Genomic DNA, 258778 nt, shown 5'->3' on the forward strand with positions numbered 1-258778 from the left:
CATTGGAGAGAGTGCAGAAAAGTTTCACGAGAATGGTTCCAGGGATGAGGAACTTCATTTACAAAGGTAGATTGGAGAAGTTGGGACTGTTTTCCTTGGAGAAGAGAAGGCTGAGAGGAGATTTGATAGAGGTATTCAAAATCATGAGAAGTCTGGAGAGACTAGATAGAGAGAAACTATTTCCACTTGTGAAAGGATCGAGAACAAGAGAGCACAGATTTAAGGTAACTGGCAAAAAAAGCAATGGTGACATGTAGGAAAACTTTTTCACACAGCGAGTGGTTAGGATCTGGAATGCACTGCCTGAGTGTGTGGTGGAGGCAGGTTCAATCGAGGCATTCAAGATAGTTACCTGAAAAGGAAGAATGTGCAGGATTAAGGGGAGAAGGCGGGGGAATGGCAAATAAGTGAATTGCTCACTCGGAGAGCTGGTGCAGACACGATGGGCTAAATGGTCTCCTTCTGTGCTGTAACAATTCTGTGATAGTAACTGGCACTGCAGGTACTCAATAATATATAAAAAAATGCAAATCCAAGGCACCAAATTTAATATTCAATGGATGTGGATGTATAGATTTATGATTCTGGGAACATGCTTTTGGAGGGATGATTTAAGGGATTATGTTAAAATTGCACCAGGAAAACATTAGTTTCTAAACAATCTGAAGATATATGTTTATTTTCAAAGATTGTGTGCTAAACCTATCAGATTTTGCTTCGGTTTGGGAATGCAGTTATTTGACATTTGTCCTCTTTGCAGTCAGTACCACCTGAATGAAAGTGTTTTCTGGAATATCTCGCCTCCAGTGCAGAACTGATCAATTGGAGTCCTGAGGCCAGAAGGAGTTGATGTGACGCAGGCGCTGACGGAACAGCCACATCTTGAGGGGCTGCTGAAAGCAACACATCGGAACAGGAGCAGACAGACAAGAGGAGCTGTAGCACTCTGGTAGGCTTGCAATTTCATATGAAATTCGTTTGTGTTTCTAATTGTAGCAACCTGTCCGCAGTGCAACATTGATGAAATTGCAACAAATAACAAGAATGTTACACCCGCTGCTGGTGCCTTCCTCGGGATTCTAAAGGGCGCTGGTTCCAGTGAAATCGACAGTAATTTGATAAGTAACGCAGTCGCTCCCTTGAATTGTGACTTTTCCTTCCAGCTTGGCGAAAAGACGGAATCTAAACGAGCAGCATTTCATGCTCCATGCCCAGGGATGTGGGCTGTCATGTTTTTCCGCGGTGTCTTGTACTATTTCAGTGACGCAGATTGCAATCAATGCAAGGCTGCTGCTGTTTCTCATTCTCCATTGTTTAGCCTCCTCGGCTGAATCAGAGGCAGATGAAAACAACAAAAAAAAACATGGCAAAACAAAGCGCAAAACTGATCAATAATGCATGTTGGATTATACTGACATCGTACGTTTTTCCTAAGGGTGTTTCTATTCATTGACGCTCATCTAAGATGGACTTTTAATCTATAATATTTTTATATTGTGAGGACATTTAGTCTTCCAAAACCTATTACTGATAAATTAGAATGATCTTTTTAAAACGAGGCATTTCATATATTTGTGTATCTAGGTAGGTGTTTTCTAGACTCAAGACTCTGGACTGAAATTGATTCTGTGTTGTGTAGATGGGCTGATTATGCAGATTGATTGTACAACATTTACAGAAAGATTTCCCCCCCCCCCCCCCCCCCCAACCACAAGTTAAATACATGCTGAAAAATTTAGTATTCCCCAGAAAATTACACTCACTATTCAACTAATCAGGGTTACGTTTCAATTTTTTTAATATATAGTTTGTAAATATTTGGAAGATGAAGTCTCTAATCAAATGTATTGTACAGTCAGTGTATGGTAGACTGTAATATCTTAGAATATAATAAATAGTTTTAAATGTAGGTGAATTGAGCTGAACGTTTTGTGTTGTCAATATAATATGCAACAGATAGAAACATTTAAAGGACCCCACCCCCACTGCACCGCAGTAAAACCAAATGGGTTCTAATGCTTTTCTTTTCAATTGAATTCTTTTGAAATGTTCATGCATTTGTGTAGCATCGCTGTGTGTTACTGTCCATTGGGGTAGTCTATTTTGAGCAAGTCATCAAAAGGCCCTAGAATTGAAAGGGTTAAATCTATTCTCCTTGAAATTGGTCGAGCTTTACCATACTGTGCTCCCAGTAAAGGTTAAACGTGAATGCTCTTTCTCAAGCTTCCAAAATGATTGCAGCACACACGCTGCATATATTTAAAATAATAGTGAAGCTTTTTAATCTTTGTGGGGGGAGATTACTCCCCTTCTTACTCCTCTCCCTTCTCCTCCATCCCCCTTCTACCCTTCCCCCCACTTCTCCCTCCCTGCTTTTCCTCCTCCTACACCTACAAAATTGAAGCCCTGGCATTACCCTCAGCTCCGATTGGCCAACTCAGCACCGAGTGTCAATGCACTTGTCAATTACTTCCACCTCCCATCCCAATTTTCAATGTAAATTTCACCCCTCCAGTGCCACACTGCATTCCCAGGCTCAGAGAACCTGGATGATGATTTCTGAATGTCATTGGCAGCTAGCAGGGTCATTGAATTTCTAGTTTTCTCTCCCTGACTGCCCCAACCCTTTTGGGGAAATGCATCAATCTGCACTTGGCACTCTTATCAGGGTACTTGCTGCGATCAGGAACATGCCATATGGAGAATAACAGGTGTCAACCCACCTTCCTCCTGTGAATCCTTGGCACAGAACCAGCTCAGAAACTATTAATATTACCAGGCCTCCCATGGCAACTGACACTAAGTCACTTGATGTCCTGATCTGTAATGACAGGAGTATTATATCCTGTAATGATGCTAAGGTAGAATGTATCATTCTGTCACTAAGGTGGAAGGTATTATTCTGCTGCTACTATGGAGCAGTGTCGAAGGTGGCCAGTTCCTTTTAAGGCCTTAAAGTTTTGATTGGAAGTAAACACAGCCTGAGGTCCATCACAGTTCAATTACCCCTTTGGTGTTGAGGTGGTGGGGTGGGGGGGGGGGGTTTGCAGATAATGTTGTTCTTGTAAACCTCTGATTCTAGGTCAGGAGAAACACAGCATAAAGTGACTGGCTTTTTAAAAGCATGTTTTAATGGTTAGTTTGAAAGTCTGATGTGCCCTTTTTATAGCTGATTATTGACAGTGAAGAATGTACATTAAATACTGTGAAATTGCTGTTGATTGAAGAGTTGGAAAGTAAATTCTGTACAATTTTCAAATCGCATTATCTATAGTGGTTAAGAATATTCTTGCAGCATTTGCATTAAGAAAGGGATTCAGTTTCATTTATACAGCCTTTTATACAAACATACGAATTAGCAGGAGGAGGCCATTCGGCCCCTCGAACCTGCTCCATCATTTGATAAGATCATGGCTGATCTGACTATGGCCTCAACTGTACTTTCCTGTCTACCTGCTATATCCTTTGACTCCCTCGTCAATCAAGAATCTATTTAACTCAGCCTGAAAAATATTCAATGACCCTGTCTCCACCGCTCTCTGGGAAAGAGAATTCCACAGTCTAACAATCCTCTGAGAAAAATTTCTCCTCATCTCCATCTTTAATGGGAGACTCCTTATTTTTAAACTGTGTTCCCTAGTTCTAGTCTCTCCCATTAGGGGAAACATCCCATACAGAGTAGGAAGATCTCAGGTTCAATCTGTGCTCCATTCCATGTTAGTTGCCACACAAGATCCGCAGGTGGTCTCCAGGGGTGTGGGGAGGGGATGGGCTGTGATCTAGAGAGAGGAATATTGATAGGAATTCTTGTTCCTGATCACTATCCGGTGCACTGTCATGTAAAGATTGTGTGTGGAGAGATTAATTAATAACAGTTGTTGATGCCCCCCTGAATTTGAATAGACACAAAATTCACTGTTCAAGCCTTCGTGGTTCAGCCTGTAACTGTATCTCAGCATGAATGGATGCCTTCAGGAGAGGATATGAGAAACAGGAAGATGGGATGTCAAAATTGTAAACTCATTTCGAGAGTAACTTTAATAAAATGGAGAGTTTTTAAAAAAACAATTGGATATATTTTCTGTTGACAAATGTCATTGAGTTGGTGAAACGTTTTTATTCCCAGTCTGTAAACCAAGGAATTCCAGACCAGGTACGATAAGAGTTTGCAGTATTCAGTAAAGCTCCCTCTAATTTAACCAACTTTAGCCCCCACCTCAGTGGACTGCTTCTTAACTGTACCCATCCTCCTTACAGCCTCTCTGAGTGACATTCCCAACTTAAGGCTGGTTTCGGGACTGATCATGCTTCTGGCAACAAGACAGTGCTGTGTTACAACCAAGACATCTACCAGAAGCATGGTCAGAATATGTGCCAGTCAGAGCAAGGGGTAGACGAGCCCTGCTTAGAGATGGGAAAAGCACCAGGAGATATGGGGTCACTTCATGTATACTGACCGCTGGGAGACTTGCCCTAGCACCACACACAACCCTACAGGGACCTGTACCCTTAGCTTTCACCCTTACTAATGCCCTCTACATCACGACCAAATTGGACTTCTCCAACCCATCACCAAGCACCCCTCGCCCTAATATATAATAGAACAATGCAACTATATATTGCTCGTGTCTCTCCGCATGTGAGAGAAAATAGTCTAAATCAAGCCATAGTCATGAGATAGCACGTAACCTTAAATACAATGAAATAAAGGGTAGTTTTGCATCACGTATTTGAGTCCATGGTTACTGAAGCTGCCGGAGATTTCACTCAGAACTCCGCACTTGGCAGAGAGAGGGGCAGAAACACACGCACAAAGACACTCTCTGGTCGGGCTGGCCTCAGTCCCAGATCGAAGAAGATAAAGGATGACATTCTAACGGTCTGTGTCACTCAGTCCTTTGGCAGTGTGTGTTCTAATTGCCCTTGTGATGATGTTGAGAATTGGAAATGAAATGTAGATGAGATGATCTTTGAGTCCTGGACTTTGGCTTTCAGTAGAAATCGGGTCATTTCGCATGAATGGTAGATAAGCTGGTCAAGAAGGCATTCAAGATACTTTCCTTTATTGGCTGACACAGAGTAAAAGAGCAGGGTGGTTAGGCTCGAACTGTACAAAACAGAGCCCAGAGCTAGAGTACTGCATGCAATACGGGAAGGATGTGATTGCACTAGAGAGGATACAGAGGAGATTTACAAGGAAGTTGCCAGGAATGGGGAATTTTAGCTATGAAGAAAAAATGAATGGGTTGGGGTTGTTTGGAACAGATGAGGCTGAGGGGAAATTTAATTGAGGTGTATAAAATTATGAGAGGCCTGGATAGAGTGGATAGGAAGAACCTATTTCCCTTAGCAGAGAGATCAATAACCAGAGGGCACAGATTTAAAGTAATTGGTGGAAGGATTAGAGGAAATTTGAGGAGAAAGTTTTTCACCCAGAGGGTGGTGGGGATCTGGAATTCACTACCTGAAAGGGTGGTAGAGGCAGAAACCCTCACCACGTTTAAAAATTATTTGGCTACGGACCAAGAGCTGGAAAGTGGGATTAGGCGGAATAGCTCTTTGTTGGCCAACACAGACATGATGGGCCAAATGGTCACCTTCTGTGTCGTACGTTTTCTATGGTTCTGTGTTGAGAGGATTGAATGGGATGTGATCCTCTTTCGCCACACATATCGGGCTGGATTTTAAGAGCCCACCAATATCGGCTCATTTAAATAGCCGGGGTGTCCCACACCTCAATCTCATGGAGGGGGAGGGGCTGTCCGTCGCCAGCAATGGCGTCAGCTGCCTGTGCGCAGGTGCTGGCACCATTTTTAAAGGGCAGCCATCCCTGCTGGCATATTTAAATTTGTAAAGATAGACCCCCCAAAATTTATCAGATAAATTTATAACGTCCCTCTCCCAACCCTCCAATAACAAATACATTAAATATTTGCCCTTCCACCCCCAAAACTTACCTTTTAAATTTGACCTCCCGACTGCCCCCAGACTGCACAAAGTTTAAAGTTTACCCCTTTCCCACCACCCCCTACACCATTACATTTATTTGACCTCGTTCCGCACCAGCCCCCCACACCCCGGCACTGTAAATCTTAACTCCTCTCTCCCCCACCGCACCCCCCCCCCCCCCACCCCGCCATAGCGCCCGACGTTGTGGGCTTGGTAAAATCCAGCCCATCTTTTTTTTGGTGTGTGTGTGTTACTGCCCCTGACCATCTGAATCTTAGAAATGACTCACATTCCCAGCTCCTCGCCCTCCCAAACTCTTCACCCAGATGTTACCGGTATTCAATATTGCTTTCCATTCAGCGCTAAAAATAATCCACCAGTCCATCCAATTTAATTGGCAGGTTCCTAGCTCAAATACAGACCAGGTGACCAACTCTCTCTGACCTCTAACCTCCAACTTGTCTTTCTGTCATATTTCCCAGATTTCTGTTATTTTGCTGAAGCTTTCCTCCTTTCTCACTCTCTCGCTCTTCCTCAATTGTAAATATACCTTTAGTTTTCCTGTGATGCTTAAATGAAGAGTTATTACACCTTCGCCTACTCTAATTAATTCTTTGTTGAGCTGTCAGAGCTACAGAATCTTTATCTCCCTCAGTCCCACCGAACTGAAGTGTTTAAACCCACGCACACATTCCCTAATCACCACTTCCTGATTTACCCCCTCCCTTTTAATTCAGGCGCTCAGTGTCAAACAGTTGGATTTCACCCGTCTCCTAGGTTTCCCAATTTAAGGAACAAACAAAATCTAAATCCTGGGAGGAGTCGGAGTTTTTTTGACCTCTGACCTTAATTTCTAATAGCTGTGGCAGAGGCAGTAATGATGAATTACAGGATGGAACCCAGTTCTCGGTAATTGACTGGTTCCTAATGTTATCCAGCGGCAGAATGTTCTTTATACATTTGGCTAATAACCTGTCAAAATGGCCTTGTGTCAGAAATCACTCCCATTAATTGGCTGGCTGATTAACATTTTAATTGATTTCTTTTATACAATTAGTAATGGTGGGGGGGAAACTAGAAAGATGTTTCCCCAGAAACAGATTGGAAGATTTGTCTTCATTGAGTCTCAGAAGCAATGAACCATTTTGAAGTGTTGTGTTAGCAAATGCAGCTGCCATTTTTGCACAGTCAGATCCCACAAAAAAACAGTGATGAGGTGAATGCCAGGTTAATCTGTTTCAGGTGGGGCTGTTTGAGGGAGGAATATTGCCCAGGACATCGTGGAGAACTCCCCGTTCTCCTTCGAAGAACACTTTGGAGCCCTGTCCACGAGCAGGTTAACATCTCCTAATGAGAGAATGCACTGATGAAGCAATAACACTCGTATGTTTTTCAACTCCGAAGGAAGAATGCTACCAACTATCTGCCAGCAAGGAGATATTTTAAAAGGGTTAATGATTGCGATAAAATTTGTAAAGACAGAAATTTGAAGCTGCTTTTATATTGATTTATGACCATTGGTTTGCTGCATTTAGAGAGCAGGTGACGTTAAAAGGGCTCAAACACATTTGTCCTTCTGTAGGTTTTGACACCTGCCACTGGTCTAACTGTGATCTAGGGCTCTTGGTGGTGCAAACATGGGAGGGATGACTGACAGGAAAGGACCCAGTGAGCCCCTCTGACCTGTTCCGTGTACAGTTGAGTTTCTCATGCATCACAATATATAAACCCCACTTCCCGACCTCAACACAGAAGTTATGTGATCTCCCAGGCAAACCAAAAAACCATTAAAAAACCCAGGCCAATTATAGGGTGAAAAACCCAGCAAATTTAGGTGGTCTTAGAAGGACAGGTTAGACTTGGCTGTGATGCCTCCCATGGTTGACTGTCCAGATCACGCATGAGTAATGGTCACTTGGCTGAAGTACAAGAGAATGAGTGGGACCGTACCCCACCAAGGGGAGCAGGAAGGGATGGCAAAACAAAATTATTGTGAAGCACATGAGATGTGGGGAGGCAAAATAATAGTCTTATCACTTTTTCATCCCATATGCTCACTGTTTTTCTGGATTGGGCCAGTCCAAAATCTAAATGGTGCTCATGAGACCCAAAGTTTAATCCTAGTTTTAATTATTGTCCCAGTCAGGGTCATCAAAATGACGAATATTCAGTACTCAGGAGTTCAGATACCTCCAAACTGACAGCTATGTCATGGGCCAGTTCGATACTTTGCTGTAGTGAGTATTTTGGAATCTGTTGCAGTTCCTCTTTGGGACAGACAGTAGAAGCGATTGTGGAGGTTTATGCTCTTGAGTTTAATGGCAAGTGGTTCTGGATATCTTAGGTTGTTGAGATGTGATTTGTTGACTAATTGGATAGCTCTTTCAAAGAGCTGGCATAGTAACGATGGGCCAAATGGCCACCTTCTGTACTGTATAGTTCTATAAGTGCAGTTTACTGATGTGTCCTCCACGAGGTGCTTGTACTGACTCATGTCACAATTTTTCCCTTCCACAAGTTTTCTGACTCCAGCCCCTCAGCACTGGGCTTTTCAGCACAGTTTGAAGGCTGCATTTGTCTGTAGTTGGGACTGTTGTCACACCTTAGTTGTCTGACATATTTCGTGCTATTCCCCAGGGGCCGACCCTGACTATTTTCCTCTTTTAATTCCTCCCTCGCCCCTAACACACAATTGACCACTGCCACACAGTGGCTTCAACTCCATAGTCTGAAAATTCAGCAGTGTTCAAACAAGTGACTTATGGGCTGAGTTTGACCCCACTCACGATTGTGACAGAAAGCTACTGGTCGGAAATCCACAGGTACTAGAACGTAGACAGCCCCAAGATTTGTTTGAGGGTCAATGCAGAGTTAAAAGTAATTTTTCTCTTTCAGATGAGACAGTGAACTGAGGCCTGCCTGTTCTGTCAAATGGATTGAAAAGATCCCATGGCCTTATTTTGAAGAACAGCAGGGAGTTATCTCCAGTGTCCTGGGCCAATAGTAATCCCTCGATTAAAATCACAAAAGCAGATTATCTGTTCATCACATTGCTGTTTATGGGATCTTGCTGTGTCCAAATTGGCTACCGCGTTTACTACATTGCAACAGTGACTATAATTCAAAAATAGTTGATTGGCTGTGGAACGCTTTGGGACATCCCAAACACGACAGAAATCCTTCAGCTCCAACAATATGGATTTAACTCCACTACGGTTTGGAATGTTCTCTGTATACTAAAGGCATGATAAGAAATACAACTTGTTAACCCACCCTCAATGGATGATCCTTTAACTGTATCAGTCATCATAGCTTCCTCCCTGTGTGAGATTCCCCATGTCGTGCCAGTTAGTAGCTTGGACAGGTCACCAGGAACTAGACTAAAATGCTAGGGATCTTTAAGCCTCGATTTTCTGCCAGCACTATTTTAATGCTGCTAGTGACCTAGGTTACACCAGCCGCGAGAGGAGACTTTCAGTCCATCAGTGTACAGTCCATCAGTGTACAGTATTAGTCTCCTTATTTAAAGAAGGATGTAAATGTGTTGGAAACCGTTCACAGAAGGTTTACTAAACTAATACCTGGAATCTGATGAGGAAAGATTGGACAGGCTAGGCTTGTATCTGCTGGAGTTTAGAAGAGTAAGAGGCGACTTGATTGAAACATATAAGATCCTGAGGGGTCTTGACAGGGTGGATGTGGAAAGGATGTTTCCCCTTGTGGGAGAATCTAGAACTAGGGGTCACTGTTTAAAAATAAGGGGTTGGTCATTTAAGACCGAGATGAGGAGAAATTTCTTCTCTCAGAGGGTCATGAGTCTTTGGAATTCTCTTCCTCAAAAGGTTGTGGAAGCAGAGTCTTTGAATATTTCTAAGGCAGAGGTAGATAAATTCTTGATAAGCAAGGGGGTGGAAGGTTATTGGGAGTAGACGGAAATGTGGAGTTAGGTTACAATCAGATCAGCCATGATCTTGTTGAATGATAGAGCAAGTTTCAGGGGCCGAGTGGCCTACTCCTGCTCCTAATTTGTATGTTCGTATGTCGGTTTGTGTTGGAATCAAACCCAGGACCCTAACGTTTCCTGCATTACAATAGTGACTGCACTTCACAAAGTACTTAATTGGCTGTAAACGTACCTTTATATAGCGCCTTTAATGTAGTAAAATCTCCCAAGGTGCTTCACAGGAGCGATTTTATCAGACAAAATTTGACACTGAAACACGTAAGGAGATATTAGGGCAGGTGACCAAAAGCTTGGACAAAGGAGTAGGTTTTCAGGTGCTCCTCAAAGGAGGAAGGAGAAGTAGAGGGAGGGACAGGTTTAGGGAGGGAATTCCAGAGCTTGGGGCCCAGGCCGCTGAAGGCACGGCCACCAATTAAAATTGGGGATGTACACAAGGCCAGAATTTGAGGAGCTTTGGAACATCCTGAGGTCGTGAAAGATACTGTATTAATACAGTAAAGGACCATCAGTGTACAGTCGGCTGCTCCACCTTCCTCTCCCAGCTGATTGTTTAATTCTAAAACCCTATTTACAAAGCAAACAATGTTCAGATTGGTGAGAAATGTGCTGGGTTTCTGGTTTTTTAATGATCTTTATAGTTTACTCTTTAATCTGGCTGGTCTCCCACATTCAACCCTCTGTAAACTTGAGAACATCCTAAACTCTGCTGCCCATGTCTTAACTTGCACCAAGTCCCGTTCACCGAGGAACATAGAACTTAGGAGCAGGAGTAGGCCATTCGGCCCCTCGAGCCTGCTCTGCCATTTGATAAGATCAAAGCTGATCTGGTTGTGGTCTCAACTGCACTTTCCTATGTGTCCCTCATAACCCTTGACTCTCTTGTCTATCAAAACATATCTAGCTCAGCCTTGAATAAATTCAATGACCCAGCCTCCATTGTTCTCCGAGGAAGAGAATTCCACAGACTAATGACCCCCGAGAGAAAAAAATTTCTCTTCATCTCCACCTTAAAGGAGAGACCTCTTATTCTTAAACTGTCCTAGTCTCCCTGCAAAGCGGAACCATCCTCACGATCACCTATAACCCCTGTGTTCGCTGATCTGCATTGGATCCCAGTCAAGCAGTGTCTTGATTTCAAAATTTTCATCCTTGTTTTCAAATCCCTCATAGCCTCCGCCGTCCCTATCTCTATAATCTCTTCCAGCCCCACAATCCTCCAAGATATCTACGTTCCTCTAATTCTGGCATCTTGTGCAGCTCTGAATTTAATCACTGTGCCATTGGTGGCTGCACCTTCAGTTCCGAGTTCTGAAATTCTCTCCCTAAACCTCTCCGCCTTGCTTTCCTCCTTTAAGACACTCCTTATACTTGCCTCTTTGACCAATCTATTGGTCATCTGACCTAATATCTCCTTATGTGGCTCGGTGTCATATTTTGTTTTATAATGCTCCTGTGAAGCACCTTGGGATGTTTTATTATGTTAAAGGCGCTATATAAATATGTTTTATTAAAAAAAAATGTCTGGCCTGCACTAAACCGGAAACACAGTCGTTCGTTTGGCTGGGAAAGCCCCAGATTGGATAGGGGCCTGTATCCTGGCAGAGTGCTGGAATATATTAGGACAGGGGTCTGCAAACTGCGGCTCTCTGAGGACTAACGAGCGCCTCCTTACCTTGATCGATCGAACCCATTTTGATGATTAAACGGCTTGTTTTGTTCTTTTAAACTTTTATTGACATGGTGTTTGTGAGAAAGTATCACTCAATGAACAACATTTTTGTAAAACGCTTTAAAATGTTGTTGAAATGTGTCTCCATCTTTTTTTATTATTATTGGCATTTGAGTAACAGCATTGTGACTCTTAAGATCTTGTATTTTTTATTCGCTTGGGGGATGTAGATGTTGCTGTTTATTGTCTATCCCTGATTGCTCTTGACAAGGTTGCTGTGTCAAAGCCCAGTCTATTACAGTGAATCCCACTGAAAGTCAATGAATTAACCCCTTCCCTGACAAACCTGATCATCTAAAAGCCCTCTGACCTGGTAATGACTTGACATTCTGTTTGTGTCTATGTGTTTCCATCAGTCTTGGGCAAGGTCACATTTAGTCACCCCGAATTGTGCAGATTGTCCAGCCACTTCACAGGACTTTGAGTCATCGAAGGAGTGTGGGACTGGAGTCATATGTGAGCCAGACTGGGTAAGGATGGCAGGTTCCCTTCACGGAAGAACATTAATGCATCAGTTGGGTATTTACAAAAACTTGCGTGACATTTTTTTTCTAGTGCCTACCCACAGCCTACTAGATTTATTGAATATAATTCCGCAGTCTGGAGAACTCTGGATGTCTGGGTTGTTAATGTGGGTTGCTAACCCTCCAGGATTGTCTTGAAGTCTCCAGAAACGGTAGATTGATCTCCAATGCACTGCTCCAAGCAACACCCGAGGGGGTAAAATCATTCGGATATTAAAATAAAAAGTGTCCTTTTTAAACTTTCTGTAAACTCTTTTGCTTATGAGCAATGAAAAAAATATTAGCAATGGGGCTGGGGGAGAAAGGACTGTTTGAGAAATTATCCAATCGGTTAGAAATGTGTCTGCTCACTTCTCAATTGGCTGAGAGAAGGCGGAGCACTGTGAGGATGGGCCTGTCGGGTGACCAATGGCGGGGGGGTAGGTGGCAGTTGGCAATGGGAAGTCATGTGATGAAACCTCCAGGAATACATCCAACCAGAGTTGGCAACCCTAGCAGTGATTCCATTACCATAATGAATGGTCCTTCATGTCTTCAGCACAATCCCCATCCGACAGACTACACTGGATTTCCACACAGGCCGAGGAATCAAAACTTGGATTTTTTCTCACACTAGACAACGCGTTTCATTTCAAAACAAAAAAAGGCAGTTATGTATACACTGATGTGACTTATTGGCCAGTTTTTATGATATTTTAAAGGGTTGGTGTGCTCCTATTTATGAAACCTAAGAACCATGTCATTTTCCTCATTGCGACACTTGTTATAAGGGACATTATGCCTCATCGCATCTTGTGTTTGCAACTAAACCCCAAAAAAAGTTGCCAGACTGCAAAGGTAGTGCCCATTTAATGAATTCTCCTTGGATTATTGGCAATAAATTTTACGCTTGCATCATCTGAATGTTTTTCAGAAACAACTGAAAATGACAAAAGAAAATGTGACGGATGTTGCTTCGGAGGAGGAGCACCAAGACTCCCTGGATCACCAGCTGGCAGAATTCCAGAGCCCAGTGCTGGAGAGACGCAAGAAGCCTATCGTTCATCCCTCTGCTCCAGCACCGCTTCCCAAGGATTATGGTAATTGTTTTGAACTGTAATTGGTGTTCTCGATCTTGAGCTTTCAGTCCGACATCCGTCCCCATCACCCAGGTCACTGATCTCCATCTCAGCAACATTGCCTACCCCCATCTCTAACGTGCCCAATCTGTCGCTGCTAACACTCATATAAATACCCCACTCACTTCTCTTGGTGGCCTCTCATTGTCCCAGTCAACACAGGAAATTTACAAAATATTCACAGCACAGAAACGGGCCGTTCAGCCCGACAGGTCCTTGCCACTGTTTATGCTCCGCACGATCCTGCTCCCACCCTACTTCAGCTAATCTCTTCAGCATATCCTTTCACTTAAGAGATAGGCCCAAGGCCTGTGGCAGTGGCAGGATGGAACTGCCAACTGGGAAATATGAGGATGATGTTAGGTGGTTTTCCCGCCGCACTTTGCAGAACTATCTACTCTCCATTCTAAAAATCTTTGGTCTGCCACAAACCCGTGACCATCAAGTTTAGGGTGAGCCACAACTTCCTCCAGTTGAACCCTGGAAGGGCCTTCAACTCTGGCCAGTTTACTCCAGAAACCATTTCCCGGCCTGTTCATTTAGGCTGTAAAGGCTGTTGCCCAGCCCCTGATCCTGAACTAAATTCCAAATGTGCTCTCCTATCCTTTCCTATTCCTGCTCACTCACATCTCCACAACCCACAATAGTGATATTCATATCCATGTTTTTGTCACTCCCAGACTATGGGGAGAACTTTTGTCCCCACTTGGGAGTGAGAATGGAGGTGGATGGGCACATAGGCTTGCACCACCAGCTGGTGCAGTGGTTTGCTGGCACCATCCCGCCCCTGAGCCATTTTCCCAGATGCAGGATCAGGGATCAGAGTGTCCTGCCTGTAAGTGGCAGGTTATCAATTAAGGTAAATTAGTGACCAATTAAGGTCAATTATTAGAGGCCAACTGGAATTTTCCCCAAGGCCCTGGTGGCATCGGGAGTAGGCCAACTGCCTGGAGGCAGCCTCTCAGTGGCAGACGAGGGTGGAGGAGCCAGCACCCCAGGTAGGTTTTGAGACTGTCTCCCACCTGTCTGACCACAGGCTGCCCTGTGGAGAGGTTTCCCCTTCCACAACAATGGCCCAGCCGCTGTGGCTGTTTTTCTCCCTTACCTGCAATAGCCTCCAATGTCCCTCCAGCTTTGCGAGCCCGCCCAAAGTCCTTAATTGGACGGCGAGCACAACATCTGGCCACTAATTGGCCAACTCAAGGAATATCACTGCCGGGTGACTGTTCCCCACACAGTGCGGGGTTGGGAACCCCATTTGACCCATCACCATGGGCCTCAGCTGACGTTATAACTGGGATCTAGGTCCCAAAGGTGGCCCTGGATCTCTGGGTGCTAGACTGTGTGAGACGACAGGTTAGCAGAATGCAGTAATTGAGTGAAATAATCTTCTCTGCTGTTCTCTGCAGCCTTCACGTTCTTTGACCCGAATGACCCAGCTTGCCAGGAAATCCTGTTTGACCCCCAGACGACAATCCCAGAACTCTTTGCCATCATAAGGCAGTGGGTACCCCAGGTGCAGCACAAGATCGACACCATTGGAAGTGAGGTGAGTCAATGTGAATGGTATTCTGGGAGCTTCCTTTATTTGAATCACACACAAAATTGGAAACAAAGGAAAGTTTATTTTACTTTGGAAGTTTTAAAAACAAAAGACTTTAAACTTGGTGACAATAATGACGGAAATACCTTGACTTTAAAAGCCAAGATTGCTGTACGATTTCACGTGATGCGGTGATCAAAATTCTAGAATTGTTTAATTTTGATTAAACAGATTTAAAATTGATAATTTCTCAAGTAACTCACATAATTTGCTCCAGGCAGCACAATTAATTCAATTTAATTTGGGGTCAACAGTGTCATGAGTCAAATACCTCAAGCCCAGTTCTTCTGTTAAAATTAGGGAAGACAGGTATTTTAACAATTAACACTTTCTTAATGCCTCAATATCTGGAAAAGAATAATTAAACTGCGTGATGAAGCCAGGAGCCTCCCAGTAATCAACCTGCTCTTCACAGTGTAGGTCAAGCAGCTCCTGTTTGACCTGATGAGCACTAGGCCTTGCCTTTTTGGTGGACTGTTTCTCACACATAAATGTGCGTTGAAATGCCAACTGCTGCGTTGGTGTGAGGACGGCTGTTTCATACTGATGCTGCAGTTATCATATAAATGGACCTGCGGCCAATGATGTCCTGAAGTGAAGTGAGACTCCCCACAGGAGGTTACCTCTCCAATTTGCTTCCAATCCAACTTGAGCCTTTGCCCCTATTTACAAGTTTAGCGTTGATGAAAATGTTTAGCATTGGTGTTGACTTTGCACCAATAGTGAACTTGCTGAGGGTGGATACATTGGCCTATTTCTGTGCTGTGAATCCATTCAACCCAACTGGCCTGCATTGGTATTAATGCTTCAGATGAACCTCCACCCATGCTACTTCATCTAAACCTACAAGTAATTCGGGACATCCTGAAGCCATGCACCCCAATTTGGTTGCCTATTAAGCCTATCATCCTGGATACAGCCCCATCTGTGGAAGCTTTGTCTTGTGAGATACAATTATTTTTCATGGTGATAATCCAGTGCTCAGCAGGGCCAAGAGGCTGATCCCCGGGGATGAGAGAACTGAGTAATTACAGGAGAAACAGCCCAGGGAAATCTATAAAATCGTATATGATCTAGAAAATTTATATGGCACAGGCACGATGGGCTGAATGGCCTCCTTTTGTGCTGTACTACCGAATGATTCTGTGTCAGGAAGTTATCTTTTGCACAGTAATTAGCTCATGAAACGGACTTCAGGGAGCAGAGAGTTACTGAAATGATTTTGGAAATCTCTGAATACTGTGTTGTGTGACAGGGAGTAGGGTTTGTATTAGCTGGATGAGCTGAAGTGGGGGGAATGGCTTTCCTCAACTGTACCTGTCTAGTGATGGTATTGGATGTGACGAAGCAATGCTAGATTGGTGTTTCAGTGACCTGGTGATGTGAGATTCTGATCTCTTGTAGTACAGACCACTGATCTGAAACCAGCACACTGTCTAGATTTATGAGACACTGCTGTCTCCGATGATGCATTACCACTTGGTTAGAGTGCTGCTACCTGCTGCAACACGAAGACTTCAACCAGCGGGACAGATCTGAAGCAGTAATTCAAGGGCATTGAGAGAGCCACACCCCAGGTTCAGCTTTCTGTCTGATACTGGATAACCTATAGGTTGGATCATATTATGCAGACTGGCGTGTATTCCACGCAGGATAACATGGAGAGTGTTACTGAGCTATCCCAAGATTCATCCGCCTCTATTGACAGAAGCCTTTTTCAAAGCCTATCTTTATTACTAAGCTTTCAGTCACGACTTCTAACCCTCCCACTGTGGCCTGACATCTATTCCTATATCTACCTTATTATTTTCTCCCTGTCCAGGAAGTGCCTTGGGATGCTTTTTCCTATGTTAAAGGGGCTATATAAATGAAACTATTGTTGTTCAATGGTATGTTTGATGCTTGTACATTCCCTGATCCAACCACATTGCTGCAGTGGTACAATCTGTGGGTGCCAGAATCTGGTGATGGAGTCAGTCGTCCTCTTTGGAGACTCGCCATATGTAATGAGCAAGCCTACAGATGCTAATCTATCGCTCGATCACCCAAATGTACTGAAACATTCATCTGTAGCCCTGCAAGAGTCAGTAACTCACCAGGCCCATGAGTGTTAGATGCAGATGCATTGAGTGAGCTTTGGATCTTAGGGAGGATAAATTAGCCTGGGAGGGAGGGCAGTACGGATTTACCAGAATGATACATGGACCCCAAATGATAAATTACAAGGAGAGATGACACAAACTAGGGTTGTATTCCCTGGAACTTAGACGGTTAAGGGTTGATTTGCTGGAAGTTTTCAAGATATTAAGGAGAACAGATAGGGTAGATCGAGAAGAACTATTTCTGCGGTGGGGAAGTCTAGGACTAGGGAACAGTTTAAAAATTAGAGCCAGACCTATCATGAGTGAAATTAGGAACCACTTCTACACACAAAGTGTGGTAGAAGTTTGCAACTTTCTTCCACAAAGGGAATTGATGCTAGATCAATTGTTTAAAATTGAGACTGATAGATATTTTTTAACCAAAGATATAAAGGGATATCGGGCAAAGATACATATATAGAGTTAGGTCGCAGATAACCATGTTCTTATTGAATGACGGAACAGACTTGAGGGGCTGAAAGGCCTCCTCCTGTTCCGATGCATCTGACCTGGGATTGGGAAGTGGAGAGGGGGCTTTACTCTGTCTAATTTAGATCAGATCTAGAACTGTTTGGTCCTGAAGTGCATTCTCAGAGTTAGTAGGCAACGCAGAGATAATACCAACATTTATAGCTAAGTGGTTGATGGGAAAAGTGATTATGGGAACAGGAACAAGCACTTGGGATTACGATACTGTTCGTGTGGAGGATAATCACTGGTATGAACTGGTTTGGCTGAGTGGCCTGTTTCTGTGCTGTAATTAATTACTATGTAAAATGGGAGAGAGAGGACAAACAGAGTTCACTGCCAATTTGCACTAAATTTATAATTTGCTTCAGTGAGGTTGCATGGATAGCTGAAATGGGAAGTCAGAATTGGAGCGTTGTCTTCTGAGGTCAGGAGTTAGGACAAGTTGGGGGAAGATTTCTTCTGTTATTGGTGGAAGCAGATACGATAGCGACGTTTAAGAGACATCTTGACAAATATATGAATAGGAAGGGAATAGAGGGATATGGGCCCCGGAAGTGCAGAAGGTGTTAGTTTAGGCAGGCATCAAGATTGGCGCAGGCTTGGAGGGCCGAATGGCCTGTTCCTGTGCTGTACTGTTCTTTGTTCTTTATTTGGAGCAGAATCTCAAATGAGTTCTCTATCTTTGTGCCTCCAGTCTCATTACAAATAGCAAGCAGGGAATCTTCCCATTCGGGAGACTGTAGTTTCACATTGACCCCACAACGTATTGCTGGCACAGACACGATGGGCCGAGTGGCCTCCTTCTGTGCGGTAAATTTTCCAGTTTCCGATGTAGTGCAAGTGCTTGATGCCGGTGCTGGGTAGTGCTGTCGTTCTGGTACAGGACAAGGTGAGTTCAAATCCCACGAGGGCAAGTCCTGAAATTGAATTCGGTAAAATCTGATGAGGTGTGGGCTGACGTCAGAATAGATAAACCAGGAAAGTTGTTGGATTGTTGTTTTAACAAAAAGCCGACTGGTTCAATAATGTCCTTCAGGGAAGGGTACCTGTCGAGCCTACATGGCCTGGCCTGTATGTGACTTCAGTTGGACACCGCTGGCTGTTTCCTAATGCCATTCATTTATTAATACCTGCAGTGAAAGTGGCCAATCGCAATTTTTCGTGGCAACAAGGAAATAGGAAATAAATTTAACTTTGCCATTGTACCTACATCCTGGGAGTAAATAATTCTCCCCCTCCCTGCCCCCTCACATTGAAAGCACAAAAAATTGATTTTGAAGCACGGTAAATAAATAAATTGAAGGGATTGCTCTTCATGTGGGCTAGAAAGCAGAATATTTTTGATTTGATTTAAAGATTTCGATCAACACTCTCGCTGTCTCTGCTGAATTGCCTGGCTGGAGATGACTGAGAATCCTATATTCCTGTGACCGATTTATTACAGACCCAGTTGCACTCTCGATGTTTCATGACCCAGACATAAATCCCACAATTTCCTCATAATTTAATTGTCAGATTGGTATTTACTGTCTGAACTGATTCCCATACAGTTCAGTCAGCATTTCGAATTAGCATATTGCAGCAGTAAAACTCTAAGGTATTAGTTTGAAAAATATATCAGAACAGAAAATGCAATTACTTTTGGGAGAACTGGGCTGCCGACCAGGATTGTCCTGGTTCCTCTGAACTTTCCCCTCTCGTTCCTCCTTGGAACCATATGGTTCTACAGCAAATAAGAATGCTGTTCAGCCCGTCAACCCTGTGCTAGCTCTCTGCGTAAGCAATTCAAAACTGTTCCTGTGCTGTCCCTGGAGCACGATTTCTTTCTCTTCTTCGGATGTTAAGGCTTGGAGATCATAAGATCTCAGCACAGAGGAGGCCATTCGGCCCATCATGACTGTGCCGGCTGTTTGAATGAGCTATTCAGTTAGTCCCACTCCCCCACTGCTCTTTCCCCATAGCCCTGCAAATTTTTTCTTTTCAAGTATTTACCCTTTTGAAAGTTACTGTTGAATTTGCTTCCATCGCTCTTTCAGGCAGTGCATTCCAGACCACAACTCGCAGCATTAAAACAAATTCTCCTCATCTCACTCGTGGTTCTTTTGCCATTTGTCATAAACCCGTGTCCTTTGGTTAGTGACCCTCCTGCCACTGTATTTTCCATCAAAGCCCTTCCTCATTTTGGACACCTCTATTAAATCTCCATTTAACCTACTGTATTTTAAGGAGAATAATCCCAGCTTCTCCAGTCTTTCCACATAACTGAAATCTCTCATTCCTGCTACCATTCCAGTAAATCTCCTCCACATCATCCCCAAGGCCTTGACATCCTTCCTAAAGTGTGGGGTCCAGAATTGGACACAATCCTCCAGCTGGGGCCAAACCAGTGTTTCTATAAAAACTAAATAATAAATAAGCAGGAAGTTGGCACATTTAGATTTGTGTTTCTGATCTGTCCCATTAGGCAGTTGAAGCTTAATTCTCCCATTGGAAGGCACCATGCGACTGAGCCACACGAGCTGGTAAGATCCCAGAGGTAGTCACCAGTCAGCCACTTCTGATCATTATTCAGCCAATCCTGCTGCAGGGAACACTAATGTTGAACTCGCTGCCAGGCCTCCCCTTACATGGTCCAAAACCCTGCCCCCACGTCAGGGGTGGCCACCTGGGGGTGAGGTAGTGGGAGGCAGCCCCTGTCGGTGGAACTGCAACCAAGCACGAGCTGGCATCTTCAGGAAGAGGGGGGAGAAATGGGAAGGATGTGAACAGATTAGAAGAACAATTCACATCAGCTGGTTAAATTCAATGATATGCTGCATCAGCTTGGTTCTGTTGGGAGGCCACTCACCTCTGACTGTGTAAGGTTGTGGGCAGGAAGCTCCAGTCCAGTGGTTCAACGTGTAGCTTTAGGCCAGACTGGGGAAGGATTCCTTCTTCGGAGATGCAAACATTTGAACGCTTAATACAGAATTATGTAGAATATACAGCACAGAAACAGGCCATTCGGCCCACTCAGTCTGTGCTGGTGTTAATGCTCCACACGAGTCTCCTCCCATTCCATCTGCCTCACCTCAGCCTTTCAGCATATCTTTCTATTCCCTTTTCTCTCTTGTACTCATCCAAGTTACCTTTCGAAATCATCTCAGCTATTTGCCTCAACCACTTCCTGTGGTAATGAGTTTCACATTCTAACCCCTCTGTGAGTAAAGACATTTCTCCTGAATTCCCTATTGGATTTATTAGCAACTGCCTCACGTTTAAGAACCCCTAATTTTGGATTCTCCTACAAGTGGAAACATTCTCTCCGTGTCTACAGTGTCCAACCCATAATTGTAAAGATCTCTATTATGTCTCCTCTTAAGTTTTTTCTTCCCTGAAGAAGAAAGCCCAGACCTGTTCAGTCTTTCCATTAGATGTCATCCCTCAGTTCTGGTATTATCCATGTACTTTCTCCAGTGCTTCTATTTCCTTTTCATAATATGGAGACCAGAACTGTGCACGGTGCTCAAAGTGCATCCTGAGATTGTATCTACTTCTTTTAGCAGTTCAGCGAGATATTAACAATCCCATTGCAATTGCTTGAAGAGGAATAGGGAGTTTTTACCAATACCCTGTCCAACATTCTTCCCCCCAACCAAAACTGCCTAAAAAAAAAAAAGTTGAACAGTCCATTCATAACAATGCCGTTTGTGGGATCTTGCTGTGTGTAAAATGGCTGCCCTTTTTGAAGAACAATCATTGTAACTTGAAAGCAAATGGATTGTGTGCGAAATGCTTTGAATCGTTTTGAAAGACGTGATGAGATGTGATATAAATGTACCATTTTACCCTCACCAGTTTCAGCAAAAATGTTTTCCTGAAGGTAAATCACTGGCCTGTCCATTACTGTCTTTTTTTTGTATCTAATATAAAGGAGCACATAAATAAAACAGCCCTGATATAAGAAGGGAAAAATAAGAGCCTCTTTATGAAGCATTACTGGGGTCAAGGGATGCTTTGAAACGATGAACATTTCTGGATGAAAGCCCAGGGGAACATTGATTTTTTTTTTTATTCAGAGCAATATATTTTCTTGATGTACAGTCAGTATTACCCAGTTAAACCCCACTGTAGCAGTGTGTTGCTGATTGATTTTACACCAAATGCACGGATTCCATTAGATATAAACTGAGACCATTACTGTTCCTATTCAAATATGAAAGTCTGGCCTTCAAAGCTGGGCAGACTGGAGGCAGCAGTAGAGAAGAATAATTTAGCAATCTGTATTTTCGAAGGAATGTTCCTCAAGGATTTTTTTTTCCAACCGGACTAATTTCACCGAGCAGTCGAGGAACAGGAGGAGGCCATTCAGCCCCTCGAGCCTGTTCTGCCATTCAGTGAGATCATGGCTCATCTCAATCTTAACTCCATCCACCCAGCTTGGTTCTGTAAACCTTTGCACCCTTACCTAATATAAACTCATTCAGCATCCAGACGTGTGCATCTTTCAGCAGGGGCTGTGGTATAGTGATCAGGAATTGAAATGCTTGCTCATTTTCCCCAAGCTCAGGCCAGTGAATAGCCCTGTCTATTCCTGCTCCAGCTCAGATCTGGGAACCCGACACAGAATGATGACCGGGTTGGAGATTGGCACCGTCAGTTCGTCGCACACTGAGCAATATTATCAGGAGAGAGAAAGAAAGACTTGCATTTATATAGCACCTTTCATGACCTCAGGCCATCCCAAAGTGCTTTACAGCCAGTGAAGTGTAGTCACTGTTGTAATGTCGGAACGTAGCAGCCAATTTGTGCACAGCAAGCTCCCACAAACAGCAGTGTGATAATGATGGGATAATCCGTTTTATCTGGAGTTGATGCCAAAGTTGAGCTATAATTTTACTGAATGGGAGAGCAGGCTGAAGGGGCCACATGGCTTAATTCTGCTCCCATGTCTAGTGTTTAGTAATGTTGATCGAGGGATAAAGATTGGCCCAAAACACTGGGGAGAACTCCCCCCCCCACCCTTCTTCAGAGTAGTCCCATTCAGTTGTTTACATCCACCTGAGAGGACAGATGGGGCCTCGGTTTGACATCCCATCAGAAAGACGGCACCTCTGACACTGCAGCGCTCCTTCAGTACTGCGCTGGGAATGCCAGCCTGGATTTTGATAATAATGAAATACATTTAACCCACACTAACGTGCTGTTCTTCTTCCACCAATCTGCACCAGGCAGATTGATGTACTGTGTAGGGTGATTAATAGGACTCTCATTTGTATTGCAATACTGAGATCTTCTCTTGCTGTTTCTGTTGATTCAGATTCTGAAGCGAGGTTGCCACGTGAATGACCGGGATGGGCTGACGGATATGACTTTGTTGCATTACGCATGCAAAGCAGGAGCACACGGGGTCGGTAGGTGGTGAAAGTGTTCAGCCTACGGAGAGAGGCAGAGCGAGTTAGTTTCAGAGATCCGAGAACAGAAACAGGAGGAAATGGGAGAATGTTCCAGTTCCCAACTCTGACATCTGCTGCCTGGATGAGAACGGGAACTCGCTCACCCCCTGCAAAAACAGCGAGGGTGAACGGGGTGTACACCGAGGGGCTAATTCTGTAAAATCCTGTTCCAAACATGGACGCTCCTTGACTGCGCTTGGAAAAAAAATTTTTCTGGAAAGTTCCAGCTCAAGTGATTGAACGTATTCGTAGCAGGCTGGGCTTTTCGCTGTGATCAATTACCCCTTACCTGAATGCTAAGGAAAGAGAGCTCAGTTCAGCTACAACACAACTTAACATGAAAGTTTGTTGCTGCACTGGGGGAGTTTCCAATGAAACTGAAAGTGGCTCTACTTTTTTTGAGGGCTGTCATTTCAATTGATTGATGCGTTGGGAAAGAAATCAGCCAAGTGATACAATGGCTGCAGTTTTTATCCCTCTGTAAGTGTGAGCTCATCCAGAACTCTGCTGCCAGTATCCTAACTTGCACCAAATCCCCTTCACTTAAACCCTGCCTGTGGTTGCAGACCTACATTGGCCCCTGGTTAACCAACACCTTGATTCTCATCCTCCTGTTCAAGATCCTCACAGATCTCTGCACGCCCCCAATCCTGGTCTCACGAGCAGCCTTGATTTTAATCATTCCACCATTGGCGGCCGTGCCTTTTACCTGCCTGGGTCCTAAGCTCTGAAATACCACCCCCCCCCAACCTCTCCGCCTCTCTCTCCTCCTTTAAGATTCTCCTTAAAACCCACCTCTTTGACCAAGCTTTTGGTCACCTGCCCTAATATCTCCTTATGTAGTTTGGTGTCATATTTTGTTTGATGACTCTTGTAAGGCGTCTTGAGATGTTTTACTACATTAAAGGCGCTATATAAATGCAAGTTGTTGGTGTTAAGACATGTCTTTGGGCCTGGTTTAGGGGATCCCGTGGCTGCTGTGCGCCTGTGCAACCAACTGATTTCGCTCGGGGCCGATGTCGGACTTCGCAGCCGCTGGACCAACATGAACGCACTTCACTACGCCGCGTACTTCGATGTACCGGAAATAACTCGGATCCTCCTGAAGGCTCACAAACCGAAAGGTAGGCCGTGCCTGGGCAGGCTGTCAACATTCTGGTCACCTCAGGCAACTGGAGACTGTGGGCCTGAGATTCTCCACCCCACCCCCAATAGTCTCATCACCCTGGCAAACCCTGCTTCCACAGCCTGTGATTGTTCCACTGCTACTGGTGGGAATCCAGGCTGGAAAGCTCATCTCTTCTTCAGTCTGATGCAAGGGTCATTTTCATAAAATAATAGAAACTTAAAGTGCCGAAGAAGGCCATTTGGCCCATTGAGCCTGTGCTGGTTCTTTGAAAGTGCACCCAGCCATATACACACCCTCTCTTTCTATCCTGGTTTCTGATGCACTTGTCTGTGAGTTTTCACATGGGTTAGAATCTTGCCCTGATGTTTCCTTCCCTCCTGTTTGGTGGTTTACGATGTAAATGGATCCCTGAAAGCAGAGGCTTCCAATCGCCGAGACGTTTGTGATCGTGAAAGGTCTGTTTTCTTGACTTGGGGCTATTTTCTGAAGTGTTTGTTCTGCTGTGTGTTTGCAGTGCTGAACTCCACCTGCAGTGACTTCAACCATGGGACGGCCCTGCACATTGCAGCTTCTAACCTGTGCCTGGGAGCTGTCAAGTGTCTCCTTGAGCATGGAGCAAACCCAGCAGTCAGGGTAAGTAGGGAGCAGGCTAGTTCTGCTTCCTTCGCCTCCGACATTCTCTCCTTTTCTCCCCTCCTGAAGGCACTGACTCACCCTGACTACACAGCCGCAGGTGGCTGCCATCTTGCACCTCACCAGTTGACCGTTCTTCGAGTTTGTGTGTTGGCAGGCTGCCTGAATATGGGAGTCAGATCCTACCATCCGGCAACCTTCCACTTTTCCGGCACAGGGTTTCTGGATTGTGACAAGGAGTGGGAATCCCGGATGTTTTTTCCCCCACTTCCCTACCCGGGGAATCCCGAATCCAGTTGCAACAGCCCCACCATTTGCCTTGACTGAAAGTAATATTGGATTTGTTGGGATTATGTCACCGGCTCCCTACATCCAGGAGCGAATTTTCCAGATTTCCTGAGGTTGGTAAGAGTGAAGATCCCATAAGCCTGTAGCATATCCAGAAAGTTAACTCTACAACTGCTCCCACTCCACAAGGCCTATTGGAAGCCTGAGCAAACCCAACATAAAGGCAGCTTGAAATCAGCCAGGGACCTGAGACCTGTTGGGCCTTTTATGGCTCCCTGTTTATCACAGTGGTATTAACTAGACACGTGTCTTTTTTTTAAAGTTTTGATTCCCCAGTCTTTTCCCACCCAACAGAACCGGAAAGGGCAGGTTCCTGCAGATGTTGTCCCAGACCCAATGGACATGACCCTGGACAAGGCTGAGGCTGCCATGGTTGCCAAGGAATTGAAGCAGCTGCTGCTGGATGCAGTACCTCTGAGTTGTAACCTTCCCAAGGTCACCTTGCCAAACTATGACAACATCCCAGGCAACCTGATGCTAACATCACTGGGCCTCAAACTTGGGGACCGAGTCCTTGTGGATGCAGAGAAGGTAAGAATTGCAGAGGGCAAATGCTCATTGTAACACTAACTGTACGGCATCTGCCTTCCATACTGAGGACCAGTTCTAGATATCGCCAACATTTACCATGAGAAATCTAGGTAAACAGTTAAGGCTCATAGTCCGAGTGTAGGGAGGATATATGTTGACATTTAACAATGTGTAAAATGAATGAGCTGGGGAAGACTGTGAGAAGTGAGGTGTTCTACAGTTTTGAGATGCCAAAAAAGAATGAGCTGGGGTTATAGGGTGGGAGGTTTCAAGGAAAGAGAGCAGAACAACTCGGATTTGGAGAGAGTGGGAAGAGGGAACAAAATTTTACACAATTTAATGGGAGCAGACTTGCACCACACAAGGCACGAAGCTTTTATTTTACATCCAAATCAAGGCTAGCCCCTAAAAGGAAATGGAAGCACTGATCCATCTCTCTAAAGCAACTCCAAAGTATCCCGCACTCACTTTTGTAGTTCATTTTTGTGGGCTTAATAAATACAACTGCCATTTGGAGCACAGCAAGATCCCACAAGATTAATGGTTGGCTAATCTGGGCTTTTGGTCAAGAGAGCAATGTTGGCCTTACATCCACATTTAAAGTCACATCCTAAGGACTTTCATTTCCTAAGGACAGTACCTCCAAACATTGCAGCTTGGATTATGTACTCAAGCCCTGAAGTGGGGTTTGAACCCAGAATTTTCTTGCTCAAAGGGGAAGAGTGCTACTGATTGAGCCAAGGTGGCTCCCTTATGTACACTTTCTGGCACTTATTCGCCATGCTCTGTGTGTAAACATTTCATACTTCTATGTTATCCTACGGATTGAAACCTTTGATTTGTTTTTCCACTTGGAATAGGTTGGAACACTTCGATTCTGTGGCACCACCGAGTTTGCCAGTGGGCAGTGGGTTGGTGTCGAGCTGGATGAGCCCGAAGGGAAGAATGATGGAAGTGTTGGAGGGATAAGCTATTTTATTTGCCCTCCGAAACATGGTAAGGGGACCTCGCCGGTGAGGTCATCCGCCTACATCTGCTGCCCTGGTCCAAATCTCATAGGAACATAGGAAGAGGAATAGGTCATTCAGCCCCTTGAACCCGGTTCACCAGACAATTAGATCACGGCTGATTTGTTCCCCCACCAGAGGAAATATCTGCCCTATTGAACCCTTTTATTACTTCAAAGATTTGATTAAATCACCCCTATGCTCGCTGACCTACCATTGGCTCCCAGTCTGTTTTCAAATCCCTCCATTGCCTCATTCCTCCGTATCTCTGTAACCTCCTCCAGTCCTACAACCCCCCCCCGCTCCCCCCCTGAGATCTCTGTGCTCCTCCAATTCCGGCATCTTGCGCATCCCTGATTTCCATTACTCCACCATTAGTGGCCGTGCCTTCAGCTGCCTAGGCCAGGAACTCTGAAATCCACCCCCAACCCTCTCCATCTCTCTCTCTCCTTTAAGATACTCCTCATAACCTGTCTGCTTGACCACGATTTTGGTTGTCTGACCTAATATCTCTTAATGTGTCAAATTTTGTTGGGTAATACTTCCAAGTGCCTTGGAACATTTTATGACTTTAATGGTGCTATATGTATGCAAGTTGTTGTAAACTTAAGAGAATTTAAACCAAGCCCTCATAAGTTATCCCTTTAAGCCTTTTTGTAGCTAACCTCAAGGATCGTACATAAAATGCTCCTGAGATTGTCTCAAGTTCTCCCAGATCTACATAGAAAATGGTTCTTAATTTAACACAAATTGACTCTGGTGCCACTGCAATGGCTGGTTTTGGGCAGTGAGAAGGGGTGACTTCTGAAGGTAATTGTCAAGGCACATTCTTGAGGCAGATTAAAGGAACTTTACCCCTGCATCTAACCATTGCTGTACCGAACCTGGGCATGTTTAACCATGAAGAACATTTACTGAATGAGTACAAAGAACAAATTGTCCAAAAATACATATTTTTAAACTGGTTTAGAAGAAATGAGGTATAAATCATATAGTACCAATGGGGGTATTTTGATTGAGCTATAGTCCCTCTCCCCACCACCAGTGAAATACTTTTCAGTATCTCATCCAGGTTTTAAGCCATTCTTACAGTGTGCTATTCGACTGTGGCAGGAAGAGAGAGGAATAAAAACCGCGTTATCACCTGTTGTTTACAAACAGGAGATAATGGATAGCAACCGGGAGAGGGAAGCTACAGGATAGAGAAGGTTGGCAGAATTCTTTACCCCATTGCCCAGGCCCACACCTCCTCTCTCACTCAGGGCACTGAGTCTAATTGTACTGCCCTACTTGAAAGCAGCTAATGCTACAGATCAATGATTGATTGGGACAGCTTCTCCAGTCTCTGTGATCCCTGACCACTCTAAGTGGTTCATTTAGCCCTGAAGATAGGGCTGGAAGCTGTTTGTACGTCTCTAGTAAGCTACGCTAAAATAGTCACCGGATTAAGCAATTCCAGCTTTCTTGTGATAGTTGTGTTGTGCGTGTATTTTCCCTAATGATTGTGTACATTTTTTTTGGCAGGTTATTTTTCTCCAGTGTCTAAAATCAGTAAAGTTCTTGATCAAACCACTTCTGTAACATCAACACCCAAAACTCCCAGAATGGACTTCTCACGAATGACTGGGAAGGTGAAGAAAGATAAAAAAGGTGTGTTTGTCTTCATCTGAATTTCCCATTTTTGATGACTATGTATTTTCCACCCTTGCTTCATATCTGCCAGAAACAGCTCAACACACTTCACATGTGCAGTGGCTGCTGTTATGTCAGCAAACACGCCAGCTAATTTGTGCTTAGGACAATCCCACAAACAGCAGTGAGATGAATGACCAGCAAATTTGTTTTGTGCTGTTGGTTGAGGGTTGACCCTGTGAGAACTCTGTTCTTTCAATGGTGCCATGTTCCCTGTCGGGAGCCTTGCTCAAAGCGAGTGTCGGCTGGAGAATCAACTGTACAGTGTTTAAACACGGCTCCTTGCTGGGAGAGTAATGTTCACCTGGACCAAAGAAACATCTCATCTGAGGGATAGCACCTCCAACAGTGCAGCACTCCCTTAACACCGTGCTAGCAGTGTCAGTTTAGATTTTGTGCTTGAGTCTCTGAAATGAAGCTTGAACCCTCAACCTTCTGACTCGGAGGGGAGAGAAAGAGATTCCCACTGAACCATGACTGAGTTTCGTGGATAAAAATTAGAGAAGGATGAAGTGACCCTGATCTTGGCCAGAATTTAGACGGTGCAAAATTCCAATAGCATCGTGCATATCTTTGTCTTGGGGAGTTACAGGGAGTTGTAGATCACCTTGGGTTTAAACATTTTCTGATCTTTGCTCATGAAAGGCATTGAGATTCTGTTGCAGGAAACAAATATACAGGTCAGAAGCTGAGTATTCTGCGGTGAGTAACTCGCCTCCTGACTCCCCAAAGCCTGTCCACCATCTACAAGGCACAAGTCAGGAGTGTGATGGAATACTCTCCACTTGCCTGGAAGGGTGCAGCTCCAACAACACTCAAGAAGCTCGACACCATCCAGGACAAAGCCCGCTTGATTGGCACCCCATCTACAAACATTCACTCCCTCCACCACCGACACACAGTGGCAGCAGTGTGTACCATCTACAAGATGCACTGCAGCAACTTCCAAGCCCGCGACCTCTACCACCTAGAAGGACAAAGGCAGCAGGCGCATGGGAACATCACCACCTGCAAGTTCCCCTCCAAGCCACACACCATAGTGACTTGGAACTATATCACCGTTCCTTCACTGTCACTTGGTCAACAACCTGGAACTACCTTCCTAACAACACTGTGGGTGTACCTGCACCACATGGACTGCAGCGGTTCAAGAAGGCAACTCACCACCACCTTGAACACTACCACTTGCTCAAAGGCAATTAGTGGTGGGCAATAAATGGTGGCCTAGCCAACGACACCCACATCTCGTGAAAGAATTAAAAAAAAAAGTTACCTGAATTGAGATCATTTAAAATTTTCAGTTAACTGCTCATGAAAGTATATTGAAAAATGCCAGTCGTTAGACAAAGAGTGATAGTCAGCCGGAGACAGTTACAGGTGTTCAGATGCTCCATTTAGATATATTTTAATATTTGTGAAAAGATCAACGGAAGAATAAAACCAGGAAAAACTACACCCTGTACAGAATGGAACTGTGTGAGTGATTTATAATGCAGTGATTTTTATCAAGTGTTCAATAGTATCGTATGAAGTTCAGTCACTTTACAGATGCAATATGACAACATTTCTTTATTGTACAGCTAAGTTTAATTTCATCTGAATGCAGATCAAAATGTTCGAGTGAATATCCTTTGTGTGTAGTTTTTACAGCTGTCGTGAACTTGTTAAGGGAATTTAAACCTCATTGTTAATTAAATTGTTCTATCTTAATTAAGATAGTGAGTGCAGTAAAAGTCTTCACCGTCTTACTCAGTAATTATTTTAAGCCTCTCTATCAATTGTCAGTTATTCCAGCTCCATGATACTAACTAGTTGCAAAGGCTGCCTGTGTAAGTGACTCCTTAAGGGCTAAGCACTCACCAGTACCCATTCGATGGTACATTTTCTTGGTGCTGGGATTCACTGATTGATCCAGAAGTTTGGCTGCCATTGCAGTGAAAGAGCCAGTCTGCCAGGTAACTGACCTCATGTAGCCTAGTGCCTATCGCTCCATTGGCATTGCCTCCAGTTTATACCTGCTTCTCTCCTCAGCCTTGAGAAGGAAGTCTCTATCCATGGGAAGCCTTGACCGAGAGGGTGTGAAGATTGAGATTGGAGACCAAGTGTTGGTGGCAGGACAGAAACCAGGAATAATTCGATATTATGGTAAAACAGATTTTGCTCCAGGTGAGTGAAGTCATTCAGAGTTGTGCAGAGTGGAGCTGTGGGCAGTCATTCTGATCTTACACTCTGGCATCATGATCTCGACAGCAGCTACTAGTCGTAACCCTTGCTCCTTGCCCTGGAATGTTGTTGTACCTCAAGGAAAGGGAAGCCTCCTGACTGTCCCATTCCCAGTGGAAGCTGAATGGCCTGTTTCTGTGCTATAAATACTATTCAAGACTGTATATGTAAGATTGATGCCACAGTTAAACCTTTTGGACTTACAATTCTCTAGTCCTTCATCCAAGTAATTGATGTCATGCTGAGAAGTTGAGGCTCCAGTCACACATCACTAAGCAAGAGGGCTGTTTGGATGTTTTGCTGCTGTTGCCAGTCCCCATTCTGACCAAGTCTCTGGGGAGGTGTACAGGGACACTCTGCTGACTCCAGTTTAGCCTCTTGTTGCCCATGCAGAGACACGAGGCTCAGGTTAGGGAATTGGGTGCGTGGGGGCACAGCCTGTGGATCAGCTACATTCAGGTCTGCCTCAAATTTCTACGTTAATAGAAATGACACATTGAATGTTAACCCAGGCTCCTGTAGCACACTGGAGCTCTGCATTATTAGGCATTGAAAGGAGGTGACTCGTAGGGAAGCTCATGCAGATGTTTGCAATAATAAACAGTATAATGGTATGTTAGCCTTTATCACTAGAGGATTTAGTGAAGTCTTGCTTCAATTGTACAGAACCTTGGTTAGACTGCACCGTGTACTGTGTGCAGTTTTGGTCCCCTTACCTTAGGAAGGATATTATTGCCATAGAGGGAGTGCAACGAGGATTCACCAGACTTGTTCCCGGGATGGCGGGACTGTCCTATGAAGAGAGATTGGGGAAACTGGGCCTATATTCTCTAGAGTTTCGAAGAATGAGAGGTGATCTCATTGAAACCTACAAAATATTTAAAAGGATAGACAGGGTAGATGCAGGTGAGGTGCTTCCTCTGGTTGGAGAGTCTAGAGCCAGGGGACGCAATTTCAAAATAAGGAGGAAGCCACTTAGGACAGAGATGAGGAGAAATTTCTTTACTCAGAGGGTTGTGAATCTTTGGAATTCTCTTCCCCAGAGGGCTGTGGAAGCTCAGTGATGGAGTATGTTTAAAGCAGAGATTGACAGATTTCTAAATACCAATGACATAAAGGGATATGGGGATAGTATGGGGAAAAGGCATTGAAGTGGATGATGAACCATGATTGTATTGAATGGTGGAGTAGGCTCGATGGGCTGATTGGCCTACTCCTGCTCCTATGTTCCAATGTATAAAAAATGTAAGTTAAGCCTTTAAAATGATGAAGGGGTTTGATAGGGTAGACGTAAAGATGATGTTTCCACTTGGGAAGGAGTGTAAAATTAGAGGTAATAAACTTTAAGCTAGTCACTAAGAAATCCAATAGGGAATTTAGAGGAAAATTCTTTATCCAGAGAGTGGTGAGAATATGGAAACCACTATCACAGAAAGTGTTTGAGGCAAATAGCACAAATATATTTAAGGGGAAGTTTGATAAACACCTGAGGGGAGAAAGGAGTAGAAGCTTATGCTGATAAGATTAGATGAATAGGGGTGGGAGGATGTTCATGTGGAGCATAAAAACCGTCATGGACCCATTAGGCTGAATAGCCTGTTTCTGTGCTGTAAATACGATAGGAGTATGGAACATAATTTCAGGTAAACAGCCCCATTTAGGCCCAGACCAGGTAAGGATTACAGGTTTCTTTTCCCATAGATCTGTTGGCATTTTACAAAACGGTTCACATTCACCAGAACTAATACCTGCTTTTTATTTCAGTTTTGATTGCTTAATTGAATTCAAATTCACAAACTGCTGTGGTGGGATTTGAACTCACAACTCCAGATTATTAATCTAGGCCTTTTGGAGTACTAGTCCCGTAACATAACCACGAGGCTACCAAACCCAAAGGAACCAGGATGTTGGCCTCTTAGCCCATGGAACAATTATAACACTAGCTTTTACTGCACCGCTTAGAAAGGTTGTTGGAGGCAGATTCAAAAGGCAATTGGATAATTCTCTAAAGAGAAAACACTTGCAGGGCTACGGGGAAAAGGTGGGGGAGTGGGACTAGCAGAGTAGCTCTTGTGGGGAGCCAGCACGAACACGATGGGTTCAATGATCTCCTTCTATGCTGAATCATAGAATGGTTACAGCACAGGAGGAGGCCATTTGGCCCATCGTGTCTGTGCTGGCTCTCTGAAGGAGCAATTCATTTAGTGTCACACCTCCGCCTTCTCCCCTTAGCCCTGCACATTCTTCCTTTTCAGATAAAAATACAATTCCCTCTTGAAAGCCTTGATTGAATCTGCCTCCACCACACTCTCAGGTAGTGCATTCCAGATCCTCACCACTCACTGCGTGAAAAGGTTTTTCCTCATGTCACCATTGCTTCTTTTGCCAATTACCTGAAATTTGTGCCCTCGTGTTCTCAGCCTTTCCACCAATGGGAACAATTCCTCTCTATCTACTCTGTCCAGGTCCCTCATGATTTTGAACACCTCTATCAAATCTCCTCTCAACCTTCTCCTCCAAGGAAAACAGTCCCAACTTCTCCAATCTGTCCACATAACCAAAGTTCCTCATCCCTGGAACCATTCTCGTGAATCTATTCTGCGCTCTCTCTAACGTCTTCACATCTTTCCTAAAGTGCAGTGCCCAGAACTGGACAAAATATGTCAGTTGAGGCCGAGCCAGTGTTTTATACGGGTTTAACATGACTTCTTCGCTGTTGCGATCTATGTCACTGTTGATAAAGCCTAGGATGCTGTAACCGTTCTATGATTCTATGCACACCGGCAAAGAGTGTTTCCTGAATTAACCCATGTGATGAATTGCCCCTCTATGAGTAATAGGTAATAATTGCTTCTCGTCTGGTAATGTACAATGTATTGATTGTCCACTCCTGTTGAAAAGTCCTTAAGCATCGAGAATAAAGGAGCCAGGATTGTGAGAATAGAGCACAGAAAATTCTGTTCATTCTGGCAACTTCTTAATTTGTAACATCTCACGAGTGGTCATGAGACTTGAACTGCTAACCCTGTGTCCCTCTTTCACAGGCGCTTCCTGACCTGCTGAGTCTTTCCAGCATTTTCTGGTTTTTATTTGTTGCTTCTGGTGCTTTGATGTACAGCGGTCATTTGACGTGTGTCGGCTGCTGTATGTTTCTCAATTGGCTGTTCATAATTAATTTATCTGTGGGAAGTCAAAGCTGTTTGTGTTTTCCTCTTAGGGTACTGGTATGGAATAGAGCTGGACAAGGCAACTGGGAAGCATGATGGCTCAGTGTTTGGTGTCCGATATTACACCTGCTCTCCAAAGTACGGGGTGTTTGCCCCTCCCTCCAGAGTACAGAGGTAACATTCAGTAGCCAATCAGCTGTTGTGTTCATGTGTCCAGAGATTTAAAGGGCCCACATAACACGGTCTAATTTAAAATGCCCCCAAATTGCACATATGATTTGACTTTTTTTCTCTCTCCACCTGAGGAACTGCCATTCATCGACTTTGCTCATTTCTTGTACATTGGTTGAGCATAAAGGTCTTCCTAATACGTCAGTGATCAAAGGCAGTTCTGGCTCCTGTGGCTATTCTACCTTGAAGGTGTCAGCTGTGGCTCAGTGGGCAGCTTAATGCCTCTGAGTCAGAAGGTTGTGGGTTCAAGTCCCACCCTGGGGGCCTGTTAGTATCCAGTTACAGAGTAGTGTTGACATGCCTGGGACCTTTTATTGTTTCACTGTGGAACAGTATCTGTTGTGGAAAGAGCTAAACAAAATAAAAAACAATTTACAATGTTCTTCCAACAGAAACACACTTAGTGACTTTTACTGAGAAACTGCATTGCCATGTAGAAGATGAGAAGGTTTTGCACCAACAGGCCCTTATTGGGAGAGATTTCAAATTAACAATTTTTTTCTCTTTTCTTTCTACTCCAGGATTGCTGGTCCTAAAAGTCCTCCAAGTGATGGGAACATTGGCAAAAAAATTCACCAAGTGACAAGTAAGTTTACATGACTTTAGTCACACGAGAAAGCTCATTGATCAGAATTCTAGAATCGTACAGCACAGAAGGAGGCCATTTGTCCCATCATACATGTGTTGGGTTGCTGAAGGAGTAATCCAGTTAGTTCCACTCCATTACTCTTTCACTATATCCTTTTAAATGTTAAACTGGTGAATAAAAACCTGTAGATTGTCAGAGGAGAGGAGTTCCATAGTTCCAGGATCCTGTGGAAAGGGTAGGAGATGACATGGAGAATTGTAATTTCAGTGCAATGAGGAGCTTCAGACTGTGCATTTATTTGAGTCTTGATCTTCATAGTTTTCTGTCCTGGAGTCATGTCATTGAGAGCTGTATTGACCAGACCTGAACATTATAGAAGATTCTTTATCGTCATCAGCCAGGGGATTCGCTATGTCCCGGGGATGGAACAAATTGAACTTATGTCCCAGGAGTAACCAAGGAATGTGCTGACCCATTGCACCAGTCAGTCCTAAATCTGGGCGAAATTTGAACTGGTTAACGCGGGCAAAGGGTATTTGGAGTACGATTTGGATATGTGCTTATGTGCATGTGTAGTTCCTGCTTGACCTCCACCTTCACCTTTTGTTTCCAAAGTGACTCAACCCAAGAGGAACTTATCAGCTGTGAGGACTCCCAAAGACATTGCATCAGAGAGCTCCATATCCAGGTAAAGCATTGTCCTGCATCGGATGAGTATCCTGTGTGCATTTTATAAATATGAAGTGATAAAATAGTGAAAGTTCCCTCCTCTCCTCTACCTCTGGATGATCTGCTCCCTACCTTCTCTGCTGCTTCTGATTTTGCAGCCCAAAATTTCAACATTAGACAAGAACATAGACCCAAAGGACAACAGAAAAATTTGCAGACAAACACATCTCTAAGCAATAATACTCTCTCCAAGTCTCATTCCCTTTCCCCTGTCTCAGCCTCCTTTGGACAGCTCTCATCTCTTGTCTCTTCCCATCTCGCCCTCTCCTTGCCACCTCCATCATGTCTGATCTTTGGATATTTTGAATGATCATGTTAATGAGCTAACACTTTGCTTATCAGACATGCAGACCTGCACTTTCCATTTGGGGTGACTGGGTGCAAATTGCAGGATGTGCTGCTCTTGGCTAGCCCAGGGATGGGGTTGCTGGGGAGGATGCAGAGTTGTCGGGAGTAAGGCTAATGGCAGTCCCCCAATGGCTGAGGCTAGCACAGAGGCACAGTCTTGTCCTTAACCAATATCCACACATGCTCACTTCCACATCAGGATTCACTTGTAACAATTAACAGTGGGAACCTGGGACTCCTTTTATTTTCAACCTCACTAGTCCAAGAGGCTAAGGGCAACTGGGCAACCAACTGCAGTCTCACCAGATAGGTTAACTCAGAAGGCTGAGAATTTAACGTGGGGACCTTCTGCTTGCTTAGATTGTCAAAAATTTTACCCACTTGGGCTCTGAGGGTTTAAAAAAAAAAAATTTTCCTGAACAAAAGTTGTTTTGGTGAATCCACAGATAATAAAAATTGCTTTAATCTTTAACACCATTGGTCAGCTAAGTACTCACCGCACGATCGCTGGCATTTTCTCTGCAATGCGCGTAACTTGGAGGATGCATTGGAGAACGTTTCATTCACCTCTGTGATATGGCAAGGGGATGTGCAAATATATTGTGCAATGAAATATTTAGTAGTTCAACAGTGTAACGGTTCCTTGTGCAATAAGTTCCTGGCACCCTCGGCTAATGGAAAGTTACTGAGTTGAGTAACATTTAGACTGCCTTTGCAGACTCCTCAGAGAGGCTGGAGGACGTGGTACAAGGCCTGTACAAGAAGTGGAGAAAGTAAATTGCCAAATAAGGAGAGAAACGTCAGCTTTTTATATAAATGCAACTCACTTTGAAAGGTGATTTGATCAAGAGCAAAGATGCCAATTAATTTGAACTGAGTTTAAATTTGATTTCAAACACTTTGATTCTGAACAATCTCTTGTTACTCCAAGATTTGACCTCTCACAGTGACCCATGCAGCCGATAAGTCTTCTGTTTTTTAAAATTCATTCATGGGATGTGGGCGTCGCTGGCCAGGCCAGCATTTATTGCCCATCCCTAATTGCCCTAACTGAGTGGCTTGCTAGGCCATTTCAGAGGGCATGTAAGAGTCAACCACATTGCTGTGGGTCTGGAGTCACATGTAGGCCAAACCGGGGGTCTGGAGTCACATGTAGGCCAGACCAGGTAAGGACAGCAGATTTCCTTCCCGAAAGGACATTAGTGAACCAGATGGGTTTTTACAACAATCGACAATGGTTTCATGGACAATGGTTTCATGGCCATCATTAGACATTAGATTTTAATTCCAGATTTATTAATTAAATTCAAATTCCACCTTCTGCTGTGGTGGGATTCGAACCCATGTCCCCAGAGCAATACCCTGGGTCTCTGAGTTACTAGTCGAGCGACAATACCACTATGCCACCACCTCCCCTGACAGTAAATGGCTGGCAGTAAATGTTTCCTTGCATTCGAGCTGGTTTGGAACACGAATAGATTTTGAAGGGGCATGGCCAATGAAGTTGTTTGTTTTGAATTCAGCAATTTCTGGTGAATCTGAATAAACTGTGCTCCCCGCCTCTATCTCACACGGTGGCCGAACTTTGAGTAGATGATTCAGCAATGCAGGCATGGAGAGGAATGCAACAGGGGTGATAACTGCCACCATGGATAGGCCATTGCTGTTTGCAACAGGCTTGGGCTGTTTATAAAGTTGCTGCAACTGTTCGTCTCTCCTTCCCTTCTCATCCCAGCGTGTTAACCCAGAGAGGAGCTGCCTCAACCTCCTGCTGCATTCACCCTTTTAAAGATTAATGGCGTGATTTACAGTGCTCCCTCACTCAGGCACTGTTTAGCATGTCGTATGTACATGGAAATCATTATGGAGAGGGCTCCGGTTCTGATTTTTTTTTGGTTTAAGCAATCGCCAATATTCTGGTTTAAGATGGCAACGGTTTTTTACTCCAGTTTTCAACACTATTTCTTGAAGGTGGTGATTTCAGTCCTGCAGTTGGGATGTTACAATCGGGCTCAAAATCCCTGGCCTGGGGCTGGGAGGAGGAAATCACCCAGAGTTCTTGCTTCTGACCGTCATCCAATGATTAATGTGCACATGCGAAGGTCCAATGAGGACAGGATCGGTTGATAGTGTGATGCCCCACATAGTTCACTAGCCTGCCAACTCTTGCTATCTAGCCTCGTAGGTGGACAGTTTGGGTGAGGTAAATGGTAGTAGGTAGTTGAGTACCTCTTCCTCTGGGACCGTCTGCTCCACTGCTGGTCAGGCGAAAGTTTTAAACTCGGGGTCCTGTGAGATAAAAACAGGTTCTACAAACAATGCAGGGTGGTTGACTTAGGCCAGTGCATTTCCTGCTATTCTGCTATGTCCAGTTCTTGATGCAACCCTCTGTCTCTCTTTGCCCCCAGAATTTTGTGAGGGAACACTGTGTTACATTGTTTATAAGAGATTGGTCATATAAGTTAACCCTTTGAAGGCCCTGGGGGTTCACAATACAGTCTTGTGATGTCCATCGTTCTCTCGCTATTTCACATACGTCTTGAGCACTGTATCCTGCTATGTTGCTCTGCACTTGTAAAATCACTTTCTTCCTTAAAGATAATGATAAAAGGCCATAAGTGTACATTTTGTTAAGAACATGTGGAATTCAAAGGGTTAATTGAAAGGGAGCATCTCGCCATCAGCATATCTTCTGAATATCAAACTTTGAGCACAAACTTTGACAGACCGTATTTTTTTTTCTGTCATTATTCGCTGTTTTGAACATTATTTGCGTAAACACTGAAACTGATCATTTGAGGGTTTTGGAAGGGGTTACTGAGTTTTAACAAGGGAGTTGGATTAACACCACACAGCTAAATCTGCAAAAAACTCTTTATTACATTAAAATTTTTAATCTCTTCATGCACTTGATGTTTACAACATTAAATCTTGTCAATTTCTTGCCGCATTTTTGTGTCAATTTTTCTCATTACAATGGGAACTCCGTGTGAACATTCTTTTCTGCTTTGGCCTCCTTGTCTCGAGAGACAATGGGTAAGCGCCTAGAGGTGGTCAGTGGTTTGTGAAGCAGCGCCTGGAGTGGAAATAAAGGCCAATTCTAGAGTGACAGACTCTTCCACAGGCGCTGCAGATAAAATTGGTTGTCGGGGCTGTTACACGGTTGGCTCTCTCCTTGCACTTCTGTCTTTTTTCCTGCCAACTGCTAAGTCTCTTTGACTCGCCACTCTTTAGCCCCGCCTTTATGGCTGTCCACCAACTCTGGCGATCACTGGCAACTGACTCCCACAACTTGTGGTCAATGTCACAGGACTTCATGTTGCGTTTGCAGACGTCTTTAAAGCGGAGACATGGACGGCCGGTGGGTCTGATACCAGTGATGAGCTCGCTGTGCAATGTGTCTTTGGGGATCCTGCCATCTTCCATGCGGCTCACATGGCCAAGCCATCTCAAGTGCCGCTGGCTCAGTAGGGTGTATATGCTGGGGATGTTGGCCGCTTCGAGGACTTCTGTGTTGGAGATACGGTCCTGCCACCTGATGCCAAGGATCCTCCGGAGGCAGCGAAGATGGAATGAGTTGAGACATCGCTCTTGGCTGATATACGTTGTCCAGGCCTTGCTGTCGTAGAGCAAGGTACTGAGGACACAGGCTTGAAACACTTGGACTTTCTGTTTCGTGTCAGTGCACCATTTTCCCACACTCTCTTGGCCAGTCTGGACATAGCAGTGGAAGCCTTTCCCATGCGCCTGTTGATTTCTGCATCGAGAGACAAGTTACTGGTCATAGTTGAGCCTAGGTAGGTGAACTCTTGAACCACGTGGTCGCCGATATTGATGGATGGAGCATTTCTGACGTCCTGTCCCAAGATGTTCGTTTTCTTGAGGCTGATGGTTAGGCCAAATTCGTTGCAGGCAGCCGCAAACCTGTCGATGAGTCTCTGCAGACACTCTTCAGTGTGAGATGTTAATGCAGCATCGTCAGCAAAGAGGAGCTCCCTGATTAGGACCTCCCGTACTTTGGTCTTCGCTCTAAGACGGGCAAGGTTGAACAACCTGCCCCCTGATCTTGTGTGGAGGAAAATTCCTTTTTCTGAAGACTTAAAATCATATGAGAGCAGCAGTGAGAAGAAAATCCCGAACAGTGTAGGTGCGAGAACACAGCCCTGTTTCAGGGCACTCAGGATAGGAAAGGGGTCTGATGAGGCGCCGCTATGCTGAATTGTGCCTTTCATATTGTCCTGGAACTAGCACTGTAATTATGCCCTCCTGGCAGCAATGCTGCTGGAATGCTACAATTTTAGCTCAGTCTCTGCTCTGTCCAACTCGAGACTTTCTCAAATTCCCAATTTTGCTTCGCAACTATAAATAATATTAAAATCAAAATATTATATAAAAATAAAGACTTAATGTATGAATTTAAAATGTGGTCTGGTCCAATGATTAACTTTGCTTAATCTGAAGACTAAAGTTAGTTCTGATCAGTGTTTCAGGAAATTGACTAGTTTTTAAATTAATAAATGAATTATCGAATCATTAATGATTATAGTTATGCTCTGTGATTTTAATAACAAGTGGGTTAAATGAAATGCCTTTATTATTTTCATTCACTGAATTTTGTTAAATAATAGAGAGGAATTTCATACAAGGCATTCTGGGTGTCTTTGACCTAATTGCACAGCATGAGTTCAGGCCGGGTGTGTCTGGTAGTGTTGATTCAACTCTCTCGCATGTGTTCAAGCTCATTATCCAACTATCTCCGTGATGTCATCAGCACTCAACAGCTCAATGCATTCTTGCCAAGGTAATTTATCTTGAGGCACAGCTTTTTCACTATGTTTGAGCACGGGAGTTAATGTCCCTACACTACAACCCTTATCAATCCAGGTCAAAGCTCCTTCAGAAATCTGCCCTAATGAATGTGGTTTGACTTGTAGAAGAAAGAATGAACAGCGAGGGGTCTCTTTCCTTGACAGGATGATCCTTACTATTGTAGTGCTGTCTGAGTCACTGCTATTTTACAGGCTTATTAAAATACTTCACAATAGCACTTTTGGAGTTTCTGAAGAAACCCACATCTAGTAATGTGTAACCACTGGTATGTTGATGGGAAGATTCTATTTTATATATATTGACACCATTTGGAGCTGTATTAATGTGAAGGAGTTGATTCTGAACAATGCAGTGATGGCCAGGAAGCTGAGTGCTACTCTTGGGTGCTGTATCTTAAAGGGAGTTTGCAAAGGAGGGCAAAGACATGGATTTTTGTTTTGGCCATGACATAAAGATGTTGTTCCCATCCCTCCTCCCCTGTTATGTTGTGTGTTGTCTTTGGCGCACAAAACAAGCTTGGTTGGTAAATCTGCTGCCGGTGATGGAACTGAGCCACACTGACCAGGAAGATTGGCCGATTCAACGCTATGTTCTGCAGTCTTGGCCAGAGCAGCTGCCACAGTTGGTGAATTAACCTCTGGGCCAGGGAAGGGTTGAGAGTTTTGAACCAGTGTCCCTTGCTGGAAAACGTGCATGTTTGGATGTCCCATGAGGACTGGAACAGGCACAGCTGTGAAACTCCTCACCCCGTCCCCGATCAATAGCCGGTTGACGGTCACTGTTGTCTTCATGAAGAATAGTTCGATGGGTGAGGGCAACTGTTGAACTGTGCCTGAGTTGGGGTGGGCACCTTCCTGGCAGCATACAAGGAAAAGGACCTGCCAAGCACCTTTCCATGTTGGCATGGCAAGTTTTGTTTAAGTTGATTTCACTCTAGAGGAGCCACAAGTTTCTGAGTCCATTACTGGTCTTTGTTGGCCTTTTATTTGTTCTTTGCAGATTTGTGTGTTTGTGCTCTCCAATTCTCAAATTTGTACTTCAACACGTTGAGGACTTCCTTCAGGATCTCCAAGCAACGTGGGATAATCCAGAAAGAAATTCCATGTTCGACAAGTTTTATTTTTGGTTTTGAAACATTCAGGACATGTTATAGGATGTGTAGTAAGAACAACAGGTCAACATAGAAGATTTGCTTGTTTTTGACTGAACAACACCCAGATCACTGGGGTTTTGTGCAATTCCTGACCCGTTGACTGTTGGCTTAGCCCAAATAGAATACCTGGGTATTGTGCCATCCCATTTCCTTGGCCAAATGTGCAATAGGCGAACTTGACATTCACTAATCATTAACTTAGTGCTGTTAGGATGGGCACTGTGAGGTCTGGGTATTGGCATCACACTAACATGAATATTGGAGATCCTGTATTAGAACCCTGAGGTAGTCCAAATAGCCGTTTGCCCTGGCACCATCTGTAGATCTTCGCATGTCAACTTCCCCTGACGTACACTGAGTGCATGGGATGGTGGGGTGCGAGGAGGTGGGAGTCTGTATGTACATCTTGGAGATTTTCATCACATGACCCTCCCAACCACCCACCTGATCAATCAGCCTTTGTTCCCCTATCTCCAATTTTTTTTATAGTCAGCAAATAAAAAAAAAAAGTTTTTTTTTAACATCCCTCTGATTTTTTTTTTAACTGAATTGCTTGCAGTTGTGTCCAGGAGATTAATTATAAATGCTGGAGGGTTGAGTGGAGGAGGTAGAATTCAATGATACAGCCTCAAGTCCTCGACCCTGATTTTATTTTCCATGTGACCCTGTTGATGGTGAGATGACTGTCCTGCCTATACAATGGACCTGATTCTGCCTGTAGATATTTGAGTCTGTGTAGTGATGGTCATTACTTTGCACTGTTCTTTTCCTTAGTTTCCTGTTTTTGTGCTCTGATTCCGTCAGGACAGAGTTTCACTTCAAATGAGTAGTCAGAGCTGAAGCTGAAAGCTTTGAGCTCAGGGATCCTGTCAGTTCCGAAGAAGGGTCACTGACCCGAAACGTTAACTCTGCTTCTCTTTCCACAGATGCTGCCAGACCTGCTGAGTGAATCCAGCATTTCTTGTTTTTGATCCAGTTGTTCATTGCCTGTTTTACACTGTGCTTTCTCACTCACACAACATCAACCATGACCGGGAGAATCTGCCCAATTGTAAACAGCCTGCAGACACACCCTGTCTGTGTTTGTTCTGCAGTGAAACTCCAAATGCTCCAAATCCATTTGCTTTCCTCTCACTCACTCCTTGTTATTCCCTAGCAATTGCAACATGAACACAGACTGCTCAGTCCATCCAATCCATGTTGTATTTCTCCTCTATCAGTCCTAATCCCATTGCCTGCTCAGTTCTAAAATCCCTTTATCCCTCCTTCCTTCCCCCACCTATTTACCCTAAATGTTGATCTGGTCTCTGCTTCATTCATTCATTCCGGATGATTCGACAGCCTCACAACCCTCAGTGTACAAATCCTTCTCCTGCTCTCTGCTCTAAATCTTTTAGACCCCTTGTTCTGGACCCCTCCAAGTCACTGATCTTTTTCTGTCTACTCTGTCCCATTCTCTGTGTTTTATCAAATTCAAACTCTCAACATCCTTCCATACCATGGAGCCGAAAACTTCACACAGTCCTCTAACGGTGAACTTACTATTTCATCTTGACTGTTATTTTCTGTCACCCATCCGGACCCCCATCTATTGGCTCAGATACAAGGAAGCTAATGCTGCTACATTTAAAAAAAAAAATCCATTCTTGGAATGGCGGCCCTTCCTCTTCTTCATGAAGACACAGTCCATATCATGAGGGGCATCTCCAACAGAGCATCCCATGCTCTCTTTCAGCCCTATTGGGGCAAAAGTCACCATAATAAAACCATTGAGAGTTTACAGGACAGAACAAGACCACTTGGACCATCATGTCAGTGCCAGCTCTTTGTTTGAGAAATCCAGAACCAATCCCTCCGTCTTGTTCTTCTTACTGCTTGAAATAACCAACATCGGAGCCAGAAAAACCCACTTATAGCTGTATCATCAAAGGATTTGCTGACTTTAACCAAAAGTGAAGATTTTACAAAATGAATTGAGGCTGTGTATAATGTTATTCTGTGTATAATGTTATTCTGTGAATGTGTAGCTTGTTCATGTGAAACTCTACTGTCATTGTTAATGAGAGTTTTAGACACATAGAGATATTGGAGACAGGAATCTTGTATGCTAACTTTTACATAATTGCAAAACCTGAATCTTAGAATTATTGAATTTAAGGGGTTGAATGGAACAACACATTTGCAGTTGAAAACATAAAAAAAACCCAGCAATTTATTATTTAGTGTCAGACAATTAGCGAACAGCTGGGATAAAGGTGAATGGATGATTGGGATTTACTCAGGCTTATCCTATGTTGTGTGTCTGAATGACCCTGTCTGACCCCTTGCTCCGCTTTGTATTCTGGAACGTGCCTGTCTCAATTCCTCCTCCTCTCTTGTCTTTCTCGTTCCAGATTACTCTTCTGCTGTTGGTTCCCCTGGATGCTGAGAGCAGAAATGCAGTCGTAAAAAAAAAAAAAACCTCCTCACCTCCCTCCTCGAACTCTACTGTTCCTCCTCAACTCCGTTCTTTATTTGTGCTTTGGAGAAAGACTGCCGATCACAATCCTAGATGCTAGTTCAGCCAGATGCAGTCATAGTTGATTCTAGTGCCTTGTACCTTGACTAAATATCCCTGCATTCCACAGTAGTTTAAATAGATGAAATGACCTTTCCTTTGATACTGACTGAAAGATTATATATATATATAAATGAATGTGAAGCTGGTTTGTGATTCCTCTTTATTGTTTAACTCTGATAAAAGCCAAGGGTGCGTTCACTGTCAAAATTATGGCCTGTGCTATTAAATCTAGAATATGGGTACTATCCTTATTTTGCAGTGAAGTTTATGTTCTATTGGTCTATAAACTGCCTTGCTGCATATTAGTGCGTTAAGGGATGACAATGTGAATTGTATTTGGAATTTAATAGGACTAGTAAGACTCAGTAAGGGTGGAAGAATTATTGAGTGATTCAGTTTATGCCAGATGGGAATAAATAGATAAAATACTGTTTATTAGTTGAAGTAAAAACCAAAAATAAAGTTCAGGAAAGGTTTACGTATGCACTGCTGCTTAGAAGGTTGTGATGAGATGTAATGAATTATTGTTACAACTTGTTAATAACTTTATTCTTTCATCTCACATCTCCCTTGAAGGCATTGTAACTCCTTGCTGGTTTGACAGGTGAACCTTGACATTGAGTGGCGACAGGCTTTTTGGCTACTGGAGGCATCACAGCTAAGCATGTCCTCACTCAACATCTCCACGTGTCCTTTCAAACAAGAGTTGCGTAATATTGATCAGTGGCCAGAATAGTTTCACCTCCCCCCTACCCTCCCACATCCTGCGGGAATGGGAGCTGGGATGGTTTAGTCCCCTAACCTCAGTCATGACTGAGGGTTGCCAACTCGGCAAGACCCGGGGTGGTGGTGGGGTGGTGGTGGGGATGGAATCTGAGATCTTCTTGGGCTGCACGGGGAGAATTTCACTTCTTTTACCCTGATCAGTTGAAATTTAGATTGAAATTAATTGGTGGTTTCGCCTGACTTTACCCAGCTTTTGATTGGGTGAGAGTGTTGTGGTGTCATTATTAGTTTGAGTGCCATGACTAACAGGAACCTTATTTCAGTTAATTTGCAATAAACTTTTCAATCCCTAATTACCATTTGTATTTTTCAACCATTTCCAAACAGGATCTGATTTACAGGATGATTATTTTTTGGGTGTCATTTTTCAATGTGAAATCAATTCCTCTAGTTCCAAAATGCTGACTTGCCCAGTCCGTGCAGTCTGCTTCCAACTGATTGGAAGTGAGTGCTGTTTGTGAAATGGATTTGTCAGTCTCGGTCCAGTTTTTACGATTAATTGCCTACAGCAAGAGCTGCTCTTAACTTGGTACTAAACTGTTACAGGACAAGCCAGAGGGTAGCTGATGGAAACCCCAATAAGAGTGTTCTTCTGACGTTGGAATGAGGTCCCTTGTTGGGGTGGAGTAGAGGGAGCTGTATACTGCACCTAGCCGTACCATACCGGACCTGTGTGTACTTGATGGTGATATAGAGTGCCCAAAGTAGAAATTATTCAATTCCCAGCACTAATATTCCTCTCCTTGATCAGAACGACAAATAAATGGCAAAAGAAAGGGTTGAAGGTATTTGAAAAAGGGCAAGCATCACTCCTTGATCAGACAGGAGGTCTTCATACTCCTTTCTGTATAACCCAGCAGCATCCTGCTCCGATTTTGGATTGCTGTATGTCGGAAAGTATTCATTGGAAAGCAGAATATTCCACATTGGATAATCAGGTTCCAGATTACGAGCAAAAGTAGGATCCTGATGTCCAGTTAACCAAATTTACCTAAATGCCAAAGTCTCCCAGTGCAGCTTAAGAAAACATCTGGTGTGTTGTCTTCCACAAGTCCAACAATAGACAATTAACATAACTGTGTCAGGGAGTAAATAAATATCCTGAGAGAGACAGGCAACTACTGACTGTTGTCTCATTACCAACCAGGTTTGATCCAAACTTTTAAATCAGATAGCCAAAAATTTCAGAAATTTGAAACCAGCCACCAAAAATCTTGAAGTGCTGACTTTTTTTAAAAAAAGTCCATTTAATACCATTTCTGAGCCTTGTCATGTGGAGACGTTTGTTATCAGGCTTTTCATTGAATTTTCATCTGTAGCAAGATGGTTTTGGTTTCTGGTTTGCACAGAAAAATGGGTGCCAGTGACTGAGTACAAGCTTCAAAAAAAAAAATCAATAAAATCCTGGAATCCTACATAATAAAACCAGAAATCGACTTATTCAGTTGCAGTAAAGCATTGGGTCTAATATAAAGTTTAATTTTTTTTTTCACTGAATCACAAAAAGCGATCACCAATAAAAATTCCTCAAATGCTTCTGATAAAACCGGAGCTCAATCATACAGTCACCATCAATCATCACTGATCAGCACAGTGAAGGTCGGGGCCCCAAGTCTTTGTCTCCCCGAACCAGCCACTCCTCCCTTCTCCATTCTGCCCCATGCCTAGTTTTAGACTTGCCAAAAGGCAGTGATCCTATAGTTATGGAGCAGAGCTGCTGTGAATGTGAAACGGAATCTGGAAACACAAGCCACCTTTTCCCAGGACTTGCTACTTTAACGTACTAATCACTGTAAAAAAAAAGTCTTGTATTTAACTTGTGTGTGTGTGTGCGTGTGCGTGTGTGTGTGTGTATGTGTGTGCGTGCGTGTGCGTGAGTCGTGTAAATTTGGCAGCTAAAGGACTGGAATTGTTTTTAAAGGAAAGAGAGATGCAGATAGACGGATGGAGAGACAAACAAATCAAACTCGCAAACAGAAGTGTAGTGAGAAGCATTGGAAACTCCTGATGTTTGGTTAAATGTGATCTTGGTGCTGAAAAGTCTTTTGTAATTTGATTGCTGGAGTTATTTCATTAACGTTAACTAAAAATTGTGGGGGGGTTTTTAGGAAAATACCCTTGCTTTTGTTGCCACTTAATATAAAGCTTGAGGAATTCCTCTTTCCCCTGAGAATATTGATATAGGAAACTTGTTCATGTTTACAGTGAAGTTACAGAGACCAGCTCTCCCTCCTCTCACTGCCCCCTCCCCACTTCCCCCTCTCCCCTCTCCTCACTGCATCGGCTCCCTTCCCCAAACCTCTTTCCATCCTCTCTGCCTGTCCCCTCACTGTCCCCCTCCCCTCTCTATCCCCTCCCCTCACTGCCTCTCTCCTCCACTGTCACAATGGTCACAAATTAAATAACTTCAGGTTTGCGGGAAAAAAATAGAATCTAATCACTGGAAGTTCCTTTCAGAGAAGCTAAAACATATTAAAGAGATTGCTTTATGTATGGCTATCCTGTTAAAGTTCCATCTGGTAAATTAGTCCAGCTGAGTCTTTTCACAGATAGCATTGCTCCTTTAACACAATAGTGCATCAAGTATAATTATGTCCTGCCCAATGCTGAAACCGCAACTAATATCACTAAAACAGATTATATGATCGTTTATCCTATTGCTGTTTGTGGGAGCTTGCTGTGTGCTAATTGGCTGCCATGTTTCCCCACATTACAACAGACTTTACTTTAAATTACTTCAGTGGCTATAAAGTGCTTTGTGACGTCCTGACATTGTGAAAGGTGCTATAGAAATGCAAGTCTTTCTTTCCACGTTACAAAACGTCTGGCCCTCTACTCCCCTCCCTCTACTCTCGAAAATGTTGACTCCTAGTTCCAGGTACAACTCCCTGGCCACTTTTAATGTGAAAGTTGAAGGCTATTTGCCCAAGGAAGGCACTGCTGCTAAGCCAGATTCTGTCCCAACAGCCACACATTGCACCTTTCAGCAGAGGTTACTGTTTAGCAGTTGGAAGTAGAAACCCAGGCTAATAATTAGCCCTGTTGCACTGGGGCTGAGTGCAAGCTTCCAACTTTTGCCCAGCCTCAGATCACCTACCATTTCAACACACCATTAACATATTGCTTGCCTTTGCTCCATGACCTCTTGGTCAGCTATGTGGCCTTGTCCAGTCTACACCTTCTCCTTTGTTATCTCTTGCCCCACCCCCGGCTCACTTGCTTATAACCTTTGACATTTCTAATATTTGTCAGTTCCGAAGAAGGGTCACTGACCCGAACCGTTAACTCTGCTTCTCTTTCCACAGATGCTGCCAGACCTGCTGAGTGGTTCCAGCATTTCTTGTTTTTATCTCCGATCACCTAGCTCAGCACACCTTCAACTTCCTGCTGTTTGCCTCAGTGCTGCACTTGCTGCCTATATCCACCAGGGGGAGTTAATTTTAGAATTTCTGACCAATCTATGTTGAAATACCGGCTGACAATGAATTAATGATTAACTATTTTTCACTCAGTGTTATAAGTTGCATAAAGAGTAATTCAGCTTGGGGAAATCTTCTACAAACCCATGCAATCATATTAATGCAAAGTATAGTGCTGTAAAATGCAATCAGAAAGGATGATTTAATTTGCTGGTCCTGCATGGTTAACTGTGCCGATGTATTGCAACATGAAACAACAACACCTTGTATTTATGTAGTACCTTTGATGAAGTAAAATGTCTCCCAAGGCACTTCGCAGGAGTGTTAGTAAATAAAATTTGATACTGCGTCATATAAAGAGGTATTCTGCCATACTTGGTCAAAGAGGTAGGTTTTAAGGAGATTTTTAAAGGCGGAAAGAGAGAGGTGGAAAGTTTTAGGAAGGGAATTCCAGAACTTGGGGCCTAGATGACTAAAGGCATAGTCACCAATGGTGGGACGATGGAAATGAATGCATAATCTTGTTGCTACAACACATGAAACACTTGAAAGCACTGCTTTATTTCCTTGTGATAAATTGACCAGGTGCTCAGGACTGATGGGACCTAACCCAGTAGATGATTGGAGCGTATCTCATACCCTGGGTCCAAACTGTTTGAACAATCTGGATTTTGAAGATTGCAAAATACTGCAGATGCTGGAAACCTGAAATAAAAACAGGAAGTGCTGGAAATACTCAGCAGGACTGGCAGCGTCTGTGGAGAGAGAAGCAGAGTTAATGTTTCAGCTCAGTGACCCTTCATCAGAAACTTTCATCAGAATCAGGGTTCTGATGAAAGGTCACTGACCTGAAACGTTAACTCTGGATTTTGAATGGGTTGTTTGGAATTTCGCTATCAAACTCATAACTTTTATTTAAAAAGAAAATAAATTAATTTTGTCCTCTTTGCTCTGTTGCATAATTTGTCAAAGGCATTTATGTAAATCCAAGTTGCTGTTTTGTATCGCAACTTTGTCCCCAGTCTTGCAATCACCCCACCACTAGGTTCAACCTGCCCCTATTACCCCACCCTTGTGCATAGGTGAGCCCCTATCCTGCCATTATAAATCCCACCCCATCTTGCCCCTATTACACTCTGTCCCTCTTCTGCTCCCCTCACATCCTGTCTGGTTTTCAGAAAACTGTCCCCATTTCGAATAATTTTTTTCCCCATATATGTGACAATTGGTCAGGTTATCCCGCGAGCCTCACATTCCACCATCTTGAATTCCCCACTGGAAATCCCTGGTTGCCCAACTTTTGGATTAGTTCATTAAGCGCTAGCAGTAGTGTTGTTCTCCGAGAGCTGGTTCCTGATGTGATGGTTCTCCAGACAAAAATGTGAATCTTTGCAAGGTTGGGTTAGAAATGGCTATGAACCCTCAGCATGTCTATCAGACAATCCGGCGTCTGCTATTTCACTGGAGACAGCAGTGTCATCGAGTGCATTTAATATTTGCCCACTAGGGTTGGCGGCAGTCACTGAGGTATACTTGAAAAGGAAAGTTTGTAGGGCTATGGGGAAGAAACAGGGGGACTGGAACTAATTGAATAAGTCTTTCAAAGATCTGGCACAGCCACAATAGACTCCTCTGTGCATTAAAATTCTGTGATTCTGAGACCGGCCCTCCTGTATTTTCCCCAAAAGAGCATTCTTTATATGGGAGCTAGACAATGTGACTGGAGTCTATTCGGCCTGAGGGACAGGGAGCAGATCCCAGCAGATCTCCATCAGACCCTCAACCTAATGCTCACACAAGTGCACCTTCCAGCAGGAGTCACTGGCTGGTGATCATGACTGTTTTATCCTCTCTCTGTCTCTCGCTCCAAGGGAACGTTAAGTCCAGTTGTAGCAGTCTAACCATTGTCCTGGCAGAAAACAACTTAATTGACACAAGGCTGGGAGTCAAAGCTAGGAGCTTGCCTGACTTGTGTAGCTTAGTGAATCGCTGAGTGGAGCAGATACTCACTGCCTCACCATCTGCAACATCAGCTTTACAATTAGCTCTTTGAATGGTGTTCTTGCAGTTTCTGTATGTAAAGAGTTAAGAGCAAACCAGACGGGCATTTGAAGGTAAGTAAGGATGACTGTTCTTGCGGACTGAAGGAACAGAGTTTTCTCTGGTTTTCTATTGTTGCTCGTTTTTTATTTTCTGAAGTTTTTCTGCTTCTATTGTATTAACTTCAAGTCCTACAGCCCTGTGAGTTACTGCATGCTCCTTCCTAATTGATGCATATTCTCTTTCTGTGGAGACCATGTATTTCTGAATGATCTGTTGCTACAGGCATGTATTTCTGATGTTGCTTAAATAAACATATTTCTATGTGCATTTTACCACTTGTGGCTGTGGAGTCTTTTTGTAATTAAAGGTGCCAGCTCCTCCTCATCTTCAGAGAGAGTCTGTTCTTTAGATTTCTTGATTCCTTTCCAATACCTCGATGGAGCATCTTTACATGGGCTGATGGCTAATTTCACTGTAACTACCAATAATAGTAATTCCACTATTTCAATCTGTTTGAACCTCCCCCCACCTCTTTCATCCTCCACCTTTCTCTGCTGTCCTGAAGCCTCTTGTCTCGGATTCTGTGAGTGGAGCTAATCCTCTGGTTTACATTGTAATCTCACTGCTTTGTTCTCGCATTTTGTGGGCCTGGAACTTCTGGAAACTTTTGTTGCAATTGATTAGCAAACTCGCAGAGCGGTGGAAGTCTTATGTATCACAGTCTGATGCATTTAGGTCCCAGTAATTCCAGATATTTATACACTGTGCAGATTTCACCTCCAAAGGCTGCGGAGAGAGACTCAGTGGCAGAGTGGGGTAGTGAAGAAACACCAAAGGTTTAAGATTGATACTATGGAGACAGAGGAGAAATCGGATGAGGAGTTGGGATGTATGCCTAACCAGTTAAATAGAAAGCTAAGGGCACAATACTTAACCTGTGATAACAACAACTTGCATTTATATAGCACCTTTAATGCAGTAAAACGTCCCAAGCTGCTTTGCGGGAGCATTAACAAACAAAATCTGATACTGAGCCATATAATGACATATTTAGGTCAGGTGACCAAAGCTTGGTCAAAGAGCTGGGTTTTGAGGAGCGTCTTAAAAGAGGAAAGAGTTAGCAAGTTCAAGAATTTTGGGGAGGGAATTTAAGGGCTCATTTGGAAAACTGTGCCTATATATGGTCCTGTCACATGATGAGATCCCATGGAGGGTGCAGAGTGGGGCAGGGGGGTATTGATGCCACTAGAATTATACCAAGTCTCTGGGCTCTTGGTTAGCGGACCTGGAGTTATTTTCCATAGAGAAAGGTAGGGGGTGAATTTTTTTTTTTGGGTGGCAGCGCAGAACAGGCAATAGTGAAAAGGCCTCCCTTTTTGCACTCTGCCCAACATTCTTTGCCTTTGAAGTCAATGGAAAACAATGGGGACAGAGTGTAAGTGGGGGAAGAGTGTAAATGGGACGGAGTGTGAATGGGGCGACTGACTTGATGAATTTCACTCCCATTAATTTTGAGAGAATAGAGTTGAGGTGATGAAGGAACATAAGACGTTTTGTTGAAGTGAATAGGTTATTTGAGCTGGATCGGGAGGGAACGTCTACAGTCTAATCAGTACAAAAGAAAAAGGAAGTTGGATTTAGACACTAGGAGATATTTTGTCCCTCAGAGAGAGTCATCAACCTCTGAACTAGATTTGCTTTAAGAGCTGCGAGTGGAAGGACTTCTAAGATCATAAGAAATAGGAGCAGGACTAGGCCATTCGGTCCCTCAAGCCTGGTCCACCATTCAATAAGACCATGGCTGACATGATTGTGGCCTTAACTCCACTTCCCTGCCTGTCTCCCCAGAACCCTCGACTCCCTTGTAGATTAAAAATCTGTCTAACGCAGCCTTGAATATATTCAATGACCCAGCCTCCACTGCTCTCTGGGGCAGAGAATTCTAAAGAGTAACGACCCTCAAGAGAAGAAATTCATCCTCATCTCCATCTTAAAGGGCGATCCCTTATCCTGAAGCTATGCTCTCTAGTTCTAGATTCCCCCACGAGGGGAAACATCCTCTCAGCATCTACCCTGTCAAGCTCCCTCAGAATAAGATCACTTCTCATTCTTCTAAACTCCAATGTGTATGGGCCCAACCTGCTCAACCTTTCCTCAAGACAACCCCTTCATCTGGGAATCACCCGAGTAAACTTTCTCTGACCTGCTTCCAAAGCAAGAATATCCCTCCTTAAATAAGGAGAACAAAAGTTATCGAAGGTAGATGTGGCCTGCAGTGATGCATGTTGTCAGATACTGCTGTCTCCTGGAGCTCTGTGTTCTCAGGAGAGAAATTCCCCAGAATTTGTTTTTCCCCCAAATTGACCAATGATTTTCTTTCTGTTCTGCCTCTCTCACGAGACTGTGCATCAGAAAGGGTGGTTGAATAGGTTTCACCAGGACTGGATGGACCAGTTGGGTCTTTCCCTGATATTTTGTATCCTCCTTGATGGCCATATATACCAAGAAGGTTTGAGACCTGGTATATATATCAAGTTAGCTTTAGGGCCCCTACAATTACCTTAAGTGGTCCTTAGGGGAAAATCCGTGGTTTTTGTCGAGGTTCAGCCCGAGCAGCTCCATAAAGCAAGATTCTGTGCTCTATGGGCTGTTCCAGGGATGCACATTGAGATAAACATCAACTGCAGACTGGAACATTCCAAGGTCCAGGACTATGTGCTGAGGGGCGCACTAAAGCTTGGGGCAGCTGCTGCAAAGGCTCAATGAGGAAAGGCCACTGGGTAAGGTCCTCCCACCACAGTATACGGAGAGTCTGGAACCTGTGTAAAACCCCTCGGGCTGTATGGACTGGGAAATGTTTTTGCTACGTAATGCAAATGTACATTGTATATAAAATGGAGTGGCAAGATTTGTAAGGCAACACGTTCGATATCAAAAGAAACTGATCTTTTTGGTACTTTCTGAAATGTCCACTATGAATTGTTTTATAATGCACTTTTTTTCTACAAATTTTAAGAATAAAGTATATTTTTGGGAAAAAACTATCAGTCTGGATTCCTACTTGTGATTGTTACCCTTTGGGTGAGGACATTAAATGGCAGGATTGGGCTGATAGATGATGCCTCCTGCAGTCAGATAGCTGCCAAAACTCATTATCTAGACTCACACTGGAATAGTGGCCACCTCGGTGAGGTACCAGAAGGAGGAGCAGTAAACTTGGAGCAGTGCGTCATGAAGTAGACAACAGAGCAGAGGAGGATGGAAATAATTCGTGGAATAAGGAGGAAAAGTGCTCACGGATTATTCAAGACAAAACTCGCTGAAATTTCTGGAAGTGGAAAGAAGGAATGAATGTAAGATTTTACAGCCTCTCTGCACCTTCACTCGTTATGTGACCAGTTGCAGAAATTTCCTATAGAAATACAATAAAAACTATATTTCCCCACATTTCTTGTAAACCCCCCCCCCCCCCCCCCTAAAACCATGAAAACAACTCGAGTACCATTTTTAAACTGATGTGACTGCTAGACCGTCACATGGCTCTGTGGGTAAGAAACTTCTTTAACTGTGGACAGTGTTGGATTTCTCTGCTTAGGGCAAAGTTTAATGATTGTAATGACCGACAGATTGGTAATATTGCTTTTGTGTTCTGGAACTGTAATATAACATCTATCTGTCTACAGGCAGTACTTGAGAATACAAATAGCTGTAAAGTGAAGCAGAAAATTTAACAAACTAGATGCCTCACAACTTATTAGCTCCAAGTCATTTATTAAAATGCATAAATGGCAAACTGATTCAGCTCCTATGGTGCGCTAGAGAAAGGTTTGTGGCAAAGACTTTCCATAATCTCACTGAAACATGCAAAATACTTAAAGTGATAGACAGGGTAGATGCAGCTAAGATGTTTCTCCTGGTTGGGGAGTCTAGAACCGGGGGACACAATTTCAAAATAAGGGGGAAGCCACTTAGGACCGAGATGAGGAGAAATTTCTTTACTCAGAGTGTTGTGAATCTTTGGGAATTCTCTACCCCGAAGGGCTGTGGAAGCTCAGTCATTGAGTATGTTTAAAGCAGAGATTGACAGATTTCTAAATACAAATGACATAAAGGGATTTTTATTTTATTTAGAGATACAGCACTGAAACAGGCCCTTCGGCCCACTGAGTCTTTGCCGACCAACAACCACCCATTTATACTAACCCTACAGTAATCCCATATTCCCTACCACCTACCTACACTAGGGGCAATTTACAACAGCCAATTTACCTATCATCTGCAAGTCTTTGGCTGTGGGAGGAAAGCAGAGCACCCGGCGAAAACCCCCACAGTCACGGGGAGAACTTGCAAACTCTGCACAGGCAGTACCCAGAATCAAACCCAGGTCCCTGGAGCTGTGAAGCTGCGGTGCTAACCACTGTGCCGCCCAATATGATATTAGGATAGTGTGGGGAAAAAGGCATTGAAGTGAATGATCAGCCATGATCATATTGAATAGCGGGGCAGGCTCAATGGGCTGAATGGCCTAATCCTGTTCCTATGGGCCATGATGGATTATGGGATGGTATTGGCAGTCATCTGTTTATTTCTGGTCTCTGCAGCAGCTAATCTCCACACGATCAAACCGCTCAAACTATCCCCATCAAAGAGGTGGACAAACGAACTCTGACATTACAACAATATTTCACTGAAAGGATCATGAGCAGAAAATGTTTGGGCTGCTAACAGCTGATAACTCATAATAGCACAGTGACCAGGAAAGCTTCGTGTATTGGACACTGGCCGAACAAAGACAATAAAATGAAATATATACATATAAATATATAGTAATGGGTACCAAGGCCTGAATTCAAGATACTGATCTATGTTGAGGTGGTTGTGATGATGATTAGAAAGATTGTGGGCTTTACTGCTATGGTTTATAGCCTTTCTTACACTCTAGATGAGTAATCTGTTATTCATTATTCCCAAAAGTAATCAATATTAAACTTTTATTTTTGAAATAGAATAATATTTACGACACAGTTCAACAGGATTCAGAATCTGGCCTCCAAGGAAAATTTCAAAGAACTTGAATATTGAATGTGATTAAGATGGGGTCTCCTTAGAGGTAACAAAACAGGTAAGACCACTTCAAGTTAAACCATGAACAAGGGGGCACAGGTTCAAACTGGTACAAGGCAACTTTAGGACAGAGTTGGACGTTCTTTGAAGTGTCATTGACGTGAAACAGACTTCTGGGTGGTGTAGTAGAGCGAAAAACTGTGGAATCACCATTAAGAAAGCAGTAGATGCTTTAAAGGGGAGGCCTGCAGGATATCTCTCCTGAATGGAGGAGATAAGTTGGGCTGAATGATCTCCCTCATCTATAGCTATCTTGTGAATGTCCTTTAACATTTTACTTCTCTAATGTTTAAAGGAATCTGCATCAGGTTGGGAACTAAGTGCCCCTTTGCCTGGTATCTCTGCGGATGTACATCAGCAGCCCCTCAGTGCTCAACTGTCATGAATTGATATCACCGTGCACTAACTGTTAGGGGCATTTGTCCACTGCTTCTGTGGTGTCGCACCCACTCAAAGTGTCCAAGTGTCCCAGGGGAGAAGTCTTTTGTTTCCTCGTCTTTGCCCGTCGGTTTTTGAACCAGACCTGCGTGAATATGATGCACGTTACAAATAAGAACACAGGAACAACAACAACTTGTATTTATATAGTGCCTTTAACATAATAAAACATCCCAAGGTGCTCCACAGGCATGTTATGAAGTAAAATTTGAGCTTGAGCCACATAAGGCAATATTAGAGCAGATGGCCAAAAGCTTAGTCAAAGAGGTAGTTTTTTAAGTGTCTTAAAGAAGGAAGGTGAGGTGGAGAGGTTTAGGAAGACAATTCCAGAGCTTAGGGCTCAGGCTGATGAAGGCACGGCCACCAATGGTGGAGCGATTAAAATCAGTGTTATTCAGGAGGCCAGAATTAGAGGAACACAGAGATCTCAGAGGGTTGTAGGGCTGGAGGAGGTTACAGAGACACGGAGGGGCGAGGCCATGGAGGGATTTGAAAACAAGTGTGTGAATTTTGAAATCAAGGCGTTGCTTGAATGGGAGCCAGTGTAGGTCAGTGAGCACAGGGGTGAGGGGTGAATGGGACTTGGGTGCGAGTAAGGATACAGGCAGCAGAGTTTTGACTGGCCTCAAGATTACAGAGAGTAGAATGTAGGAGGCTGAGCACGAGTGCATTGGAATAGTCTAGTGGTAACAAAGGCATGGATGAAAGTTTCAGCAGCAGATGAGCTGAGGCAGGGGCAGAATCAGGCAGTGATATGGAGGTGGAAATAGGCAGTCTTAGTGATGGTGCAGATATGTGATCGGTAGCTTATCTCTGGGTCAAGTATGACACTAAGTTTGAGAACAGTTTGGTTCAACCTGAGACAGTTGCCAGTGAGAGTGATAGAGTTGGTAGCAAGGGAACAGAGTTTGTAGCAAAGACTGAAGGCAATGGCTTTGGACTCCACAATATTTAATCAGAGTAAATTTCTGCTCATCCAGTATTGAATGTCGCACAAGCAGTCTGACCCTTTGAGACAGTGGGAGAAGTCAAGAGAGGTGATCAGGTAGAGGTGGGTGTCGTCAGCATATATGTGCAAACTGACACTGTGTTTTCAGATGATGTCGTCAAGGGGCAACATGTAGATGAGAAATAGGAAGGGGCCAAGGATGACTCTTGGAGACACCAGAGGTAATGCTGCAGGATTGGGAAGAAAAACCATTGCAGATGATACTACGGCTATGATGAGATAAATAAGAACCAGGTGAGTGTGGTCCCTAGCAGCTGGACATTGGTGGCAAGGAGTTGGATGGGGATGGTGTGGTCAACTGCATCAAAGGCTGCAGACAGGTCTAGAAGGAAAAGGAGGGATAGTTTACCTTTGTCACAATCACGTAGGATATCATTTGTGACTTTGATAAGAGTCATAAGGAACATTAAATGGAGAGTAAAGCCCACGCAGCCCATTGAAGCTGGTCTCTGTTTCATTTTTCAGCCACTATCCATTTAAGGCTCATTGTTCCTGGTGTATCTCAGCCTCAGAACCAAATGCGTTTTGAAAGCCTTAGGTTGCAGTTACACTACAGCTTGACCTGAGAGAACAATTTACCTTATGCACTCTCCTGCATTTACCAATGGGTGATGCCGCTGGTCTTCCTGTAAATCAGCAGCACTGTGGAGCTCAATATTGCACACACGGTCAGATTGCCTATGACAGTTTAGCCAATGTGTACATGTGAACGACTGACATTAAGACTGTGCAGCAGAATATCACTTGTGTACATCATTACATTACCTCATTGGATGTCACCACTGACAAATGTGTTGCTGTCAAACTCTATGATTTATGGACCAAGGAAGTAAGCAGTTGGGAAGATGGATGTAAAAATACTTTCCATCAGAGCCAGTACAGAAAATCCAGTTATCTTTATTCTTATGTTGTCTCTCGCACCACAAAGCCTGTAGTGCTGTCTGGGAACCCCAGTTTAGCATTATGTGCACTGGGACATTAGTTGTGGACGGGTCTGGGATCAGACTGAATGCTGCTGACTGCAGCTGTCTTGAGTTCATATACAGAGAAATGGCAGAGTGGGTGAGGTAATGAGGGCTGAAAATGCCTCTGACCAGTGTCCCAACACCAGTGACTGGCTACAGGAGTGAGGGGGAGAGGTGGGAATCAATTTTTACTGAGCTACCAGTTAATTCCCTCGACACAGTGGCGCAGTGGTTAGCACTGCAGCCTCACAGCTCCAGCGACCCGGGTTCAATTCTGGGTACTGCCTGTGTGGAGTTTGCAAGTTCTCCCTGTGTCTGTGTGGGTTTCCTCCGGGTGCTCCGGTTTCCTCCCGCAGCCAAAGACTTGCAGGTTGATAGATAAATTGGCCATTATAAATTGCCCCTAGTATAGATAGGTGGTAGGGGAATTGAGGGAAGGTAGGAATATGGGATTAATGTAGGATTAGTATAAATGGGTGGTTGATGGTCAGCACAGACTCGGTGGGCCGAAGGGCCTGTTTCAGTGCTGTACCTCTAAATAAAAATAAATAAAATAAAAATCTGCTGGAAAACTGATGGTTTACAGGAACAGTGGGGTGGAGAGGGGAAGGGGATGTCGTTAAACTGCTGAATAAACTTGGGCCTTAGGCAATGCTGAAACCTTCATTATTGGATTAGCAGCTATAGTTGGTTGAGTGGATATCACCTGTGATTTTAATACAACAGATCTAGCATAGCAGGCTATTTAGCACCTTCCTACAGTTAACTGCAAACCTGTGCTCACATCCCAATTAGAGTGGGAGCAGGAAATTGGATTAATCTCTAAATCCAACCACTTTTTAGGCAATTTTACGTTAATGCTTGTTTTGTTCGGACTGCAGGACCGGAGTGTCCATGGGCTGGTTCCCCCCATGCACACAAGATGGTTATGAATATTGGAGGTAATTTAATCTGTCTAAATCCATCCAGAAAGCATCCACAGATCACTCCCATTGCTGCACCCAATTGTTCCTTAAACAATTCTAGCATTTCCTCCTCTGTTACTCTATCACCAGAGTCCATTCTATGTTTTGATCACACTTTGTGTGAAAATTTTTTCCTGATACCGGTCCTAAATTTGCCTTCCTCTAGTTTGAACCTTTGACCCCTTGTCCTACTCTTACAATTTAATTTAAAGTAATATCCTGGATGCACCTTTTTCATTCCCTAACTATTTCATACACCCCTGGAAGTTCACCTCACCTCAGAAGCTCCGTTGCATTATGACTGTCCTCTGGTGTCTCACCAAAATGACTATTTTTCATGTATTTGAGTGTCACCAGGCCATTTGACCATGGATGGCATCACAACTGATCCCAACCTTGTCCTCCCCCAGTGTCTACAAATGTACACATTCAGCACAAGTCACTGAATACCAGGCTGATTCAGCTGATTCATTTTTCCCTCTCTAATTAATGTGCCAGATCATAATATATCAAAATGTGGACTTCTATTTAAAAACTCTGGCCCCAATTTATCTCTTCAATAGTAAAGTTAACATTCTTGGATACTAAAATTCTAATTTCACACAACAAGCACTGCTTTAAGAGAATCCCGGGCTGAGTTGAAATTGGTCATTGAAGTCAAAAACAGACGGCTGATTGGCCTGTTTTGCGCTACTGCTAAAGACCGATTTCACCACTCCACCTGTTTAAACACTGAGCACCAATGCTGCACCCTGATAGGTTGGTCATCCTTTACCTTGATTGTCTCCTCGGAGAGGTGGGTCGTCTCGGCCAGTTTCTCCCTGGTGCCACTGTCTGGGTACCTCGTCTTGTTGAAGAGGTTTTCCAGGTCCTCAAGCTGTTGTTCTGTGAAGACTGTCCTGTGTCTCCGTCTCCTCTTCTGAGCCTCAGTCAGGAAGTCGAGTCCCAGCTGAGGCATGACAGTAGCTCTTGGGACACCTGAGGCAGGGACAGTAGGCAATTTAAGGCAACAACAACTTGCATTTATCAAACGCCTTTAATCTGGTAAAATGTAAAAAGTGTTATCAATCAAAATTTGACACTGAGCCACATTAGGAGATATTAGGACAGGTCAAAAGCTTGGTTAAAGAGGTCGGTTTTAAGGAGCGTCTTAAAGGAGGAGAGAGAGGTGGAGACGTTTAGGGAGGTTATTTCAGAGCTTAGGGCCCCAGGCAGCTGAAGGCACAGCTGCCAAGTTAGGGTGATATAATCTGGGGTTGCACATGAGGCCAGAATTGGAGGAACACAGAGCTCTCAGAGGGTTGTAGGGCTGGAGGAGATAGGGAGGGGTGAAACCATGGAGGAAATTTGAACGCAAGGATGAGAATTTTAAAATTGAGGCATTGTCGGAGCAGAAGCCGATGCAGGTCAGCAAGCACAGGGGTGATGGGTAAATGCGAGTCAGGATGCGGGTGACAGAGTTTTGGATAAATTCATGGAGGGTGAAAGGTGATAGGCTGGCCAGGACAACATTGGAATAGTCAAATTGGGAAGGTAGCAGAAAGATTTCAGCAGCACATGAGCTGAGGCACGAGAGGAGATGGCAATGTCATAAGGTAGAAGTAAGAGGTCATGGCGATGGAAAGGGTTCTGAGGTCAGAAGCTCAATTCAGGGTCAAGTAGGATGCCATGATTGTGAGTGGTCAGTGAGAGGGGTGGAATCGGTGGCTAGGGAATGGAGTTTGTCTGCTGGGTGTAAAAGGTCCTGTGGCACTATTCAAAGAGCAGGAGGGAGATTTCCCTGTCTGCCGGCCAATGTTCAGCCCTCAACCAACAGCATCAAAAAAACACAAAGAATCTGGACATTCTTTCATTTGGTGTTTGTGGGATCTTCCTGTGTATTCTCTGGCTGCCACGTTTGTCTACAAAACAACACTGACCGGATTTCACAAGTAATTCATTGCCTGTGAAGCACTATTTTGGACATCCTATGATTATGAAAGGGGCTATATAAATACAAATTATTCTTTTATGAATGTGGAGTGTCGACAAGCAAACCATGATTTTGTGTGATGCAAACTATTAAAGCATTGTAAAGTGCCTTCACGTGGGACCAGGACCTTTGCTGCAGTTTGAGCCTGGACAAAGGTTTCTGATATCTGTACAGGATCAGAAAGTGAAGGTGGGAACTGTGACAGCCTGAGTATTACTTGCAGACTTGCCCTTTAACTCAGCCTGATTAGATACCCCAAATTCCCACACACGGAACAGACCAGGAAAGTCCCAGGTTCGATCTCCAACCCAACCTCCATTAGTATGTCTTGGCCACTACAATTTCCCTCAGAAACCCTGAGAAACCCTCTATCTTATTGACAGCCCCAGCATGTTTCAGCACCGCTGTGATGCCCCCCACGGTTGCAAAGCATGCTGACACCCACTGTGTCGTTTCGCAATGACGAATGGCTACTTTGGTGAGGCCAGCGGTGGGTCTGTGTAATCTCGGCAAGAGTTAACAGCTTCAGGGCAAAATAGGAACCAAAGATTTAAGCTGACAACACACAGTTGGAAGAACAAAATGGATGTGCAACCATTATACGATCTTTTAAGGGAAATCTGAATTGGAAAAACACCCAAATCCTTATAAACCATGGTTTGGGTTGGGGTAATTTTAAACTAACCCACCCAATGGGAAACTGATAATCTGCCGCCTGTCCCATCTGATTTTGTTGAACCCTGTCAGTTCCCCACCAGGCACTTCAAGTTAAAATGACCCTGATTGACTCTACTCTCCAATCACAATATAGGTTACCACACACCCAAAATCTAAGTTAACGCTTTAAAAGTAGTTTGAAGTCGCTGTGGTAAACAGTAAAAGCTCCCATCGTGTTACCTGTGTGTCCCAGACAGTAATGTGGAGGAGGCTGGTGGACCCAACTGGAACAGGACGATCGCCTCTCCGTGTGTCCATAGTAAAAATCCTCATATCCCAAGGCTCCACCAATTGGCGCTGATCCTGGAGCTGAGCATAGTCCAAAATAACCAAAGGTGTGCTGGCTGGGCAGACAACGATCAGCAGAATGGAGCAGGAGTGGGTGGTATGGCCGGCACATCCGATCGGAAGGACATTTTGTGTCCTTGTTGGACAGAATGCTGTCTATACTGAAATCACTGGAAAACATTGGAATCTGGTGTGCAGTGTCCCGCCAAATCTCCAGCTTCCAATGATAGAGGAGGATAATTTAAAGTAACTGTTCCCCTGAGATTCTAGATTGTGAAATGCTCTCTCTGGGTTTATATTCCCTTTAGCTGGAGGTTAGTTTTGTGTATGACCAGTTTTTTCCAGACTGTGTCCCACAGCACTTATCTGAGGGATCTCCTGTGTATTCATATTTATCAGTCAGATCAGACATTTCAAACTGTGATGGGCTATTGTTTTTACAATATATGTGTATTTAGGGAGAAGACACCTCATTTAGAAGCAATTAGGGGCATCCAATAACTCTCATCATTTCTGCACAACAAGGAAGAGATTCCAAACCACAAGACTTTGATTTATCTTGAAGTTAGCAAATAATCTATTATTCAGAGCATGTATATTCTCTCACCGGTTAGACGGGATACCGAATAAGCTTTTGACCTTTGATTGGATACCCTTCTCTCTCAGTTTTAACCTTCAAACTCAGTATATTAAACTCACTTGCCATTATTTTATGCACAGGGCACGTGATTTGTTGCAGTGACATCCTGCCACAAACACAATGGGCCAAATGGCCTCCTTCTGTGCTGTATTATGATTCTGTTAGAAACCCACTGACTGATCCCGCACCCCCCACCCACACCGACTCCTGCTGACTGGGGGCCCACAAAAATAATTCAGCGCTTACTTTTGGTGGGCCTCTTCTATTCCATCGCCCATGGAATTGGTCAGAGAGCGAGCAGTTTCAGTCTAAAATGGCAATTGCCTGCAGTATTTTCTACATTACTACAGCGACTACACTTCAAAGTTACTTAGTTGACTGTAAAGCACTTTGGGACATCCTGAGATTGTGAAAGCCATTAGAGAAAATGCAAGTCTTTCTCTCCAATGTCAGGAACAGAGAAAAACTTCCCAAGATGTAATCAGGCAAAATTTGACACTGAGCCAAAGGAAGTATTAGGACAGCTGACTAAAACCTTGTTCAAAGAGTTGAGTGTTTAGGAGCATCTTAAAGGAGGTGAGAGGCAGCAAGGTTTCGGGAAGGAATGCCAGAGTGTCGGGCCTAGATGGCTGAAGACACGACCACCAACCGAGGGGCGAAGGTATTGACTGATCATATTATGGGATATTGTGATTAAAGTATTAGGAGATCGTATAGTCCAATAGGCACACGAACAAGATTTATTTGGGGTTTACGAGAAATTTGGAGAAGTAATGTGCATCCTGGTACTGGACCCACAAATGGGGCAGGTGGATTTAATATGTCCATATGGTGGACAACTACCAGACATTTTTATAAACATTTAGAACTGATAGATGAGGGTAGTGCAGATGATATGGTCTACATGGATTTTAGCAAGGCTTTTGACAAGGTCCCACCTGGCAGACTGGTTAAAAAAATAAAATCCCATGAGATCCAGGAAAATGCAGCAAGATGGATACAAAATGGGCTCAGTGGCAGGAGACAAAGGGTAATTGTTGGCGGCTGTTTTAGCGACTGGAGGGCTGTTTCCAGTGGTGTTCCGCAGGGCTCAGTACTGGGTCCCCTGCTTTCTGTGGTGTATAACACCAATTTGGACGTAAATGTAGGGGGCATGATCAAGAAGTTTGCGGACGACACAAAGATTGGCCGTGTGATAGATGGTAAGGAAGATAGCTGTAGGCTACAGGAAGATATTGATGGTCTGGTCAGATGGGCAGAAAAGTGGCAAATGGAATTCAACTTGGAGAAATGTGAGGTGATGCATTTGGGGAGGTCAAACAAGGCAAAGGAATACACGATTAATGGGAAAATACTGAGAAGTGTAGAGGAAGTGAGGGACCTTGGCGGCACAGTGGTTAGCACCGCAGCCTCACAGCTCCAGCGACCCGGGTTTGGTTCTGGGTACTGCCTGTGCGGAGTTTGCAAGTCCTCCCTGTGACCACGTGGGTTTCCGCCGGGTGCTCCGGTTTCCTCCCAATGTCAAAGACTTGCAGGTTGGTAGGTAAATTGCCCCTTGTAAATTGCCCCTAGTCTAGGTAGGAGAATGGTGGGGATGTGATAGGGAATATGGGATTAAAGTAGGGTTAGTATAAATGGGTGGTTGTTGGTCGGCACTGACTCGGTGGGCCAAAAGGCCTGTTTCAGTGCTGTATATCTCTATGACTCTATGAATGTCCACAGATCCCTGAAGGTAGCAGGACAGGTCGATAAGATGGTTAAGAAGGCACTTGGAATCTTTTCCTTTATTAGACGAGGTATAGAATATAAGAGCAGGGAGGTTATGCTGGAACTGTATAACTTATTGGTTAGGCCACAACCTGAGTACTGTGTGCAGTTCTAGTCACCTCATTACAGGGAGGATGTAATTGCACTAGAGAGGGTACAGAGGAGATTTATGAGGATGTTGCCAGGACTGGAAAAATGCAGCTATGAGGAAAGATTGGATCGGCTGGGGTTGTTCTCCTTGGAACAGAGAAGGTTGAGGGGCGATCTGATTGAAATGTACAAAATGTTGAGGGGCCTAGATAGAGTGGAGGTGAAGGGTCTATTCACCTTAGCAGAGAAGTTGGTGAAGAGGGGGCATAGATTTAAAGTGATTGGTAGAAAAATTAGAGGGGAGATGAGGAAAAACTTTTTCACTGAGGGTGGTGATGGTCTGGGACTCACTGCCTGAAAGGGTAGTTGAGGCAGAGACCCTCAACTCATTTAAAAGGAGTCTGGATATGCTGTAATCTGCAGGACTACGGACCAAATGGTGAAAGGTGGGATTAGAATAGGTGGATTGTTTTTTGGCTGGCACAGACACGATGGGCCAAGTGGCCTCTTTCTGTGCCTTAAACTTTCTATGATTCTACTTACCAGGCATTTGTTATTAATTAGCAGTTGAATAAACTTGCAGTGATTCCTCTCCCACTGACTCGGTGGGTACAGACACTGCCCAGTGCTGCACTGAGCAATAGAGACCCAAAAGGTCCCAGGTTGGACCGTTAGTCCATAGTCTGTTTTTCATCTTAGTGGCTCCTAGGTATTTATGATAATGCATCTGGATCCTGTAGATCCCTTGGGCGGCACAGTGGCGCAGTGGTTAGCACCACAGCCTCACAGCTCCAGCGACCCGGGTTCAATTCTGGGTACTGCCTGTGTGGAGTTTGCAAGTTCTTCCTGTATCTGTGTGGGTTTCCTCCGGGTGCTCCGGTTTCCTCCCACAAGCCAAAAGACTTGCAGGTTGATAGGTAAATTGGCCATTATAAATTGCCCCTAGTATAGGTAGGTGGTAGGGAAATATAGGCACAGGTGTGGATGTGGTAGGAATATGGGATTAGTGTAAGATTAGTATTAATAGGTGGTTGATGGTCGGCACAGACTCGTTGGGCCGAAGGGCCTGTTTCAGTGCTGTATCTCTAAACTAAACTAAACTGCTTTTAAGTGGGGTCTACTGGTCTGACGCCAGTCTATGGAAATAGGATTTAACAGAAATGCGAGAAGCTAGTTCATGGACACGGGAGACCCTCGCGATCTGGCTTAAAAAGAGGACTTGAGCTGAGTTGGTTGATTTCAGCTTGTGGGAGGTGGGGGTTGGGGGGGAATGGAGGTTCTTTGACTGGGACCCAGTGCTGCCCTTGGGTTAGAACAGCCAACTCACCCACAGGTTGTTAATTTTAACCCAAGGCTTCTGGTCCCTTTACTACCTCAAGAAATGACTTTACACATTTTAGGACTTAGGAGGCTGATTTGGGCAATGCTGAGTTTAGAGTTTAAAACCTTGTGTATTGATGAAGGAAGGGAAAACTGAGGGAAGTAAGGAATACCATGATGGCCTGAGAAAGAATGACTTTGAGTGAAGACAGAGTGATGGGCTGTGATTTTAACTTGCAGGGAAGGGGAGACAGTGTATTTGCAGGTTGGGAGAAAGGAAAGTTGAGAGGTGTATTGGCCATCCAGTAGTGAACAGATAGTTGTAAAGTTGTGGCATTTGGGTTACACACAAGTGAGTGGGTGTCTTATTATGGGATGTGCCACCGCACCAATCACTTGCCCTATCTGTAAAATAATGGCTTCTAACGAGCGTTAAAATCAGTCTGGCACAAGATGCCAACAGGATGGGAAAGTTTACAAAAGGGATTCACTCGGGAGTCTGTGGAAGTGAGAAGAGGAAAAGTAAATAAAAGGTGTCAGATTGAGTCATTAGCACTGGGATGGTTGCCATGTGTGTTTACACCTGCGAGATGCTCCTAGTTTGCAGGGTGTGAGATGCCCTCAGCTCAGGCCTGGCAGCTGAAACACGGCACTTCATTGTATGCAACAGAAACTTTAGTTTTTACACTTTAACATTAGCGTTAGTTTATTTAGTTTAGTGCATCGGCTCATTGTGTTTACAACTGAGGTTGTACTTAGACACTTGCACGGATTGCCAGTGGAAACTAACTGGTGTTTTGTAAATCTTTAACAATGAATAAGGACTAGTTTCTAGCATGGCCCAAAGCGCTTTACAGCCAATTAAGTACTTTCGAAGGGTAGACAATTTGCGCACAGCAAGATCCCACAAACAGCAAGGTAACAACCACCAGTTCATCTGTTTTAGTGATGTTGGTTGAGGGATAAAGCTTGGGCAGAAAATGGGGAGAACTCCCCTTTTCTTCAAAAGGGTGGCCGTGGGATCTTTTACATCCACCTGAGAGGGCAGATGGGGCTTCAGTTTAACAACTCAATCTGAGGAGCAGCACCTCAAACAAGTACAGCACTCCCTCAGTACTGCAGTGAAGTGTCAACCTGGATTACGTGCTTAAGTCTCCGGTGTGGGACTTGAACCATGATCATCTGCTCTGAGAGGCAAGGGAGCTACCACTGAGCCAGGCTGATGGCTTTTAAAAAAAAAGTGTTGTAAGTCTTTATGTTTTTTATATCCATTCTCACAATGTCAGTATCACTGACAAGGCAGTTATTGCCCATTCCCTAGATGCCCTGTGAAGGCAGTGGTGAGCCTTCTAGGAATACTGACACAACTGAATGGCTTGCTATGTCACTTGAGGGCAGTTAACAGTCATTAAAGTTGGTGTGGGACTGGAGTCACATATAGGCCCAGACTGAGTAAGGACTGCAGGTTTCCTTCCCTAAAGAACACTAGTGAAGCAGCTGGTGTTTTACAATAATCTGACAGGTCACCGACTGATATCAGATTTTTATTTCCAGATATTTTTCAAGTGAATTCAAATTCTCAAATTGCCGTGGTGGGATTTGAATGATCACTGGATTACTGGTCCAGCAACTTGACCATTATATTATCATACCTATTTTGGATAAAGTTTATGGTTAATCTTTAAGAATAAAGAGGAAGAGAGAACTAGAGTGAACTTGGTTTTAATGTACTGAGTTTTGAAATGTCAGAGTGACAAAAATATGATCCTGGAAGAAGTCTGCAGAGTAATGAAATTTCTGCGGAAGACCCTTCTCTTTGACCATTCTTCAGGATTTCCTGACCCCCAACATTTCTCTCCCACATGCTCACTAGAGAGATTTAAGGAGTAAAGGGTCTAGTCTGCTGAAGGCTCTAACATCAATGGTAGGGCAAAGGGAGGGTGTTGCACAGTTAGCTAGTCTCAGCCAGAGCAAGGGTAGGGGCACTACAACTGACCACTGTGCCCTGGGGTTAACAAGGAAAATTGGCCACAGACTCCACTCCAACTGCTATTTCATGACCTCTGCTGGCCGTGTGTGCATGTGTGCCTCAGATTGTAATGCAATGTTCTGCACAGATAGCCTTAATGACACTGTCAAGGCGGATGCAGGAATATTGGCCACTAAGACGGTGCAGTGGAAGGCAAACATTGCTGATGGGACTGGTTACCCAGGGAGAAAATGCCTACCGGGGGTTGGTGGGGGGGGGGTGGTGGTAGGGTGGTGGTGGGTGCAGAGGGAAGGACTATGTAAATAAATGAAGAACTTAATGAAAATGAGAAAGAAGCAGATGCAATGTCTCAATAGGTAGACACATGGCCCAGTGTGTTACTGAGCCACAAAAAGAAGGAAGATCCCAGGTTTGAAAGATAAAACCGTGTGTAGAGATCGGGGGAGGGCATTGTCAGGCAGAGACTGTGAAGCACACCACGGTGGAATAATTCATGGAAACTCACTCACACATGAAGAATAGCCATTCAGCCACCTTCATTTAAGCCAGGTAAAAGGTCTTGGTGAAACTGTATCCCAGCAAGAGTTATCACCATCAGGGGAAGAGGGAGGGAGAATGTTGGCAAACAGAATGAGCTGATGGAAGAGGGGAAATGGATGTTGAAGGTTGTGAGTCCTGTGAGGGTAAAGCTCCTCGTCTATAGTTGGGTGAAATATAAGTTCATACAATTTGATAACCATGGGGTAAGTTATTCACTGTGCTCGTGGAACACGTTTGGGAAACTGCACCTATGCAGCCCATGCCTTTCCTTCTATTAAAATGAATAAATGGAAATCTCTGTTAGATGCTGGGTGATTCTCACTATGCACTTTCAGTGCATACTGGAAGTCTTCTTCTTTGGCCTCCTTGTCTGAAGAGACAATGGATACGCGCCTGGAGGTGGTCAGTGGTTTGTGAAGCAGCGCCTGGAGTGGCTATAAAGGCCAATTCTAGAGTGACAGGCTCTTCCACAGGTGCTGCAGAGAAATTTGTTTGTCGGGGCTGTTACACAGTTGGCTCTCGCCTTGCGTCTCTGTCTTTTTTCCTGCCAACTACTAAATCTCTTCGACTCGCCACACTTTAACCCCGTCTTTATGGCTGCCCGCCAGCTCTGGCGAACGCTGGCAACTGACTCCCACGTCTTGTGATGGAAGTACAGAAGTGAATAAGTCATTCCTGGATTAGATATTTAATGATAGAAAGGTAATCCATTTCTGCAAGAACAATTTGATATTCAGCTACGTGTGGCTGCATATTTACATCTAAAGGTTCTTTTTGAGGCAACCAGTCTGCTCCTGATAATTTGAAATTATTTTGTACTAATCCAATAATTTGAATTAAGCAAAATAAACAGCCAAGTTGGAATGCAGTCTTAAAAATGAATTATTAGACAATATGAATTAAGTGACTTTGAACGAATAGTAGAACATACAAGGTGAAAATGTGTATTTCAGTGTCTGACAGCAGAGCGATAATGAGTTTAAAACCGCATCTAGTGAAATGACTGAAGTTGTCCTAAGTGAGTTTAATGTCTCATTTAAAACCACTAACCCAAGGAACTAGTAGTTCAACAATACGGACAATGAGATGTGATGTTAATGGTATGAATAAGAACAGATCAGCAGGGAACAAGTGTCTGAATCACTGTTAATTATGTGAAACATTGAGGGTTAACTTTATTAAAAGGATTTGGCTCTGTGTCTTAAGCAGTTCATGAGCCTTTGCATGACAAAGTCCAAGTATTTACTCACATAATCTGTCGTTTAGAATACGCATAAGAGGATAACGCTGCTTCTAAACTAATTATCCAATCAAGTAATCCTGTCAGGGTGTTTCTGGCGTTTTGAGGTACTTTATTTTGCTGGGAATCAAAATCTGATGGCAACTGTCTGAAGCCAAACCAAAATGTTAGCAAATTTGGTGCTGTATTTGACCCGGAGATGAACTTCCGGCCACATATCTGCACCATCACCAAGACTGCCTACTTCCTTCTCTATAACATCGCCCGACTCTGCCTTTGTCTCGGCTCACTTGCTGTTGAAACTCTCATCCACGCCCTTGTTACTTCTAGACTTGACTATCCCAACAATCTCCCGGCCTCCCATCTTCTCCCCTCCATAAACTTGAGCTCATCCAAAACTCTGCTGCCTGTGGCCTAACTCGCAGCAGGTCCTATTTCCCCATCCGATGAAGGGTCACTGACCCGAAACGTTAACTCTGCTTCTCTTTCCACAGATGCTGCCAGACCTGCTGAGTGGTTCCAGCATTTCTTGTTTTTATTTCAGATTTCCAGCATCCCCGCAGTATTTTGCTTTTATCCTATTTCCCCATCACCCCTGTACTCGCTGACCTACATTGGCTCCCAGTCTGGCAACACCTGAATTTTAAAATTCTTATCCTTGTTTTCAATTCCCTCATGCCCTCACCCCTGCCAACCTTTGTAACCTCCTTTCGCCCTACAAACCCCCAAGGTGCTGCATTCCTCAAATTCTGCCTTCTGGCCCATTTCTATTTTAATCGCTCCACTATCAGTGGCCGTGCCTTCAGCTGCCTGGCTCTAAGCTCTGGAATTCCCTCCCTACCTCTCCGTTTCTTTCTTGTCCTTTAAGACTCTCCTTAAAATGTACTTATTTGACTAAGTTTTTGGTCATCTGTTCTGATATCTCTTTCTATGACTCGCTGTCAAATTTTGTTTGATAACGCTGCTGTGAAACACCTTGGGACATTTTACTACATTAAAAGTGTTATATAAATGGAAGTTGCTGTTGTTACCTGTGGTTTTGCTATGCTGTGTGCCTTGGTCCCACATTTATTTCATTTTACTTGGTATTGCTCTCAGGAGGCCCGTAGAGCAATGATGGGAATGCGGGAACCCTATCTTTCTGTGCATGTCTGCAATATGTTCCAACTTGCACTTGCATTTCACAGAATCACAGAATTGTTACAGCAGAGAAGGAGGCCATTCAGCCCATTGTGTCTGTGCTGGCTTTCTGAAGGAGCAATTTACTTACTCCCCTGCCTGCTCCCTGTAGCCCTGCACATTCTTCCTTTTCAGATTTGTGTAGCTCCTTTCATGTAGCAAATGTCCTGAAGCATTTCACGGAGGTGAAGCAGCAGGAATAGAAGAGCCAGGGGAGAGAACTGAAACTAGGGTCAAAGGCATGGGTATTGAGTTAGCTTTAAAGGAGAGGAGGGGGTGTAGCAGGACAGACAGATTAAGGAAGGAGTTCTGAGAGTTGGGCTGAGATGGCTGAAGGCTCTCTACCCCTCTTCTGTCTCTCTGACACCCAGCCATTTCCTCTGGTTAAACATTGGAAAGACCTGACTATTTTAGTGCCTACTGATCCAGCCTATCATCCTCCATAAAGTTCAGCCCATTTTAGGCCATGAGGAACATTGGCTGTTGCCTGTTTATATTGGAAAATATTATTCCAGCTCAGGGATAATGGGTCAAATGACCTCCTACTGTGCTGAAAGATTCTATGAAAACCACTGGGGCACCTTCGATCTCTTGATTATGATGAACTATGATTGTGCTCAGTGCCTCCATAGTAAGGAGAAAAAAAAATTATCTGTTCCAATTTACTATCCAGTGACACACCCCACCCCCAAATTGAAAGTGAACCTGTGTGGACATTGGCTGAGGGGATATTGGCTGTTATTCACCCCTACGCCAACACTCACTGATCAGGCTCAATCGTCAAGAATGGCCACTTGGATGAGATACCAGAAACCAACAGCACCACCCTGTGGAGCTGTATCCCAACCATCAGAAAAGGAGAAAATGGAAGGTGGGAAAGATTGTAACCAATTTATCGGTAGTTCAGTGGGTTAGTGCTCAACTCGCAACTCCTCAGATACTGAAACAGTCCATGCCCACATGCAACATGACCTGGACAACATGCAGGCTTGAGCTGATAAGTGGCAAGTAACATTCACGCCAGACAAGTACCGGGCAATGACCATCTCCAACATGAGAATCTAACCAGCTCCTCTTGCTATTCAACAGCATCACCATCACTGAATTCCCGACTATCAACATCTTTGGGGTTACCATTGATCAGAAACTTAACTGGGCCAGCCATATAAATACCATTGCTGGGAAGTAACTCATCTCCTGACTCCCCAAAGTCTACAAGGCACAAGCCAGAAGTCTGATGGAATATTCTCCACTTTCCCGGATGAGTGCGGCTTCAACAGCACTCAAGAAGCCCAACACCATTCAAGACAAAGCAGCCTGCATGATCGACACGCCATCCACCACCTTCAACATTCACTCCCTCCACCACTGGCACACAATGACAGCAGTGTACACCATCTACAAGATGCACTGCAGCAACTCACCAAGCCTCCTTTGACAGCACCTTCCAAAACTCATGACCTCTACCACCTAGAAGGAAAAGGGCAGATGTCACATGGGGACACCACCACCTGCAAGGTCCCTTCTACGTCACACATCATCCTGACTTGGAACTATATTGCCGTTCCTTCAAAATCCTGGAACTCCCTCCCTAACAGCACTGTGGGTGTACCTACACCACATGGACTGCAGTGGTTCAAGAAGATGGCTCACCACCACCTTCTCAAGGGCAATTAGGAATGGGCAACAAATTCTGGTCTTGCCAGCAATGCTCATATCCCAAGAACAAACTAAAAAAACTCCACTGTGCTAAACAATGGTTGGATGCCTTCCTTGATTGTCCATAAAGCAAATTCACAATCTCGGCTGTGTCAGAACAAACTGCCTAGCAGCTAGGAGCACTCCTTTCCTAACCTTCTGTACGAGAAATATCTCTGACTGTGCAACACTCTCTCAGCACTGCACTGGAGTGTTAGCTCGGATTACATGTATGTCACTGGAGTGGAGCTCGAACCCATGACCTCCTGACTCAGCAGTAAGAGTACACAAAGGTGCAAAGAGCTGGCACTTTCAAAACATTGTGTAAAAACCTTATTTGCTGATTTGTTGAGAACATTCAGCTTTGCTTTCTGACTTGGAATATCAGGTTTGTACGTGGATCCAAACAGATCTAAACACACATCCCCAGCAAGGCAGCAATTCAGCGAAAGTGGTGTTTTAACTAATTGTCAGATTTTGCCCATGACCCATGTGAGTCAGCAGACCTCTGGATTTGTGACTGCACCAGATGGTGAGAAATTCAAGAAGGTAATTTCTAAATTTTGACACAAAATACTTACTAAACCAATCTTAACACAGAACTGGTCAATGGAAACTTGGTCTGCATGCAAACAGCCTGAGATAAAAATAACTCATTGTCTGTATGTAGATTTAAATGATTCAGCAGGGAAACTTTAACCGTATAAGACAAGTACATTTTTGTGCAGATGTATCAGCAGAGTATAGGAAAGAACAGAGAGTGAATTTGTATTTTGTTGACCTATTTTCCCTCTTTAAGGTAAACCTTTCCAAAGAATTCTCCCAAGTTTTCCCTTTTCCTTTTCTACAAGTGCTGCTTCATTGTTTCAGTGTGATTGCACAAGAGTTGGAAGCCATTTGAACACAGTGAATGTGGCCAGGATACTTCAGTATTCATGGCATTACAGTCAAGAACTGATGTTACAAAGGGGTAACAGAACACTCAGGAACCCTTTCCCAATCCCTGAGATACTGAAGCTCAAATAACTCAGAGCTTAAAATTCAAAGCTGATTATCTCTTTTAAGATTTACAGAAAAATCTTTGTCCTTCTGTTTTTTCCCCCACTGTGTGCTGTCCTCTGATGCTGGTCAGGAACCTCGGCAACACCACTGATCAGCCAGCTGCTAGGACGTGCAAAAAAGTAGCTGAATGATAACTGTAGAATCATACAGAATAGGAAGAAACTATTTGGCCAATTCTTTGAAAGGTCTATCTCCAATTAAGAACATAAGAAGCAGGAGTAGACCATATGGCCCTTGAGCCTGTGCCACCAATAAGATCATGGCTGATCTGATTGTAACCTTAACTCCACTTCCTGCCTGCCCCTCATATAGGTCTCACTCCACTGCTCATTCCCCAAAGCCCTGCAAATTTTTCCCTTTCAAATATTTATCCAATTCCCTTTTGAATGATACCATTGAATCTGCTTCCACTACCCTTTAGTTTAGAGATACAGCACTGAAACAGGCCCTTCGGCCCACCGAGTCTGTGCCGACCGTCAACCACCCATTTATACTAATGCTACACTAATCCCATATTCCTACCACATCCCCACCTGTCCCTATATTTCCCTTCCACCTACCTATACTAGGGGCAATTTGTAATGGCCAATTTACCTACCAACCTGCAAGTCTTTGGCATGTGGGAGGAAACCGGAGCACCCGGAGGAAACCCACGCAGTCACAGGGAGAACTTGCAAACTCCACACAGGCAGTACCCAGAATTGAACCTGGGTCGCTGGAGTTGTGAGGCTGCGGTGCTAACCACTGCGCCACTGTGCCGCCCTCTGTTAGGCAATGCATTCCAATTCACAACTCACTGCATAAAACTTTTGTTCCTCATCTCTCCTCTGGATCTTTTGCCAAATAGATTAAAATCTATGTCCTCGTGTTAGCAATCCTTCTGCTAGGACAAACAATTTCTCCCTATGTATTCGATCAAAACCCTTCATAATTTTGGACCCCTCTATTAAATCTCCCTTTAACCTTTTCTGTCTCTGTGGAGCAGCATCTGGCCTTTGCTCAGTATCTCTCCATAAAGGCGTAATTATAACATAGGAACAGGAATAGGCCAATCAATCCTTTGAGTCTGTTCTGCCATTCTCAATTAGATCATGGCTGATCTGTATGTTAACTCCATATTCCTTAATACTTTTGTCCAACAAAAACCTACTGATCTCAATTTTGAAATTTTCAATTGACGCCCAGCTTGTGGGGAAGGGGGGGGAGGGGGGGGTGGGTGGGGAGGGGGGAGAGAATTCCAGATTTCCAATACCCTTCTGTGAAGATTTTTTCTGACATCATTGTCCTCGCTCTAATTTTAAGGTTATGTCCTTTGTTCTGGACTCACCGAGAGGAAGTCGTTTTTCTCTACCCTATCAAATCCTTTTTAATTTGATCCCAATTACATTTTTCATTTAAATCCCAATTATCAAAGGTTGAGCAAAGGACATCTGCAGACAGAGTTGTGACCATGAACCCACTGTTACAGTTCAGGATTTTCCCCAACATCTTTTTCCTTTGTTCACAGAGGAAGAACATGAACCCTGCGCCTTTAAACATGCACTGAGAAGCATAGTGTGCTTTGTGACAAGTAATTACCCATTCATTACGCTATAATGCACCGGAGATTACTTGGTATGTTCGTGTTTCCTGCCTTCTCTCTAAATACTCAGTATTATTATTCATCAGTTTGCAATATTTTTCTGGTGAAGTAGTTTTCTGTCGATTCCCTGATTTCTTTCATGGACGATGTAACCCATGTGCCATTCTCTCGCTCTTAGCCCAGCCCAAGGGCCCCTGCAAACTGAGCTTCCGATCAACCAAGATCAAGGATACTTGCATCATTCTGTACATAGACTGCCTTGATGAGCAGATTTTCCCGCTTCATCCAACTCTCAACTGACAGACTCCAACATCGGAAATTAAAATCGTGGGGTGTATAATAGGCTGTTGATTCACATTCAAATATTTTACAAAGTTGCACAAAGTCAATGTGACCCCCTCCCCCCCCCCCCCCCCGTACCTTAACCAATTTACTGATAGGCAGAAAAAAAAACAGATTATCTGCTCATTATCTCATTGCTTTTTGGCTGCAGATCAGGAAAGCCTTAGGTTCAGTTCCTGCTCTGTGTTGGTTTAGCTGCTTTCAGCTTGGGCAGGAGTTGGGATGCTACAGTTGGTCGTAGCATCTGTAGAATAGGGAGGGAATGAATGAGCTAGGGCTCCAGCTCCTGATCACCATGTAGCAATTCCTGATGGGAAATGCAGATATGTGAATGTGAGGCGGGGACAGGGTCAGGCTTGACTGTGATGCCACCTAAGGTTGAATAGCCGGCCAATACTCACTGTTCTCACAATTGAAAAAAAGCCCTATTTGGATGAGGTAGCAGAGGGCTGCTGGTGCCTGTAAAATTGTTTTCCACTGCATATAGGAAAGGAGAGAAGACAACTTGCGGAAAAAAGTAGCAGATTCAGAGCCTAGTTGGTAAAAGACACCTACAAGTAATCAGAAGATGCTGTTGTATACATATTATGGAATCTAACGGGAAAACTGTCTCCCTATTACACGGGTAATTTTGATTCGGTGGTAACTCTGTTATCTTTGAGTCAGAAGGTCATGGGTTAAGAATGTAAGAACAGGTGAAATGGAGCAAGAGTAGGCCATTCAGCCCTTCAAGCCTGTTCCACCATTCAATGAGATCATGGCTGATCTACTTCAACACCATTTTCCTGCACTATCCCTGTATCCCTTGATGTTTTTAATATGCAGAAATCTATCGATCGCTATCTTGAACAGACGAGTTTCCACAGCCCTCTGGGGCAGAGAATTCCAGAGATTTACCACTCTCCAAGTGAAGAAAATCCTCCTCATCTCAGTCCTAAATGGCCTGCCCCTTATTCTGAGACTGTGTCCCCTGGTTCTGGACTCTCCATCCTTCCTGCATCCACCCTGTCGAGCCTGTAAGAATTTTGTATGTTTGAATGAGATCACCTCTCATTATTCTAAACTCCAGAAAATAAATGCCCAGTCTATTTAATATAAAATAAAAGCAAAAAGTGCTGGAAATACTCAGCAGGTCTGGCAGCATCTGTGGCGAGAGAAACAGAGTTAATGTTTCACTGACTTGAAACGTTAACTGCTTCTCTCTCCACAGATGTTGCCAGACCTGCTGAGTATTTCCAGCATTTTTTGCTTTTATTTCAGATTTCCAGCAATGGCAGTATTTTGTTTTTATTACCCAGTCTATTTAATCTTTTCTCATAGGACAATCCTTCCATCCCAGGAGTTAGTTTGGTGAACCTTCATTGCACTCCCTCTATGGCAAGTATATCTTTCCTTAGGTAAGGAGACCAAAATTGCACACAATACTCCAGGTGCAGTCTCACCAAGGCGCTATATAATTGCAGTATGACATCTTTACCCCTATACTCAAATCCCCTAGTAATAAAGGCCAACATACCATTTGCCTTCTTAATTGCTTGCTGTACCTGCATGTTCACTTTCAGTGACTCATTAACAGGATACCCAAGTCCCTTTGAAGTTCAACACTTTCCAGCCTCATTTAAGAAATACTCTGTGTTTTTGTTTTTCCTACCAAAGTGAATAACCTCACATTTCTCCACATTGTATTCCATCTGCCAAATTTTTACCCACTTTGCTTAGCCTCTCCAAATCCCCTTGAAGTGTTTTTGCATCCTCCTCACAACTCACACTTCCACCTAGTTTTGTGCCATCTGCAAACTTGGAAATATTACATTTAATCCCCGCATCCAAATCATTGATATAGATTGTGAATATCTGGGGCCCAAGCACTGATCCTTGCGGTACCCCACAAATCACAGTCTGCCAATCTGAAAATGACCCATTTATTCCTACTGTCTGTTTTCTGTCAGTTCTCAATCTATGCCAGTATATTCCCTCCAATCACATATGTTCTAATTTTGTTTACTGAGCTCTTGTGTGGGACTTTATCAAAAGCTTTCTGAAAATCTAAATATGCCACATCCACCGGTTCCCTCTTATCTATTCTGCTAGTTACATCCTCAAAAAACTCCAACATGTTTGTTAAACATGATTTCCCTTTTATAAATCCATGTTGACTCTTCGCAATCCTACCATTATTTTCTAAGTGTCCTGTTATCACATTGTTTATTATAGATTCTGACCAATCTGAATATTTTCAGCAGAGGTCACTGGTTTTGTTCCTCCCTTATCAATTCTCCCAAATTGTAATTTGGCAAAAGTTGGACTTTTTTTCCAGGCCCTCAAAATCCACTGACCACCCATAATACTTACAACAGGATTCTTCTTCTTCTTCTTCTTTGACCTCCTTGTCTCGAGAGACAATGGGTAAGCACCTGGAGGTGGTCAGTGGTTTGTGGAGCAGCGCCTGGAGTGGCTATAAAGGCCAATTCTAGAGTGACAGACTCTTCCACAGGTGCTGCAGAAAAATTTGTTTGTCGGGGCTGTTACACAGTTGGCTCTCCGCTTGCGCTTCTGTCTTTTTTCCTGCTAACTGCTAAGTCTCTTCGACTTGCCACACTTTAGCCCCGCCTTTATGGCTGCCCGCCAGCTCTGGCGATCGCTGGCAACTGACTTCCACGACTTGTGATCAATGTCACAGGACTTCATGTCGCGTTTGCAGACGTCTTTAAAGCGGCGACATGGACGGCCGGTGGGTCTGATACCAGTGGCGAGCTCGCTGTACTCGCTGTGTCTTTGGGGATCCTGCCATCTTCCATGCGGTTCACATGGCCAAGCCATCTCAAGCGCCGCTGACTCAGTAGTGTGTATAAGCTGGGGATGTTGGCTGCCTCGAGGGCTTCTGTGTTGGAGATACGGTCCTGCCACCTGTTGCCAAGTATTCTCCGGAGGCAGCGAAGATGGAATGAATTGAGACGTCGCTCTTGGCTGACATACGTTGTCCAGGCCTCGCTGCCATAGAGCAAGGTACTGAGGACACAGGCTTGAAACACTCGGACTTTTGTGTTCCATGTCAGTGTGCCATTTTCCCACACTTTCTTGGCCAGTCTGCTCATAGCAGTGGAAGCCTTTGCCATGCACTTGTTGATTTCTGCATCTAGAGACAGGTTATTGGTGATAGTTGAACCTTGGTAGGTGAACTCTTGAACCACTTCCAGAGCGTGGTCGCCGATATTGATGGATGGAGCATTTCTGACATCCTGTCCCATGATGTTCGTTTTCTTGAGGCTGATGGTTAGGCCAAATTCATTGCAGGCAGCCGCAAACCTGTCGATGAGACTCTGCAGACACTCTTCAGTGTGAGATGTTAAAGCAACATCGTCAGCAAAGAGGAGTTCCCTGATGAGGACTTTCCGTACTTTGGTCTTCGCTCTTAGACGGGCAAGGTTGAACAACCTGCCATCTGATCTTGTGTGGAGGAAAATTCCTTCTTCTGAAGACTTGAACACATGTGAGAGCAGCAGGGAGAAGATCCCAAACAGTGTAGGTGTGAGAACACAGCCCTGTTTCACGCCACTCAGGATAGGAAAGGGCTCTGATACCAGTGGTGAGCTACAGTATAAGGTACAGTGTAAATATTTATGGAAATCTCAGTATGTAATTTATTATAATCAGAGTTAATTGTTGGAGCAGGGGTATGTCATTTCAGGAAACAAAAGATGGTGATTGCAATTCGAAAGGGGTCTGGCCACCTTACAGAAACTGTAGTCAGGCAGTTAGAAGAAGAAAAGAGCATTTTCAAAGCCTGAGCTGTAATAGTAGGTGAAATCTGAAACATCACAATTAGAGGAACAGTGAAGAGCTTCAGCCAAGTCTTTAGACGGAAGGTAAAGGACTTCAGATAGATCTTCACAATTTGAGGACGGGGAAGAGTCTTCAGTCATTCACATTTTATTTGCTTTACTTAGTTTTTTTCCCTCAATTCTCCTGAAATTGTTATCTCAAGATCACCAGGTAATTATAAACGAGGAAAGTAATTTCACCAATCTCAGTATTTCCACCCAGAAGAATCACAGTCCTCCAGACCTGTTGCTAATTGTTTTAAAAATAATTTCAGGATTTTTGCCTCTCCTACTCTATCCAGGAACCTGTTCTATATTTTGAAAATTCATTTATTAGTTTGAACCTGTGTTCCTTTGTCCTACTTTCACATTTTCATTTCAAGTGATATTCTGAATTTAGCTTTTCCATTTGCCTACATATTTTGTGTATGTTCAGCTGTTGGAAGCTCTTTACTGGCTTTTTTCATGTAAGGGATTGGACAGTGAGTGCCAAAAGGTTACTTGACCATGTATGCCATCATAGCTAAACCCAAACCTGACCAACCTGAATATTTTCAGCAGAGGTCACTGTATAGGTAGCCCGGTTTTATTCCTCCCTTACTAATGCTCCCAAATTGTAATTTGGCAAAAGGTGGACTTTTGACCAGGCCCTCAATATCCATTGACCGCCCACAGTAGTTACAGCAGGATTACAACAAAGAAAGAACAACCACTAGAAACCCACACTGTGACACCACTGGATGTAACTTACAGCAGTGTGGCACTGCAGTGAAGATAATCGGTGCCAGGAATACATGTTAAAAATTCCCAACTTATTCAACAACTGAACTCTGGCTGAACTTGGTAATGCTATTGGCCAAACTTCCTTCATCAAATAGGCAGAAAGTTTAACCGAAAGTTTGTAATAGCATTTCAGTTTTCAAGGTAACTGTCAGAAATGTCATGAATATTAGCATTGACTAGTTTAATGTTTGAAGTTAACTGTAGGATTTATGGATTGCAACTTGAGTTTGGTTCTAGGGTTTTAAATGATGATGGATTTGCTTTCTCTTTTTGAATGAAATTGGAGCAGATTTTTCCAAGCTATTTGATCACCTGGCTGCGAGGAATACAGGAAAATCGACTGGGAGGGGCACGTGCCTGAGTGCAGCCCGCCTGATTTTCCAACCATTTTGTGCTGTCACCACATGATTTCCTTCATTTACTATACCCAGGTGACTCAGTAGCTCCAGGCACAAGGGCAACATAATCCAACAACTTGCATTTATATAGCGCCTTTAACATAATAAAACATCCCAAGGTATTTTACAGGACTGTTAAGGAACAAACTTTGACACTGAATTACATAATGAGTTATTAGGACAGAAAACCAAACGTTTGATCAAAGAAATAGGTTTTAAGAAGCGTGTTGAAGGAGGAAAGAGCAGAAGAGAGGCAAAGGTACAGAGGGAGGGAGTTCCAGAGCTTAGGGCTTTGGCAGCTCAAGGCCAATTGTAGAGTGATTAAAATTGGGAATGCTTCAGAGGCCAGAGTTGGTGGAGTGCAGAGATCTGGGGGGAGGCTGTAGGGCTGAAGGAGATTACAAAGAAGAGCAGGGAGGGTGGTGGTGGTGGTGGGGGGCGGGGGTGCGTGGAGGCGTGAGGCCAGCTTGGATGAGAATTTTAAAATCGGGAAGTTGCCTTGACCAGGAGCCATTGGAAAACAGAAAGCACAGGGGAGCTGGGTCAGCAAGATATGGTACAAGTTAGGGCATGGGCAGCAGAATAAACTCAAGTTTACAGAGGGTAGAATGTGGGAGACCAGCCAGGGGTGTGCTAAAAGAAAGACTTACATTTATATAGCGCCTTTACTAACCATAGAACATCCCAACGCGCTTTACAGCTAATGAAGTACTTTTGAAGTGCAGTCACTGTTGTAAGGTAGGGAGCGTGGCAACCAGTTTGTGCACAGAAAGCTCCCAAAAACAGCAATGTGATAATGACCTGACAATCTGTTCTAACGATGTTGGTTGAGGGATAAATATTGGCCAAGACACTGGGGAGAACATGCCTGCTTTTCAAATAGTGCCAAGGATCTTTTACATCCACCTGAGAAGTCAGATGAGGTCTCAGTCTAACATCGCATCTGAAAGACAGCACCTGATAGTCTATAATATATGCTAGTTCTCAACCAGCACAGTAGTAGAGATGGTCCAATTGGACACTGTGTCCCAGTGTTAGGGAAAGGAATGGCAGCCAGAGTTCCCAGTCTTGGCTCCTGCTGATAGTTTATGTGTGGAGACCTGAAATGAAGATGTGTTTGGGGTTGGCAGTGATATCTACCATAGTTAGCCAATCTCCTTGTGCTTACTGTTGAAGGTCAAACTATGATAATCATCATTCGTTTCTTATGTTTTTGCCTTTTTTTTTATTCGGTCATGGGATTTGGGCATCACTGGCTAGGACAGCATTTATTGCCCATCCGTAATTGCCCTTGAGAAGGTGGTGGTGAGCTGACTTCTTGAACCGCTGCAGTCCTTGGTGTGTGGGTATACTGTCAGTGCTGTTAGGAACGGAGTATTCCCATGCATCAGCTGCCCTCGTCCTTCTACATGGTAGAGAGCGTGGGTTTTAAAGGCGCTGTCTAAGGAGTCTTGGTGAGTTGCTGCAGTGCATCTTGAATATGGTACACACTGCTGCCACTGTGCATCAGTGGTGAAGGAAGTGGATGTTGAAAGTGGTGGATGGGGTGATGATCAAGCGGGCTGCTTTGTCCTGGATGGTGTTGAGCTTCTTGAGTGTTGGAGCTACAACTATCCAGGGAAGTGGAGAATATTCCAACACACTCCTGACTTGTGCTTTGTAGATGGTGGACAGGCATTTGGGTGTCAGGAGGTGAGTTACTCACCACAGAATTCCTAATCTCTGACCTGCACTTGTAGCCACTGTATGTACGTGGCTGGTCCAGTTCAGTTTCTGGTCAATGGTAACCCCCAGGATGTTGATAGTGGGATTCAGTGATGGTAATGCCATTGAACATCAAGGGGAGATGGTTAGATTCTCTCTTGTTTGAACATAGGAACATAATAGGAACAGGAGTAGGCCATTCAGCCCATCGAGCCTGCTCCGCCATTCAATACGATCATGGCTGATCATCTACTTCAATGCCTTTTTCCCACACTATCCCCATATCCTTTTATGTAATTGGTATTTAGAAATATGTTAATCCCTACTTTAAAGATATTCAATGATTGAGCTTCCACAGCCCTCTGGGGTTAGAGAATTCCAAAGATTCACAACCGTCTGAGTAAAGAAATTTCTCCTCATCTGTGTCCTAAGTGGCTTCCCCCTTATTTTTAAATTGTGTCCCCTGGTTCTCGACTCCCCAACCAGAGGAAACATCTTAGCTGCATCTACCCTGTCTATCCCCTTAAAGTATTTTGTAGGTTTCAATGAGATCACCTCTCATTCTTCGAAACGCTAGAGAATACAGGCAGTTTCCCCAATCTCTCTTCATCGGACAGTCCCGCCATCCCGGGAACAAGTCTGGTCAACCTTCATTGCACTCCCTCTATGGAAATAATATCCTTCTTAAGGTAAGGGGACCAAAACTGCACACAGTACTCCAGGTGCAGTCTAACCAAGGTTCTGTACAACTGAAGCAAGACTTCACTACTCCTGTACTCAAATCTTCTTGCAATAAAGGCTAACATACCATTAGCCTTCCTGATTACTTACTGCATCTGCATGTTAGCTTTCAGTGACTTATTGACGAGGACACCCAGGTCCCTTTGTACATCTACACTTTCTAATCTCTTACCATTTAAGACATACTCTGCACGTCTGTTCCACCCACCAAAATGGATAACCTCACATTTTTCCATATTACATTCCATCTGCCATGTTCTTGCCCACTCACTAAGTCTGTCCAAATCCCCTTAAAGCCACTTTGCATCTTCCTCACAATACACATTCCCACCTAGTGTTGTGTCATCTGCAAACTTGGAAATATTACATTTGGTCCCCATATCCAAATCATAGATATATATTGTGAACAGCTGGGGCCCAAGTACTGATCTTTGCGGTACCTCACTAGTCACAGCCTGCCAACGCGAGAATGACCCGTTTATCCCTACTCTCTGTTTTCTGCCTTTTAACCAATCCTTAATCCATGCCAGTATATTACCTCCTGTCCCATGTGCTTTAATTTTGGTAACCAACCTCCTGTGGGGGACTTTATCAAAAGCCTTCTGAAAATCCAAGTATACCATGTCCACCGACTCCCCTTTATCAATTCTGTTAGTAACATCCACAAAAAACTCCAATAGGTTAGTCAAACATAATTTCCCATTCATAAATCCATGTTGACCAATCAGCTCATTATTATCCAAGTGTCCATTTATCACATCCTTTAGAATAGATTCTAACAGGATCTGTAGTTCCCTGTTTTCTCTCTCTCTCCCTCCCTTCTTAAATAGTGGGGTGACATTTGCTACCTTCCAATCTGCAGGAACTGTTCCAGAATCTACAGAATTTTGGAAGATGATCACCAATGCATCCACTAGCTCCATAGCTACCTCTTTCAACACTCTGGGATGTAGAGTATCAGGTCCTGGGGACTTATCAATCTTCAGCCCCATTAATTTCTCCAATACAGTCTTCTTACTAATACTAATTTCCTTCAATTTCTCATTCTCTCTAGTCCCTTGAATTTCTAATTCTGGGAGATTTCTTGTATCTTCCTCAGTGAAGACAGACACAAAAGTAATCATTTAGCTTCTCTGCCATTTCTCTATTCCCCATTATAAATTCTCCTGGCTCTGCCTGTAATGGACCCACATTTGTCTTAGCCAAACGTTTCCTTTTTACGTACCTATAGAAGCTTTTACAGTCCATTTATATGTTTTTTGCTGGTTTACATTCATATTCAATTCTCCCTTTCTTTATCAGTTTGTTGGTCCTCCTTTGCTGTATTCTAAGATCCTCCCAATCGTTAGGTTTACTACTATTTCTGACAACGTTATAGGCCTTTTAATCTTATACAATCCTTAACTTCCTTAGTTAGTCACGGTTGACTGCCTTTACTTTTGGGGTTTTTGGGCCTTGAAGGAATGGATAGTTGCTGTAAACTATGTAATAATTCTTTAAAGTCTATCCATTGTCTATGTACTGTCATACCTTTTAATGTATTTTCCCAGTCCACCTCAGCCAATTTGCCCCTCATACCTTCAAAATTTTCTTTGTTCAAATTTAACACCCTGGCTTCAGATTGAATTACCTCCCTTTCAAACATAATGCAAAATTCTATCATATTATAGTCAATCATCCCAAAAGGTTCTTTTACAACAAGATTATTATTTAGCCCTTTCTCATTCCATAATACAAGATCTAAAATAGACTGTTCTGTAGTTGGTTCTTCAACATACTGCTCTAGCAAGCCATACCCAACACACTCCAGAAACTCGTCCTCCACAGCATTCGTGCTCACTATGCTTACCCAGTCTATGTGCAGATTGAAGTCACCCATAATTACTGTATTACCCTTGCTACAGGCTTCTCTAATTTCCTGATTAATACCATGCTCCACATTACCATTACTGATTGGTGGCCTATAAACAACTCCTACCAATGTTTGCTGCCCCTTGCTGTTTCTTAGCTCTACCCAAACAGATTTCACATTTAGTTTTTCCGATCTGAGATCCTCCCTTACTAATGTACTGATCCCATTCCTTATTATCAGCACAACGCCACCTCCTTTTTTTCTGTCCTTTTTTTCTGTCCTTCCTAAATGTCAAATATCCTTGAATATTCAGTTCCCAGTCTTGGTCACCCTGCAGCCACGTTTCCGTAATGGCAATTAGATCATACCCATTTACCTCTATTTGGGCCTTTAAAACATCTACCTTGTTGCGAATGCTGCGTGCATTCAGGTGGAGTGCCCAAAAACCTTGTCTTCTTGACATTATTCTGCATTCTAAGTCTAGTTGATGCTCGCCTTTGTTTCACCTGCCTTCTAACGTCGCTCGCTACTTTTCCAGCTCCTGTTACCAGCTTTACTTCCTTCCAATTTGAGCTACGCCTCAGGTTCCCATCCCCCTGACAAGCTAGTTTAAACCCTCTCCAACAGCACCAGCAAATCTCCCTGTGAGGATATTAGTCCTGGTCCTGTTAAAGTGTATCCCGTCCATCTTGTACAGGTCCCACCTGCCCCAGAACTGGTCCCAATGCCACAGCAATCTGCTGCCCTCCCTCCTACACCAGTTCTCCAGCCATGTGTTCAATTGATCAATCCTCCTATTCCGATGCTCATTAGCACGTGGCACTGGGGGTAATCCTGAGATTACTGCTCTTGAGGTCCTGCTTTTTAATTTCCTTCCTAACTCCCTAAAATCTGCTTTCAGGATCTCATTCCTCTTCCAACCCATGCCATGATACCAATGTGGACCATGACCTCCGGCTATTCACCCTCCCCCAGAAGGATGTCCTGCAGCTGCTCCGTGACATCCTTGACCCTGGTACCAGGGAGGCAACACACCATCCTGGAGTCACGTTTACTGCTGCAGAAATGCCTGTCTTGATCACCTGACTATCAAATCCCCTATGACGTATTGCTGTTCCACTCTTCTTCCTTCCCTCCTGTGCAGCTGAGCCACCAGTGGTGCCAAGGACTTTGTTCTGGCTGTACTTTCCTGAGGAACCATCACCCTCACCAGAATATAAAATGGAAACCAATTAGCAAGCAAGATAGACTCAGGGGACTCCTGCACTGCCTGCCTGGTTCTCCTAGACTGCCTGGCGGTCACCCATTCCCTCTCTGCCGGCATGCTCCTAACCTGCGGTGTGACCACCTCCCTAAACATGCTATCCACATAGTCTTCTGCCTCAGAGATGCACAACAGTGACTCCAGCCGCTGCTCAAGTTCCGAAACCCGGAGCTCAAGCTTCTGCAGCCAGTGACACTTCCTGCAGATGTGTTCGTCCAGGACACGTGGTGCAGCCATAACTTCCCACATACCACAGGATGTACATTCAACTTGGCAAAGCTTCCCTGCCATTCTGTAACTTTAAAAACTATTTATTACAATGAGAAGTAAAATAACTTATCAGTTACTCACCAATCAGCTTCTTCCCCTGTACTGAAGAGAGCTGCAACTACTGGAGGCTGAAAAAAGGTAGAAAAAGAAAGGAGCCCCTCCCTCACTGAACTCCCTCACACACCAACTCCCACTTTACATGCTGTGCACTCAAAGTAGCTCTCAGTGCAGACAAATTTATTTTTTAAATCATAGTCCCCCTCCTCACCAAACTCCCTCACTTACTAAACTCCCTTCTTTACACTCTGTGCCCTCCAGCAGCACTCAGTTCGAGATGGTCATTGCCTGGCACTTGTTTGGCGCGAATGTTCCTTTTTTCCAGAGGAGGAATGTTGGGTTTACCCACAGTTGACATACAAAGCCACGGCTTATAATCAGGGTCCTTCTTGGGTTGTCAGATTTTTGGGGCCTGTGTCAACCTTTGCTATTCTCTATGTAGGCAGGCACCCACTTTCTATGAAACCAAACAGGTGAACAAGTCCCACAGGATGACTCAGCTACTGGCTTTGAGCTTTCCTGACATATTCCTGATTATCAGTAGGCTAAAAAGCAATGACCTCTGGCAATCAGTATCTCAAAACACTGATAAGAGACACTGAACCAATTGCTCTATTACTTAATCATGGCCATGCACCATGACCTACATTACAACTTCAAAAGACAACACTTCATTGGCTATAAAGCAATTTGGGACATCCTGAGGTTGTGAAAGAAACTATATAAATGCAAGCATTTCTCAAATCTTTAATTCCCCTCAATTAAGCGGAATCAAGGAAGATTTGCTGTTCTGGTGGGTCTTTGTTCTTGTAGTTCCTGGCTTTGCTGTTTGTGAAGTTCATAGAACTCTGCTTTAAATCAGATAAAATTTATTTTCTTTATTCCTCCCTCGCAGATAGTGCTCTGAGTATCGGGATCAGCTCACAGCCTTTTGCTCCTGTTGGAGTCTCTCTGCATTCCTTGTGCTGTCACCATGGATTTAAATGACCCAGGAACAACTTTCCTTTTTGTTTCGCTCAGTATTCTGTTCCTTGTGTGGTTCCTTAAAAACAAACAGCCGCAGAGAGGCAGGCTTCCCCCCGGTCCTCTTGCCCTCCCAATTCTTGGCAACTTGTTCCAAGTGAATATAAAAGCACCTCACAAATCTCTTATCAAGGTAAGAACTTCTGTTTCCTAAAATAACTAAATAATGCAAAATGTCTGTTTGTTTCTTCCCAACGTTTTCCCATCCTTCCTCTTGGACTCATCCTGGGGTACAAATGTAGAGACGCCAGCCACCCCTGGACACCAATATGCTATTCTAAAACTGTTAGGTTGGATTAGTGAGTGTTGGTGACTTTTTAAGTGGGAGACATAGTCAAACCCAATATTGTCCTTAACAATGTCAAAACATACATTTTCTTTTTAGCTGAAGTTACTGAATAGTGCTCAGAATGGTTGGCTTATGTGATTTCCTATAGTATTGGAGAGATTGAGGGTAATGCCCAATCGCTATCCTAACTAAAATCAGCTGATCTACACAATCCGAGGATCAAAGCTTGGATCTTTCTGGATCTATGTGGCTCAGTATCAGACGATGGTTTAACACTCAAATATTTGATTTTTTTTTTTCTAAGAGTCATGAGTGTCAGATCAGAAAGATGAAGTGATAAAATATATCAACAACATTTCTTCAGGTGAAATAAAATCTAAGCAAGATTTTTGTAAAATGATCTTTCAACCTGAGTTCAAATCCAACGTGGACTGATGGGATGAAATTCTCTGTCTGCTGGCTGTGTCCTACGTGAAATGAGTTTGGGCAGTCTCAACCTACTTCCTAGTGGGCACAGGATGACAACAACAACTTGCCTTTAATGTAACAAAACTTCTCAAGGCACTTGACAGGGGCATTATAAAACAAAATTTGACACCGAGACACATAGAAAGATATGAGGGCAGTATGACCAAAATCTTGGTCAAAGGTGTCAGCTTTAAGGAGTGTCTTAAAGAAAGAAAAAGAGTTCGAGAGGCTGAGAGATTTAGCAAGGGAATTCCGGAGCTTGGGGCCTTGGCGGTTGAAGCCATGGCCGCTAATGATGGAGTGATTAAAATTGGGGAACCTCGAGTTCAGAATTAGAGGAGCACAGATATCTTAGAGGATTGTGGGGCTGGAGGAGATTACAGAGATAGGGAGAGATGAGGCCATGGAGGGATTTGAAAACAAGGACAGGGAATTTAAAATTGAGATGTTGCTTCACCGGGTGCCGATGTAGGTCAATGAGCAAAGAAATGTGACTTGGTGCAAGTTAGGACATTGGCAACAGAGATTTGGATGACTTCAAATCTATGGTGGGTAGAACGTGGGAGGCTAGCCAGGAGTGCATCGAAATGGTCAAGTCAAAAGGTAACAAAGCCATGGATAACGGTTTCAGTAACAGATGAGCTGAGGCGGGGAATCGGGTGATATTCCAGAGGTGGAAATAAGTGGTCTTAGGGAATGCCAGGATATATGGTCGGTAGCTCATCTTGGGGTCAAATATGACACCAAGGTTGCTAACAATCTGGTTCAGCCTCAGACAGTTGTCAGGGACAGACAAGAACAATAAGTTGTATTTATATAGAACCTCTAATTTAGCATAAAGCATCAAGTATCTTAAGTCCTTGTAAGGGGCTTTCCCAGCTGCTGGCCTTAGCAAGTGAAGGCAGATTTTCTCAGTAAACTGCTCAGAGCAAAGCTGAGCTGCGTGTATCAGGGAGGTCTCAGATGTGATGCCTGGTCTGAGTGAGCTGATCTCAGTGAAGCTCTACAACTGGCCTCTGTGCCACAGGTTAGGAAGAATAGAATGGCTCAAGGTTCTCGCTGTGGATTGTTACTCAACAGGCTCTGGCTGGAAAAAGCAACTGTTTGGATATTGGATGATAATAGGACTAGATTTAACTGTGAGGCTCCCAATGATTAAAAAGCTACCGGCTACTCATTGTTTAGGTTCATACATGATGAGTGAGGTCTTGAATGAGATACCATTGGGACTTCACCCCACCAGGATTCATCACTTTCAGGAAAGGAAACTGGAAAATAATCTCAGGGTGAAATATATTCCATGCACCCAGGATGAGCATATGGACTTTGCATTTGAGCCATGCTTATTGCTAGAAACACAATAGAAACAGGTTTTATCCTAGAGGTCAATGAAATATAGTGACACCATTATTCCCAGCCAAACTGGAGATAGGGAAATTAATTACCCTGTCGATTACACCTGGAGACTGCACTGCTGTAAGTGACTGGGATTGATTTTACGCTCATAACTTGAATATTACTCTCCTCCACTAACTGTATTTTGCTGGAGAAAGCTTTTATTGGTAGAAGTTTGCTGTAATATCCATCATGAGTTCTGTTTATCTAGTTTGTAGAGACTTTTTAAATAAACACTGCAGACTGTTTGCTGTAGTATGCTGTTTAAATAGAATCTATTTGCTGAGTAAAAACACTTTGCTGTAAGCCCTGCCCCATCTGCCACCAATTCCTAGGCTGATACAGTGGTGTCAATAAATACTTTGATATTATCCAGGGTGCCGCACCTTTTTTAACAGTTGTTCCTTATCTTTCATGTCTCCACAGCTAAGCAAGCAGTATGGCCCTGTATTCACCATCTGGTTTGGTGGCTTCCCTGCAGTGGTGTTATGTGGCTTAGAGACTGTGAAGGAAGCTTTGATTGAGCGAGGGCATGACTTTGGCAGCAGGTATCTCTTACCGGTCCTCAAAAAAATGACAGAAGACTATGGTGAGAACCCTTTATTCTCAGTTCAAATTACTATCACTGATTTTTTCCCTCATGAGATTTGAGCCTTTAGAATCATAGAATGTACAGCACAGGAGGAGACCATTTGGCGCATTGAGCTTTTGCCAGTGTTAGATCATCAACCGGAGTTGCCTACTCCTATTCCACTTCCCTGACCTTTTCCCTATATTCTTGTATCCTTGCTTTTAACCCTAACTTCTCCCTTATTCATCTAGTGATAATGCTAATTCTATGCTTCTTTGTCAAAATTTAAAAAAGTGAGGATCAAAATGAGGTCATTCAACCCTCCATCATAGAAATATAGCACTTTTTTTACAAAGCACCTTTTCCATTCTCATAACATCCCAAAGCTCTTCAGAACCAATAAGTACTTTGGAACTATATTCACTGCTATTATGCAGGCAAATATTGGCAGTTAATGAGCAATGATATAAATGATGAATCTGTTTTTTTTGTGGTAGTTAATTGGTCAATGTTGGCCAGGACACCAGGAGAACCCCTGCTCTTCTTCAAACAATTCAATATGTTCTTTTACAATCTGCACTGAAGTATCAGTGTGGGCTACGTGCTGAAATTCTGCCGTGGGAATTGAAACCACAGTCTTCTGACTCAGACAAGTATTTTACCAACTGAACCAAGTTGGCTTGTCCAACTTTTAGTGCCATTGCCTCACAATGCTGCCAATTTTGTACTTTGCCATCAAAATTTCTGGTGATGTTGGTTGAGGAATAAATGTTGTCCAGGACACATGGAGAACTCCCTGCTCTTCTTGAAAAGAGTATCTACCTGAATTGGGAGATGGTTTAACATCTCATCAGCAAGACAAAGCTCTGACAATGCACAATTCCCTCAGTACTGGACTAACCTGTCAAACTAGGTTAATTCCTAAAGTCTTGAACGGGCCTTCAACCCACAACTTGCGCATGCTCGAAGAACTGCACCTCATCTTTTGACTGGGCACTTTACAGCCTTCTGGACTCAACACTGAGTTCAACAATTTTAGATCATAACCTCTGCACCCATTTTGTTTTGCTGTTTTTTTTTGTCCTCTTGTTTTTCTTATTTCCTTTACTTTGCATGCGGACGGCAGCTATTCAGGATCCTGCCATTCACACCTCCTTTAGACACAGCTTTTGTTTTTTTTACTCGTCCCATTACTGCTCCCTTTGGCCTTGCACCATGAAACATTTTGTCATTTTAATCTCTCCTGCCCTTCATCCTATTCCAACCCTTCCCTTTTGCTATTCTTCCCACCTTCCCTCCCTTTCACTTACTCAAAACATTTCTAACTTTTCCCAGTTCTGATGAAAGGTCACAGATCTGAAACATTTCTCGCTCCACAGATGTTGCCACACCTGCTGAGTACTTCCAGCACGTTCTGTTTTTATTTCAGATTTCCAGCATCCGCAGTATTTTGCTTTTGTGTAGTCCCACCAGGAGGATGACCATATGGATGAGGTATTCTTGGCAGCTGTAGAAAAGGGAAAAAGGAAATCGAAAATATTCAGTATATTTTTTTGTCAACAGCCAATTGAAAATTCAATCACTAATTTCTTCTCTAATGTTAATGTCTCTCTTGCAGGAATTATCTCCAGTAGTGGCGAGAGATGGAAACAGCTTCGGAGATTTTCTCTCAGCACCTTGAGGAATTTTGGGATGGGGAAAAAAGGCATTGAAGAGCGGATCCAGGAAGAAGCACAGTTCCTGGTTACAGCTATCAGGAATAAAAAAGGTTTCTGACTGAAGTATTAGAGGATTATTTTCAATGATCAAAAGTAGACTTGTTCTCCTTTATCCAAGTTCCAAACTGGGGATAGGCAAGGATCACTGCCAGGGATGAGTGGGAAAGCCTATTATGTCCAATTAAAGGGCCTATTTCAGGTCTCCAAATGTTGACTTGAACTTTCCAAAACACGGCAAAGAGATGGAGGCGGCCTCCTGGCTAGCAGCAAACCCAAGGACGGGGTGGGGGGTTTGACAGCGCTCCATCCTGCTAGGAAACCCACCCCCCACAGCCAAAGGGTCAAAGCTGCAGCCATTGGCTGTCCAGTGGAGGGGTAGCCCCTCCATGATGACGGCCTGGCAGCTGTGGCCTTTTTGATTACTAACATTTGTGAAAGCTCTTCGGAAAGCGCCTACATCTTGAGGCTCTCTCTCTCTCCTACCTACATCGGCAACTCCCACCTCTGAAGGTGAGGCTGCCGACCTGTCAGTGCTGGAGGGCATCCTACTGACCCTCCAGCTTTGGAAGACTGCCCACTGTCCTTAATTGGATGGGATTCTGGATGTGGCCCTTAATTAGCTGCCTCATTGAAAATTGCTATCTGGGTCCTGACATTAAATTTGATGAATTGACCATTTAAGATGATATAGTGGAGCGAATTTTACAGACCCACCCCCCGATTTCAGGGGCCTTGATGCCGGGAAGGCCCAGCCCGATATTGCTGATGACAGTGAGGCCTCGTGGTCACTTGGCAACAGGAGACAAATTTGAATATGCGAAATAATTTAAATAAAGGAATAGATTACCTTCCCACTCCTGCTGTCTGTCCCGGTGCAACATTGGTCGGGGGATCCAAGGCGGAACACTGATGGGGAGGGGGGAGAAGGTAAGTTTTTCAGTGCGGGGTGAGGAGGAGCGGTGTCAGAGTCATTTTATTGGTGTAGGGATGGTGGGAAGGGGTAAAGTTTAAAGTTTATGAACTTTGAGGGGGAAGGTCAGGGTAAGTGTTTTAGGAGGGGAGAGGGCAGGTACTTAATTCAGTGGTTATTGGGGGGTGTGAGTGAGGGTCAGGATCAACTTATTTAATTTTAAAAAATCAATTCTCCTTTAAATGGTTAAATGTAATGATAAGGTTCGAAGCTCTTTAAAAATAGTGTCAGCGCCTGTGCAAAGGCAGCTGACGCCATTTCCAGGGACGGGCCACCCACCCTCTCACGTCATTGGCCGGTGGGGGCAGGGGTGCGGTTTGCCCTGGCTATTTTAAAGAACCGCTGCGCTTAATATCGCGGCAGCTCGGTGACGTGTGGCCTGTGCGGGCAGAGCACCATTGTTTCCGTCCGCCGCTAATCCAGGGAGCTCATGATGGGCATTGTCATTGGACAGCAAGTGGAAGACAGCCATTTCAGGTAGTGCTTCGTCATGAGTTTCGTATCATTTGTGAATATGATCACTAGGTTGTGTTGCAAAGGCGCTGACATCAGCATGGATGAATTACTGCAATCTGGTCACAGGTGGTTTGTTTATGTACAGATTTAAAATAGTGGTGCTAGTAGATCAGAGAAAATTGATTCTTTCAAAACTGGTATTTGTTGTCAATTTATAATTCATTTATATCATGCCTATAACAACCTCAGAATGTTCCAAAGCACCTTACAACTAATGAAGTATTTTTTGAATTGTAGTCACTGTTGTATGTAGGACAAGTGTCTGAACAGCCCTGTTTAAAAGTAAACCAAATGGGTGAGCCCTGCATTGGAAGCCCAATATGTGGTAAAGAAAGACACACTTATTTCGTATCTTATTACATGTCCCAAGGTACATCATACAAATTGTAGTCAGTGTGGTTACGTTGGCAAACACAGCGGTGTTTCTGCAAACAGCAAGGTCTCACAAACAAGCGTGAGATGAATGGGCAGTTCGGGGAGTGATAATGGCCAAAGCACCACAGCTATCTGTTTAGACACGCAATGGCTTGTGAAATTAGAGTTCTGTGCAGGTGTGAGTATTTATTTTGCTATTAGCAAAGAGATGGCAGAGAGTTGGATCTCATCCAACATTCTAAAAGGTTCCCACCCTTTTGCAGTTATTTACCATTTGCTGTATACTGAATGACAACTTGCATTAATTTAGCACTCCTCATGTAAAGATCTCAGCACTTCACAAACAAGATGGTAGGAGCCTAGGAAGTACAGAGGGTCAGAGGGGCCTTGGTAAATTTGTTCATAGATCACTGAAGGCAGCAGCACAGGTAGATAAGGTGGTTAGGAAGGCATATGGGATACTTGCCTTTTTTAGCCGAGGCATAGAATATAAGAGCAGGGAGGTTATGATGGAGCTGTATAAAACGCTCGTAGTTAGGCCACAGCTGGAGTACTGTGTACAGTTCTGGTCACCACTGTAGGAAGGATGTAATTGCACTGGAGAGGGTGCAGAGGAGATTCACCAGGATGTTGCCTGGGCTGGAGCATTTCAGCTATGAAGAGACACTGGATAGGCTAGGGCTGTTTTCCTTAGAGCAGAGAAGGCTGAGGGGGGACCTGATTGAGGTGTACAAAATTATGAGGGGCATAGATAGGGTAGATAGGGAGAATTTTTTTCCCTAGTGGAGGTGTCAATAATCAGGGGGCATAGATTTAAGATGAGGGGCAGGAGGTTTAGAGGGGATTTGAGGAAAAGATTTTTCACCCAGAGGGTGGTTGGAATCTGGAACACACTGCCTGAGGGGGGTGGTAGAGGCAGGAACCATCACAACATTTAAGAAGTATCTAGATGAGCACTTGAAATGCCATAGCATACAAGGCTACGGGCCAAGTGCTGAAAAATGGGATTAGAATAGATAGGTGCTTGATGGCCAGCACGGACACGATGGGCTGAAGGGCCTGTTTCTGTGCTGTACAACTCTGACTCTAAGACAGAAAGGGAAGAAGGATGTTTGCGAAAAGGAAAATACTGCAGTTGCTGGAAATCTGAAACAGAAAATGCTGGAAATGCTCTAGAGGTTAGGTAGCATCTATGGAGAGATAAAACATAAATAATGTTTCAGGACTGTGTAACCTTTCATCAGAACTGCAAAAGTTAGAAATGTAACAGGTTTTGAGGAAGTGAAAGGGAGGAGAGGAGCAGTAGAACTCAACAAAAAAAAACTGAAAAAAATGGAGGCAGAGATTATGATTTAAAATGATTGAACTCAAATGTTGAGCCAATTTTCTACCTTGCTCCCACTCTGAACTTTCTGCCCTTGGCCTGCTACAGTGTTCCAGTGAAGCTCAACACATGCCTGAGGAACAGCACCTCATCTTTCGACTGGGCACTTTACAGCCTTCCAGACTCAACACTGAGTTTTTTTTTGCTGGTTCGATTTTTTTTTTCTCTCTTTTCTTCCACCAACCCCCCGTGTCCCCCAAACACACATCCTTTGTTTCTTTCTTAATTCCATGACTTTGTGTTCAGATGGCTGCTATTCTGTCATTTACACTTTGTCCAGACACATCTTTTGTTTCTTCACTTGCCTTATTACTACCCGCTTTGGCTTTCAACAATGAAACCATTCGTCATTTAATCTCTCCTGTCCCCCCACCCTATCACAGACCTTCCCTTTTGTTCTTCTTCACCACCCCCCCGCCCCCCAATTTCACTTCCTCAAAACCTATTACATTTCTAACTTTTGCCAGTTCTGATGAAAGGTCAAACAGACCTGAAATGTTAACGCTGTTTATCTCTCCACAGATGCTGCCGGACCTGAGTATTTCCAGCATTTTCTGATTTTGTTTATGAAAAGGGTTTGAATGAGGATGTTAAAAGTAAATCAAAGGGATTCTCAAGTCATGTGAGTGCACACCCAAGCTATGTCATGCCAGTTGTTTCAATACGAGGTGGAGGTCATTTCTGATCAACACAAGATGTGTAGCATCAGAAGTTCCTGATGGCTCAGCTAGTTAATAGTAGCGAGTAGCTGAGCCAAAAAGATTGGGAATGCCCCTGTATTGGCTGATTCCAGCTGGTGTGGTGGTGGGCTCACTGCGGTAGGCTTCAGGCTTTAGATTGATGATGGAAAAATCAGTTCTTTATTCCCAACCTCTACCCAGTGGCCCCTCCCCGCTCTTCCACCAGGAGTGCAGTATACAGACACCAGATGAGGACAGAATCAGAACCGAGATGTGAAGCTCCTACAATCAAATAGCTAACTGACTGCTTTTTAACAGAAATTTCAGATTTTTAATATCTATCGTTGTTTGTGTAACACTGTACCTTTCTAACTGGCCTTTCTCAATGGTATCAGAGAACCCATTTAGCCCAGATTTTCTGCTGAGATGTGCGACATCAAATATCATCTGTTCCATTGTCTTTGGAGATCGGTTTGAATATGGAGATAAGAAGTTTCTTTCATTGATGGAGTTGGTTGCAGAAAATGGCCAACTTTTTAGTGGCCCCTGGGTGCAGGTAATTCTTTTTCATTTATATCATCGTGTTACTGAAACTGTGTACATCGATCATTAAAATGGGCGGGTACAAAAAAAATCAAAAAGGCTAATGGATTGCTGACCTTTATGTCTAGAGAACTGGAATACAAGGGGTCAAAGTCATGCAATAGTTATACAAAACCCTGGTTAGAGACCACACCACTAGGAGTAGTTCTGGCCTTGGATGTAGTGTAGTCTAGATTTACTAGATTGATAACTGGACTCCAAAGGTTAAGTTCTGAGGAGAAATTGCACAAACTAGGGTTGTGTTCACTGGAAATTAGAAGGATAATTGAAGTTTACAAGTTATTAAAGGGCTGACACTAGATCAAGAGAAACTATTTCCGTTGATTGGGGAATCTAGGATTACGAGACATAGCCTAAAAATCACAGCCAAACGTTTGAGGAGTGAAGATGGGAAACACTTCTACAGGTGTGGCAGAAATCTGCAAACCGAAGTTGATGCTGGTCAGTTGTTAATTTTAAATCTGAGATTGATCATTTCTGTTAACGCTATTAAGGGGCAAAGGCAAGTTTTATGGAGTTAGGTCACAGGTCAGCCATGATCTGACTGAATGGCGGAATAGGCTCCAGGGGGCTAGATGGCCTGCTCCTGTTATCATGTTCCGAACTCTAAACTGGTCAGAAATCTAGATGATGCTCAAATAGTGAAACAGTACAGAGGGAAGATGCAGCTCAAGATTTGAAAAAGAATTTAGATCAATTGCTTATCTGGGAGACAAATGGTGGTCATCACATTACAAAAACAGGTACAAACACAGCAGAACTTGAGGAGAGGAGCAAAGGGACTGATCCCAAGATTGATGGGGTAGTGCCATAAGGTAAGATTAGAGAACCTGAAGCTCTACAATCTAGACAGAAGTTGGTTATGGTTGGTTATCGAGATCTACAAACAATTAGATAGGTACAGGCACAAGAAACCCAGAATATTACTTCAACTTAAGCAGACAAGGAGTAGCAGAGGGCAATTAGTTAAAAGTAAATTTAAAGTGGGTCATCAAGAACTCTTCACTGAGTGAGAACTATTTGGGATGGTCTAACCAGTGGGGTATTGGAAGCAAAAACATTGAGGTTAAAGTAGAGCAGAATGCTGTGATGGGAGATATGAGTTTTGTGCTAAGATCACAGTGCAAAGCATTGATTGGCAATGAATACTTTGCTCTGTTTCCTACTCAGAATGGATCATGGGCATCAACCCATCAAACCCACTCAATGTCAAGTCGAAGCAGGATATTCTCAGTCCATATAGGATATTCTATCAGGAAATTCCTTACCAAATCACTTGTTGATTGCCTATCCTGATCTCCCTGAAAATATAATTAAGCAGTGCTTAAAGCAGTCCTAATAACCTCCAATTCAGCTTCTCAACAGGGGTTGATCCAGCTCCTTTTTGAAGGTGACCCTGAATCAACTACCTTCATTGAGAGCCTGTCCTACATGTCCACCATCCTGTGTGGGTTGGAACAGAGGGTGGAGGTGGAAAGGGCAGATTTCTATAATGTCTAACCTTGCTCGAGGCATGTGCATTTTGTTCTCTATTCCAATCCTTATTGTCCAAGTTAAATAGGACGTTTACTCCCACCCTAACTATTCTCATTATTGTAAAGTCCTATATCACACCTTCTTTTCTCAAGTGGAAAGCTTAGTCACCTTAGCCTTTCTTCCTAACTTTTCTGAGCTGAGATCAGCTGACAGTCTAGCTCTCTGTTGGTCTCTGGCTCAGCACCAGACGAGGAGATGAAACTGTTTTTGATGCAGTGTCCCATTTAGGATATCTGATCTACACCAATCTACTGACACCAGCTGGCCAGAAGCACCACTTTGTTAATGAAAATATTATTTGCTTTGCAGATGTACAATAACTTCCCGAAGATCATGGAGTTTCTGCCTGGGCCTCACAAGCGGATCTTACAAAATGTAGCAGATTTGAGTAATTTTCTGAATGAAATGATTCAAAATCACAAAAAAACTTTCCATAAAGACTTCTCCAGGGATTATATCGACAGTTTCCTCATCAAGATGGATGAGGTACTGGAAGTAGTTTTCTTTTTATATTCATATGTTCAAATTTTTGTTCCTCCTCCCTGAAAATAAATGATTTTCATGGACACTGATCAGGTGAATGAAACACTGAGGTTATTTCTGACTGAACAAAACACTTGCTTTGGTAATTGGGTGTTGTAAACATCCCAGTGACATTAATATGTAAACAATCAAAAAATGTGATGAACAGAATGGTTAACAGCACAACTTGAGTTTGAAAACAAACACCATAAATGACTACATACAATTTAAGAGCTTTAATGTTTTATAAGTAGATTTCATTCATTTTGTTTTAGGAGAAACACAAGCCTGACTCAGAATTCATTGACAAGAACTTGTTGATGTCGGTAATGAATTTAATTCTAGCTGGAACTGAAACAACCAGTACAACATTGCGATGGGCTATTCAGATCCTGGTGAAGTATCCGCAGATTCAGGGTAAGCATCATCACTTGAAATAAATGGAGGATGTATTTCAACAGTGCAATACAAATGTTAGTGTTGGAGAATGGAATATGTTCCCATTTCAGCCACCCTAGTGTTAGCATTGAGTAGATTGTAGACAGTTGCTGACTGAAGCTCCACGTGCTCTGCTCCTACAATGGTGTCAGCCACAACCTCCGAAGAAAGTCCCCTGCAGAACCATTTCTCACCCCACCCCACTCTCTCTAAATGACATTGCCCGAACAGGTGCTGTGTGGTATCCTTGGCCACTTTATCTCCTCTGATCTCAGATGGTAGTATAAGGATGTTAATACTGAAGACAGTGAGAGAGACCCCTTCCACAGTACGAGCGATGATCTAACAGTCACATAAGATAGGCTTGAGAAGAAGAAGGTATATCAGCACAAAGGATGCTAACTTAGGTGGCTTGCTGTGAGCGTATATAGTAAATGTAAATGATAAAGAGTTGTTAGTTTAACCATTACCGGAGTCTAAGACTTTCTCTAGAACTCCCTGCAATGCTACTAATACAAACCCAACAATGCAACAGAAACCTCTCCGTTGCTGAAGCTGCCTCCGAGACACTCAGTTTTACTTTTACTGCCAAACACTACATCTCCTTCCAACAGCTCGTAACTTTTAAAAAGTTCAAGTCCAAACAGAATCCTGCTCTTAAATCTACGGATATTCTTCTGGCTGCTCTCTGGACAGTATCCAGTTAGTATAACCTCGGTGCTGGGAAACCTTTAGAAACAATAATTCGGGACAAAATTAACAGTCACTTGGACAAAAATGGATTAATTCAGGAAAGCCAGCATGGATTTGTTAAGAACAAATCATGTTTAACTAACTTGCTTGAGTTTTTTGCTGCGGTAATGAAGGGTTGATGAGGGTAATGTGGTTGATGTGGTGAACATGGAGTTTCAAAAGACCTTTGATAAAGTGTTACATAATACTTTTTTCAGTAAAGTTAAAGCCCATGGAATAAAAGGGACAGTGACAGCATGGACACTAACTTGGCTGAGTGACTTGAGATGGAGAGTAGTGGTGAACAGTTGTTTTTTGGAGAGGGGGACGACATATAGATGGATTCCCCAAGGGTCCACATTAGGACCACTGCTTTTCTTGATCGATATTAATGACCTAGACTTGGGTATAGAGGGCACAATTACAAACTTTGCGGATGACACAAAACTTGGAAATATTGTAAACTGTGAGGAGGATAGTGATAAACTTCAAAAGGACATAGGCTGATGGAATGGGCAGACACAAGCAGATGAAATTTAATGCAGAGAAGTGTGAAGTGATTCATTTTGGTAGGAAGAACAAGGAGAGGTAATATAAAATAAAGGATACAATTCTAAAAGGGCTGCAGGAGCAGAGGGACCAAGAGGTATATGTACCAGGGCAGGTTGAGAAAGCGATTAATAAAGCATATGGAACCCATGGCTTTATAAATAGGGGCATAGAGTACAAAAACAAGGAAGTTATAATGTACCTTTATAAAACACTAGTTCAGCCTCAACAGGAGTATTGTGTCCAATTCTGAGCACCACATTTTAGGAAGGATGTGAAGGAATTAGAGAGGGTGTCGACAATATTTACAAGAATGGTTCCAGGGATAAGGGACCTCAGTTGTGAAGATAGATGGAGAAGCTGGGACTGATCTCCTTGCAGAAGATTAAGAGGAAATTTGATAGAGGTGTTCAAAAGTATGAGGGGTCTGGACAGAGTAGATAGGGAGAAACCGTTCCCATTGGCGAAAGGGCCGAGAACCAGAGGACACCAAATTAAGGTGAATGGGGAAAAACAAACAATGGTTACACAAGGAAAATCTTTTTTGGTCAATAGTGAGGATCTGGAATGCACTGCCTGAGTTTGGTGGATGTAGATTCAATCGAGGCTTTCAAAAGAGAATTGGATAATTATCTGAAGATAAACAATTTGCAGGGCTATGGGGAAAAGGCGGTGGAGTGGAACTAGTTGAGTTGTTGTTGCAGAGAGCTAGCATGGGCACAATGGGTCGAATGGCCTCCTTATGTGCTGTAATCATTCTAATGATTCTTAAAGTGGCTGTGTCTCTCTCAATTCTGGCTTTCAACCTACCTCACTCATCACAACCTGTTGTGCCCTCTCTATTTTATCAATACTATTATGACCACTGGCGCTCTGAACTTTCCTTTCTCATTCCCTCTAACTTGCATCTACAAGTTGCATTTCAGCAGCTTGCTCAAGCTTCATTGACAGCATCTCCCAAACCCACAATCTCTATTACTTTGAAGGAGAAGGGCAGCAGGTGCATGGGAATACCACCAGCTCTAAGGTCCCCTCCAAAATCCTGAAACTCCCTAGACTGTGGGAGTACCTTCACCACAGGGATTGCAGTGGTTCAAGAAGGCAGCTCACCTGCACCTTCGCAAGGGTAATTAGGGATGGGCAATAAATGCTGGCCTGGCCAATGAACCCCACATGAATGAATGGAAAAAAATCCATTCTACACACCTTGTTCTTCCCTGTATTAAAGACTCATCTCAGTATTTTCCACTTTCATTGTTTGCCAGCACTTCAAATCAGTACAATTACTTACTTCGCCCCCCCAAACTTCCCTTCCTCCTATGGACTTTACCCAAGCTTGGTGTACCGAGCCTTGGACTAAGGGCAGTGGTCCTTCTCAGGGTTTCTACATAAAAAGAAAAACCATCACTTCAAAATCATCTCACTCCCCACTGGTCTTGTGATTGGATTAAGGCAGTTGTATGAACTGGCAGTCAAATGATATAGTATTGCTAAGTGAATCAATTCATCAATAAGTGAATTGGGATAGAAGACAAGAGTCAGCTGGTGCTTGTAAACTAAATACATTAAAAAAAAAATTGTTAATAGTCGTTTGGTAGTACAGAACTTGAGTATTGCTGAAAACAGAGACATTTTGTCAATGCTTTTTGTGTTGCACTCATCAGGACAATTCACAAGAATGCCAATGTAAGGGAAAGCAACAAATTTATACTGTATGAGAAGAGAGTACTTGTTGGTTGGCAAGTGGACTCAGATTGACTCTGATTTGAGCAACAGGTGAAGCTAGCTGTTTCATGCTGCTACTATGCAGTAGCAAGACGTGTCATGTTCGCCACTAATAGAATGCTGCCATCAAGCTAAAAAGACCATTTCAACACTCCCCCCTGCTCTCATGCTCACATCTCTGTCCTGGGATTGCTGCAGTGTTCCAGTGAACATCAACGCAAGCTCGAGGAACAGCATCTCATCTACCGATTAGGCACACTACAGCCTGCCGGACTGAACATTGAGTTCAATAATTTCAGAGCATGACAGCCCCCCACTTTACTTTCATTTTTAGTCATTTTTAGTTATTTTTTCTTCCTTTTTTTTGCATTCCTTTTTACATTTTTTACAATCTTTTTTTGCATTTATTTCATTTCATCTTAGTTTGTTCAGTTTGCTTACCCACTGTTTTTTTCAGGTTGTTCTTCTTCAGGTTTGCACTTGCTGATGTTCAATATTCAGTATATTCACACCTAATCTGTACTAATGCTTTGTCTTTCAACACACCATTAACATATTGTTTGCCTTTGCTCCGTGACCTTTTGGTCAGCTATGTGGCCTGGTCCAATCTGCACCTTCTCCTTTGTTATCTCTTGCCCAACCCCCACCTCACTTGTTTATAATCTGTGACTTTTCTAATATTTGTCAGTTCCGAAGAAGGGTCACTGACCCGAAACGTTAACTCTGCTTCTCTTTCCACAGATGCTGCCAGACCTGCTGAGTGAATCCGGCATTTCTTGTTTTTGTTTCAGATTTCCAGCATCCGCAGTATTTTGCTTTTAAGCTAAAAAGACACTCTGCCTATCACACAAATGAGTAATTTGGTATATGAATTTCAATACCAATAGGATGCTAAGTATGTAGGCCGTACGTCCCAAAGACTGGCAGATTGTATCAAACAGCATGTCCCTTTTACTGTTTGCAATGGGCAAGGTACAGACCGTACCCAACCATCCCATGCTTGCAAAACTCAAAGCACAGTGTCCAACATTAGATCTGATTCCACAATTGAACAACATTTGCTAAATAATCTTTAGTGTGCTAAGAATTACACTGACAACCAATTTAAGATTGTCAGTCAGGCTCGTAGTTTGGCGCATTTGCACATACTGGAAGCTACATATATTAATACACAGGGCCCTGTTCTTTGCAGATGGAAAGAACATGTACACACATTGCGCCTGTTTCAGCTAAACAAAATAAGTGACAGCCATTCGCTGGTTCATTCCTCAGGGCAATGTCTTGACCAATCAGAGTCAAGCGATCAATCAAAGCTTGATAGTTAACTGTCAGTCTGGTGCATTCTCCATGGCAACGCCTCTACCAATCAAAGTCCACTTGCCAACCGATCAGCACTCTCTTCTCATACAGTGTAAACTTGTTACTTTCCCTTACATTGGTATTCTTGCGGATTGCCCTGATAAGGACAAGATGAAAAGCTTTGACAAAATGGACTGGATTTTATAGGGGCCTCGATGTCTGGATCCATGGGGCGGAGGTGGGGGGTGGGTCATGGAAGATTGCCCTGGATGAGGCCCAGCACAGACCTCAACAATGGCAGGGCCTGTCCTGATCTTGCTGGCAGCAGCGAGGTCTCATGGCGGTCCTCCTGCCGCTTGGCGACCAGACCATAATTTAAATATTCAAATAAATTAACTCATCTGCATTAATCAAGTTCCCATCACCTCCTGACGTGCCGCCACGATCTTCATCCCGGCAGCCGACACTGCTGTGCCTTCAAATCCCCATAAGAACATAAGAACTAGGAGCAGGAGTAGGCAATTTAGCCCTTCGTGTCTGCTCCGCCATTCAATACAATCATGGCTGATCTCATCTTGGCCTCAACTCCACTTTCCTGCCCGTTCTCCATAACCCTTCAACCCATTTCTAATTAAAAATCAGTCTATCTCCTCCTTAAATTTACCCAATGTCCCGGCATCCACCGCACTCTGGGGTAGTGAATTCCACAGATTCACGTCCCTTTGAGCGAAGTAATTTCTCCTCATCTCTATTTTTAAACCCCTTATCCTAAAACTATGACCTCTCGTTCTAGATTGCCCCACAATTTCCCATCTGGGGAAACGAGGCACAACACCTGTGGGGAGGGGGGAGGAGGTAGGTTTCTCGGTGCGGAGTGGGAGGGCAGGGACCGGGGTCAAACTCTTTGGATGGTGGGAAGGGGTTGAGGGTTAAAGTTATTAAAGGTCGGGGGGGGGGGGGGTTGGGGGGGGAAAGGTTGGGATCTGCATAAAAGTTTTGTTTTGGGGGGGAATGTCCAATTAATGAATCGATTCTTCCTTGGGGGTGAGGGGAGTGAAAATGTAATTCCAGGTGTAACTGCACTTTTCCACATTCTTTGACTTTAAAAATGCAAATACACCTAAAGGGTTTGAAGCCCTTTAAAAATGACGCTGGCGCCTGTGCAGTGGCGCCGGACGCCGTTGCCGGGGATGGTTCATCCACCCCCTCCATGTCACCGGGCAGGGCGGTCTGCCCCGGCCATGTTAATGAGCCGCCGTGTATAAGATCATGGTGGCTCCGCGGAGTAAAAGCCACATGTGCGGGCCGCCATCTTTTACAGTGGCAGCAACATAAAATCCAGCCCAATTTTCAGCAATACAAAAATTGTTAAATTGTCTTCCCCACCCCACACAACCAGAGAAAATTCATCAAGAGATTGACAAGGTGATTGGATCCAGTCGAGGACCTGCTATTGAAGATCGAGCAAAAATGCCGTACACAGATGCTGTCATACACGAGGTTCAGCGATACATCGACCTTGTTCCCATGAATGTCCCACACATGGCAACAAACGATATAGAATTCAAAGGATATCTGATTCCTGAGGTCAGAATCAAATCCATTGTAATACCCTGTTATACACATATTGTATTGCACCTTTAGAATGTCAAACTATCATGTAAGGAACTACTTTTGAAATTTTGTAACTATTGCTGAGGCAAATGAGGCAGCTACTGTGCACCAGCACTGCCTCACATAACACACAATGAGGTGAATGACCAGTCCCTCTGTTTTTGGTGTTTGGCGGTGTTGAAGCAGAATATTGAACAGGACACTTGGAGAAGTCCCTGTTTGAATAGTACCACCAGGTCTTTAACATTGATCTCAACCAAAGGGACATTTGACTTTGATTTAAATTCTCATCCTCACTTATGCACTTGGATGTCAATCTAGACTGGGCTCAAACTGCATTCTGGAACAGAGTTTGAATCAACATCTTCAAACCTAGAGGTTCGACCAACTAAGTCAGAAATAAATGTGCCTAACATACTTCACATAAAGTGGCAAGAACTTGGGAGGATGTTGTAACTTCCCAGTCTTCTACACATGGAGTCAATGGTGGCATCGGGTACAAAAATTAAGGTGCCTGTCATAAATTCTTTAAGGAAAGTAAATTAATAGTAACGCAGTCGGACAGGTTTCAAATATAATATAACATCCTGGGTTTCGGGTGACATAATGATTCCTATCTAATCTTCTCACTGGCCTCCTGATGATGCTGACTCCTGTTGAGTACCTCACACGAGTGGGCATTCTTCATATGTGAATAATGCAAGTTATTCCACTATGAGTAGCATCACAATTAAGGCTGATCTGGTCATCACACAGCATTCCCAAGCTCACTCTTAACAGTAGATTTTACCGGATAAAAATCTAGAACAGGAATTTTGGGTGTTTCCTCCCCTTCATTAGCCAGCAGTGGTGAACTCTAATGTAACATTTCCATTACTACTCCAATTAAGATCAAGTAACTCAGTCCAGTTCAGGGATCAAATCTGGAACATTCTGCTCCCTATGGATCAATACTACATCAGACAGTGCACTAACTCACCAAGGAAGATCTCTCTCAGGATTTATAACATCATCTCACTCTCTCATTATGTTACTTTGTTGTAATGCACTTCAGGTTGTTACTGATGTAAATTCCACTTGTTTCCTTGTCTGAACTTGTGATCATTCTGTTTTTAGGGCACATTTGTGATTCCTGTACTTTCCTCTGTTCTGAAAGCCACAAACCAGTGGGAAATTCCAGAATCGTTTAACCCAAACCATTTTCTTGATGAAAATGGAGGCTTCAAAAGTAGTGAAAGTTTCATGGCATTTTCGGCAGGTACAGTCTCCTCCCTTTTTGTTACTTTTTCTGTCTTTTTATCAGATCACATACAGCCTGACTGAATGCAGAATAAAGTTCCCTCTACTCTGCCATAACATGCCCAACTTCAGGAGAGTAACCCAATTACACCAATGTGATATTCCCATTTCCAAGCCAGACTAAATGGGGATCACTGACAGTAATTTCCTCTTGTAATATTTCAACAACCATTCCAAAATGGATCTCATTCCCTTCAATCTGGAAGCTGCACCTTTTCATTAATCCTCCTTTGCAAAGTTGAAAGACTGGTGTTTATATCACACCTTTCATAACTTCAGAATGTCCCAAAGTCTTTAACAGCCTTTTCGGTACTTTTTGAAGTGTAGTTACTGTTGTAATGCAGGAAAATGGCAGCTAATTTGTGCAAAGCAAGCACCCAAAAACAGCAATGTGATAATGACCAGATAATCTGCTTTAGTGGTGTTGGTTGAAGGATAAATATTGCCCTGGACACCAGGCTAAACTTCCCTGCTATACTTAGCACAGTGCTATGGGATCTCTGCCTTTGTTAAATGTCTCATTGAAAAGCTAGAACCTCTGACAGTGCAGCATTCCCTTAGCACTGCACTGGAATGTCAGCCTGGATTTTGTGCTCAAGTCTCTGGAGTGGTACTGTGGACTTGCAATCCTCTCACTGAGTTGAGAATGCTACCAACTGACCATGGCTGACACAATACAACTCTCTTTAGAATGACATATCAAACTGAGCTCAGGTTTACACCTGAAACAGCTAACAGCTTCACAATGAAATGCAGAAATGAAACACAAATGTCTGGTCACTATTATCAGTACAATCTGTAAGCATGCATACATTGATCAATTATTCGTTGTAATTCTGTCAAAATAGTCATTTAGTTTTCAACAACAAATTCCTGGATGGTAGCAGGATGAATTCATGTACCTCACTTGTTGTAATATAGCATATTGAAATGTCTTTCCCAAGCGGCTATCTAAGTAAATATACATTTATGCAAGTCTGGATCTTGACAGAACATACCCCGTTCAGCTGGAACACATTTATGTTTGTGAAGTTTCACTGAATTCACAAGTTTTCAGTTAAACAGGTCTGTTAGCTTAAGGTCTAAACCCAGTATTTCGAAGGGACACACAGATAGCTTATTCTTATGATAGTACAAAGAACAGTACAGCACAAGAACAGGCCATTCGGCCCTCCAAGCCTGCGCCGATCTTGATGCCTGCCTAAACTAAAACCTTCTGCACTTCCGGGGACAGTATCCCTCTATTCCCATCCTATTCATGTATTTGTCAAGATGCCTCTTAAACGTCGCTATTGTACCTGCTTCCACCACCTCCCCCGGCAGCAAGTTCCAGGCACTCACCACCCTCTGTGTAAAGAACTTGCCTCGCACATACCCTCTAAACTTTGCCCCTCTCACCTTAAACCTATGTCCCCTAGTAACTGACTCTTCCACCCTGGGAAAAAGCTTCTGACTATCCACTCTGACCATGCCACTCATAACTTTGTAAACCTCTATCATGTCGCCCCTCCACTTCTATCGTTTCAGTGAAAACAATCTGAGTTTATCCAACCTCTCCTCATAGCTAATGCCCTCCAGACCAGGCAACATCTTGGTAAACCTCTTCTGTACCCTCTCCAAATTCTCAACATCCTTCTGGTAGTGTGGCGACCAGAATTGCATGCAATATTCTAAGTGTGGCCTAACTAAGGTTCTGTACAGCTGCAACATGACTTGCCAATTTTTATACTCTATGCCCTGACCGATGAAGGCAAGCATGCCGTATGCCTTCTTGACTACCTTATCCACCTGCTTTGCCACTTTCAGTGACCTGTGGACCTGTACGCCCAGATCTCTCTGCCTGTCAATACTTCTAAGGGTTCTTCCATTTACTGTATAAAATTTATAATATTTATGTTGCAAGCATTAACAATTTAAATGCATTGATCAATCTCAGCTAGGATCAAAGAACACCATCTTCTTCTTTGATAAAACTGAAGTGAACACAGTTGTAAGAGTCTTTCTGAATAACGTTGCCCATCAATACAGTTATGGATAGCATTATGCTATAATCTTATGCTCTTAATATCACCTGTGGCTCAGTTCTTGCTTCTGAGTGAGAAGGTATGGGTTCAGGTTCCAGGACTTCAGCAAGGCTGACCCTCCAGTGCAGTGTAGCTACACTGCCCAACACTCAGGATTGTTTTAGGCAACAGAGAGAGACTTCCATCCCATCAGTCTGGGTTGAGTCGTCACTTAGAGATAAAAGATCAGTGCACTAAACTATTATCAACTCCACTCCCAACCTCCAGCAAAAGTAAATCCTACTCAGGAGATCTTGCCTTCAGTATCAAATTTACTCAAAGGACTGTCTGGATGGAACATGACTGGAGGTCATAGAAATTAGTATGGAATAAGATGATCAACTCAAAAGGCACAATGGATCCAAGGGTGAGGAAGGGGTTTTGTTGAGTGTAGAAAGGGCTTGCGTTAAACAAAGTGTGGCATGGATAAATATTCTGGGGAATTGCTTGAGGGTAACACCACTGCACGGTGGTGCAGTGGTTAGCACCGCAGCCTCACAGCTCCAGTGACCCGGGTTCAATTCTGGGTACTGCCTGTGCGGAGTTTGCAAGTTCTCCCTGTGTCTGCGTGGGTTTCCTCCGGGTGCTCCGGTTTCCTCCCACATGCCAAAAGACTTGCAGGTTGATAGGTTAATTGGCCATTATAAATTGCCCCTAGTATAGGTAGGTGGTAGGGGAAATATAGGGACAGGTGGGGATGTGGTAGGAATATGGAATTAGTGTAGGATTAGTATAAATGGGTGGTTGATGGTCGGCACAGACTCGGTGGGCCGAAGGGCCTGTTTCAGTGCTGTATCTCTAAACTAAACTAAACTGTAATTGCTAAACATAAAAAGACCAAGGTCCATCCAGTTAATCTTTTACCATTTTGGTGGTTGTATGATACAATAATAATGGAGTAGTTGGCTAATCATAGCAAATTAATCTCTTAATTCATTTAAAACAGACCCAGACATGAGGTGAGGAAAGCTCCATTGGTGGAAAGCTTTGAGAACCATAGGTTCAGTCACATGCACCTCCCAAGCATGCTACACTTTTTTACTGCTTATCATGCCGCAAATTACTCATGTACGATATTTCAAAATGTCATTTTCGGAAAAATATCTATAAGTTCTGCTTACCTTCTGGCCAATAGTGAGTATGCATTTGAGAGACAGCTGAAGAAGCAAGACAACGGTACAGTCCCCATATACTGGGAGGTTGGTGCTAACACAGTTTGCCTGCTATGAGATAAAATCTCAGTTGTTGTTTTAGTTTAGTTTAGAGATACAGCACTGAAACAGGCCCTTCGGCCCACCGAGTCTGTGCTGACCATCAACCACCCATTTATACTAATCCTACACTAATTCCATATTCCTACCACATCCCCATCTGTCCCTATATATTGCCCTACCACCTACCTATACTAGGGGTAATTTATAATGGCCAATTTACCTACCAACCTGCAAGTCGTTTGGCTGTGGGAGGAAACCGGAGCACCCGGAGAAAACCCACGCAGACACAGGGAAAACTTGCAAACTCCACACAGGCAGTGCCCAGAATTGAACCTGGGTCGCTGGAGCTGTGAGGCTGCGGTGCTAACCACTGCACCACTGTGCCGTCCAATGGTTGTAAAGAGCACTTTTGCTTTGTGGGATGATTAACATACTGAAATGTAAGTAGCCAAGTTGATCACACCTTAATGAGTGTGAATAGCTGGTTGAACATATGATTTTGCCTGAAAAATAACCTGAACCTTTATATTGGTACAAACTGTGCCTTTGGAATTGCCATCTATGGGAATAGTTACCACAAGTTGGCTAATAGAAATGGTGGCCTGTAATAACTCTGGGCTTCAGAAACGATGGGGACTGTACATGCAAACAAAAATTCAAAGGGGTCATGGGGGCGGGGGGGAAGGCGCGGTGGAGAGGAGGAGTGGATTATAAACTGGCTCATTTTTGACACTCATCTCACTCTGATTAATACTGAACTACACACCTATGAAAAAAATGTAAAGTAAGTGTTACACTTGTGCAATAGAGGGTACAGAGGGTGCAAATGCTTTTTGATTTTTGGGAGGGCTTTAATTTTCTTGGTTACTGAATGCTGGTAGATATTAAGTAAATGTATGCCATAGAAGGACATTTACCTGTATTGTGAGTGTAGGTAAGGCATTTTCTATTAAAATTAATGTTTTGGGCTGAGAAACAATTGGTGCAAATCATTGTGGTATATGGGAATGTTGCATGCCAACACTGTTTATCTCCCTTTGATGAGTACATGGAATTTACATTACAGAAGCAGATCCAGGACACTGTTCATTAATGGAACATACTTTTAAGCAACCCAACAGTTGAATGCTGCAGACAGACTTTTACAGCTTTGTGCTCAACAACATCTCTGTTTTTGCAGGGAAGAGAAAGTGTCTGGGAGAATCCTTGGCTCGGATGGAACTTTTCCTTTTTTTGACCACTCTGCTCCAGAACTTTGTCTTTAACCCTGTAATTGACCGCAAGGATATTGACATCTCAGCATCTACTAGTTGGATCCTGTCTATGCCCCATGTGCACAGGTTCTGTGCTATTTCTCGCTAAATCAACTGGGATGTCAATTGTGAATTTTAGCAGGTGATGTTAGAACTTCTTTTGTTCCTTTATCTAAGATTCCTAAACCAATTTTTAAAATCACAGGATCTCTGTATTTCAAATTTACTCATTCTAAATGATGCCTGAACTTCAGTACTGACGATCAGACATTCTCACATTCCCTCGAACAGTGTTGTTCAATAGAAATTACTGACGAAGCACAGATGTGACTACGGCAACACCATTTTAATAGAGAACACCTTACTTACACTCACACAATATAGGTAAATGTACTTCCATGTTCAAAGATTAACTCTTTCTCTCTCTACTAGCTGCCAGACCTGCTGACTATTTCGAGCATTTTCTGTTTATATTTCAGATTTCAAGCATCTGCAGTAATGGTGTCTAGTATTCATTATTTATGACTAATTAGAAATGCAATTAGCCACTTCTGGATTCCCAATAAGTCACATGTGGTTAGTGACTAATGTATTAAACAACACTGGCCTAGACTCTGCTCTTTGCCACATACTGGTCTCATTTCCTCTGACCTCATTTCCTGCCTGAGTTGCATAACCCAGTGGACCTCCAATAGGGATCCGTAGATCCTGGGGGGCTATAAAAACCTTCCAGGGGCCTCCAAAATAATATGAAAACGTGAGACTGGAGGCAGGAAAGGAATGTGGTCACTATAGGTTCAGCACAGAGTGCGCTGGCTGTCTCACCGAGGAGGGGATTGCTGAGAGTGGCACAGAATACCTGTTTCTTAAAAGCATTATTAAAAAAATTCTTTACATGCAACATATTTGAAAAGGAGTCCTTCAATCAAAAAAATTTGAGAACCACTGATGTAACCCATCCACATGGTCAACTGCACAATCTACATTGCACGCTCTTCCCTGCATATTCACTAGGTCCAAATCAAGACTCCTACTGGCTCATACCCTCTTTTTCAGGAATTCAGAACTGTGCAGCTCTCTTTCCTCTCTGTTTTGCCTTTTTCCTGCAATCCACAGACATAGAGTTTTAAAACGTCATCATTTACCTCATCATCTTTCCTCAACTTTATCAGCCTTGGCGCTGTCCTGTGTTCTGGACCTTGACCCATCGTCTAAGTTTCTCAATTTAAAAGACTACTGTCCTTCTACACAAGTGCCAAAACAAATAGTTCCCCAGAAGAGAGAAAAAGTAAAACTGAAAAGTGAAATAAGAGCTGAAAATGGAGGAAATGCAGAGCAATCCACCAGTATCAAGAAGTCAAAGGCTGAGTAACATTTCACAACTGTTCTAATAAAAAGACTTCACCTAAACCCTAGACTAATGGTATGTTAGTCTTTATCACAAGAGGATTTGTGTCACAGCAGTTGTGAAGTCTTACTTCAATTGTATAGAACCTTGGTTAGACCACACCTGGAGTACTGTGTGCAGTTTTGGTCCCCTTACCTTAGGAAGGATATTATTGCCATAGAGGGAGTGCAACGAAGGTTCACCAGACTTGTTCCCGGGATGGTGGGACTGTCCTATGAAGAGAGATTGGGGAAACAGGGCCAGTATTCTCAAGAGTTTTGAAGAATATCTCATTGAAATGATCTCATTGAAACCTACAAAATACTTAAAGGGATAGACAGGGTAGATGCCACTGTTTCCCTTGTTTGGGGAGTCTAGAACCGGGGGACACAATTTCAAAATAAGGGGTAAGCCACTTAGGACAGAGCAATTTCTTTACTCAGAGGGTTGTGAATCTTAGGAATTCTCTAACCCCAGAGGGCTGTGGAAGCTCAGTCATTGAGTATGTTTAAAGCAGAGATTGACATATTTCTAAATACCAATGACATAAAGGAATATGAGGATAGTGTGGGAAAAAGGCATTGAAGTGGATGATCAGCCATGATCTTATTGAATGGCGGTGCAGGCTCGATGGGCTGAGTGGCCTACTCCTGCTCCTATCTTTCAAGGAATGAGTTATATCCCTGGAATCTAATCAAGGGCCTCCTGTGATGTATATGTAGAATTATAATGGGTGCCGGCGAGATATTTGCAAATTGGAGTTCAATCAGGGATTTTGGCTGGGTTATATAATGGATATCCAGGAGTGAGGTGTAGACTGGAATCTAATTGAATTTGTTTATATATCAAATGATGGATGCCTGGAAGTGAGTTACAGGCTGCAATCTAATTATGGGGTCCAGATCACATTGCTAGTCAGAAGAGAGAACAATTTATAATTGTCATTGGAACCTAAAACAAGACTGTAGCTATGAATTTACTTTCATGTATGTTATATATTTAAGTATATAGTTGGTCTCCCAGGATATTTCATGTGGGAGTCAATGCTAAGGCTGGTCATCAAGTGAAGCAGGGTTGGAGGCCTGGGGCTCATTGAACCAGGCCTCGCTGGTGTGATTCAATCTGCATTGCAAGGTCATGAATTCTGTCCTATTTTTATATTTCCATTGGATAAATCCCAATGTCTGCAGTTATAATGAAAAGTACTTATGTAAAATTTCTCATGCTGTAATTACACTCTCTCACTAGTGGTGGTACTGCAGCACTTTAATTGAGGGAAAAGATCATCACAGCATGACAAGTTTACATAGACAGTTTCCATTATGTGCAATTAGGAATTTATACTGGAAAACTGGACAAGAACTATGGCACATAAACTTTTTAATGTATCTTATTAACTGCGTAAACAGTTTTTGTCTTGCTGGCATTGTAACAGATGCCAAAGGACAGTGTAATCTATTGCAATAATGAATGATGAGCATGTAAAATGACTGAGTAAAACAAGACAAATATAAACAAAGAAACCACTGCTTGTTTTGAAATTGTATAATAATGTTGTGTGCTGTTTTATATAAGTTTTAACCTTAAAGTCTCTGAAGAATTGTTGGTGAATATTGTTTTTAAACAGCCTATATAATAAAGGTGTTTGATGAATCCATCCATGTACATGTACTTGTCTTGACTGGTTTCATTATTCATATATAGTATTTGATTAGATTTCCCTTGAATTGTCTTCATTCTTCACTGAAGTTTGTTCTCCACACAGCTAAAATAGTAATCCACATTTTTTCACCACCTGATTTGACTCGGTGATGGTGGTGCCATTGAATGTCAAGAGAGATGGCTGGGCTTTCTCTTGTTTAAGATGATAATTATCTGGCACATATTGAGCCTTCAACTATCTTGGCCATGCTCTCTGGAAATCTTTCTCTAAGTCCACTGTCTTACTACCTCTCTCTTCACCTTCTTTGGTAGGTAGTCAGTGTAAATTTATCTCAAATTCTACATCTTCAGCATGCAACCGTTCACCTTCCCTAACTCTTCTCCTGCCATTTGGCATCTATTTTCACACCGCTAATGTGCTTGGGATGTTTAATATGTTAGAGGCAGTATACAATGTAAGCTGTCATTTGCCAGATAATTGACTTCAAAGGCAAGCATTCCAACATGACTTATTTTAGTAATGTACAAGGCGCAGCAGTGACACTGCGATCATAGGCCCCAAAGCCATCTCAGGAGGCAAAGGGAAATGGCTGCTGATAGGACAGATGGTACTTGGCACTGACAGGTAATTTTGAATCTGGCTGCCTACTCAGGCACACAATGCATTTTTGACCTTCCTGACCATTACACACCTTACCAATGGCCAGAGCCAGAATGAGAAAGCTTGCTCAATTGCATTGCCACTAACCTTGAATCATTCTAGTATTTCCTCATTTTCCTGGCTCCTGTTTCCCACCTCCTATAGCTCAGTGCAGCAGTTGATGAGTTTATGTTGTAATTGTATGGAGAATCGCTGATATTTATTTACTATTCAATTGTTATCATCCCCGTGGACCACCAACAAACCAAAAGAATCAAATCCACCGACTGACCCCAATTTAGGAAACCAAAAAATAACAAACATACAGGATTTCGCTTTTTCGTTTGAGTGTTAAGTAAAATTTACAAACCAACATAAATTAAACATGAACTAACAGTTAAAAGACAATCGGTGTATAAATCTTAATGGCTACACGTTAATAAGCAAATGTAACAAAGGTAGTCCTTACAGTCTGCTGGACAGTTTTATCAGCAAAATAGCATTGAACAGTTCCACAGTACAAGATCAGGATCTTCCTCAGGTAGTTTTTCCAAGTCGGGTCCTTCAGGATGCAGATATGGAAGTAATGATGCCCCGTCAATAGTGAGCGATGTAATCTCCCCTTTAACAGTCGGTCTTTTCACTTCTTGAACCACCTTGGCCTTCACACCACCATCCTGACGGCGCAGCATCACAGACAACTAATGGTCAGCCCTCAGTCCAGGCTTCTTTAAACAACCACTGCAGTCCATCACAATTCCGAAAGCCGCCTTTGGAAGAAAAAATACCCAGCTCTTTAGCTGGCTTAACACTCTTTGGTGTTTTCTTGACAAATTAGAACTGAACTTCCCAGTCACATGCTCCTGGTAAAAAAAAAAAACTGTCCTGGATGTGACTGAAAAGAAACAAAGCAGTCTGCTTGATCGGCACCTAATCGACCACCTTAAACATTCACTCCCTCCACCTCCGACACACAGTGGCAGCAGTGTGTACCATAAACAAGACGCAGTGCAACAACTCACTACGCCTCCTTCGACAGCACCTTCCAAACCCGTGACCATTTCTGCCTAGAAGGACAAAAGCAGCAGATGCATGAACACCGGCATCTATAAGTTCCCCTCCAAGCCACACGCTATCCTGACTTGGAAATATATCACCGTTCCTTCATTGTCGCTGGATCAAAACCCTGCAATCCCTCCATAACAGCACAATGGGTGTACCCACACCAGATAGACTGCAGCGGTTCAAGAAAGCCACCACCACCTTCTCAAGGGCAATTAGGGACAGGCAACAAATGCTGGCCTTGCCACTGATGCCCACATCCCATGAAACTAATCCACAAAAGACTGTTTGCTTGCCTAACCTGGGTTTGACTTTCAACCTGGAAACACCCAGCCCCAAAACAGGGACTAACTCAAAAACTCAAACTGTACAGAACTCAGCTTCCACACAAAAACTTCAGAACACAAATTAAAGCAGTCTTTATATTTCTATATTTTCAATCTTCTTTGCATTGCAGGCTTGCAATGTTTTCCTGCACCCTCCCCTCCTCCACTAGAGGGGAGGAATGTTGGGTTTACTCAAAGCTTAAGTTACAAAGCCACAAGCCTCTAATCAGGCTTCTTCTTGGGTTGTCAGATTTTTGGAGCTTGTGCCAATTTTTGCCAGTTTTCTAGGTTGACGCATACTCTCATTCTCTGAAACAAAACAGGTTAGAAACACCACAGTGTGGCTCAGCTATTAGCTTGGAGCTTCACTGACATATTTCTGAACTACGTAAATAGGCTGAAGAGCAACGCCCTTTGGCAATCATTGAGGCATGTCACGAATTTACTGCATTATTTCATAATCAAGTCTTCAATTCCCCTCATTTAAGTAGAGTGGAGGAAGGCTTGCTATTCTGCTGGGTCTTTATTCTTGAAGCTCCTGGTTTTGATATTTATGAAGTTCATTGAACTCTGCTTTAATTAGATGAAAGTTTTTTTAATTTTTTTACCCTACCAGACAGTGCTCTGAGTATTGGAACCAGATCACAGTGTTTATTGCTGCTGTGCCTCTGCATTCATTACGCTGTTAGCATGGATTTAAGCAACCCAGGAACAACTTTCCTTTTTGTTTCGCTCAGTATTCTGTTCCTGGTGTGGTTCCTTAAAAACAAACAGCCGCAGAGAGGCAGGCTTCCCCCAGGTCCTCCTGCCCTCCCAATTCTTGGCAACTTGTTCCAAGTGGATATAAAAGGACCTCACAAATCTCTCATCAAGGTAAGGAGAACCTCTGTTTCTTTAAATAACTAAATAATTCAAATGAATCTCTTCTCTCCCCCGCCCCCCGGCTCATCCTGAGGTAGAAACAACAGAGGCCAGCCACTTGTGGTGACCTCAAGCAAGAGATTGTCGTAAACTGTAAGGCTGGATTAGTGAGTGACGGTGATCCTTTAAGGAGAAGTCAGATCCAAACCCAATATTATTTTTAACCAATAAAACGAAAGACTTGCATTTACATAGCACCTTTCATGACCCCAATGTTCAAACATACTTTTTTTAGCCAGGGTTACTGTATAGTGCTCAGGAATGGTTGGCTGTTTTAATTTCCTACCCAGTGTTGGAGAAATTGAAGGTAATAGTAGTGCCCCATTGCTATCCTAACTGAGATCAGCTGATCTACACAGTCCCGGGACCAAACCTTGCTCACTTGGGGCACCACATCTGGGATCTCTCTGATGTGTGTGGCTCCATTCTGCTCTGGATAATTTACTTAGAAACCCAGGCACTGGGAGGAGTGCACATTTTTTCTTTTCATTGGTGTGAATTTCATGCTCATTAGCATGAGGGATGTTAGTGCTGGGGACTGGAACATTGCATTTCATGTATCTGATCTCATTTTAAGGCATTTTCCAGTGAGGTATAATTTAATCTACTTTTTGTATTGGATAAGATTTGTGCTACTAGCATCAGTTGTGCCCTCCAGTGTGCTGGTGCAAACAGCTGTTAACCTGCGAAGGCCTACAACTGGGAAGGCATCTTACTAGAACTTAAGGAACTGTGGTTTTGTCTGGCCCAGTATCACAGATTACAGTTACCCACTCAGCCCTGCAGATATTTTTTCTAAGAGTCACGAGATACAGGATCACAATGACGAAGCGACAAAACTATTCAAAAGAATTTCTTGAGCTGAAACAAAATCTAGACAAGCTTTTGGTAAAATGACCTTTCTCCCTTACTTTCAAATCCGGACTGGAGTGATGGGATGAAATTCCCTGTTTGCCAGTTCTAAGTATCCTATGTTAAATGAGTATGGGCAACCTCAACCGACTTCCCAGTAGGCGCAAGACAACAAGTATAAGGTGTATTTATATAGCATCTTTAATTTAGCAAAAAGTTCCAAGTTCCTTAAGCTCTAGTTAGATGCCTTCCCAGTTGTTGGCCTTAACAAGTTAAGTCAGGTTTACTTAACTGCTGTTTGCACCAGCACATTGGAGGGCAAAACTGATGCTAGTAGCACAAATCTTGTCCGATACAAAAGTAGATTAAATTATACCTCACCGGAAAATGCCTGAAGTTGAGATCAGATACATGAAATGCAATGTTCCAGTCCCCAGCACTAATGTCCCTCATGCTAATGAGCATAAAACTCGCACCAAAGAAATGAAAAATGTGCACTCCTCCCAGTGCCTGGATTTCTAAGTTAATTGTCCAGAGTAGAGTGGAGCCACACACATCAGAGAGATCCCAAGTGAGCAAATCTCAGTGAAGCTCTACAATTGGTCTCAGTGCCATTGATTAGGAAGAGAAGAAAAGGATGGTTCAGAGTTCTTGCTGCAGAATTGTTATTCAGCAGCTGTGACAGGAAGAGACATGTCTAGATATCGAGTGACATCAGGACGAAGTTTAAATGTTAGGCTGCACACAACTAAAAAGACGGCTGTTTTCTGAATAGACTGTTTGCTGTGAGCCTCGCCCTGCCTCCAACCCATTGGTTGATGCAGGCAACATAGCGGCACAGTGGTGCAGTGGTTAGCACCGCAGCCTCACAGCTCCAGGGACCCGGGTTCAATTCTGGGTACTGCCTGTGCAGAGTTTGCAAGTTCTCCCTGTGTCTGCGTGGGTTTTCGCCGGGTGCTCCAGTTTCCTCCCACATCCAAAGACTTGCAGGTGATAGGTAAATTGGCCGTTGTAAATTGCCCCTAGTGTAGGGAGGTGATAGGGAATATGGGATTACTGTCGGGTTAGCATAAATGGCTGGTTGTTGGTTGGCACAGACTCGGTGGGCCGAAGGGCCTGTTTCAGTGCTGTATCTCTAAATAAATAAATAAACTCTGGCTGATTCAGTGGTGTTAGTAGAAATTCTGATGTTGTCCAAGGTGTAGCACCTTCTTTAACAATTGTTACTTATCTATCATGTCTGTACAGCTGGGTGAGCAGTATGGCCCTGTATTCACCATCTGGTTTGGTGGCTTCCCTGCAGTGGTGATGTGTGGCTTTGAGACTGTGAAGGAAGTGTTGATCGAGCGAGGGCATGATTTCAGCGGCAGGTATCTCTTCCCGGTCCTCAAAAGAATTTCAAATGGCTATGGTGAGAAATCTTTTTATGTATTACTGCTTTTGCCCTCATGAGATCTGAGCATTTAGAATCACAGAACATACAGCAGAGGAGGAGGCCATTTGGCCCATTGAGCTTGTGCCGATGCTGGACCTTCAACTGGAATTACCTACCTATCCTTACAAAATATCTTCTAATTTCTCACTCATTTGCTTGGTGATAATCCTAAATCTATGCTCTCTTGTTTCTAATTTTAAAAAGTGAAGACCAAAGTAAGGCAATTCAATCCTCTACTTTCAGAAAATCATAGATATGTAGAATTTTCTATTCTCATGACATATCAAAGATTTTCATAACCAATGAAGTACTTTGGAATTATATTCACTACTGTTATGCTGGAAAGTGTGGTAGGCAATTAGCAATGAGATAAATGATCAGATAAGAACAGTATTTGCTGATGTTGGTTAAAGGGCTCGGCCACTGGGAGAACTCATTTGCTCTTCTTTGAACAATTCAACTGGGTTTAGAATCTCACCTAAGGAATAGTACTCCCTCTTTACTGCACCGAAGTGTCTGTTTAGACTGCACACAAATCCTGCAGTGGGAATTGAACCCAGTCTTCTGACTCAAGACAAGCGTGTTTCCAACTGGACCAAGCTGGCATGTCCAATTTTTAGTATCATTGCCTCAAAACACCCTACTCTTTTTTTAAAACAATATGTATCTGAAACAGCAGATGGCACCTTGGTTTAACATCTCATCTGCAAGATGATGCAAAATTCCCTCAGTACTGCATTGAAGTGTCAGGCTAGGTTATGTGCTTAAGTCCTGAGTCTTGGTTGGGTGTTCAACCCACAAACTTCTGACGCAGAAGCCAGAGTGTTGCCACTGAGCTAAGCTGACACTGGGAAAGAATGAGGGGTACAACAATTGACATCAAGACCACTGGGTGGTAATGTTTTTAGTTTTAGTTTTAGAGATACAGCACTGAAACAGGCCCTTCGGCCCACCGAGTCTGTGCCGACCATCAACCACCCATTTATACTAATCCTACACTAATCCCATATTCCTACCACATCCCCACCTATCCCTATATTTCCCTCCCAACTACCTATACTAGGGGCAATTTATAATGGCCAATTTGCCTACCAACCTGCAAGTAATGGAGCGTGAACTTGGCACAAATTTGTTTAACGATGGAACTGTTCATTTGTGGAGGTGGAAAAGGATCAGACTCGGCTGTAATAGTCCTATCGTCAAAGAGCTTTACGATACTCACTGTCAAACCTGAGGAATGTTACAAATACTGCCCTTAGAACCATGCCCTGATCAATGCCTTCGGGAAAGTACGCAGAGCAAACAGTAAAAAAAACGTTTTCTACATAGTCCACCAGCACATATTGCCCAGAATCATGTGAAGAATGCTCAGTTGGATGAGGTACCAGAGGAACATTCCCACCCATGAAACTGTTCCATAACTTGGGTCACCACAAAAATATTGCATAAACACTGACACATTCAAAATGAAATTTACAATTTCAGAAGATGCCATAGCAGGAACTGACTTGACAACATTAGTCAAGTATCTTAACCACTAGGTTACTGGACCCATATTATCCAAGTGGCCATTATTCACATGTGAACCTGGCTGATGAATGTTGACCAGCCATTATACTGTGGGACAACACTATCAAATTCAAGCCCGTCCTTAGCAGACATCCATTTGTGAATACCTTCCATTGGGAGATCCTAGATCATGATTAGGGGCAGGAGCTGTGGCTGATTTTTCTCCTCCCTTACTCAGGAATTCTGAGGCCAACTGTAGCACCAACTCCCACCTAGGAGAATGATCAGGAGATACTCTGACTGTCTTGACAGCTGTAGAAAAGAGGAGAAAAGAACTTGAAAAATGTCAGTACATTTTGTTCACAGCCAATGGAAAATTGCACTCCAGGGAATTTCCACTCATATTAATATCTCTTGTACAGGAGTTGCCTTCAGTAGTGGCGAGAGATGGAAACAGCTTCGGAGATTTTCTCTCAGCACCTTGAGGAATTTTGGAATGGGGAGAAAAAGCATTGAAGAGCGGATCCAGGTAGAAGCACAGTTCCTGGTTACAGCTATCAGGAATAAAAAAGGTATTTTACTAAAATATTAGAATGGTTGGAAGTAGAGTCGCCTCCTTTTGCCAAGTTCTAAACTGGGGCTGGAGCGAGGGATCACTGCTAGGGACAAATGGGAACAAATAGCAGAGTGGGATAGGTGCGAGGTAAGACATGACATCATGGCTTCAGTTCTGAAGTTATTTTTGACCTTGATGGAGAACTGAGCTGAAACACAGAAGCTCAGGTAATCTAATGCCTTCACTTGTGATACAGAAACAGATTGGTTTATTTAGCATAAGCGGACTTGCATATAATTCCAGGCGCTTTGGGCCATTGTCATCAACAGTGTACAAGGTGTATAGAATTAGAATTAGAACATTACAACGCAGTACAGGCCCTTCGGCCCTCGATGTTGCGCCGACCTGTGAAACCATCTGACCTACACTATTCCATTTTCATCCATATGTCTATCCAATGACCACTTAAATGCCCTTAAAGTTGGCGAGTCTACTACTGTTGCAGGCAGGGCGTTCCACGCCCCTACTACTCTCTGAGTAAAGAAACTACCTCTAACATCTGTCCTATATCTATCACCCCTCAACTTAAAGCTATGTCCCCTCGTGTTTGCCATCACCATCCGAGGAAAAAGACTCTCACTATCCGCCCTATCTAACCCTCTGATTATCTTATATGTCTCTATTAAGTCACCTCTCCTCCTCCTTCTCTCCAACGAAAACAACCTCAAGTCCCTCAGCCTTTCCTCGTAAGACCTTCCCTCCATACCAGGCAACATCCTAGTAAGTCTCCTCTGCACCCTTTCCAAAGCTTCCACATCCTTCCTATAATGCGGTGACCAGAACTGCACGCAATACTCCAGGTGCGGCCTCACCAGAGTTTTGTACAGCTGCAGCATAACCTCGTGGCTCAGAAACTCGATCCCCCTACTAATAAAAGCTAACACACCATATGCCTTCTTAACAGCCCTATTAACCTGGGTAGCAACTTTCAGGGATTTATGTACCTGGACACCAAGATCTCTCTGCTCATCTACACTACCAAGAATCCTCCCATTAGCCCAGTACTCTGCATTCCTGTTACTCCTTCCAAAGTGAATCACCTCACACTTTTCCGCATTAAACTCCATTTGCCATCTCTCAGCCCAGCTCTGCAGCCTATCTATGTCCCTCTGTACCCTACAACATCCTTCGGCACTATCCACAACTCCACCGACCTTCGTGTTATCTGCAAATTTACTAACCCACCCTTCTACACCCTCATCCAGGTCATTTATAAAAATGACAAACAGCAGTGGCCCCAAAACAGATCCTTGCGGTACACCACTAGTAACTAAACTCCAGGATGAACATTTGCCATCAACCACCACCCTCTGTCTTCTTTCAGCTAGCCAATTTCTGATCCAAAGCTCTAAATCACCTTCAACCCCATACTTTCGTATTTTCTGCAATAGCCTACCGTGGGGAACCTTATCAAATGCCTTACTGAAATCCATATACACCACATCCACTGCTTTACCCTCATCCACCTGTTTGGTCACCTTCTCGAAAAACTCAATAAGGTTTGTGAGGCACGACCTACCCTTCACAAAATCGTGCTGACTATCGCTAATGAACTTTTTCTTTTCAAGATGATTATAAATCCTATCTCTTATAACCTTTTCCAACATTTTACCCACAACCGAAGTAAGGCTCACAGGTCTATAATTATCAGGGCTGTCTCTACTCCCCTTCTTGAACAAGGGGACAACATTTGCTATCCTCCAGTCTTCCGGCACTATTCCTGTCGACAATGACGACATAAAGATCAAGGACAAAGGCTCTGCAATCTCCTCCCTGGCTTCCCAGAGAATCCTAGGATAAATCCCATCTGGCCCAGGGGACTTATCTATTTTCACACTTTCCAAAATTGCTAACACCTCCTCCTTGTGAACCTCAATCCCATCTAGCCTAGTAGTCTGAATCTCAGTATTCTCCTCGACAACATTTTCTTTCTCTACTGTAAATACTGACGAAAAATATTCATTTAACGCTTCCCCTATCTCCTCTGATTCCACACACAACTTCCCACTACTATCCTTGATTGGCCCTAATCTAACTCTAGTCATTCTTTTATTCCTGATATACCTATAGAAAGCCTAGGGTTTTCCTTGATCCTATCCGCCAATGACTTCTCGTGTCCTCTCCTTGCTCTTCTTAGCTCTCCCTTTAGATCCTTCCTGGCTAGCTTGTAACTCTCAAGCGCCCTAACTGAGCCTTCACGTCTCATCCTAACATAAGCCTTCTTCTTCCTCTTGACAAGCGCTTCAACTTCTTTAGTAAACCACGGCTCCCTCGCTCGACAACTTCCTCCCTGCCTGACAGGTACATACTTATCAAGGACACGCAGTAGCTGCTCCTTGAATAAGCTCCACATTTCGATTGTGCCCATCCCCTGCAGTTTCCTTCCCCATCCTACGCATCCTAAATCTTGCCTAATCGCGTAGGATGGGGAAGGAAACTGCATATAGGCCACCAGATAGTTTGAGTACTGAGAATAATTCAGCGCTGTGGGACATGGTTTATGTCTGTACGCAGTGACATTTCTTGTTGCGGAGGTCCGATAGGTAACATTTAAGGCGAACTGTAAATCCAGTTCGAGAGTGTTGAGAGATACCCAACTTTGACACGGCCAGTTGAATCCTGATTGCCGGTCCGTAGGATAGGAGATGATATGGTGACTTATAGGAACGTCTGCTGTTCAGTCGTCACACTCAGGAGCTGGTATGGAAAGTCAAAGGAATCAAGAGAGGATGACGATGGTAAGAGTTGATAGATGAACTGAATTGGCAACATGATTTTTTTTCCCAGCCTTAAATATATTCAATGATGGAACATCCACAGCTCTCTGGGGTAGAGAATTCCAAAGATTCACAACCCTTTGAGTGAAGTAAATTCTCATCTCAGTCCTAAATGATCGGCCCCTTATCCTGAGACTGTGCCCCCGTGTTTTAGATTCCCCGACCAGTGGAAACAATCTCTCAGTGTCTACCCTCTCCAGCCCCTTCAGAATCTTGCATGTTTCAATGAGATCGCCTCTCATTCTTCTAAACTCGAATATAGGCCCAGTTTACTCGACCTCTCATCATAAGACAACCCCCTCATTCCCAGGGACCAATTTAGTGAACCTTCGCTGTCCAGCCTCCAATACAAGTATATTCTTTCTTAAATGTAGAGAACAAAACTGCACACAGTACTCTAGATGTGGTCTCACCAAAACCCTGTAGTGCCTCCCGCAACAGATCTTAGTGGGCAGACTGATGCGGTGTGTTCCATGGTCTGGGACTCATGGCCATAATCACATTTCAGGTTGTCCCTCAGCTTCCACTTGTGGAACAGGTCACCACACCTATGCAGTTTCGGTTGAGTGCTGTTCCACTGTCTTTGAGGGAGGTCGAAGCCAGGGACCTCTGCTGCTGTGTCAGTGATGAGGAACATAGGAATGAGAAGAGGCCATTTAGCCCCTCAAATCTATTCCACCATTCAATGAAGTCATGTATGATCTGCGACTTAACTCCAGATATGTACCTTTGAGGTATTGGTTCCTTCCATCTGGATAGTGGGATGATGCCAGCTCCATGAATATTAGCTGCTGTTTCCTGGGTGGCTGGTGTGATTTTAAGCACTTTGGTAGTGGGTTTTTCCAAGTCCTTGTGAATGGTAAAGTCGGTGTTGCTCAACTTTTTCCATCTGCTGGAACATAATGGGCGGCACAGTGGCGCAGTGGTTAGCACTGCAGCCTCACAGCTCCAGGGACCCGGGTTCGATTCTGGGTACTGCCTGTGCGGAGTTTGCAAGTTCTCCCTGTGACCGCGTGGGTTTCCGCCGGGTGCTCCGGTTTCCTCCCACAGCCAAAGACTTGCAGGTGATAAGTAAATTGGCCGTTGTAAATTGCCCCTAGTGTAGGTAGATGGTAGGGAATATGGGATTACTGTAGGGTTAGTATAAATGGGTGGTTGTTGGGCAGCACAGACTCGGTGGGCCGAAGGGTCTGTTTCAGTGCTGTATCTCTAAATAAAAAATAAATAAAAATAATGGCTTTGTGGAGAATGGCAGATGTGGCAACGTGGGACAGCAGCACGAGCTGTCCTCATGGCAGAGTTTAGCTGCACATCCACAATCTTTGTGTAGTCAGCGCAGGACCAGTATTCTGGAGAAAAGTAGACTAGGGCCACTGTTGCAGTGAGAAGTGTTCTGGCTGTATACCCCTAAGACGTTCCAGTGAGTTTCTTGACCAGGTTCACCCTGGCTTTTACCTTTTGGCTGGTATTAATGAAATGAGGTTGATAGGTGACAGTCCTGTTCGGGATGATGCCCAGGTATTTTGTTTGGGGGTCATGGGTAAGTCACCTTCCTCAGAAGGAAACACTGAGTTTTTTTCCGGTGGTGTTGTTTTTCAGATGGAATGCTAATACAAGTTTCTTTTTGTAGTTAGTGACTGGTTAAAGATGATGCCTAAGTAGACTGGATCAGCATCATGTTTAACAAGTTTACCATTAAAGGTGATATAGTAGTTCACAAAAGATGCTGGCATTTTGCGACGTGGAAGACAGAGGCCACAATCTCTGTGGTACTTGCTTGAAAACGTCATTGCAGTTAGTGTTCCACCATGAGTTTAATATCATTAGTGAATGTGGTCACTAGATTGTATAGTAAAGACACTACCATCAGCATGGATGGATTACTGCAATTTACACATAGGTGGGTTGTTTATGTACAGATTGAAAGGAGTGGTGCTATTAGGTATGAGAAATGTACTTTCATTTTTTTTTAAAGCTGGCTTTTCGGGGTGAATTTTCAACCTGACCAGGTATGGAGACAGCCTGAAAAGAGTGGTGCTGGCCAGCGTGCAGGTTTCCTGACTCCGTTCCTGGCACCCGTGATTTTGGCCAAGGTGGGTTCAGGGCTAACAGGAATGCCTGCCCCCACGAGGTGGGCAGCTAATCAGGCTCATTAAGAGCTTTGTTAAGGGCAGTTGAAGGAGGCCGACTGGGACTTTGCAGTTGGCCTCCAGTTTCCCAGTGCAACAGAGGGCAGTTTAACTGCCTGGAGGTGGGCACACAGCGGCATGCTTTTTCTATTTGTTAATTAAATTTTTTTTTAAGTTGGTGGGAGGGCACCTTTATGTTGAAGTACCCTCTCAGTTACTTACCCTTTACCACATTCTGCTACTCCTCTTAACCTCTGATTGGCCCTCCAGCTTCGAGAGCCAGCCTGCTACCCTTAATTGGGCAAGGAACCTGTCTCCATACTAATTAAGGGGGCACCTGGTCAAAATCCCAAAGAGTGACTGCTTCGACCTGGGGATGGGATTGGGCCCCGGAAACAGTCCCTGCTCCTGTTTTCCGTCCCCGTCCCACCAAAGTGAAAATTCAGCCCTTGATGTCTATTCATAAGTTAAAAAAGAAAGACTTGTATTTATATAGTGCCTTTCATAACCTCAGAATGTCCCAAAGCGTTTTACAGCCAATGAAGTAATTCTGAAGTGCAGTAAGTGGACACCCCACTCTAAAACAAACCATCCAGTTCAAAACCAAACAGGTGGGACCTTCATTAGAAGTCTAATGTGTGGTAAAGAAAGACATGCATCTCTATAGGATCTTATCACATGTACCAAGGTACATCATATGAGTTGTAGTCAGTGTTTTTACATTGGCAAACACAGCAGCCCTTCTGCATACAGCAAGATCTCACAAACAGCACGAGACAAATAAGCAGCTTAGTGAGTGATGATGGCCAAAGCACCACATGTATCTGTTCAGACACACACTGGCTAGTTTGGCAATTAGGTTATTTCAGGTTTTGACTTGCTTAGCAGTTTTTAGATTGTTTTTCACTGGAACGACGGAGGTGGAGGGGCGACATGATAGAGGTTTACAAAGTTATGAGTGGCATGGACAGAGTGGATAGTCAGAAGCTTTTTCCCAGGGTGGAAGAGTCAGTTACTAGGGGACATAGGTTTAAGGTGAGAGGGGAAAAGTTTCGAGGGGATGTGCGAGGCAAGTTCTTTACACAGAGGGTGGTGAGTGCCTGGAACTTGCTGCTGGGGGAGGTGGTGGAAGCAGGTACGATCGCAACGTTTAAGAGGCATCTTGACAAATACATGAATAGGATGGGAATAGAGGGATACTGTCCCCGGAAGTGCAGAAGGTTTTAGTTTAGGCAGGCATCAAGATCGGCGCAGGCTTGGAGGGCCGAATGGCCTGTTCCTGTGCTGTACTGTTTTCTGTTCTTGCTCTTTATATAGATTAGAGACTGGTTGATGGTGATGCCTAAGTAGACTGGGTGAGCATTACGTTTGACAAATTTACCATTAAAATGTGATACATTTGTGCCACGCTAGGCATTTTGCAGCAAGTGGAATATGGAAGTGAAAGTAGAGATTTGTGCAGTGTTGGTATTTATTTTGCTATTACCAAAGTGATAGGAGATCTCAGCCAACATTCCAAAGGTTAAAAGTGCTGAGTAAACTTTGTATCACACCAGTTGTAGTTATATTATCACCTGCTGAAGGCTGTCGGAATGACAACAGCTTGCATTATTTTAGCACTCCTCACATAAGGAAAGCCTGAGGGCTTTATTGAATGAGACAGTAAAGGGAGTCGGAGAGATGGGAGCGGAAAGCATGCTTGATAGAAGGGTTTGAATAAGTATTTTAAACGCAACTGCACACCCAAACTACATCACACAGTTTCTTTCAAAATGAAGCGGAGGTCAGTTCTGATCGACATAAGATGTATAGCATAAGAGAATCAGAATTTCCTGGCTGCTCAGCTCATTAATAGCAGTGTGTAACTGAGCCATAAAGACCAGGAATGTCCTAGGCTCAGTTCTGATTTGGCTGCTTATGGTGGTGGGGTCATTACCGTGGGCTTCAGCCCTTGGATTAGGGAGAAGGAACAGTTCTTGCTCCCAATTGCTATGCAGTAACCCCCACTCCCCCCTGCCACTGGGAGTGTATGTAAATGGTCACCGAATGACATTCAGATGTGGCGCCCACATAATAAACCAGCTAATTGACATCTTTTTTATTAACAGGAACCTCTTATTTTAATATCTATAAAATCTTTATATCTGCCTCTGGATTGCTTGTATGACACTGTAAGTCTCTTCTCTTCTCTTTAATGATATCAGAGACTCCATTTAGTCCAGATTTTCCGGTGAGATGCGCAGTATCAAATATTATCTGTTCCATTGTCTTTGGAGAACGGTTTGAACATGAAGATGAAAAGTTTCTAATGTTGATGGAGAGAATTGCAGGAATCAGCCAAGCTTTAAGCAGCCCCTGGGTTCAGGTACCTCCTATTCTTTTACAATTATAATGTTGCTGAAATTAATTCGAAACTGATCAGGTTTCCAGATGATTCTCAAATCTTGAGAGTAGTAGAGAAAGGATGAAAAGAGAGATTTGAAAAAGGATGTAGGTGGGAGAGGAATGGCAATTTGAATTTAGTATTGATAAATGTAAAGCTATATATTGGGTACAGTAGCATAGTGGTTACTTCCTGGACTAGTAATCTGGAGGCGTGAGTTCAAATCCCACAATGGCAGTTTGTAAATTTTGAATTCAGTTAAGTAAATATACCTGGAATAAAAATGTAGTATTAGTAATGATGACTATAAAAGCTATTGGAGTGTCATAAAAAAACAATCTGGTTCACTGATGTCCTTTAGGGAAGGAAACCTACCATCCTTACCTGATCTGGGCCTATATCTGAATCCAGATCTACAGCAATGTGGCTGACTCTTAACTGCTCTCTGAAATGGCCTAGCAAGTCACTCAGTTGTATCAAACCATTACAACAAAGTACAATAAGAATAAAACCAAACGGACAACCCAGCATTGATTCAGACATGAAAAAGACAGAAGTCTTCAGCACTACAGCCCAGCTAACCCTGCAAAATTCTCCTTACTAACATCTGCAGACTTGTGCCAAAATTGGGAGAGCTGTCCCATAGACTAGTCAAGCAACAGCCTGACTTGGGTATAATTTGGTCAGTATGACTATCAGTCAACGTCTCAGACTCCTCTAGCACCATCCCTGGCAATTCCTCTCCCACTGGCAGGACAGACCCATCAAAGGTAGCGGTACAGTGATGTACAGTCAGGAAGGAGTGACCCTGGGAGTCCTCAACATTGATACTGGACCCCATTAAGTCTCATTGCATCATGGACAAGGAAACCGCATACTGATTACCACATACTGCCCTTCCTCATCTGATGGAGCGGTATTCCTCCATGTTTTTATTATTTGTTTTTGGGATGTAGGTGTTGCTGGTAAGGTCACCATTTATTGCCCATCCCTAATTGCCCTTGAGAAGGTGGTGATGAGTTGCCTTCTTGAACAGCTGCAGTCCATGTGCTGTAGGTACACCTACAGTGCTGTTTGGGCAGGAGTTACAGGATTTTGACCCAGTGACAGTCAAGGAACAGTGATATAGTTCCAAGTCAGGATGGTGAGTGACATGGAGGAGAACTTCAAGGTGATGGTGGTGTTCCCGTGCATCTCCTGCCCTTGTCCTTCTAGGTGGTGGAGGCCGTGGGTTTAGAAGGTATTTTGAAGAAGCCTTGGCAAGTTTCATTCCACAATCTGTAACCTCATGGCCCGACACATCCATCACTCCACCATTACCATCAAGCCAGGAGACCAACCCTGGTTCAGCAAGGAGTGGGGAAGGGTATGCCAGTAGTGCCAAGTATGCCTAAAAACGAGGGATCAACCTGGTGAAGCTACATCACAGGACTAAATGCATGCAAAACAGCAGAAGCGGCATGCTGTGGATAGCTAAGCAATCCCACAAACAACGGATCAGATCAAAGCTTTACAGTCCTGTCACATTCAGTCGTGAATTTGGTGGTGGACATTGAAATAACTAATGGGAGGAGATGACTCCATGAACATTTCCATCCTCAGTGATGGCAAAGCCCAGCACGTGAATGCTTGTTTGAAGTGTTCCTAACCACCTTAAGCCAGAAGTGCAAATGTCATATTGGTATCTTCTCATCCAATACTCATTGTGCAAATTAAGGTTGCTTGCTCCTAACCCGCCTATTACTTTCATTATTGTGAAGTCTTGTATCATGTCTTCTTTTCACCAATGGGAAGAAGGTTAGTCACTTAAGCCTTTTTTCCTAGATTTCCTCAGCTGTGACTCTCGGTCTCTGGATCAGCACCAGATGAGGAGGTGAAATTGTTTTTGATGCAGTGTCCCATTTAGGATATCTGATCCACACTAATCTTTTGACACCAGCTGGTCAGAAGCACTTCTTTGTTAATTAAAATATTGTTTGCTTTGCAGATGTACAATAACTTCCCGAAGATCATGGATTTCTTGCCTGGCCCTCACAAAAGGCTCTTCCAAAATGTAACAGATTTGAAAAATGTTCTGAATAAAAATATTCAAAGTCACAAAGAAAGTTACCAGAAAGATTTCCCCAGGGATTATATCGACAGTTTCCTCATCAAGATGGATGAGGTACTAGAAGTACTTTCTATTTCTATACTCCGATGTTTCCAATTTTCGTACCTCCTCTCCTGAAGGTAGGAAAGGGTTTTCCTGGACACTGATTTGGTGAATTGAACAGGCTTAAGCCTACTGGCTAAACAAGACAAGTTTTGGAATAAAAACAAAAAGTGCTGGAAATACTCAGCAGGTCTGGCAGCATCTGTGGGGTGAGAAGCAGAGTTAACGTTTCAGGTCAATGACCTTTCATCAGAACTGGCAAAGGTTAGAAATGTAATAGGTTTTAAGCAAATAAAGCAGGGGTGGAGCAAAAGAGTGTTTGGGGCCTTGGATAGTGAGGAGAGAGGAGGTAAAGGGAAGGTGTTGATAGGACAGAGGGTCACAGAGAATAACTGACAAGGAGGTCCTGGGGTAAAGGCAAAAGGTGTGTTAATGGTGTAGTGAAAGACAAAGTGTTGGTGCAGAGAGTGTGTTAAATGACAGAATAATTAAAGCCCTAGCCAAAAGCAAAAACATGAAAAAAAAAGTGGGTAGGCACATGATTTAAAAAAAACTGAATGATGAAACAAACTGAAATAAAATAAAAATAAAAATAAAAAGGGGGGGTCAGTCCTGCTCTGAAATTATTGAACTCAATGTTCAGTCCGGTAGGCTGTAGCGTGCCTAATCAGTAAATGAGATGCTGTTCCTCGAGCTTGCGTTGATGTTCACTGGAACACTGCAGCAATCCCAGGATAGAGATGTGGCTATGAGACCGGGGGGGTGGGGGTGGTGTATTGAGATGGCAAGCGACAGGAAACTTGAGGGCATGTTTTCGGACTGAGCGGAGGTGTTCCGCAAAGCAGTCCCCAATCTGCGTTTGGTCTCCCCAATGTAGAGGAGACCACATTGTGAGCAGCGAATACAGTAAACTACATTGAAAGAAGTACAAGTAAATCACTGCTTCACCTAAGAGGCGTGTTTGGGGCCTTGGACAGTGAGGAGAGAGGAGGTAAAGGGGCAGGTATTACACCTTCTGCGATTGCGTGGGAAAGGGACGAGGTGTCAGGGGTAATGGAGGAGTGAACCAGGGTGTTGTGGAGGGAACGATCCCTTCGGAATGCCGACAGGGAGGGGAAGATGTGTTTGGTAGTGGCATCATGCTGGACGTGGTGGAAATGGCGGAGGATGATCCTTTGGATGTGGAGGCTGGTGGGGTGCAAAGTGAGGACAAGTGGAACCCTTTCGCGGTTCTGGTAGGGAGGGGAAGGGGTAAGGGCACAGGTGCGGGAAATGGGTGGACATGGTTGAAGGCCCTGTCAACCACAGTTGGGGGGAATCCTCGGTTGAGGAAAAAGGAAGACATATCAGAAGCGCTGTTGTGGAAGGTTGCATCATCAGAACAGATGCGTCGGAGACGGAGAAACTGTGACAATGGAATGGAGTCCTTACAGAGGGCAGGATATGAAGAAGTGTAGTCGAGGTAACTGTTGAAGTCGGTGGCCTTATAATGAATATTAGTAGACAGCCTATCCCCAGAGATGAAGTCAGAAGTCGAGGAAGGGAAGGGAAGTGTCGTAGATGGACCATGTAAAGGTGAGAGAAGGGTAGAAATCAGTTTTGGGAACTGTGATTATAAACACTGCATTGGCATTAATACATAAGCAGCTAAAAAATGCATTGAAGTAGATAGGTTAACAGCACAACCTGAGTTTGAGAAAACTTTAACAGTGACAAAAGGTCCTGTAAGGCCTTTAATGTTTTACAAATAGATTTGATTGTTTTGTTTCAGGAGAAACACAAGCCCAACTCAGAATTCACTGATGAGAACTTGTTGTTGTCGACAATGAATTTATTTCTGGCTGGTACTGAAACAACCAGTACAACGCTGCAGTGGGCTATCCAGATCCTAGTGAAGTATCCGCAGATTCAGGGTAAGCAATGCAATTTGAAAATAACTGGAGAATGGGCGGCACAGTGGCACAGTGGTTAACACCGCAGCCTCACAGCTCCAGCGACCTGGGTTCGGTTCTGGGTACTGCCTGTGTGGAGTTTGCAAGTTCTCCCTATGACTGCATGGGTTTCCGCCAGGTGCTCTGGTTTCCTCCCACAGCCAAAGACTTGCAGGTTGATAGGTAAATTGGCCATTGTAAATTGCCCCTAGTGTAGGTAGGTGGTAGGAGAATTGTGGGGATGTGGTAGGGAATATGGGATTAATGTAGGATTAATATAAATGGATGGTCGCTGGTTGGCACAGACTCGGTGGGCCGAAGAGCCTGTTTCAGTGCTGTATCTCTCTATGACTCTAATGTATTTTAACAATCCAACACAAAGCTTAGTGTTGGAGAATTGAACACATCCCATTTCAGAGTCCCCAGCAACATTAAGCACACAGTCATCGAGTAGAGTGTAGCAGAGTGAAGCTCCATGTGCTCTGCTCCTACAAAGCATCAGCCACAGCTAAAGAAGAAAGTCCCTTTCTGAACCATTTCTCACCCCATCTCACTCTCTCTTAGTGAGATTGCCAGCTTAGGAGCAGATCATGTGTTGTGTAGTATCACTATCTCCTCTGGTCTCAGATGTAAACTCCTCCATTGCTGAAGCTGCCTCCAAGAAACTCAGTTTTCCTTTGCTGCCAAACACTACTTCTCAACAGCCTTTAACTTCTAAAAAAAAATTCAAGTCAGACTAGACTTCTGCTTTTAAAACTGCAGAGACTCTTCTCGTCACTCTCTCATACACCTAGACAGCATCCAAGAAAAAAGTGGTCATCTGATAGGCTGTGCCTCTCTCATCTCTAGCAGTCAACCTCCCTTACCATCACAATCTGTTGTGTCTTTTCAATTTTATCAATACTCCTTTGGTCACTGTTGCTCTGAACTTCCCTCTTCATTCCTTCTAACTAGCATATACACTATAATACACACCTTGCTCTTCATTGTGTTTCCTACTCACATTCTTTGCCAGCACTTCAAATCAGTACAATTACTCGCATGTACCCCCACCCCCTCCATTCTTCCTTTCCTCCTAAAGGCTTTTAAAAACTCGAGCTTGATGTACCAAATGTTGGACTAAGAGCAATGGCCACTCCCAAGCTTTCTACATAAAAAGCCATCAGTCAGCTTAAATACTATCTCAGTCCCTGCTGGTTTTGTGATTGAATAAGACTGTCCGATGAACTGGGAGTCAACCGATGTAACATAGAACAGTCTGTGAAGTGTGACAGAAAATGGGAGTTGTGAGGTGCTTGTAAACAAAATACATTTTTAAAAGATTGTTAAATTGCATTTCCCCCACCTAGAGAACATTTATCAAGAGATTTGCAAGGTGGTTGGATCCTGTCGAGGACCTGCTATTGAAGATCGAGCAAAAATGCCGTACACAGATGCTGTCATACACGAGATTCAGCGATACATCGACATTGTTCCCATGAATATCCCACACATGGCAACAAGCGATATAGAATTCAGGGGATATCTGATTCCTAAGGTCAGAATCAAACCCATTATAATGACATAAAAACAAGAAATGCTGGAAATACTCAGCAGGTCTGGCAGCATCTGTGGAGAGAGAAGCAGAGTTAATGTTTCAGGTCAGTGACCCTTCTTCAGAACTGGTAAATGTTTGAAATGTAAAAGGTTTTAAGCAAATAAAGCAGGGGTGAGGCAAGAAGTAACAAAAGGGAAGGTGTTGATAGGACAGAGGGTCACAAAGAATAACTAACCAGAAGGTCATGGAGCAAAGGCAAACGGTATGTTAATGGTGCACTGAAAGACAAAGCCTTAGTGCAGAGAGGGTGGTAATTGACAGAAAAATGAACAGCCCTGGCCCAAAGCACAAACATGAAAAAAAGTGGGTAGGCACATGGTTAAAAAAAATGATGAAACAAACTAAGATAAAATAAACAAATAAAAAAGGAAAAATAACTGAAAATAAAAAGCGGCTGCCTTTTGTTTAGTTATTTTTTCTTTTTGATTTGTTTTATTTTAGTTTATTTCAGCATTTTTTTTAACCATGTGCTTACCCACTTTTTTTCACGTTTGTGCTTTGGGCCAGGGCTATTCATTTTTCTGTCAGTTAACACCCTCTCTGTACTAACGCTTTGTCTTTCAGTACACCATTAACATACCGTTTGCCTTTGCTCCACGACCTTCTGGTCAGTTATTCTCTTTGACCTCTGTCCTATCAATGCCTTCCCTTTTGTTATTTCTTGCCCCACCCCCACTTTATTTGCTTAAAACCTTTTACATTTCTAATATTTGCCAGTTCTGATGAAGGGTCACTGACCTGATATGTTAACTCTGCTTCTCTCTCCACAGATGCTGCCAGATCTGCTGAGTATTTCCAGCATTTCTTGTTTTATTTCAGATTTCCAGCATCTGCAATATTTTGCTTTTATTCCATTATAATGACAGTTGTATTTGTATAGCACCTTGGGATGTCAAACCATCACATAAGAAACTACTTCAGAAATTTTGTGACTATTGTTATTGCAGCAAATATGGCAGTCACTCTGCACCAGCATTGCTTCACAAAACACACAATGAGGTGAATGACCAGTTTCTGTTTTTGGTGTTTGTTGTTGAAGGAAGAATAATGACAAGGCGGCAGAAGTCCTGCTTCCATTTGAATAGTAATACAGGATCTTTAGTGTTAACCTAAACCAAAGGAACAGAGATATTTGACTTCGGTTTAAATTCTCATCATCATTAGCATACTAGGATGTCAGTCTACACTGGGCTCAAACCATGTTACTGATGTAAATTCTGCTTTTTTCCTTGTCTGAACTTGTGATAATTTTGTTTTTAGGGCACATTTGTGATTCCCCTGCTTTCCTCTGTCCTGAAAGCCACCAGCCTGTGGGAGACTCCAGAATCATTTAACCCAAACCACTTCCTTGACGAAAGCGGATGCTTTAAAACGAGTGAAGGTTTCATGGCATTCTCCGCAGGTACAGTCTTTTCCCTTTGGTTACTTTTCCTTTCTTTTTAACAGATCACCTACAGCATGGCCGCATGAAGAATAAAGTTCCCTCTGCCATAACATGTTCAACTTCAGAAGAGTAACCCAATTACACCAATATGATTTTCCCATTTCCAATCCAGACTACCCTGGGATCTCTGTTACAATCCCAAATATTTAGGTGGGGAAAGGGGTTTTGTTGAGGATGGAAGGGCTTGGGTTGACCAGTAAAAGTATGGCTTGGATAAATATTCTGGGAATTTGATTGAAGTCACCACCAAGAAGGAATTAATTTCAGCAAATTGTAATTGCTAAACATAAAATGACCAAGATTCATCCAGTTCACCTTCTACCATCTGAGTAGCTGTGTGATACAATAATAATGCAGTTTTTTGGCTAATCATAGCAATCAATCTCTATTAATTAATCTACAACAGGCCCAGAGTTGAGGTGAGGAAAATCCTAGTTGTGGATAGCTTTGACAGCCATAGGTCCATAGTCACATGTGTCTTCCAAGCATGCTACACTTAATATATGTCATGTCTCAAATTACTCAAAACTATATCTCAAAATGATATTTTATGAAAGAAATCTATCTAATCTAATTTCTGTTTACCTGTGACCAATAATTACAGGCTGACTAATAGACTCAAATGTAAGTAGCCAAGGAATTTTCACCTTAGCGAGTGTGAATAGCTGATCAAGACTTGATTTTGCCTGAAATAACTGGAGCCTTTAAATTGGTATAAGTGTTGCCTTTGTAACTGACATCTTTGGGAAAGACTACCACCAGTTGGTTGGTATAAGTAGTGACCTGTAATAACCGTGGGCATCATAAGTGATGAAGACTGTACATATAAATCATAAATTCAAAGTGGTCAGAGGCAAAAGATGGGAGGAGTGAGTTGCAAACTTGCTAATTTTTGGCATTCATCTCGCTCAGATATTTATGCTGAACTTCTTGTGTAAAATTGAAGAACAATTCACACTAGAAATAGAGGGTGTGCTGCTGTGGTTTGGACTGAGCAATGGTGTTGGCGGAGAGTACAAAGTAAAATAGCAAGAGACATAAAAGCAGATTGTAAATGCTTCTATAGGTATGTAAATAGGAAGAGATTAGTGAAAGTAAACGTGGACCCATTAGTGGCAGAGACAGGTGGAAGTATAGTGGGGAATAAGGAAATGGTAGAGATATTAAATAAATACTTTGTATAAGTCTTCATGGTAGAAGACACAAAAACATTCCGGAAATAATGGGGAATCAAGGGTCTAGCGAGAATGAGAAACTTAAAGAAGTCAGTATAAGTAAAGAAATAGTCCTGGGGAAATTAATGGGACTAAGTGGCAATAAATCCTTTGGACTGGTTAACCTGTGTCCTAGGGTTTTAAGATCGTGGATGCATTGGTTTTGATCCTCCAAAATTCTTTAGATTCTAGAACAGTTCCAAAGGATTGGTAATTAGCAAACATAACTCTGCAATTTAAGAAAGGAGGAAGAGAGAAAATGGGAAACTATAAGCCAGTTAGCCTATTATTAGGGACCTGGTAACAGGCACTTAGAAAATCATAATATGATTAAGCAGAGTCAACATGGATTTATGAAAGGAACAACATGTTTGACAAATCTGTTAGGAGTTGTTTTGAGGATGTAATTAGTAGGATGGATAAGGGGGAAGCAGTGGATGTAATTTATTTGGATTTTCAAAAAAGTGTTTAAGGTGCCACACAAGAGGTTATTACACAAAATTAGGACTCATGGGACTGGGAGCAATATATTGGCATGAATTGAGAATTAGTAAATGCACAGAAAACAAAGAGTAGGAATAAGTGAGACATTTTCAAGCTGGCAGGTTATAACAGTAGGGAACCGTAAGGATGGTACTTGGGCCTCAGCTATTTACAATCTATATTAAACGTTTTATGTGAGGGTACTGAGTGTGACATACCCAAGTTTGCTGACGATACAAAGTTAGGTGAAAAAGTAAGCAGTGCAGAGGGCACAAAGAGGCTGCTGAGGGATACAGACAGGTTGGGTGACTGGGCAAGAACATGAGAGATGGAATACAATGTGGCGAAGTGTAAAGTTATCCACTTTGGTAGGAAAAATAAAAAAGCAGAATATTTTTTGAATGGTGAGAGACTAGGAAATTTTTACATTCAGAGGAACCTGCGTGTCCTTGTACACAAATACAGAAAGTTAACATGCAGACACACAAAGCAATTAGAAAGGCGAATGGTATGTTATCTTTTGTTACAAAGGGATTGGAGTATAAGAGTAAAGAGTAAATTCCCCAAAAGGAGTGCAATGAAGGTTCACTAGACTGGTTCCTGGGTTGAAGGCATTGTCCGACTAGGAAAGATTGAGTAGACTGGGACTATATTCTCGAGAGAATGAGAGGTGATCAAATTGAAGCATATAAAATTCTTAAGGGGCTTGACAGGGTAAATGCTGGGAAAATGTTTCTCCTGAATGGGGAATCTAGAATGTGGGGTGACAGTCTCACAATAAGGGGTTGGCCATTTAGGATTGAGATGAGGAGAAATGCCTTCAAAGGGTTGTGAATCTTTGCAAAGTGCTGTGGATGTTCAGTCATGGAGTATATTCAAGGCAGAAGTAGATAGAATTTTGAGCATTAAGGGAATTAGGGGATATGAAGATAGTGTGGGAAGATGGAGTTGAGGTTGATCAGTCATGATTTTGCGGCTTCAGGGCCAAATGGTCTTCGCCACCTCCTATTTCTTATGTTCCTGCAGGTGCTTTGTCCTGAAACTTATCATGGTTTATGGAAATGTTTCACACGAACATTTTTTAAAATTCATTCAGGGATGTGTGCGTCGGTGGCTAAGCCAGCATTTATTGCCCATCCCTAATTGCCCTTGAAAAGGTGGTGGTGAGCTGCCTTCTTGAACTGCTGCAGTCCATTTGGGGTAGGTATACCCACAGTGCTGTTAGGAAGGGAGTTCCAGGATTTTGACTCAGCGACAGTGAAGGAACGGCGATATAGTTCCAAGTCAGGATGGTGTGTGACTTGGAGGGGAACTTGCAGGTGGTGGTGTTCCCATGCATTTGCTGCCCATGTCCTTCTAGTTGGTAGAGGTTGCGGGTTTGGAAGGTGCAGTCTAAGGAGTCTTGGTGCATTGCTGCAGTGCATCTTGTAGATGGTACACACTGCTGCCACTGTGCGTTGGTGGTGGAGGGAGTGAATATTTGTAGATGGGGTGCCAATCAAGCGGGCTGCTTTGTCCTGGATGGTGTCGAGCTTCTTGAATGTTGTTGGAGCTGCACTCATCCAGGCAAGTGGAGAGTATTCCATCACACTCCTGACTTGTGCCTTGTAGATGGTGGACAGGCTTTGGGGAGTCAGGAAGTGAGTTACTCGCCTCAGGATTCCTAGCCTCTGACCTGCTCTTGTAGCCATGGTATTTATATGGCTACTCCAGTTCAGTTTCTGGTCAATGGCAGCCCCTAGGATGTTGGTAGTGGGGGATTCAGCAATGGTAATGCCGTTGAATGTCAAGGGGAGATGGTTAGATTCTCTCTTGTTGGAGATGGTCATTGCCCAGCACTGGTGTGGCGCGAATGTTACTTGCTACTTATCAGCCCAAGCCTGGATATAATCCAGGTCTTGCTGCATTTCTACACGGACTGCTTCAGTATCTGAGGAGTCACGAATGGTGCTGAACATTGTGCAATCATCAGAGAACATCCCCCACTTCTGACCTTATGATTGAAGGTAGGTTATTGATGAAGCAGCTGAAGATGGTTGGGCCTAGGACACTACCCTGAGGAACTCCTGCAGTGATGTCCTGGAGCTCAGATGATTGACTTCCAACAACCACAACCATCTTCCTTTGCGCTAGGTATGACTCCAGCCAGCGGTAGGTTTTCCACCTGATTCCCATTGACCTCAGTTTTGCTAGGGCTCCTTGATGCCATACTCGGTCAAATGCTGCCTTGATGTCAAGGGCAGTCACTCTCACCTCACCTCTTGAGTTCAGCTCTTTTGTCCATGTTTGAACCAAGGTCAGGAGCTGAGTGGCCCTGGTGGAACCCAAACTGAGCGTCACTGAGCAGGTTATTGCTAAGCAAGTGCCGCTTGATGGCACTGTTGATGACACCTTCCATCACTTTACTGATGATTGAGAGTAGGCTGATGGGGCGGTAATTGGCCGGGTTGGACTTGTCCTGCTTTTTGTGTACAGGACACACCTGGGCAATTTTCGACATTGCAGGGTAGATGCCAGTGTTGTAGCTGTACTGGAACAGCTTGGCTAGGGACACGGCAAGTTCTGGAGCACAGGTCTTCAGTACTATTGCCGCAATATTGTCAGGGCCCATAGCTTTTGCAGTATCCAGTGCCTTCAGTCATTTCTTGATATCACGCGGAGTGAATCGAATTGGCTGAAGTCTGGCATCTGTGATGCTGGGGACCTTAGGAGGAGGCCGAGATGGATCATCAGTTCGGCACTTCTGGCTGAAGATTGTTACAAATGCTTCAGCCTTATCTTTCGCACATATGTGCTGGGCTCCCCCATCATTGAGGATGGGGATATTTGTGGAGCCACCTCCTCCAGTTAGTTGTTTAATTGTCCACCACCATTCACGGGTGGATGTGGCAGGACTGCAGAGCTTAGATCTGATCCATTGGTTATGGGATCGCTTAGCTCTGTCTATCGCATGCTGCTTACGCAGTTTGACATGCAGGTAGTCCTGGGTTGCAGCTTCATCAGGTTGACACCTCATTTAGAGATATGCCTGGTGCTGCTCCTGGCATGCCCTCCTGCACTCTTCATTGAACCAGGGTTGGTCTCCTGGCTTGATGGTAATGGTAGAGTGGGGGATATGCCGGGCCATGAGGTTACAGATTGTGGTTGAGTACAATTCTGCTGCTGCAGATGGCCCACAGCGCCTCATGGATGCCCAGTTTTGCATTGCTAGATCTGTTTGAAATCTATCCCATTTAGCACAGTGATAGTGCCACACAACACGATGGAGGGTATCCTCAATGTGAAGGTGGGACTTCGTCTCCACAACGTCTGTACGGTGGTCACTCCTACCAATACTGTCATGGACAGAAGCATCTGCGGCAGGCAGATTGGTGAGGACGAGGTCAAGTATGTTTTTCCCTCGTGTTGGTTCCCCTCACCACTTGCTGCAGACCCAGTCTAGCAGCTATGTCCTTTAAGACACGGCCAGCTCGGTCAGTAGTGTTGCTACCGAGCCTCTCTTGGTGATGGACGTTGAAGTCCCCCCACCCAGAGTACATTTTGTGCCCTTGCCACCCTCAGTGCTTCCTCCAAGTGGTGTTCAACATGGAGGAGTACTGAGTCATCAGCTGAGGGAGGGCGGTCGGTGGTAATCAGTAGGTGGTAACCTTGCCCATGTTTGACCTGATGCCATGAGACTTCATGGGGTCCGAAGTCGATGTTGAGGACGCCCAGGGCAACTCCCTCCCTACTGTATACCACTCTGCCACCACCTCTGGTGGGTCTGTCCTGCCGGTGGGACAGGACATACCCGGGGATGGTGATGGCAGCGTCTGGGACATTGTTTGTAAGGTATGATTCCGTGAGTATGACTATGTCAGGCTGTTGCTTGACTAGTCTGTGGGACAGCTCTCCCAACTTTGGCACAAGCCTCCAGATGTTAGTAAGGAGGACTTTTCAGGGTCGACAGGGCTGGGTTTGCCGTTGTCGTTTCCGGTGCCTAGATCGATGCCGGGTGGTCCGTCCGGTTTCATTCCTTTTTATTGGCTTCGGAGAAATACCCTGGGTCTCTGGGTTACTAGTCCAGTGATAACACCACTACGCCACTGCCTACCCCACTCACTTTGCTGAGTACAAAATTTCACATAGAGAAGTCACAGAAATAGATCCAGGATACTGTTCATTAACGGAACATACTTTTAAACAATCAACAGTTGAATGCTATAGACAGCTTTTAGAGCTTTTTGCTCAATAAAATCTCTATTTTTGCAGGAAAGAGAAAGTGTCTGGGAGAGTCCTTGGCTCGGATGGAAATCTTCCTTTTTTTGACCACTCTGCTCCAGAACTTTGTCTTTAACGCTGTAACTAACTGCAACGATATTGACATCTCACCAGCTACGAGTGGGATCCTGATTATACCCCACGTGTACAAGTTCTGTGCTATTTCTCGCTAAATCAACTAGGAGCTTAATCATGAATTTTAGCAGATGATGTTTGAACTTCTTTTTGCTTCTTTATCAAAGATTTCTAAACCTATCTTTAAAATCACAGGACCTGTGTATTTCAAATTTATTCATTCTAAACGCAACCTAAACTTCAGTACCCAGGATCAGTACCTTGTATCACTGAATATTGTTTTTAAACAGCCTGATATTAAAGCTATTTGAGAAATCCTCTGTGTATTTGTCTTGACTGATTTTGTTACTGTTTTTATTAGATTTCCTTTCAATTTTCTTCACTCTTCCTTTGAATTTTGCTCCCAGCACAGCTGAAATCATAATGCACACTTTTTCACCTCCTGTTGTAATTTCTCTAAGACTTCCTCAGTAGCATCTCATCCTCCACCTTCCTTAAATGCCAACTGGTCCAAAACTCCACTACCCACATCGCCTTTGGCACTTACGTTCTACTGACCTATCAGTCTAATCTCCACCAAGTTACACTGGCTCCCTACTAAAGAAGAGGCCCAACGTCTTCTCAGCCAGCTGTTCATTGGTTCACAGAGAAATGTCTCAGCCAGTTTTGTAAAGTGGTGCTCAAAATGTCCCTAAATTTTGTGCTATTGAATGTTCGATCCCCTGTCTGTGCTGAATTAGCACTGGAGTTAGAATATTCTTTATTTCTTTTTATTGAACTTGTACTCAAAATGAGAGTCCGGCTTTCCTTTTGGTTACTCAGCAATAGAATCAAGTGCTGCCGGGGCAGGTGTGGAATTGGCTCGATGCTGACAACAGTTTCCTCTACTTTAGCTGAGAATGTGGTACAACGCCTAGCTCAGAAGACAATTAGGAGAACATCTGAAAGACAGCACCATTTAATTGGCGTGTTTAAGATGAGTAAAGGAGTTCATAGGGTAGATAGAGAGAAACTATTTTCTCTGGTGGGAGAGTCCAGAATCAAGGGGCATAACCTTAAAATTAGAGCTAGGTTGTTCAGGTTGATGTCAGAAAGGATAGTTGAAATCTGGAACACTCTCTCCCAGGAAACTGTTGAGGCTGGTGTTCAATTGAAAAATTGAAAACCGAAATTGAAAGCTTTTAGTTAGGTATGGATATTAAGAGTTACAGAACCAAGGCAGATAGAGTTAAAATACAGATCAACTATGATCTAATTGAGTGGCAAAACTGGCTCGAGGGTCTCAATGGCCTACTCCTGTTCCTACGTCCTCATTTACTATGCACTGAAGTATACACTTGGATCACATGCACAAGTCCTGAAGTAGGGCTTGAATCCATGATCCTCTCACAGTTAGGAGTACTACCACTGAGCCAGATAACACTCAATTAGGAGGATTTTTCAGTAACAGTGTATTTTACTAGAACTTCTTCTCACTGGCTGTCAGATTCAACTCAAGCTGTAGCGAGCAGGAGCAGCAGATGTTTTGGAGCAGGCATCTAGGCTCAGATGGGAGCTGTCTGGCATTTGGCACCAAACTATAGGAGGGGAAAAGTAAGTCTGATACTGGAGTGGAGGAAGATAATTGAAAGTACCATCAGTCAAGAATTGAGGAGTGTGGTAGCAATTAAATCTTGCGACATTCTTTCAACACACTTGCTGAAAATTGATTTTGCCACAAATGCCACAAAACTGCTATCGTAGAAGGCTCATCAACAGTGGGGTGGCACAGTGGCGCAGTGGTTAGCACCGCAGCCTCACAGCTCCAGGGACCCAGGTTCGATTCTGGGTACTGCCTGTGTGGAGTTTGCAATTCTCCCTGTGACCGCGTGGGTTTTCGCCGGGTGCTCCGGTTTCCTCCTACAGCCAAAGACTTGCAGGTGATAGGTAAATTGGCCATTGTAAATTGCCCCTAGTGTAGGTAGGTGGTAGGGAATATGGGATTACTGTAGGGTTAGTATAAATGGGTGGTTGTTGGTCGGCACAGATTCGGTGGGCCGAAGGGCCTGTTTCAGTGCTGTATCTCTAAATAAATAAATAAACACTGGAGCAGTTCAAGGATAGAGTCCATGCTGTCTTTGGTTCTATTTTCAAAGGTCATCCACTAGGTCACTGATCTGTGGCTTTCATGGAAAAACAGAAGTAATCATATAAGCTCCAGAACTCTGGTAAAAATCCTACACTCCTATGTAGTAAGAACAAAATTTTCCTATTCAGTTACGATAAACCAATTCCTTTGAACTATGGAGAGTGAGTGTTGGGATTCCTGTGGGTATATGATCATTTGGTTGGTCTGTTGAAAATTCAAATATCACTTTGGGCTGGATTTTACGTTGGGTGGACGGGAGCTGGCCACCGACATAAAAGTTGGTGGCCAACCCGCCTCTGCCCCGCCCGGGCATCCGATTCGCATTTTATGGGTCCCCGGGCTTTAATTATTCTGAGGCGGGACTTCCACCTGAGGGAGTGGCCACTTAAGGGCCTTGATTGGCCTGGGGCTGCCGGCCCGTTTCTCACCCCTCCCGCTGGCCCACGTAAAATGGGGTGGAGGCGGGGGCAGGTCGGGAAGGCCTTCTGGAGCCTCCCACTCACTTTTACGCCACCCTCCCCCAGCCACCATCCGGCTCGCTGGGGTGGCGTAAAATTCCGGCCAAATGTTTAAAAGATTAAAAATCTATTAATTGTGAAGTATAAAAATCATGCAGAATGCATTATTTTTACAAAGTGATTCATGACAACGCTTCGTCAGTGCTGACGTCATCAGGCTGCGCCGCGGTGCGCACATGCGCAGACAGTCTCCTGCTCTCTGCGCATGGGAGTCATGCCTCATACCCCCTTTGATATGTGCAACCAATTACACACCCGTAACTGTTTGACCCACCCCACCCTTTCACATTTTTATGTACCCTGCACAAATTACACAGGAGGAATGTTGGGTTCACCCACAGCTTGAGTTACAAAGCCACAAGATGTTAATCAGAGTTCTTCTTGGGTTGTCATATTTTTGGAGGCTGTGTAACTTTTGCTTGTTTTGTAGTTTTGCACATACTTACATTCTCTGAAGGAAAACAGAACAGGTGTACAAACACCACAAGGTGGCCGAGTTCCCGGTTTGGAGCTTCCCTGACATTTCTGATCTGTATAAATAGTCTGAAGAGCAACTCCCTTCAGCACTATCACCGAAGCGTGTCAGTGAACTGCTTTATTTCTTTAATCAATTCTTTAGTTCCTTTGATTTGAGCGGAGTGAAGGCAAGTTTTGCTGTTCTGGTAGGCCTTCCTTTTTGTGGTAGTGCCTAGTTTTGCTGATTCTGAAGTGAACTCTGCTTTAATGAGATAAAAATTATTTTCTTTATTCCTCTCCCGGAGATACGCTCCGAGTATTGAGAGCAGATTGCAGCCTTTATTGCTCCTGCTGGAATCTTTCTGTATTCCTTGCGCCTTCACCATGGATTTATATGACCCAGGAACAACTCTGCTTTTTGTTTTGCTAACTGTTCTGCTGGTTATGTGGTCCCTTAAAAGCAAACAGCCACAGAAAATCAAGCTTCCCCCAGGTCCACCTCCCCTCCCAATTCTTGGCAACTTGTTCCAAGTGGAGAGAAAAGCACCTCACAAATCTCTCATCAAGGTAAGGCAAACTTCAGTTTCTTTAAGTCGTTAAATACTGAAAATGTCTGCTTTACTGTCCAACTTTCCCCCCTCTTTCTTTGAAAGCTTTGATTCATCCTGCAGCACAAATCCACATGGGCTAGGCACCCCTGGGGATCTCACCCAAGAGGCCATTCTGAAACTATTAGGCTGAACAAAGAACAAAGAACAGTACAGCACAGGAACAGCCATTCCGCCCTCCAAGCCTGCGCCGATCTTGATGCCTGTCTAAACTAAAACCTTCTGCACTTCTGGGGACCGTATCCCTCTATTCTCATCCTATTCATGTATTTGTCAAGATGCCTCTTAAACGTCGCTATCGTACCTGCTTCCACCACCTCCCCCGGCAGCAGGTTCCATGCACTCACCACCCTCTGTGTAAAGAACTTGCCTCGCACATCCCCTCTAAACTTTGCCCCTCGCACCTTAAACCTATGTCCCCTAGTAACTGACTGTACCACCCTGGGAAAAGGCTTCTGACTATCCACTCTGTCCATGCCGCTCATAACTTTGTCAACCTCTATCATGTCGCCCCTCCACCTCCGTCGTTCCAGTGAAAACAATCCGAGTTTATCCAACCTCTCCTCATAGCTAATGCCCTCCAGACCAGGCAATATCCTGGTAAACCTGTAGTGTGGCGACCAGAATTGCACGCAATATTCTACGTGTGGCCTAACTAAGGTTCTGTACAGCTGCAGCATGACTTGCCAATTTTTATACTCTATGCCCCGACCGATGAAGGCAAGCATGCCGTGTGCCTTCTTGACTACCTTATCCACCTGCATTGCCACTTTCAGTGACCTGTGGACCCAGTGAATTACTGAGTGTTGGTGACTTACTAAGGGGGAGTCACAGCCAAGTCAAATATTGTTCTTAACCAATGTCCAAACATGCTAATTTTTCAGCTTGCCTTACGAAATAGTGCTCAGGAATAAAAGGTTAGCTGATTTTATTTTCGACCTCGTTCTGGAGATACTGAGGGTAATGCTAGTGTCCCTATCAATATCCTAACTAAAAACAGCTGATCTGAACAGTCCAAAGATAGAACTTTGGACCTTTCTGGGTCTGTATGACCCAGTATAAGAGACTATGGTTATCCACTCAGCCTAAAAGTCACGGGGTTTAGGATAACAATGACAAAGTGCCAAAAATGTTCAACAGAATTGTTCTCAGCTGAAACAAAATCTAGACAAGTCTTTGATAAAATTACCTTCCACGCTTAGCTACAAATCCAGCCTAGCCTGATGAGAAGAAAGCTCCTGTTTGTTAGCTGTAAGCATTCTATGTGAAATGAGTGTGGGCAGTCTCAATTTCATTCTCAATGGGCACAAGATCTAGAAAGAGGCCTTCCCAGCTGCGGCCTTAGCAAGTCAAGGCAACTTTACTTAACAGTCGCAGCTGTTTGCACCAGACCAGTATATTGCAGGACAAAACTAGCAACAGTAGTATAGATCTTGTGCAATACAAAAGTATGAATCAGGGAGGTCCCAGATTAAAGTCATCACTGTGACTGTGGTGCACTATTCCTCCTCATCCTTCTCAATCTGTCTGCAGCCTTTGACAGGGTTGACCACACCATCTTCCTCAACGCCTCTCTTCTGCTGTCCAGCTGAGTGGGGATGCCCACACTTAGTTCCATTCTAATCTATTCAGTTGGAGCCAGAGAATTTCCCGTACCATTACCTCTGGAGTACTCCAAGGATCTATTTCTTATCTACATGCTGCCCCTCAGTGACTTCAATTGAAAATACATTAGGTTCCACATGTACACTGACACACCCAGCTCTACTTCATCACCACATCTCCTGACCCTCCAATGCCTCTGTTGTCATGCTGCTGTCTGACACCCAGTACTGGATGAGCAGAAATTTCCTCTAATTAAACATGGGGAAGATCAAAGCCATTGACTTCATCTACAGACGGACTTCATTGCCTGGCCACCAAATCCATCCCACTTCCTGAACATTGTCTCAAGCTAAACCACCGCCTACTTACCCCTCTGCCCCTGCTTCAATCCATTTTCAACAATACTTGAAGCAGTTCCACATGTTCCTGCATGGAGTCCGTGTGGAGTAGGATATCGTCCACATATTGAACCAGGGCCTCTCTCCGTGAAAAGTGTGCCAATTTGATTTAAAATAATTGGCAAGAGAAGTAAAAGCGGCATGAGGAAGAAGTTTTTCACACAGTGAGTGGTTCAGGTCTGGAATGCTCTGCCTGAGAGTGTGATGCAGACAGGTTCAATCGAGGTATTCAAAAAGGAATTAGGCTGTTATCTGAAAAGGAGGCGAGAAGGTGGAGGAATGGCACTAGGTGAATTGCTCATTCGGAGAGCTGGTGCAGACACAATGGGCCAAATGGCCTCCTTCTGTGCTGTATTAATTCTGTGATTTGTTGCTGAAACCCACATCCATGCATTTGTTTCCCCCAGACTTGACTACTACAATGCTGTCCTGGCCGGCCTCCTATATTTCACCCTCCATAAACTTGCGCTCATCCAAAACTCTACTGCCCATATCGTAACTCACACCATCCCATTCACCCACAACCTCTGATCTACATTGGCTCCCAGTCCACCAGTGCCTCAAATTTTAAATTCTCATCTTTCTGTTCGAATCCCTCCATGGCCTCACTACTCCCAACTCAGTAATCTCCTCCAGCTTTATAACCCTGCAAGAGCTCTACATACCTCCAATTATGGTCTCATGTGCATTCCCACCTTCCTTCACTCTATCACTGGCAGCTATGCTTTTAGCTGTCTAGGCGCCCAGCTCTAGAATTCCCTGAACCTCTCCATCTTTCTCTTCTTTAAGATACTCCTTACATTTACCTCTTTGACTAAGCTACCTTCTAATATCTCCTCCTTTTGCTCAGTTCCTATTTTTGTCTAATTATGCTCCTGCGAAGTACATTGGGAGGTTTTGCTATGTTAAGGGCACAATATAAATGTAAGCTGTGTTGTTGATCTCTACTCCGTGGCCTTGGCTAGGAAAAGCAAGTATGTGGCTGTTGTGCAATTCTGGGAATAGTTTTAACAGTGAGGCTCCCCACAAATAAATAGCTGCCTGCTGCGCACTGTTTAGAGTCATAGATGAAGATTGGCCGTTTGAATGAGGCACCAGTGGAGCTACACCCAGGAAAGGAAAGCTAAACACTAGAAAATAATGTGTCAGAGTGAAATTAATTTTTTGCTCTTCCCCTTAGTATTTGAGCCGAGTTTAGTGCTAGGAACATGATGGGAAGAGATTCTGTCCTAAATGTCGATGAAAGAAAATACAAGAAAATACACCTTTTTTAATAGTTATTACTTATTTATCATGTCTCGTCAGCTGAGTGAGCAATATGGCCCCATATTCACCATCTGGTTCGGTCGCTGTCCTGCAGTGGTGCTGTGTGGCTGTGAGATTATGACGGAAGCATTGATTGAGCGAGGGCACGACTTCAGCGGCAGGTATCTTTTACCTGTCTTCAAAAAATTGTCAAACGGCTATGGTGAGAACCATTTATACACTCTATTTGAATTATTGTTGCTGCTCTTGCCACCCTAAGATCTGAGAATTTAGGATGAGACAATGTACAGCAACAGGAGGAGGCCATCTGGTCCACTGAGTTTGTGCTGGTGCTGGATCTTCAACTGGAACTACCTACTCTAATTCAACTTCCCTACCCTTTACCCATATCGCAGTAGTCACTTGTAGTAAAGCATTCCAGGCTCTAATAACCACCAGTGAAAAAGCATTTCTTATAATAACTCCATTCTTCCAGTGATAATTCTAATTTTATGGCTCCTTATTCCTAATTTTAAAAAGTGAGGAACAAAACAAGGTCACAATGACCTGCTCCAGTGAACATCAATGCAAGCTCGAAAAGCAGCACATGATCTTTCGATTAGGCACCCTACAGTCTTGTGGACTGAACACTGGGTTCAATAACTTCAGAGCATGACTGCTATTAAAACATTTTATTTTTTAACCATGTGCCTGCTTTTCCTGTAGTCTTGTAGCTGCTCATTATTCTGCTATTAACAGTCTCTCTGGACTAATGCTTTGTCTTTCACCACAAGCATTAACACACGTTTTGCCTTTGTCCCAGGACAGCTTTGTTATTTAATCACCTTCTGCCCTATCAAACACCTTCCCCTTTGTTCTCTCCCCCACCCCTCTCCCCTTCACTTGCTTAAAAGCTAATTCTTTTCTAACCTTTGCCAGTTCTGATTAAAGGTTACAGACCTAAAATGTTAACTTTGCTTCTCTCTCCACAGATGCTGCCAGACCTGCTGAGTTTTTCTAGCATTTTTTGTTTTTGTTTAAGGTAACCCAATACATTGCTTTCAGCAAATCATAGAAATATAGAAGTAGCATTTACAAAACACCTTTTCCATCCTCAAGACATTCCAAAGCTCTTCATAAACAATTAATGACAGTACTTCTGAAGCATAGTCAATGTCGCTTTGTAGGCAAACATGGTCACCAATTTGCACGCAAGAAGATTCCACCAACAGTAATGAGATAAATGACCAGGTAATATGTTTTTGCTGGTGTACTTTGAGGAATAAATGTTGGGCAGGGCACTGAGATCCCCCCTGCACTTTGCTGAACAGTGTCATGAGACCTTTATATCCACCTGAACAAACAGATAAGGCCTCAGTTTAATGTCTCAAGGAAAGGACAGCAATACCTTAGTACTGCAATTAAGTGTCAGTCTAAGTTATATGCTCAAGTCTTGCAGACCAACTTGAAGCCACAACCTTCTGACCGAGATGCCAGAGTGCCATTACTCAGCTAAGCTGACACTGAGAAGCTGTATGGGGTGTAACAAATGTCCTCAAGACCATTTGGTAAGGGAGACTGAAATCGATCAGCATTTCCATTCCTGTTCATTTCTGGAATTGCACATGTGTGGAGGTTCGTGTGATGCAGAATCTGACTCAGCTCTGATACACTAATGACAGTTACTGCCAAAGCTTACACAATGGTACCCTGCCTTCAGGAAGGGGGAGAAAATTGGAGAGAAGTTTTGTAAAAAGAAACAAAAATGTTTTATGTATTAAAAGATCATCTCTCCCTCGATTTATCCTTATAAGTTAAAAACCCATGCCAATCAGACAACCAGCACTGCATTAATCGCTTGTGAGACAAGACTGTCCCAAATATCTCCATCTCCTGCGTTCACATGATAGGTACTGATGATGGCACTCATTTGGTCCATCCAGAAAGAAAACTAAGTCCTATCATCATGCCATCTAGCTTATCGAATGAATCTAAAGTTGCTGATCAGACTTTGCATGAAAAAGTTTGTTTGTCCTAAACTTCCCTTTCACCAGCTTTAATGGATGTCTCTTGTTCAAGTATATTACCATTCTTTGTTGTTGCACAAGGGTATGCACGTGATATTGCTTTGTGAAGTTTATATTCATTAATATATCACACATTTTATAATTTTGCACCACTTTCCCTCTTGCCCATTCTTGGTTGCCAGGTGGCAAGTTGCATTTTAACTTGAAGACATGAATTGACCAGGACCAATTGTGGGGTGGGGCGGGGGGGGGGGGGGGTGTTGCAAGAGCAGCTGGCATTATATTACCCTCATAATCTTCCTCCTCAGAATCATCTGCAGAGAATTTGCATTCTGAGCCTTGTTCCAACTGCAGGTCAAAACTTGCTGCTGTGCAATAAAATGCAGAGCGCAGAAGATCACAGTTCTTCTAAACACCCTGGCTGGTGCATGCTGATGGGTACGTACAGATCTATCCCAATCATCAGCCTGAAGTGCGTCTGCAGCAGGCCAATGGCTTGTTTGATTACACATCTGTAGGTCATATAACATTCATTGTAGTGCTGAAACAAAAACAAGAAATGCTGGAATCACTCAGCAGGTCTGGCAGCATCTGTGGAAAGAGAAGCAGAGTTAACGTTTCGGGTCAGTGACCCTTCTTCGGAACAGTTCCGAAGAAGGGTCACTGACCCGAAACGTTAACTCTGCTTCTCTTTCCACAGATGCTGCCAGACCTGCTGAGTGATTCCAGCATTTCTTGTTTTTGTTTCAGATTTCCAGCATCCGCAGTATTTTGCTTTTATTCATTGTAGTGCTATTTGGCTTCATGGTCTGGTTTCTGATGAGTGTCATTAGCCAAGCTTGAAGCTGGTATCTCTTGTCTCTCGCAACCATCCCTTAAGTATGAGCCAGGTTGAAAGACGTCAGGGGGTTTGGACTGCCACAGCACCCCAGGAATTTTGTGGATGCCTGCAGAAATACCTTTGTGGTTCAATATTAGTTGTACATTATTGGAGTGCAAGCCCTTGTGGTTCACAAATACTCCTGCTTGATCTTGAAGTGTGGAGGTTGCCACGTATGTGCTGCCAATGACACCCCTGCACCCGTGGGAACCCAGCCAGAGACACAAACCTGAGCGCCCATCCATTCTGACTGGTGTCAACTCAGCAAAGTTTACATAATTGTCAACCCTGGCAAACAACCTATTTATTGTCTTATTCATTTGTGGCTGTCAATTAGGAGATCATGGACATGTCTTCAGGAGAGCCCTGGAAGGATCCAGAGACAAAAACATTGAGGGCGGTGGTCACTTTGACCGCCACTGGTAACGTGGGAGCAGGCCTCCTAGGAGGTTGCAGATGTTTGCCATCACCTGACACAACAAACTGAGCCTCCTGAAGCACTGCCATGTTAAGGAAACTCAGCCACTGCCTGTACAGCCTGTGGCACAGGTAGTGCCTGCTGTGAACTGCACCCCCTCTGCTGTCCAGCTGCAAGTCTCTGAACAGCAGGCTATTGCTGTTTGTCCCCGCACTGATGTCTATCTGCAGGTTCCTCAACAGCAGACTGCTGTTGGATATATTGCTGCTCATCTGAAGTCCAATCGAAGGCAGCCAAGATGCCACCCATCCTGATGTAATTCAGAAAACCTCAAGTATTGAAAGTAAACTCTCAGAAAAAGTACTGTAAATATACCCTTTCCCACTAGTAGGTAAGAAACAGCCTTGAGTACTGAGTATTTATTGCAGTATTTCAATGAGTTTTAATCGGTACCTCCAAGTGCCATTGTGTTTTTACCTTGCTTTTGATGGCGAGTTTCAGCAGACCCTGGAACCTTGTGGATGTGACGTTAAATTTAAAAGTGTGTGGATATATCGCTCCAATATAGTGATTAGAAAAGGGTGTGATAGGCATCCACCTCTCCTGAGATGGATGGATGCATGCAAACAGACTAACAGACTTGAGTTAAACGCGGAACTTGATGGGTTGAAGTCAAGTTCCCAACGTGCTTGCACTTTTGCCGGTTTTAACATCCCACCCGTACTCAAACCTATGTGCACCTCCAGGTTTAAACTCCCTCTAACGCAGCTTGATTGTGATACTAGCTATTAGCCAGTAGTCCACCGGCACTCATTGTCCTGGCTCACATGTGAAGAGTCGCCATTTTAATAAGGTACTAGGAGAGGCCATTCACTGTTCCCCAACTTATCTCAACAGAATAAAACTATCTATATAAACACATGAGCATTCAAAGAGAAGCGAGAAACAAGGGTAGTTCACAATAAACGGGGAAATACATAAATAACGTGGTGAAGGTTCAGCTTTGTAATACGTACAACGCACAATGTTTAACCCTCCTTTAAATCACCATCTGGTACTGTGTAATGAATTGCATGGACAGAAACGACTAGGGAGGGGAGTTTTCACACTTTTCAGTAGGGGTAGGCGGTGGTGTAGTGGTATTATCACTGGACTAGTAACCCAGAGACCCAGGGTATTTCTCTGGGGAAATGGGTTCGAATCTCACCACAGCAGAAGGTGGAATAAATTAATAAATCTGGAATTAAAAGCTAGTCTAATGATGGCCATGAAACCATTGTCGATTGTTGTAAAAACCCATCTGGTTCACGAACGTCCTTCAGGGAAGGAAATCTGCTGTCCTTACCTGGTCTGGCCTACGTGTGATTCCAGACCCACAGCAATATGGTTAACTCTTACATGTCCTCTGAAATGGCCTAGCAAGGCACTCAGTTGTACCTCAAAAAAAAGGAATGAAACCGGACAGACCACCCGGCATCGACCTAGGCACCGGAAACGACAACAGCAAACCCAGCCCTGTCGACCCTGCAAAGTCCTCCTTACTAACACCTGGGGGCTTGTGCCAAAGTTGGGAGAGCTTCCCCACAGACTAGTCAAGCAACAGCCTGACATAGTCATACTCACAAAATCATACCGTACAATGCCCCAGATGCTGCCATCACCATCCCCGGGTGTGTCCTGTCCCACCGGCAGAGGTGGTGGCAGAGTGGTATACAGTCGGGAGGGAGTTGCCCTGGGAGTCCTCAACATCGACTCTGGACCCCATGAAGTCTCATGGCATCAGGTCAAACATGGGCAAGGTAACCTCCTACTGATTACCACCTACCGCCCTCCCTCAGCTGATGACTCAGTACTCCTCCATGTTGAACACCACTTGGAGGAAGCACTGAGGGTGGCAAGGGCACAAAATGTACTCTGGGTGGGGGACTTCAATGTCCATCACCAAGAGTGGCTCGGTAGCACCACTACTGACCGAGCTGGCCGAGTCCTAAAGGACATAGCTGCTAGACTGGGTATGCGGCAGGTGGTGGGGGAACCAACACGAGGGAAAAACATACTTGACCTCGTCCTCACCAATCTGCCTGCCGCAGATGCTTCTGTCCATGACAGTATTAGTAGGAGTGACCACCGTACAGTCCTTGTGGAGACGAACTCATGCTTTCACATTGAGGATACCATCCATCGTGTTGTGTGGCACGATCACCGTGCTAAATGGGATAGATTTCAAACAGATCTAGCAGTGCAAAACTGGGCATCCATGAGGCACTGTGGGCCATCATCAGCAGCAGCAGAATTGTACTCAACCACAATCTGTAACCTCATGGCCCGGCATATCCCCCACTCTACCATTACCATCAAGCCAGGAGACCAACCCTGGTTCAATGAAGAGTGCAGGAGGGCATGCCAGGAGCAGCACCAGGCATACCTCAAAATGAGGTGTCAACCTGGTGAAGCTACAACCCAGGACTACTTGCATGCCAAACTGCGTAAGCAGCATGCGATAGACAGAGCTAAGCGATCCCATAACCAATGGATCAGATCTAAGCTTTGCAGTCCTGCCACATCCAGCCATCAATGGTGGCGGACAATTGAACAACTAACTGGAGGAGGTGGCTCCACAAATATCCCCATCCTCAATGATGGGGGAGCCCAGCACATCAGTGCGAAAGATAAGTCTGAAGCATTTGCAACAATCTTCAGCCAGAAGTGCCGAGTTGATGATCCATCTCAGCCTCCTCCTGAAGTCCCCAGCATCACAGATGCCAGACTTCAGCCAATTCGATTCACTCCGCGTGATATCAAGAAACGACTGAAGGCACTGGATACTGCAAAAGCTATGGGCCCTGACAATATTGCGGCAATAGTACTGAAGACCTGTGCTCCAGAACTTGCCGCGCCCCTAGCCAAGCTGTTCCAGTACAGCTACAACACTGGCATCTACCCTGCAATGTGGAAAATTGCCCAGGTATGTCCTGTACACAAAAAGCAGGACAAGTCCAATCTGGGCCAATTACCGGCCCATCACCCTACTCTCAATCATCAGTAAAATGATGGAAGGTGTCATCAACAGTGCCATCAAGCAGCACTTGCTTAGCAACAACCTGCTCAGTGATGCTCAGTTTGAGTTCCGCCAGGGCCACTCAACTCCTGACCTCATTACAGCCTTGGTTCAGACATGGACAAAAGGGCTGAACTCAAGAGGTGAGGTGAGAGTGACTGCCCTTGACATCAAGGCAGCATTTGACCGAGTATGGCATCAAGGAGCCCTAGCAAAACCGAGGTCAATGGGAATCAGGTGGAAAACCTACCGCTGGCTGGAGTCATACCTAGCGCAAAGGAGGATGGTTGTGGTTGTTGGAGGTCAATCATCTGAGCTCCAGGACATCACTGCAGGAGTTCCTCAGGGTAGTGTCCTAGACCCAACCATCTTCAGCTGCTTCAGCAATGACCTTCCTTCAATCATAAGGTCAGAAGCGGCGATGTTCGCTGATGATTGCACAATGTTCAGCACCACTCATGACTGCTCAAATACTGAAGCAGTCCGTGTAGAAATGCAGCAAGACCTGGACAACATCCAGGCTTGGGCTGATAAGTGGCAAGTAACATTCGCGCCACACAAGTGCCAGGCAATGATCATCTCCAACAAGAGAGAATCTAACCATCTCCCCTTGACATTCAACGGCATTACCATCGCTGAATCCCCCACTATCAACATCCTAGGGGCTACCATTGACCAGAAACTGAATTGGAGTAGCCATATAAATACCGTGGCTGCAAGAGCAGGTCAGAGGCTAGGAATCCTGAGGCGAGTAACTCACCTCCTGACTCCCCAAAGCCTGTCCACCATCTTCAAGGCACAATTCAGGAGTGTGATGGAATACTCTCCACTTGCCTGGATGAGTGCAGCTCCAACAACACTCAAGAAGCTCGACATCATCCAGGACAAAGCAGCCTCCTTGATTGACGCACCATCCACAAACATTCACTCCCTCCACCACCGACACACAGTGGCAGCAGTGTGTACCATCTACAAGATGCACTGCAGCGATGCACCAAGGCTCCTTAGTCAACACCTTCCAAACCCGCGACCTCTACCAACTAGAAGGACAAGGGCAGCAAATACATGGGAACACCACCACCTGCAAGTTCCCCTCCAAGTCACACACCATCCTGATTTGGAACTATATCGCCGTTCCTTCACTGTTACTGGATCAAAATCCTGGAACTCCCTTCCTAACAGCACTGTGGGTATACCTACCCCAAATGGACTGCAGCGGTTCAAGAAGGCAGCTCACCACCACCTTTTCAAGGGCAATTAGGGATGGGCAATAAATGCTGGCCTGGCCAGTGACGCCTACATCCCATGAATGAATAAGAAAAAACTTCAGCAGTTTTATACATCATATAAGAAAATGGAAGTTTTAATATAGTTATGAGTATTTCTGAGAATATTCTAGAATTGTTATAGTTTTAGAAGGAATGCTGAGGTTGTGGTTTCTTAGCAATAGCATTTCTCTCTCTGTTCAAGGAACTCTCCAGTCCCTGTGGGATATAACAAGGACACAGCACAGTCAATTGTCCATTGTTCTCCCAAAGGGTGTTATCTCGGTTACACAGCTCCTTCAGGCACAGGCCTTCATGTAGACATTCCTGGGCCAGATAAGGTGGAGCCTTGTGCCAATTAAATTAAAAAGATGTTCTTACAAGCAATAAAGTGATCTCCAAGAGGAGACTGGAAAAGGAGGGGTCTACCTTGGGTATTTGTCTCTAGGTCATTGTCCAATTGAATGGGAAGATATGATTGAATGAGTTATTGGCATGAGACACTGTGGAAAAAGGGTGAAAAAGAAATTGGAAAATATTCAATAAATTTTGTCCGCAGTTGATGGAAAATTCCACCCAGGTCATTTACAGTCGTCTTTGTTGCAGGGCTCGTCTTCAGCAATGGGGAGAGATGGAAACAGCTTCGGAGATTCACTCTCAACACCTTGAGGAATTTTGGAATGGGGAGAAAGAGCATTGAAGAGCGGATCCAGGAAGAAGCACAGTTCCTGGTTACAGCTATCAGAAATAAAAAAGGTTTCTGACCTAAGTTTATTTTCAATGCTTCGTAGAGTTGCTATCTTTTTCCAAGTTCCAAGCCAGTGACAGGAGTAACAGACGGGCATACGAACATACGAATTAGGGGCAGGAGTAGGTCGTTCAGCCCCGCGAGCCTGCTCCACCATTTGATAAGATCATGGCTGATCTGAATGTGGCCTCAACTCCACTTGCCTGTTTGCCCCCCATAACGCTTGACTTCCTTGTCTACCAAGAATCTTTCTAACTCAGCCTTGAATATATTCAACGACCAAGCCAATACTGCTCTCTGAGGAAGTAAATTCCAAAGACCAGCGACTCTCTGAGAGAAAATAATTCTCCTCTTCGCTGTCTTAAATGAAAGACCCCTTATTTTTAAACTGTCCTCTAGTTCTAGTCTCACCCATAAGTGGAAACATCCTTCCAGCGTCCATCTTGTCAAAATCCTGTCAGGATCTTATATGTTTCAATAAAGTCACCTTTCATTCTTCTGCACTCCAATGGGTATAGGCCCAACCTGTTCAACCTTTCCTCATAAGCTAACCCCTTCACCCAGGATAGAGTCAAGTGAATCTTCTCTGAACTGCTTCTCATGCAATTTTATCCTTTCTTAATTAAGTAAAGCAAAACTGTACACAGTACTCCAGATGTGGTCTCATCAACGCCCTGTACAGCTGTAGCAAAACTTTCCTATTTTTATATTCTATTTCCTTTGGAATAAATGACAACATTCCATTTGCCTTCGAATCGCTTGCTGTACCTGCATCCTAACCTTTTGTGATTCTTGTACCAGAACAGCCTGATCACTCTGTACTACAAAGTTCTGCAGTCTCTCTCCATTTAAATAATATTCTTTCCTATTCTTCCTACCAAAGTGGACAAGTTCACATTTTCCCACATTATACTCCATTTGCCAAATGTTTGCTCACTCACTTAACCTATCTATATCCCTTTGTAGACTCGGTCTCCTCTTGACAACTTACCTTCTTCCTACCTACCTTTGTGTCCTCTGCAAATTTAGCAACCATACATTCAGTCCCTTCATCCAAGTCATTGATGTAGATTGTAAATAGTTGAGATGATGGATAGGAGTTAGGATGGAGCATGGAAGGGCTGCAAGTTATAGGGTTGAAGTCATGGCTTGAGTTCTGATGGAAAATTGACCAGAAGTACATTTTTTAAATTCTTGGTATATGGAATTCACTGGCAAGGCCAGCATTTATTGCCGATCCCTAATTGCCCTTGACAACTGATTGGCTTGCTAGGCCATTTCAGAGGGCAGTTAAGAGTCAACCATATTGCTGTGTGTCTGGATCACATGTAGTTCAGAACCAGATAAGGACGGCAGATTTCCTTCCCTGAAGGGCACTGGTGAAGTAGATTTGTTTTTACAATTGATGATAGTTTCATGGTCCATTACTGAGACTAGCTTTCAATTACAGATTTTTATTAATCAATTGCACTTACTAATTAATTGAATTTAAATTAGCCATGGTGGATTTCAATCCACGTCTCCAGGGCATTAGCCTGGGCCTCTACCATCTCCCCAATAAAAATCAAATTATTGAATGCCCTCACTTCTTGATGCACACAATTGGATAAAAAAGTGGAATAACATTTAAAAAAACATTTTGCTGTCCATCCCTCAAGAGTCTGGATAGCTCTTGGTCTGTGACAAATGACTTTAGCTTTAAGGAAAGAAAAATTCAATCTGGGTTGTTACGCCAGATCAATGGTCAGTGACTCTGATTGATGGATGTCAAGTGAAAACAGGGTTGAATTGCTGTGATGCCTTCCATCAATGAATAGCCTGCCTAGGTAGATAGGAGCAGGAGTAGGGCATTCAATTAGATCATGGCTGATCATCTACCTTAACACCATTTTCCTACGCTATCCCCATATCCCTTGATGTCATTAGTATCCGGATATCCATCGATTTCTGTCTTGAACATGCTCAGTGATTGAGCTTCCACAGTCCTCTGGGGTAGAGAATTCCAAAGATTCGCCACCCTCTGAGTAAAGAAATTCCTCCTCACCTCAGTCTTAAATGGCATACCCCTTATTCTGAGACTATTTCCTCTGGTTCTAGACTCACCAGCCAGGGGAAACATCCTATCTACATCCACCCTATCACACCTTGTAAGAATTTTGTAAGTTTCAATGAGATAACCTCTCATTCTTCGAAACTCTAGGATACAGGCCCAGTTTCCTCAATCTCTCCTCATAAGACAATTTTGCCATCCCAGGGATTAGGCTGGTGAACTTCCGTTGCACTTCCTCTATGGCAGGTCTTTAGGCTCTTCAGCAGCCTAACCACCATTCCTTAACTTATCGTGGTGTGGAGCGAGAAGGAGCAGAAGTGTTGCCAAATTACATTCACTCCCCCTCCCATTTGGCTTCCCTCCCTCCCTTCAAGACCTATTGGAGCACTGGTGCCGGCCCTAATGAGTCCTTTCTGAACCAGCAAGCTGTCTCTGGATTCTCTGGATGCTCTGTCTGCAGCTCACCAGAAATATGGTGATGACCCCCCCAAGGCCCAATTTCAAACAAGTCTCAGGCTTTTCAGCATGCAGTCTGAGCTGTCACCTCCTCTGAAAATGGATCAAAACCAATTTTCTGCACTGTTTATTTACAGGAACATACTTCTGAATTTTAATACCTACAAAATATTAATGTCTGCCTCTTGGTTGCTTGTATAACACTGTCTACCTTTCTAACTGGCCTTCTCTTTCAATTATACCAGATACCCCATTTAGCCCAAAATTTCCAGTGAGATGCGCAGTGTCAAATATCATCTGTTCAATAGTCTTTGGAGAGCGGTTTGATTATGAAGATAAAAAGTTTCTCAAGTTGATGGAAATGATTGCAGAAAACATCCTAGCTTTAAGTGGCCCCTGGGTGCAGGTACTTCCTTTTCTTTTACCATCATAATGTTATTGAAACTAACTGTAAACTGGTCAGATTTCCAGATAATGCTCAAACAGTGAGGGTAGGGAGAGGATGTAGCTAGAGATTTGCAAAATAATTTAGATTTATTATTTAGCTTGGAATAAAATGACAAATTTAAATTGACAAATGTTAATATATACATAATAAATTGAATTGAATTGGGAAATGAAGGCTTAGAAAGGGATCTGGGAGTAATGGTAGACTAACCAATTTCTATATCTGGTTAAGGCAGTAAACTAACAAAATAAAAGATATAGCCATAGTAGAATATATATCTACATAGGCAAAATAATGTGGATGCTAGAAAGCTGAAACATAAACAGAAAATGCTAGAAATATCCAACAGGCCAAGCAGGCTGGTGACCTTTTGGCCTGAAATGCCAACTGTTTTTCTGTCTCTACAGATGCTACCTGGTCCGCTGAATATTTTCAGCAGTTTTTGTTTGTATTATCTCTGTAGATAGGTACTGCATTGGTCAGGCATCACTTAGTTTTGCTCAGTTTGGTCGCATTACAAAAATGTGTACACACAAGGCAGAAGTTGTGGAGAAGAGCAATCAGACTGATCCCAAGAGTAAAGAGGTTACATTACGAGGATCACAATGTAAAATATGTTTGGCACAAAATAATTTCCAGTTTCTGGAGCATATAAAGAGCATAACAAAATTCAGCGTGAGTAATGAGCATCAATCCCACTCAATCCAGAGTACAAGCAGGATTATTCTATCAGGGAATTCCCTTCTACATCACCTGTTGATCCCCTATCCTGGTCTTCCGAGAAAAATAATCAAGCAATGCTACAACCCCCATACAGCTTCTCAACAGGGATCGAGATCCAGCTCCTTTTAAAAGGTGACTGCTAATAAGCTACCTTCACTAGGAGTCTGTCCTACATGTTTACCATTCTGTAAGTGGGGGAGTGTAGGGGTTCTGTAATGATTAACATTGCTCAAGGTCTGCAATTTTTTCCTCAGGATTCTGACATTGCTAACAAGGCTGAAATTTATTAACCAATTCTAGTTGCTCAGGCTTCAAACATCTGAGTGTCTTGCTAGGCCTCTTCAGAGAGCAGTTAATCACACTGGAGTAGATGGAATACTTTCTTCCTTAAGCACTGCAGCCTCACAGCTCCAGCGACCCGGGTTCGATTCAGCGTACTGCCTGTGCGGAGTTTGCAAGTTCCCCCATGTGACTGCGAGGGTTTCCGCCGGGTGCTCTGGTTTCCTCCCACAGCCAAAGACTTGCAGGTTGATAGGTAAATTGGCCATTGTAAATTGCCCCTAGTGTAGGTAGGTGGTAGGAAAATGGTGGGGACGTGGTAGGCAATATGGGATTAATGTAGGATTAGTATAAATGGGCGGTTGTTGGTCGGCACAGACTCGGTGGGCCGAAGGGCCTGTTTCAGTGCTGTATCTCTATGACTATGACTAAAGGACGTTAGCAAACTAGTTGCGTGTTTACAGCAATCTGACCATTCTTTTTTCATTTCCAGATCTTTAAAAAAAATTAAAACTGCCATGGTTGGATTTACTATCATGTTCTCTGGATTACTAGTCCAATAACATAACCACTTCTTTGCCCTCTACCCAAGGATGTTCCCCTTGTGAGAGAGACTAAAACTAGGAGCACAGTTTAAAAATAAGGGGTCTCCCATTTAAGACATGTTTTTCTCTCAGAGGGTCGTGAGTCTGTGGAACTCTTTTCCCCAGAGAGCAGTAGGGGCGGAGTCATTGAATGTTTTTAAGGCAGAGGTAGGCAGATTCTTCACAAACAAGGGAGTCAAAGGGTATCAGGGGTAGGCAGGGAAGTGGAGTTGTGTCCACAAACAGATCAGCCATGATCTTATAGAATGGCAGAGCAGGCTCGAGGGGGCGCATAGCCTACTCCTGTTCCAAGTTAAATAGCTTGCTTACTCCCACCCAATCTATTCCTTTCATTATTTAGAGACTTCAGCCTTTCTTCCCAGCTTCGTGCCAGGTGCTACCCTTGCTGACTCAGTCTACTTCAGGGAGTGAATCCAAGACTCTCTTGGTCTCTCTGGTTCAGCACCAGACCAGGAGGTGAAACTGTGAAACAGTGGCGCAGTGGTTAGCACCGCAGCCTCACAGCTCCAGGGACCCGGGTTCGATTCCAGGTACTGCCTGTGTGGAGTTTGCAAGTTCTCCCTGTGTCTGCGTGGGTTTTCTCCGGGTCCTCCGGTTTCCTCCCACAAGCCAAAAGACTTGCAGGTTGATAGGTAAATTGGCCATTATAAATTGTCACTAGTGTAAGTAGGTGGTAGGGAAATATAGGGACAGGTGGGGATGTTTGGTAGGAATATGGGATTAGTGTAGGATTAGTATAAATGGGTGGTTGATGTTCGGCACAGACTCGGTGGGCTGAAGGGCCTGTTTCAGTGCTGTATCTCTAATCTTAATCAAATCTCATTCAATCTCCCATTTCGGATAACCGGTCCACACTAAGCTGTTGACACTGGGTAGCCAGAAACCTAAGTGTTAATGAAAATATTGTTTATTTTGCAGATTTACAATAACTTCCCGATGATCACAGATTTCCTGCCTGGGCCTCACAAAAAGATCTTCCAAAATGCAGCAGCTTTGAAGAAATTTATAAATCAAATGATTCAAAGTCACAAAGAAACTTTCCACAAAGATTTTCCCAGGGATTATATTGACAGCTTCCTCATCAAGATGAATGAGGTACTAGGAGCATTTTTTTTTACATTCACAGGCTTCCAATTTTTGTACCTCCTCCCCTGAAGGTAAGAAAGGTTTTTCCTGGCTACTGATCTGGTGAATCCAACACGCTTAATCTGAGGTTACCACCAATTAAACAAGACCAACATTTAGTGGACCAGTGTCATAAACACCCCACTGACGCCAATACTGAAGCACCTAAAAAATGTAATAGATTGATTAACAGGATAATCTGTGTTTGAAAAAATCCTAAAAGTGGCTACATACAAAGGCCTTTAATGTTTTAAAAATAGATTTCATTTGTTTTGTTTCAGGAGGAACACAAGCCTGACTCAGAATTCATTCATAGAAACCTGTTGATATCAACAATGAATTTATTTCTAGCTGGAACTGAATCAACCAGTACAACGCTGCAATGGGCTATCCAAATCCTGGTGAAGTATCCACAGATTCAGGGTAAGCAACATCACTGTAAGTAATCGGAGGAACAGGCCAACATATGTGATTATAGTGTTGGTAGAATAGAGCATATTCTCATTTTAGACACCCAGACCCAATTTTAACTTGGGATTGGAGTATGACATGAGAGGCCCAGGGCAGGAGGGAAGAGCCCACTACAGGATAAGTCCTGGGGAAATTTTAAAGTTTGGGCTTCATTTAAATGTCGCTATGTTGAATCCCAGCAGGGATGCAATAGGGAGCAGGGTGGCAGTAGGGAGCTGTATTTCTTGCAGTGGCAGATCACCACACTAGATCATTGGAGTGGGAAGCAGATGGAAATCACAAACAAGGAAGGGGTGTGAGCATGGGGAAATATGGGGAAAGCCCTGGGCACAGAAGCCCCAAGGTTTCTTTATGGAACCGTGGAGGAGCACTTCATAAGGTCCCGTCCTGCTCTGCTTCAATAATGACTCAGCATCAGTGAGATTGCCAGTTTAGGGTCAGATCAGGTGCTGGTATCCTTGGCTTCACCATCTCCTCTTATTTCAAATGGAAACTCCCCCATTGCTGAAGCTGCCACCAAATACTCCTTTCTCTTAACTCTCAAGTGCAACTAGAATCTTGCTCTTACATCTGCAGAGACTCTTCTAGCAGCTCTCACACACCTGGACAGGACCAAGAAAAGCTGGTCACTTGGCAGACCGTGGCTCTCACCTCTAGCTTTCAGCCTCCCCACACCATCACAATCTGTTGTATGTTCTCTATTTTATCAAGACTTCTACAGTTACTGTCGCTCTGAACTTTCCTTTTTTGTTCCTCCTAACTTGCATATGCTCCATTCTATACATTTTGCTCTTCCCGGGATCTTCACTATGTCAAACTCAAGACTCATCCATTTGATTTTAAAAAATGACGTCTTATCCAGTATCCGTCTTAAACTGTACAATTCCCTACCTCCCTCAATCTTCTCTTCATCCTAAAATCTTGAGGCTTTAAAAAGCCAAGCTTGCTGTACCTAATCTTGGATGATGGATATTGACCCCATTCCCAGGATTTCTAAATGAAGAGACATCTGCTCAAATATGATCCTACTCCCCAGTGGTCTGGAACCCACACATTGTGATTTGCTAAGACCATCCTATGAACTGGCACACAGGTGATATAGACCACGATATGTGAAGTGTGACAGAAGTTGATGATGTTTGTAAATGAAATATATTTAACAATTTTAAGAAGCTGCATTTTTTTGTCCTCCCAGAGAAAATTCATGGAGAGATTGATGAGGTGCTTGGATCCTATCGAAGACCCACAATGGAAGACCGTGCAAAAATGCCATACACAGATGCTGTTATACATGAGATTCAGCGATACATCGACATCACTCCCATGAATCTCCCACACATGATGACAAGAGATACAGAATTCAGAGGATATCTGATTCCTAAGGTTGAAATCAAAACTATTATTTAACTAGCACCTCATGACGTCAAAACATCTCAGCATTTTGCATTAAGGAATGGCTTTTGAAGTGTCATGACCATTGTTATTCAGCAAGTCTAGTAGCCATTCCTTACCATCACTGTCCCACAAAACATACAATTAATGACTAGTTCCTTTGTTTTTGGTGCATTTTGTTGAGGCAGGAATATTGCCCAGAATACTAGGAGAAATTTCATTTCAATGATAAGGGTATTCAATAGCACAGATACAGGGAAACTATGGGCTTAATTTTATCAGCTCTCTAGGAATGGGCAGGTAGGCGGGGGGCCCATAAAATGGCGTGGGAAGGAGTAACTGTCGCCTTCCTGACGCCATTGAATTTTGTTCGGGCGGGGACGGTCAAGGATAGCCTTCCTGCCCAGAGACCAATTGAGGCCCTTAATTTAAGGGCCACCTCCTGCTGCCGCTCATATTTTACCAGCGGCTGATGGGGCTCTCGTCACATGGGGAAACCATCCAATGGTATTGGGCAGCCTCCTGCTTGAGCAAACTATAGCCCATGGTGGCACCCAACCCCCCCCCCCCCCCACCCCCCCGCCACCGGTGGCAAAGGCCGCCCACGCTAATAACCACCTTCCACTTAGCTGCTTCCAAGGCTGGCATCCAAGTTCTAGCTGGGTGCAGTCCCAGCAGTGGGCACCGCTCCTAGTGGCATTGCTGAGACTGCTGAGCTGCCGGCCCTGATTGGCCAGCAGCTCTTGGAGGCGGGATCCCCAAATCTCGACAGTTACCTGCCTCAGTGCCGTTAAAAGCAGCCAGGGGACCCCAAAATGGCCAAGGTGGGGCTGCCCCAACCTTTCTGGCCCGGCGTCGGGAGCTCCATAAAATTCAGCCCTATATCTCTGATGAGGAAATCCAGAACAAGGGGGCGATAGTCTTAAAATTAGAGCTAGGCCATTTGGGGGTGAAATCTGGGAGCAATCGTTAACACAAATGGTCATGTAAATCTGGAATTTACTCGCCAAAAGGATGTGGCTGCTAAGTCAATTGAATTTTCAAGACTAGTTGATGTGTAAATCAGCCATGACCTAATTGAATGACAAGAACTTTTGAATAGTGCCACACGATCTTCATTGAACTTGAACCAAAGAAATAGAGATACTGAACTTTGCTTTAAATTCTCATCCTCAGTTGCACACTAGAGTGTCAGTCCACTCAAATTCACTCTGGAATAGGGCTTGAATCAACACCTTCTAACCCTCAAGTGCCACCAACTGAGTCAAGCTAACATGTCTATTCCAAGAGCTGACATTCATTAACCAGACTCAAAGTAGTTTTCAGGATTCCATTCTAATTTTCTCATCTCCCCTCTGAAGGTGTGAAATTTTGTAGGGTCAAGGAGCTCTCTGTAACCTCACACAAGTGGCGATTCTTCACGTAAGGGCTTTAATGGTCAATGGTGGCGGGCTATTTCACTGTGATTGGCATCACAACCAAGCATGATCGTCCACAAGCTCACTCTTCTACTAGATAACCACATAGTGGGGAAACCCTTAACTTTGCTTCAAATTTCCGCCTCTCCATTACCTTTGCATGCTCCATTTCTAACTCTTTACTTTTCCTTTTTGAACTGTCCCTTTCTGTCTTTGAGATTGGATTTCCACTGACATTCAGTACAAGCCGAGTCACACAAGTACCTGCATTATATTTCTTTGCACTCCGTCCCCTGCAAGGATTCCATTCCCTTCACCCAATTTCTTCACCTCCATCACATCTGCTCTGACGATGTCACCTTTCATATCAGAGCTTTTAAAATGTTCTCCTTTTTCCTCAGGCGAGAATTCTCCTCTGTCATGGTTGATAAGCCTCAACCGAATCCATCCCGTTTCCCTGCTTCTGCCCTCATTTCATCTCAAAACAGTGATAGAGTCCCCATTGTCCTTGCTTTCCTCCCCACCAGTATCCACATTCAACAGGTTATCTACCCCATTTCCGCCACCTCCAACACAGTTGGTTCTATCTTACCCTCCCCTTTCGGCATTCTAAAGGAAACCTTCCTCCGTGATATCCTAGTTTACTCTTCCATCAATCCTATCTCCTGGCAATGGAGATGCAACATGTGCCCATCCAAGTCCTCCCACACCACTGTCCAGGGACAGAAATTGCCCTTCAAGGTATGACAGCAGTTTACATATACTTCTTCCAACCTATATGCGCTGCTCAAAGTATTGTCTTCTTGACATCAGGGATATCAAGTGCGAATCTGGTGCTCACTTTGCCAGACATCTCTATTCTGTCCAATAGTGTAACTAGCCACTTCAATTCTTTACCCTACTTCCATTCAGACTTCTGCTCTGGATTTCTACACAGTTCCAATAAAGCTCAGCATAAGCTTGAGAAACAATGACTCACCTTTCTACTTTCACAGCTCTCTGGCCTTAGCACTATAACAACATCAGAACTTATCCACAGCTTCCAGTTACTCCTCCAGTAGATACTGCCAATGTAGAATAGGTGTGACGGAGTTTCCAAGGATGGGAGAGTTGAGTGGATTGTTGTTTGGGGTGAAGACACCATGTGGAAACTCCATGCTGGTGTGATAGTATGCACCCTCAGTGTCAACACCTTATTGCTTCTACTAGAATCCTGGATCCTCCTCCATTTTGCTAGCTTTTTCATGATTCCGATTATACTATTCCTCATTTACGTGTCTTGCAGTGATTTTTTTTGTTTCTTGATTTCCTATTCTCCACACAGTTGACATGTAATTCTATTTCTTTTCTAGTGTGTGGGGTCATTATGCATATGTTTCTCCCTTTCCCTTGTACTGTTCCTCTTTAAATGTTTCATCAGTAAAGCTTTGCATTCTGAGGAAAGATTCTGTAATGGAGAAGTTTTTTGTCTTCTCTCAAGAGATGATGCCTGACCTGCTGAGTGTTTCCAGTGTTTTCTCCCAGGGAGCTACCCTGAGAGTTTATGATGTCATTTGACGCTTTTGTCATGTTGCTATGTTGTAATGCACTTCAATTTGTAATTCTGATGTATATTCTTGTTTTCTTGTTTGAACGTAATAATTCTGTTTTTAGGGCACATGTGTGATTCCTGTGATTTCCTCTGTTCTGAAAGCCGCCAGTCAGTGGGAGACTCCAGAATCATTTAACCCAAACCATTTCCTTGATGAAAATGGATGCTTCAAAAAGAGTGAAGGTTTCATGGTATTCTCAGCAGGTATGGTCTCCTCCCTTTTGTTACATTTTCTCTTTCAGATCATCCTGAGCGGACTGAATAAAAATTAAGTTTCTCTACTCTGCCACATGTTTTAATCCCGACTTCAAATTACCAGTGTGGTATTCCCATTTCCAATCCAGGCTACACTGGGATTTGCTACAACCCCACATGTTAAGGGAATAATTTCCTCCTATAACATTTCCGAGGTCATCAACAGTGCTATCAAGCGGCACTTACACACCAATAAGCTGCTCACCAATGTTCAGTTTGGGTTCCACCAGGACCATTCAGCTCCAGGACTCATAACAGCCTTGGTCCAAACATGGGCAAAAGAGCTGAGTTCCAAAGGTGAGAGTGACTACACTTGATATCAAAGCAGTATTTGACCATTTGAGGCTTCAAGATGCCCCAGTAAAATTGAAGTCAATGGGAATCAGGAAGAAAACTCCACTGGCTGGAGTCATATGTAGCACAAAGAAAGATGGTTTTGGTTGTGGGAAGCCGATCATCTCAGCCTCAGGACATTGCTGCAGGAATTCCTCAGAGCACTGTCCTAAGCCCAACTATCTTCAGCTGCTTCATCAATGACCTTCCCATCTAAAGGTTTGAAGTGGGGATGTTCGTTGATGATTTCTCAGTCTTCAGTTCCATTCACAACTCCTCAAATGATGAAGCAGTCCAGGCCCGCATGCAGCGAAACCTGGACAACATTCAGGTTTGGGCTGATATGTGGCAAGTAATATTTGCACCACACAAGTTCCAGGCAATGACCATTTCCAAGACAAAGTCTAACCATCCCCCCTTAACATTCACCTGCATTACCATTGCTGAATCCTCCACAATTGACACCCTTGGGGAGGGGGTCACCATTGACCAGAAACTTAACTGGATCAGCCACATAAATACTGTGGCTACAAGAGCAGCAAGTAACCCACCTCCTGACTCCCCAAAGCCTCTACACCATCTACTAGGCACAAGTCAGGAGTGTGATGAAATAAAAACAGAAAGTGCTGGAAATACTCAGCAGGTCTGGCAGCATCTGTGGAGAGAAGCAGAGTTAACGTTTCAGGTCTGTGACCTTTCATCAATTGGGTGTGATGGAATATTGTCCACTTGCCTGGATGAGTGCAGCTCCAACAACATTCAAGAAGTTTGACATCATCCAGGACAAAGCAGCCTGCTTTATTGGCACCCCATCCATCACCTTAAACACCTAGTTGGGAACATAACTAGAGGTTATACATATGGGTCTGGAATAAGATGATCAATTACTCAAAGCATGCAATGATTCTTGTGGCATAGTTGGGTGGGGAGGGCTTTTGTGGAGAGCAGAAAGGGATAGGTTAAACAGTAAAAATGTCACTAAATATTCTGGAGTGTTGCTGGATTCCATCACCAAGGAGCAAGTGAATTCTGTTGGATGATATTGAGTATATGTGAGTCAGCTGAAGAGGCAAGATGAAAATCAAAAATTCAAAGTGGTCACAGGGGTGTGGAAGATGTTGGTTAGAAACTGCCTCTTGGACAAGATTCAAATCCAGTGCAGACTGGTGGGTTGCTAAGGAGAAACTTTAAACCATCCCCTCCACTTCCCACCCTAAGGTAGGCAGGAGTGTCAGGATTTCAAGTCTGAAAACTGACCCCAACCCACCTCGAACACGCCCAGTTCCAATTTTGATGCAATACTGCAGATAGATTTCACAGCTTTTTCTTGATCATTCTTTCAGGGAAGAGAATCTGTCCGGGACAGTCCTTGGCTCGAATGGAACTCTTTCTTTTTTTGACCACTCTGCTCCAGAACTTTCTCTTCAACCCCGTTATTGACCGCAAGGAAATTGACATCTCACCGATTAGAAGTGGTCTATCGGCTGTGCCAAAAGATTATGAGTTCTATGCCATTTCTCGCTAAAATCGACTTGGACATCAATCAATCTAGAATTTAGAAAATTATAAGCTATTTTTTGTGATGTTCGTTGAGGAATTGATATGGACCCATTCTGATTTAATAGTAGCGTCACATTTCCGTAAGGTAAGATGGAACCTCAGTACTGCACTGATTAGGCATTCATTTCCAGATTGGAGCTTGAATAGCCAACTTATTAACTCAGGTGACAATGCTACTACTAAGTCAAAGTTGATACTTGTATCTTAGGTTTACTCATTCTGAATGCAGCCTAATTTTCAGTACCCAGAATCAGGAGTAGTTGATAGCTGTGATCCAATTTCCTGCTTCAGTCTCATGATTCATGCACATGGTCAACTGCACAACCTACTTTGCATATGCTTCCTTTTTCCTACAACTTTACTGTGCCCAGATTGACTCATTACACTCATACTCATTTTCAGGACTTCAGAATTGTGCAGTTCCTTCCTTACTTGTTCTTTCTGATGCAGTCCACAAACTTTTAAAATCCAAACAAGTACACCCAAATGCTAAAATAAAAGCAAAATACTGCAGATGCTGGAAATCTGAAATAAAAACAGTGCTGGAAAATACTCAGCAGATCTGGCAGCATCTGTGGAGAGAGAAGCAAAGTTAACGCTTCAGGTCAGTGACCTTTCATCAGAACTGGCAAAGGTTAGAAATGTAATAGTTTTAAGCAAAGAAAGTGGGGGTTGGGCAAAAGAGGTGTTAATAGGACAGAGGGTCACAGAGAATAACTGACAAGGAGGTCATGGGGCAAAGGCAAAGGGTGTGTTAATGGTGCAGTGAAAGACAATGCGTTAGTGCAGCAAGGGTGTTAAATGACAGAATAATAAAAGCCCTAGCCAAAGGCACAAACATGAAAAAAAAGTGGGTAGGCACATGATACTTCCGAGGGGATTTTCTTTTGTCTCTTTTACTTTGTTCACCTTCATTGCTTTCTATTTCCCTCCTGGTGTTTGATAAGGTGTCTACCAAAACTCATTTTCGCAGCCACATTTTCCTCAGTGACTGTCTTCGGCTCCGACTTATTCCACGTGGATTCCAACTGAAGTTTCATCCTTCATGTTTTGAATCCACCCAGGATCTCCTAGAAATACAATGTTCCTTGGACTGTTGTTCTGCCGCATCCTGAGATCCACACTCAGTGCCATGTGCCATACACACAGGACCTCTCTCCAGAAGCGCCACCTCATCTTATCACAAAGCTGTTCTGCTCCGCAGTTTCATTTCATCCTTTGTCTTATCCAACGTATTAACAAAAAACTTTTTTTCTTCCTTTCAGGTGTTAAGGAACGCAAGCTCCAGCAGCTGATGGGGACTAATGCCCCTCCAGATCCTCCTTCCCCTTCACTTCCCTCAGACCCCATATTCTGATCTGATCCCTTGCCATGTATTTACTATACCCTCTGACCTTCCCCTCTCTGATTCTGAACGATCTGATCAGTTTTATCCCCTTACGCCACCACCTCAATGAATTTCACACTCGGCATGACGTTGAGCTCTTCTTCCTTCGCCTTTGTGCTCACTTCTTTGACTAGGAGTCCTCCTGCCAACCAGCAGACCCAATCACCCGCCTCCAGCATTCTTCCTCCACCTGGACCCCTCCCTCTGGCCTCGTACCCGCTCTTGAACTTTTCATTGAAAACTGTCGGTGAGACATCGGCCGTCTCAATTTCTCTGCTCCCCTCACTCACTCTAACCTGTCTCCCTCTGAACGTGCCGTTATCTGGCGAACTGACCTCTACCTTGCAGAGGCTGAGCGCCAACTCTCAGACACTGGACCATGACCCCACCAGTGAAGATCGAGCTACTGTCCACGGGACTGTCACTGACCTCTTCTCCTCTGGAGATCTTCCCTCTCCAGCTTCCAACCTCATAGTCCTGCAACCCTGGACAGCCCTCTTCTACCTTCTTCCTAAAATTCACAAAACAGAACTGTCCTGGCAGACCCATCATTTCAGCCTGTTCCTGCCCCACTGAACTTATTCCTTCCTATCTTGACTATTTTTTCTTCCCTGGTCTAGTCTCTTCCCACCTACATCCCTGACTCCCTACATCATTTTGACAATTTTCAGTTTCCTGGCCCTAACCGCCTCTTCTTCACTATGGACATCCAATCTCTCTACACCTCCACCCCCCACCAGGATGGTTTGAGGGCTCTTCGCTTCTTCCTTGAATAGAGGCCCAACCAGTCCCCATCCACCACCTTCCTCCACCTGGCTGAACTTGTTCTCACATTGAATAACTTCTCCTTCAACTCCACTCAATTCACTTCCTTCAAGTAAAAGGTGTTGCTCTGAGTACCTGCATGGGTCCTAGTTATGCCTGTCTTTTTGTGGGATATGTTGAACATTCCTTGTTCCAGTCCTATTCAGGCCTCTTCCCCCACCTCTTTTCCCGGTACATTGATGACTGTATCAATGCCGTTTCCTGCTCCTGCCCCAAACTGGAAAACTTTATGAACTTTGCTTCCAATTTCCACTCTTCTCTCACCTTTACATGGTCTATCTCCGACACTTCCCTTCCCTTCCTCGACTTTTCTGTCTCCATCTCTGGGGATAGGCTGTCTACTAATATTTATTATAAGCCCACTGACTCCCATGGCTACCTTGACTACACTTCCTCACACCCTGCCCCCTGTAAGGACTCCATTCCATTCTCAGTTTCTCCATCTCCGATGCATCTGATCTGATGATGCAACCTTCTACAACAGCGCTTCTGATATGTCTTCCTTTTTCCTCAACCGAGGATTCCCCCCCACTGTGGTTGACAGGGCCCGCAAATGTGTCTGGCCCATTTCCCACATCTCTGCCCTCACCCCTTCCCCTCCCTCCCAGAACCGTGACAGGGTTCCCCTTGTCCTCACTTTACACCCCACATCCAAAGGATTATCTTGCCCCATTTCTGCCACGTTCAGCGTGATGCCACTACCCCAAACGCATCTTCCCCTCCCGTCAGCATTCCGAAGGGATCATTCCCTCCGCGACACCCTGGTCCACTCCTCCATTACCCCCAAACCCCTTCCCACTACACCTTCCCATGCAATCGCAGGAGGTGTAATACCTGCACTTTTATCTCTCTCCTCACTATCCAAGGCCCCAAACACTCCTTTCAGGTGAAGCAGCGATTTACTTGTACTTCTTTCAATGTAATATACTGTATTCGCTGCTCACAATGCGGTCTCCTCTACACTGGGGAGACCAAACAAGAGTGGGTGACCGCTTTGCGGAACACCTCTGCTCAGTCCGAAAACATGACCCCGAGCTTCCTGTCACTTGCCATTTCAACACATCCCCCTGCTCTCATACCCACATCTCTGTCTTGGGCTTGCTGCAGTTTCCATGAACATCAACGCAAGTTTGAGGAACAGCACCTTAATTACCGATTAGGCACGCTACAGCCTACAGGACTGAATATTGAGTTCAATAATTTCAGAGCATGACTGCCCCCTTTTTATTTTTATTTCATTTTAGTTTGTTTCAGCATTCAATTTTTTTTAACCATGTGCCTGCCCACTGTTTTTTCATGTTTGAGCTTTTGGCTAGGGCTTTCATTATTTTGTCATTTAACACCCTCTCTGCACTAACGCTTTGTCTTTCACCACACTATTAATGCACTCTTTGCCTTTGCCCCATGACCTCCTTGTCAGTTATTCTCTGTGACCCTATGTCCTATCAACACCTTCCGTTTTGCCCTACTCCACTTTATTTGCTTAGAACCTATTCCATTTCTAACCTTTGCCAGTTCTGATGAAAAGTCACTGACCTGAAACGTTAACATTGCTTCTCTCTCCAGATGCTGCCAGACCTGCTGAGTATTTTCCAGCACTTTTTGTTTTTATTACACCCAAATGCTAGCTTTTTAATATAGAAAGAACTTGAATTTATATAATGCCTTTCAGCCTTGTCATGTCCTAAAGCTCTTCACAGCCAATGAAAGTTCGTTTGTAGTACAGTCATTGGTTTTGTGGGCAAATGTGGCAGCCAATTTTCTCACAGCAAGGTTCCCCAAACAGCGATAAGATACAAGATCAAGTAATCTGTTTCAGTATTCCTGTTGAGCGATAAATATTAGCCAGGACACTGGGAGAACTCTCCTGCTAATAAACCTATGCTGTTAATGTATGCTGTGAAGACAGTTTGTTGAAAATTATTTTTTTTGCTTGCATCACAACAGATGCCAACAGCCAATACAACCTGCTGCACTGATGCATGTGGAGCGTATGAAATTAATCAATATAATAGCACAAATTTAAACATAACTAAATCATTATTTGTTTTGAAATTGTACAATGATGTAAGTGTATTTTGTTTTAGAATTTTTCTGTAATCTTCTACAAGAATTGTTAATTAAAACTTGTTTAAACAGCTATAAAATAAAGCTGTTTGAGGTATTCGTTCTGTATACTGAGCTTGACTGGTTTTGTTGCTGTGTTTTTCCATCACTCAAAGGAAGGGAATTAGCTTATATCACATGATGCCCATATCCAACCTTTGTTTCAGACTTCCCTTATTCTATATGCTGGGATTTGTGAACATTTTCCACAGGGAATAGATAGTTGATTCCCATCAGACTGCTATATCGCTCCTTCCATGTTATTAGCAAGAAGTACTTAAGCACCTACTTTTACCTTTTGCTCATACTAGACACTCTGACATTGATGCTCATTGGTAGAGTCCTTTAGAGTCATAGAGTTATACAGCACAGATACAAGCCCTTCGGCCCATCGCGTCCATGGCGGCCATCAAGCACCTATCTATTCTAATCCTATTTACTAACTCTTGGCCCGTAGCCTTGTATGCTATGGCTTTTTACGTGCTCATCTAAATACTTCTTAAACGTTGTGAGGGTTCCTGCCTGTACCACCCCTTCAGGCAGTGTGTTCCAGATTCCAACCACCCTCTGGGTGAAAATTCTTTTCCTCAAATCCCCTCTAAACCTCCAGCCCCTTACCTTAAATCTATGCCCCCTGGTTATTGACACCTCCGCTAAGAGAAAAAGTTTCTTCCTATCTACTCTATCTATGCCCCTCATAATTTTGTATACCTCAATCAGGACCCCCCTCAGACTTCTCTGCTCTAAGGAAAACAACTCTAGCCTTTTCAGTCTCTCTTCATAGCTGAAATGCTCCAGCCCAGGCAACATCCTTGTGAATCTCCTCTGCACCCTCTCCAGTGCAATCACATCCTTCCTATAGTGTGGTGACCAGAACTGTACACATTACTCCAGCTGTGGCCTAACTAGCGTTTTATACGCTCCATCATAACCTCCCTGCTCTTATATTCTATGCCTCGGCTAATAAAGGCAAGTATCCCATATGCCTTCCTAAACACCTTATCTCCCTGAGCTGTTGCATTCAGTGATCTATGGACAACTACACCAAGGTCTCTCTGACCCTCTCAACTTCCTAGGGTCCTACCACCCACTGTATATTCCCTTGCCTGTTAGTCCTCCCAAAATGCATCACCTCACACTTCTCAGGATTAAATTCCATTTGCCACTGCTCTGCCCATTTTACCAGCCCATCTAGATCGTCCTAAATTGTTTAGACAATTAAAAAACTCCAGAGGTCTCCATGCAGACTTTTGATAGGTGCACCTGCAATAAATGACCAAACACAACATGTATGGAAAGTTTTGAACACAAGATAAAATTAGGTAAATCCAACCGATTGATGGATGGTAGTTATAAACAAAATGAAATGTACTTGACATTTGAAGCCAATTACTTTTATAATGAGGAGGTTGCGATCTGATCATATAGAATGCCTGATTAAATCATTCCACATTTTCATTCTGTTAGGTGGTAAATGGTTGTATGTGACTTCTTCCCTTCAGCAATTTCTAATAGCCCCTGAATCACCTGAGATGCAGGCATGGCCCTCTGACTGTCAGTAATTGAGGAATCCATATATACCAAAGAGGTTGTCCTCCATCTTGAGTCACATGTTTAGCAGGCACAGGAAAATGTCTAAACTGTCTTTGTAAAGTCGTTATTAAAATGTCCCCAAATTTTGATCTGCACATTGGATACCCTATCTGTGCTTAATTAGCACTGGAGTTAGAATATTCTTTATTTATTGTTTCTCAAATCTATATTGTACTGAAAATGGGGGTCAGACTTTCTTTTTTCGTCACCTAGCAATAGCATCAAACGTAGCCATGGCATGGGAGATTCCTTTATTTTTGCTGAAAGTGTGCTACTGTCTGAAACTCAAGATAATTAGGAAAAAAGGAGATGGGGCAAAACACCTAAAAAAAAACTTCAATAAAGTGGTGACATGTATTTAATAATTTTTTAAATAAATAACATTAATCACACAATGTTCATAATCACAGCCCAAACAAACATCATTTATTCCAGAAAGGATCAGTTGTATGGGAAAATGTATTCATATCAATTGATTCTTGAATCACATAGTGCAATAACTAAATAGGTTCCAATTATGTAATTCAAGGAGAGGGCGCCATGCACAGTAGCAGTTGGGGCAGTGTGTTATAATGTTTCACTAAGATACAGGTGACTGGGACAATTGTATGTGACTTTTTCTCCTCAGCAATTTCTAACAGTTATTGGATCACCTGAGACACAGACTTTGCCTGGTGTGCAACTTAGCTGCATAGTCCTGTGAGGTCCCAAGTTTAATCCTAGCCTGCGCTGAACTAGCTAATTTTAGCTAAGGTGGCAGCTAAGGGCACTATTCGCTGGACAATGGAGATTGGAGGAGGGGATGGGGAAGAAGAGAAAAGCTAACCAAGTTCTTGCTCCTAGTCACTATTCAGTAACCCATGTTGCAAAGCTTATGTGCTTGGACATTAAGAGCAGCATCAGACTTCCCTTCAATTCCTTTCATAACTGAACAACCTGACAGCACTCATGTTCTTGGTTAATGTGAGGAATATCCATTTAAAGAGGCACCATCAGGGAGCCACATCTATGGAACTATATGCTAAGAAATTGGCTACATTTTCAGGAGGGAGACAAATAGGGAGTTCAGAGACTGGTATCACAACCTATTCAAAAAAATCTCATTTCTTCCTCCCCAGCAGTATGGTAGTTCTTAAAACCTTTGGAACATAACGGATAGTCAGGGATATTCTTGTGGTTCTCGTTAAAGCAGCCCCAAGTTTTGTGTTGCATGATTTCAGGTTAGCAACCTTCTCTGTGACAATGTCCTCCACCACTGGCCTGATGCCGTGCAGATACTTCACGTACATGTCATCTTGCAACACGAGGAGGCTACGTGGCTCAAGGAGAAGAGACAGAAAGTAGCGGTTCTCTTCGGTCTGAGGAAAATAAACCTGGAAAAGGTAGGGGAGGAATTATGTGAGATCTAATTCGAAGAAAATGTATTTATTTTCCCAAATGTTTCTTTCCAATCTTCTCCTAACGTATTGACTCTCTCTGGGATACATTTCTGGCTCCACTAGTATCAGTAGCCATGCAATGCTTCGTCCAAGTGGCCAATATTCATGTACAAGGCAGGATGTTGAGCGCCAAACTAATCCATCACAGATAGCATCACATTGGAGACTTATCCTATCCACTGGCATGAAATTCCAGCAGACATTGCAGATAGAAATCAGAGGCAGGAACCCCAGCTGAACTAGGAATTGAATCCAAGATCTATCTGATCTGTAGGCTCAGTTGCTCATTGGATAAGTTCACCTGAACCACTGGATGAGCTAGGAAGGAAAAAAAACTGACAGGTAGGAAAGTTTACAGGTGATATTCAAAGCACTGTCTTATTTGATAAAGAAAAGCCTGCAAGAATTTTGGATAACTTTAAAAAAATCTGCAACCAAGCAAACTTGGGAGACAATGAGTGCTGACTGGCTCTTCTAACATGGTGAACATCACAGCCAAGTCCAATCCCAACCTCACCCAGTGTTCACACAAGCACATTAGGCACCACTGCAGTGGTCAGAGTCAGGAAACCTGTTGACCGTTTTTCTCTCATGAAGTAAACTGAAGCCACCTAATGCATCTTTGCTAAGAACAACTCGTTCAGTACTAAGCCACTAAGTTCTCCTGAATTTTTAATTAAAACAAATAAATATATTTGATTTATCAGTTCACTGTTTAATACTGCACCTTTGTTACAGTGCAATTGTCAATTAACAACCTATGTGACTCTGAACATCTCCTCAAGACAATTGACCTGTCCCTAGGCACAGGAGGGAAAATTATCTGGACTTCTGTACCTAATTGTTACTCAAAGATCTCTTCTGGAAAGAACCTATGTGAACTTTTGAGGAGGAAACAGTCAGGTTTGGCTGAGAGATGAGACAATGGCATTCATAATACAATCTGGAGCAATTGACGGCCTGCCACTTCTTCACCTTGGCCTTTGGTATACTGGCTATTTCATCTGTCTCCACTCACAACCAGTTTGGCTCTGGAAACTGGATCAAAGCAAGATTCCATATTGTTTCCTCACCAACAAGTGCAAGGAGCTTATGGACTTTGTCACGTCATTAGGACTGAGACTATCTGATCAGCTGCCTCTGCCACTTCCCTATCTTCCCCTAGCCCAAAAGCCAAACTTCTCCCAAAGTTCTGCCCTTCCCTAGCCCTGAACTCGCAACCGTCTCTCCTATCTCCCCTCATGCCCTCTCCAAACTCATCTTGTCCATGAGACCCCATCTTGCTTCCTCGACGCTATTCCCACCAAACTGTTGACCAAAAATTCCCTTCCTAGCCCCCCATGTTAGCTGATATTGTTAACAATTGTCTCTCATCAGATACTATCCCTCTCCCCCACAAATCTGCAGTTATTAGACTCCTCAAAAAGCTCCCCTTGATCCCTCTGTCCTTGCAAACTACCGCCCCATACCAACAGCTCCTTCCTCTCCAAGGTCCTTGAACGCTGTGTCGCTTTCCAAGTCCATGTCAATCTTTCCCACAATTCCATGTTTTAACACCTCCAATCAGTGACTTGGAGGTGAACTTGCAGGTTGTGGTGTTCCCATGCGCCTGGTGCCCTTGTTCTTCTAGGTAGTAGAGGTTGCAAATGACATCCTATGTGACTGTAACCATGGTGAGGTATCACTCCTCATTTTTCTTGACCTGTCTTCAGCCTCTGACATGGTTGACCACACCATCCTCCTCCAATGCCTCTCCTCCATTATCCACCTGGGTATGACTGTCCTGGTTCTATTCTTATCTATTCAGTCATAGTTAGAGAATGTCATCAATGTTTTTTCCTCCTACCACGCTATTAGCTCTGAAATCCCTGGGGAATCTATCCTTGACCTCCTCCTAACTGTCATCTACATGTTGCCCCCTCAGTGACATCATCCGAAAATAAAGACAGGTCCATATGCACATGGACACCCAGCTCTAACTTAGCACCACCTCTTTCAACCTTTCACTGTCACTGAATTGTCATGCTGACATTGACATCCAGTATTGGATGAACAGAAGTTTCCAATTAAATATTGGAAAGATCAAAGTCAGTGTCTTAACTCCCTACCACTGAATTTATTCCCTAGCCACCGACTCTATCCCTCTCCCTGGCCACTGTCAAGCTGAACCAGACTGTTAACCTTGGCATCCATGACCCTGATTTGAGCTTCCGATCTCATATTCTCTCTAACTGACTTACATCTCCGTATCATTGCCCATCTCATCTACCCCTGAAACCATCATCAATGGCCCTCAAGCAAGACACTGGATTACATTATAGCCCTCAACAAAAAGTTAGTGAGACGCATGGGTGAAAGCTCATGCTTAAGGCAAGGCAACTTGGAGGAAGGTACAAGAAGGCAGCTGGTGTACCCATAAAGAGTCAAAGCCTTCAGGAGAGATGGGGAGGAGAAAGGTGAACAAATATGGCCTCTCTGTATGACAGCAATACTGCTTCCAGCTTTAAAAAATCAATTGTAAAGAATAAAGGGAGAGTTTGAAGAACATTTTACATACTGAGGGTTATTAGAATATGGAATGTTTCACCACAACTGGTTAGTGAGGTAGCTATTATAACATCATTTAAAAAGGATTCATACTACTGGATAAGTATTTGAATGACTGGAAAATAAAACAGAGAAATGACAGAGGAATAGAGTGCACAGCTCCAGTTTGAAGAACTGGCACCAGTATCAACCTGATGGGCTGACTGGTCTGCTTCTGTGTTGTCAATTTTATAATTAAATACATGCTCAAAATAGTACTTTCATTGTTAACCTTAGGCAGTTCCACAAACTGAGTGATTCAGCCCTTATTATACCTCTGTGGCATGTATCCAATCATATTGTGTCGTTTTTTAACTTTCCAGTCAGGGTTTCCCCAGTGCAAGACAGAGTCTTTCAGGCCAGCAATGACAAAAATGCATTGCTGTCCCATACTGATGGGCTGAGAATTCACCTGTCTAGAGCCAAGATGATGGCTAGGATGCAAGTGGTGCCACCATCTTAATTAGACCAATAAAAGTACCCAGCAGAGCCCTTTCTCTATGAGAAGACTGGTTCTATGAGAAAACTAGTACCTCCTATGCCATTCACTGAACCATGTCGCATAATTGCCTCCAACAGCACTAGTCATAAAATTAAGTCTATGGGAAATGGGATATGATAGAACAAAAATGTCTCCTTAGTAATGTAAAAACAAGTCCATGGTGTATAAATGAGGGTTAAGATTACTAACCTCTCCCTCTTCACTCTCTCTCTTAATGGGATGATAGAAATCCAATAGAGTTTGAGAGCCAAGGCTGATAGTGGTTACTGTTGGAAAGTAGAGAGGACCATCCTCATGAGGCTATAAAGACAAGAGTTTGATTTCACTCAACAGCATGACAACTTAAGATTGTTATGTTCATCTGCCATTACAACAGCTTTCATTTATGTCACGCCTTTAATGTAGGAAAACGTCCCAAAGCGCTAACAGACAACACATTTAGTGATACTCAACATATTGTGTAAATGTACATTTAATACTTCTTCCTTCATTTAGGTTGTATCTTAAATTTTTACCCAGAAGCTACAGGGGCAGGGGGGGGGGGGGGGGGAGGCAGGGTGGGAGGGGCAAGGAGAAGGTGAGAGAGATGGAGGGGGCAAGAAGAGAATAATTGCAGCAATTTGCATTTATATAGCGCCTTTAAAGTAATATCTCCCAAGGAACTTGAAAATTAGGCTAAAGAAGAACCTGAGCCAGAAAGGGAGCAATGTAAATGAGGAAATAAACCAACAGATAAAACAGAAACAAATCAAATAGAAAATAAAAAAGCAAAAAGGGAATGGATAGAATGAGACAGCATGGAAGAAGACATGCTGGAGAGGAAAAAAAGCATGGCAGAAACATGTAGAGAGCATAAAAGCAAAGAGAGAGAAAGCAAGCACAAGAGCTTGAAAGTGAAAAAGGATAGACACCAGAGTCCAACCAGAGCCATTTATGTTCCCTGAAATGTTTTAGTTGAGGAGTTTTAACTCGAAGTTTTGCAATAATTATACACTAGGTAATCAGAAAACCTATCAAACAATTATTGATTAATGGAGATCAAAAATCAACAGGTTAACCAGTACCATTATTCCTTCACCAGGATTGTACTCATTAACCAACACGTGATTAGCAACTTTTCCTGCGAAAGGTCCCAGGGATGAGATTTTCTTGGCATACTTGTCCAGCCAGTCAGGCAGTTTCTCAACAAGCATCCCCCTCGAGTGAGGTAAACCACCTGCAGGAGATCAGGAAAATCAACTAAATATAACCACAACTGTATCAAATTCAATTCCCATTTTCTTTTACTTTCCTCATCCTCTTAAGGCACTGATTCATCACCTACAGGATGAATCCTAGAACTTTGCTGTACTATCATTGATCTTTGGTCCCAAACAGAGGGAGGGAAATTTGGAAGGCAGGGATAATGTTTCAAATCTCAGAGTAGCCCCGCTATAATGGACAGTATGTGAATGCTGAAAGAATTCCCTGTGAACTCTCACCATTACTGCTCACAATAAAGAATGGTCACTTGGGCAGGGTACCAGAGGCTGCTGGACGTGGTGGAACTGTATCCAAGTATTGAGTCTCAGTTTCCAGGACAGAAAATGTAAAGTATAATTTAACTTTTTAACATTCGTGTAATCACACCTATGTTACTTGTACACAAGAACAGAAGAAATAGGATTAGGAGTATACCATATTGCTCATTGAGCCTGCTCCACCATTCAATACGATCATGGCTGATCTAAGGCTTCAACTCCACTTTCCTGCCCGCTCGCCCGCCCTGTCCCTTGATTCCCTGAGAGACCAAATATCTGTCTATTCCAGCTGAAAATGCATTCAACAATAGAGCATCCACAACCCTCTGGGGTAGAGAATTCCAAAGATTAACAACCCTTTCAGTGAAGTAATTTCTCCTCATACAAAAAAAAACAAAATACTGCAGATGCTGAAATTCTAAAATAAAAACAAAAAGTGCTAGAAATGCTCAGCAGGTCTGGCAGCATCTGTGGAGAGAGAAGCAGAGTTAACGTTTCAAGTAAAGGCCTGCTACCCGACCCGAACCCGACGACATGTGTCGGGTTCGGATCGGGTCGCTCTTCTGGGTCCAGCTTTTGGGCTCAGGTTGGGTCAGCTGGGTCCGGGTCAAACACACACAGTATTAATTGGACTTGAAAGGTTGTTTAAAAAGATGAAGATTGGAACCACGAAGTCAGTGATTGTTTGGTGACTAGTTAAACAGAAACCCATGGAGTTGTACCCAGACAGGTTGTGCCACACTATACCAGTATCTGTGTTGCTTAAAATAAACACAGCAATTGCCCGAAGGCTCAGAAAATATCATTATACATTACCTAGACTCCTGATTTACAGGTTGAGATACTTGCTGCAAATTTATCCAGTGAGCAGCTAGAGATGCAGAGACCAGGAAGGTCCTGAGTGATTAATTATTATAAAATACACAGTATTTATAATAAAAAATATAAAATGATCACTGTCAGGACTCTAGTCTACACACATACAGTACTGTACTAGACTAGAATCCTGACAGTGATCATTTTATATTTTTTATATAAATACTGTATATTTTATAATAATTAATCACTCAGGACCTTCCTGGTCTCTGCATCTCAGCTGCTCACTGGATAAACTTGTAGCAAGTATTTCAATCTGAAAAAAATGAAAAACAGATTCGGAAGGTAGGTAAAGTGAACATTCCGGTGGTCAGGTCGGGCGCGGGAAAAAATGGAAGGACTCGGGCTGAGTTGGGCTCAGGTCCGATGTGGTTCTGTCGGGTTTTTTTTCAGACTCGAGCAAGCCTTTAGTTTCAGGTCAGTGACCTTTCATCAGAACTGGCAAAGGTTAGAAATGTAATAGGTTTTAAGCAAGTAAAGTGAGGGTGGAGCAAAAGAGAACAAAAGGGAAGGTGTTGATAGGACAGAGGGTCACAGGGAATAACTGACAAGGAGGTCATGGGGCAAAGGAAATGAGTGTGTTAATGGTGTAGTCAAAGACAAAGATGCGTTTGGTAGTGGCATCACGCAGGACATGGCGGAAATGGCGGAGAATGATCCTTTGGATGTTGAGGCTGGTGGGGTGGAAAGTGAGGACAAGGGGAAGCCTGTCGCGGTTCTGGGAGGGAGAGGAAGGGGTGAGGGCACAGGTGCGGGAAATGGACCAGACTCGGTTGAGGGCCCTATCAGCCACAGTGGGAGGGGAAAATCCTTGGTTGAGGAAAAAGGAAGACATATCAGAAGTGCTGTTCTGGAAGGTTGCATCATCACAGCAGATGCGTGGAGACGGAGAAACTGGGAGAATGGAATGGAGTCCTTACAGGAGGCAGAGTGTATAGAAGTATAGTCGAGCTCGACTACAAACTCAACTGTGTCAGCCCTGTCAGCTTTCCGAAGGGATTGTTCCCTCTACGACACCCTGGTCCACTCCTCCTTTACCCCCGACACCTCGTCCCCTTCCCATGCAATCGCTGGAGGTGTAATACCTGCCCTTTACCTCCTCTCTCCTCACTATCCAAGGCCTCAAACACTTCTTTCAGGTGAAGCTGAGACTTACTTGTACTTCTGTCAATTTAGTATACTGCATTCGCTGCTCACAATGCGGTCTCCTCTACATTGGGGAGACCAAACGCAGATTGAGTGACCACTTTGCAGAACACCTCCACTCAGTCTGAAAACATGACCCCGAGCTTCCTGTCGCTTGCCATTTCAACACCCCGCCCCCCCTGCTCTCAGGCCCACATCGCTGTCCTGGGCTTGCTGCAGTGTTCTAGTGAACACCAACTCAAGCTCGAGGAACAGCACCTCATTTACCGATTAGGCACGCTACAGCCTACCAGACAGAACAGTGAGTTCAATAATTTCAGAGCATGACTGGACCCCGGTTTTATTTTTAGTTTGTTTCATCATTCAATTTTTTTTTTACCATGTGCCTGCCCACTGTTTTTTTTTCATGTTTGTGCTTTTGGCTAGGGCTTTCATTATTTTGTCATTTAACACCCTCCCTGCACTAACACTTTGTCTTTCACTACACCATTAACACACCCTCTTCCTTTGCCCCAGGACCTCCTTGTCAGTTATTCTCTGTGACCCACTGTCCTATCAACACCTTCCCTTTTGCCCCACCCCCATATTATTTGCTTAAAACCTATTACATTTCTAACCTTTGCCAGTTCTGATGAAAGATCACTGAGCTGAAACGTTAACTCTGCTTCTCTCTCCACAGATGCTGCCAGACCTGCTGAGTATTTCCAGCACTTTTTGTTTTAATTTCTCCCCATCTCAGTCCTAAATGATCAGCCCCTTATCCTAAGACTGTTCCCCGTGTTTTAGATTCCCCGACCAGCGGAAATAATCTCTCAGTGTCTACCCTATCCAGCCCCTTCAGAATCTTGTATGTTTCAATGAGATTGCCTCTCATTCTTCTAAACCCCAGAGATTATAGGCCCAATTTACTCAGCCTCTCATCATAGGACAATTATATTTCAGAAGCATCAATGCAGAGACTGTAGTGCATCTCTTTCTTAGTTTAAACAAGGGATAATGCATCCAATTCTACCTTAGCACACCCTCTCTCAATAATGCACCCACTTGCATATACCATCAGGGAGGGTTTTCTGCATAATGGTAGTACGCTCCTGTCACTCAGGTCTGCACTCACCCCAGTTCTGCAGCCTTCTTCCTGACAACTGAGTCCATTTTGGTTTAGGCGAGTTGTAAACCTGAAAAACACAAAATCTGTGAAGTAACAGGAAGTAACGGCCGTCACGGCCGTCCATGTCTCCGTTATAAAGACGTCTGCAAACGCGACATGAAATCGTGTGACATTGATCACAAGTCGTGGGAGTCAGTTGCCAGCATTCGCCAGAGCTGGCGGGCAGCCATAAAGACAGGGCTAAATTGTGGCGAGTCGAAGAGACTTAGTAGTTGGCAGGAAAAAAGACAGAGGCGCAAGGGGAGAGCCAACTGTGCAACAGCCCCAACAAACAAATTTCTCTGCAGCACCTGTGGAAGAGCCTGTCACTCCAGAATTGGCCTTTATAGCCACTCCAGGCGCTGCTTCACAAACCACTGACCACCTCCAGGCGCGTATCCATTGTCTCTCGAGATAAGGAGGCCCAAAAGAAACAGGAAACACAGTTGATAACAGTGCAAACTGCAACTTTCTCAACTGTGAAACCGTCCAAATAATGAGACTAACAATGTCACAATACAAAAAAGTCTAGATTTTGCAGCTTTTTTCTCTAGATCCATCAAAACCTGTCTTGAAGACTCCGTGACACATTCCTAGCTAGGGAGACAGATTCCTCGACACCACTCAGGGTACTTCAGGCAAGATGGGGTCGACAAGCACTGCCTCAAAACAGGAATGAGGACTGTGGGTCATTTGCTAGCCCGCATAGGTAATTGAGGCGATTTTGTTAGGTCAGTTACCATAGGAAAAAAATAAAAGCCATTCTTCCAGCTTTTAAGAGGAATTTCCCTCTAGTGTCCCTAGAAACCCCACAAAGCCAGTACTAAGAACAATCACTATCAACAGCCCACACTACATTTTCTGTCTGTATCAATTAATTTGGTTTTTGTGAGACACCAAAGTTGCAAAGATAAATTTTTGGCTTGTGTAAAGCTAGCTGATCTCAAATAGTGTGGTAGTGGAGTAATTACAATAGCCTCAGTGCCCTTGGGTTGAGGGCAAAAAAAACATCCTGACACTTCCTAGAAAGTGCATGTGTGGAAGCCAGTTGAGGACAGCCCTCCAAGACTAAACAGCTTGCTGATACTGGTCTTGCACATGAAGAATAACCACTCATGCGGGGTGCCAGATGGAATCCTGGGCCTTTGTATACAAACATGAGCAAGATTGTAAAAAAAAATACCCAAAATAAGATTGTTTTTATGAAGAGGTAGCTCTGCATTCACCCTCCAAATCAATTAACTTTACTGTGAGGAAATCAAAATGCAGTAACATACCTGCTGTAGAAGATAATTTTCTTCTGAAGCAGTGATAAAGTTGGGGATGTAATACACAGTGGCTGGAGCCTAAAAGGGATCCAAAACAACAGTTCAGCAGTACCGTATTGCTATATAATTAGCATGAGAGACAAGCTACCATAACATTAGTTTGACTGCATTGAGTCATACACAAACTACCCACAGATTCAATACATCAACATGTAAAGCATGCAATGGAAATGGTTTAACAGAGAATAATGGAAACGATTACAAGCTTGAATTTAAATAGTGTCCTTATATGCCTCAATGGATCAGTCTTTCATTTTGGGTACTGTTGACATAACTAATAGGGGTTAGCAGTTTGATCACAGGGTATGTTTTATAAAAACTTGTTCATAGGATGTGGGTGATACTGCAAGGTTGCATTTGTTGTCCATCTTTAGTTGCTCTGAGAAGGTAGGTAGGCCTAGTCCTTGAACCACTGCAGTCCATGTACTAATGAAGCTCCCACAATCGTGATTTTGTGGCAATTCAAATTAATACAGTTCCCCTTTAAAACACAGCAACATTCTTTTTTTAAGATGAGTAATTGCCAAGTGGAGGCCAGACACTTCCCTACAAAAAGGGATAAAAGATACAGAATCACTATTCTATTTTAATAGGACCCTTCCAACTGCTACATGGAAAGTGATATGATCTTCTTGCTACCAGTATCCCTTATGTTATTTTGTCAGGGCACAAGAAAGGGAGCAGAAACAATGCTGAACTCAGCCTGGTCATTCAACTGGCAGACAGACAATGAATTTAAGGCTAAACACAAGTGATGCAGCAAATCTTCTGAGACCAACAGGTGTAGAGGCCACAAGTGCCCCCTCATCCCCAACTCATATGATGCACTAACCTGATCCACATGGTGAGGCTCCAGTTCACAAATCCCACAGTTCTGAACATCCATGACAATTTTGAACCAGTGAAGTTAATGCCCTTCTTCTACTGGGGTAGGGTCATTGTCAGGGTCATGAACAGTTGCATTGTACCTTCAAGGTGAAATTGGGTACCAATTAAACATACTTACAGCATCTCCTAATTTCAACAGATATGGTCAAAAAGCCTTACAAAACTATTTTAGAATATTTACTGCCTATTTTTCCACTATGTATACCCCTAAATTCTGTACCATACATTCCAAGCAAGAGGAATGCCACAAGTCTCAGCATGGGGTCCATTAACACTACTCTGTGGTTTAACGAAAAGGAGAGGGCACACTGAAGTCCAAGCCAAAGTTGAACATCTACTATTTATTCATCTCTCCCTTTGGATCCCTGGATTATGCTAAGGTAGTTGATGCCAGTTCGGGTTGGGGTTAGTTGAGGACAGACTGAAAACTAGGGTTCTTTTGATTACAGCAAAGAAGGTTATAAGGAGGTAAAAGATAAACATATGCAAAATTAAAGGGTTTTTAGAAAGCAAATAAATAAAATAAGATTGCTGAATTGGTAACTGGAGACATAAATTTAAGATCATCACCAAAAGAACAAACGGAAAGTTTTATGCAGACAGTTGTTAGGACATGCACCCATTAAAAATGGTGGAAGCAGAAGCCGAAGTAGATAGTAAAGAGGAAGTGAATAAATAGTTGAAAAACAAACATTTGAAAGGCCAGGGTTAATGGGATCAGATGAACTGGTGGCAGAATGGCTCCCTCTGTGCTGGAAAATTCTTTGTTTCAATGATTTGGCTTCAGCACTCTGTGGTAATGAGGAAAATCCATTGATCTCTGGTGGAAAGTACACCAGTGTGTGGATTAAAGTGTGGCAACCCGACCCGAGCCCGACGACACGTGTCGGGTTCGGGTCTCTCTTCTGGGTCCAGCATTCGAGCTTGGGTCGGGCTGGACGTGGACAGTGCTGCCTTGCTCTGGGAAGTAATCTTCAAATGACCATTCAGGACATCAAGGCGGGAAACGTGCAATCTGGACTCTGCACTCTGCAGTAAACCTGGCTACACGACCAAACCAAACATGTGTCGGATTCGGGTCGGGTCAGGCATTTAAAAAAATTAAAGGAATAAAGCCCGGGTCGGGTTCGGGTTGGCTGTTGTCGGGTCGGGTTTTAATTTTATACCCAAGCACAGTGGCGCAGTGGTTAGCACCGCAGCCTCACAGCTCCAGGGACCCGGGTTCGATTCCGGGTACTGCCTGTGTGGAGTTTGCAAGTTCTCCCTGTGTCTGCGTGGGTTTTCTCCGGGTGCTCCGGTTTCCTCCCACAAGCCAAAAGACTTGCAGGTTGATAGGTTAATTGGCCATGATAAATTGTCACTAGTATAGGTAGGTGGTAGGGAAATATAGGGACAGGTGGGGATGTTTGGTTGGAATATGGGATTAGTGTAGGATTAGTATAAATGGGTGGTTGATGTTCGGCACAGACTCGGTGGGCCGAAGGGCCTGTTTCAGTGCTGTATCTCTAATCTAATCTTTAGTGTGGATATTCAGTGAGCAGAGGATACAGCTCCAGTGTGGTGTCCCATGATGAATGTCCAATTGGGTTTTTATCACCGACAGAATATAATTACTTTTTGTGGACTCACATTATGTCACGTGTCCAGTGTAAAACACAGACTTCTTCAGACTTTACCCTTCCCCAATTTTTGACAATCCCTCTCCCACCCATGATAATTGCGGCAATTAGATGGCCAAAAAGTCACATTTTTACATCATTAAAAAACAAACATTTTAGCAAAATCTTCATGAAGGAAACTGGATTATTTGGCGTTTTTCGGATGAGATGCTAGACTGAGGCCCTGTCTGCCTGCACCAGAGGCTGTAAAGGACATTACTTGGAAGAAAAGCAGTATTCTCCTGGTGTCCTGGCCAAACTTCTTCCCTTAAATCAACACCAACAGAAATATCTAATTTATTGTATGTAAATTTGGCTGTGCACAAATTAGTTGCTACGTTTGCAAACAGTAGTGACTGCACTTTAAATAATTAATTGGCAATGCAGCGGTTTAACATTATGGTTCTGGGTCAGGATTAGTGTTGGGGTTCAGCATTGAGGTTATGGATTACGATTGTTTTATTCTTTCATGCGATGCGGGCATTGCTGGCAAGGCCAGCATTTGTTGCCCATCCCAAATTGCCCTTGAGGTGGCGATGAGCTGCCTTCTTGAACTGCTGCAGTCCATCTGATGCGGGTACACCCACAGTACTGTTAGGGAGGGAGTTCCAGGATTTTAATCCAGTGACAGCGAAGGTATGGCGATTTATTTCCGTGTCAGGATGGTGTGTGACTGGGAGGGGAACTTGCAGGTGGCGGTGTTCCCACGCATCTGCTGTCCTTGTCCTTCTAGGTGGAAGAGGTCACAGGTTTGACAGGTGCTGTCGAAGGAGGTGTGATGAGTTGCTGCAGTGCATCGTGTAGATGGAACACACTGCTGCCACTGTGCGTCAGTGGTGGAGAGAATGATGTTTAAGGTGGTGGATGTGGTGCCAATCAAGCAGGTTACTTTGTCCTGGATGGTGTCGAGCTTCCTGAGTGTTGTTGGAGCCGCACTCATCCAGGCAAGTGGAGAGTATTCCATCACAGTCCTGACTTGTGCCTTGTAGATGGTGGACAGGCTGTGAGGAGTCAGGAGGTGGGTTCTTCGCCACTGAATTCCCCGTCTCTGACCTGCTCTTATATGTGGCTGCTCCAGTTCAGTTTCTGGTTAATGTTAACCCCAAGGATGTTGATAGCGGGGATTCAACAATGGTGGTACCGTTGAATGTCAAGGGGAGATGGTTAGAATCTCTTATTGGAGATCGTCGTTGCCTGGCACTTGTGTGGCACGAATATTACTTGCCACTTATCAGCCTGAATGTTGTCCAGGTCTTGCTGCATATGGATATGGACTGCTTCAGTTTCTGGGGAGTTGCGAATTGTACTGAACATCGTACAATCATCAGCGAACATCCCCACTCCTGACCTTATGATGGAGGGAAGATCATTGATGAAGCAGCTGAAAATGGTTGGGTCTAGGGCACTACCCTGAGGAACTCCTGCAACAATGTCTTGGGGCTGAAATGATTAGCCTCCAAGCCATCTTCCTTTGTGCTAGGTATGACTCCAAACAGTGGGGAGTTTTCCCACTTGATTCCTGTTTTGACTTCAGTTTGGCTAAGGCCCCTTGATGCCACACTCGGTCAAATGCTGTCTTGATATCCAGGGCAATCACTCTCACCTCACATTAATGCTGTGGCTTAGCATTAGAGTTATGGGTTAGGATTAATATTAGAAACCACTATTGATAATGCAGCTGTCACTAGATGCTCATTTTTCATTTCACCCTTTTTCTAAAAGCTTCATGTAGATAAGTCACAAACGAGGCTCGTGAGTTGTTCATCTAAGGAACCTTCTTTGTAGCCTAAGCACTAATATCCTCCATATTTCACTTCTCTAAATTCCCCACAGGAAAAGACATCAGGGACATTAGATTTGGGTACAAGGGTGTTGGGGGGGGGGGGGGGGGGGTTGGCATCAGCCTCTTGCTTCTTCTGAAGGGCATCTGACAAGAACATAGAACAAGGCCCCACCAACTGGCATCTCATTCCACTGTTATTGACACTTATGACCCACTATTTGTCTTCAACGTAGCTGATTTCGCCACCATGTTCATCCCTTTGCCATCCAGTGTTCACCCGCCAACTCCCCCCCACCCCCGCGCAACTCTTCTGTTCCATTGGGTGACTGCTTTGCGGAACACCTCCGCTCAGTCCGAAAGCATAACCCCAAGCTTCCGGTCGCTTGCCATTTCAACTCACCGCACCACCCCCCCCCCATGCCAACATTTCTGTCTTTGGCCTACTCCAGTGAACATCAAAGCAAGCTCGAGGAGCAGCACCTGATCTTTCCATTAGGCACCCTACAGCCTTGCGGACTGAAGATTGAGTTCCATAACTTCAGAGCATGACTGGCCTTTTAAAAAATATTTTAAAGTTTTTTTAAAACTACGTGCCTGTTTTTCATGTAGACAGAGCTGCTCATTATTCTGCTTTTAATACTCTCTCTGGCCCAATGCTTTGTCTTTCACAAGTCCTAACACTCTGCCTTTGTCCCAGGACAGCTTTGTTATTTAATCTCTCCTACCCTCTGCCTTATCACACACCTTCCCCTTTTGTTCTCTTCTCCACCACCCCCTTCACTTGCTTGAAACCTAATTCTTTTTTAACCCTGGCCAGTTCTGATGAAATGTCACACACCTGAAACACTAACTCTACTTCCACAAATGCTACCAGACCTGCTGAGCATTTCCAGTATATTCCGTTTTTATTCCATCGTTTGTTCTTTTATTAGTTAATTATAAAGGGCATTTGACTGCAGAGTGGATGGCGTCGACTAAATCACAAGGCGCGAGCTCAGCATTCAAACACCAACGGCGCGAACGACTGAAGGCGGCGGGAAAAAAACGAAGCTGTGATTGGAGGAGCAGCGAGCGCGAGCGGTGGCGGGAAGGTGCCGTGCCCTCGAACCTCAACGGCGAGAGGGCGGGCGGGAAGAAAGCGAAGCTGTGATTGGAGGAGCAGCCAGCTGGGGGCGGGGCGGAGGGCGAGGCAAGTGACTGCATCCGATCAGCAGCGCGGGCGGAGCCGAGAAAACACTGCAGGGCCCGGCTTCGGAAGTGCTCCGAGTTCAGTGTCAAGGTTTTGTGGGGCACTCCGAAAAAAACAAATTACCGATAGCTCGGATCTGGCCAGCCGTCGGTATGTTTGACACCCCTGTTATCCATCAATAATTTATATGTAAAATGGTTCTCAACAGTGACGGCAGGCATTACATACGAACAGGTTTGATTCTCACAAGCCTCCCCTTGCAGCTTTGCAAAGCAAATGGAGATTTAAAATATATAAATCAAAAGATACCTTCTTTAACTATAAACTATCAGATTTCCCCATCGGCTGATAAGACAAACTCTTCAGTTGCTGCATTGTGAGAAAATTGTGGGCTGGTGTCAATCTTATTGATTGACAGAAGATCTGTCCAATCAATCACAGAACAGTTTTTCCCCACAACAATGTAGCCAATGAGAGAATGACTAATAGGCGGGACTTATAATGTATTCCATCAACCGACGCTGAGTATAAAATGTACCAAGAGAAAACCGAGAGGGCGTTTGTGTCCTACTGCTGCCCCCTACCCAGGATGAACAATAGGTTATAATTACATTGCTGGGTATTCTATAAGCCGCCAACTAATGTGAAAGATATAGAGGAACAAATTTGCAAGGAAATTACAAAGAGGTGCAAGAAATATATAGTTATAATCGGGGACTTTATCTTAATATAGACTCGGATAGTAATAGTATGATGGGCATGAAGGGGTAAGAGTTTCTAGAGTGTGTTCAAGAGAATTTTCTACAACAGTGCTTCCAATAAAGAGGAAGGAGTCATTGTTAGATTTGTTTCTATGGAATGATGTGGCTTAAGTGGATCAAGTGTCAGTAGGGGAACATTTAGGAGACAGTGATCATAATGTCATAAGGCTTAGGTTGGCTATGGAAAAGGACAACGAGCAATTCAGAGTAAAAATAATTAATTGGGGGAGGGCTATCTTCAGTGGGGTGAAAACGGATCTGGCATGGGCACTTTTCTGTAGAAAACGCTGATAAGTGGCAGCTAAACGTTCCGGGATTTAGATGCTTCAGGCGGGATAGAGGGGGATGTAAAAGAGGTGGGGGAGTTGCATTACTGGTTAAGGGGAATATCACAGCTGTACTGCGGGAGGACACCTCGGAGGGGTCAGGCAAAGAGGCAATATGGGTAGAGCTCAGGAATAGGAAGGCTGCAGTCACAATGTTGGGGGTTTACTACAGGCCTCCCAACAGCCAGCGGGAGATAGAAGAGCAGATATGTAGACAGATTTTGGAAAGATGTAAAAGCAACAGGGTTGTAGTGGTGGATGATTTTAACTTCCCCTATATTGACTGGGACTCTCAGTGCTAGGGGCTTGGATGGGGCAGAATTTGTAAGGAGCATCCAGGAGGGATTCTTGAAACAATATGTAGATAATCTAACTAGGGAAGGGGCCTTACTGGACCTGGTACTGGGGAATGAGCCCGGCCAGGTGGTCGAAGTTTCAGTAGGGGAGCATTTCGGGAACAGTGACCATAATTCCGTAAGTTTTAAGGTACTTATGGATAAGGATAGGAGTAGTCCTCCGATGAACGTACTAAGTTGGGGAAAGGCTAATTATAACAATATTAGGCAGGAACTGAAGAATTTAGATTGGGGGCGGCTGTTTGAGGGTAAATCAACATCTGACATGTGGGAGTCTTTCAAATCTTTCAGTTGATTAGAATCCAGGACTGGCATGTTCCTGTGAGGAAGAAGGATAAGTTTGGCAAGCTTCGGGAACCTTGGATAACGAGGGATATTGTGAGTCTAGTCAAAAAGGAAAAGGAAGCATTCGTAAGGGCTAGAAGGCTGGGAACACATGAAGCCCTTGAGGAATATAAAGAAAGTAGGAAGGAACTTAAGCAAGGAGTCAGGAGGGCTAAAAGGGGTCATGAAAAGTCATTGGCAAACAGGATTAAGGAAAATCCCAAGGCTTTTTATATGTTTATAAAGAGCAGGAGGGTAGCCAGGGTAAGGGTTGGCCCACTCAAGGACAGAGGAGGGAATCTATGTGTGGAGCCAGAGGAAATGGGCGAAGTACTAAATGAGTACTTTGCATCATTATTCACCAAAGAGAAGGACTTGATGGATGATGAGTCTAAGGAAGGGAGTGTAGATAGTCTGGGTCATGTCGATATCAAAAAGGAGGAGGTGTTGGGCCTCTTGAAAAACATTAAAGTAGATAAGTCCCCAAGGCCTGATGGGATCTACCCCAGAATACTGAGGGAGGCAAGGGAGGAAATTGCTGGGGCCTTGACAGAAATCTTTGTATCCTCATTGGCTACAGGTGAGGTCCCAGAGGACTGGAGAATAGCCAATGTTGTTCCTTTGTTTAAGAAGGGTAGCAAGGATAATCCAGGAAATTATATGCCGGTGAGCCTTACATCAGTGGTAGATAAATTATTGGAGAGGATTCTTCGGGACAGGATTTACTCCCATTTGGAAACAAGTTAACTTATTAGCGAGAGGCAGCATGGTTTTGTGAAGGGGAGGTCGTGTCTCACTAACTTGATTGAGTTTTTTGAGGAAGTGATGAAGATGATTGATGAAGGAAGGGCAGTGGTTGTTGTCTACATGGACTTCAGTAAAGCCTTTGACAAGGTCCCTCATGGCAGACTGGTACAAAAGGTGAAGTCACATGGGATCAGAGATGAGCTGGCAAGATGGATACAGAACTGGCTCTGTCATAGAAGACAGAGGGTAGCAGTGGAAGGGTGCTTTTCTAAATGGAGGGCTTTGACTAGTGGTGTTCGCAGGGATCAGTGCTGGGACCTTTGCTGTTTGTAGTATATATAAATGATTTGGAGGAAAATGTAGCTGGTCTGATTAGTAAGTTTGCGGACGACACAAAGGTTGGTGGAGTTGCAGATAGTGATGAGGATTGTCAGAGGATGCAGCAGGATATAGATCGTTTGGAGACTTGGGCGGAGAAATGGCAGATGGAGTTTAATCCGGACAAATGTGAGGTAATGCATTTTGGAAGGTCTAATACAGGTGGGACGTATACAGTAAATGGCAGAACTCTTAGGAGTATTGACAGGCAGAGAGATCTGGGCGTACAGGTCCACAGATCACTGAAAGTGGCAACGCAGGTGGATAAGGTAGTCAAGAAGGCATACGGCATGCTTGCCTTCATCGGTCGGGGCATAGAGTATAAAAATTGGAAAGTCATGCTGCAGCTGTGCAGAACCTTAGTTAGGCCACATTTGGAATATTGCATGCAATTCTGGTCACCACACTACTAGAAGGATGTGGAGGCTTTGGAGAGGGTACAGAAGAGGTTTACCAGGATGTTGCCTGATCTGGAGGGTATTAGCTATGAGGAGAGGTCGGATAAACTCGGATTGTTTTCACTGGAACGACGGAGGTGGAGGGACGACATGATAGAGGTTTACAAAGTTATGAGAGGCATGAACAGAGTGGATAGTCAGAAGCTTTTTCCCAGGGTGGAAGAGTCAGTTACTAGGGGACATAGGTTTAAGGTGCGAAGGGCAAAGTTTAGAGGGGATATGCGGGGCAAGTTTTTTAGATAGAGGGCGGTGAGTGCCTGGAACGTTCTGCCGGGGGAGGTGGTGGAAGCAGATACGATAGCGACTTTTAAGAGGCATCTTGACAAATACGTGCATAGGATCGGAATAGAGGGATACGGACCCCGGAAGTCCAGAAAGTTTTAGTTTAGTCAGGCATCAAGATCAGTGCAGGCTTGGAGGGCCGAATGGCCTGTTCCTGTGCTGTACTGTTCTTTGTAAAAGAGAAAACTGAGAGGTAACCTGATGGAGGTCTCAAATTATGAAAGGGTTTGATAGGGTAGATGTGGAAAAGATGTTTCCACTTGTGGTGGAGACCAGAACTAGGAGTCATAAAGATAAAGTAGTCACTAATATATCCAATAAGGAATTCAGGAGAAACTTCTTCACCCAGGGAGTGGTGAGAATATGGTACTTGCTACCACATGGAGTGGTTGAGGCGAATGACATAGCTACCTATGGGAGACAGGAATTAAAAAAATATGCTGATAGGGTGAGATGAAGAGGGGTGGGAGGAGGCTTGCGTGGAGCATATACACTGGCATAGACCAGTCATTTTAATTCTTCTACCCACTCTGACCTTTCTGTTCTCGGCTTCCTACACGCTTCCAATGAAAATCAATGTAAGCTCAAAGAACAGCATCTCATATTTCGATTTGGCACTTTATAACCTTCTGGACTTAACACTGAGTTCAACAATTTCAGATCATAACCACTGCCTCCATTTTTTGTGTTTTATTTGGTTTTGGATGGCAGCTGTTGGTGATGATTCTGCTTTCTTCATTTACACCTCCTCTGGCCCCATCTTTTGTTTCTTTGCTTGTCCCATTACTCTCTCCTTTTGCCTTGCACTATCTTCCCTTTTGTCATTTAATCTCTTGGGCCTTCCACTCTGTCACAGGCCCTCGTAGAGTCCTTCCCTTCTGTTCTTTCCACCTTCCCTCTTTCCCTGCCTTGACTTGCTTAAAACCTATTACATCTCTAACTTTTTCTAGTTCTGAACAAAGATCATCAACCTGAAACATTAACGCTGTTGCTTTCTCCATAGATGCTGCCAGATGTGTTGAGTATTTCTGCATTTTCTGTTTTTATTACTGGCTTAAACTAGTTAGGCTGAATGGCCTGTTCTGTGCTGTAGGTTTTAGGTAATTCTGTTTAATCCCTTTTGAAGGTCCTGTGTTAATGTTGGGTGCAGTTCCATGCATTGCAGTATATTTCGAAACTAATGCATTCAGGACCACATTAACATATTGGCCTGTGAGGCCTGTTCCCAGGAGCCCCTTGAACACTGTTCACCATCAGTATAAACAGTGCTGCCTGCTGATTGTGCTAATTGCACAAATTAGGTAATAACCCAAATTTGAGCTCTCAGGCAGGTTGGGCGGATGGTTTCAGGTGTTTGACTGTCGTGTCTGTGCCATGGTTTCAGTGGTGGTAAGAAATATATGAGCAGAGTGGTGAAGATACCATCAGAGCCTCTGCAGGGTGGGAAGCAGTGATGGAAGAACTTCTAGAAGACTATGAAGCTCTTCGCAAATTTGATTCTGAACACAGTGTGAAGACGAGAATCAGCAAGCACTGCACACTCTGAAATGTTTCAGGACGTTTGCTAAATGAAAGGAACTACACAAATGCAAGTGGTGGTTGTAAGAAACTCCTGGAATACACAGAAAGATGGGGCTCCACATTCCCCATTACTGATCTGTGAACCTACAGAGAGCAACACCAACTGAGGTGAGATGAATGGGGGAACCAAGGGGCAAAGTGTAGCTCAATCACAAGCAGATTTTGATTCCCAGCAAAATAAAGTACCTCAAAATGCCAGAAACACCCTGACAGGATTACTCGATTGTATAATTAGGTTAGAAACAGCGTTAACCTCTTAAGTGTATTCTAAACCACAGATTATGTGAGTACAGTAAAAAAAAAACCTTGGATTTTTACATGGAAGGACAATTGAGTTGCTTAAGTCACATAGCTAAATCCTTTTAATAAAGTTAACCCTCAGTGCTTCACCTAATTAACAGTGATCCAGACACTTGTTTCCTGCTGATCTGTTCTTATTCATGCCATTAATTTCACATCAACATTGTCTGTGGTGTTGTTCAAGTACTAGTTCCTTGGATTAGTGCTTTTAAATGAAACATTAAACTCACTTAGAACAAATTCAGACTTCAATCATTTTACCAGATAGGTTTTTAAACTCTTTATCTGCACTGTTCTCAGCCATTGAATACACACTTTTCACCTTGTATATTTTACCATTAGTTCAAAGTCACTTAATTCATATTTATCTATTAATTAGAACTGCATTTCAACTTGGCTGTATTTATTTTGTTTAATTTAGAAGATTGTATTAGTACAAAAAACTTCAAATTATCAGGAGCAGATTGATTGTCTCAGAAAGGACCTTTGGAGTCAGACCTAGAATCACAGAATAGTACAGCACAGAAAGAGGCTATTTGACCTATCAATTCTGTGCTGGCTCTTTCGAAGAGCAATCCAGTTAGTCCCATTCTCCCACTCTTTCCCCATATCCCTGCAATTTTTTTGTCCTTCAGTTATTTATTTATTTTTTATTTTTTTTATTTCGAGATACAGCACTGAAACAGGCCCTTCGGCCCACCGAGTCTGTGCCGACCATCAACCACCCATTTATACTAATCCTACATTCCTACCACATCCCCACCTTCTCTATATTCCCCTACCACCTACCTATACTAGGGGCAATTTATAAAGGCCAATTTACCTTTCAACCTGCAACTCTTTGGCTGTGGGAGGAAACCGGAGCACCCAGCGAAAACCCACGCGGTTCACAGGGAGAACTTGCAAACTCCACACAGGCAATACCCAGAATTGAACCCGGGTCACTGGAGCTGTGAGGCTGCGGTGCTAACCACTGTACCGCCCAGTTCCCCTTTGAAGGCTATTATTGAATTTGTATCCACCACCCTATCAGGCAATGCATTCCAAATCCTAACTACTAACTGCGTAAAAAAAAAAAGTTTTTCCTCAATGTCGCCTTTAATTCTTTTACTAATCACCTTCAATGTATGCCCTCTCATTATTGATTTTTCAGCCATTGGAAACAGTTTCTCTTTATTTTCTGTATCCAAACTGTACATGATTTTGAACATCTTTATCAAATCCCCTCTTAGCCTTCTGTGCTTAAAGGAGAAACACCACAGCTTCTCCAGTCTACCCTTGTATGTAATCGCTCATCCCTGGAACCATTGTAGTAAATCTCTTCTGTACCTGCTCCAAAGCCTTCTTAAAGCGTGCTGCCCATGATTGGATGCAATACTCCAGCTGGGGCCGAACCTTCCATTATTAAGTAGCTAATTCAGGAGCGAATTATATATTTCTGTACTCCCAGTGCGCACTGAAAGCGTGTAGCGAGAATCGTACAGCATCTTGACAACATCCCGGCTATAGTACTGGAGACCAGTGCTCCAGAACTAGCTGTGCCTCTACCCAAGCTGTTCCAATACAGCTACAACACTGGCATCTACCCAACAATGTGGAAATTGCCCAGTTGTGTCCTGTTCACACTAAAAATAAATCCAGTCTGACCAATTTCCATCCAATCAGTCCACTCTCAATCATCAGCAAAGGGATGGAAAGTGTCATCGACAGTGCTATCAAGCAGCGCTTATTCACAAATAACCTGATCACTGGTGCTCAGTTTAGGTTTAGCTAGGACCACTCAGCTCCAGACCTCATTCCGTTACTTTGGTCAAAACAATGACTAGCTAAATTCCAGAATTGCGATGACGTCAAGGCAGCATTTGACCAAGTGTGGCACCAAGAAGCCCTAGTTCTGTAAGGCCCCACAGGTCTCGGTAGACAGCAGTCACATCAAAATTTCCATGAGTGGCAGATGGTAAAATAACTGGAGAACTGGCGAATTGATTGCGATGGAGATGTTGAAGAGGCAGCACAGTTGCATGGAAACCCACTCCTGCCCACAGGAAGGCCAAGGGCAGAGACTTTAGAAAACATAAGGAAATATCAAGGGTGGAAGAGGGTCTGAGACAGAGAAATGGGTGGTGAGCTAGGGAGCTGCTACACCATCACTGAGAGAAACTAAATGTTTAGAGTAAATTGTTACTCACTTTCCTTCTACAGTTCAAGTAAGTATCTTACTCCTTCACATCCCTTTGGTCATCTTCTCGAACTTCTATACCCTGTTTGGTATCTCCCACTTGGTATCCATTCCCCCTTTTGTGCAAGTTGTTTTGTAAACTTATACTTAAGTAAAATATGCAGCAGGGGGCGCTGCCGCACTAGAATAACACTAAATCCAAAGCAAAATTTAGCCATTTATACAGCAGCCATTTAACATATTTATAGAGAATTTGCAGCTATATAAAATTAGAAGTTGCAGCACGTTGCTATATGTGTCCCAGAAAGAGATAGGACAAGGATCGGCGCCTGCGGTGCCCCACACACTGAGTTTCAATCCTGGTTAGCATCTCCATGTCAGGCAAAGGATTCCTCTCCCCGCCGTCACGGGAGGGACATGAAAAATCAACAGGTCAGTCACCCCACTGATTTTTGTTTAGCAAACTCCATCACTTAGTAAAACAAATCTCTTGCTGGCTATCTCCTCCCAGTAGCCATCTTGGTAAGTGGACTATCCAGTGTGGCCTTGCAGGATTGAGTGCCTGGTCTGAGCTGAGTTAGCTGATCTCTAAGGGTTGCTACAATTGGCCTCATCATATCTGAATTATACTGGATGGGGAGGGTTCAAAATCAGCCAAGGCTCTTGCTCTTGATCCAAATAACTTGATGAAAAGTATTCATATAGATTGGATGAGGGCAGGATTGGCTCAGCTGTGATGCCCTCCTTGTCGAACAGTCTTTTGGGTCTCAGTTGAAGAATAACCACCAGTCTGTTCCCTGTTCCATATTGGTGCCTTCAGGGGAGAGGAGGGGAGACACTGGTATCAAACTATAAAATTGAGTTAAAAATAAATTATTGTGGTTCAGGGGCAAACACCATGAGAGCAATTTTAACCTAACACGCATATCGGGAAACTGACAGGATTGGGTGAAATGCTGGTTTCTTACCCGGCCCAATTTTACTCTCAGCGTTCCACTTAATTCCCTGGGTTTCCCATCCTGTGCATTAGGTTAAAATTGCTTCTATGGGTCACGATCTTATCAGCAATCATAGATAAGGGAGATCATTTGGCTTGGGTAGGTCATTCTTCTTAGAAAGCCATGACCTTCACTACAGCATCTGACTGGCTCTCAAATGATTTCTGAGTTTTTGCCTCTAATATCCTACCCAGAGACTGTCCAGGTTTAATCATGGCTTAGCTCAGAGTCATGCTCATGATTAATCTTTTCATTTCACCCAGTATTTTGTGTCTTCTAAAGTTCATACATGTCACAGTCTTAGATATCTCTCAGTTCCTAGCAAGTACCTGGACCTACACCTGAAGTGCTGTAACCTGCAAGGCTATGGACCAGGTGCTGGAAGGTGGGATTAGATTGGGAAGCTAATTTTTTCAGCCGGCACAGACACGATGGGCTGAATGGCCTCTTTCGTGCTGTAACTTTTCTATGGTTCTAAGTCTTATAAGTAATTTTTACTGGTGGTGTCTCAAGTTGGATACCATGAGCTAGATCCTAGGGTTTACATTTCTAAATCTGCCCACCACAGACTTCCTCTTTTCCCGTCATTCTACCTTCCCTTTGCCTCTCTCCCAACTAGTGTAAGCTCCTGCAACTGGATTAAAGCGTTCCCATGTGTACCATGGAATAATCCCTCAACACTGTGTTCCTGAAACTTTACCAATTCATCTCTTTTTTTTTTGCATTAGTGTGAATCTAACCTTTGTGCTTTTATTGTGTTGTTCGCCACTTTGACCTGTGCAGTCACTGAGAGTAAGCGGGGAAGAAAGAAAATAGATATTGAAAAAAAAGCACAAAGCGCAGCACCCAATGCAGCATCAAGTACTGTAATGTCTATTTCAGGTACTGTTTATGCTGTTTTGCTATATTTTTGAATGGGCAAACTATTAAAAGAAGAACAATCTAATAATTAAAACACAATTGAGATATTAAATTCAACAGAATTTATAGCATGGGTAGGGAAGAAGATTTATATATTGATTATATTTTATAGGTTATATTAAATCCATTTCACCCTCTTCCTTTCCCCTCAACTCTCTTCTTTCTGCTCCTCTCTCTTCACTCTCTCTTTCTCTCACTTTCTTTATCTCCTTTCCTCTTTTTCTCCCTCCCTTTCATTCCCTTGCTGCCCTTTTGATTTCTGCTTCCTATTCCTTTCTCTTGTTCCCCTGCTGTCTTGCCCTAATTTTTCCTCTCTTTCTCTGTCCCTCACTTGCTTTGTTTCTCCTGATTCCGAAAGGAATTAGATATTTGAAAATTGCTTGCATTTAATTTACACCTTGTCACACAGCTGGGAAAGAGGAGTGCAGTCAGGCTATTGCATATTTATTCAAGACATCAGTGGTGATTAGGTTCAATAATATGTTTAGTTTGTGGTGGAGCTGTGATGAAGTCAGATCTGTAGGTCCTGTGTTTTTATATTTATTGTCTGAAGGTGAGTGCAAGTTTAACGTGAAATCCCCAGGCAATTTGTGGAGGTGTTACTGGTGGGAGTTGGATGTCAGCAAAACACTTCAAGAATGTATCCATGGAGCTTTATTCTTAAACACTGTCTCTGATCCTGCTCTTCTTGATTGCAGACAAAATATTAGACTAAGTGTTGATATTGGCTGTAACACACAAAGGCGTCATTAATACAAGTCTGAGTGGGCTGTCCAGATATTTCTAAAATTATATACCAGACATAAAAGGTTGAGTTTCTTTTGTCCTTTTTCCCACTTCCTTCTGTATCTCTTGAATTGGAGACTTTATTAAACGTTTTCAGTGAATTTTTGTCAAAAGTCAGGCAGATGCCAGAACTCCAGGCAGGATCTCCCATCTTTACCCTAATTTAAGAAAAAGACTTGCATTTATATAGCACCTTTCATGGCCTAAGGGTGTGCCAAAGTGCTTTACAGTCAATTAAGTACTTTTGAAGTGTAGTCACTGCTGTTATGTAATACATACAGAAGCCAATTTGTGCACAGCAAGCTCCCACAAACAGCAATAGGATCTTTTACATTCATCTGTTATAGAATGACACTAAGATCCAAAGAATGAATAAAGAAGGAACCTGTCTTTATATTCACAGTTCTTTGCAGCAGTATTCCTTGTTTGGGATATGTATGGGTACAGGGGAAGAGCCAATTCAGCAGGTAAATACAGCCTAGATTGTTTGAAAGCAAAATTCAAACTGGCCCCTAGGTGCCTTGAATCTACCCAGCTGGAGCTTTGCTGCCCCTGAAAACACAACTTTAGCGCTTTGAAGGCTATTCATCATGTATGGGAAGGGATAGTTTCTTTCAGATGTTTGGCCATAGAGGGCATTACACCCCTGAACCCAATCCTCTCCTCACGCAACTTACATACGCATGCATTTTCCAGCAGGGATCGCTGCAAAGTGTACAGACATAGAAAGCTCTGGCTAATTTAGATTAAGGAGACTGCAGCTAATTGTAGCACCCAACTGAGATCATGTAACTCAGTGCAGAGCAGGGATCAAAACTTGGGTCTGTACATTAAGGTTTAGGACCACACCGAGAGATGTCTTCAACCCTCCAGGCCACCAGCAGAGCTGAGCGATTGATTTAATTAGGGAAAGTACAAATTAGTCATTTTCAAACCAGCAATATAAAATTCCTCATCTTAGGATACTGATACATTTCTTGGCAAAGAATTACTGTATCAAGATTCAACTGGATTATACTTTGCATGAGCTATAAGTGTTGTTCCCAATGTAGGCTTAGTTGCAAAAACCTTCTTGAACTTGAATTATCTTCGGGTGGTTGGGGGGACAGTGCTTGTTGCCATGGTCGGTTGTCCTGGACAACCTGTGCTTGTACACAGAGGGAAGCACAATGATGCAGCCTGTAGCCTTAAAGACTAACCAGGCCTGTTGTTACAGATTCAGTTTTAGCATTTCTTTTGGCCGTACTCCATCCCCAACGGCTGGTTCCACAGATGCTCAGGACATCACTGCTATGTGCATTGTGTGCAAAATGTATGCATAAACCAATCTCTTCCTATTTTGAGCTCTACAATTATTTGGAGTCCAAACCCCCACCACCCATGCGCCAAATTGTATAGAAGAGTTCCCAACTGTTGGTAGCTATAGTCTAATGATAGTCGCTGCTCTCAGGAGGAGGCATTCTTATCCTGGTAAGAAGTTGCCATGCTTCACGTGTGAGAGTAGACAGTGAATGTTAATGGGCTATTCAACTATAGAGGGCATCACATCAATCCCCACGCCCCACCTAATGCTTTTGCATATACAGTCTTCTACAGGGTTCATTGGATAGCAAGCAAGAAAGGGAGCTCTGACTTACCCCTTTTCCCCCAGTAAGTGGGGGTTGCCGGTCTGGCTAAGGGGGATAATCACATTGCAGCATAGTTGGGGGTATCTTAGCTCGTATTGCATCTTTCCCTCAATGCATTTTTACACTCGCATGACAGCCGGTCTTACCCTCAGCTTGTGCATTTAAGCCAAGTATGCAGATTACCAAATAAAAGCAAAATACTGCGGATGCTGGAAATCTGAAATAAAAACAGAAAGTGCTGGAAATGCACAGCAGGTCTGGCATCATCTGTGGAGAGAGAAATCAAGTTAACGTTTCAGGTCTGTGATCTTTCATCAGATCATCTGGATTCTGATGAAAGGTCACAGATTCATATTTTCTATTCTCATTTTAGAGTTCCAGCATCTGCAGTATTTTACTCTGAAGTAAGATATGTATCATGTTCCTAACAGTAATGACTATTGTATTTTGAAGATGTGGTAAGATGCTCAGTGTCATTTTGTCTGAATTGGTACCACTCTCATCTCTAAGATAGAAGGTTGTGGGTTTCATCCCCACTCCAGAGATTTGAGTGTATAATCTGGGCTGGCATTTCAGTGCAGAACTGAGTGAGCACTACACTGTCAGAAGTGTTTCTTTCTTGTGAAAGGCTAATCCAAAACTCAATTTGCCTTTCCAGGTAGATATAAAAGATTTAATAACACTATTTAAAGAAGGCCAAGGGAGTTCAAACGCTGGTTCATTAATCAACCCCACCAGAAACAGATTCAATGACCTTTCTTCCCTTGTTCATGGGGCCTTCTGTGACTGAGCAGTGTTCCTTCGAAGCTGTGCGATTGCACAGCAATCCGGAAGTCCCCGGGCAGGTTGTGCACAAGTCTGCCCCTTTAAGTTACTGTGCATGTATTGCTGTGCAAAAAAAATTAAGGGGGCCACAAGCTTGCGCCTGTGCAGTCCAAAAATATTAGATGGTACATTGACTGACTCCACTTCAAAAGGAATTCATGGGCTGCACAGCACTTTAAGACATGAAGGTTGCTATATAAATGCAAGTTCTTTGTTATTTCTGTATAAATCTTTTATTTTTTAGTAGTTCAGGCGGATGTAACAATCTTCAAAGATTCCTAGAGCAACAGTCCCAATAGAATGGACATTTTTACAAGGTACAGATTGAAACACAGACTGTGAAACTTGTCTTTCGGAAAATAACATTTTGGGATGTAGTATGCAAGTAATTTTGAGACATGAAATGTGTTAAGTGTAGTATGCTTGAGAGGATAAAAGTGACTTTGGACCTATGGTTCACATAGCTCTCCACCACTGGGGTTTTCCTAGCTTCATATCTGGGTCTGTTGTCGACTTATTGATAGAGATTGATTGCCATGATCATTCAGCGACTCCATTATCTTTGTATCCAGCAACTACCAAGATGAACTAGGTGGACTGTGGTCTTTTCTCATCCAGCAATTCCTATGTCCTAAAAGGGGGAGGCAAAACTCTGAGCAAAAAGTCATCTGTGGATCTCTGTTGTGCACTTCTTAGCTACCATTTCAGAAACGTGACGCAGGAGACTTGGAAGCAGGACATTTGGCGAGGAGAATACAACAGCAGGAAACATAATCACACAATTCATACCAAGCATCAGGCTGCACAAATTAACATCAACTCTATAAAATTACACTTCAGTCCTGTTAATCCTGCCAGGAATCAGCACACTTGGATTAGGATCTGTGAAGATGCAAAGTTTAAAAAAAAAAAGTGGAAATTTGGAATATTTGTACCTTGGCACACATTTACTCTTCACTTTACTTCAGTATAGATTCTGTACTGGAGCTCAGATTATAACTATAAACCTCTTTTATTTTATCTATTTATATACAAAATGAAATATGAATTATCTAGGACAGGAGTAGCAAAGCTTAATCCTGAGTTTCTGAAAGTGAATTATTTTTACAAAGTGAACTATGCCTTTTTTAATATCAATATTAGCCATGAGGGCAGAAAAAGAGAAGGCACTTGTTAATTTATTTACTGGCTTATTACATCTGTCAGAGATGCCCCAAAATGCTTCAATAAAATGAATTCAGTGACTTGTTATTTGTGTAAATATAGCAGCCATTTTGCTCACAGCAAAGCTGTACTAACAGCAGTGAAATGAATGGCAGATTAATCTGTTTTTGTTTATAGCATTGGTTGAAGCAAGTATGTTGGCAAGTTATTGGGAGAACTCCCTGCTCTTCTTCAATCCTAAAGTTAGGGAATGTGAAAGTTTTTGGTATGCTTGTCCACCATGGCTGGGAGCATTTTTACCTCTGAGACTCCAGAGACTTGACCATATAATCTAGGCTGATAATTAAATTGAATATAGAGGGAGGTGCTGACTTTTGAATTTAAACTGGAACCCCTCCTGCTCTCACAGGTCCATGTAAATGATCCCATGACACTATGTAGGGAGTTCTCCCCAGTGTCCTGGCCAATATTTATCCATCAACCAACATCACTAAAACAGACAATCTGGTCATTATCTCATTGCTGTTGTGGGAACTTGCTGTGTGCAAATTCGCTGCCACATTTCCTTTATTGTAACAGTGACAACACTTCAAAGATATTTCATTGGTTGGAATGCGCTTTCGGATGTCCAGAGATCATAAATGGCAAGATATAAATGCAAGTCTTTCTTTTCTTTCAAAGACATAAAGGGGGTTATTCACAGAAGGTTAGTGAGGAAAAGGAGTTTAGGACAAAAGATCCAGAGGGCAGCAGCTGGGAGTGGAGTGGGGGATTGAAGGGTGTCTGGGTAAATTTGAACAGGATGCTGTCAGCTTTGCCAACATTGAACTGTAGGAAGTTACCCTTCATTTACAACAACATGTGAGAATAGCCGAAGCTGAAAAAATGTCATTGGGGCCCCTCTGAATCCATCTTTCTCATACCCTAACTCTTGCATTATGGCAACTTTTTAAATGTCTCTAATTTTGCTACCTGTACTACCCCACTCTTAAGTGAAGAATTTCATTCTAATATTTGTTTTCAAATTATTTTGCATTTATTTATATCCTCTGGTCCTGTTTTGCTGTTTCATTTTTGAAGTAATGTTCAGGATGTAACCTAGCCGTTCCATTTATTGTTTTTTATTTCAAATTTTTCTGGACTGTGGAGCTTAATCTTCTCTAATCTTTCTTCATAGCTCATCCCCTTTACACTTGGCATCAGCCTTGCTGCACTTCTCTGCATGCACCCCAGTACTTGTATCTGCTACTTGTGGTGTGATGATCAGAACGGAAGGCAATACTCCAGATGAGGCCTGTGCATTGTGAAGCCCCAACATAGCCTCCAGCAACTTGCACTCTACTATCCAATTATATATCTGAGCATTCTGTTTGCTTTGTCACATTGTCAACCTTCACTCCAGATCCTTTTCTAAACTCTCCCTTTTTCAATTCAACCCCATAAATGGTTTATTTATGATGCTCTTTCCTAAGACCAAAAGACAATGCTTCATATTTATTGGTCTGGAATTTCAACTGCCATTTATCTCCCCAATCGTGGACAGTCAATCTGAATCATTCTGTACAATACCAGCATCCTTGCTGCTCTTCATATTTTGGCCACTCCCATTACAGTGGCCACCTCTGCTATGGAGGTGCTGAAACAAGGGACATTACTCAAAGGACTGACCCAGATTTCAGGGGAAGACTTTTGTAGTCAAGTTGCTGCACAATGAAGTACCTCCAGCCAACAACATTCTGCCCAAAAATAGTTGATTTCCAAAAAAAAATTGTTAGTAATAGCATGCAGGCATCGGGCCACACAGGGCTGGCGCCAGTGCCTGTGTTTTATTGTCAGTATAAATAATGCTGAGTTTTATTTGATGTCCTAAATGGGAGCAATAAAGCCCACATAATCACAGGACCATGCTTCGTTTGCCCTTGGTATGTTTTTAAATACTCTGCTGCATGTGTTGCTGCAGCTAGTTTCTCTTTTTTTGTGTTTTGTTCCTGAAATTCTGAATAGAAAACAATTGAATTGTGGCCCTTAAGTTTATTTCCCTTTCAGATGCTGTATAGCAGCAGGGGTGAATGACATTGTTAAATATTCAACAATATCACTGGAGCAGAAGCAGCAGAGTTGCCAGTGCTGACCCATAGAAAAATTACAGCACAGAAGGAGGCCATTCAGCCCATTGTGTCCGTGCTGGCCAGAAAAAAACTAGTCGCCCAATCTAATCCTGCCTTCCAGCACCTGGTCCATAGCCTTGCTGGTTACAGTACCTCAGGTGCATGTCCAGGTACCTTTTAAAAAATTGAGGGTTTCTGCCTCCACCACCATTCCTGGCAGTGAATTCCAGTCACCCACCACGCTCTGGGTGAAAAAGTTTTTCCTTATGTCCCCTCTAATCCTTCTACCAATCACCTTAAATCTGTGCCCCCAGGTAATTGACCTCTCTGCGAGGGGAAACAGGTCCTTCCTGTCTACTCTGTCTAGGCCCCTCATAATTTTGTATACCTCAATTAAGTCACCCCTCAGCCTCCTCTGTTCGAAGGAAAACAACCCTAGCCTATCCAATCTTTCCTCATAGTTGCAACTTTCGAGCCCTGGCAACATTCTTGTAAATCTCTGTACTCTCTCCAGAGCAATTACGTCCTTTCTGTCATGTGGGGGTGACCAGAACTGTACGTAATACTCCAACTGTGACCTCTTCTTCTTCTTCTCCTTCTTTGGCCTCCTTATCTCGAGAGACAATGGATAAGCGCCTGGAGGTGGTCAGTGGTTTGTGAAGCAGCGCCTGGAGTGGCTATAAAGGCCAATTCTAGAGTGACAGGCTCTTCCACAGGTGATGCAGAGAAATTTGTTTGTCGGCTCTCCCCTTTCGCCTCTGTCTTTTTTCCTGCCAACTACTAAGTCTCTTCGACTCGCCACACTTCAGCCCCGTCTTTATGGCTGCCCGCCAGCTCTGGCGAACGCTGGCAACTGACTCCCACGACTTGTGATCAATGTCACAGGATTTCATGTCGCGTTTGCAGACGTCTTTAAAGCGGAGACATGGACGGCCGGTGGGTCTGATACCAGTGGCGAGTTCGCTGTATAATGTATCTTTGGGGATCCTGCCATCTTCCATGCGGCTCACATGGCCAAACCATCTCAAGCGCCGCTGACTCAGTAGTGTGTATAAGCTTGGGATGTTGGCCGCCTCGAGGACTTCTGTGTTGGAGATGCGGTCCTGCCACCTGATGCCAAGGATTCTCCGGAGGCAGCGAAGATGGAATGAATTGAGACGTCACTCTTGGCTGACATACGTTGTCCAGGCCTCGCTGCCATAGAGCAAGGTACTGAGGACACAGGCTTGATACACTCAGACTTTTGTGTTCCGTGTCAGTGTGCCATTTTCCCACACTCTCTTGGTCAGTCTGGACATAGCAGTGGAAGCCTTTGCCATGCGCTTGTTGATTTCTGCATCTAGAGACAGGTTACTGGTGATAGTTGAGCCTAGGTAGGTGAACTCTTGAACCACTTCCAGAGCGTGGTCGCCAATATTGATGGATGGAGCATTTCTGACGTCCTGCCCCATGATGTTCGTTTTCTTGAGGCTGATGGTTAGGCCAAATTCATTGTAGGCAGCCGCAAACCTGTCGATGAGACTCTGCAGGCACTCTTTCCAACTGTGACCTAACTAATGTTTTATACAGTTACAGCATTACATCCCTGCTTTTAGAAACGTAGAAATATGGAAACATGAATTCTATACCTTGGCCTATAAAGGAAAGCATTCCATATGCCTTCTTCACCACTCTGTCTACCTGTCCTGCCACCTTCAGGGACCTGTGAACATGCACACCAAGGTGTCTCACTTCTTCTACCCTCTTAATATCCTCCCGTTTATTGTGTATTCCCTCGCTTTATTTGCCCTCCCCAAATGCATTACCTCACACTTTTCTGGATTGAATTCCATTCGCCACTCTTCCACCCACTCAACCAAACCATTGATATCTTTCTGGAGTCTACGGTTATCCTCTTCACTATTAACTGCACGGCCAATTTTTGTGTCATCAGCAAATTTACCAATCATGCCTCCCACATTTAAGTCCAAATCATTAATATATATCACAAACAGCAAGGGACCCAACACTGAAATGTGGAATGCCACTGGAAACAGCTTTCCATTCACAAAAACATTCGTCGACTACTACCCTTTGTTTCATGGCCCTGAGCCAGTTCTGGATCCACCCTGCCACATTCCCCTGTATCCCACGGGCTTTCATTTTACCAGTCTGCCATGTGGGACCTTGTCAAATGCCTTACTAAAGTCCATGTAGACCACATCCACTGCACTACTCTCATCAATCCTTCTTGTTACTTCCTCAAAAAACTCAATTAAGTTAGCAAGACATGACCTTGCCTTAACAAATCCATGCTGACTATCCCTGATTAAACTGTGCCTTTCTAAGTGGCAGTTTATCCTGTCCCTCAGAATAGATTCTAACAATTTACCCACCACTGAGGGTGGGTAAACAAAGGTACAACGTTCGCAGACCTCCAATCACCTGGTACCTCTCCTGTATCTAGTGAGGATTTGAAGATGATCCTCAGCGCATCGATTATTTCCTCCCTGGCTTCCTTTAACAACCTGGGATGCAATCCATCTGGCCCTGAAGATTTATCCACTTTCAAGGATATCAGACCCTCTAGTACTTCCTCTCTCATTATGCTTATCGTATCTAATATTTCACACTGGCGCAGTGGTTAGCACTGCAGCCTCACAGCTCCAGCGACCCAGATTCAGTTCTGGGTACTGCCTGTGTGGAGTTTGCAAGTTCTCCATGTGACCGCGTGGGTTTCCGCCGGGTGTTCCAGTTTCCTCCCACAGCCAAAGACTTGCAGGTTGATAGGTAAATTGGCCATTGTAAATTGCCCCTAGTGTAGGTAGGAGAATGGTGGGGATGTGGTAGGGAATATGGGGTTAATGTACGATTAGTATAAAATGGGTGGTCGTTGATCAGACTCAGTGGGCCGAAGGGCCTGTTTCAGTGCTGTATCTATAAATAAATAATCTTCCTAACCCTAAAATAAAAACTACAATGTCTACATCAACCCTCTCCTTTGTGAAGACAGAGACAAAAAACACTCATTAAGAACCATGCTGGATTTCCATATATTTTGTTTTACTTTGGAGTAGTATTATGAGTCCTTATGCCTACAGAAAGCCTTGTGCTCTGGCAGTATTTATTTAGCATTTACAGACTCGGCTTATAAATCCAGCCATGTTAGAGCATTGCAATCTTCAGCATGCACTGTACATAGTTTGGTTAGTGGGCATGATTCAACGTTGCAGGACCACGCTGCTTGTGTTTGTCTGCAGGGATACTTGTTGTCACAAAGGCTCCAAAGGTGAAGATTTGAAGTGAACTGCCCCTGTCCAGTTCGAGAGTGGTCGAGAAGTGTCCAACGATTACATGGTCAGTTGTATCCTGGTTGACTACCTGTGGAGTCAGAGATGTAATGGCAGTTTATAGAAGAGATGCATATTAGCAAATCAGGCACATACTGCCCACAATTTTCCGATTATTAATCGAATATATGACTGTTGCTATCACTGGGTGAGGCTCCTGGGGTCAATTTTGGGGCGAAAAACCAACATAAACTACTTTGCCACATTTAATGGTCATTCATTTCATTGTTGTTTGTGGGATCTTGCTTTATACACACTGGCTTTTGAGTTTGTTTACATAGCAATGGTCACTGCACTTCTTAAAGTACCTTGTGTGAAATGTTTTAGACATTTGTCAGGTAATAAGATGCTATATAACTGCAGGATTTTCTTGCTTCGTTGACATGCAGCTCTCCAACACCTCACCAAAGAGGTCATTCTTCATGTGTGAGTCTGGACATTGAGGTGTTGCAGCTGAGCAGGGAGTCGTTGGATAGCAATGAGGAATGGGAACCTCTCTCTCATTAACAGGCTGTGGGTTATAACTTTCTCTGTTATATCATTCACTCATTCCATTTTCTATTCTTCTTCTTTGGCCTCCTTGTCTTGAGAGACAATAGGTAGGCGCCTGGGAGTGGTCAGTGGTTTGTAGAGCAGCGCCTGGAGTGGCTATAAAGGCCAATACTAGAGTGACAGACTCTTCCACATTGCTGCAGAAGAAATTGTTTGTCGGAGCTGTTACACAGTTGGCTCTCCCCTTGCGCTTCTGTCTTTTTTCCTGCCAACTGCTAAGTCTCTTCGACTCGCCACACTTTAGCCCCGCCTTTATGGCTGCCCGCCAGCTCTGGCGATCGCTGGCAACTGACTCCCACGATCAATGTCACAAGACATCATGTCGCGTTTGCAGATGTCTTTAAAGCGGAGACATGGACGGCCGGTGGGTCTGATACCAGTGGCGAGCTCGCTGTACAATGCGTCTTTGGGGATCCTGCCATCTTCCATGCGGCTCACATGGCCAAGCCATCTCAAGAGCCGCTGACTCAGTAGTGTGTATATGCTGGGGATGTTGGCCACCTCGAGGACTTCTGTGTTGGAGATGCGGTCCTGCCACCTGATGCCAAGGATTCTCCGGAGGCAGCGAAGATGGAATGAATTGAGACGTCACTCTTGGCTGACATACGTTGGCCAGGCCTCGCTGCAATAGAGCAAGGTACTGAGGACACAGGCTTGATACACTCAGACTTTTGTGTTCCGTGTCAGTGCGCCAATTTCCCCCACTCTCTTGGTCAGTCTGGACATAGCAGTGGAAGCCTTTGCCATGCGCTTGTTGATTTCAGCATCGAGAGACAAGTTACTGGTGATAGTTGAGCCTAGGTAGGTGAACTCTTGAACCACTTCCAGAGCGTGGTCGCCGATATTGATGAATGGAGCATTTCTGACGTCCTGTCCCATGATGTTCGTTTTCTTGAGGCAGATGGTTAGGCCAAATTCGTTGCAGGCAGCCGCAAACCTGTCGATGAGACTCTGCAGACACTCTTCAGTGTGAGATGTTAAAGCAGCATCGTCAGCAAAGAGGAGTTCCCCGATGAGGACTTTCCGTACTTTGGTCTTCGCTCTTAGACGGGCAAGGTTGAACAACCTGCCCCCTGATCTTGTGTGGAGGAAAATTTCTTCTTCTGAAGACTTGAACGCATGTGAGAGCAGCAGGGAGCAGAAAATCCCAAACAGTGTGGGTGCGAGAACACAGCCCTGTTTCACGCCACTCAGGATAGGAAAGGGGTCTGATGAGGTGCCGCTATGCTGAATTGTGCCTTTCATATTGTCATGGAATGAGGTGATGATACTTAGTAGCTTTGGTGGACATCCAATCTTTGCTAGTAGTCTGAAGAGACCAAGTCTGCTGACGAGGTCATTACATTTTACACTCATTACATTTTCTATTACACTTTATGTTATGTTATGAGGGACAGGCTGTGCCACATAGCTTGTCACTTCATACATGATGCCTTGACCCTGAGACCATGGGGGAATTTTATGCTCTCCCCTGCATTGGGTTTGGAGACTGGGAGAGCATCTAATTGAACATATATAATTGAGGCCTTAAGTAGGCAATTAAGGGCCTCACCCTGCCCACCGCAGGAATTAGCCAAGCGGCGGGCGGGCGTGTTGCCGCTCAGGGAGCATGCCAAGCAAACCTGTGCGGATTGCTTGCCAGCTCGGTGGGGGGAGGGTGGGGGTAGTCTCCCTCGTTAAAACGAGGGACCCGGCATTAGGAAGGCGGGGGGACTGCTGCACTTGCTGCCAACCCCTGTACATCCCTCCACCCGCGACCCCCTCCCGCGAAACCCCTCCCACTGAGACTTACCTGTGGCCTGGGTCCAGGTCCTCAGGTGAGCACTCTACCGGCAGCAGCCACCAGCTCCTCAGTTAAAGAGCTGCCGGCCTCTGATTGGCTGGCATCTCTCAGAGGGCAGGACTTCCGCCACCAGGGCCCTTGATCCCGGGGAAGGTCCACTGCCATCTACTTAAGTGCCTAATTGGCACTTGATCTGACGGGCCTTCCCCAAAGGATGTGATGCGGGGATGTCACCGACGCTTTTGCCGATGGTTGAGACCCACACCCAGATAAAATCCTGGCCCATATTTCACAAAGGAAAGAGAGAACTAGATTAAAAATGAAGAAGCCAATAAAAATATGATATGTTTTAGAATATTAGAATATTACAGCGCAGTACAGGCCCTTCGGCCCTCGATGTTGCGCTTTTACTTCATTATTCCCCAAAAACATACATACGAATATACGAATTAGGAGCAGTAGGCCACTCGGCCCTTAGGGCCTGCTCCGCTATTCAATAAGTTCATGGCTGAACTGATTATTCCACATTTTCACCTACCCCCAATAACCTTCTACCCCCTTGCTTATCAAGAATCTATCTACCTCTGCCTTAAAAATATTCAAAGACTCTGCTTCCACTGCCTTTTGAGGAAGAGAATTCCAAAGAAAGTTCCCTTTGAAAATTCAGGATTTCTTCCTAGATCCTATCGTTTCCATTGGTTTAACATGGCATTGTGAAGAAGATAGACAAAGTTTGAAAGAGGGATTCCTATATCTCAAATTTCCGAACCCATTGATTGTTCCAACCGATTAGACGCTTCCTGCATGTATCCATTTTTCTATAGCGCTAGACCTGCCAAAGAGCTTGAAGCAAAACTATAATTTCTACTGTCCTTTGATGAGACATTAAACCATAGCCTTGTCTGTCCTCTCAGGTGGGCGTAAAATGTCTCATTTGAAGAAGAGCAAGAGTGTTCTCCCCAGTGTCTTGCTGAATTTTTATCCCACAAGCAGCACCTAAAAAAGATTATAAGGATTATCTGATCATTTATCTCATTGTTGCTTGTGAGCTGTAGCAGTGGGCAAAATTGGCTGCTGTGTTTCCTTACATTACAACAGTGACTGCACTTCAGATACTTCATTTGCTAACTACTGAATAACTAACTCTTCATGACTTTGCACTCCAATCTCTCATTATGCTATGAACCCTGACAGCAAAGCATCTTTTCAGTTGTATACAGTAAAATAAAATAGATCTGCTGTGTAGCCAAGGTCCAGGAGACTTAAAATGGAGACAGTGACCTGGAAATTACCTGGCCTTTTCAACATAATTTCAGTGTATAATCAGGGCAAGTAATCTTTTTGGCAGTAAATGTGGCGAAGTTGTTTATGTTGGTCTTCTGCCCTAAAATTGACCGCCCTCCGGTCCCCTATCTGCCAAATTTCCTCATGCTTTTCATCCATTCACACGAGTCACCTGCTGAGTCCCGACCGTATCTGAGTTTCCTGCATTTACACTCGCAATGCACTCTGGGTACTTTAAGCTGAGAAATATAAGTCACAGCCACTTCCCAGTATAGGGTTTCCGCCGAAATGCCATTAGAATTATAATGGCAGAGTTGGAGGAGCTCAACGGAGTTCCTGATGAAGGTGTCTTAAACTGAGGCCTACTGGACAAATGCCCAAAACAAGGCTACTATCTTAAAGGAAATTAATCCTGTAATCAATTGAGCTGTTTAAGAGGGAGATAGACACTTATTTGGGAAATAAGGATATGCAGCGAGATGAAGAAAAGGCAAGAATAAGGATTAAAGAAATACTGAGCAGCCATGGTTTGAAAATAATGCAGCAGCCTTGATGGGCCAAAAGACTTACTCCCGTCACCTTGATCGTGATTGTTGCACTTTATCCTCTGATTGATCATGGAAATGTTGCTATTTAGTCTCAGACAAATTGCCATGAGACATGAAAAAGCCCTGCAGCTACGCTTGCTGGAGGCCAAGGGTCGACATATTTCCAGCATGAGTTATTACTTCAGAAAGATTTATTTAGATACAATTTGATTATGGCTAGAGGTGGTGTGATGTCCCAGTGCTCGACCTGTCAAAGCTGAGGGGGAGGATCAGGAAACTTAACCCTGATCATTCACACCTGGCTTGTGTATATCTTCAGTGGAATTCCATCAAATATAAAATAAGTCATATTTTCTGTTCCTGTCACTTTATTTATTGAAGCAATTTTCACAATCAATAATTAAAATATGCAGCCTGTCTTTCTAAATTGACCACCAATACCCACTCCCCACCCATGCGTTCTCAGAGGCGCTGACCAATGCCACGTTTCCACAACTGTCAGTCTCCCTCAACAAACCATTCAACATGTGTGAATCTAAGAGTGAGTTATAGGCGGCTGTTCAACCATAGAGGATATCACAGCCATGCCTGATTATGGTCTCAACCAACCTCCACACACACACACACACGCTTTCCAGCAGGAATTACATGGAGCAAGAACTTTGCCTGCTTTTTGCCCTGTTCTCAGTAGAAAAGCCAGTAGTTTTCATTCTCCACAGCAACAGGAACTTTTATTTATCTAGTGCCTTTAGTGTAGTAAAATGTCTCAAAGTGCTTCACCAGAGTATTATCAAATAAGCTTTGACACCGAGCCACATAAAGACATATTAGGATAAGTGACCAAAATCTTGATTAAAGAGGTAAACATAAAGGAGCGACTTAAAGGAGGGGAGAAGTGGAGAGGTTTCGGGTGGGAATTCCTGAGCTTAGGCGTAGCAGCTGAAGGCGCAGACACTAATAGAGGAAAAATAGAATCATGTTTGTACCAGAATTAGAGAAGTCCAGAGGTCTTGTAGCATTGTAGAAGGTTACAGAGATAGTGAGGGGCAAGGCCACAGAGGAATTTGAACACAAGAATTAGAATTTTAAAATCAAGCTGGTGCCAGGGAGGAGTTAATGTAGGTCAGCGAGCACGTGGATTTGTGGGTGAACAGCACTTGATGCGAGTAAGGAACTTTATATGGTATGGTCATCAGAGAGTGAGTGAAAGTCCCAGTGCAGTTAAAATGACTGACATCTATATTGGTGACTAGAACTTTATTTCAAATGTTATTTTTTTTACCCATCTTCAAATTTTAGATTCTTCTTGGTGCTTCTCCAGGTGAGATTTCACCACTGGGTGTGGGACATTTGTCCATCTTTTGTACCTGAGCATTGAGCAGTCCCAAGCCTGGTGCAGCACACGTTGGAGGCAGAATGATGCTGTTTCTTTTTATTTGTTCTTAGGATGTGAGCATCGCTGGCAATGCGAGCATTATTGCCCATCCCTAATTGCCCTTGAGAAGGTGGTGATGAGCCACCTTCTTGAACCACTGCATTGCATGTGGTGTAGGTACACCCACAGTGCTTTTTTCTGTAGTGGTTTGATACAACTGAATGGCTTGCTAGGCCATTTCAGAGGGCAGTTAAGAGACAACTACATTGCTGTGGGTCATGCTAGTAAGGATGGGCGACTTCCCCTGAAGGACGTTAGTGAATCAAATGGATTTTAATGACAATCCAGCAGTTTCATTGACTCGCATTTTGTTCCAGATTTATTAATGAATTGAATTTAAATTCCCCCCTGCCGTGGTAGGATTTGAACTAATGTCACCAGATCATTAGTGCGATAGCATTACCACTATGCTACCGTCCCTGTTCCTGGTCCTGCCTGTCTGACCCAACAATGCATCATACTTCCAATGTCAGAAAAGCTTTGCCTACCAATGTGACATTTCCAGTTCCAGCACAGCATACTTGTGACCAGTCAGAATGAGATTCTGGGGTGAGATGTGCCCAGGGCCAGCACCACTGAGCGAGCCAATGTTTGTGGATTCAGTTCCTTTCATTAACATTATAATGATGGGTATGCATGCCACCACAGGCGTCCACTGCCTCCAGAAGCAGCGAACTGCAGCGGAAGTCTGCCAGAGGGGTTGGGTTTCAGGACCCCTTCCTAAAAGTCTACATAATTGTTCAGTTGCCCTCCCCACTTTGTTACTTGGCGTGGGGAGTTTGAAATTTTTTTTTGCCATCTTTAGAGATCCATGCCACAATCCACACCTAGATCTCCAGGTGGTCTCCACCCATGCTATTCAGTGGGCCAGCAACCTTGGTCTCATCTGCTAAGGATCTGCTGCGTTTATGGTAGGCCAGAGATGTGGGATCTCCTGGGCTTAGGAATCTTTGCCACCTCACCCACGCACCCTCCGCCATACCACAGGCCTTGTTTTGGGTGGATAGAGGCTCTGCCCCTTACAAGGCCCCACAGAATCCCTGGAATGCGCCAGAAGGGCTTCAGATTTCTGGCCTCTGTGAATTTAGTGCAAAGCAATATTGAAATAATAGCAATCTTCTGTTTCTCACAAACACTAAGAACAGAGTAGAGGCTTTCCAAACCAGTTAATTGCATCTGGCAAAAAAAGGAGATTTCAATCGGTTAGTTTGGGATGGATTCTGGAATGTCTGTGTGTTTCTTTTGGAAAGTTGCGGAAATTGTATCTTGCATTCAGTGCTGTTCAGTACTTAATTGTTTAAACCTGATCTTTCTGATTATGTAGTTAATGAGTTGAAGATCATTCTCCATGCTTACACTTCAGTGTAGTACTGAGGAAGCACTGTATTCTTGGAGGTGACATCCTTCAGATGAGATGTTAAGCCTAGTTGCTGTCAGTTTTTTCCAGTGGTTTGGCTGGACATTTAAGATCCCAGAACACAATTCAAGGATCAACAAGATGAAGGTTGTCTCTGTGGTCTTGGGCAACATTCAAACAGTACCACAGATTAACTGATCATTCCTCTCATTGCTGTTTGTGGGCTCCCGATTTATATAAAAGAGCTACCATGTTTGCCTACATAACAGAAGTCACTGCATTTCAAAGTAGACCTGTCCTTAAAACCTACCTTCAAACCTTCTTTGGCTCAGGGTCCATTAAAAAAAAATGATGTCCCTGTAAAATGCTTTGAGACTGTTTTATACATTAAAGGCACTACAAATACAGGTTGTTTATTCTCTGTATATGAAGCTGTTTGAGATATTTCTGAAACACATGATAAGGGGCATCATTTTGGGTTTTGGCTCAGGACCCTAATGCTGGGGTCAAATGGCAGTTGCAACCCCACACTGTGTGGGAAACAGTCACCCGTCAGTGATTTTCTTTAAATTGGCCATTAGCAAGCTCCCCGTTGAATTAAGGATGGTGGACAGGCTCGTGAAGCTGGAGGAGCAATAGGAGGCCTTCCAGCTTGGAAGGAGCAGCAGACTGCAGCTCAGGGAAGAGAGAGAGAGGGCGCCTCTATCTTGAGGCACCCTCTCTCCGACTTTTTAAACTTTTAAAATAAAAAATGCCCTCAGCAGCAGGGCAAGCATTGTGCAGCCTGCGGCTGCAGCTGTGGCCAGGCAGTGGGGGAGGGCCTCAAAGCCTCTGACAGTAGGCCTTAATAGGCCATTTGCCCAGCTTATTTGGCTACCTGATGCTTGCCGAGCCCCATCCTGCCTCTGGGAAAATGGCCTTGGGGCGGGATGGTGCTGGCAAACTAGCAGCATGGATTTTCATGCCCACCCATCTGGGGGCGAAAATCCTGCCCGAGGTGTTAGCTTTGGCTCAGTGGTAGTACTGTCACCTCTACGTCAGAAGGTTGTGGGTTCAAGAGACTTAAGCACAAACTCTAGGCTGACACTTCCTTTCACCTCTACCACCCAATTTCTTCAACTAACTTCAAGTAATATTACTGCTGTTGCTGACGGGCAGACCACCTACATTTTCTAATTAAATGATAATTGCTTTTAGCACAGAAAGAATAGATTAAGATGTAATAGATACATGCAGCAACATTTAACTCTGTGCCAAGTTTACTTAGTATAAAAAGGCTTGCATTCGTTTTTGATGTAGGGACATGAAGTAATGCCAAATTTAATGACAGTGAATAGTTTGGGTAGTCTACCGCTAGATTTAATATTTTGGACTTTAATCTTACAGGGTAATTTTACAGAAGGACCAGTCAATATGCAGGGTTCAGTGGTGGCTCAATAGGTAAATGTGGTATAATATATAGAACCACAGGGGCTAATTTTAACCTAACTTGCAGGGTGGCAATCCCGCAGGATCGGGTGGAAGCCGGTTTTATTCACCTCCCATTACTGTCCATTAATTCAGGTGGGGTATAAAGTCAGAACAGAAAGTGCTGGAAATACTCAGCAGGTCTGGCAGCATCTGTGGAGAGAGAAACAAAGTTAACGTTTTAAGTCTGTGACCTTTCATCAGAACAGTTCTGATGAAAGGTCACAGACCTGAAATGTTAACTCTGTTTCTCTCGCCACAGATGTTGCCAGACCTGCTGAGTAGTTCCAGCACTTTTCTGTTTTTATTTCAGATTTCCAGCATCCACAGTATTTTGCTTTGATATTGGGGTATAAAGTCAGCATTGCACCCAAATCTGTCAGTGTCCCAATGGGTGAGGTTGAAATTGACCCTATGCAGTATGACAGGTTGCCTCCCTGGTCTATGATTTCTTCTGGTCTGATAGTGGGGCTGCTGCAGTTTGTGTGAATAGTGTAGAGGCTGTGGGCATCGCCGGCAAGGCCACAATTTTGCCCATCCATCCTTAGTTGCTTGAGAAGGGAGTAGTGGGTCTTTTAGAAGCAATTGAATGGTTTCCTAGGCCACTTGAGAGAGAGAGTTAAGCCAGACTGGATAGGGGTAGCAGAATCCCTTTACTGAGGAACAATAGTGAACTAGTTGGGTTTTTACAACAGCTGCTTTCATGGTCATTTCCTTCTGGTGCCAACCCACAAATTACCAGATTTTTAAAATTCAATTTCACAACTTGCCATGCTCATATTTGAAGTCACATCTGATAATCACTATATATATCCATCATATGAATTGGTTTCAATACCTTTGGACCACAGAGGGAAAAATTAGGCAGGATTACCGCCCAATAGCCACTCAGCAACTCTACTTTAAAGTGTACGTTTGGTGAGGATAGGATCAGACCTGGCTGTGATGCCTTCCTTCCCACACTCCTCTCTCCTGCTCTACCCCTAGAGGCACATGCAAGCCTAGGCTCCAGGACTATAACGCCCCTTTAGTTACTGCACAGTCCAACAACAAAACAAAAGTGTGAGAAAATCGTGCCATTACGGCCGAGCATTTCAAACCTACAATTATTTCTTTGCTTGCTGTAACAGATTAAAGTGTCTGGGCAATTTGTGCCAAATTCACAATGAGTTGTGTTTGCTTGGGTCGGGCGAGTTATAAATACATTCACTTCTCTTTTTTGAAGGCCATTATTTACAAAACTCTTCTATCTTTTTGTTGCTGGTAGAGAAAGGACTCAGAAAGCAACATGTGAGCTGAATGGTGACTTTTGTCTCAAGTCATGTTTGGCCATTTTTGTTTGAGCCTTGTATAATGAAGCTAAAATGCTCCAAACACTTGAGAAAATTATGCAGGTGGTAATCTTTCTAAGAGAGAGTGTATTAGCAGATCTGTGCCAAAGAGATTATTTAAGAGATTATTGAAGTATAATTATTTAAACAGACTTACCACTTCTTAATGGAAGGAATCATTTTGTCTGTAATAGTATCATGCCTACCTTTGATTGTGTGAATGAAGGTGCAGGCACAATGCACTAACTTACAGCATACACCAATCTGTCCTTGTAAAAGTCTGTGGAGCTGTGTGTTTACTTAGTTTGCAGGTTTATATCAATGCCATAACCAAATATTATACCTACAATTTCATGCAATCAGCTCACTAAAAAACAATAACCGTTTATTTACAAGGGTAGATTTCTCGAGTCCTTGACCATGTTTGGGTATCTCGTACATCACAAGTGTGGATCAGATAATTGGGTTTTTTGTCCATTGATTTCAATGAATGAAAAATCCCAGACCAGTGCATCAACAAATCTCCAATTTGTGTGTATGCCTTGCTCTGCAAGAGGATTTGGATATCTGCCTTATATACAGGCTGGGAGAATATCGCAGAGCAACATCAGAAAATGTTGTTAATAACCATCAGTTCAGTAAGCATTGTGGAAAGATGAAACAGAACTGTTCTGATGAAGGACTTGTCGCTGAAATTTTAACCTGTTTTTTCTCAATTGATATTGATTGGCTTGCTGTCAGTTTCAAGCATTTTTTGTTTCTCTTTCAGATTTCCAGCATTTGCAGTTTTTTTCTGTGTGTTTGAATGTCTCAGAGTGCTGAGCACAATTGGGAGTGGAGGGGTGTACAGAAGATGGCATTGAGTTGGGAAGGCTGAAGGCACAGTTCAAGAGGTTGGTTTTCAGGAAGCTTTTGAAGGCAGGATAGTGAGAACAGGGCAAAGTGGTTTGGTGAGAGAATTCCAGATGGCTTAGTGGCTGAGATGGTGGAGCAGAGGGGATGGGGAACAAGCCGGAATCTAGAATCAGATGACTGGTGCAGGCAGGGTGAAGGTCACTTAGATAATTGCCTCAAAACTGTGGGAGGATTTGAAAATGAGGATGTGGGACTAGGAATTGTTTTGTTGGGGCACAGGGAACCAGAGAGCTTGATGGAGGTGGGGTGAAAGGTGGGTGTGACTTTGTATTGGAGAGGAGTCTGAATTAGTTGATGTTTGTGAAGATAGCAAAGAGAGTATTTGAGAAATCAGTACTCAGGTGATGGAGTGGAATAGGATTTCATTACTGAGGATGAAAATTGATGACCTAAGCCAGCTATGTTTTGGAGGTGAAGGAACATGGTCTTGCTGAGAGATTAGTTGTGGGGTACAAAGGTTAGCTCAGAGTTGAATAGGATGTCAAAGCTGAGTGGGCAGCCTGGGAGATTAATGCATTCCAACCCAGAGACAAATAGCCATTGAGAGAAAAATAAAAGGATGGCTTTAGTTTTGTCTGTGGATCTGGGAAGCATTTCTACTCATCCAGCACTTGATGTTCGATAGGTAGCCTGAATGCACAGCAACAGCCTTGGAGTCTATGTTGATGGTAGGATTGGGCATTGTGTCAGCTTAACTTAGTTGTAGCCCTCTCACCTTTGAGACTGAAGGCCGTAAATTGAAGACCCACTTCAAGATGGCACTTCTGATAATGTTGGACTCCCTCAGTACTACACTGAAGCATGAGCCTAGCAATGTCATGGAAGATCTGTTAGTGTTTCTAACATCTGTACGCAAGACTGCGCAATTAACTGGAGAACATTTCATCATCTTTACTTTTAGCTTTCCTCCTCTTCTAAAGGAAGAAATTCAATATGGCATATAGTCTCATCAGTGCTGACTGTCCTCTGTTATTTTGCCCAAGTGGCTATTCTTCTGTTTGAGGTGGGAAGGCTATTCAATCCTACATTTTTCAGCAGATGACCTGGATAATATCAGCAGTTAGATTCCTGACCCTGAAGAATCACAGAAAAGTGTACTGCCCCAACAGTTGCTGTAGTTGGGATCAGCTCATACCAGAAATGAAACCTGGGACCTTCTAATCTATTTGGATTAAATACAATACCATGCTTTTGAGCGATCAAGCAAGCTTGCCTAAGCAAGAACTAAGGTAATTGGTCGGAAGGTTTTGAATACCTTTGTAGTCTGAAGAATAGATGACAAGACATGCGTTGGAGAGTTAGAGTCCCGGAGACTTTGCCACAAAATTGTGAGGCAACTGCCAACAACAGACTCCATTGTTGACCTCAAAGGTGGAATAATTTACTGCCAAATGCACGGGCCGGAGTACTAAGTATGAGCTTCCCCATGACACATCTTTGGCATGAGTGCAGGCAACAGCCAAGATCACAAAGTTGTTGAATCTCTGATAATCTCTGAAAATTGTTGGTGAGAAAATTCTTGGATCAGGATCTCTCAAAATTGCAAATACAATAGAATTGGCCAATTATGACCAATCTAGGAATCTCTGTACCTCAGCCATTTAATCATCTAATCAGAAATGGGGAGAGTAACAAAAAATAATCATTGTTTTACCAACAATCATTGCATTTTTGAACTGTTTCTAGGTGCCATTTGGCAGTGGGTTGTTTATATTTTGTCCCGTGATTGTTTATAATCAGATAACTGTGAAGCAGTTGATCATTCGACCTACAATTCTGTATAATTGTGAAAAGGTAAAGTGGTTTGATGTGTTGGAACTTTTTGCATTCCCTGAACTTTCTCCTCTCCTCTCATGTTTGAGTTTGGTTACATAGGTGCCAGCAGGCCCTTTTAATGAAGCCCATTCACTTGCTGTATGGCAGCTGAAATTGCCTTACCTCTTAATAACATTCCCTCACACTGGTTTTAGTGGAGAACAAGTAAAGCAGAGAGAATAGCACTGAATCCCAAAATCCCACAGCCACGAAGGTCACCAGTAGAGGCCCAGAGACAGTAGGGGAAATTTTAACCTGGAGAAACATATAGGTGTGGGTGGGAGAGTAAATCCAGCAAAACTGTGAGTGTCAGGAAGCCAGATCGTACCTGCCAACCTCCATGTTTAACTTAGCCTTTTAGGCTGGTTATGCAATACACCTTGGGTTAGGCGGGTTGCCTATTAACATTTGGTAATTGCGCAACTGGAGCTATATTTCAACGTACTTTTAAGTTTAACATTGCATGCACAAGTTTCCCAGGCTTCCTGAAACTCTCTAGTGAAAGCAAAGCAAAACAAAACAGCAATTGAGGGGGCTTATTAGATCTCATGGAAATGCTCAATAAATACTCAGTAAAATAGTCATTTGGTAGTACAGAACTTGAGAATTGCTGAAAACAGAGACATTTTGTCAAAGCTTTTCATCTTGTACTCATCAGGACAATTTGCAAGAATACCAATATAAGGGAAAGCAACAAATTTATACTATAGGAGAAGAGAGTGCTGATTACATTCTCCATGGCAACCCCTCTACCAATCAGAGTCCACTTGCCATCCAATCAGCACTCTCTTCTCATATAGTATAAATGTGTTGCTTTCCCTTACATTGGTATTCTTGTGATTGTCCTGATGAGTGCAAGATGAAAAGCTTTGGCAAAATGTCTCTGTTTTCAGCAGTACTCAAATACTCAGTACTCGCAGTTGCTTTCTCGCCTACTATTGGGAAAAAGTTTGTTCACAGTACTTTTGCTGAGAGTTTACTTTCTACACTTTGGAGCTTTTCTGAATCACATCAGGATGCGTCGTGGCTTGGTTGCCTTAGATTGGACCTCAGATGAGAAGCAATATGACAAGCAGCAGTAGCATGCTGTTGAGAGATCTGCACTGGGCAGCAGAGAGGTGACCATCAGCAGCAGGAACCTACTTTTGAGAAACCTTCAGCTGGACATCAGAGAGGGAGACGCTGAGGGATGCAGCTTGCAGGACACACAACCCATGACACAGAGTGTACTGGGAGAGGCTAAGTTTCCATTGAGCGATGGAACAGCAGTGCTTCAGGAGGCTCAGGTTATTGCATCAGGTGATGGCAGAGATTTGTAATCTACTAGTAATCTACTAATCTTCTCCCTTCTGGACCTGGTGGTTATGTGTTACCAGTGGCTGTCAAAACGACTACTGTCCTCAACTTTTTGTTTCTGTCCATATCACTCAAGGTCTCAGCTGGAGACATATCCAGAATCTCCCAGTTGGTGGAATGCATGATAGGTTACTGATGGGTTGTTTTCTAGGGCTGTAAATTATATGAACTTCACCAGTGATGATGCCAGTCAGAATCAGCAAGTGCTGAGGTTTGCATCTCCACGCGCAGAGTGCAGCTTATCTGCGGACGATTCCGAGGAGGTGGAGAATCATGAAGAGGAAGGTGATAAGGACAAAGCAACACCAGCTGTTCACATTGCTTATCAGATGCCAGGAATGCTCTTATTAATGAAAGGTTCAGTTAGATTGCCCCAGTGGACCAATGTCAGAACCACATGTTAGCATTCAGAATGTGCATGGCCGTGGTCAAGTTGTACATGGACTCATTTAATTGCTGCATTTGATATTCTAAGGAGTTGGCCACTCTATCCATGCAAGAAGACATCATTGCAATGCCCTACAACAACATCCCACTCATGCTTCAGGCAGACTGCTCCATTGTCTCTGCAATTGTGGTCAGTGTGCTTGGAAGGACTGTCAGTACATCGCACATTCTCCGCTGCTCCTCAATGATTATCCTTTTCATTGACAGCTCCCGAAGTACAGTATATGTCCAGCTCAACAAAGCTTGTAGAGGGTGGCCAGTGTCAATTCTCCACTGCTGGCCCTGCCAACAGTGTCTGCTTTTGCTTACTTGTGAAGTGTCAGTCTCCAAATGAAAACCCAACTATCTGACTAACTGGTCCCACCAACATATCTGAGCTGGTGCATGCATGGTAAGCATAAGTCCTGTGTTGGTGCATCCTTAGAACGAATCATCTCTTCTGAAGATTCGTCGTCCACGCGATCAATGGATCCTGCTGCACGGGTGAAGGCCCTGACGGAGATAAAAGATAATGAATTACTATGGGGTAGGTAAAAATGTTGCAACTTACCATTATGAAGATGATCAAATTTCACTCCCTGCTGAAATCAAGTCAACATGGCTGACTGCTGTATGGGTACCAGTGGGGTCCCCATCTCCAAAGCGAGGGATGGCAACTGATCTCCAGTGCTTCTTCCTTTGCAGTTGTCAACTATGATCAGTGGAGGCTGAGCCCTGTTTTCTGCCTCTCCCTTGTGTTTGTGCTCATTTCTGTTAAAGTGGAAAGAACAGACCTATTAGTAACTGTAATGGCATGTATTCACCTGATGGATGGAGTGCATTTGGTGAGATTGACTATCAGGAAGAGGCATCAAATTGCATAAGGATGAGGGTGAGTAGCAGTGTTTGATGGTTAGATGGGGATGTGAGGAAGTGCATAGAAAGAGAAGGATGGGTTTGTTTTGCAAGGCAAGTGAGTGTGAGGAGTGATGTGATAGAGTAGGCTTGAGAAGGCAGTCTGGAAGTGGTGTGATGGTGGTGATGTGCACAACAGGATGTAGGTGAACGTGCAACTGTACTTGTCTTTCCTGACCTGCTTTGGCCGTTGAAGTGCTTCTTTCACTGAATCCGGGAGCATAGTACAATGCTCCTGTTGCTGACCTCTGGGGCACCTCCAGCTAAGCCTTCTTTATGGCAGCAGCAAGTTTCTTCCTCCCATTGCTAGGGAAGAGTATCTCACTCTGGCTGCTTACAGCCCCCAGCAACACATCAAGGGAGGTGGTATTAAAGCGAGGCCCAGCCTTTGATCGTCCTGACTCTGTTCTCAAATTTGTCTTCTCTTGCTCCCAATACCTCCAAATTCAGCTTTGCATCGAGCCTTTAAATACTACAGTTGAGATCACATCATGTAGGTTGTCATCATGCCCACTGCTGTGTAATCGACGCCAAACTCAGAAGTAAAATGATAATGAGGTGGCTGTATTAAAATGCACTGCACTTTCTTCTGGGTTTCCCATACAATTTGCCTTCAAGTTATTATCGGGGCCAGTAAGTCAGATGACGACCACAGGTAAAGGGCAGATGGCTCATAAATGGCTTCCAAGATGTATTATGAGTAGCACTGACCCAGTGTATCATTTATGATAGTTGTTTAAATGTCTTACACCGCCATTAATTGGTAAGAATTCATAACTTCTGAAGTTGATTACTTTGACTTGTGTAAAGGACTTAAACCCTGGAATTGTTTCAATCAACTTGGCTGGATGAAGGCAGTAAATTTGGCTGCCATTGGAAAAATCCAACCCTAGCTTTTAATTAATTTTCTTTCCTCCATTGCGTTTATATCAGTGCCAGTGTAATCTTAGTTAAACAAATACAGTTTCACTGTAACATCCTGCCAGTAGACAGTTGTTAAGTTCTGTCAAAAATTATCCCAGTGCCCCAATTAGACAACTCACTCAGTATGCATGGCATTGGCACTGGGTGGCACTGTGGGTTAGCTGCTCTGAAGCTTGGGTTTGATCTATCCCAGGCTAATGGGAGGAAAATTTTCTCTGTTGACTATAAGGTCCTATATGAAAAAAATCTGGGTAACCTCAAAATTGGCCCTATCACATCAAGATACCCACAGGATGGCTGGTCTGAGAATTGGAATGTGGCCCACTGGTGTGTGGGTGGTGTGTTTATGGGTGGTAGAGGCAGTTTTGTGAGACTAGGGTCAAGGCTGATTGTTGTGACATAGGGAGCTTTATTTACCTGACCTGGGGGTACAGTAGGCTGATAGTGGGTGTTCAAAACAAGAAAGTGTTCCATTTCTCAATGCAAACATCCTTTACCTTGATGAGCAAAAAATGTGTAATGCAGGTAGGTTAAAATATTTGCACGATCAAATGTTCCGGGGCAGGGATCATCTTCCTGGGACAACATTCATTGTTGTTTTGGACTAAATCAAAGAAACCTGATTAAAATATGTTTGTGCAAACTTCTCAATGACTTCTTAACCAGTTGTGATAGAAAGCTGACTTTCAGGAGTGCATCTCACTATCAGGACCCCTTTTAAAGTCTTGCAACAGTTGGACTGGGCCTCAGTGGGTTGTGATGCTGACCGCGGAGCAGTGGGTTAGGTTGCATTCTGCCAAGTTCTGAATCTCATTTGTGTTGTTGTCATGAGGAAAGGATGGAAAATCAGGAAGACCACCTCCATGGACAGCCCTCTTGTTCCTCCTGCTGGCTGAATATATTAACGGAAGCTTGGGAATAGGCCATCTGTCTCGAATACGACAAGTAGAACACAAGGGCAGAAAAGGAAAGAGGAAAGCAGTAATGTGTCCTATTAAAGAAACCACACCACCAATCTGCATTCTAAAGAAAGTGTCTTCACATTGGGTTCCATTTGAAAAGGAAAAAAATATGCGTCACTGTTTAAAAAATACAACTGTTCGTGCTCCATTTTATTTTTTCTCTGTCTCATGATGTGGCAGAACTGAGTTAATGACATTAACCAGGGTTGCTGGCTCGTTTGAATGTAATTCCGCTCCCTCCCATTGTTGAACCAAAGCTTTCCTCCAACTATTTCAAATGACAGAAAGGAATACTTGCATTTATATAGCACTTTAACATATACGAACATACGAATTAGGAGCAGGAGTATGCCACTCGTCCCTTCGAGCCTGCTCCGCCATTCAATGAGTTCATGGTTGAACTGATTACTCCACATTTCCACCTGCCACTGATAACCTTCCACCCACTTTCTTATCAAGAATCTATCTACCTCTGCCTTAAAAATATTCAAAGATCATTAAACTATCTCAAAGTGCTTCACACATTAAATTAGCTTTTTGGAGTGCAGTGACTGTTGTGCAGACAAACCTGGCAGCCCCTCTGTGCCATCAATATCCCACAAACGGCACTGAGTTGAATGGCTACTTAACTTTTTTTGGTGGTGGGAGCAATGTTGGGCAGGATAGAACTTCTTGCTTTCTTAAATGGTGCTGTGAAATCTTTAACACCCACCTGTACAGGCAGACAGGCTTAACATTTAAGCCACTATCTGGTGCCAGTGATGTCATTGGTGTGACATTTTGAAGCAAAATAAATTCTAAAAAAAGTCATAATTGATCATAATGCTATGTTTTCTTAAATGGGTATTGATACTGTTTCCCAAGATTCCCACTGCTGATGGCTTGTACTTGATTGGGATTCAATGGCAGTACTCTTTGCATCTTTAACTGCATATTACAAGGACCATGAACATGTAAATTCAGCATCAACAGTTTTATTATTAATATCTTTCCATTTTGCATATGTTTGGAGCTCCCTATTGGCTTAATGAAACTTCAGAACCCCAGTGTGGAACTGAACCATTTGGCTTGAAGGTCCTGGATTCACATCTCTATTTGCTGTTTAGTTAACTGATTATAGCCAGAAATTGGTTTCAGTGCCCTGAACTGGGGAGGAGAAAAATTCAGACTTTAAAAAAAAAGAACTATTTACATCCTCAGGAGGTCGCAAATTATTTTGAAAGTGTGGTCACTGTTGTTTCTGTAGGTGAACACAACAGCCAATTTGCAAAAAAACAAGGTCCCACAATAGCGATGAAATAAATGATCAGTTGATCTGATTTTGGTGGTTCTGCTTGAAGGATGAATGTTGGCCAAGTCAGTGGGAAAGCTCTTCAATCTTTTCCAAATAATTCTATGGAAACTCTTATATCTACCTGAACAGGCAGATGGGGCCTTAGTTTGGCATCTTTTCTAAAAGATGGCACCTCCAGCAATGCGAGAAGCCATCCATTTCCTTAAGTCTCCTTAAACCTTTATCAGAAAAATATTGACATCTCTCAGCCATAGAGAAAGAACTTGCACAACCCTTTCACAACCTCAGGACATCCAAAAATGTTTTACAATCGATTTTAGGACTTTTAAAGTCCAGTCACTGTTCAAAATAGTACCATGGGATCTTTTACGTCCAACTGATGGGATAGAAAGGGCTGCAGTTTAATGTCTCATCAAAATGCTGGCACCTAAGACAGTGCAGCACCCCCTCAGTACTGCACTGGAGTGTAAGCCTAGATTCTGTGCTCATCTCTGGAGTGGGACTTGAACTGAGAGTGCTACCCACTGAGCAACAGCTCACACATTCATTGTCTTTTTAATAGTAACTCAGTCTATTCAACAGGTCTTCAATGAGGCTCGTACAGAGCAGCTTCGGAATTCACTGCTAATTTACTTGGTTCTCTTCTGTTTGAATTATTCTCGGAGTTAAGCCGTAAATTGACGACCAGGATTAATTTACATAGTAATTTCACGGCAAATTTGGGCCTTGTTCCATTCCCACCCCTATCACCCACCTGCATTCTTTATTTCAAATTTTGCTGCATTTCTGACTCACAAAGATAATTTGGATTGAATCACTCCAGGGCTCCTTCAGCTTAATTGAAGGGAGATCTTTCATGTTTTTTCTGGTAAGTTCAATGTTTTAAATTGCGTGGGAATTCCCAAATTTTGTAACTGAATAGTCAACAGATTTATTATTCTAAGGAATTGGCCCAGATGCAATATAAATATATAAAGGCATATCTTTTTTTAAAAAAAATCAATTGTTCACTATGAATCATGTGGTTAACAAGAAAGTTCACACATCCTGGTAGGATATGCTCATGCTGTAGAATTTTCTAGAAATTGAGTGGAAATCATTTTCCTTTAACTTTTTTTCCCGCAATTTTCTCCCCTCTGCCCCTGGGATATGGGGCTGAATTTTGCGTGGACCTTGGAGATGGGAACAGAGGTGGCAGGGGGACATAAAATTGGCCCGCGAGACATCAGACTTGTGACATCCCATCCCGATTTTGTGCATGGTGACAAACATGGAGGGCGGAGATTAGAAATCAATGTGATGGGCACGCAATTAAGATACTTAAGAGGCCGATTGACAGCAATTTTATTCTTAGTATTAAATTTTACTAAGGGTGCATGGGAATCACGGGGCTTCGGAGTTTCGCCTGGTTGAAGCAGGCGAGTTGGGGGCAGGAGCTCATTGCTAGCTACAAAGGGAGGCCATCGGGAGAGGCAGCATCAACTGCCAAGCAGGGTGGATAAGGGAGGGCATCGGGCATCATCTTGAGGAGTGGGGGCAAAGGTCCCAGAACTGCGGGGGTACCATATCAGAGGGACAATGGGAAAATGCCACCTCGTTAGTGGAGGCAGGCTGCTGACCTTGCCGTTCCTTGGTTAGGAATGACCTTGGCATTCATGCTCTGGTTGCCTTTGGCCTGGTGGGCACCCGGCATGTTGGGGCCTCCTGCACAGAAGCAGTAACACCCTCTATCAGCAGGAATGATGAAGGCCCTGGCATTACTGGCAGAGAAACTTCTGGCTACACCAGAAGTATCCTAAGAGGAGGTCCCAGCAGCGTTGGGTAGCCGCTGCTCCCTTACAAGGCAAATATATACCTCCCTGCTGATCTGAGAGTTTTTAAAAATATATATTCATGGGATGTGGGTGTGGCTGACTAGGCCAGCATTTATTGCCTATCCCTAATTGTCTGGAGTCACATGTAGGCCCGACCAGGTAAGGACAGCAGATTTCCTTCCCTAAAGGAAATTAGTGCACCAGATGGGTTTTTCACAACAATCGACAATAGTTTCATAATCACCATTAGACTAGGTTTTTTAATTTCAGACTTATTAATTGATTTCAAATTTCACCATCTATCGTGATGGGATTCGAACCCATGTCCCAAGAGCATTAGCCTGGGCCTCTGAATTACTAATCCAGTGTCATTACCAGTATGCCACTGCCTCCTGGTGGTGATACCAGGTCCCCTGTCCCCCCCTCGTCTTGCCAGTGCTGCCTTGAGCTCATGGTCAGGACGAGGGTATGCAGGTCTGCACTAATATCCTGAAGCCACTGAGTGCTTTGCTGGATGTGGCTTTCCAGGAGTGCTGCCAATCTCGCAACAGAGGACATCATTCATGCACCAGTCAGAGACATTGCAGTACTCAAGGCCTGGATGGACTCCTCCATCATCTAGGCTTGGGCACGCATAGCCTCTGGCATCTCTGCCAGATGTTATCTGACCTCTTGCTACAGCTGTAGAATTTCCCATGATGCTGGTGACACCAGAGGCACATCATGAGCCTGAGGCTCGGAATGGACCTGGCCTCCCACATTCTTCCAACTGTCAGAGGCCTGGCTGTCACAGCCTTCTTCAGTTGCTTGGGAATGTCTGTGATGTGCTCGCCAGGTTGTGTGCCTGAATCTAACCCACCAACCTCAGATTTTCTGTATTGGTAGAGGGTGCAAGGGTATGAGGTGACGATGGACCTTCTGAGGCTCCATCCTCCCCCTCAGAGGTAGCAGGCTCTCCAACAGTCTCGAAGGCTCTTTGAGTAGGTTCCGTATGAGTTGCATGAGAGAACAGAGACATTGTAGGGTCAAGGGCCATCCCTCCCGCCATAGCATACAGCCCTACGTTGGAGATCCCTGTAGGCACCGGATGCCTGATGAGCAGCATGGCTACATCACTGCAGATTCACCCTTGTGCCCCATGATTACCTTATTCTGTGTTTGGGAAGGTGCCCCTGTCTCTCCGTCTGCAATGCTTCTTTCATCCTGCAGCCCAGCCAGATCCATGGCCTCTCCTCCATCGGGCTCAGGACATGGAGAATCAGCAGCCCACTACCAGCCTTGTCCCACTTTCTGCAATTGTGTGCAATTTTCTCCTGCAGACACAAGAATGAATGCTGTTGGCCTCCCAATGAACAAGCCCAAGTTATATGCTGGTAATTATGGATGGGGGCACATAGATGTCTCCTGATCCGGTCCCTTTCCAGGGACCTCGTGAGGGTCTCCAATGACTAATGGCCTCTTTTCAGGGCCATTTTGCCATCCCTCAGGCATTTTGTCTACATCCCCTGATCGTTTGCCCATGTCTGGGTGGGCACTCCGTCTCCACCCAACGCACCCAACCCCTCTGACAGATGCAAGACCCAGAGCTGAAGGCCTTAAGATGTACTCACTTTTGCTGCCCAGATGAGGTCATTGAGACGCTTACGTCACAGTAGCCATGTCCTTGGAGTGACCCCAAAGCTGCTGACCTCCAGCACAATCTGCAGCCAGGCTTGCTTGGTCAAGCTGCCAGCTCTCCTCCTCCCATCCCTAGGGAAGAAAATTTCCTGCTTTTTCCTGACAGCTTGTAAGAGCACCTGGAGGGTGGCATCACCAAAGTGTGGGGCTACCTGAGGTCTGCTGTCCGCCATTACTCTGCAGCCTTTCAGCACTCTGGAAATCCTATTAATACAGACAGCAACATTGAATGCAGGTCTGGAAGCTCTTTAAAAATGACGCCAGCACCTGCCATAGCATCAGCTGATGCCGGCACCTCCATCTCTGCCCCCTCCACCTCCGTCCCCAACACCATCCATGCAATTGGTCAACCCCCACGCCTCATTCACCTTAATTGGCCAGCCGCTGCTGGATCGTGTGCGATCAGCCACTCCTGGCCCCAACATAAGCCGTACCCGCTTCCGGTTCCAACCGATAGCTTCATGACAATATCTGGCCCAAAATCCAGCGCCTCAGTCCCTCCCCCGAAGTAATCATTCTTCATATATGAGCTGAATCAGTTCCACTTTCCATAGCCCCACCCTCTGCCCCCAAACTCTTTGGGCAAACTAACAAATCTTTTACACATTGGGTAGATGCAGTTTGTCTGCTTTGTGCCATTGTCCAGTCAAAGTGCATCCTGTATGATTGGGGTCTGCTGCATTATGCAGTGAAATAGAAAGCAGCATGTTTGAAAGATGCAACATGTCTTAGTGTTGACATAATAGGGTAGAGGTTCTGTGATATTCTCCTAGTCACCTGCCGCAGCTTTGTCATAAACCTTACAGAAACAGCTGCAAAGACTGTTTACACCGTTTCTCTGGGTTTCTGCGGATCTTCCACTGAGGTCATGTTAGGGATTGAAAACAATCATAGAACAACAAAGAACAAAGATAATTACAGCACAGGAACAGGCCCTTCGGCCCTCCAAGCCTGCGCCGATCCAGATCCTCTCTCTAAACATGTCGCCTATTTTCTAAGGTTCTGTATCTCTTTTCTTCCTGCCCATTCATGTATCTGTCTAGATACATCTTAAAAGACGCCATCGTGCCCGCATCTACCACCTCCGCTGGCAATGCGTTCCAGGCACCCACCACCCTCTGCGTAAAGAACTTTCCACGCATATCCCCCCTAAACTTTTCCCCTTTCACTTTGAACTCGTGTCCTCGAGTAATTGAATCCCCCACTCTGGGAAAAAGCCTCTTGCTATCCACCCTGTCTATACCTCTCATGATTTTGTACACCTCAATCAGGTCCCCCCTCAACCTCCGTCTTTCTAATGAAAATAATCCTAATCTACTCAACCTCTCTTCATAGCTAGCGCCCTCCATACCAGGCAACATCCTGGTGAACCTCCTCTGCACCCTCTCCAAAGCATCCACATCCTTTTGGTAATGTGGCGACCAGAACTGTACGCAGTATTCCAAATGTGGCCGAACCAAAGTCCTATACAACTGTAACATGACCTGCCAACTCTTGTACTCAATACCCCGTCCGATGAAGGAAAGCATGCCGTATGCCTTCTTGACCACTCTATTTACCTGCGTTGCCACCTTCAGGGAACAGTGGACCTGAACACCCAAATCTCTCTGGACATCAATTTTCCCCAGGACTTTTCCATTTACTGCATAGTTCACTCTTGAATTGGATCTTCCAAAATGCATCACCTCGCATTTTCCCTGATTGAACTCCATCTGCCATTTCTCTGCCCAACTCTCCAATCTATCTATATTCTGCTGTATTCTCTGACAGTCCCCTTCACTATCTGCTACTCCACCAATCTTAGTGTCGTCTGCAAACTTGCTAATCAGTCCACCTATACTTTCCTCCAAATCATTAATGTATATCACAAACAACAGTGGTCCCAGCACGGATCCCTGTGGAACACCACTGGTCACACGTCTCCATTTTGAGAAACTCCCTTCTACTGCTACTCTCTGTCTCCTGTTGCCCAGCCAGTTCTTTATCCATCTAGCTAGTACACCTTGGACCCCATGCGCCTTCACTTTCTCCATCAGCCTACCATGGGGAACCTTATCAAACGCCTTACTGAAGTCCATGTATATGACATCGACAGCCCTTCCCTCATCAATCAACTTTGTCACTTCCTCAAAGAATTCTATTAAGTTGGTAAGACATGACCTTCCCTGCACAAAACCATGTTGCCTATCACTGATAAGCCCATTTTCTTCCAAATGGGAATAGATCCTATCCCTCAGTATCTTCTCCAGCAGCTTCCCTACCACTGACGTCAGGCTCACCGGTCTATAATTACCTGGATTATCCCTGCTACCCTTCTTAAACAAGGGGACAACATTAGCAATTCTCCAGTCCTCCGGGACCTCACCCGTGTTTAAGGATGCTGCAAAGATATCTGTTAAGGCCCCAGCTATTTCCTCTCTCGCTTCCCTCAGTAACCTGGGATAGATCCCATCCGGACCTGGGGACTTGTCCACCTTAATGCCCTTTAGAATACCCAACACTTCCTCCCTCCTTATGCCGACTTGACCTAGTGTAATCAAACATCTGTTCCTAACCTCAACATCCGTCATGTCCCTCTCCTCGGTGAATACCGATGCAAAGTACTCGTTTAGAATCTCACCCATTTTCTCTGAGTCCAAGCATAACATTCCTCCTTTGTCCTTTAGTGGGCCAATCCTTTCTCTAGTTACCCTCTTTCTCCTTATATATGAATAAAAGGCTTTGGGATTTTCTTTAACCCTGTTTGCTAAAGATATTTCATGACCCCTTTTAGCCCTCTTAATTCCTCGTTTCAGATTGGTCCTGCATTCCCGATATTCTTTCAAAGCTTCGTCTTTCATCAGCCGCCTAGACCTTATGTATGCTTCCTTTTTCCTCTTAGCTAGTCTCACAATTTCACCTGTCATCCATGGTTCCCTAATCTTGCCATTTCTATCCCTCATTTTCACAGGAACATGTCTCTCCTGCATGCTAATCAACCTCTCTTTAAAAGCCTCCCACATATCACATGTGGATTTACCTTCAAACAGCTGCTCCCAATCTACATTCCCCAGCTCCTGCCGAATTTTGGTATAGTTGGCCTTCCCCCAATTTAGCACTCTTCCTTTAGGACCACTCTCGTCTTTGTCCATGAGTATTTTAAAGCTTACGGAATTGTGATCACTATTCCCAAAGTAGTCCCCTACTGAAACTTCAAACACCTGGCCGGGCTCATTCCCCAACACCAGGTCCAGTATGGCCCCTTCCCGAGTTGGACTATTTACATACTGCTCTAGAAAACCCTCCTGGATGCTCCTTACAAATTCTGCTCCATCTAGACCTCTAACACTAAGTGAATCCCAGTCAATGTTGGGAAAATTAAAATCTCCCAGCACCACCACCCTGTTGCTCCTACATCTTTCCATAATCTGTTTACATATTTGTACCTCTATCTCACGCTCGCTGTTGGGAGGCCTGTAGTACAGCCCCAACATTGTTACCGCACCCTTCCTATTTCTGAGTTCTGTCCATATTGCCTCACTGCTCGAGTCCTCCATAGTGCCCTCCTTCAGCACAGCTGTGATATCCTCTTTGACCAGTAATGCAACTCCTCCACCCCTTTTACCTCCCTCTCTATCCCGCCTGAAGCATCGATATCCTGGGATATTTAGTTGCCAATCATGCCCTTCCCTCAACCAAGTCTCAGTAATAGCAATAACATCATACTCCCAGGTACTAATCCAAGCCCTAAGTTCATCTGCCTTACCTACTACACTTCTTGCATTAAAACAAATGCACCTCAGACCACCAGTCCCTTTATATTCATCATCTGCTCCCTGCCTGCTCTTCCCCTTAGTCACACTGACTTCATTATCTAGTTCCTTACAGGCTTTTGTTACTACCTCCTTACTGTCAACTGACCTCCTCAATTGGTTCCCATCCCCCTGCCACATTAGTTTAAACCCTCCCCAACAGCGTTAGCAAAAGCACCCCCAAGGACATTGGTTCCAGTCCGGCCCAGGTGTAGACCATCCAATTTGTAATAGTCCCACCTCCCCCAGAACCGGTCCCAATGTCCCAAAAATCTGAACCCCTCCTTCCTGCACCATCTCTCAAGCCACGCATTCATCCTGACTATTCTTTCATTTTTACTCTGACTATCACGTGGCACTGGTAGCAATCCTGAGATTACTACCTCTGAGGTCCTACTTTTTAACTTGGCTCCTAACTCCCTAAACTCTGCTTGTAGGACCTCATCCCGTTTTTTTTACCTATATCATTGGTGCCTATGTGCACAATGACAACTGGCTGTTCACCCTCCCCCTTTAGAATGTTCTGCCGCCGATCTGAGACATCCCTGACCCGTGCACCTGGGAGGCAACATACCATTCGGGAGCCTCGTTTTCGACCACAGAACCGCCTATCTACTCCCCTTACAATCGAATCCCCTATGACTATAGCCCTTCCACTCTTTTTCCCGCCCTTCTGAACAGCAGAGCCAGCCACGGTGCCATGGACCTGGCTACTGCTGCCTTCCCCTGGTGAGCCATCTCCCTCAACAGTATCCAAAACGGTATACTTGTTTTGGAGGGAGATGACCGCAGGGGACTCCTGCGCTGCCTTCCTGCTCTTTCTCTGCCTTTTGGTCACCCATTCCCCTTCTCCCTCAGCAATCCTAATCTGCGGTGTGACCAATTCACTAAACGTGCTATCCACGACCTCCTCAGCATCGCGCATGCTCCAAAGTGAGTCCATCCACAGCTCGAGAGCCGTCATGCGGTCTAACAAGAGCTGCAGTTGGACACACTTCCTGCACGTGAAGGAGTCAAGGACATCAGCCATGTCCCTGAGCTCCCACATTGAGCAAGAGGAGCATGACACGGGTCTGAGATCTCCTGCCATTTTTAATCTTAAGCTTAACTTAGTTAAATGAAAAAGGAACGAAAAGTTTTTACCAATCACGATAAAACCAGAGAAATAGAAAAAGCCTTACCTTATAAACACCCCACCGAGTCCTTTTTTTTGGTTAGAGGAGGAGGGCGGGTGGGAGACACTACAAGTGTGGTGTCTCGGGTTCAGAAACCGCCCAAATATATAGTGTTTTACTTACCCAGCAGCCCCCTGGCCTCCGCCGAAAACAAAAGGAAATTAAGTTTACTTTCAAACTGACCTTCCCAGCTGCTCACTCGCTCGCACTCTGCTCCCGAAAAAGCTGCTGCAATGAAAGGAAAGTTATTTTAAACCGCCCAAATATATAGTGTTTTACCTACCCAGCAGCCCCCTGGCCTCCGCCGAAAACAAAAGGAAATTAAGTTTACTTTCAAACTGACCTTCCCAGCTGCTCACTCGCTCGCACTCTGCTCCCGAAAAAGCTGCTGCAATGAAAGGAAAGTTATTGTAAACCACCCAAATATATAGTGTTTTACTTACCCAGCAGCCCCCTGGCCTCCGCCGAAAACAAAAGGAAATTAAGTTTACTTTCAAACTGACCTTCCCAGCTGCTCACTCGCTCGCACTCTGCTCCCGAAAAAGCTTCCCAGCTGCTCATTCGCTCGCACTCTGCTCCCGAAAAAGCTGCTGCAATGAAAGTTCTACCCCAATGTGAATAAACTGCACGTGTTTCCCTTCTCAAAGTTTATATCATAATCTCAAGCCATTAGAAAGAAACAACTCGTATGTATATAGTAACTTTCACATCCATTTAGTATTTACATCCAAATGAATATTTTTCCTGAAACATAGTTATCATGTAGGAAGATTGGAATTTTGCACACAGCAAGATCCCACATAGAAGATAAGACCAGTTATATCTTTTATTGGGGATGAATATGGACAGGACACTCTTTGTTTTTCTTTGAATAATGCCATGGGATTATTTTATGCTGATCTAAGTGGGCAAATGAGGCTCTGGTTTGAAGTCTCAAATTTCTAGCAATGCCACGCTTGCTCAGTACTGCACTGCTCTCATCTGAGATTATGTGCTTAAATCTAATTCCACTCCCCTGCTCCCTCTCCATATAGTTTAATATTTTTTCAAGCAACTATTTCCCTCTTAAAAGAATTTATAGGCTCTTCTTCTAATGGTTTATGAAAAAGAATGTCATTCTCGAACTAGGCTCTGCTTAAAGACATTTTTTTCTGGCCTCCCTTTTAATTTTTTTTTGAACACTTTGAAATTTGTTAGCTCTCATTAACATCTCACTGAGCAACAGAAACATATCCCACTATTTCTCAATTCATAACTTTAAAGACCTCTATCAAGTCACTCCTTAATCTCAGCTCCTTAACATCTCCAGTATTTCTTCACAACTGTCTCCTCATAGGAAAAGGCCTCAATCCCTTGAGCCTGTTCTGCCATTCTTATAAATCATTGTTGATCTGTATCTCAACTTCATCGACTTGCCTTTGCTCCATATCCCTTGTTAACCTTAGCTAACAAAAATCTATCAATCTCAGTCTTGAAACTTTCAATTGACTTACACAGCCTTCTGGGGGAGAGAATTCCGGATTTCCATGCCCTTTGTGTGAAAAAGTACTCTCTGATTTCACTCCTAAATGGCCTAGCTCTACTTTTAAGATTATGTTCCTTGTTCTGGATTCCCTCATAAAAGGAAATAGTTTCTCTTCATCTCCCATATTGCATGACTTTGTCATTTTAAAGACCCTGATCACCCCTCAACCTTTCAACCTCAAGGGAATTCAAACCCAAGTTTATGCAACTTGTTCTCATAATTTAACATATTCCTGGTAACATCCTAATGAACCTATGCTGCACCTTTTCCATTGCTTTTATATCTTTCCTATAATGGGGTGCCCAAAACTGTACATAGTTCTTTAACTCAGCTTAACTAAGGTGTCGAAGAAGCCTTAGCGAGTTGCTGCTAAGCATCTTGTAGATGGTACACACTGCTGTCACTGTGTACTGGTGGTGGAAGGAGTGAATGTTTACAGTGATGGATGGATATGATCATAGGAAATAGGGGCAGGAGTATGCCATTCAGCCTGTCGAGTCTGCTCCAACATTCAAACAGATCATGGTTGATCATCTACCTCTATGCGATTTTTCCACACTATCTCCATATTCCTTGATGTCATTGGTATCCAGAAATCTATTGATTTCTGCCTTGAACATGCTCAATTATTGATCTTCCACAACCCTCTGGGGTAGAGAATTCCACAGATTCACTACCCTCTTTGGAAAGAAATTCCACCTCATCTCAGTCTTAAATGCCCTGCCCCTTATTCTGAGACTGTGTCCCCTGGTTCTAGACTCACCAGCCAGAAGAAAAATTCAACCCACATCAACCTGTTACACCCTGTAAGAATTTTGCAAGTTTCAACGAGATCACCTCTCATTCTTCGAAACTCTAGAGAATACAGGCCCAGTTTCTGCAATCTCTCCTCATAAAACAATCCCGCAATCCCAGGGATTGGTCTGGTGAACCCCCGTTGCACTCCCTCTATGGCAAGTATATCCTTCTTGAGATAAGGAGACCAAAATTGTACACAATACTCCAGGTGCGGTCTCACTAAGGCTTTACGCAATTGATCAAGTGAGCTGCTTTGTCATGGATAGTGCTGAGCTTATTGAATATTGTTCGAACTGCACTCATTCAGGCAAGTGGAGAGTAATCCATCACACTCCTGATTGTGCCCTGTAGATGGTGGACAGGCTTTGGGGAGTTAGGAGGTAAGTGACTCACAGAATTCCCAGCCTTTGACCTGCTTTTGTAGTCACATTTTTTATATGGATGATCCACTTAGATTTCTGATCAATGGTAACCCCAAGGATGTTAATGCTGGGGTTTCAGTGATCATAGTGCCGTTGAATGTCAAGGGAGATGGTTACGTTCTCTCTTGTTGGAGATGATCATTGCCTGGTACTTATGTAGCGCAAATGTTACTTGCCACTTATCAGACCAAGCCTGATTGTTGTCTAAATCTTGCTGCATGCAGGCAGAGACTGCATCAGCATCTGATGGGTTGCAAATAGTACTGAACGCTGTGTAATCATCAGCGAAAATCCCCAATCCTGACCATATGTTGGAGAGAAGGTCATTGATGAATCAGCTTGATTGGCACCCCATCCACAAACATTCACTCCCTCCACCACTGATGCACAGTGGCAGCAATGTGTAGCTTCTGCAAGATGCACTGCAGCAATGCACTAAGGCTCCTTAGACAGCATCTTCCAAACCCGCAACCTCTACCACCTAGAAGGATATGGGCAGCAGATGCATGGGAACAGCACCATCTGCAAGTTCCAGCCCATGTCACACACCATCCTGACTTGGAACTATATCGCCGATCCTTCACTGTCGCTGGGTCAAAATCCTGGAATTCCCTTCCTAACAGCACTGTAGGTGTACCTCCCCAAATGGACTACAGCAGTTCAAGAAGGCAGCTCACCACCACCTTCTCAAAGGCAATTAGGGGTGGGCAATAAATGCTGTCCTAGCCAGTGATGCTCACATCCCGTGAACGAATAAAAAAAAAGATGGTTGGGTCTAAGACATTACCCTGAGGAACTTCTGCAGCGATTTCCTGGGGCTGAGATGATTGGCCTCCAACAACCACAACCATCTTCCTTTGTGCTAGGTATGATGATAACCAGTGGAGAGTTTTCCTCTTGACTCTCATTGACCACAATTTTGCTAGGGCTCCTTGATGCTGCACTCGGTCAAATGCTGCCTTGATGTCAAGGGCAGTTGCTGTCACCTCACCTCTGGAATTCAACTCTTTTCTCCATGTTTGGATCAAGGCTGTAATGAGGTCAAGAGCTGAGTGGCTCTGGTGGAACCCAAACTGAGCATCATAACTACAAAGGGAAAGGGGGTGGGTAAGAAGGAGATGGGGCCAGGAGAGGTAGAGATGGAGACAAAAGAGAGCAGTAGATAGGAACTGAGGGTTGAAGGGAGGGAGAGAGGGGCAAGAAAGGGGGGGTCGGGAAGAGGAAGAATAAAGAGGTTGAGGCAGAGACTGAGAAGAACAGGGAGAGTGAGAGGTGCCCAAAGTTTGAGATGTTTGATTTATTTCAAACATTAAACTTTGCTTGTTCACTTGCATGTTGCAAACCCTTCAGCATGAGTAGTATTGAAACAAGAAACTGTGCGGCTGAATAACACCACCACAGCAAGAACTCACCTTACAAAGGTTAACAATTTGAGTTAATCAACCTTCAACTAGCCAAATGATGTGTGACAGAAGAAAACTGTCATCCAACACAAAATTATTAAACCCTTAGTAAGATAAAATGTATCCCTTACAAAATCTTGTACAAATGAAAGAGAAAAAAAGGAAGAATTTGCATTATTTAGCACCTTTCATGACCTTAGGACATCCTGAATCACTTTACTTCAAGTAGTTTTGAAGTGTAGTCATTGCTGCAATGTAGGAAAGCCAGCAGCTAATTTGTCCAGAGCATGATCCCATGAACAGTCATAAGATAATCACCATATAATCTGTTTGTGATGTTGGTTGAGGGATAAATATTGGCCGGGACACCAAAAGAACTCCCCACTCTTCTTCGAAATACTGCCATAGGATCTTTTACATACACCTGAGTGGGCAGACAGGGCCTTGGTTTAGTCTGAAAGACGGCACCTCCGACAGTGGAGCATTCCCTCAGTATTGCACAGGGAGTGCCAGGCATTGATTTTGTGCCCAAGTCTCTGGAGTGCACAACCTTCTGACTCAGAAGTGAGTGTGCTGCCACTGAGTCATAACTGATACCTTTTCACAGGTTAAATCATTGTTTGAAACTAATAATTAGAAATACAGATGAAATAACGGCAACAAAAAAAGAAAAAATGCTTCCCTTTGACGTTTACTTTCAAAACAAGTGTGTACTCGTTAAAGCCAGTGGAATTTCCAAATTCCGAACCCATTCTCCAAGGGAAAAATCCTCCTTGATTTTTTTCAATTTTTCTTGTCAGTTATCAAAAGATTAACAAAGAGCAGAGCTAAGTGATGCTGACCTGATTGAACCTGTCCCCCTTTGAGCTGTAAGGTTATAAGTCGAGCCTGATTGGTCTTGTTAGACCCAAAGAGAATTCCTTTTTTTTTCAGTTTTCTCTTATCTGCTCCCGAAGGTGTTCATTCTTGCTGAGTCCCACAGGTGCTCATGACTCTTTGGTACTGTGCCCAAGTGCCCATTTACCTAGTGTGAGCTTAGACCAGTCATTCCCAGCAGGCTATTTTAGTGTGCAGGACAAGGGAAGCAAGTCAAATCCTGCCCTTGCTCAATATCCAAAACATAGCCAGTTCCCAATACAGCAATCAGAATCAGAAATCATGGAAGAAACTTTAATTTTTGCTGTCTCTGTTGTTGAGGCCATTTCTAGGACCTCCACCAGCTGCTTCAGTTGAGGTCTTCTAATTGATTGGTCTTCTTTCAGCTACAGCCCTATTTGTGTACTTAAAAATGTGAAGTTAGTCATCAAAGATACTGTCATGCCAAACTGCAGAGACCAGGAGGGTTGCTTCACCTCAGTCAGGGCAGCAGTTAGTATGTTACAATTGGCCTCAGTGCCCCTGGGCTAGAGAAGGGAGGTTAACTGGGGCACCTGCTGTTGATTACCATTAAATGATCTCTGTTAGAAAGCATCTTTGTGTGGTTGTCAGGTGAGAACAGAATGTTGCTATGTCATGATGCACCCCCCCCCCCCCCCCCACCCACCCCACTCTTGAATAGCCTGCTGAGGGTCACAGATAGGGCATTGAATACAGCTTTTTTTCCCAGAGTTCCTGAAGCTCTGTATAGTTGGAAGTGGGGCAAAACCCAATGTATTGTGTACAGATAATACACAACTTCTGTGCAGTCTGTCAGGTCCCTCGACCTTGCAAAGCTTCAGGTACTCTGAGAAAATGAAAACCATTTTCTGTCTATTCATAGACAACTGGCAAAAGATCAAGTTTGACAGTCTCTGTCAAGTCTAAGCTCATATACAAAGAATGACCAATGAAGTACCAGCAGCATGGAACTATACCTCAGTGTGAGTCAGCATCTTGGGGGTGGGCGGCAGAAAGTGGGAAAAATGTTGCAAGGTATCGGTTCTGGTTGCGGGGAAGCTTTTGCATGGTTAGAATTCAAAAATATTACAGTGATGGTGTTGAAAGAGCTTAAGTCTCCATCCAACCCATGTTATACCTGAGGCGGAATACTGCTACTGATATTGGGAGCAACAAAATTCCGTTCTTACTTGTTCCCCCTTGTCAAGAACACAACTGTCTGTCCCACCGCCAAGGACAGGGATGACTGTCACCATTGTTAACATACAAAGGCTTTGCATTTCTTCAAGTTCTTTTCCCTGCTGTTTTGATACAGCTGACCTGTTTCATAATAAGGGTATTGCTTGGGGAAGCCTGACTTGCTGGTCTCATTTAAATGGGGCACATACCCAATAATGGATGTGCCTCGATCCTACCCATTCCAGCGCAGGGATTCTCTTGTTTACTGACACAAGCCAATTGCTAGACACATAAGTTGAGCCCATCCTTGAATGGATAGGTTTTCTCTGCTGGCCAGTGCACTGAAGCTCACCTTAGGGCAGCTCTAGCACAATACAGGGTTGTATATTCGCTGAGCTGACAAGCCTTAGATGAGAAGGCAGCAATCAACTTCTGTTAATTTATAAAGTCTGTATCTCTCATTCATTTCTATTTAAGCAGTAATTCATTGAAGTTATTGCCAACATCATGCTGCTTTTAACAGCTCTAATCATTCCATATAAAGCACTCACAAGATTATTTCTTGTAAGTTACTGCCTCTACACACAACCACATGCTCACATATGCAAGCATGCACATTAGACACACACAAAAATATATACATACACAAACACACATGAATGCACATGAACAACCACACACAACTTGCACAGGAACATACATACAAACCCATGAAAACGCACAAACACAGATGAATGAATGAACACGAGCACATGCATGCACGATGGCCCCCAACACAGCTTAGTTTATTAATTAGAATTTTGACAAGATGCCAGATTGCCTGCTCGGGATGTCCCCCAGTGATTAATGTTTACAGTAATGAGAACTCTTCACCTTTGTAAATGTAATAATAAAAAGAAGACATGCCTTGGGGCCCAGTGTCACAGAGATCTCTGCATTGTGGTTAGCTGGATAGTTAGAATTAATTTGCATGTGTAGACTGACGTTTGTGAATGTACACAGTTCCGAAATCAGCTTTTTTGTTTCAGCTGTCTCTCCATTTTTCCTGAAACTTCTGATTCTTGCTGGGATACAATACCAATACAAATGTCCTCTGTAACTTTGCCCAAGCTGAGATAGTGTGGTAGATCTTGACTTTGTGCAATAGTGTAAAACAGGTGATAGCGAGTTGGCAGCCTGTTTTGCACCTCTTCCGATTTTTATTTCGATTGACATAAAACCTGTTTTACACTATCGTACGAAGTCAAAATATACCCCTGAGTGTTACTAATTGCAGGAGCATCTCCTTATATCCACTAATATGCATTTGACAACACAGCCCACTGGACAATAGAAAGAACTCGCATTTATACAGCACCCTTAGGATGTTTCAAATGCTTCACAACCAGTGAATTATTTTGAAGTGTGGTCACTCTTGTTATATAGGCAAACGTGGCAGCCAATTTATGCACATCAGTGAAATAAATGACAAGTACATCTGTTTTTGGTGGAGGGATAAATGTTGGCCCAGGACACCAAGTGAGCTCCCCTACTTTTCTTTCAGTAGTGGCATGGCATCTTTTACATCCACCAGAATAGGCAGAGACTTGATTTAACATCTCATCCAAAAACAGTGCAGCACTCCCTCAGTACTGCAGTCTAGATTAGGTGCTCCAGTACCTAGAATGAGGTTTGAACCCATAATCTTCTGTCTCAGAGGCAGAGATGCTACCCACTAAGCAAAGATATCACAGATGCACGCTGGCATAATAATTATGAAAGGGGCCCATTGGTAGCCATTTTCATCAATGAAGTTTTCTGAGTTGATGGCCGGAATTGTTCACCCCCGTCACTATTTTTTAGCCAATTGACTAACAAGTATGGAAGCAGAAAATCCTGGATGATGCACTTAAAAACAACACATGGAACTGTTTGTAATATGATTAAAAGCACTATCAAACTCATAAGCCAAGATGATTGGAATTGGATTAATTGGATTTATTTTCAAAACTGAATCTGGTTTATTTCAGAACCATTTTCATACAAATGCAGCCTGATCTTCGGACAATTATGGAATATTTTACACATGCAAGAGTGCCATTTGAAATAAATGAAATGGAGGTTTGCAGGGCTCAGATGGTGGTTAGCAGTGGCGTAAATACCAAAATTAGTGCTCTATTACTGCTAAGAACACAACAAATACATGAAAACATTCAATAAAAACATCCTTGATTTCATCAAGAACCTTGACAGGGTTTATATCTGAGTTTTCTGGAATGTCTGAGCTCAGAAGGTGAAGCTTCAGTATCCCTTTGAAGAATTAGTACTATTGTGTGTTGGTTGACACCTCTGCCTGAGCCACAGTTAACAAAAACTAAACTTTGTATTTTCTTATTTTGATACAACTGACTGTTTGCTAGGGTGTACATTCTGCTGGTCGGTGTTAGAGCATGCATCTTATCCCATGGGACCATGTATCCAAGTCCCTGCTAATTAGCGATGAGTGAAGGATGAGTCTCTGCACATTTATAATTTAGTAATATATGTAACTATCATTCAAGGGTGTGGATAAGTCCCTGACACCAAGTATTTTGAGAGGGAGTGTATATCTATAAAAGGCAACAAAGAATAGATCTCTACTAATCTCATGGTGGTACGTGTCTAATGATTGAATAATGCAATTCACATCTATCTCTAATGGGTAAGGTTCCGACCTGTCCTTGCCAGTTTAATGCTGGTATAGCATTATTTGTTCCAATGTGCTCTTCCTTTCTGTCTTCTGAGGCCTTTGATTCTCTGAGGCTTCAGACAAGTAAAATCATATGGACATACAAAAAATAACAGACGAGAAAAAAATCTACTGGTCCAAATGGCCTGGTGCCTAGTGCATCACAATACATACACTCCCCATCTCACCCCAGCCAGAAGTCATGTAATCTCCTAGGAGAGGTGAAAACCAGAGATAAACAATGGGTGATCAAGTGAAACCTTTGAGTGAATTTCAACGAGTTGTTTGTCCGTGGTTGTCATTACAATGCAATCCAATCCTGTTTCTTCCCTTTGCTTGCACATTCCAACAAGGGTTACTGGACTATTTCCCCATGGGAGTCTGCCTAAGGCTGAACCAGACCACATATCTGCGCCATCACTAAGACTGAATATTTCAATCTGCATAATGTCACCCGACTCCGTCCCTAGCTTAGCTCATCTACTAAGGAAACCTGTATCCATGCCTTTGTTGCCTCTAGACTTGACTATTCTGAATCACTTTTGGCTGGCCTCCTACATCCTACGCTCTGTAAATTTGAGGTCATCCAAAACTCTGCTGTCGTGTCCTTGTACCCAGGTCCCATTCATCCATCACCCCTGTGCTCACTGCCCTTTACAGGCTACCAGTTAAGTAACGCCATAATTTTAAATTTCTCATCCTTGTTTTCAAATCCCTCCATGGCCTCCCCTCCCTATCTCTGTAATCTCCTCCAGCCCTACAACTCTCCAAGATAACTGCACTTGTCTAATTCTGGCTTCTTGACCATCCCTTTATTTAATTGCTCCATCATTGGTGGCCTTGCTTTCTGATGCCTAGATCTAAGCACTGGAATTTCCTCCCTAACCATTGCATCTCTGTACCTCTCTTTCCTCCTTTAAGACACTGCTTAAAACTTTTGCCCATCTCCCCTAATATCACCTTATGTGGCTTGGTATCAAATTTTACTTTATAATGCTCCTGTGAAGCGCATTGGGTCATTTTATAATGTTAAAGGTGCTATATAAATATAATAGAGTCATAGAGTTATACAGCACAGAATCAGGCTCTTTGGCCCATCGTGTCCGTGCCTGCCATCAAGCACCTATCTATTCTAATCCCATTTTCCAGCACTTGGCCCATAGCCTTGTATGCTATGGCATTTCAAGTGCTCATCTTCTTAAATGTTGTGAGGATTCCTGCCTCTTCCACCCCTTCAGGCAGTGTGTTCCAGGTTCCAACCACCCTCTGGGTGAAAAAACGTTTCCTCAAATCCCCTCTAAACCTCCAGCCCCTTACCTTAAATCTATGCCCCCTGGTTATTAACACCTCTGCTAAGGGAAAAAGTTTCTTCCTATCTACCCTATCTATGCTCCTCATAATTTTGTATACCTCAATCAGGTCCTCCCTCAGCCTTCTCTGCTCTAAGGTAAACAACCCTAGCCTATCCACTCTCTCTTCATAGCTGAAAAGTTGTTGTTGTTGGGGAATCCTCATGAATCTTGATGTCAGCCACCACACCAGATCTTTTATTAGGTAAGTGTACTGATCTGATTTGAGCTGAATTAGCTGACCTTAACCAAGCAGTGGTGGGAGTAGTACAATTGACGTCAGGATCTCTCAGCTAGAGAGGAGAAAGAAAATCAGCCAAGACTCCCACTTTTATCTGGACACTGCTCTGACCAGTGATTTCACCAAATGGAGTTTAATCCGGACAAATGTGAGGTAATGCATTTTGGAAGGTCTAATGCAGGTGGGAGGTATACAGTAAATGGCAGAACCCTTAGGAGTATTGACAGGCAGAGAGATCTGGGCGTACAGGTCCACAGGTCACTGAAAGTGGCAACGCAGGTGGATAAGGTAGTCAAGAAGGCATACGGCATGCTTGCCTTCATCGGTCGGGGCATTGAGTATAAAAATTGGCAAGTCATGTTGCAGCTGTACAGAACCTTAGTTAGGCCACACTTCGAATATTGCGTGCAATTCTGGTTGCCACACTACCAGAAGGACGTGGAGGCTTTGGAGAGGGTACAGAGGCGTTTTACCAGGATGTTGCCTGGTCTGGAGGGCATTAGCTATGAGGAGAGGTTGAATAAACTCGGATTGTTTTCACTGGAACGACGGAGGTGGAGGGGCGACATGATAGAGGTTTACAAAGTTATGAGCGGCATGGACAGAGTGGATAGTCAGAAGCTTTTTCCCAGGATGGAAGAGTCAGTTACTAGGGGACATAGGTTTAAGGTGCGAGGGGCAAAGTTTAGAGGGCATGTGCGAGGCACGTTTTTTACACAGAGGGTGGTGAGTGCCTGGAACTTGCTGCCAGGGGAGGTGGTGGAAGCAGATACGATAGCGACGTTTAAGAGACATCTTGACAAATATATGAATAGGAAGGGAATAGAGGGATATGGGCCCCGGAAGTGCAGAAGGTGTTAGTTTCGACAGGCATCAAGATCGGCACAGGCTTGGAGGGCCGAATGGCCTGTTCCTGTGCTGTACTGTTCTTTGTTCAAAGCAGAGTTACATAGAATATACAGCACAGCAACAGGCCATTTGGCCCAACCAGTCCATGCCAGCGTCTCTGCTCCACTCATGCCGCCTTGCATACTTCCTCATTAACTCATCAACTCAGCAATAGAACCCTCTATTATTGTCTCCCTCATGGGTTTAATTAGCTTCCCTTAAATGCATCTACACTATTCGCTTCAACTGCTCCCTGTGGTAGTGAGTTCCACATTCTCACCACTTTCTAGGTAAAGAAGTTTTTCTTGAATTCCCGATTGGATTTATTCGTGACTGTCTTATATTTATGGCCTTTAGTTTTTTTCTTCCTCACAGTGGATGAGGAATGCAATCTGCTTGAAGAACTACTTTGCTAATGTTGCTCAGCCTGTTCTGACCCCAGTTCAATGAAACTTTGAGTAGGGTAGTGGAGGCAAAAGTCCTGGTAGGATTTAGGAAATAATCGGATGCTGTGATGGGGACAGGGACAGTAGGGTTCTTCTCAATTTATTGGGCTTGGATGGGACAAATGGCCCTACTCATCGATATCAATCTGTGATCTTGCAATGTGACGCCTGATCAGACCTATTGTCGAGAGCTCCTCACTCAGCATTGGCTCTTAATAAGGAGTACAGAAATTTTATGTCAGCAGGAAAACATTTTTACTTGTCCAATAAACACAGATGATCATAAAGTTTATATATTACTCATCTCATATTGTGACTGTGTGGTTTAATAGAGCATTGGCACAGCAGCATGTGGAGTGGTGCTGCCTGGCATGAACATCTCCAGCATGGCTGTCAAGCTGAGTCATTGAATTTACCATAGAACAGGGCTCCCATCGGCCTTTTACTAAACCATTCCATGAACCCTCTGTCTCTATACTGTCAAAACTAAGCTTTGTTAAATACTAGCCGAATAATGTTAATTACTATCATAGGTTGGTATTTTTCAGAATAAATTAACTAACGGTTTATGTATGCAACCCATTGCAGTCCAAGTGCTCACATTTGTTGAGATAGGTTCAAGCAGGACCAGTGGTAATGGGGTGGGGGAGGTGACTGGAGCACATTCTTTAAAAGTTCTTTTGTGCTCATCATTGAGCAGGAGTAAAGTGCTGGAGATGGACCACTGTCCAATTCAGATCCCCAAGGGCAGATCATCCACTTTTCCTGCTCACAACAAATGGGCAGAAAACAATAGACGTGAGTAAATATGTGGAAAATCCTAGACTTCTTGTCAGCTTCAAACAGCCCCAAATCAGCTACAGCATGGTTAGATGAAGAGTCAGGCTCCCTCTATTCTGTCCGAATAACATGCCTCAGCCCCAACCTCCAAAGATTGCCCCTTACTCCACCAGTGTGGCACTTTTTCCATTTTCCATACCAGCTGTTCTGTGGCCTCTCTGAGTGACGTTGCCAATTAAGGTTGAATGAACAAGAGAGGAAAGCTTAGAGAAGAGATGACATTTAGCAGTATTGACAAAGTAGAGAAAGAAAAGAGAGGCTGTGGGCTGGAGGTGCCAGTAGAATCATCTATTAGTTGATACATATACATATGTCCTAGAGTATGAGAGAGCCCAGCTAGAACATATAACTGTGTACATACTTTGAGTGAGGACAGGATTGGGTATGACTTTGAAGTCATTTATAGTCAATACCAATGGTTTAGGCTGACATATAAAGAATGGACACTTGGGTGAGATATCAGAGAGTGATTGATATCAGTGGACCTGTAGTCCAAAATGTCAGTGTCTTCAGGAAGGAAGAAAATTGGTAGGGGAAGTTTTCTTTTTAACCTCTGATCTCTCTCATCCTTGAATTAGAGATTGATAATAGCTGCCTGGAGTGACAGTTCAATGGTAGAGGTGCAGGTTTCACTGTAGGTTGGGGTTTCCCCTTAACTTGGCACATGTGGCATCTCTTGCAGTACTCCACCACATCTTTGTGGAGTTTTGGCCAGTCAAACAGCTGTCTTATGCGGGCTTTGATCTTTCACATGTACAGCCACTGTAGCCTTGTGGGCCCTTCTTAATATTTCTCTCTGGTACCTCTCTGGCACCACTAACTGGTGAACTACTGTTCACTCCTTGCTGTCAGGTCTCTGAGGAGAACTCCATTTCCTCATCAGTACCCCATTCTTTAAATAGTAGCAATCAGGGATTCCCTCTGCTTCACCCTTAGACTGGGCAGCCTGTGCTAACTCTCGCAATACTGGGTTGGCTCATTGAGCCTCAGCAAGGGAAAATCCATTTAATTAATTCCCTGGGTCTCCTAATTTTATAAAGAAAGTCTTGGACAGGCAGACCTCATGGTCATCTGCCTGCAGTGCCAGTGCAGTTTCCTCTGGGGGAGCTGGTTTGATCATGGCCTGATCCACTACACATCCAGGGAAACTGCAGGGGCCGTCTCCCGCCATAGCCCTGTCTCTCTGACCTCCTGCGGTCTTTCTTTCACTACTGTGGGGGGAGAGGGGGGGCTACTAAAAGCGGTTTCTGCACTTGCAGCTATCAGCTTCCTGGGTCTCACTCTTACTGCAGTTAAAGCCACAGCTTGTTCTGCTGTGCTTTCCATCAGGTTCCTGTCTTCACTGAACAGGTGTGTCCTGATTAACCCTACTAATTTTCCCTTTAGTTTCCAGCAGTCAGGTTTTAAATGCTTTATTACAATGAAAGCACGCAGGTTTCCGGGTTTCACTCTTGCTCACAGCACCTTCCTTTTTGGCTGGAGGAGGCCCCCCTGTGTCTCCTGCTTTCCTTTCTCTCCCAGGACTGCCTGGGTGGATATCACCTTCCCACCCTTTGTCCATTTCAGATTTATGGGGGTGATTAGGAAAGGTTCACCCCTGGGAAGCAAACTCATTGGCCAGAATGGCCACTTGCCGGGCTTTCTGAATTCGCTGCTCCTCTACATGGGTCTTTATGGAGAGTGGGAGAGAGTGTTTAAATTCCTCTAACAGAATTACTTCCCTGAGATTCTCATAGCTGAGCTGTACTTTAAGAGCCCTCGGCCACTGGTCAAAAGCCAACTGCTTACTACTTTCAAACTCTAGATAAGTTTGATTAGCTTTCTTCTTGAATGTTCTAAACTTTTGGCGATAGGCTTTGTGTACTAATTCATATGCCCTGAGGATAGCATTTTTGGTCAGTTCATAATTTGATGAACTCTCATCTGGCAACAGGGAATAAACCTCATGGGCTTTTCCAGTTAGCTTGCTTTGATGTAAAAGAAACTAGGTTTCAGCTGGCCATTTTAGCTTCCTTGCCAGTTTCTCAAAAGGCACAAAAAATGTCTCCACGTCTTCCTCATTGAATTTTGGGATGAGATGAGCTAGTTGTAACAATTCTGTACCCAGCCCTGATTTACGCTCCTCCATATTGGTCATGCTTTCACTAGAGTTACTCTAAGCCGCTTCAACTCTCTTTCTTCGCATTCTTACTGGAAGCTTCTTTCTCTCTCTCTCCTGCTTCTTTCTTTCTCCTGTCTTTCTGTTTTTTCACGTTCCTTCTGGAAGGCTTTCTCTTTCTCCCTCTCCTGCCTCTCTCTCTCTTTTTCCTGCCTCTCCCTTTCTCTTTCCTGTCTCTCCCTTTCTCTTTCTCTTTCCTTGTCTTCTAATTCAAGTTTCTTTTGATCCAATTATATCTTTGCTAGCAGTACCCTGTCTGGGTCTCTTTCTAACACTGCTTCTGCTTCTTCAGATTCAAGGGAAAAATGGTTGGCCACTAGCCTTAGGAGTTCAGACTTCCTAGCCTTGCCACAACAGTGATTCCACACTGCTCAGCCATTGTCCTCAACTCCTCCATAGACAGTGCTTTTAACTTATCCCAAGTTACTTCACCCTGGCTTGGAGAGCTACTAACTTCAGTTACAGACATGTTAGTATTCAATCACGCACAACCACAAGAAAACCTGTATTAATCTTGCTCTTTTTTGATTGGGAACAATTTGGCTTCCCACTTCCAATTTCTCTCGTTTGTCAATTCTGGACCACAGCACCCAAATTTCTGTTACGACCAGGTGAGAAAGGTGGCTAAGGGTCCCTATCAGCCTTCACCTGGTCTTACTGTAACAGGGTTTAATTTTAAACACACTGCATTTTGAGCTCCCCCTTGGTGAATCCTTGTTCACTGCTTTCCAATTATAAGGCAAAGAAACGAGCACAAACAGGCTTTCTTAGGTTTAAAGAAGAAAGGTGAAATTTTATTAAAACCTAACTTAAACTCTAATTTGGTTAACGGCTACGGATACATGACGCGCCCACGCTAGCATGCATACGTGATGCATACATGCAGATAGGGACAGAAAAGAGTAGAAGAAAAAATAAAGTGGAAAGGTTTGAGGCAATCTCTGAGGAGGGTTTTTTGTTACTGTGCTTTGAGCTGTAGAGTCCTTGATTGAATGTATGGTCTTACTTTTTGGTGGGGCCTAGTATTCTTCTTAAACCTTGTTCACCGTAGGAGACTTTTCTCTCTTGGGGTTCATGTGTCTTCAGTGGGTTTTGGAGCTCTGTGAGAAAGAGATGGGAGCAGACAGGAGAGGCTGTTTTCAATCCAGGAGCCAAGAGCTTTCTGCCAGTTCAAACACTGTCTCTACAATTTAAAACTCCCCAGGTTGGCCAGCAGGGTGGTCACATGACCGACTGGTTTGACCAGGTCGGTTCTGTGTATTGTATGGGAGCAGGGGATAGCTGCTTTGTTCCAACGCTGGCTGCTAATATGCAGAAATGTCTTTCCAGCCAAGGGACCTGGCAACCACTTGTAACAGGCCTTCTTTTCTTCCCAGCAACAATTTGAAATTTAATGTCCATGTGACAAAATTAATGTGCCTCATTCTTGGCAGGTGGGGGGGGGGGCCTGCATGACACCCTACATAATAATTACAACTCTTCAAAAGTACTTAACTAGCTGTAAAGTGCTTTGGCACTTCCTGAAGTCATGAAAGGTGCCATATAAATACGATTGTACTTTCTAACATGATTTTTCTAGGTTCTCATTTATGGATAGGACATAAGAAAAAGATTGTCCTCTGTTAGTGGATTTTTTTCTGTCCTCTAACCAACTATCCTCTCTATTGCAACCATTGTTATCTTTTTCTATTTTATTGTTTCAACGAAGGTCATTAGTTCTCTGAATTTTCTTCTTTTGTTCCACTTCTGCTCCAGTGTACCTTCTTCATGGTCTTCCACCCACCTGCATCTTCACTGTGTTGAGCTCAAGAGGCATTGTGCCATCTCCTACTCTTAATTAATTCTTTCTTAACACTTCAAAATGTTAGAATTCCTTGTCTTCCTCAGTCTTGCCTTCCTCCTACCACCTGCAGCTCATTCAAACCCAAGCTTGGAGTCACCTGGATACTATTTCCAGTTCATCTCATCTTCTTTCTCACTTTTTTCAACCTTTGTGATGTTCTGCACTATAGGTCTTGGCCCTTCACTTTGATTTCTAATTAACAAAGAGTTGGTAGAATTGTGTTCGAGTTTCAATACCACACAGCACACTCACCCTTTCATCAGTGGTTCATGCTCTTTTTTTTTCAATTAAAAAGTGTTTTGAAACCCAATCAATCTGGGATTCCACCATGTAAAACGATTTGCTCTGAGTGAAGTATGCAGCTTTGACTGGAACCCTCACACATGTATACCCGATGCACCGTCTCTGTACCTGAAGCTCTCTGACTGCAGCTGCCTTCAAAGCCTCAGCTTGTCCTGTAATACTAGAAGATAAAGAATTCATTCAGATAGAGAGCGAGAGAAATGCCCAGCAGCACATCCGGTAAAACAGCTTTACATTCTCACAAACAAAAAAAAAATCATAGGCCAAACCGTGAACAATAAATCACAGCTCAACACATCTGAAATGTGAGACTAGTGAAGAATACAAGACAGCTTCATGCAGCGACTGATTTGGATCAGATTATATCTTAAATTGTGACTGCTTTTAATCCTCTCTGTTCGGCTCATTTGTGTCATGGTGAAGCATGTAAGTGGCTAGGAAAAAAACTTCAATCAATAGCAGAGTGCTTTCAATATAGATTCATGATTAATGTTTCACGTTTAATGCTGTAATCATTAAATATAAACATTCATTTGACAATCCATTTTATTTTACACATTACACAGTGGTGACTTGGAAATCCAACTAAGTTAAATCAGTGATAGCAAATCAGCTGAAGGCCTTGACAAATTGATGACCTCTCCATCAAAAAAGTAAACTTCCTACCATTCAAGTGTGGCCTCTATGGAAGGACCAAAGGTTATGTTACAATAGTATGTCCACGCCCCCACCCGCCGCTACTGAGGCAGTGTCCTCTATAACTGCTGCTAGTTGTCCTGCACAATCACCCAGCAGGAGGCACACTTTGAGCTGGAGGTCACTGGATTCTTTTATTCTTGTTGCTTTGTTTAGTCCTAAATCTGCCCACAGATTTTCTGGTATAAGGAGTAATTGGTGCTAAATTGTGTGCTGTTTCATGCGCAACCCAGCGCCGATTAGGAAGTGCTCTTAGCCCACCTAAACTCATTTCACATGGAGTCTTCACTGCTGTCAGAAAGAGTCTTTCATCCATCTGTCAGGGTGCCATTCAGTGCAGCATCTAGCCGAGGAGAAGCCATGAGAAAGGATGGTTGTTAAGAAATATGATGGAGCAGATTTTCCTCTTGTCCTTAGTTTTATTAGATCACCTTCACACACCACACAGAGGAACATCGAGCAGTGAGGATTATGTATGCAGTTGAATGCCCCCTATGCTTTGTATCCATTAACAAGTGCAATAAAGTAAAATATGCCCTACAAGTCAAAACAATTAGCCTGTAAAAGATCATTTTCTGGTACTTCTGCTCTCCCATTACAGTATTTGTCTATATGTTGTTGCTTCTAGTAATTCATCTAGTAGTTAATCCTAACATTTCTCACTGTTTCATTAAAAATGTTTTTCCAACTATATCTGCCTTTCGGCCCAATGTGTCCGTACTGGCCGTCAAGCACCTATCTATTCTAATCCCATTTTCCAGCACTTGGCCCGTAGCCTTGTATGCTATGGCATTTCAAGTGCTCATCTAAATACTTCTTAAATGTTGTGAGGGTACCTGCCTCTACCACCCTTTCAGGCAGTGTGTTCCAGATTACCACCACCCTCTGGGTGAAAAAACGTTTCCTCAAATCTCCTCTAAACCTCCTGCCCCTTACCTTAAATCTGTGCCCTCTGGTTATTGACACCTCCACTAAGAGAAAAAGTTTCTTCCTATCTACCCTATCTATGCTCCTCATAATTTTGTCTACCTCAATCAGGTCCCCCCTCAGCCTTCTCTGCTCTAAGGTAAACAACCCTAGCCTATCCAGTCTCTCTTCATAGTTGAAATGCTCCAGCCCAGGCAACATCCTGGTGAATCTCCTCTGCACCCTCTCCAGTGCAATCACATCCTTCCTATAGTGTGGCAACCAGAACTGTACACAGTACTCCAGCTGTGGCCTAACTAGCGTTTTATACAGCTCCATCATAGCCTCCCTGCTCTTATATTCTGTGCCTCAGCTAATAAAGGCAAGTATCCCATATGCCTTCCTAACCACCTTATCTACCTGTGTTGCTGCCTTCAGTGATCTATGGACAAGTACACCAAGGTCTCTCTGACTCTCTGTACTTCCTAGGGTCCTACCATCCAATGTATATTCCCTTGCCTTGTTAGTCCTCCCAAAATGCATCACCTCACACTTCTCAGGATTAAATTCCATCTGCCACTGCTCTGCCCATCTATATCGTCCTGTAATCTAAGGCTTTTCTCCTCATTATTTACGACACTACCAATTTTCGTGTCATCTGCAAACTTACTGATCATATCTCCTATATTCACGTCTAAATCATTAATGTACGCTACAGACACCAAGGGTCCCAGCACCGATCCCTGTGGTACACCACTGGTAACAGGCTTCCACTCGCAAAAATAACCCTCTGCCTCCTGCCACTAAGCCAATTTTGGATCCAATTTGCCAAATTGCCCTGGATCCCATGGGCGCTTACCTCCTTAATCAATCTCCCATGCGGGACCTTATCAAAAGCCTTACTGAAGTTCATGTAGACTACATCAACTGCTTTACCCTCATCTACACACCTCGTCACCTCCTCGAAAAATTCAATCAGATTTGTTAGACACGTCTCCTTTTGACAAAGCCATGCTGCCTGTCCCTGATTAATCCCTGCCTCTCCAAGTGGAGATTAATCCTGTCCCTCAGAATTTTTTCCAGTAATTTCCTTCCCACTGATGTTATACTCACTGGCCTGTAATTACCTAGTTTATCCCTACTACCCTTCTTGAATAATGGTACCACATTCGCTGTCCTCCAGTCCTCTGGCACCTCTCCTGTGGCCAGAGAGGATTTGAAAATTTGTGTCAGAGCCCCTGCAATCTCCTCCCTTGCCACACATAGCAGCCTGGGATACATCTCATCTGGGCCTGGGGATTTGTCCACTTTTAAGTCTGCTAAAACCGCAAATACATCCTCCCTTTCAATTCTAATTTGTTCAAGTCTATCACAATCCCCCTCCCTGATCTCTACACCTACATCGTCCTTCTCCATAGTGAACACAGATGAAAAGTAATCATTCAAAGCCTCACCTAGGTTCTCTGGCTCCACATACAGATTGCCACTTTGGTCCCTAATGGGGCCTACTCTTTCCTTGGTTATCCTCTTGCCCTTAATATCCTATAAAACGCATTGGGATTTTCCTTTATCTTGTCCGCCAGTGTTTTTTCATGCCTGCTCTTCGCTCTCCTAATTACTTTTTTAAGTACCCCCCTACACTTTGTATCCTCCTCTACGGCCTCCGCTGTTTTCAGCCCTCTGAATCTGCCATAAGCCTCCTTTTTTTTCCTTATCCAATCCTCTATATCCCTTGACATCCAGGGTTCCCTGGTCTTGATGGTCCTACCTTTCACCTTCACGGAAACATGTTGGCCCTGAACTCTCACTATTTCCTTTTTGAATGACTCCCACTGGTATGATGTAGACTTTATAACAAGTAGCTGCTCCCAGTCCACTTTGGCCAGATCCTGTTTTATCACATTGAAATCGGCCTTCACCCAATTCAGTACCTTTATTTCTGGTCCATCTTTGTCCTTTTCCATAACTACTTAAATCTTACAGAGTTTTGGTCACTATACCCGAAATGCTTCCCCACTGAGACTTCTACCACTTGTCCGGCTTCATTCCCTAAGATTAGGTCCAGTACCGCCCCTTCTATTATAGGACTTTCTACATGCTGGCTCAAAAGGCTTTCCTGGATGCACTTTAAGAATTCCGCCCCCTTTAAGCCTTTTGCACTAAGACTATCCCAGTTAATATTGAGGAAGTTGAAATTCCCTACTATTATTACCCTATTATGTTTATACCTCGCTGAGATTTGCCTACATATCTGCTCCTCTATCTCTCCCTGACTGTTTGGAGGCCTGTAGTACACTCCCAGCAAAGTGATTGCCCCCTTTTTGTTTTTAAGTTCTAACCATAACCATAGACCTCATTTGAGGAACCTTCTAAGATATCATCCCTCCTTACTTCATTTATCTTGTCTATCTGCATAATTCATATTTTATATACATTGACCAAGTTCACCCTCAACCATCTTCCTTCCATACTGTAAAGTCTAGGCTTCTCTAATCTTACCTCAAACCTCATTCTCTCTGTCTTTGGGACCAGTTTTGTTTCTCTTGCCTGGCCCCTCTCCAGTGTTTGTTTCTATCGTTACCGCATGTTAACCAGAGTTGTAAACAGGAGTCTGTGGGCTGGCCAATACATT

The 258778-nt window shown here is 43.7% G+C and overlaps 6 protein-coding genes across 12 annotated transcripts; 4 read left to right on the forward strand and 2 right to left on the reverse strand.

Annotated features, from left to right (window-relative positions):
• Positions 1 to 860: 860 nt before the first annotated feature.
• clip3 (CAP-GLY domain containing linker protein 3) lies at positions 861 to 55464 on the forward strand. Of its 6 annotated transcripts, none has more exons than XM_068018870.1 (14): positions 861 to 949; positions 13080 to 13245; positions 14694 to 14833; positions 22799 to 22892; positions 23897 to 24058; positions 24578 to 24696; positions 25339 to 25575; positions 26436 to 26571; positions 28107 to 28232; positions 30306 to 30440; positions 33715 to 33838; positions 34417 to 34481; positions 35100 to 35172; positions 55359 to 55464. In XM_068018870.1, the coding sequence occupies exons 2-14, from the start codon at positions 13092 to 13094 to the stop codon at positions 55432 to 55434; spliced, it is 1641 nt and encodes a 546-aa protein (XP_067874971.1). In that variant the 5' UTR covers positions 861 to 949; positions 13080 to 13091; the 3' UTR covers positions 55435 to 55464. The 6 variants fall into 6 exon arrangements, with proteins under 6 accessions (XP_067874971.1, XP_067874969.1, XP_067874973.1 ...); XM_068018868.1 differs by lacking the exon at positions 55359 to 55464 and adding an exon at positions 48895 to 50673; XM_068018872.1 differs by lacking the exon at positions 55359 to 55464 and adding an exon at positions 43938 to 48987.
• On the reverse strand, positions 55280 to 62011 carry LOC137352999 (homeobox protein goosecoid-like). The gene is made up of 3 exons (XM_068018876.1): positions 61723 to 62011; positions 59629 to 59831; positions 55280 to 55999 (listed from the first exon to the last, which is right to left on the reverse strand). The coding sequence occupies exons 1-3, from the start codon at positions 62009 to 62011 to the stop codon at positions 55886 to 55888; spliced, it is 606 nt and encodes a 201-aa protein (XP_067874977.1). The 3' UTR covers positions 55280 to 55885.
• Positions 62012 to 86874: 24863 nt separating this feature from the next.
• LOC137353000 (cytochrome P450 2C20-like) lies at positions 86875 to 113450 on the forward strand. Of its 2 annotated transcripts, none has more exons than XM_068018877.1 (10): positions 86875 to 86963; positions 87066 to 87326; positions 89772 to 89934; positions 91535 to 91684; positions 95955 to 96115; positions 98008 to 98184; positions 98496 to 98637; positions 104363 to 104550; positions 105694 to 105835; positions 110334 to 113450. In XM_068018877.1, the coding sequence occupies exons 2-10, from the start codon at positions 87144 to 87146 to the stop codon at positions 110513 to 110515; spliced, it is 1488 nt and encodes a 495-aa protein (XP_067874978.1). In that variant the 5' UTR covers positions 86875 to 86963; positions 87066 to 87143; the 3' UTR covers positions 110516 to 113450. The 2 variants fall into 2 exon arrangements, with proteins under 2 accessions (XP_067874978.1, XP_067874979.1); XM_068018878.1 differs by lacking the exon at positions 110334 to 113450 and adding an exon at positions 110220 to 110313.
• A 2389-nt stretch (positions 113451 to 115839) lies between these two features.
• Positions 115840 to 141567, forward strand: LOC137353002 (cytochrome P450 2C20-like). The gene is made up of 9 exons (XM_068018881.1): positions 115840 to 116356; positions 118505 to 118667; positions 120623 to 120772; positions 127927 to 128087; positions 130093 to 130269; positions 132029 to 132170; positions 133538 to 133725; positions 135046 to 135187; positions 141178 to 141567. The coding sequence occupies exons 1-9, from the start codon at positions 116174 to 116176 to the stop codon at positions 141357 to 141359; spliced, it is 1488 nt and encodes a 495-aa protein (XP_067874982.1). The 5' UTR covers positions 115840 to 116173; the 3' UTR covers positions 141360 to 141567.
• Positions 141568 to 144433: 2866 nt separating this feature from the next.
• Positions 144434 to 173684, forward strand: LOC137353001 (cytochrome P450 2C3-like). The gene is made up of 9 exons (XM_068018879.1): positions 144434 to 144930; positions 148280 to 148442; positions 156474 to 156623; positions 159367 to 159527; positions 162095 to 162271; positions 162583 to 162724; positions 163968 to 164155; positions 167236 to 167377; positions 169105 to 173684. Exons 1-9 carry the CDS (start codon positions 144748 to 144750, stop codon positions 169284 to 169286), a joined length of 1488 nt encoding a protein of 495 aa, XP_067874980.1. The 5' UTR covers positions 144434 to 144747; the 3' UTR covers positions 169287 to 173684.
• A 1888-nt stretch (positions 173685 to 175572) lies between these two features.
• Positions 175573 to 191711, reverse strand: alkbh6 (alkB homolog 6). Its single transcript, XM_068018884.1, has 7 exons — positions 191604 to 191711; positions 186609 to 186744; positions 185726 to 185794; positions 184416 to 184476; positions 180824 to 180975; positions 179949 to 180059; positions 175573 to 176605 (listed from the first exon to the last, which is right to left on the reverse strand). The coding sequence occupies exons 2-7, from the start codon at positions 186660 to 186662 to the stop codon at positions 176333 to 176335; spliced, it is 720 nt and encodes a 239-aa protein (XP_067874985.1). The 5' UTR covers positions 186663 to 186744; positions 191604 to 191711; the 3' UTR covers positions 175573 to 176332.
• Between the last annotated feature and the right edge of the window lie 67067 nt (positions 191712 to 258778).

Source organism: Heterodontus francisci, chromosome 40 (genome assembly GCF_036365525.1).
Source record: "Heterodontus francisci isolate sHetFra1 chromosome 40, sHetFra1.hap1, whole genome shotgun sequence".
Lineage (NCBI taxonomy): Eukaryota > Metazoa > Chordata > Chondrichthyes > Heterodontiformes > Heterodontidae > Heterodontus > Heterodontus francisci.

What these genes read in the sequence shown, in the direction of transcription:
- clip3 (XM_068018868.1), top strand. Translation starts at nt 13,092, where the DNA reads ATGACAAAAGAAAATGTGACGGATGTTGCTTCGGAGGAGGAGCACCAA. An exon ending in GAAGGCTCACAAACCGAAAG is followed by an intron (nt 24,059 to 24,577) that starts GTAGGCCGTGCC and finishes GTGTGTTTGCAG; the next exon opens with TGCTGAACTCCACCTGCAGT. An exon ending in AAAAATTCACCAAGTGACAA is followed by an intron (nt 34,482 to 35,099) that starts GTAAGTTTACAT and finishes TTGTTTCCAAAG; the next exon opens with TGACTCAACCCAAGAGGAAC.
- LOC137352999 (XM_068018876.1), bottom strand. Translation starts at nt 62,011, where the DNA reads ATGTTTTCCAGTGATTTCAGTATAGACAGCATTCTGTCCAACAAGGAC. An exon ending in TTACTGTCTGGGACACACAG is followed by an intron (nt 59,832 to 61,722) that starts GTAACACGATGG and finishes TCCCTGCCTCAG; the next exon opens with GTGTCCCAAGAGCTACTGTC. An exon ending in TCTCCGAGGAGACAATCAAG is followed by an intron (nt 56,000 to 59,628) that starts GTAAAGGATGAC and finishes ATATTCACGCAG; the next exon opens with GTCTGGTTCAAAAACCGACG.
- LOC137353000 (XM_068018877.1), top strand. Translation starts at nt 87,144, where the DNA reads ATGGATTTAAATGACCCAGGAACAACTTTCCTTTTTGTTTCGCTCAGT. An exon ending in AAAAATGACAGAAGACTATG is followed by an intron (nt 89,935 to 91,534) that starts GTGAGAACCCTT and finishes TCTCTCTTGCAG; the next exon opens with GAATTATCTCCAGTAGTGGC. An exon ending in TTAGTGGCCCCTGGGTGCAG is followed by an intron (nt 96,116 to 98,007) that starts GTAATTCTTTTT and finishes TTTGCTTTGCAG; the next exon opens with ATGTACAATAACTTCCCGAA.
- LOC137353002 (XM_068018881.1), top strand. Translation starts at nt 116,174, where the DNA reads ATGGATTTAAGCAACCCAGGAACAACTTTCCTTTTTGTTTCGCTCAGT. An exon ending in AGCTATCAGGAATAAAAAAG is followed by an intron (nt 120,773 to 127,926) that starts GTATTTTACTAA and finishes TAATGATATCAG; the next exon opens with AGACTCCATTTAGTCCAGAT. An exon ending in TCCTCATCAAGATGGATGAG is followed by an intron (nt 130,270 to 132,028) that starts GTACTAGAAGTA and finishes GTTTTGTTTCAG; the next exon opens with GAGAAACACAAGCCCAACTC.
- LOC137353001 (XM_068018879.1), top strand. Translation starts at nt 144,748, where the DNA reads ATGGATTTATATGACCCAGGAACAACTCTGCTTTTTGTTTTGCTAACT. An exon ending in CTCACAAATCTCTCATCAAG is followed by an intron (nt 144,931 to 148,279) that starts GTAAGGCAAACT and finishes ATGTCTCGTCAG; the next exon opens with CTGAGTGAGCAATATGGCCC. An exon ending in GAAGTATCCACAGATTCAGG is followed by an intron (nt 162,725 to 163,967) that starts GTAAGCAACATC and finishes TTGTCCTCCCAG; the next exon opens with AGAAAATTCATGGAGAGATT.
- alkbh6 (XM_068018884.1), bottom strand. Translation starts at nt 186,662, where the DNA reads ATGGATGTTCAGAACTGTGGGATTTGTGAACTGGAGCCTCACCATGTG. An exon ending in AGCCTCACCATGTGGATCAG is followed by an intron (nt 185,795 to 186,608) that starts GTTAGTGCATCA and finishes GATCCCTTTTAG; the next exon opens with GCTCCAGCCACTGTGTATTA. An exon ending in GAGAGAGTGAAGAGGGAGAG is followed by an intron (nt 176,606 to 179,948) that starts GTTAGTAATCTT and finishes TACCTTTTCCAG; the next exon opens with GTTTATTTTCCTCAGACCGA.